The sequence below is a fragment of the Monodelphis domestica genome, chromosome 1 (assembly GCF_027887165.1).
Source record: "Monodelphis domestica isolate mMonDom1 chromosome 1, mMonDom1.pri, whole genome shotgun sequence".
Classification (NCBI taxonomy): Eukaryota; Metazoa; Chordata; class Mammalia; order Didelphimorphia; family Didelphidae; genus Monodelphis; species Monodelphis domestica.
The window spans coordinates 598591171-598879528 of NC_077227.1; the positions used below are offsets into that span (position 1 = coordinate 598591171).

Sequence of the window (288358 nt, forward strand, 5' to 3'; positions counted from 1 at the left end):
AGATCCCTTAATACCAGCTGGAAAAATACTTGGCGACTGACTTAAGGAAGATTTGAGAACAAGGAACCCCAAATACAAATGATTCAATAAAAAAACAAACACATTTGAATGTAAATAATAAAGAGACTTTAGTTCTATCCGGGAAGGGAGTAGGAGAGAGGTATGTGTGACTCGGAACTTTTATTTAATTAATTGGTGTAGATCAGCAATTCCTCTGTAATTTAGTCTTGCAGAATTGTCTGGGAGCATTGAGAGATTATGTGGTTTGTCCACCATTGAATATCTACTATATGCCAGAAGAAGGATTTGAACTGAGTTATTCCTGACTGATGAGGCAACTAGGTGCCTCTGCCTTCAAGGAGTTTACTGTAAATAATAATAAAAACTAAGGCTACTGTAGGGAGAATGTCAGCCTTGGAGTTGGGAGACTAGGTGTGTGCTCTTGGACAAGTTGCCTGACCTTTCAAAGCCTCCATTTCCCAGTTTCCCCCATTTGTAGACTGGTCATAGGTGGCACAGTGGATAGAACTTTGGGCCTGGCCAACGTGGCCTCAGATACTTACTAGCTGTGTGACCCTGGGCAAGTCACTTCACCTCTGTCTGCTTTAATCCATTTGAGAAGGAAAGCACTACAGTATCTTTGCCAAGAAAATCCCAAGGACAATACTAGCCTAATCTGGTCCTTGGGCATGACTACAAATTCCTGACACCAAGACAATGAATAGTAAAGCTGTCTCTCAGTTCTGTATTTTGGTCAGGTAATGGAAATATTTTAAAATGAATATAAAATAATTATCGTAACACATTTGCTTTGTTTATTCAGGATAGTGCCTTGTTTTTGTGGCTTAAGTTTGCACTGAATTCCCTAATGGAAGGGGAAAAACCAACCCATACAGGGATGGCTAACTAGTAATTTGCTGAATGATAAGAAATTCTCCACAGGAGTTTATGCACTGTTCATGTTTTCTCTTTTTTCTTTTGGCCTGGACCTGATATGGAAACTCACCCCCCCAATACAGATAGGCAGCTCGTGGGCGATTTGGTCTTCCATAGTTGCCTGGAGCCCTGGAAAAGGTTAAGAGATTTGCTAAAAAAGCAAGAAAAATAACACGTAAAACACTAAACTATATGATTTACATTTAAAGAACGTTCCAGAACTTGCCAATTTTTTGGGGGGCATATTAATCTTTTCACTAGCGAACACTTGTTTTTATTCAGACCTTCACTTGGGCACCCAGGGAACCCCGACTCTGCTTGTTCTGATCTCATCTCTGGGAAACCAAGCATCGAAGTTTCCCGTCTGTCTGCTGGTGTCCTCAATGTTCCCTCGATCCCAAACGTCCCCACCATCACACGTTTCCCCCGATGTTGCCAAATAGAGCCAATATGGTGTATGAAAGGGCTCACTTTCCCCCCCTTATCGGTTCTAGGAACAGTAAGGAACCTCCCTGGAAAGTGCAAACGACTCACGCCGGCCTGATTCTGTTAGAAAAAGAGCAGAGTGAAGAGCTAGACTGGTTAGCCTTCCATCCACCCCCGCCTCCCCAGATCACCCCTCCCCCCACAGCTGGCCACCAGCCCAGGTCCAGCCCGGTGGCCTGGGCCCCTCTCCCATCCGAGACACAGTTTCTGGCTTTCGTCCTGGCCCTGGAGCCTCAGCCCCATACTCGGGGAAGGAAACGCCTAAGAACGACCATTATTATTCTTTTTATTTTTATTTTTTTAACACAAAACTAGACAACCAACTTTGGTCGGATTTGTGATTCAGCCAGAAAAAAAACACCAAAAAAAAAACACCAACCAACAAAAAAAAAAAAAACACTTGGCTTCAGTTAGGGGGTTCAGCAAATCAACACGCCTCCTTCCGAGTTTTGGCTCCCAGTGCGGGCAGGTTTGGGCTTATGTTTCAGCAGAAGGGGAGGGAGGGAGGGAGGGAGGCGAAGCAGTGCGTGCAGCGCATGTGCAGGAGGTGTCGGGAGAGCCAGCACTTATTGAGCGCCCTCTGTGTACCCAGGGGCCGGAGCTGGAGCTGGCGGAGGGAGGGGGGCTGTGTGTACGAGTCGCGAGCAGCGTGCGTGTGTGTCCCGGAGGGAGGAGGCGTGGGTCTCGCTCGCGCGGGGCGTGGAGGGAGGAGGAGGCGAAGGGGGAGGAGCAGGAGGGGGGTGGGGATCAGGCAGGGGAGGGGGGGAGAGGGGTGGGTTGGGGGTGTGTCTCTCCTGCGCTCCCTTCCCGGGGCGGGAAATCCGGGCCGGGTTGTGGCCGCGGCCGCGTACGTGAGCGCTGTGTCCCGGCGAAAGGCTGGCCAGGTGGGCGCGCACGGAGCCAAGGCGGGCAGGCAGGCTGCGCGGGGCCGGGCCGGCGGCGCTGGACGAAGAGAGCAGCGCGGTAACTTCTCACGCTCGGAGGACTCCCGAGGGGCGCGGGGTGGTCGGAGGCCCTGCACGGCCAGGGTACGGGCCGGTAGGGGTGGTGGTCAGGGTCGGAGTGGTGGTAGTGGTTGTTGGGGGGGTGGGGGATGCGGCAATGCCCCCGACGGGCGGAGAGGTGTGGGGGGTGCATGACCGCTCATCTCCTTTTTGCTCCGCGAACCCTTTCCTCCTCCTCTCCAACTTTGTGCCCCTTCTCTTAACGAGCCCCCCACCCCGCCCCGACAGCTAGCGTTCAAGGGCGCCTTTTGCCTCTGCTGCCCCCGGCCCGCGGCGCAGCGCTCGCTCCTCCCGCCCGCTGCTTTCAATCTCCACCCACCCTCGGGAGCCTGGCTTCTGGATCCCTCCCGCCGCCAGTCCCACCCTCTCCTCCCGCCCTTCCCCTCTGTTCCCCCTTCTACTCGGGGGGCCCTCCCGCCCCCACTTTGCCCCATCGCGCCTCGGCCTCTCGCCGCGCCCCCCTCCAGTTATGCACGGTTTCCTCCTTCCTCCCTGGCCCCGCGACTCTCGGTAGCATATTAGCTGGCCCGGTGGGGGCCTGGGAGAAGGGAGTTTGTGCAGTGGAAACAGGGTTGGAACCCCGGAATTTGCCTCCTGGCGAATTGCCCTTTCTGGGAGGAGACCCCCGAGTTTGAGGTTTTTAACTCCTTCACCTTGGTGTTGAACGTGGTGAAGAGAGTGAGAGCGAGTATGTGTATGTGAATGTGAGTGTGTGTTACTGTTTTCCCTGCAGGAGAAGGCAGTTTGTAACAGCTAACCTCCACTCCCAAATGGGCTGGGAGCATTTTGACCAAGCAGGCTGGGTACATTCCCATGGTACTAGACCATTGAGGCACCGAGGTTACAAGGGCTTCACTACTTTCTGGAAAGGAGCAAAAAGTCCAGCCTCCTTCATTTGGGCCATCAATAGGTCCTGGCTAGATAAAGCATTTATTAAGCACCTTGTGCTTAATATTCCTGAGAGCCTACTCTGGGCAGAGTCCTGGCCAGTGGAAGTGAAGGCCTGGTTCCTATTGTCAGGAAATTTACAACTTCAGATTTAGAACTAGGGAACTCTATTCCCATATTTACAGAGTGCCTACTAAGTGCTAGACTCTGTGGGCATACCAACAAAAGTATTAGAAACCTCAGCCTTTAGGAATTCACATTCTGGTTGAGGGAGACAAGGGAAGGCAGGGAGTGGTTGGGAATAAGCATTTATTAAGGGCCTACTATGTGCCAGGCATTGTGCCAAGGGCTTTACAAATAATCTTATTTGACAAGACTTTTGAAAGTGCAGAATGCAAAAGTTTTTTTTTAAAGGACGGGTTTTATCAAGAAATATCCAAGAAAAATTCTGGAAGAGATGAATTTAGAAAGTTACAGGAAGTTATAAAATGATGGATGGAAGAGATAGTAAACAACAAGCATTTAATTAAATGCCTGCTTAATTGAGGTTGTTTTGGGCTCTGGGAGTACAAAGACAAAATTGAAGTCTTTGCCTTCAAGGTGGTTACATTCTATTGGGAGGACTGGTACTCATAAGAATATAAAAAATGCAATTTATTAAGGAGAAGGTAATTGTGGGGAAGCACTAGCAATTGGGGAAGGGGATTAGGAAAGACATCATGGCAAAAGTAGAAAGTTCATATTTAATAAATGATGGGTACAAAAGAAGTATTGAGACCTAGACCTTATATTTGAGGGGCTTATGTAATACATGAAGCAGTTAACATTAAGTGAAATGCTAAAATAATGCCGTCAAAATACATACAATAGGAATTAAAGGAAGCTATTGATCAGGTATAGGTAAAAAAATAGTCAAGTAGTGCCTCCGTTTTTTCTCAACAGTTCAGCAAATCTTTGAGTTCAGCAAACATACAGCACTTACTATATATATAATACTATAGGCATTGGTGGAAGATACCAAAATAAATTAAGAGTTGTTCCCTGCCTTCATGTAACTTAAAGACAAGAATAGGTTGACATAGCACTTATAAATGTCATCTAAACCCTTTCTAGATCTAAATATAAAACCACAAACTTAATGCAAAATAGAATGTGTTAAAAGGTTAAGAGATCTAGAAGTAGGTGAGACTTGAGCTACTCTTCAGGATAAGTGAGATTTCAGTAGGTGTAAGGAGGAGGTTGTTCTTAGAGGTGGATCTCTCTGAGGGAGAAATAGGCATGGTTTCTTTGGGGGACAGTGAAGAGACCACCTTAGCTGGATCAGGGGATACCTGTTGAAAAGGTACTTTGGGACTGTATTGAGAAGGTCCTTGAGTAGCCAGACTGAGATGTTGAACTTTATAAGGAAGTGAGCCATTGAAGGTTGTGAAGTATATATGGAAACAAGTCTAAGAGAAATAAGAATTTATATAGTATCTACTGTGTGCCAAGTACTGTGCCGAGTGCTTTACAAATACCTTATTTGATTCTTACAACAACCCAGGGGAATAGGCAGTATTATTATCCCCATTTTATATGTAAAGAACTGAGGCCAGATTAAATGACTTGCTTAGGGTCATACAGGGAGGAAGTGGTTGAGGCTGGGTTTGAACTCAACTCTTTCTGATTGCTGTCCTAGTGATTTGGGCTCTGATTCATTTAAAGAAGTTCTTTATAGAAAGTGTTTGTAGTACATTCCACTTAAGGCCTCTGATGTCTCATTGTGGCTAGGTTCTTGAAGCTTTGCCAGAAGAGGAATTTAAATTCCTGGTGGTACTACTAGACTAGAATATATGTCCCATTGACAGACTATCCCTGTCATCCACAGACCAACCTTGTTTGGAGAGGCTCAGTAGAACATTGACAATAGCAGGATGTAATTTTAAAAATCTGTAACAACTCACACGGTAATTCTGGGGGGCAAACAGGCTACCATCTGCCTTGACTTAGGGTTTCCCTGCACTGGAAAAATCATTGATCCTTATATTGCTTTTAGGACCATTAAAGCAGCTTCTTGGAAGCAGCCAAGAAAGAAAGGGACTAGTGTAATATTCTGGATATCAATAATAAAGTCCACCAATGGCGAAAATTGTAGAAATGAGAAATAAAAGGTGGATTAGAAATGTTAATGGCAAGAGAAAATGTTGACAATTTGGGGGTAAAGGACAGTCGTAAATGGAAGTTGGTTTCAAACTTTTGGAAGACCACAAAGGTGTTACTTTTGATGGAAATGGGGGCATTTTAGGAAGATATATCTGGGGAAGAAATGATTGACTTGAATTTTAGAAGTTTCAGTTCTTTGGCAAAGCATCTATATGGAAATAATTGTTTATTAGGCATCAAGAGATGTCAGGCTGGTGAGAGAACAAAGATGCAAATGTAGATTTTTTTTGAGTGACATTTAAGCCCTGTGAATAGATGAACCCATGAAGGGAGTGAGCTGATGTGTGGGGTAGACTAACTAGATTCAAACTTACCCAGGCCAAATTCTAGCTCCCATGACACCATTGCTTTTATTTTGAGTTCCAGGCTCAGTGTCAGCTCCCAAAGGATACACCTGGTTGAGACGTGGTGTGAGTGTGTGTGTGTGTGTGGGGGGCATAGGGAGGGAGGTGAGATAAAAGTAGGAAAGTAATTTAGAAAGGAGAGGAAACTGGGGCCAGGAAGCTCAGCACGTGCAATAGGATTTGGGATTTCCTGAGACCCAAGATGAGAATAGTGATAGTGTTTGGAAGTAGACTGGCTTTTAGGTGATCTTGGCTGAGCATTTCGAAATTCTTAATGTAGGCTCAAAAACCAGTGAGAATGATTTCATTTGACCCTATCTTGAAGATAAAAGGAAAAGAGGAGTTTAGAGATTTGGGGACTTGGAAGGGTCTTGGTCAAAGGCAAAAGTTGGTGGTGAGAAAAAAGAAATTATATGCATCCAATCCTTATTCCTTTGGACTTTGATCTTGAGGTGTCCATTCTGATAATCAGGGAGGAATTGGTATGAGTTTTAGCAGTACACATGTACATGTTTATGTGAATATGTGATGTAGTGGATAGAGTCAGGTCTGGAGTCAGGAAGACTCATCTTCCTGATTTGAAATCTGATTTCAGACACATACTAGCTATGTGACCCTAGGCAAGTCACTTCACCCTCTTTCATCTGTAAAATGAGACGGAGAAGATAATGATGAACCATTTCACTGTTTTTGTCAAGAAAACCCCAAATGGGTTATGAAGAAGTTAGATACTACTGAAAGGACTGAACAATAACAAAACAGACATGTGTTTATGTACACACACATACATAGATATACACATATGTAGCAGCCAGCTGTTACAAGATCTTCTTGTGTGGGTTGGGCACCTGAAAGGGAAGCCATTGGAATCAGCTTTTGAATACATTTTTAATATTTTCATGATTTGTTTATATCTGGAACCCTCACACATATAAACACACATAAATGATCTATAGATTTAGTAGAGCAGGGACCAAATTCATTATGTCTTACCTAAAGATGTGTAGTTAAGGAATTTTGAGTTTCTTTGCTTTATGACCTTTTTAAGATTTGAGAATCTCTATATTGGACTCGGTACCCCACCCAGACTGCATGGGAAGAGACTCTGTACTCTCCAGGGTTGGTGTCTTTCCTGTTCCACACTGTTTGCTTATGACCTGGGATTGGGATGACCAGTGGCTTGAACACAGAGGGGGACTGCACTTCCTGTGGCTTGAACTCTGCCAGCCTTTCTCTGGGTTGATTTAGTATTGCTTAGTTGCTTCCTTCAGTCTCAACTTGCAACATCTGAGAGTTGGGAGTTAGGAGGTTGTGTTATATGAAAAGATTGCAGAGTTGCAGGATGAGCAACATATTATTTTGTTATAGGTTTGGGTACGAAGCTGTGGCCTCTAATCCTTTTTGTCTTTCAGAGGGCAAAGACAGTGAATTGTCAAGTGAGAAATGCTTTACACAGTCATATGTTACTCACTGTTAATCAAAAAGTATTAAGCCAGTGGCAAGAAATCTAAGTCCTACTGGATCATTCACTGTAGGGAACTGATATTCCTGTTTGAGTGTCTGCTGTTTCTGAAGCTGTTCTTCCTGGATGTTGTGAGAGATATAAAGGAAATACAAGACCCCCCAGGGCCCTGCTCTCCATGAGCATGAAGTTTAGTTTGGGTCTGTACAACAAAGCAAGCAAGCAGCAATGTACAGCAATGCCTGAAGGACCGAGTACCTGTACCAAAATGGATAATAAGTACTTGTTAATCATTTTACACTGTGGGACTCAGCTTCCCCATCTGTAAAATGAAGAGAGTGGGATGGATTCTTTCTAAGCTAAGGATTCGGTGATCCTACTATAGAAGTTAAGGGAGAGAGTGGGGAGCATATTTTCAGCTGGGGGAGAGGTTGGGGAAGACCTCATAGAGGAGATCTAGTCCTCTGATGAATGGGGTTTTTAAAAAATCAGGATTGTGTGTGGCTTGTGTTTCAACCAAGGAAGAAATAGTCTGAAATACTGTCAATACTATAATAGCTAGCATTTACATAGTGCTTTACAAATATTAACAGATTTGATCTTGCTACAGTCCTGGGAGGTAGATGCTCTTTATTTTCATTCTCCTTTTTCCTGAAGAGGAAACTGAAGCCAACACAGGTTAAGTGACTTGCCCAGAGACTTTGCTGGTAAGTGCCTCAGGCCAATTTTTACCTCAGTGCTTCTTGACCCCTGGTCCAGTGCTTTAACCACTGCTGTTCTAGTTGCCTTGTTGGGGAACTATGAGAAACAACTGGAAAGGTAGGTTGAAGCTGTGTCCTATAGGTCTTAAATGCTAGGCTAAGCTTTATCTATCCTGTAGGCAATGGGAAGACAATAGAAGTTCTTTAGAAGTATAGTAATATTTTGAAAAACTGACAGATTTGTTGTAACCTGTTCAATGGAACACTTACTTCTGAGCCATTGGCTGAGATTTTAGATTTTTGTAATATTTTTCGTTTGAACTTTTCCATTGAAGTGATGATCATTTTAAGAGAATTTAACTTATACTTTGTATTATAAGGAATGCCTCTTGTGAGCCTAAGGTACTCCCAGTCTTCCTTTCCCAGGCTGGTATTAGTCAATCCTGTCATGAGCCAATTCTGTGATGTCATTCAGTTGCTTGGTGTGATTCAGGTGCAGGTTACTTGGCATTAGATTCCCAGAAATTGATCACAAGATATGAACTCCTAAAACTCCCCCAATCTAATATGAAAGTGAAATCTGGAAGGATGATTATATGGTCCTCTCTTTATACCCCTGAGAAACTTTTGGTTCTAAGGGTTCAAGTCCTGCAAGTCAAGCCTGTACAAATACATAAAGATTCAGAGTTTCTTTAGGAGATCTGATTCTATCCCATCTGGTCTGACAATCTTTCAGGAAACTAGATTAATTCTGATTTATAATCAGGCTGGCTTAGTGTAGAAATGCCATGACTCTAGTGTATTGATGCCTTTGCCATGACCCTGAAACTGATGTCATCTCCCAAGTACCTTCCCAGGTCAAGAAAATCTGACAGAGGCATGTTGTTCATGTGGCCATTGTAAGGCAGATAAAACCAGAATTTTAAAAAGTGTGTTTTTTTTTAACATTTTCCTTAGACTGTTTTTGTTAATTACTTTAGTTAAAAGTATATTAACAGAAGATAGAATACTCTAAATATAAAGAATATAAAGATAGATCACTGGGAAGCAACTTGGGTTCACTAAGAAAAAGTCAATGCTATACTCTCCTTGCTTTTTTAATAAAACATTTTAAAGGAACAGCTAAGTGGATAGAGCAGTGGATAGAGCACCAGGCCAGGATTTTGGAAGATCTGGTTTCAAATCTGTCCTCACATGCTTCCTAGATTTGTAACCTTGGACAAGACATTTAATCACAATTGCCTAGACCTCATCACTCTTCTATCTTAGAGTCAATACTTGATTCTAAGACAGAAGTTAAGAGCTTTAAGTAAAGCTTTAGGTCTGGAACTTTTATCCCTTCTACTACCATATTGTGCCTCTTCTTAGTTGTTGGTACTGCTTACATATGCTCTATCTTCCTTCTCCCCCTTTACTTCCCTCTTCTTATTTTCTTTCCCTCTTTTTCGTATCTTATTGATGAAGTCCAGATTCTCTCTGTTTTTTAAAGTGACAATCAATCTGATAACCTCACAGGAAAAGTAATATTACTTCTCCAGAATCTTTGATTTAGTTCCTAAGGCAATCATGCACGTTATAGCTAGGGCCTTTTGTAGTCAGTCAGTAATTGACTTGGCTTTATTGTCATATTAACTTGTAGGAATTAGATAGGGGGGAAAAAGTGTAAGCCAGTATAGATAAGATTGTTAAAAAGTAATTTTTTATATTAATTGGAAAAATATAAAACATAATATGGCTCTTTTGAAAAGACTTATTTTTGAAGATTATAACTCTAATAAGAATTCAAAGCTTATTCAATTCAATAAATAATACTCAATGAATGTTGATTAACAACTTTATGCCAGGAGAGAGTGGTGTGTCTCTAGCAGAATGTGAAAGGACTGTCTCTGGTCTTTCCATGTTTGACAGTTTTATCTGTTGACTCCCTTAAAAAAATTTTTTTTTAAAGTTCTGCCTACTAGATTGGCAGTAGATGATTGAAAGGTTGAAGGGTTGAAGGTTGAAAGGGCTGGCTAATGACTTATTAGGGATAGCTGATATGATGGATGACTGAATCAAGATGCAAAATGATCCCTGCAGAATGGAATGTTGGGAAGAAACCAAGAAGATGGAATTGAGGAGACCTAAATATAACATATCTAGTTCATGTGGCACAAATCTGGGAGGTATGCTCCTGTCTAGAACACAGGAAATAATACTTACATTGCACTCTTAGTTTGGTTGTGCTACCATTGGTTTATTATGTTAAATTCTGGGATATACATTTTAAGAGTGAAATGAACAGAGTATAGGGAATTTGGTCCAGAGGAGAAGAAAAGTCTGAATATCTTATATCACATGAGAAAAGGCTGGAAGAACTGGGAATGTTTAGAAGAAAAAGAGTTGGTAATTAACTTCAAGTATTTGACAGATTGTCTTGTAGAAGAAGACTTAGAATTGTAGGCTGTCAGAGCTAGAAGAGCTCCAGAGGATATGATTAGAACCAGTGAGTAGATGTTGCCATGAAGTAGATTTCTTCTCAATATAAGAGGAAGAGCAACTTAAAGGATATCATCAGAGAGAGAAATAACTGGAAAAGTGGGCAAAATGGTCATATAGGATGCCTGATGGGAGGCCCGCATGTCCTATTGCTGTCCATGTAATGTCAAAATTTCTAGATGACGGCAACTAGCATATTGGATACCCTATGGAAGGAAGGCATGGATAGGCATTATACAGAATGAGACCTGCACTGTTGGAGGAAGTGCACAGATCTATCAATATACAGAAGTAAAAAGAACTCTTTAATTACTAGGACCTTAAAAATAAAAGGAGAAAGCTGCCTTGTGCAAGAACTCTCCATTATTGGAGGCTGGGTTACCAACTGTCAGAAATGTTGAAGGGATTCTTCCTTCATTGAGTAGCAGCTCGAGTAAACCTGAAGTAAGGTTTCTTTGAACTTTTAAGGTTCTTAAAATGTAAGGTGCGATCATGGTGATTGGTATCACTAACGAGACATTATAGCTGCTAATTATATGGTGTGTATGTCATTGTATTTTGGTGACCGTTTGAGAAAAGGTTTCAAGTAAGCCTTGTATTGACTATTCAATTAAACATTTATTAAATGTCTTATGTGCAAGCAAAAATGTGACTGCCTCTGCCTACACTGAGATGACTATAGTAATAAGAAAAATCAAATGATACAATAGATTGAATGTCAGCTTTGAAGTCAGGAGCCTAGATATGATCTTGAGCAAGTTGCTTAACCTCTCAAAGCCTCAGTTTCCTCCTTTGTAGACTGGTAATAGGAGGCTCAGTGGATAGATCTCTGGGCCTGGAGTCAGGAAGACCTGAGTTCATATGTGGCTTCAGATACCTCATAACTGTGTAACCCTAGACAAGTCACTTAAATTCTATTGACTCTAATCCACTGGAGAAGGAAATGGCAAGCCATTCTATTATCTTTGCCAAGAAAACACCATGGACAGCATTGGCATGCTGTGTCCATAGGGTCATGAAGAGTCAGATATGACTGAACAACAACAACAATAATACTCGGCATGCCTACTTCATTGGATTGTTTTGAAGAAACTACTTAGCAATTTTTAAAGCACACAGTAATTGTGAGAGGATAATGATTGATTATCCATCCTTCTATGGAACAACTTCAGTAATGGGGAGCCACAACCTCCCTGGGCAACCTGTTTCACTTTGGACAACTCTTAGGAAGTTTCTTACATTTTAGGAAGGACTTTGATAACTTGGAGTGTTCAAAGGAAGGCAGCGAAAGATAGTGGAGCATATTTGCCAGATCAGGACTATTTTCAAAGAACCAAGAATGTCTACTCTAGAGAAGAGAAGTCCTGGGAGAATGTAATTGATAGCTATCGTCAAATATTAGAAAAGCTGTCGTTTGGAAGGGTGAGATTGGACCTACTCTGTCTAGTTATCAGATCTGCACCTCAGATCATAGATTTAAAGCTTGAAAAGATCTTAGAGGCCATCTAGTTCAATCTCTTCATTTTACACACAAGGAAACTTAAGGTTTAGAAAGGTTCTGTGACTTGTCCTAGGATCACACAGAGATGGGAGAGGTGTCAGAAGTGGAATCTGAATCTAGGTATTCCCAGGTGCTATCCAACATTCTATCCACTATGCATCCTGCCTCCAGCTGTGATCTAACCAGGGCAGAGTACAACAGGACTATCACCTCTCATCATGTGTACCTCTATTAATGGAGTCTAGATTTGAGTTAGCTGTTTTGGCTACCCTATTACACATGATTAAACAAACACAAGAATACTTGTCAAGTGCTTGTTAAACCTTAAAGCTCTATATAAACATTAGTTCCTTTTTGAAAAACATCAGAATATAATGGAATGACTACTGTTGGTCTTGGAGTCAGGGGAGATCGGATTCAAATCCCACCTTCTTCTTAAAGTATATTGTTGAGAATTTACTAGGCTAGACTATAGTAGGATAATTTCCTCTTAAGTCCCGGCTGGCCTCTGCTTCTCTGATGATAGCCTAAGGTCACGTTAGCTTTTTGGCTGCTATAAACCACTGTGCACTCACTTTTAGTTTGTAGTCCACTAAAACTTTCAGATCTTATCCAACAAAGTATCACCAGACAGGTCTCTCCTTCTTGTACTTGGAAAGCTGACTCTTTGAAACGGAGGGTGAGACTTCACATTTATCTTTGGTGGAGTTTATTCTGTTAAACCTGGCCCAATAATCTTGGTTGTCAAGATGTTTTTGGATCTTTACACTCTCACCCAGTATGTTAGCTATCTCTCCTAGCCTTGTTAAAGTGAAATGTGATAACTATTACATTAAGTCTTTATCCTGATCTTTTATTAATGTGGCAAAATGACAACAGAGAAACAATTATAGATTCCTAGGGCACTCCACTAGAGTACCCCTCTCTAAGGTGTCATTTAATTATTAGGGTATGGTCATTCATCTGGTTTTTAAACAATTACATAATTATATAATTAGCTAGCCCACATATTTCTATGTTGTCCACAAAGATTCATGAGAGCTTTATCACACTTGGCTGTAAACTAGGTAAACTTTATCCTGGAGAGGCAGCTAGGTGGCTAAGTGGTCTGAGTTCTAGGCTTGGAGTCTGGTAGATGGGAGTTCAAATTAGGCCTCAAATGCTTCCTAGCTCTGTGAATTCTGCGTCTGACCCTTGGTCTAGAATGGCAGTTGCCAAATTTTTTTGGTGTTAATATCTCTTTTTTTACTCTTAAAAATTATTGAACCTTCTCCAAAGACCTTTTGTTTATATGGGCTGTATCCATTGATATTTACCATATTAGAAATGAAAAATATCTTATTGTTATAAAAACAGTTTAATCTTTGTTTGCCTCTATTTCCTCCGTTATAAAATAGGAACAATAATAGTTCCCTACCTCATGGGATTGTTGTGAGAATCAAACAAAAAAATATTTAAAAGTGCTTGGCACAGAGCATAGCAATAGGTACTGTATAAATGCATATTTCCCTCTAGTCCCTTCATAGAGAAGTTGTCTAGCATGCTAGACTTGAATTCTAAATTTGTCTTTGATGCTTACTACACCTATGTAACCCTGAGTAAGACATTTAACTTCTCTGAAGCTCAGTTTTCTCATCTGTAAAAAGGGAATTATAGCAGTGGTATATTCTTTTGCAGGGTTGTCAGGAAGGTCAGATGAGATAATGTTTGTCAACATCGTTCCAAAAAGGAAATGAGGTTAGGCTGGCATGACTATTCTTAATAAAGTCATCTTATTTGTTTGTGATTGCAGTTTCCATTTCTAGACATGCACTAACCATCTCTCTAATAATTACATTTGGGGGCAGCTGGGTAGCTCAGTGCATTGAGAGATGGGAAGTCCTAGGTTCAAATCTGGCCTTAGATTCTTCTTAGCTGGGTGACCTGGTCAAGTCACTTAACCTCCATTGCCTAGCCCATGACACTCTTCCATCCTAAGACAGATGGCAAAGGTTTTAAAAAATAAAATAATTACATTCTAGGATTTTGCTAGGAATTAAATTCAGACTTATTGGCCTGTAGTCTACTTTCAAACCTTTTTTTTTTTTTTAAGATATTTGCCCTGTAGAAACTTGTTTTCTGTAGTATTCCAAAGGTTACTGACAATGTCTCAGCAATTGCATTTGCCAGGTTTTTTTTTTTTCTAATATCTTGGTTTGTAGTTTGTCTCCGACTTGGTGACCGAACTTATTGAGAGGTGATGGCTAAGTGTTTTCATAGTACCTCCCTTATCTTGAATTTCAATTCACCATTAAACACCCCCCCCCCCTTTTGTTTTAGTCCATTGGGAGCCAAAACGAATCACTTTTAGAATGGGAATGGATAATTTGCAGCAAATGGCCATTTGTGACACTTTATAACTACACTAGCTTAAAGTTGCACCAAACCTTTTTGGATATCCTGTTTATGTTCGGACATTTAGGTGATATGTCATTTTTCTTGCCTCCATACTTTTTGTATAAGTGATTGCTCCTGTTAGATATGCACTTTTTCCTCATATCTGTCTAACAGGATCTTTAGCTTCCTTTGAAGTTCAGAGTTCAGGTGCTACTTGATTCAGTCTACAGGCATGTATTGTTTATTACATGCCAGGCATTGTCCTTAAGATGGAAATACAAAAGTGAGGGTTCCTGCCCTTAAGGAACTTACATTCTGCTGAGTGATGGTGATAGCAATATTTGCAACACTTTCAGATAGAGACATTAATAAATAAAAAATTATATGAGGGAAGAAAAACCAACAACTGGGCAAATCAGAAAAGGCCTATTTGAGGGACATGGTCTCAACAAGATATATCATGTGCAGAAACCTAGTAGGTTAGGCTATTTTGTCTGGAAAATAGAATATGTGAGCAGGAGTAATGGATAATCCATTGGGAAGAGATAGGTGGGGAATCAGATTATGAAGGGCTTTGAATGCCACACCAGAGAGTTTTGAGTTTTATCCTGGGGTGATAAAGAGCCACTTTTGAGCAAGAGATTGGTATGAGTTAGATTCTCAATTTTAGGAGAATTATGTTGGCAGCCCTGTGGAGAATTGATTGAAAAAAGGAAAGCCTAGATGCTGAGAGATCAGTTAGAAGGCTGTTCCATTCACAAGTGGGAGGTAATGAGGAATTAAAGAATTGTTTGTGGTTTGAGTGGAGGGAAATGGCCAGAATTAGCTTTGTTGATTGAGGAGTTAGCCTTGACAAGACTTGGCATTTGATTAGATTTCTCCTACATTTATTAACCCTCTTCCCTAAAAATTACTTTGTATTGCTTTGTATATACTTCATTTTCACTTGTGCATATGTTGTATCTTCTCACCTTTCCCACATTGCATGTAACACTGTCTTGCATATTGAAGATGTTTAGTAAATTATTGAATCTAGCCTCAGAATTTTTCCTTAAAATAAGTGAATTAGGAATTAACATTTCTGGAGAAAATGATTGAGGTTATTGTCAGTAACTATGGTGAATTCTAGCAGTTCTCAAACTTTTTGGTCTTAAGATCCCTTTTTTTTTACTCTTAAAGTTTGTTGGACCTATCCCAAAGACATTTTGTTTATGTGAGCTATGTCTGTTGATATTTATTTATCATATTGGAAATTAAAACATCTTATAATTGTTATAAAAATAGTTTTGACCCTGAATGGGTTTTTGGGACAGAGAACTGCCGTTCTAGAGTCCTTCTGAGTGTAAAAGGGATGCATTCCTATTAATTACTGAAGATATATGATTGAATGAGATACAAGGTATATTATCTTTGCAATTTGATATATATAAAGTTGAACTCTCACCTTCTAAAAGTGCTAAGTTTCACTAAAATAAATAGAGAATTGTTGGTCCCTATATCTGGGCAATGAGAAAGAGTATGGAGTATAAAAAAACAAAAAGGAGAGGCCCTAGAAATTGGAGAAACTGAGTAAAATATTCCAGAAGAATGTGGCCTTCTGTTTCTTCATCTATGAAATGTGGAGGTTGGACTTTGATGATCTCAGAAGTTTCTTCTAGCTCTAATGTTCTGTGCTTTTTATTTAGATTGTATCAGAAAGTAAGACTGTCAATTGATTTGAACCAAGTCTTTTTTTGAATGTTTTCTTTCTTGAGTGGTATGACCAAAAATTGATTAAATATCCTTAATTGTTTCATTTTATCCTTCTTGTTTCATTTTAAATTTGTTTTACACATATGATTTATATCAGATCCTTCCTGACCTTTTTCTTGGTTGAACTTTAAATATGACCCTTAAAACAAAAAACACCCCCCCCCCAAAAAAAAAAAAGGAAATGGGGCCAGAAGAGACAGAACACAGGGAATATATTCTAGAGAGGAGCTCTGGAAAGGGAATGGGAACAGGGAGTTGTCAAATCTAAGCTACAACAGGGGAAATGGTCAGTTTGACTTCACAGCAAATTGTCTCTCTGTCTCTCTGTCTCTCTCTCTTTTCCCCCTCCCTTTCTCCTCTCCCTACCTCTCCTCCCTCCTCTCCCTGCCTCTCTCTCCTTCCACTTGGAAATAGCAAAGTAATGTATTCAGCAAACTCAGAAGTCAGAGTTTCATACTGGATAAAATAATAATGGAGAGAGAGCTGTAGGTAAGGAGTGAAAGAATAACTGGCAGCTTTTAGAGAGAGATGGATTTCTTTAAAGTGTGTAAAGGCAACAGGTGTACCTCACGTGTCTTAGGATGAGGGTTAAGAAGCCTTGCTGTATTTCTGTTTGCTAGTGCTTTGCTGGAATGGTTTCCAGGAAGATCCTGTACTACCTACTGTGCTTACTGATAAAGGGAGCAAGAAATAATAGAAACACACTACTGTGATTACCCATTGAGAGTCAGGAGGCTACGAACTCTTTTTAATAGGAGTAACTGTCTAGGGAGAATTTTTCCTAGTATAGAAATTCATACACACATCTTCCTTTTCTCGAAAATGAATTGCTCTGGTTATACTGGTTTTTGTTGTTGTTGTTGTTCTTATGCTCTCCATTCAATTTAGTCTTGTTACCTATTTTTATGGTGACTGTCTCCATGGTACTCAGGCCCTTTGCATAGCACAACAGAGATTTCAGATATCTGATAGAACAGCTCAAAGTTCTCCTACTGCCTGAAGGACAGTTTTAAAATGTGTTATTAGAATTACTCTACATTTCTATAGGACTTAATAATTATACACTGTTTTAAATATTTCTTTAAAAAATGCTTTGTCCTACACTATATTTCTGTGAGGCAGGAAGTCAGTGTTACTATTCTTCACCATGTCTAGGGGAGCTGAGGTTTCCATACTCTAAATTTTTGGGACCACTACTTATGTTTTTAATTCCTGAATTCTCTGATGTTGAACACTAAAGCATGAGCTAAATTATGTGATACAAGCATTAGAGGCTTGGTGGTAGGAAAACAATAGTTACACAGGTGTGCTGTACAGCTTTCAAAGAACTCATGTATGCATTTCAGTTGAGGATTACAACTCTTGTAATATAATCTGGTGGTATAATTCTTATTTTACTAATTAAGAGGAAACAAGGCTGAGGGAGGTTAAGAGGCTATTTCAAAGGTTAAAAAGGTAATGGCAGCTCAGGATTAGAATCCAGGTCCAATGACTGGATCCATTATTCTTCCAAGACTCATGTATCTAAATGTACCATTGTGTACCAAGTATTGAAATGTACCAATGTGGATTGAGTGTTTTGAGGCCAAGTGCTATTATACTATGTATTCATGGTGTAATTTCCTTTTTTTCTAGAGTGATGGAGTGCTGAGTTGGAAGAACTCAAAGACCTCCAAGAATATCCCTGTGGGATTTTTCTGAGGCCCCTTTCACATTCCCTCTCCCTCTCCTTCCTCTCTCTGCCTCCTTCTTGAACTAGCACATAAACTTCACAATTTGCAGGGCTACAGAGCTGGGCATGTGATGTTGAAACAAGATCCTGTGTTTCAAAGCACAGGGTCGACTAGAAACAGATGTGTTCTCCATTGTTGAACTCCTTGCCTCTGTGGAACGTGGTGTCAGGTCATTGTACCCCCCTCCCCCTTCTCTTAAAATAGAAAAACCTGAGAAATCTTCCCAAAACAGCACTCTACACCATCATCTCATCCTCCCTTCAGACAGGTTCGGCACTTTAATAACCCAGGCAAATTATGCTATGGACTTTGAGGGATTCTTTAAGTTGGGAGGGCTATGGAAATTAAAAAATATTTATGAAGCATTTTGTACGTGCAAGGTATTGTGCTAGACTGGAAATATAAAACCCCAGTCTCTGCTCAGAAGAAGCTTATGTTCTTTTGGGGTTGTTGGACTTCTGGGAGGGTGGAATTTTGCCTGACAAAGGAGATAGACACTGGGATACTTAGTGTGTGCTCTGTGCATATTGTGACTATTTTTTGCCTTTGGGGGAGGTGGGTGGATGTGGAAAGCTTTTGTGTCTAATATATGCTTTACAATTAACTCCATTGTCATGCTACCTTTCTAGACTAGGACTTTTGGCCCTTATCTTTGAGGGCATGAAAGGGAAAAAGCCTGAGGAGGGTTCTGCAGCCATCTATAACTCTGATGGTATATTATGATACCACTAAAGTTTAAGAATGGTTAGGGCTTTTGGGAAGGATGACAGTGAATTTATCCTGCTTGTGAGTACATGCGTGTATACATGTATGTGTGTGTGTTGGTTATTCTTATTAATAATAGTTCATTTATTAAAAGGTTATGCTCCATTTCCTGCCATAATTAAAATCATAGAAATTTTAGAGTCTGAAGAGACCTTCAATATCATCTCTGTAGTTTGGCTACCTCATTTTGTAACTGAGGAAACTGATATCATCAACATCCATGGAACTTCTAGAAAACTGGGTCTGTGAATATAGAACCTAGTAATTGTCAGACTTGGTCAGATCTGTGGTCTCTCCAACCTAATATCCAATTCCTTCCTCTCATTCTTAAAAAAAACAAAAACCACAGAAAACCTCTCTTAATTCTATTATCTCTTTCCATAGCTAAACTCCTTGAGAAAGCCATTTATAATCAATTCTTTTACTTCTTTAGTTTCCTTCTAAACCCTCTGCTTCTGACCTCTTTCAATTGAAACTATTCTCCAAAGTTATCAATGATCTCTTAATTTCCAAGTCTAATGGTTTTTTATAATCTTCATTCTTCTTGACTTCTCTGCAGCAGCAGCCTTTGACACTGTTGATCACTTTCTTCTTCTGCTCTGAGTTTTTATAACTGCTTTTTCCTGGTTATCCTTTTACCTCTGATCACTCTTCTGTTTTCTTTGACAAGTCAGTCCCACTAAATATAGGTATCCTTTTAGGTTCTGCTCTTCTCTTTTCCTTCTATACTATTTCTCATCTTGGTATTCTCATCAACTCTCATGGGTTCAATTTTAATCTCTATGCATATGGTTCTCAGATCACTTTATTAACATGTCCAAAATGGAACCATTATCTTTCTCATAAAACCTCTTCTTAATTTCCCTATTACTACAGAAGAAACCATCATTTTTCCAGTCACCTGAACTTATAACCTGGATGTTATCCTAAACTCTTCACTTGCTTTCATACCACTCATCCAGTCTGCTACTATCTTTCTGTTTCTAGCTTTAGAACATCTCCCCTGAGACTGCCCACCATCCTGCTGCAAGCTCTTATCATATCTTATCATTATCTTTCTTCTTCAGTCCATCCTCTATTTACCTGCTCACATGATCTTTCTTCTTTAAAAACAAAAACCAACCCCTTACCTTCCTTCTTAGAGTCAATACTCTGTATTGGTTCCCAGGCAGAAGAGTGGTGAGGGCTAGGCAATGGGAATCAAGTGACCTTCCTAGGGTCACACAGCTAGGGAAGTGTTTGAGGCCAAATTTGAACCCAGGACCCTGCTATCTCCAAATCTGTCTCTGAATCGACCAAACCACCTATTTCTACTCCTGCCCCCCAACATGATCTTTCTAAAACACAGTTTAGACTTGCCATATCTGTTAGTCTTGCTATTCTGTTAGCTCCAACAGCTTCTTGTTATAAAGACTGAATAGGAAGTCCTCTGCTTGGCATTAAAAACCCATCACAACTTGGGTTCTTGCTACCTTTCCAGCCTTCTTAGTATTTTTACTCCCTTCTATGTATTTTATGATCTAGTAACACTTCCTTTCCGGCTGTTCCTTGAACATAACATTCATTGGCTGTCCCCCATTCCTGAAATGCTCTCTGTATCCTGGCCTTTCTGGTTTCCTTCATGTCCCAGCTAAAATCCTACCTTCTGCAAGAAGCCTTTCCCTGTTCCCGTCAGCGCTGTTGCCTTCCTTCTTTTGATTAGTTGCAGTTTTTCCTATAGATACCTTATTTTGTGGTGGTGTCTCCCCCATTAGACTGTGAGCTCTTTGAGAGTAGAGATTATCTTTTGCCTTTCTTGTATCCTCAGTGCTTAGCACAGTGCCTGGCACAGAGTAAGCCCTTAGTGAATGCTCATTGACAAACTATTAGATAATCACCAGGTTGGCTGCTGGGGGATGGAATTTTCCAGCTATAACACTTCTATTTCCAGACTATTTCTAAAGCCTTAGAGAGGTTTCAACAGACTTACAAAGTGAGTACTTTTCTTGGTGATACTTGGCTTTTGAACTAGTCATTTTGTAAGCCCGGGGTTACAAAGGGCAGATGTTCTCAGGATGCTAGGGTTCCAGATCCTTTAAAGTATTAGTATTTCATTTTATATCTATAAACAATTTGGGTTTCTAAGCCCTCATATATACTTCTGTTAATACTTATCTGCTTGGTTTATTGTGGCTAGAATGTGATACTTAGGATCCAGAAGAGCTGAGTTCTAATTCTGCTACTGATAACAGTAGTGTTAGTGTGAACAAGTCAGCCTCTCTGAGCCTCAGTTTCCTTCTTTTGTAAGATGAGGACTAATACATAATACTTCACTCACAATGTATTTGAGTGTTATACACTCAAATAAAAGTAAAATACCAAATAGATGTCAGATTTATGGTTGTCCTTGTCATAGAGACTGTCCCCATTGATTTGATGCTACCTGGAGAAGTCTCCTAGCTTCCCAGGAACTTCAGAGATTTCATTGTGAATCCTTTCCTTTAGAACATTTATAGAGAATTTAAATAAGACTGGTCCTAGCACTTATCCTAGTTCGGACCAGTGCCCACCTGTTTCCTGGTATTTATTTTCTATCTCTTCAGTCAGTCTCCTCTCCTCAGAGAATATCCTTTCCCAGCCTCTGAGGGTTTCATTTTTTAAAAATAGCCTTTGATGTAGATACTTGTCAATATCTCTGAATATCTAAGGCATTTATGCATTGATACCATTTTGATTCTCATGTGTATCTGCTCAAAGAACTCTCATGAATTAATTGGGTATGATTTCCCTATAGAAACCCAGTTGCCTTTTCCCAATAATCTTTATTTTGTTAAATGATTCTCTCTTTTATTTTAGACTAGCAGTTTTCTTGGTATAGGGTTAAAACTCAGTGGTTTGTAATTGTCTGAGTTATTCCCCCATCTCTGTCTTCCCCTCCCTTCCCTCTTATGAATAAGGATCATATTTATAATCTTGAGTCCTTTGGAATGGTAACAGATTGTGACAAGTGATTAACAGTTTCCCAGTTATATCCCTGAGAATTCTCAAGTAGAGGTTATCTGGTCTCTTGTGGATTATCTACATTTATTTGATCAATTTAAGATTTGAATATAGACCATAAATATTATAGGGGCATTGCTTTAGTGCTAGAAGGGGCTTTGTGGGTAATCTAACCTAGTGCCCTCTGACAGATGAAAAAAAAAAGCCTCTAAAGGTGAAGTGACTTGCTTGTAGTTACACAGGTAGTAAGAAGCAAAAACAGAATTTGAACCCAGGCCCTCTGATTTTAAATCGAGTTATCTTTTCACTATACCGTGACAGAGGAAGATTATAAGAGGGTACAGTCCTGGGACCTAGATAAAGGACTATGAAGGATCATGATGAAGAATTGAGGAGAAATTGTGCTCCCTCAAATATCTATCTCTGAGGCATGGCTCCAACTACCTCATGCTAGTTCTAGTTCTGAATCCTAACAGATGAATAACAAAACTTAATCCTTTTAGCTTTTTCTTTGCCGCCCTGCCTTCTGACTGATATATAGTGAGTGGCAAATAGTTAAAGGAGAGATAAAAGGAAAAAAATAGGGAGAATGAGCTTATAAAAAGGGCAAAATATATAAATCTATTATAATATAATACAATAGTTTATTCCAAGAGATTTGTAGCATTTTGCTAATTTTCTCTTGTAAAATTATGTTTTACTCTTTTTTTCTCAAAGCTCCTAAAGATGAGTTTTTCTTTAGAGAAAAAACATTGCCTCTGCAATTTCCCCAGCACAAAATCCTAATCTGTGATCTAATTGAATATGACTTTTTGTTATAATGCTTCTAGTCTTCCTACTTAAGAGGATACTTTGGGAAGAGAAATCTTATTAATATTCTCAGTAGAGACCAAGGGAGAAAATTCGTTCAGCCCCTCACTTGTCTCCTTTTTCAACCATAGTGCACATATCTTTTCTCTTCTTTTATCAAGAAGTCCCACAGAGTCTCTTGCAGTGATCTCCAGAGTCTCTTTTGGTCTCTTACTAGTTCACACTTGAGTTTCCCTATTTTTTCCATTTGTACCTTGTAAACACATTTCCCCCCTTGCTTTGTGAGTTTGTCAGTTCTTTCTACTTGTACCTTGTACCTCTTTGACTCTCCTACTTGTCCATTCAGGACATTTTTTGGAGTTCTAATTAATTAATTAATTGATTGATTTTATCCTTAGGCTATCCTTTTCCTTGCATGTTAAGTAGTGTCTGAGTTTTTTATGGGTTATGGTTCTCCACAAATCCTGCTTTGATGTCTGTTTGGTATAGGATGACCCTGTATTCTTGAAGACCATGCCACTGAAGCACAAGCTCTGGCAGGTTCTGCCATGCTGGAAAGGTTTCAAATATAGTACTGCCAGCAGATTGTGTCTGTTATCCAAGTACCAGCCTAGTTAAGTAGGATGAGGCTCATCACTAATAGGCTGGCTACTTGGTGACAAATTCTTTGGCCGTAGCAACCATTGAAACAAAGAAAAATACAAAATGGCCCCCCAGTCCTGTGTGACCCACTTTTGCTTCTGTGGTGGTAATGGCTGAATGGTGGGAAAAAGGATAGAAGGTGATAAGAGTCAGGATTTTAGACTGTTTCAAACACTAGTGTAGTTGTTTTTAAAATTTTTTCCAGATTACATGTTGATAGAATTTTTAATATACATTTTCTGGCATTTTGCCATCTGTTTTCTCTTCCTCCCTCCTATCTCTTCCCCCTCCCAAAGAAGTCAAATAATATGATAGAGGATGCACATATATTATATATTTCCCTGATCATCATGTGTGAAACAAGACATACACTGCTTACACTAGAGAAAAATTCATGGAGAAAATAAAGTGAAGAATGGTATGTCTTAATCTCCATTCAGACTCCAACTGTTCCTTCTGTAGAGGTGCATATCCCTTTTTCATCATGAGTCCCTTGGTGTTGTCCTCGATCCTTGTCTTGTTGATAAGTTAATAGTATATCATCCTACATTATTGTTGTTCCTGTTTACAACGTTTGCTTGGTTATGCTCGTTAGTTTTTTGTTAATGTAAATGTGACTAATGAATGCACATGCTATTGCTGAAGGAACTGAATCATATCAGTCTTACCATAAGTGGAACCAGAAGACAAAAGGAAGCTATAGCTGGTTGGAAAGGTGACTGACAGGTTCTTCTTGAGGGAAACAATTGAAGGAATTGTCATAGTTTAATTGAGTGTCTTTCAAGGAGAGGGAGCCTCTGGATATGGCAAATACCAACAAATGTCCCTCCAATGAAATTGATTGCCTTTTTTGAAAGATGAAATGACTTGTTATTGATATGACAGTCATTTCCAAATTAGCTGTCTGTATAAAGTCATATTATTGACTTGTTAGAACAAAAATAAAAATGAATGACAAATGAGAATTTTTTTTTAAAACTCTTACCTTACTTTTTTACTTTTTGAAACTCTTACAATACTGTGTATTGGTTCCAAGGCAGAAGAGTGGTAAGGGCTAGGCAATGGGGGTTAAGTGACTTGCCCAGGGTCACACAGCTGGGAAGTGTTTGAGGCCAGATTTGAACCTAGGACCTCCCATCTCTAGGTCTGGCCCTAAATCCACTGAGCTACCCAACTGCCCCTGACAAATTAGAATTAAGAAGAATGAGAAGACAGCATTCTCAAATGAAGCAACTCCAAACTGATTTAAAGAGTACATTGAGAACTTGAAAAGTAGACACAGATTTATAAGCATTTCCCAAAAAGCTAACACAATTGCCACAATGAGGAGGCTAACAGGGATTAAAAAAAATAACCTCAACTAGCAAGTACTTCTTGTGGAGGGGAAAGATATGGCTAACAAGGGCAACAACAAAAAAAATGGGAAGACTACTTTCACAGGACAGACTATATAGAGAAGAGATATTGGAGGTAACACAGTTTTGAAGACATTGAGAGATTAATTTTCAAAATGCTTCATTTTAACTGGGAAAAAAAAGGAGCTGAGAAAGTATAAATACCTACCCATATGCCTAGTTTTCCATTTCTCAGAAATCTTTGAAAATTATCTACATGTACATCAAAAGTATTCTTGGTGAATATAAGAAGGAAATTAGCAACATTCTATAAATTATGTTCTATAGTTGACCACATTTACAGAAACATAATTAACAGAAAGGTCTTGGCTTTTTATAGTTTATGGACAATTTTAAAAAAACTCTTACCTTCCATTTTAGAATCAATACTATGTATTGTTCCAAGGCAGAATTGCTGATAAGGGCTAGGCAGTGGGGATTAAGTGACTTGCCCAGGGTCACCAAGCTGGGAACTAACTGTCTGAGGTCAGATTTGAACCCAAGACCTCCTGTCTTTAGACCTGGTTCTCAATCCACTGAGCTACCTAGCTGTCCTATTTATGGACTATTTAAATATTGATTTGAAAGAGAAATGCACATTGCCTTAGGTTCTCTATTCAGTTATCTAGGTGTCTTGTGTTAAAATTATGCAGTATTCCTTCTAACATGTAACAACAGGGATAACTTTGTACATATCTCTATTAATAATATTAAAGGAGCCATAAAAGAGGAGACAAATGATTGTCAAAGATGTTTGCCACCCTCATGTGATATTACTAACACCGCCAGCCTAGTTGGTGCCCACTAGTGGAGAGAATACCAATTCTGGAGTTAGGAAGACTCATTTTCCCGAGTTCAAATATGACCTTAGACACTCATTCGATATGTGACTCTGAGCACATCATTTAACCCTGTTTGCTTCAGTTTCCTCAAGTGTAAAAATGAGCTAGAGAAGGAAATGGCCAACCACTTCATTACCTTTGCCAAGAAAATGCCAATAGGTCATGAAGTGTTGGACACAATTGAAGAACAACTGAAAAACAACAAAATTTCCAACCAAAGTATTACCAGAAATAGCATGTCATAAGAGAGATTACTAGAAAAGGTATTGACCAATGATGGTATGGGCTTGCATGCACCTTTGGTGTCCAAAACAATGTCAGGTGTTCTAGAGGAAGGTCTTTAGAATATCAGCTACTCCCCTGTGAAAATTTATGGGAGACACGGGCAAGAATTATACAAGGTGAAGAAATTTGGATCTGTTGTGAACTGCTTCATTGGAAGGAACACTCATATGGAATAGATAATAACTCATTTAAGCATTGAGGTTTGCTGACTTTTATTTAATTCCCTCCCTCCCTCCCTCCCTCCCCCTTACCTTCTGTCTTATAATCAATATTAAGTATTGGTTCTAAGGCCAAAGATTGGTTAGGACTAGGCAATTGGAGTTAAGTGACTGTTTTGGGATTATATAACTAGGAAGTATCTTGAGGCCAGATTTAAACCTGGGACCTCCCATCTCTAAGCTGCCTGTCTATCCACTCAGCCACCTAGCTGCCCCCATTTAATTCACTTTCATTCCTCCTCATCTGCCTCCAGTTTAGTTGTCGTAATTTCCTTTTCTGAAACAGAAGCTATATGATGTATTTATTGTATTCTCCTCTTAACATAAAGATGAATTTAATTTGTGTTTCAATCACCATTTAGTAGCTCATACAACCACCTTCTGGAGGGTCTCATTTTCATTAATTAGAACTGTATCTTGTGTACTCTTTTTTTACAGCAACCTCTTAAAGGACCAATTCTAGAAAACCTTTGTTATCTCTACTTCTTCCTAATGCAGCATCTGGCAATTCGTTGTTTAAAGTCTTCCATGTTTATGATTAATATAATTTTGTAGTTTTTTTAATGTCATTTAGTGTTTTTATTTTAGTTGCATGATCCTAATTATAAATTATATAGTTTTTACTATACCCCTCTTGTTAATTTTTTTCCCCTGGGAATCTAGAAGATTACCCCAGAGAATCTGCAGCTTTTTCATTTGGGGGGGGGGGATACTATTTTTACCCTGTTACAGTTTATGGTAGCCTTCAGTGCTGTACCTCCTCCCATCCACCTGTCCCTATCCATCTGTGAACTCTATGCTGCAGTCACTGAGTCCCATTGACTACCTTCTTGCCACTGCATCTCTAAGATGCCAACTATGTCAAGATCCTTGTTTGTTGCCAAGCATGCCAGTTCAACCATCTCAATTTGCCTTCTAGCATGGGCTCAGAAGCATTTATATAGCCTAGCCTGGCTATTTTGCCCCTTTCCAGTGCCCATTTAATGTCTATTTTGATGGATTGGTTTCTCTATTTCATTTATTTTAATACTGCCCAGGCCTTTTCTCTCAGCTGCTCTAGCTGAGTTTATATGAAACTGAGTTGTGTTTTTCTGGTTCTTATTTTTCTAGTTTTTCGTTTGGACATTATCTTACAGGTCAATTTTTAGTGCTAACACTGTGATGTCATTTTGGTGTAGGAAGAGATCCTCTAGAGATCATCCTTTGGAAAGGTTTTGTTTTCCTCATCTGGGACCCCTAGTTCATAAGAAACTCAAACCCCATTTCCTTCATCATTTCTCATCAATGCCTTAAGACTGTTTCTTAAGCCCTAATATATGGGGAAAGAGAGTCCTTGGAAGAACATTCCCTAGATCAGGGGTTCTTAAACTTTTTTTATGTTACATCTCCTTTGGCAGTCTGATGAAGCCTATGGACCCCTTTTCAGAATCATGTTTTTAAATGCATAAAATAAAATACATAGGATTACAATGGAGACCAATTACATTGCAATACATTTATCAGAATATTAAAAACAAGTTCATGGACCCTAACTTAAGAACCCCCTCCCTAGAGGTTCTAGACTCTTAATTGTGTTCTTAGCTTAAATTCCCTTCTATATTTTGCTGTATCAATGGTGCACATATATCCCATGGCCAGTAACTCCTTCAGTTGTAATGCAGTTGAAGTGACACTGGACTTGGAGTCAGAAAGATCTGGGTTCAAATGTCACCTCACTATTTGACTATTTGGGCAAGTTAACTTTTCTCTGTCTCAGTTTTCTAGTGTAAAACAAGGAGGTTGGCTCTATATCCTCTCCTCTAGGATCCCTTTCAGCTCTAAAGCAATGATCCTATATTTAAAAACCATTGGCTCTTTCTTTCAAGGCCTCACACAGGATTGCTTACACTGATAGGGTCACCAGAAGACTTAGGTTCTTGTCCTCAACTTTTCAGGTTCGAAAATTTCTTTCTCTTAACCCACTTAGGGGATGATCAAGTCCTGGGAGATTGGTTAGGACGTTAACTATCTCATAGGGGATGGATTTAAGACAGTAGAAAATCAGCTTATTAATTTAAATGGAAATATCACTGCCAAGGGGACTAGAATGTTCTTATCAAGTAGTTAACCTAGTTCCTTCACTGTAGCCGAGTCCCTTGGGGAAACCCAATTAATATTCAGAGTTGCTTGTTAAGTACAGTCAGAATACTAGGCATTAGCTGATCTTAGGGGACAGTATCATTTAAGCTCTGATAGCCTGGGGAACCTTTCTCCACTGCTGGGAATATATTTGCCAGGTGGACAAAACAACTTGCCTGTTTGTCACAGGCCAGTCAGTGCCTCTTGGGCAGGACTGGAGAAAAAGAAATTTGTATTGTCAACCTCTTTTCTCCAACTTTCACAGGTTATCATATTTATTTGTCCTTCTTACCAATTTTACTTTATTAAGTAAGTCTTCAAGACTATTCCCCCCAATATTTATCTTTTAAAAATTTTGTAACATAGTAGAATTTCTACATGCACATCTTATTTACATTTATTTACATATTAGTTTGACAGTTCTGATTCTCTCTCTGTCTATCTAATCTGTCTTATCTGTTAGGTCATTTACTTGGGGGAAAATTTCTGTGGTTGCCCAATTTCCATCCATTGTGTTCCTTTGCTTTTCCATCATTGGGTGATATTCCTTATCTTAATCCTAGATGGGGGGGGCACTCTGTTTTGGGACCCTCCCTACCATGACCCCAAGTCTACACAGAACTCTCTGATAACATTTTCTTTCAACAATCAAGTCACCTGTTTCTGTCCTGTATATTAAAATGCAGAAAGTAGTATGTTAGGGAATTGGCTATTCAAGATAAATACATTCTCCAGATAACACTGTATTGGCAGAAAGAGATTTATCCCTGGGAGTGCTTCACACCAGTCAAATCACAGGTCTTGTAAAAAAACCAATGTTTAATTCTACCTTTTGGCTCAAAAACGAGATACTCCTCAAATCCCCCATTTTAACTTGTAGAAAGATAATATCTTTCCAAAAATGGGTTGCACTATTCCTTGTCTTCTTAAACAGTGTATGGAACATAATATAACCTTTTTAGGCCATCATCTAGTATCAAGTCAGTAATAGACTTTGAGTTAAGAAGACTTGGGTTCAAATTTTGTCAAATCTTTGAAATACATCTGTGATTCTGGGAGAGAAAGTTTTAGTTTCTCAGTCAGTTTCCTAAGATTTAACAAATCTTGAAATCTAGAAATCTAGAATCTAGAAAGTTGAGATCTATTTTGAAGGTTATTGCCTGGGGAAAATTTCATACAGGAACCTAGTGAGTGACATCCTCAGAACTTTTGAGATGGAACCCCCCCCCCCCCCTCCCATTTTACCCTGGTGTTAAATGACCTCAGACTGGAATTCCTTTTGGTCTTTCAAGTCAGCAAGCATTTATTTAAGTTCCTACTGTGTGCTAGGGATTCAAAGAAAAGGGAAAAAAAAACTTACCAACATACCAAGAAATTCATAGCCTAATGGAGAATTCTTAGTGTATACTGCCTTATTTGCCAAAAGTGATAATTGTGTTTCTTCTATAGGCAGGATAAAGCATTGGGATAAAGTCTGAAATACTGTAAATATTTACTTGTTGGGTAATCCTGAGCAAGTTTCTTAACCTTGAAATGCCTCAGTTTCCCTATCTGTAAAATGAGAGTAAGTGCCTCTACCTCACAAGGTGGTTGTAAAAATCAAATCAGCAGGGCCTGTCATATATTAAATGTTTGCTAAACATTTGTTTGTTTTCCTCTCCTTCTCTTCCTTACCTGTGCTTATTCCTTTAATTTCTTTTTCTCTCCTTTTTTGCCATAGCTAGAATTTTTAGTACTATGTCAAATAGAAGTGGTGACAATGGGCATTCTTATTTTACCTCTGGTTTTATGGGAGTGGATTCCTGTTTATCTCCATTACATACATATAATAGTCATTGTTGATGTTTTATTTATTTTAAGGGAAGGATCATTTGTTCTTATTTTTTTAGTGGTTTTAAACAGAAATTTCTTTAAATGTCACCTTCATTTCCTAATACATTTTCCTCCCATCCCCAGTGAACCATTTCTCACCCAAAAAGACAAAACAGTTTAGCAAAACCAGCCAGCACATTCTGCACAAGTCTTCACAGACAGGCCCCTCAGCTCTGCAAAGAAGGTAGTATGACTGCATTCTGGCTGCATGGCTGCCCCACTGACTTGTTTGATTGATGTTTCCCCCCACCCCCCAGCTCCATTTCTTTTATTGTACTAGAATTTTGTTCAAATGGACCCATTTTGTTGCTTAAAATTCCCTTTTTAGTTTTGTTTTTTTTAACACTTTTTGTTTTAGAATTGAAGCTAAGCATTGGTTGAGCAATAAGGGTTAGGTAATTGGGGTTAAATGACTTGCCCAGGGCCACACAGCTAGAAATTATCTGAAATCTGATTTGAACCCAGCACTTCCCACTTCTAGGTCTGGCTCCTTTTAGTTCTGAGGCTCTTTGAGAGCAGAGACTGGTCTTTTTTTTTTTTTTTGGGAGGAAGGAAGTCTGGTGCCCCCCCTCTTTTTTTTTTTTTGTCTTTATGGCTTAGCACAATGCCTGGCTCATAGTAGGTGTTTAATAAATGCTTCTTGCTTTGACTGAGTTGGAGCTGACATAATTGATGCCCTGGCTTTTTGTAATGAATCAGCAACTATCCTGAATACCTTGAAAGAAAAAGAGAGGTGCCATATGAACATCTTAAAGCCCCAGACCCTTTCCTTTAAATGCCCAGATATTTATTTCCCAGATTTTGGTAGTGAAGAAGGGGAAGTGAACAAGCTTTATTAAGATCCACTCTGTTTATCCCTATAACACTCCTGTAAGATGGATGCTATTATTATCTCCATTTTACATTTGAAACCATGAAGATCATCCAGTCCAACCTCTTCATTTTATAGGTGAGGATATTGATGCCTGGAGAAGTCATAGCTTCCCAAAGGTCACCCAGCCAGTAAATTACAGAGCCAGGGGTCTAACTGAGGACCAAATCTAGTATTCAACCCCACCATATGTTTAAGGATGAATTTTTCCACATAGGAATGTGTGTGATTGTGTAATGAAAAGATTGGACGTGGGGAAAAAAATGAGGGGAATTGACAAGTAATTGGGGAAATAATGAGCAGAGTAATGGGTATTCTAATGAACCATTAAGAAAAAAGTTATGTTACATTCAATCTATTCTATTTAAGAAGTTGATAAAGTATGTAATCTATTTAAAAATACATTTCCATCAAGAAGAGTTAAAATGAAAAAAAAAAATCTAGACCTTAAATGCTTAAATTCAGATATTTAGGAATGTAATTTCTACTTGGTAGAGATGTGAAAATTCTTTCTCTCCACTTATAGTAGGAGCAGAACTGTCTTTATTATTACAAGCAGAAACCCAATAGTGGTTCTCAAGGGTGCATTGAGGCATGCTTGTTTTGGAGAAGGGAATGGAATAAGATTTCTAAAGCTCCTACTAGGTGTTGGACACTGCTATGGCCTTTTAAATACTCATTTCCTAAATACTAGTTGCTGTGTGAAACCTGTGCTTATAATCTGTAACAAGCGTCACTGTGGTATGTTAATACTGCCATGCAAGCACTGGGGTAGAGGAAATATTCCTTGAACCAGAATCATTTGTTGAAGAGAATGCATTGTAATTAGATTGACAAAAGATACTGTTACTCTAGCCCATCTGCTCTAATTTGGCATAACATTGTTATTCTGGATAATGCCTGTTGTTACATTATATTTTTCACTATAGAGGAAAGATTTGTAATCAGGCAACAAGCATTTATTAATAATGTAGCAGAGAAAACACAATGAATTAGAATACAAATTGACTTAATTTGATTCAGTGGTGGCATCTAAGACTTATTTTTGGAAAAAAATAGGAAAGTCGCAGATATATTTTCACCTAATGAGTTTATCCCTTCATGGAAATATCTGTGATATTAGGGGAGATCTTACATATTTCAAAGATTGGTAAGTCCTAGACTATACTGATTTGTCTGGAGAAGAGTGCAAGACATAGAGTTGGATTTGAATTCTGCTTTGGACATTTCCAACTGTATGACTCTGGATAAATCAGTTTCCTAATCTGTGAAATGAGGACCGTCTAAAGTCTCTTTTAGCAATTAAATCTATGATCCTGTGGATCCCAAGTCTTTTTCATTCCAGGCTGAGCATTTCATGGACTGTACTTGACCTACTTTATCTTGATTATTAGTGTAAATCTTTAAATTGTTTGCTGTTCGAATGGATTGTATTACATGTTAAATAAAATTACTCTTACGTGGGTTGACATCTGTTATAAAATCAAAGAGATGGTTACTGGATAATGTTTTGGCTTTCAACAAACTTTTAAAAATTACACACTTAAAGGAAGAATGCTGACTTTTTTTTTTTACATTTTGATACATAACGTTAACAAGTATATTAAAAATGTTATTGCTTTTATTATAGTCAGTATGCCACAGAATAAAAATCCCCAGTTCAAAGAGTCATGTGGCTAAAGTTTTATATACTTGTCAATTCTTAAACTATCATTGATAGCCAAGGACAATCTCTTTTATTTTCAATTTTTTGCTTTCATCAGGAACTTTTGAGACCCATTTCAAATCCCATCTCCTCTGGCTACTCAAGGCTTCTTTATTTCTAAAATTCTATGCCATTGGTGTGGTGCACATGAGTGCCACTTGCAGCATTCCTGAGTGTGGTCCACGATAGTCTCTAATATGGCCCAAACCAAATTAAAATGTAGTTCTTATCTGATTTGATTGTTGATGTGTTAATAAAAAAAAAAAGAAATATATAAATGTATGGTTTTCTAAGCCAATATGTGTGATGCTCGGAGATCCTTACTGGTTTAGTGACCCTTGTTTCTATTTGAATTTGACACTCTTGTACTACAGTTTCTTTAGCCAGTCCACTAGAACTTAATTATATGTGGCTCTGTGGCATTTATTACTGTTTTATTATGTTAATCTCCTGCCTTTGGAACTAGTATCTAAGTCCACTTCTAAGACCTTTCCTTCATCAGGACTCCATCTATGCAGATCAACTGATCTATGATTCTTAGAGTTTTAATAGTTGATGCTTTACTTCTTTCTAGACATGTTGCTCACTAACCACTATAACAGTTGGTTATAGTATCTGTGGATGAATGGGAGGAAATAGTAGGAGGGAATATTTCAGTCTTTTCTTTCCCTTTCTTAATGGAGGCGTTATCCAGTGTCAGCTGGGACATGGACTTGTCTGACACCTGTTGAATGTGAAAAAGCAGTTGGACAAATTATTGTGGTAGATTGGGTTTGTTTGTATTCCTGTTCCTTTTATTCAGTGGATGGCAGGTATCCTCATGCTTTTAGGACAGCAAATTGATATTTGTTAAATCTGGGAAAATAGTGATTATTTTTGGATGCTGGCCAGAACATATATATTAGGGAAAAAAGATTGGGATGATAACTCTTTGTCATCCTTTTAGTTTGGGGAAAGTTATTTTAGGGAAACAGTGTGATTTGCATAATGTATGGGGGGAGTCAAGAAGATCTGATTTTGAATCCCACTTCAGATTCTCAGAAGGTGGTTGTGGTGTAGTGGAAAGAGTGTTGGATCTGAAATTTGATGCCCTGGATTTGATTACTGGTTCCTATCAGTTTAGAATTCTCTTAAGTGAATTCCTGTTAAGTAAAGAATGCCTGAACTGGCTTTTCCCTCTTCCCCCCTTTCCCCATTCTAAAATGTAATTATTGCTACTCTGTGACTCTTTTTCTCTCACTACTCTACTGTAATGGTATGGGCAGAGCTGACAGATATTTGGCTGGGTAACTTGGGCTACTTATTGACTCTGAAGAAAAAAGGTGGGGAGTTGAAGTAGGAGAGGAAGATAGGTATGAAGGAAATTCTATCATAGTTTAAGTTCAATAGAAACAAAAAGCAAAAGGAGAACAACAGGCCAGGACACTGATTTTAAAGCATGAAACCACAGATTGATTCTGTAAGATGATATATGGGCCCATAACTTAGATCCATTTGGACTAAATTTAAGGCTAATATTTTTTTGGGGGGGGCAGGGTTGGGGGAATAGGGTGTGTAATTTACTTTTGGATTACTAAGGAGCACTTCTCTGTGCTGTTAGTAGAGCCTTAGAAGAATTAAAACCTGTTCCTACAGTAACTGCTCATTAACAAGAAAGAAATAATTAATAGCAGAGCAATCTACCCTAGTTTTCACCTCACTTCATATTTGTTGAATTGAATTTATTCCTGGTCATTTTTCATTGTCTTATCCTTATTCACCATAAAACTGGTTGAAGCTTTTATTAAAATGTTAGAAATCCCATTTTCTCTTTAGTGCCCTTTCAGAGAACAAGCCATGTTTAAAGGTCTCTCCAGAGCTACTAAATGATTAACAGTGATTTAGTCTGTTTACCAATGTAGGCATAAGGCATTGACCTTTAATTTGAGGAGGGTGGACAGTTGGTAGAAGGTGTAAAAAGAGACTTTTTCAAAGGTGGAAAATTCATGAGCCAATTAAAATAGAAATTTATGGGGTGGTTATTCTTTGGGGGGAGTAAACTTAGTTGTGATTTTTAGTTGAAAAGACTCCACTTGTTATTTTTAAAGGCTCTGTTAAATAAATAGGTGTATATTAAAATTCTATATTCTGGTCAGTAAAAATGAGGTGGGGGAGGAAAAGACTACCTGAGAAATGGAGAGATCAACCTGCTGGAAGAAAGGCAGTGAAAGGGAGCTGGTAGGCTCACTGACTTTGTTTGGGAAATAACAGAAGGAATAATACCTCCATGAGTCTATATTTGTGAAAATGAAAAATAGGAATGCTCTTTGAGTTTATCTGTGGGTCTGTGAAAACAAATTTGGTGAAACAGTATTTCAGGGAATAATGCCATAGGAACAAAGTATGTGCCTGCAAAGCCTATTTGCAGCTTTCTATGAATTATGGCTTTACTGCTTTGAAAAAATTGCAATCTTTTGATTAAAAAAAAAAATGTTGACTGTCAGTGCCCAGAATTAATTGTTTTATGTCTTGCCTAACATTTAGAGTACAAATATTTTCAAGATGCTGGCTTTTTTTATTCTATCCAAGAGGAACCTTAACTTTTTGCCTAAGAAAAGGTTACATTTTATTTTATTGAGAAAAAAGAAATTACTTGTTTTTATGGAGCAATATCGCCATCTTGTGGTTGTTTCGGGTGCAACATTAGTACTGGCTATCCTTGAGCCATTTGGATGGAGTTAAGCTTGGAGTAGGACATCACATCTCCTGGGGCAACAGGCTGAAAAATGTATTCTGTCCTTGAGCATAGAAAATGATGGTTCCCAGTTAAACTTTTGAAATTCTCAATTTCCTTTTTGTTCTGTTAAAAGTTTTGGGGGATAGGAGTCTCATTTTGTTGAACATAATCATGTTTTATTTGGTGTTTTAAAAAAGTAGATAGTATTTTACTTGTTACTACAATTATCTTGCATTTTACAGATGAGATAACTGGATCTCTCTGTGGTTAAATTATTTTGAATAGGGTTATACTAAATGACAGAGGGAGACTAAATGAGCTTTATAAACCCAGGCCCTCTAAATCTAGTATTCTTTCTACTAGACTATGATGGTTTCTATGGAAGTATATTGTCAGACATCTAAATTAGAACATTAGTGACTTGGGGTTGATTTTCTTAATGTTTTCCTTTAAAAATAGGCACTATTTTATTTTTCATAGGGTTCATATTAAGCTCCTTTCTAGTTCCTTGCTGTGTCCCCTAATTATGTGACTGTTAGCTAGTAATTCCATCTATTTAGATTTCAGTTTCCCAATTTGTGAAATGAAGAGGGTGATATAGATGGCATTTTCCTGTTCTAAAATCTTATGAGATCTATTCCTTGAGATCTTGAACAGAATCAAGGAAAAGAACCCCCTACCCCAACACACACACATAAACCTCTTTTCTTAGAATTTATAGGTAATATTTGTTTTTTATCCAAAAGTCCATTTTTTTTTGTTTCTCCAAATAATGGTGCCATTACCACTGGGGATTGAGAAAGAGTATAGGACCTAAGGAATATAAAGTTTAAAAAATAAGAAAATGGGCTAAGAAAAGTTTGGCCCAATATTAATCATGATAGTTGAAGCCCAACTCAGTGGTTGTAAGGATCTTGTAATGTGGACAGTTACCCAAATTTACCTCTAACCAGGACTCCTACCAGTTCTCTGCCTTACTCTGATTTCTTATAAATTGTAAAGGTCACAGATCTGAATAATAGGGTCTAGGGAGTCTTGTGATCTTTAAAAAAAAAATTCAAAAATAACTACCCAGGTTTGAATGCAGAGTATGAAAAGTGTTCAGTTTTTATGGAGCTTAGCCAACTGAGTTAAGGAGAGAAAAAGAATGAGAAGATTTCAGCTTACTCTGCTTAGTGTCCCCCCTTTTGAAGTATTTTGGGGATGGAAAGAGAGAAATGATGATGGATGAATCCCATTTCTCACCTATCTTCTTGTCTATCAGTCATTTGCTGCATTTGACTGTAGCAAATTCATTTGACCTCAGGGATTCATTTACCTTATTTGTAAAATGAAATTGTACCATATGGCTTCTAAGGGCCCTTCCAGCACTAAATCTGTAACCTTATTTTTTCTCTATCTACTGAGCCAGACATGATTGTAATAGTAGAACAGGATAGAGGGCATCTTTTATGGAGCAGCATTTTATATGAAGTTTTATTAGACATTCTATAGGGAAATAGTACTGAGTTGGGCAGTAGGGCTGGACAGTAGCTTTATCAAACCAAAAGAGAAGGAGCTAGCTGGTTCATAACACCCCCAAACAGGCCAAGAAGACACTAGAACCACAAAAGACCCAAGTCTGTTTATATATTAGCAGTCATTACTACAGGATGATTCATTTAAGTCAGGTCATACCAAAGATCTAAATCAGCATTTTAAAGAACATGAATTTCTGAATCAGAAGCCCAATTGCAAGCATGGCTCCTTCTATCTATGAGAAGCAGCATGGAAGGATAAAAGTGTTGCATTTGGAGCCAGAAAGATCTGGGTTCAGATCCTATCTCTCACACTTAAGCTTAGCCTCAGTGTCCTCATTTATTAGATGGAAGTAATGATACTGTACCTACCTCATAGGGTCATTGTGAGATTCAAAAGAAATGATATATAAAATATAAGTACTATATGTTGGTTATCATCTCTTATTTATTACTTTGTGGTTTTGGATAAGTCACTTTATTTTTCCTCATGAAAGGTTGTTTACTTTTTTTTTCTCTTTCCACTCTCTTGAAGAGATCATTACTTCCTATAGGTCAACTGTCATCTCTATTGCAGATAATTCCCAGCTTTCTATCTACCCCATCTCTATTACAAACTTCAGCACTGCATAACCAAGTGTCCCTCAAATATCTCCAGTTGGATGTCCCATAGGCTATTTGTCCTCTAGATATCCCAAATGCTGCTCATCTTTCCATTCCAAACCTTTCCCTTTCGATAATTATGTGGTTTCTTTCAAGAGTACCACCATCTCTCCCAGTCAGTCACATTTATAATGAGTCATCTTCAACTCTCTCCCTTATATCTAATTAGTTGTAAAGTTATATCAATTCTACCTTCCCCACATATTTCATGACTGCCCCTTTGTCTCTGTTCACACCACTGTCCCTCCAGTTTTAGGCTTCTCATCTCTCATCTGCACCATTTCAGTAGCCTCATTAATGGTCTCCAAGATTCCAGTCTCTTACCCTCTCCTATGTCTCAAATGTACTCTTTCCTCTCATTCATTTCAAGCTTCCTTCAATTCGGCTCAGGTGCGCTCTCTTACCGAAAGATTATCCTTATCTTTGCAAGTAACTTGGTATCTACTTTGTATAGATTTTGAACTTCATTTTTGTATGAAAGTTATTTTCTTCCATAAAATATAAGCTTCTTGAGGATAGAAGACTTGCTTTATCTTTATTAAGAAGATTTGTCTTTATGTCCTCAGCACTTGCAACAGAGCTTCTCTCACAGGAGGTACTTAATAAATTGATTAAATGAATGAATCAAGTGAGAATGTATATAAAATACTGTTGATCTCCACAATTAATGAATTGAATTTTGTTTTTAGTCAATTATATAAGTATGCAAATGTTAAATAAAGACAAAAGAATGTTAGACTAAAAAATTAAGAGAGAAAAATGATTTGAACATAATAGCCACTTAAATTTAAAAAAACTGAATTGATTACATGGTCCTTGTCCTTAAGTCTACTTGGAGAGATAAGACTATACATAGAAGAAACAGTACAATGCTTCTTAGGATACAATTTATTTATTAAATTTTTTTCCTTCTGTCTTAGAATCAATAGTAACTTCCGAGAAGAAGAACAATTAGGGCTAAGCAATTGGGATTAAATGACTTGCTCAGTCACAAAATTGAGATGTAGAAGATGTAGGATATAATTCAAATGGAAACTTCCAGGGATTGGAGGCTTTTAGCTATTCCCTTGGATGACAATCTCTCAGCTTTGATTTTGTCTGCTGGAGCATGCCATATAAAATGTAGGCACTGATGATCTTCAAAGTACTTTCTATTTCTGAAGCACCAGTTGAATAAAAGAATATATTCTTTCCCGGACTGTTGTGTGTTAAGTTTAACAAATAAGATATCATTAAGTTGACCCGGGACTGATTGTTACATTAGACTGAATAGTTTACATATTGTTTATGAATAGTTTATATATTGTTTATGGCTGTCTTCTTTGGATTACTGATTAAGAGATGGAGAAGGCCTTTGGGATCTTTTAGTCCACCTTCTTCATGAAAGTAACTTGTCCCCAAAGCTACTGTTATTTCACCCATCTCAAACTTGTAACCCAGTTTAACTAGTTTAAGATATACAAATGAGTTCACTTTCTTTCCATTAATTATTGTTCCTTACTGTCCCCCTCCACCTCCCACTAAGAGGTGCCATCTCTTTGTTACTAATCTCATTCTTATTCTCTTCATTGTGTTGCTTTACTCATCTTTTCTCCAAGACATCTTCCCTTTTGCCATTTTCCTGTGTCATAAGGCAAATTCCTGAATAACAAGATTCTCATGCTTTCTCTCTTATTATGTCTCCTGTTTGTTTAGCTCCCTCATCCTTTGGAAATTTCCCTTGAGTTTAGATATGCCAGAACCAGCAGTTTACTTAGAGATAGAGTTTATCCCAAACCTTTCATTTTATAGATGAATAAGAAGGCTCAGACAGGTGACTTCCCTTGTCAAGATTTAGATGGTAGATGTCATGGCTCCTAGACCAGTAACCTTTGCCCTGTTCTGTGTTGGTCTTTTGGTGCTTCTGCCAGCTATTGCTGTGTTTGTTTCCTCTTTTCATGACAGACTATGTGGTCATTAGTCATTTTGTTGATTCTGCATAAATTCTGTGGGCACTGGATTGTGAAATTGGAGGAGAGAGCTCAGAATTCAAGCACGTAGCCTTTTGTTCCATGGGATAATTTTGCTGATACAACATAAATTATATGTATACATGGTTCTGTAGGTTGGGAAGGCAAGTCTTTTCAAAATTAGCTGGTAGGTTTGTCAAGTTGTTTGGAATATTTGTGATCTTTACAAGCTGAAAGAAAAAGAATAGATGAAAGTGGTCTTTGACTTGGTCAGCTCTTGTATTGGGTCCAATTTTTTAGATATTGTATTTTAGGAAGACATTATCAAGGTAGGGAATGCCTAGAAATAAGGTGAGAGAGGACTCAAAATTGTAATATCCAATATCCAAGGAACATTTGAGGGACCTGGGTATGTTTAGCCCAAAGATTAAAGGATGGGAGGGGTGGAAGAGATCTAAAGTTGGAAGGGATCTCAGATCATCTAGTCCAACCTCCTAATTTATTAAATTAGGAAATTGAGGTTCAGAGAAGTTAAATAACTTGTCCATGGTCCCAGAGGTAGTCACACAGAAACAAGGTTCACACTGAAGTCCTCAAAACTCCGAGATTAGTACCCTTTCCACTGTAAACAGATTTTTTAATAGTGTTTGAAGGATTCCCCTATGGAAGAGGGATTAGATTCGCTCTGCCTTGTTTTACAGTAGTAGAGTTTGAATCACTGGGTGGGAATTAGAGAAACTGATTTGGGGCTAGTATAAGGAAAAGCTTCCTAAAAATTAGTACTGTCCAGAAATAGAATGGGTGGTCCCAAAGGGTCTATTTACTGAGCCACCCAGCTGCCCCAAAAGAATTTATTAACAGTGGGCACAGATTTGTATTATTGAAAGAATTTGTAGAACTTGATTTTATCGGTCTAGGAAGTAGGTTGGGTTTTTGAAAGTAGGGGGTGGTGGTAGATCTAAAGGAGTACATCAGCAAGCACTTATTAATTACCTGTCTATTGCCTTCCAGGCAGCATGCTAAGCACTGACAATACAAAGGCAAAAATAGAGTAATCCTTAGCCACAAAGTGGGTAGGTAGGTGGTGCAGGGGATAGGTGCTGGGTTTAGAGTCAAGAAGACTCCTCTTCTAGAGTTCAAATCCAACTTCAGACACTTAATATATGTGTGACTGGGAAAGTCACATTACCCTGCTTGCTTCAGTTTCCTCATCTGTAAAATGGGGGCTTTTTACACTAGAGAGGAAAATGGCAAACCACTCTAGGCCCTTTGCCAAGAAAATCCCCGACTTGACTGAAACACCTGAATAACTACCCTCAACGTGCTTTCTTTCTTTTGGGTAAGATGTGCACATATAAATAAAGTAAATATTAGGTGATTTCTGGAGGGAGGCAATAGAAGCAGGAAGGCTCAGAAAAGACCTCAGGTTAAAGGTGTCATTGGAGGTGAACTTTGAACAAAATTAGGGATTCTTTAAGAGGTTGAAGTGAAGAGGGATTGAATTTGAGGCATTCAGAGGATGGTTGCTTCAAAGGCTCTGAGACAGGAGGTGGAATCTCCTGCCAGAGGAACCCCAACTGCTTGAATACGTTGGGGGATGGGAACAGTTAAGAGTTTTGAGGATCACTCTAAGGAGGTGAACCTTTCATGTCCTGGAATGCTGGTCCCCATGATAGAAATGAGCAACTTTGGAAGAGAGATGAGGTTTTTGGGAAAGAGAATGAATTTTGTTTTGTGTAGTGGGCAGTTGGTGATATGGGACTGGGGCTCAGGAAAGAGACTGTTGCTGGCTGTATGTGTAGATGTGGGAGAGAATGATTGAAACCTTGGGCACTGATGTGGTCATGAGAGAGTGAGAAAAGAGGGCCTGGGAGTATACCTGTTGGGGTATACCCACAATTAGGGCATGATGAATTAAAGGAGACAGATTAGTGGTCAGATAAGTAGGAAGAAATCCTGATTCACTGAGAGCCTTTGCTTAGATATGTAAGCATTTTACAAATCTGTATGTGCTAAAGAAGTAAAACATGATTTATCATGTGGTTCTATGGGTATATGATTGGGCCTTTTGGTGTTATAAGATCATTCTATTAAAAATATGAATAATACGGAAATAGGTTTTGAGCAATAATACGTGTAGTGTTGCCAGTGGAATTGCTTGTCAGCTCTAGGAGTGGGGAGGGAGAGAACATGAATCATGTAACCATGGAAAGATATTCAAAATAAATAAATTAGTTAATTAAAAGAAATCTTTATGTGCTAAGCACTATAGGTAGAAATACATGCAAGTAAGACAGTACTTGGCCTCAATAAGCATAAATTCTAATGGGAAAAGATGATACATAAAAGGCATTTGGGAAAGGCCCAGATGAGCTACATCCTTTGGTTCTGAAAACAAACCAACCAACTCCACTTCAGAATGGCAGATGTGATTGATATGAAGGATATTCAAATGAACATGGAGGGCAGAAAGATACTGCAGGTCTAGATAAAGGTAGCAGAATGTCCTAATTTTCAAAAAGAGAAGATTGCAAACTGTAAGCCAATGAGATTGACTTCCTTTTTGGGGGGAATGTTCACACACAAGATCACAAAAGAGATGGCTAGTGAAAGCAAAAGAAGTGGTGATTATAGAACTCCATGGTGGCCTCATCAAAGAATTGGTTAGGATAGATTCGTCTTTGATTTTGTTTTTGAAAATTCTTATATTGTTAGTCTCAGGAGAATCCTGCAGATAAAGTTTACCTAGATTTTAGAAAAACATTTGATAAAGAATCTCATGTTCTTCTTGTGGCAGAGATAGAATTATATTGACTTACATGATAATTTGTAATTAACTGGATTTGGAACTAGTCAAATATCTAGGCTCAAAAAAGCAGCCATTAGTAATTTGGCAAGAAGTCTTCAATGGATTGTACTAAGAATCTGTGTGGCCCTGTGTTGCTTAACATCTTAATTAATTAATGTTATTTATTTTGAGTAATGATTTAAATAAAAAGCATTTATGGCAATCTCATCAAATTTGCAAATGAAGTGAGACTGAGAAGGCATAGCTGACACCAAATAGGTATAGAATTAGCATCCAAAAAGATTTTGACTGGCCAGAGCATCTTGGACTGAATCTAATAAATTGAAATCAGTAGGGAGAAGTGTAAAAGCCTAATGTTCAGATTCAGAAATAATCTTCTCAATTACAAGATGGAGGAGCTATTGTGGAAGCAGTTTGTCCAAAAACGATCTGGGGGTTTTAGTGGACTACAAACTCACCATGAATCAGCAGTGTGATGTGGCAGCTAAAAAGCTGTTGTGATCCCTTGGCCAGACTACATCTGCAGTATTTGTTTAGGTCCGGGCATCACAATGACGGACATTCATAGCCTGTACACTGATAAACTGGAAGCAGCTAAAATAATGAAGGACTCTTGAGTCCATGTGGTGAGAGGATCACTTGGAGAACTTTGGAGGGGGGTGTTTCCTAGTGAAGACTCAGGGGAAGGAGACATAATGATTGTCTTTAAGTACTTCAGATTCTGTCCTGTAGAAGAGAGATTATACATGCTATGTTTGAAGTTGGAAGGTGCAAAGAAGCAAATTTAGATTTGATGTCAGCAATACCACCACCACCAAAAGTCCTAAAAACAAGAGCTATCCAAATTTGAAAGGAGCTGTCTCAGGAGGTAATGTAGGTTTTCAAATAGGTTGGACAACCATTTGCTGTGGGGATTCTTTTTCTTGGAAGTGTTGGACTGACTAGCCACTAAAGGTCTTTCTAACTCTCAAGTTCTTTAATTCTTCCTCTTGTATGTGTTTATCCTTTATAAAATAGAGATATTTATTCTGTACCTCTCCCCACCTTTGGGGAAATTATATAGATAAATGATTTAAAACTCTTTGGAGTTCAAGGAGCCCCTTAAAGACTCCTTTATTATATTTTAAAAAATAAAACAGATATTATTAGTTTTGGGGAAAAAAGCCCTAAAACACCCTCCAAAAATAATAAATCAATTTTCTTTCTAATACCTGCACTGAAATGAGATGGATTAGATATGTGGTATATACATTGATTTCTATCTAGAGAAGCTCAGGGTATTAGAAGGATGAAAAAATGAACAGCATTTTTTAAATAGCTGTTAATTTTGAGTACTTCCTGAGTACCTCATAGGGCAGAGAAAACAGATCCTTATTTTCTGAATCCAAGTGGTACTTGCAAGGCTTAGGAACCGTAGGCCTTGATGCCTTTTCTTGGAGACAGTTGCTTGGACATGGCTTCAATTGTTTCTTTTTTCATTTTTCTTTCCAGTACAGAAGGCAAAATGGCAAGTGTACTGTCACGGCGCCTTGGCAAGCGATCCCTCCTGGGAGCCCGAGTGTCTGTCCCCAGTGCCTCTGGAGATAGCCTGGCAGCATCAGTCCAGCCCTCAGGCTCACATGCTGAGCTGGTTGGGGTGGCTACCCAGCCTTTCCCTGCCTATAAGGACAGCCACTGCCAGGAACATCCTAAGGAGAACCTCATGACTTCTGGTGTTCCAGGTCTACAGCAGGTGGTGTTCCAGCCAGGACAGAAGGTGAGTCAAAGCACAGTATGGACAGGAGTGTGTTTCTGTCCCCTCTGGCTTGCATTTGGAAGACCCACAGTCTTCCCTCTCTGTTTAGGGATAAGATTGGGTACAGGAAGAAAAATGTCGCCGATGCTGTTTTTTTCTCTCAAACCACTCATTTCTGATCTTTCCTATATTGCTCATAAGAGAAGCAGACCTTCTTGGGGAAGAAAGAAGGAGGGTCTTACATCACTAGTTATCTAAGGTGTCTCTTTGGTAGAGAATTAAGACTGAGTGGGGATATGGAGTTTTCTTTCCTTGACAGGTGCTTCTTTAAAAACTTTTAAAAAATTAACGAGCATTTATTTTCGTACTTCCCCAACAGATGGAAAAAGGAAGAGAAAAACAAAACCCTTCTAAAATATGTATAATCAAGCAAAACAAATTCCCATGTTGGTTAGACTCAAAAATATGTCTCTCATTCTGTATGTTAAATCTGTCACCTCTTTCAGGAGGTGGGCAGCATTCGTTATCAGCAATCGTGTGGAAACATAGATCATTGCATTGATCAAAGTCTTTTAGAGTAATTCAATATTAGTGTTGTTGGCATAATAGCAATAAGAAGAAGAATAATTAGCATCTCTGTAGAGCTTTAAGGATTTCCAGACACTTTCTAAAATTACCTTGGATGGTAGATGCTATTAATATTGCTGTTGCCCAGAGTCACACAACTAGTCAGTCTGAGGCCAGATTTGGACTTGGGTCTAATGCTTTGTCCACTGTGCCACTTAGCCACCTCTTAGAATAACAATAATGGTGATGATAACAATAACAGTGCTTATATTTATGTAGTCCTTACTACGTATCAGGCACTGTGCTAAGTGCTTGATGATTTTTATTTGATCCATAACAATGCTGGGAAGTAGGTGCTAATGTTATGATGAGGTAAACAGGGGTTAAGTGATTTGCCCAGGGTTACATAGCTATAAAGTGTTTGAAGCTGGATTTGAACTCAGGTCTACCAGATGCCAGGCCTGGTGCTCTGTCCACTGTACCACCTATTACCTCGTTCCAAATTGTTCTCCACAGTGGTTGCACCATTTCACAACTCCATTGAGCATTTATTAGTGTACCTGTTTTCTCACATTGCCCATAAATGGAATTTTAGAACCCAAATTATAGAGTGTTTGTACAACAGATGTGACCTTCTGCTTCCTGTGGATACACCATGGATAGCTGTGGGTACAATTCATAGAAGCTCTTGCCATTCTTTTGAAGGAAGTGCTCCCAAAGTCCGCTGGACCTGAGTTCTTGGTCTGCTTTCGGTTGACCCAGAAGTGTTTCCAGAGGCTCATGAAGCGAGTGGTATTATCTTAAATGTTTACAGAGACAAGTTGGCATATATAGTCGTTCAGGAGTCAACAACCTTTAAAAGTTAGATATCAAAAGGTTGTTTTTTTTTCCTGTGCTTTTTCCCCATTGGAAGTGAGTGTGTACCAAATGGACTTAAAAAAAATCAGGGACAAGAGTAACACTTGAGACTCATTGTGGGTGGTCAGTCCGTGGTGGGCTGGTGGTGGATACTACCCCAACTTGATCATGGCTTTGGTTGCATGCAGAATCTTGCTGATTCCTATTATGCCATGACTTTCCTGTCCCCTTTTTTGGTGTCGTGGGCAATGATAAGTGTGGTGAGAGTTTTTTATACTCTGTGCATCTTGAGGCAGGGCGACTCTCCCGTGTTGTCAGAATGCTTGGATCCCCCAAAGAAAGCTTCACAGTCTTTAAGGGGGTAGAGAGGAGAGGTTAAAATGATCCTTTAGAATCAAGGAGAAAGTGCCAGAGTTGATTTGAGGAGAACTTTGGTCTTGGAGGGTTTATGTGTTTTTTAAATGGCTACTTACTTTGGCAATCAATCTTTTGTCATTTGGGAACCTTGGACAGCAGCAGGTGAGGCTCTAGGGCCAGATGGAGATTGAGAATACAGAATAAATGTTAGGTCCCCCCAGCAGAGCAGATCTAGAGCAGAGCTCCAAAGCCATTCATTGGACAGAGCCGAGGAAGCCATTTCATCTGATCGATGTGAAGTATTAGAGGACATGTGTTGTGTGATGGTCAGAGTATTTATTGGCTTGGGAATCTGAATCAACCTGAGTTCGGGTCCCACCTCTGACAATAACAACTGTGACTGTGGGCTTAATTTCTGTGAGTGTCCATTTCTTTCTCTGTAAAATGGAGATAATGCCTATACTGATTACCTCACAGATTTGTTAGGAGTATCAGGCAGAATGAATGCATAGGACGAGGAAGATGTCTGTGTTCCTTCTCCCTCCCTCCTCCTGGGGGAGAGTTTTTAGACTATAGGTGTAGAATGATGTGGCCAATGAGTTTTGTGCTTAGTTATATTTTCTTACTATGTGAAGAAGAATTTTTTTTTCTCAGACAGGGAGGAAGGCCAGAGAGGGGTTGTTGGGAACTGACAATGAGGTTGATTTTTTTTTTAAGAGCATCAATAAAACAATTTTTTTTTTTGGTAAAAGACTCTTAAAGCTCCCTGCCTTGACTTAGAACTTTTATATGGTTCCTGTTGAGGCAAGAACCAATGCAGTGTGGTGCTTAGCCTGAGCCCTTAGGTAAGAGCAGGTAATTGGGAAACCCTTGGCTTAGGGGAAATGTGTGAGCATGAATGGGGAAGCAGCAGCAATTTCTGGTGGATGGATCTGGGAATATTAGAACCTTAGAAGGAGACCTACTCACCATGGAATTCCCTTTTTCTTTCTCTTTTTCCCAGGTCTGTGTGTGGTATGGAGGCCAGGAGTGTATGGGAGTGGTGGAGCAGCACAGCTGGGCAGAAGATAAGGTGACAGTTCTGCTGTTGGACCAAAAATTGCAAATCTGCTGCAAATCAGAGGAGGTGTGGCTGCCAGAGCTGAAGTGCTCCGTGCCTCAGCCAGCACCAACCGTGGATCAGGGAGCACCTGCTGGGGCGTACAGATCGGTCTCCAGGAACATTGATGTCCCAAAGAGGTTTGTATGGAAGGAACTAGACCCCTGCATATGTGAGCAGCTGTTTATGGAATGGGGGGGTGGGGGTGTCTCAGAGGGTTTATAAGAATTTAGGGAGTTTTCCCTAGCCAAAGCCCTATCTATAGGTGCCTTCTTTTGTAGGGTTTTAATACTTGGACACGTCCGAAGTTTTAGGGATGAGGGACTGCCTCAGGGCTTTTGCTCTCTCTCATTTAATTTTATTTTAGATAAATGTCAAATTTATTATATACATATACATTAAAACCGTAATCAATAGGGTTTTATATAAATGGAGATGACTAGAGAATAAGGTTAAAGCTTGGATTCAGGCAAGATATGGTGAAAGCTCATTTATTGGAATAGAGACCAGGAAAGGACAAAGGGCACAATCCAACTGGCTGGTTGGGATGAAGGTCAAAGGAAAGCTTATATGGTCTGGAGATGCCCAAATCACTCAATTTTAATTTGGGAAAATTTTAATTTTGGGCTCTTTGTAAGTTAATAATAATAACTAGGATTTGTGTAGCTCTTTAAGATTGGCAAAGTATTTTATTTCATTTGAGTCTCATAACAAATTTCTGAAGTAAGTAACTATTATTATCACCATTTTCTAATTGAGGAAAGTAAAGCTGAGAGAATTGAAATGACTTATCCAGGGTCCCAGAGCTAATAAGTGTCTTGGTGGGATTTGAACTCATTTTCTTGATGACAAATCCAACATTCTGTTCCCTGCACCATATTGTTGCTGTGGAATGCTCCCCCCACTGTAAAGAGGGCCGAATAAATGAACACTTTATCATGACCTTGAATGAAAGGAAGGAGAGACATTTGCGCTGCTTCTGGGTTCTTTTTTTGTCCTTCTCACCTCTGTTAATTGTTTCAGTTGATGAGAATGTAGTGGTAGTATGATCCCCAGCAGCCTAGAATTAAAAGATACTTTATATTTAGCTTTAGGGTAGCTAGGGGGCATAGTGGATAGAATGCTGAGCTTAGAGTCAGGAAGATCTAAATTCAAATTCACCCTCAAACATTTGTGACCCTGTGTGGGGCCCTTTACCCAGTTTACCTCAGTCTCCTCATCTGTAAAATGAGCTGGCGAAGGAAACCACAAACTACTCCAGTATTCCAAGAAAACTCCAAGTGGGGTCATAAAAAGCAGAACATGTCTGAAATAACTAACCAACGACTTCGCTTAGATTGCATGTTGATTTCCTTCCCCCACAGCTCCCAAAAGATTTACCATTTTAGTGACCACATATCATAGTATAAGTTGACCTCTCAAGGTTAAATAAATAAAAACCTTCCTCTATTTGGAATTGATATATTGGGTAGATTGACTGCAGAGACCTACCTCATCCTTCTTTGTTAGCCATAGCTGATTGGATGACAGACTCTCACCTTCTTGTTTTCGACAGCAGTTAGCATTTATATTCGGCTGTAGGTGATATTTGTCATTGTTTTATACCCCACTACTTCATAGCCATGGAGGTTGCTAGTGGCGCAGTGGGTAGAGTTCGGGCCCAGACGCCGACTAACTCTGACAGGCACTGAACTTTTTTCTGCCTCACTTTCCTTATCTGTAAATGAAGATGATAATAGCACTTCCCTTCCAGGGTTGTTGTGAGAATCAAATGAGATAATATTTGTGTAGTGCTTAACATATAATGTCTGGCACAGAGAAGGAGCTTAATAAATGCTTGTCCTTCCTTCCTCTTCTAATTGGGTACCTTGAGAACCCAATAATTTATTGTGGGATGTATCCCAGAGTTATAGGATTGCATTGATCCACAAACATGCAAATAGTCATCAGGAAAAGTTGGTGACTGGAGGATCATGGAATTTCTTGGGGCCATCTTCATGTTTCTGACCTCTCCTTCTCTTTGGATTCAGGAAGTCAGATGCAGTGGAGATGGATGAGATGATGGCGGCAATGGTCCTGACAACTCTGTCTTGCAGCCCAGTAGTGCAAAGTCCTCCTGGCATTGAGTGCAATTTACCTGGTGAGTCTTGCCACCAAGCCCCAAGAAAAATACCGAGTGGGTATCTGGTTTGGAGGAAGTCCGTGAAACTCAACATTTTTTTAGCAGCCATGTACCAAGAACACGGGCCTGGAAAGCGGGATTGCTGGATTCTCTTCTCAGTTCTATTCCACCTCGTGCTTCCTGAGTGACCGTGTGTTAGTTGGCTCCCTTCTTTTTCCTCAGTTTCCTCACCTGGGGAGGAGGATCCTGGAGCATTTGAAGATGACTGAGAGCACTGGACAGAGTCTCACTGGCCAGATGAGTAAGTTCTCCCTGGGAGTAAGTTAGGCACTTTGGTGGGGAACTTGAACTAGGCCAGTAGAGGGGTGTTCTGTATACTAGAAAAATAGTATATGAGCGGCCTCTAAATGGTCATGCCCTTCTCCAGGTGTCTTAATTCAGTCTTGTAAACTAGGGCAAGCTTACAGGGTGAGACCCTAAAACAAATTAAGCCTAACATCAACCCAGTTGTGGACAAAAAAATATTTTCATGGAAAGTAAAAGTGTGACTTCACAACAAATTGATTCTCTTTCTGACTATTTTTGGCACTACCTAAAACATACCATTGCCATTACTGTGGGGAATGGTTGGTGAATATCATTAGTAGTTTGATGAGACTTATTGGGTGGGCCTGAAGGTTTTTGATTAAGTTGTAGGGCTGGCCTAAAACTTACTCCCAGGGAACAACTTTACTTACTGGCACAATCAGTTTAACTTAATTGTCTCATTCTGAGTTTTGTCAGAGAACATGAAATTTTTGGTAAGAAAAATGACTATATAAACTTCTTATATTTACATAACTAATTAATTTAGTTTTTTAAAATGTTACTTATATTTAAGTGTTGTTTAAGTCTTCTCTAACATCAAGGAATAGACTGTACTTAATTAGATCAGAATGTGACCTGCTGGCTCTAAAATAATTCAATAACAGAATAATGTAGACAAATTTCTGGCCCTCTGAGAATGAAGTTAGATTGTATATGTTCTGTACACATACATAGATATAGATGCTAGAATATAGAAAGAGAACAAATAGAATAGATATTATAAATATTACATGATACTAATCTTAATAAATATGTAATTTAACAAATTTATAAAAATATAAATTATAGAACATACAAAACATACATGTTTACATATTATTTATATATAGAGAGAGTGTTTATGTGCATGTGTTTTTCTCAATGATAGTAGCAGTTTTTTAAAATTAAAAAGTATGAGGAAGGCCCTTGAAGTAGTAGTATAAAGGGATAAGCATGGGTTTTAACTCTACCACTGGGTCTAGGAGTGATTCTCAGGAATTGGTGCAGAGGGGAGAGTAGGTTATTATGAGAACATCAAGTCCTACAAATTCGTTGTACTCTTCTCTTGTACCTCCAAGTGGCCACAGTTCCAACCATCATTTTACCTCTTTTTCTGAAATGTTTTCAGCTTTTTCTACCAAGGAGTTAACTTATTTTAAAAATCAGAAGAGATGGCTGATAATCATTGAAACCAGTGGAAAAATAGATTTACTTGATAGCTAATTTTCCTGAAATGCATTTATTTTGTAAAGTGAGGTCTATTTTGAGAGCCTTCTCTAAAATTGAGCTTTATTTAAAAGTATTAGTTAATAACCCTTTGCCTTTTTTCCTTCAGGATTGCTATGTGAGCATTGCTTTTCATATAGAAAAGAGAAGAGAGAAGGATTACTATTGAGTTAATGGCAATAGAAATTGTCTAGAAAACAGAGTGCTCTGGTACTGTCTTGCCCACACATATTGAGAGGGATCCCATAAACGGCAGTAGCCATTTTTACAGATTTTCATTGCTTGGCATGTAGTACCTAATAAATATATTTTCATTCATCGACAAAGCCTTGACCACCCTATACTTGGACCTAGTTTTTAAAGAACCTGCTAAGGTGACATGCTTGATATGCATACATCATATACACAATAGAAGCAGAAATTATTTTTTTACTTTAAAAATACTTTATTTGTTCTCCTTGAAAAATTTTATTTACTATACATGAATACAATTGGGAAGAGCAACTATATGGAGGACTGGGGTAAAGATTTGTTTAGATCTTGACTTGCTTTTATTTTTACCTATAATTCCTGACCCAGATCTTTTCTCTGTTTCCTAAATCTTGCCTTGATAGTCCCAGTAAGGATTAAACTCTTGCTTGCTTCCTGATGTCTGGCTCAAACCATGAATCAATATTTGTGCTTTATTTAGTTCAGGGACTTGGTTGCTTTGGAACTCCTGTACTCAGCGGGGTTGTGATAGTTTCAAGGTCTAAAAATTTGGGAACATGACTCATTTACTCAGCCTGTGCCTTTCCTGCAGGAGGTGAGATCTGAGGAAAGTCTTGATTAGATGGCTATTTTAGGCAAATGGGACAAAAGAGTGGGAATAAGGCAGGAATGCATTGATATCCTAAATTGACAGTATGCTTTGAAATCCAATGTTAAAAAGGCTAACAAAGTTAATGGCAATAAAGGAACTGATAGAAGTCTTTCCTGTTTTATCTTACAGGACACTTGATAATCATAAGGTTCTTATTTCCTGCCTTATTTGAAAAATAAGCCTCTCTCTAAACTTTTCAGATACATATTCCTTTTATTGCCACTCTATAAGTTATCCTAAGCCAAGCATTTGAAAGAAATTGGACCATCCCTAAAATGAGAGGCAAGAGTATTAATAAAAACTGAAGAAGCCACACACTGGCCCTGCATTTCTTCAAACAATGATAGTGTTTGTCACCTGCATTCTCTCACTCTCTCTCAGAAAATTAATATAGAAAAATTATATAGTCCTGAAACTTTCCCAGGTGAATGGCACATCATAAGAGATATCATGTAGTAGTGGTGCTAGTCTTCATAGTTTCCTTTGTTTCATTGTCTCCCTGGTGGCTTGGCCATTTTTCTCTTAATTTCTTATATTTTCCCCATCACCTGCTAATTCTTTACTGTTGCTCAAGACTAAATTTAGAATAGTAATAGCCTTCATTATTGATTTGTCTTTATTGTTAATTTTATATCCCAGAATGAGAAGTCAAGTACTTTGCTTAGAGATTAGATTCCCAGGAGATACCAAAATACTTAAATCTGCTTTTGGCAATTCTCTCTTACTTCTTGGCCAATTTAATAATCTGTATTGGGAAAATATCACTCATTTTTTTTGGACTCTGGACAGTCCTACAATATTTTCATACAATGTTATCATAGGATTATTCATATATTCACAATAGAATCATAAATCCAGAGCTAGAAGGGACTGTAGAAGTTTTTTTAACTCTCTCATTTTATAAATGAAGAATCTAAGGTCCCATGGGCATTAAGCATCAAAAGTGAGATTCGAATCTCTGATCCTGGAGGGGGGTGTATCTTCTGTCATGCCATCCTGCTTCCTTCCTCAAGTTTGTCTATTTAAGTCTATGTCTTCCTTATATTTGGTGTTACTCCCTCTAGTTTTATCTTAAATCCTTATCTACACACACACACACACACACACACACACACACACACACACACACACACACACTTGTTGTAGCCATAAATCCTTTCCCAACATCTGATGATATAATTATTTTGTACTTCTATTTTTGCTTTATTGTTTATATTCTGTATTAACGTGCGGAAATCAGAGGTGCTAAGTATTGAGCCCAAATAACTTCCTTCTTGTTTTCACTAGAACATCATTTGGGTACTCCATTGATTGATTACATTGTTTTGTTCTTTATTCCATATTTATAATATTGTTTGGGATGGTTTTATTTGGCATTTTTTCTCCCTCATTGTGTGCCAAGTTCATTTTAAAGTTATCTTAATCAGGTTGTCAAACATTTTGCTAAATGCATTATTTACAGTTATTGATGAGCTGAGCTATAAGTCATTCTTTATTAGGAGCCATTATGGCATCCTAGGCCAGGTTCCAGAAGACCAAATATTCTTCTTTGACACCATTTATGTAGTCAGCTGTTCACTTCCCATATTCTTTCTCTTTCGGTTATTACCTTTAGCTTGAAGAGGTAAAAATACCACCCGGTTCCTTCAGTCTTTCAGGTTTTTTTTTATAAGAATTTCCAAGGAAGGAAGGAGGGAAACAAACATTTATTAAGCCCTTACAATGTTCCAGGCACTGTGATAAGTATTGAGGATACAAATAGAAGCCAAAAAGGAGTCACCAAAAATCTGTTTTATTTTTTTTTCTGATGATATAAAATTTTCCTACATGAATCAGAGAAAGCAGGTAGTGTTTGGTGGATTTGAAGATTTGACAAGATCTATGCCACATTTTCAATATGTACCCTGGGAAGATAATATATCTCCTTGTCATCCATGGTAGCTCTAGACACAGCTTCTCCTGCATGTCTCAGAGGTGGGGAGTCACTATGGTGGTCCATCTCTTTTTCAGGGTGGGGGGAGAGAATAATAACAGAATTTCTTTCACTTACTGGTGCCTCATAGGACAGGGCTTCTTCAGAATGCTTAGAAACACTTTTTCATAAGGAGAGTCTCATACTGACTATAGAGGTCTTGGGATGCAAGACTTATTTTCTTTTGTCTTCATACTCATGTCCTCCTCAACCATTTATTATTATTATTATTAAAAAATCCTTACTTTCTCTCTTAGAATCAAAATTATGTATTGGCTCCAAGGCAGAAGAGAGAGGGTAAGAGCTAGGCAGTGGGGTTTAAGTGACTTGCCCAGGATCAGCCAGCTAGAAAGTATTTGCGATCAGTTTTGCAAGACTTCCCATCTTTTTTTAAGTCTTGCTCTCTCATTCCACTGAATTATTTAGCTGCTCCCTATTCCTTATTATTGATCAGAATTAGACTTATCAGAATAATATTTTCTCTGGGTTATAATTTCTTCCACTTTTTAAAGAAATTTTAAAGCCTTGTCACTTTGACACTCAAAAGCCAGCCCATAGAAGATAAATACAGCTCAGTCAACTGCATTGACTCATAACTGAGTCTGGGCCCAAGACCTGTGTTCTTCTTGGCTTTTTGCTTTCCCCCCTCCTGTCTACTTCTCTCAGGGTCCTCCATTCTTTGGTACTTGTAGAATTTTGGCTTTTATAGCAATAGCTAACCAATAAGAACATGACTGTCTTCTTGTCAGTTAATCAGCTATTTTAGATTTTTCTAGATTCCTCCTTGCTACTTTGCATAGAATTTGTCTTATATGTGAATGTGATTTTCCCCTTAGTGGGTTGTAAGCTCTTCTTTATTTTTGCTTTTTGACTCTAGCACTTGGCCTACGACAAGACTCGTTGGTTGAGTGATATCTTTCAGCTTTGAATCTTTAGCTATTCTGAGTAGCTGTGATGAGAACTTGAATTGTTATAAACCATGAGCTTTGGTAAGCTAACTATATATTTTAAAAATATGTGTGATCATTCTTTTCAAGAGACTCTGGTAAACATGATAATTTGATATTTCCATTTTACTTCAGGTGGGAATAATGTTTATGTAATGACATTTTCCAGGTGGCATCCCTCTATATTTTAATTCTCTATTCTTATCCATCCCCATATTTACCTTCAGGGGCCTATAGAGATCAGGGATAATTCTTGTAGTTTTATTGAGACTTAGAGAGGTAGGTGGTCTACCCGGAAGATGTACTAAGCCAGTGCCGTAAAGAGGCACCAAACTTTAGAAATCCAGACTTCTGGGAGTCACCTTGCCTTTGCCATTCAGTGTTATCAAGTGGGATAAATTACAGTATGCAAATGTAGAAAAGTGAACTATTTCCATCTGGCCTGGAGATGGATGTATCCTGTGGGATAACCACCCCTACAGTTTCTTGAGGTTCTTGTCTTCTCTTCTTTCTTGCATAGTATCCCGAGCAGCCTGTGACCCATGGAAGGAGAGTGGGGATGTGTCAGATAGTGGCAGCAGCACCACCAGTGGGCACTGGAGTGGGGGCAGTGGGATCTCGACCCCTTCACCTCCCCACCCTCAAGCAAGCCCCAAATATTCAGGCGAGGCTTTTGGTTCACCAAAAGCTGACAATGGCTTCGAGACAGATCCTGATCCTTTCCTGATGGATGAGCCAGCCCCACGAAAGAGAAAGGTATTTGTGTGTGTGTGTGTGTGTGTGTGTGTGTGTGTGTGTGTGTGTGTGTGTGTGAGAGAGAGAGAGAGAGAGAGAGAGAGAGAGAGAGAGAGAGAGAGAGAGAGAGAGAGAATTATCCCTGTATAAAGTTGGTTTTAGAGAAAAAGACATAACACTGATGAACCTGGCACATATTAACAACTATTTGTCTTAGACAACATTTCTTTGATTTTCAGAAAATAAATGTTTAACTTTACTATCTTTTATTTTTCATTTTTCCATCCCTTTCTGGTTAAAAATTTTTTTTAGTTATTATTTATTTCTAACATTTTTTTAAAATGTTGAGTTCCCAATTCTTTTTCTCCCTTCTATCCCTCCCCATCCATTGATAAGGCAAGAAATGTGATTATCAATTATACTTATGAAATCATGCTTGAATGTCAGTTTCTTTAGCTATAGCCTTCCCAGAACCCTCATCACCATCTCCTTAGAACCCTCATCTCCTTATGTTTATCCTTTGGCTTCCTGTTCTTAAAGGCAGAGGTGGATTGGTTTTTGATTTTTGTATCTCCAGTGCCTAGAAAGGTTCATAGTAAATGCTCATTGGTTGATTTTTATAGACTTCACACTAATCTCTACTGCTTATGCCCCTCCAAAAACTATACTAGATATTTCTAGTGTTTTCCCCCCTATACAGTACCAACCTTTGCACAAGCCTCTAGGATATATCTATGGGCCAGGACAAAAGCTTTTCAGTGAGCAGTATTTATGAGCCTGAAGAACCCAATCTTGAAATAGAGGGGTGAATCTGCAACTTTTTTGAGTTCATTCTTAGGCAGGAGAAGGGAGTATACTAATGCCCAGGTTTTATTTTCTCCCCAGAACTCAGTGAAAGTTATGTACAAGTGTCTGTGGCCAAACTGTGGCAAAGTCCTACGCTCCATTGTGGGTATTAAGAGGCATGTCAAGACCCTCCACCTGGGGTAAGTAGGGGCCAGGGGCCAGGCCTCATCATCTCTCAGTTATTCCTTTTCTTACCTTGAGGTCCTTGTGATGTCTATTGCCTTCTGCCCCAGAAGATTTCTGAGAAATTAATACATCTTTTTTCTCTCTCCTCCTCAGTCCATTCCAAGACTGGTAAAAAAGTTCTTCTCCTTGGTTCCTGGTACCCCTTCTGGGAGATTACCCAAAGCTATTTCCTTTCATCCTAATGGGCGGGGGGCGGGGGTGGTGGTGGTGGTGAAGGAAATTTACTAACCAAGTGCCTGAATTATTTGTGCTGTCGCAGACCTCCCATGGTTGTCTTCTATTTCCTTGCTGAATTAACAGTTTTTTTAGTGGTCCCATTTACTGAGTGGAAAGAGAGGAATTGCTTAGGTTTGGTAGCTCATAACAGGCTGTTTAAGCCTTTAGTTGGCATCTTTGTTGTCTTTCCCTGAGGAAAACTGGGAGTCTTTCTATTCTTGACACTTTTAGACTGGGGGAAACTGCCTTCATAGAGAGCAGGACCAGGGTTGATAGAGCTTCTTGTCAAACCCACTCATAGCTCCAGAAGAGTCTGCTCAGGGCGATTCTTTGACAGGGAGTCAGACTCTTTGAAGAAAGATGCTGTTTGTATTTTTCAGAAAAGAGAATTTCCCTTCTACTTCCTCCATTAGACTGGAGACCAAAGGCTGTTTTTGCTTTGCCCAGTGCCTGGCACACTGGTGGCACTTACTACTTGTCATCTGATGACATTAGGCTGGGAGAGAAGACTCCTGGTTTTTCTCTGGTTCTATTCCTGATTTGCTCTGGTCCCCCAAGCCATTTCCTTCCTTTCTACACCTCAGGCATGCCCATTTTGTGAACAGTTATGGACTCTTCCTCCACTCTTGTCAGTGTGGGGTGGAAGGGGAAGGTAGTTTCTTTCTAAGGGAGATTCATTCCCCCTTTGGAGTTAGTGTAGACATAGATGTCCTTGGTCTTCGTGCTGCTGGTTTGGGATATTCCCCCTCTTTGGGTCATCCATCAGGCTTCTCTTTTCACTTCTCTGCCTCCCTGAGGCCTTCCCAGAATTAGGGATGCAGCTGTCTGTTGTCTTAACTTGAATCCTTAGGAGACCTCTCCTTCCTTCTTCCAACAGGGACAGTGTGGACTCTGACCAGTGGAAACGGGAGGAAGATTTTTACTACACAGAGGTGCAGATGAAGGAGGAAGCTGCTGCTGTGGCAGTGGCTACTCCCGAGACAGTTCCTGTCCAGAGTCTGACCAACCCTCCCCTTGCCATCTTACCACCACCCCTGCCCCAAGCAGAGTCGTTAGTCCTGGAACACCCGGTCTTGGAACCTTACTTGCCCACTGGTGCTCTCAGCAAGTCAGCCCCTGGCTCCTTTTGGCACATTCAGGCTGACCATGCATACCAGGTACAGAGCTGCATGCCACTTGCAGTGATCCTGGGCACACGTGATAGCTGTCGGCAGCTTTAAAACCGATTGATGCTTAGGCATTCTGGTCTAGCGTCTAAGTGACTTCAGGTCTGATCCTTTAGCCAAGCTCTTGAGCCTTTTCCATAAATAATTCCCTAGAACAAATAAAGCCAGTTTGTCTTCAAGGGGCACATGGACCCTAGAGAGCTGTTACTCAGCAGCTCCCTGTGGATGGAACGGGAACAAGAGAGATTTTCTCTGGGATCAGTGACTACCTTTATAGTTTTTTATTATGTTACATAAATCCCAGTGGTGAGGACACTTCTCCTCCTCAGTGGCCCAGGCCAGTCCGATTCCCTCGTATTTTAGTTAGCTATCTAGTGAAATTTCTAAGAAATCTAATATCTTAGGGGACTTGAAATTCCTCACCACTAGGATTTATGTGACAGGTAATAAATGTAGTCACTGATCCCAGGGCAAATCTTTTCTTCCTGTTCCATCCATACAGCCCACAGTAAGCGCTCCATAATGCCAGCCCATCTTCTGACTTAGAGAAAAACTATAAGCTTTTGTCCAAACAATTCCCTGTAAAAAGTGAAAAATACGCAAAGGTGGGATGTATTGCATGCTGTTCTTGGCGATTCTAAATGTTCCAGGCTCCTGTGGGGATCCTGTCTGTTCTCTTAGTGTTGTCTTGTTAGTCACTTAGCTGTGTGTGGTAGAGGTTACGTACGGGTTAGATTCCAAGATAAAAAAAAAGAAAAACTACTTCCCAGATTATTTTGAGGATAAAATGAGATAATTGCAAAAAGCTTAGCCCAGGAGCAGCTGGCTGACTGAGTGGATGGAGAACCAGATCTAGAGATGGGAGGTCCTGGATCCAAATCTGGCCTTAGACGCTTCCTAGCTGTGTGACTCTGGATAAGTCACTTAACCCCCATGGCCTAGCCCTTATCAACAATTCTGCCTTAAAACCAATACATAGTATTGAGTCTAAGACAGAAGGTAAGGGTTAAAAAAAAAATAAACCCTAGCGCAGTCAGTGCCTGGCACATAGCAAGCACTTACTACATCACTCCCTTCTTCTCAGGGTCTTCATGTAGTTCAGCGAATGTTAGCCCTGCAGCCTGCAAGTACGTGCATGCGATCAGACTAGCTAGCTGTGCGACCGTGGTCAAGCCACTGACCCTTTTGGACCTCGTGTTCTTTCCCTCTGAAATGGAGATCATTCTGTTGTGGTCTCTACCTCACAGGGCGCCTGTGTGAAAGGCACTTTGTTATCCCTAAAGAGTGACAGACACATGACATAGGGATAGTGCTGGTGGTGGAGGGTGTTCAGCTGTATACATTCTGTGGCTTTTAAAAAATTAATTACCTTGTCTCATTTCTCCACAGTGGGAGTAATATGGAAATTGGTTAGGAATAACTGGTTTTGAAAGTTTCTCTAGATTTAGCATTTGCTAGGTTAACTTGATTATTACATATATGTTTAACTTGGTCATAATAACATCAATTTAATTTTTTTCCCTCCTCTCTCAGGCACTACCATCAATCCAGATCCCAGTATCTCCACACATATACACCAGCATTAGCTGGGCTGCTGCCACTTCCACTATCCCATCCCTCTCTCCGGTAAGTCCCACGTGGTCCTAAGGCAACTGTTAGGTGTCTGGAAGATGGGAGAGGGCTCCTTCAACGTCATACTCATGCAGGGGATATCTCGGGCAGAGAGCACCTGCTCCTTGCTTCTAAAGCACGAGGCCCTAGAAAGGTCACCCCATCTCTTTGCCCAGTATCCATCCCCAATGGGCCAGAGACTGTCTTGTTGTTGAGTTGTTTCAATCATGTCCCAATCTTCGTGACCCTGTGATGAGGTTGTTTTTTTTTCCTTTTAAACCCTTACCTTCCATCTTGGAATCAATACTGTGTATTGGCTCCAAGGCAGAAGAGTGGTAAGGGCTAGGCAATGGGGGTTGTGACTTGCCCAGGGTCACACGTCACACAGCTGGGAAGCGTATGAGGCCAGATTTGAACTTAGGACCTCCCTTTCTAGGCCTGGCTCTCAATCCACTGAGATACCCAGCTGTCCCCTGTTTTGAGGTTTTCTTGGCAAAAACACTGGAGTGGTTTGCCATTTTCTTCTCCAGCTCATTTTACAGATGAGGAACTGAGGCAAACAATTTTAAGTGACTATGCCCAGAGTCACACACTTAGTGTCTGAGGCTGGATTTGAACTCAAGAAGATGAGTCTTTCTGTTCCCAAGTCCAGTGCTCTATCCACTGCACCACCTAGATGCCCCATGCAGAGATTCTGTAGGAATTTATTCTTGAGAAAATCTTTGGATTAGATTTGGGATCAGAGAATTCCTTTGGCCCCAGATGACATTAATGGAGCTAGACCAGACCCATGAGTGCCAGTGACTGATCTAAATTGGAGGTTTCATCTAACTGGAATTGTTGGTAAATATGTAACACATTATGGTGTGTCACTCAGAAAAATGGTGAAGAAAGTGGAAATTTGGGGTTAGGCTTAGGGAGAGAAGAAAGAAGCAAAAGGAAATGAAAGGAAGAAGTTAGAAAAGAAAATAATGACTGACATTTATACAGTGTGTTAACATTTGCAGTACACTTTTTATACATTTTTCTCATTTGAGTTTCATCACAACACTACAGGGAAGATACAAAAGAGAAAAATGGGTATATATGGTAAAGAACAGTTAGAGAGGGAGCCACCTCTTGCTCTACTACCCCCAAAAAAGTAGGGGTGCAAAAGGAGAATACAATAACACTAGTGCCTTCTACACCCTAATTTAGAATTAAAATAAAACTTCTGAGCTGGTCATATTCATTGCTCTTGTTTGTAAGCTCTTAACCCATTCTAGAATGATAGGGAAGGAGAGTACACATCAGCAAATCTAAGAAGTGAGCCAGAAGAGAGATCAGTTTTGCCATATCTAAAATGAGGAAGGGTTGCAGAAAAATGTGGTTACTAATATGCTTTTGGTGGAATTGTGAATTGATTGAACCATTTTGTTGAATGACCTGGAATTATGCCCAGAGAGTTATAAAATGATATATGCCCTTAGACTTGGTAATAACCATTGTTGGGTCTGTTTCCCATTGAGATCACAGAGAAAAAGAAAAAGTTCTAAAATATTGATAGCAGCCCTCTTTGTGATGCAAAGAACTGGAAATCAAGGGGATGTCCATCAATTGGGGCATGAACAAGTTGTGTCATGTGATTGTGATGAAATACTATTGTGCTATAAAAAATGACAACCAGTTTAATTTTTAAGAAAATATAAAGACCTACATGAAATTATGAAAAGCAAAACAAATAGAACTGAGAGAACACTGTATACAGCTACAGAATTAAAGTTTGAAGAATAACTCATGAATATCTATGTCCAGAAAAAGAACTGATTAAAAAGAAACATGAAAGACTTTGTTTATAATATATATGGCATCACTTGACTTAAAAATTTATATATATATATAAAATCAAGAATTGCCTTATCCAGTGCAAGGAGGGGAAGAGGAGAGAAAGAGACTTGGGAATTTTAATGTAACCAACAAATAAATAAATTAGTAAAAAATTTTAAAAGAAAAGAAAATAAGGAAGTGAATCACTAAACAATTTATTTAGAGTGCTTCCAGATCTAGACAGTTTAACTTCCTCTGCCGGTCCTGAATTCTCTTCCTATCTATTCGATAGCATTTAAAGTAGGGCATTTTAACTTGGGGACCCTGGATAGATTTCAAAGAGTCTGCATTTAGATGAGGGAAAAAAGACATTTTTATTTTCAGTGATTGATTTCCATCATAATCTTGTGTTTTATTTGATGCATTTAAAAATATTTTGAAAATGGGTCCATTGGTTTCACCAGATTACCAAAGGAGTCTGTGATACCTAAAAAGGTTGAGAGTCCTTGGTTTAAAGGAATGCACTTCTCTTTTCACTTACCTTGCACTGACTTTTGCAAAATTCTGTTCTAGCTAATATCCATTCATTTGCATATGCTCACTAAAATATTACCTCTTTGTAGGGTGTAACCCTACAAAGAGATAATATTTAGTGCCCAGGAGTCAGTGTGGATTTAGTAAGTATTCCTTGATGCTTGACAATGTTAGCTAGGAATATGTATGAGTTTTACACGTTCCTCACCAAGGGCTCCTCTTTCTTTTTCTTGTGTTCAGGTCCGGAGCCGGTCACTAAGCTTCAGTGAACCCCAGCAGCCACCACCCACGTTGAAATCCCACCTGATTGTCACATCACCACCCCGATCACAGAGCAGCACCAGGTGAGATTCGTACAGTGACCCTTATTGTCTACCATCCCAACATTTGGAAGATTAAAAGCACAATATGGGTGAACTCTAGAGACGCAAAATAAAGTCCCTGGTAGCCGTTCCTCTGCAGTACTTCACAGATGGAGGACCTGATTAAGAACTTAGTTTATTCTTTTGTTAACCACCTCTCCCCCTACTATCCTCCAGTTACACACTTTAGTTGTAGCCTAGCTGAGATGGAATTTCTCAGCTCTCCAGGTTTATCTTTTAACCATCCCATTGCCTGACCTTTACTTGTACAGCCTTTCTCTTGGCCAGTCTCATAGGTCAATCAGTAAGTCAACAGATATTTCTTAAGTGCCTACTATGTACATTATGTTAGGCAGTAGGGATAAAAATACAAAGAACAAAATATTCCGTGTTCTCATGGAGCTTATGCTCAGATAGGGGAAGCAGAAGTCAATGCTCATTATCAATATTAAATGTCAAAATTATATATCATAGAAATTTCATAATATATTCTAATAAATAGTAATATTGAATATACTATATATGGTATCTTTAAAAATAAATATAATAAATATATATTTGTATATAATATATAATAAAATATATAAATAAAAATATAAATAAAAGTTAAATATCAAGTAGTTAAGTCATTACATGTTTATTGAGAAGGATAATAGCAGTTGGGGGACTAGAAGAGGGTCATACAAATAATGTTGCTTCTGTATTTTGATCACAAATGCCTGCTTTTCTTTACTTCTCTTTTTTTAATACAGGAAAACCCGTGGAGAAGCCAAGAAGTGCCGTAAGGTGTATGGCATTGAGCATCGGGACCAGTGGTGCACAGCTTGTCGGTGGAAAAAGGCCTGTCAACGGTTCCTGGATTGAACTTGTTGAACCTGCTCATCTTCTTACTTCCCTGGCCCCAGAGCCTACCCCTCAGGCCCTGACCTGGCAGCCTAGAGGAGGAGGTGATGCAGGAGAGTCTCCTGAGCCTCCAGCAGCAACCTAAAGATTCAAGTTCAGATTTTGAGTGTGGGATGTATTGGTCAAGGTTTAACTTTTTTCCCTTTTTTCTTTTTTTTTCTGGGGATGCTTTATTTTGTTTTTGGCAACTCAAAGGAAATGAGAGAATTTTTCCTTCCTATTGGTCACAGAAAACAGGAGAATGTCAGAGCCAGTGATTAGTGTGCTCTGTAGTGACCCAGAGACCAAAGAATTATTTTCTTTTTTCCTTCTGCTATTTCTCCCCCCTATGCTGGGGCAGATTCTTCTGATGCTCATGGAAGGAGCAGCTCTGTTGATACTGCTGCTGAGTTGACAGAGTCTCTCAGAAATTGGACTTCTTGGTGCCCAGTAGAGGCAGGATGAATTTTTTAAAAAGTGACTCCACTGGCCTCATCAGAAAAGGAGGCTCTGATGCTGATAGAAATGGGAGGTCAAGAGAAAAGGGTGCTTGGGCATTTGACCAAGTGCATTCTTCGATCCATCAGACTTCAAGAGAAGAAAACATTTATCCTTTTTCATCAAGCAGCATCCATGGAAACAAAAGGACAACTTATCTTTTAGTCATACATCTGTTCAAGCTATTTTAATCTGGGTTTTTTTAGATTTTGGGTTTTACCCCAGACTATCCTATTTGGCTCTTGAAAGTCCTGCCTAATGGATTTTTAAGAGTCTCCAAACCAAGTTAGACTGGAGGGTAATAGTGACTTCCCACATTTCAAAGGGTGAATTGACACTACTTTGATTTTTTAAATGTTATTTTTCCATTTCAATGAGGAAATGCTGGAGGTTGTTCTAGCCTCTCCTGAAACCTCTACTGCCACCCAAAATGAAATCCTTTTATCTTTTACCCCTCTCATTATAGAAATAAGTCACATTAAAACAAAAGAAACCTTTTCAGGGTTTTTTGTTCTTATGTTTTATTTTGCGAAACTCTTTTCCCTTTTTGATCCTTAAGAGATCATAGTAGGTTTCTCAACTTTTCCCATTCTCATTGTGGACAGTTTTTTCCCCTGGCCTCCCATTTCTCCCAGCTGCTGGAGGTATGACTGGTTCTAGTAGGAAGGGGGCAATTGGGGGAGGATTAGGTGAAGAGAATAGATGATCAAGACAGGTGGCAACTTAGGAATGGGGAAAGAAATTGAGGGTCCCTAAATTTTACTCTTGTCTTATTCGCCTCCCTGAGAAAGAACAATTCTGATATCTAGGGTCAGCATCCCATGAATTCCCAAGCTTATTCAGTAGAACTCTTTATTCTGTTACCTGTGCTTTGTCAAGGCCATGTGGAGGCATGGGGCCAGCCACTGCATGCCATCCTTGAAACTTGCAAAGCCCAGTTCCTAAAGCTGATGGTAGGTAAGGGTGGGAGGTGGAGGGGCAAAGGGAATTCTAAGAGATGTGGAATGAGAGTTCTAGGACTCATGTGAAGGCCATGTGGGATGGACCTAGGGACCACTGGAATTTAAGTTCCTTAAAGGTCTTTGGGGACCAAAATCCTTAGCTGCAGTGCCTTGCTTCTAGAGGTAGATGAGCAAAAATGGTGTATTTGTATCCAAGATTAAGCATCAGGAGTTTGGGTCACTTGGAGAATCTGATAATGACTTGGCAGAGGCATGACCTGAGGGGCTAAGGAAGTAAGGTTCAGTTCTTGTGTCCCTCTCAGTTCCTACCTTCACTCAACCTATTTGACAAAGCCCAGATAACAGGCATATGGTATTCTCTGGAGTCTATCCGAATAGGCCACCCAGTACCTGGTTGCCGTAGGAGGAAACCTGGATGTACATTATAGAAGGCTGAAACTCAGGGAACCAATGATACCAAGCCGCCTCAGCTGGGACTTTGTTAGAATAGTGCCTGCCCCTGGGTTCTAGAGCGAGTTCTCACATCCTTATAAACACCCAGCCACCGAAGTTCATTTACTTGAGTGAACTTTCTAAAAGTGGGAGTTTTGCTTAAATTTTCTCCTAACAAAACAAAACTGCAAATGTAGCCATAGAGAGCATGATATAATGACTCATCCAGGCAAGCTGGACTGGGGTGATAAGGAGGGAGAGAGAAAATCAGAGAAAATGCCTTATGGCAGTGAAATATATTTTTGTAACTTTATAAAGTGCTTCTAAGTTGGAATTCTTGTTCCTGGTCAAGCTAGAAACCAGGCAAGGGGGAAAAAAAGGCAGCTTTCTTCCTCCTATGTGTCTGTTTTGGGTCAAAACTGAATTTGAGTCCAGAATAAAACTTTACCTAATTTCTTTACTTCCCTTTCCTCTGTATATGAGAAGAAAATATTCCTTGCTTATTACCTTGATCACTGACAAATCCCCCTGAGGCAAAAGGAACATTTTGAGAAATGGGAAGAGGTGGACCAACCATCCTCCCAAGGCCAAAATGTTCACTGGGCCTGTTCTTTAAAGACATCATTGGTAAAAAGTTGCTTCTCAGGGTCTGGATAATATAGACTAGTGAGGCATGAAGGTTATCCCTTGGTGAGTTGTTCTTCCAGTGACATTGGCACAGCAGAACAAATAGGAGGCAGGAGAAGACACTGATGGAACTTCAAGAATAAAAATCCGAGTCATTTTCAGTTCTGCTTCTTCTCACACCATTTTGGAGGTGGCATGTCTTCTGCAAACCTTTCTGTCAGTCATACCTCCATTCTCTTGCCATCGTGTTTGCTCTTGATATTTCATCTGCCCTTGGGGTAAAAAAATCTCAATTATTTCTCCTCTGTGGGGTTGGTTTGTGAGTTGATCAAGTAAAAAACAATGCCTCTTTGCTTCATCTCTGTCTACTTCTCAGCCTCTCCAGGTGATGGATTCTGATTGTTGGAAGACAGGGTAGAAGGAACACTTCTCAGTAGAAGGCCTCTCAGCATTTCTTGAGTGTGTGAGGTGTGACTTGGAATAATGTTGCTTTTTAAAACAAAACAAAACCTTAAATGTTCACGTGAACATTGTCCCTTTCAAAGGAATCACCTTAAGAGGTGATGCACTTGTTCCAATGCTGCTGCTCAAAACATTTTTGGAACTAATTCCCCACCCCACCCCTTTTGGCAGTTGTCTTCAGAGTCTCCATTCTTTTGAATATCAGCAGTGGTGATAAATCCTTGTCAACTGTGAGTGTGTTCAATTAAAAAAAAACAAAAGGCATTTAGAGCCATGCCTGGAAAATAAATTGGGTTATCAGGCTAGGTGTTACTACTTGTTTAAAAACAAAGTGTGATTATAATGTAATGAGAGAGAGAGAGAGAGAGAGAGAGAGAGAGAGAGAGTGTGTGTGTGTGTGTGTGTGTGTGTGGTCCTCATTCATTTAAAAAACTATTTAAAATACATTTTGGTTTTATATTCTCTGTATTGCCCAGTATATCCCTCACCTTCCCACTTCTGAGATCCAGCCCTTATAATGAAGAATACAAAATAAAGGGGAAGGAAGTTCAGCAAAACTTAACCATACACTGAAAAACTTTGCTGTTGTCTGTTATGTTCCACACCCATAGTCCCCCACTTCTGCCAGCCCGTTGGAGCCGGTTCTAAAGAAGGAATTCCAAAAATATTTTGAGCAGTGGCAACATCATTGAACTGATTGTATAGCCTCCCAGTTAAGGAGAACACTCATTTTAATGTGTAAATTCTGGTCCGTTTAAACAATCAGCTTTGTTCTTTTATAGTCACACCTTGTGAAATTATGACAACCATCTTAGGGACTTGTATTTACTAGGGGCAAGGAAGAGAAAAGGGGAGTAAATCCCAGATCTGTGAATTTGTCTTACTGGAGCTTGTTTCCCTTCCCAGCTGTCTTCCAAGTATTATTTTTATTGTTAAAAAATTTTTAAATGTGAAATGTAATGTTTTTACTGCAGCAATATGAAATATATTTTATAAGGAATAAAATGGAACATTGGCTGATTTCCTTTGTACTGGTTTTTTCTTGTCATTCACCAAAAAAGTAAGTGGTCACTGCCTTTGAACTGACTAGCAGATGCTACTTCCTCAAACTTTTTTAGCTCTATCAGTAGAATTAATGTAATTTTCTTAAGATAGAAGTAATTCGGGTCAAGTCATCTATATTCTTGGTCATATTCCCGTACCTCCTAGCTCCTAGGATCAGTAATGGGGGAATCTGAGCTAAAGCAATTAAGAGGAAATAATCTATACTTTTGGGAACTGTAGCAATTCAGAAGAGCTTCAGTTTACATTGGTAGGACTGCCAACACCAACAAAATTACAGATTCTCTATATATTTAGTAGTTTGTATTTAATAGAATTACTGCTTCAAACTGTTGGTCATGGCCCAGTAAAGGGAACTTGGGAGAGGCTTGCAGACTTTTTCCTAAGAACATCCCAAGTGTTAGGGTGGTCAGATTAAAAAAAAAAATTTTTTTTTTAATATCCTTGCCTTCTGTCTCTAGAATCAATACGGAGTTTTGGTTCCAAGGCCACAGTGGTCAGGAGGTAGACAATTGGGGTTAAGTGACTTGTCCAGGGTCACACAACTAGGAAGTGTCTCATGTCCCATTTGAACTCGGGACAGCCCTTCTGCACTAAGCCCTCTGGCAGCCTCGGGTCAAATTTAAATTGATGAAGAAAGCTTTCAGAGTCTGGAAAGTCCTCCCTTATGCAAACCAACATCCTGTAGTTTATAGTGTTGGTTGCTTGTAGCTTTGAGAGGTTGTGTCTTACTCTGGATCACAAGGAGCAGTCTTAGACCCAAGTCTTCCTGTCTCATGCCAGGTCTATCCACCATGCTGTAATGCCTCACCAGTGGCCCCAAAGGCCAACAACATCTTCATTGGAAGTGGTAGTGAGACTAGAAATACCCATGTTTGCAATTAGTGGGAAGTAAAAAAGAGAGCCTTATCCTTGTCTGCCCTTAAAACACACACCGTGTGCGTCTAGCTAACTACATATTGAAAGTGACCAAAGGAAGCTGTAGAACTTGAGCACAAATGAAATCGAGTATAGAGGAAGCCATCAGAGGAATCATCGTGCAGAAAATGTTTAAACTTGTTCTGTTCAAGATGTTTACTTTAAAATCTTAAGTAGGGGCAATGTTTAGGTCCTCTAGGAATAGTTTTTAAAAAATGGAATTGATGGAAGCATGTGAGAGTTCTAAAGTCCATTTATATTTTAATATTAAGCATTTTATGTAAAAGAGACTGATTTTGCCACAGAGCCCTGCTAGCTATATGGATTTCAAGAGAGATTAAGCAAATCAGAGAACAAGAACTTTTGGAAATATGAAAATAAGATTCAGCTTCCAAGAGAAACTAATCCAATGGTTTGTTAATGGAGCTAAAAGACAAGGAAAGTAAATGACTACAGGGAATGTTTAAAGCTGCTAACAAATCATGAAGCAACAAGCAGATGGAACATATTTTCCATTGACTCCTCTGCAGCCCTGAAGTGAGATTGGCTTCCGTTATTGAGAAAAATAGAATAAATTTGTAAATCAAGATTAGGTTAGTAGCTATTGATGAAAAAACAAAAAACAAAAAAAAGCAAAAGTGAGAAAAATATTAACATGTAACTAGGTAGTAATGTTCAAATCTTGCTCCAAAATTTCATTTTCCCCTTAAACTTGGTAAATAATGTTAGTAAGTGCCAAAACAGTAAGTTTAATAAAAAGCTTTATCAAAAAATCTAGTAGGATATTTTTTTATTTTTATCATTCATGTAAAAGAGAAGCTCTAATAGTATATGAATCTAATCACCTAATTAGACATGAGAATGACCCAGTAACCTTTTTAATGTCTTTTTGAAGATTAGATATGGGATGTATGTCTAGAGAAAATCTCATTTAAAAAGTCATATTGAAATAAATCTTATTTTGCTAAATATGGTTCTGAGTGACTTTTAAAGGCACCTCACATGATACATCGCTTCCATTGTAGAATTTGTATCCTGAAGTCTTCTAAAACCAAATTGAAAGGATTTTAAATGGATGACTGATTGTTATATTTGCCTCCATGAATATGGCACAATATAATCCCAGATATCTATTTACGAGTCTTGCTTCATGCCTTTGGTGTGGAAGGTTTCTAGAAGAGGAGTTCTCAACAAAGACTCCTTAAACTTGGGGAAAAAATTACACTTAAGTTTTGCTAACTTTTAACTGAAATTTTGCATTGCCTTCAGTTATGAATGTAATAGAAAACACTCAGAAATAGGCCCAAATTGCCAAAGGAGTCAATGATACATAAAAGGTTAAGAACCTCTTCAAGAGAGACATTAGTGTGTAGGTTAAACCTTACGTTATGCACCAATAAGTTCAAACAATTGTTAAGCATCTATCATGTGTAAGAGGTTGTGCTAGGGAGTGAGGGCACAAAAAAAGATGATACAACTTTTGCCATGGAGGGAATAAGCAAAACAAACAAACAAAAAAAAAAACCCCAAAAACCCCCAACAATTGTAGGCCTGACAATTTCCTGCAAATTATGGGGAACTCAGGCTTTTCCCAACAATTGACACAAGTTCCAGAGTCCCAAGAAAGTTTGGGGACAAGATCTTGCAGCAATTTAGAACACAATGGCAGAAGTTTGGCATCAGGACTGTTTTCAAATGTCCTTCTGAATCTACAAGGCAGTCTTCTCATCAACTTCCTCTTTCCTTCTCACTCAAAAGAAATCTGATCAGACAGAAGGAAACTGGCAATAATGACTCCAGTGGACACTGCTGAAGAAATGATTAGGAGGGTAGCACTTGGAATTTTTAGCCAATAAATGATGTGAGATCATTTCTTGGAGAATAATGTTATTTACTAACAAGGCATGTGGTCTGTTAATGAAGGATGGCTATTCTGCCTGCCTCTTCCTTATGGGAAAGACCCTAAGTGAGTCCCTACTCTTTTAGATGGAAGTATATCCTCTCTGAGTGTCTGATGGTTCTCCCATGGACTTCCCCTGGCAGTCCCCATTGGTGGTCATTTTGAAAGAGGCGATAGAAAGAGATCTCAGTTCCTCCCTCATTCTTCTTCACAGGGAGGTGGGTTTTTACCCTATTTAAGGAAAAGCCAGACCCATCCTGCTGTAGAATGCCTTAGGGAGGGAGGTCTTTTTTGAAGATAAAGGCTTTGAAGACAAAAGATTCCAAACCAATTTAGACCCCTTGGGTCTGGGCTATTTCAGCCTGACCTTGGAAAGCCAAGGGGATTGGGAATAATGAACAATTTCCCATAGAAGTGTTACTAATAAATAATACAATTGAATATTAATTTTACTCAAAAGGGATGATAAAATCTAGTCCCTTTCTTCCAGGGTTCGAAAAGCTGATTCTGGAAAGCCATGTAGGTCATAGTTGGCTCTTTGCCCCTTAGGTGGAATGCCTGGCCAGCTTTCCTAACTATTAATACCAACTAGCTGTATGGCTTTGGAGAAGTTATTTCATATCTTTTGGACTTTGTTTCTTCATTTGTAAAAAAAGGTATTTGGACAAGATGATCCCTTGGGGTCCTTTCTAGCCCTAACTTTTTACAGTGCTTTGATTCTGTCTTCTTACAAAGCAGAGCAGGCCAAAGGGGAAGAGAGCTTCACAGGTTTAATTGCTTTCAAGAGGCGTGAATAGTCTTTGCGACATAATTATAAATGACAGTAAAAGTGATTGATAGTTATAAGCCTGATTAAAGTAGTACAGAAGTAGTGATGAAATCTGATTAAGTGGTTAATTAATAACGTGAATTCAATTCATCCAACCAGAAAAAGTTTTAATTATAGAAGAGAAGGGAGAAGGATGAATGTGACCTTAGGTGAATACAGAAAGTCCAAAAAACACCGTACAGATGAAGTCACATCAGCATCAGTGTCAGTGGGAAGGTCCAATTCAGCTGCCTCCAGGGTGGGAGGAGGGGTAAATCCAGCACCCCAAGATAAGAAATGCTTGAAAAACCTGCAAGTTTCCAACTGGTTTCACTCCCCTAAAGAACCTTCCTTTGGAACAAGTATAGTCATTGGAACTGTCTGAAAAGGTGTGCTTAATTCCATGCCTCTAGAATCCTCCTTTTCTATGGAGAGGCAGGAGACAGCATTTCCCAGACTACAGCATCAGTAAAGTGGGGGGTGCAAAAGCCAGAATCCATGGGTTGGGAAATGGAGAAAGTGAGTGTAGACATTAAAGCACCATTAAGTGTTAGCAGAAATTATTATATTGATGGTAGCTTATATATTTGTTGTTCCATCATGTCCAACTCTTTGTGACCCCATTTGGGTCTTAGTAAAGATAATGGAGTGGTTTGCCATTTCCTTTTCTCACTCATTTCACAGAAACTGAGGCAAACAAGGTTACTGTCTCTCTGCCTCTCCCTCCCTTTCTCCTTCCCTCCCTTCCTCCCTCCCTCCCTCCCTCATCTCTGTCTGTCTCTCTGTTTCTCCCACCCCATCTGTCTCTGTCTCTCTATCTCTTTCCTTCCCTCCCTTCCTCCATATCTGTCTGTTTGTCTCCCTTCCTTCCCCATCTGTCTCTCTATCTTCTCTCTATCTCTCCCTCCCCTTCTCTCTATCTCTCCCTCCTTTCCATCTTTCCTCCCTCCCTCCCTCTCTTTCCCTACCCCATATCTCTGTCTGTCTCTGTCTCTCCCTCCCTTCCCCAACTGTCTCTCTCTGTCTCTGTCTTTCAGTCTCTGTCTCTCCCCCTTCTATCTTTCCTCCCTCCCTCTCTTTCCCTACCCCATATCTCTGTCTGTCTCTGTCTCTCCCTCCCTTCCCCAACTGTCTCTCTCTGTCTCTGTCTTTCTGTCTCTGTCTCTCTCCCTTCTATCTTTCCTCCCTCCCTCTCTCTCCCATCTCTGTCTGTCTCTCCCTCCCTTCCCCAACTGTCTCTCTCTGTCTCTGTCTTTCAGTCTCTGTCTCTCCCCCTTCTATCTTTCCTCCCTCCCTCTCTTTCCCTACCCCATATCTCTGTCTGTCTCTGTCTCTCCCTCCCTTCCCCAACTGTCTCTCTCTGTCTCTGTCTTTCTGTCTCTGTCTCTTCCTCCCTTCTATCTTTCCTCCCTCCTTCTCCCTCCCTCCCCTCATCTCTGTCTGTCTGTCTGCCTTTCTGTCTGTCTCTCTCCCTCCTTCTTTCCTTCCCACCCTTCCCTCATCTCTGTCTATGTCTGTCTGTCTCTCTTTCAAAAACCCTTACCTTTTGTCTTAGAATCAAAACTAAATATCCATTCCCAGGCAGAAGAGCAGCAAGGGCTGAGCGATTTGCCAAGGGGGCCACAGCTAGGAAGTGTCTGAGACCAGATCTGAAGCCAGGACCTCCTGGCTGATGCTCTATCCACTGAGCCCCCCTGCTGTCCCCCTTTTATAATTTTCACAGCACTCTGCATGCTGTTCTGCTGTGCACAGTATATGCAATTATGGTTTAGGAGGAGGATACAGATGTTGCGTGACCGATTGGGAGCAGCCCCGGCCCTCTGAGGCAGAAGCTACCACCTTGGCCACTGTCTCCATCACTCACGCTCTCTGTGCCTTTTCATCCAAAGGCTGTGCCAGCGAAGAAATGGCTTCTTTCGGCCCCTAGCCACCAGAGGACGCTGTGTGCCCATATTTCACAGCACTGCGATCGGCGGCTAGAGCAGACGGTTCTGAGCCGAGTTTCTGGTCCAGCCTTTCCTGCATTCCCTCATACCCATTTTACAGATGAGGAAACCGAATCTCAGAGAGGTTCTGGCTGTGAGCTCTGCACTTTGCAGGCCTTGGTGCGATATAAATGCTTTAATGAAGTGACTTGCCTAAAGCCACACATGCATATTGTGTGTTTGCGTTCTACCTTTTTGCACCTTCAGATGTCTTTTGGTCAACAGTAAAGAAACATTTCTAAAGAAACTCCTCATCTCTGCCTGGCCCTGGGCCCCCGAGCTGCAAAGAAAGGGGGGCACCATTCCAAGCCCAACTCTAGCCATTACAGCTAGCCTTTTTTTTTTTTCTAAAATAACCCTTACTTTCTGTCTCAAAAAATATTTTTAACCCTAACCTTCTTCGAATACTATGTATTGGCTTTAAGGCAGAATAATGTAAGGTGTAGACAATGGGGGCCACAGAGCTCTTTCATAGGAAGTGCTGATTCTAAGGCAGAAGAGGGGTACAGGGCAGACGATTTGGGGTTAAACGACTTGCCTATGGTAGCAGCTAGGAAGTGTCTCAGTCCAGATCTGGCCGATCCCCTATTAACCAGGAGGATTTCACAGAAACTCTAACATTGCTGGGTGGGCTCTCCTGGATGGATGAGTGCAGCGCCTCGTCCTCAGGGGATCAGGGCCTGCCTGCCCTGACAGTTGGGATCATTAAGGAATGGGAGCCACAGAAGCCAAACAGAGCTGCCAGGGGTCAAAGAACCACCAGGAGAAGCTTGAGACGCTTGTCAGAGCCCCAGGCAGGCTCAGGGAGCTGCTCAGCCTTCTTTGATTGATCTGTCTCATTTCCTCCTTGTCTGGCCTCCTCTCCTGCTTATCCCCATCTTATTTTCTGCCTGCCTAGCCAAGTCTCTTGCCTCCATCCTTGAATGACCAGTCTATTTACTTCTCTACCCATTGACCCAGGCTGCCTCGGATCCATTTGGAATAGAGCACCTCTCCTACCCTGCGGTCCATAGGTAGTTGATTTCTCTTCCCATCCTACCCTCTGCCATCAGAGCCGCCATTTTCTAAATTGAAGTTCATTCAGATGGAAAGAAAATGACCACCGGAATGGGATAAAGGTTTCTTTGCCTTCTCAGACTATATCTTTTAGGCTTTGAGGTATGATTTAAGGCAAAGTTATTTTTTTTAATGACTGAACAATGTTTATTCATTTGGTTAAATATTTCTTTCTTTTTTTTTTGGTAGATAAAATTCAGCTTTATTTTTTTAATTAAAATTTTTATTTAATTAATCAATTTAAAATATTTTCCCATGATTACATGATTCATGCTCTTCCCCTCCTCCTCCCCCATAACCAAAGCACAATCCCACTGGGTTTTACTTGTGTCATTGATCAATTAAGGCAGAGTTCTTAACCATTTTTTTGTGTTATGGATACTGAAGAATCTGAAGAAGCCTATAGACTCATTTTCAGAATAATAATTTTTAAGAAATCATAATGGAAGGAAATGTTACATTTCAATGAGAGGTTGGTGAAAATAAAAATATAATTTCCCCCCACTCAGGTTCACAGATCCCCCAAAGTCTATTGTTAGTCTCCTAAAATCAACAATCTCTGAATGAAGGAAAAACCATTTTCCCCCTGAGATATCTCCCTTACACTTCCTGAAGTCTCACCAAGTGGAGCCCTGTTTGGGTCAACTCAGAAGCTTACAGAGTAAGAGCTTGAAGTATTTTGCTTTTTAAAATTTGATCCTCAGAATACTTTGCTTGGTTTTTCCAGAATAAGCTTCTCCACTCTGTAGGAGAGGCACTAACACGTATGCTCTCTACCTCATAGGCTTATTGTCCAACAGGCTTTTGATAGGCTTAAAACACTATAGAAGTGTGAGTCACTCGATGGCCGTTTGTGTGGACACCAACATTTCTGTGTAGGGGTTGTGACGTACTTTTTGGCTAGTTTGAGGGCTTGCAGAGCCCTTTTCGGGGCTGCTCATCCACCTTTGGTGTCCACCTCTCACCCAGCTCTCATCCGTGGCTCCAAGAAGCTGTAGCCTATGCAGTCCTTGGCTAACCAAAAGGCCTCAGATATGTTGGAGAGTTAAGCCGTAGCTACCCCAAGCCTGCAGAGGAGGCGGAGGAGAAGCTTGTTCCTGGGGCCATGAAAGTGGTGGAAGCCAGCTCAGGGAGCCCTCAGACATGGAAGGCCCCACAGCTATTCCCTGCATCTCCAGCCATGGCCAGTTTTCTTGACCTTTGTCTTGCCACTGTACTTGGATGACCCCAAAAGAGAGAGCGAGGCTGACACATGGGTGTAACTCTGCCTCTCTTAAATCCAGTTTGTGTGTGACTCAAGTCATTTGGGTCCTCTTCTAGGACAAAGGATGACGATCAATTCTGTCTTTCACCACATGTCCTAAAATCCTGGGTCTTCCCAGACCACACATTCCCTCCCTGGCCACTACTATTTCCCTCTATTAGAACAGAAGTGTCTGGAGCATCTAGGTGGCTCTGTGGATTGAGTGCCAGACTACAGAGGAGAGGTCCTGGGTTCAAATCTGACCTCAGATCCTTCCTAGCTATGTGACCTTGGGCAAGTTCACTTAACCCCATTGTCCAGCCCTTACCTCTCTTCTGCATTAGAACCAGTAGAGTATTGATTATTAGACAGAAGGTAAAGATTAAAAAAAAAAGGAACTAACTTCCTTCTCCTTTCTCTTTCTAACTTTAGCACCTACTACCTTCCCCTTGCCTTAGTATCCAAACAGAAGGAGGGACTTTCCTCAGGGGAAAGAGTCACTGACCTTTGGTCCAAGCCTCTCACTGACCAATCTGAGCTGCTTAAAAAAATTCTACCTGTCCCTGTTTATTTTGATATTTTAGGGACTTAGAGAAGTTTTGTGCCGGGTACTATGCTAAGCACTTTGCAAATAATATTTCATTTGGTTCTCATAATAACTTTGGAAGGTAGGTGCTAATATTATCCCCATATTCCCTCAGGAAACTGAGGTAAACATAGGGTGAGTGACTTGCCTAGGGTCACACAACCTGTAAGTATCTGAGGCTAGATTTGAACTCTTGTGTTCCTGATCCTAGGCTCAGTGCTTTGTCTGCCATTTAAATCAAACAGCCCAGTCATACATCTTACACTATGAGATGGCATAGCTGTGAGACAGCCATTTTCATGGCAAAGTATGATGCCATGGAAAGAGGGGAACCTCGGTGACGGTGGTCTTCAGGCCAAGGCTGCAAGAATAGCCAATGGGCCATTGCTGGATGGTCCTATTTCTTGGTGCTTGACCAAACCAGGCCACCTGCTACTCTTGGTGGTATAGGATGCCTCTCCCCCTACCAGATCTCCTCCCTAGCCAGACATTTCCCTAAGACGATGAAGATCTTGGATTTAGGATGAAGGAGTTCCTGCTCAGGTGCCTCTGACTGCTTTCCTATTTCGTGTCACAGATAGGGAGATGCTGGCCTCCAACCAATGGTGCAAGTAGGAAAAGCCAGCATGAGGCATGGAAGTATCCAGAAAAGTATAGGTAGGGCAAGGCTGTCTGCCTCAAGGGGGCCTTCTGAAGCTCTGGGAAGTCTACAAAATAGCAGAAACTTTCTGTATCCTCAATGCTTTCCCAGCCAGGGAGTCTCAGCTTGCTGGAACTGGAGGCCCAGATGGCACTTTTCCCCCAAAGCAGCTCATACTTTGCCTTGGGGGTGGGCCTGGGGGCTTATGCTTGCCTCTTCTCCTTTTCATCCCTTTCTTAGGGGCCCTAGGCAAGGAGAACTTAGCCAGGTAACTGTCTGGATGAGGACAGGAGCTTCCCCTTCAGGAGTAGAGAGGGCACCAAGGAAAGTCACATCACTCCTCTGTGTCAGTCTTTGACTTTCTTTGAGGGGGAAGAAGCTGTGATTGAATGGATGTCTCACACCCTCTCAGAAACACCATCCCTGAGCCATATTTGTCTTTTGCCACTGAGGCTTGGGGCAATGGAAGAAGAGAAGCTGGGATGGGTATAGTGTGTGTCTATAGGAGTGCTTGTTCTGATCCGGCAGAGTCCCCGATAGGTAAATAACCAGGAAACACACAATCCCACTTCCCTTCCATTCTCCCTATGAACACACAGGCCTACCTAGAAACGTCCCCCTCTTCCCTCCACCGTCTCTTCTGGTTATCTTCTCAACATGAAGGGGAGGGTTGAGAATTTCTTCTTCCCTACATCTTGGGGACTGGAATGAACATGGTACTCCCTGCTCACTGCCTCCTCCCACTCCTTTTTTTTTTTTTTAAATAAAAACCCTTACCTTCTGTCTTGAAGTCAATACTGTGTATTGGCTCCAAGGCAGAAGAGCGGTAAGGGCTAGGCAGTGGGGGTCAAGTGACTTGCCCAGGGTCACATAGCTGGGAAGTGTCTGAGGCCAGATTTGAACCTAGGACGCCTCCTCCCACTTCTGAAGAAGTCTTAAATGAAATCCAGTTATCTTATTCATTCCCCCAAATTATCTCACAAGCTACAAGACACACATCATCAGTATAAAGTCACAGGGTCATAGATTTAAAGCTATAGGAACCTCAGAGGCCATCATCAGTCTTCCTTTTTCAGATGAAGAAATTCATGCCCAGAAAAAGTGAAGTCATAAGTGGTAGAACCAAGTTTTTGGATTCAGGTCTTGGGACTCCCAGTCCCGTGAATGACCTTTCCAGTGGACTCTTCATTTACCAGTTGAGTATTACTCTGTTTCTTAACTCTAGTGTTGCCCTCTTGCTTATCTGTTCTCTCTTTCACCTTCTACTCTGATGCTTCTCAGCTTTGCCTTCTTATTTCCCCAAGTCCCTTGATCTTTTTATTTTTTAATTTATTTTTATTTTTTTTGTCCCTTGATCTTAAAAGACATTACAGTTTATAAAGCTTTGCTCTCTGACATTTTTTCTCTTGCCCCTGGAAAGAATTCTTTCTCCCTCATTTCATCTTCCTCCCTCATTTCATCTTCTTCCCTCATTTCATCTCTCCAGTTCCTGAGAGTAGAGTGATGGAGCTGCTTGTGTAAAGAAAGGGGAGGGAACAAAGCATTTATTAAAGGTCTACTATGTGCCACAGACTGTGCATCTCAAGTCAGATAATATTCATAAATAATGGCCTCTTCAGCAAATCTTTTTTAATATAGCAGCTAGGTGGCCCTGGGGCAGGAAGATTAAAGTTAAAATCCAGTATTAAATCCCTATTAGCTGTGGGAACTTGGGCCACCTCAGGTTCCGCAGCTATAAAATGGGAATAATCTCTCAGCGTTCTTGTGAGAATCAAAAGAGATGATATTTATAGAGCTTAGCTCAGTGCCTGGCAAATAGTAAATGCCATATAAATGCTAGCTATTATTCTTATTGTTATTCTTATTACCTCATAGGACTAGTTTAAGGATCAAATAAAATGATATTTGTAAAGTGCCTGGAGCATAATAAACGCTACATGAACGCTACTTATTATTGTTGGTGGTGGTGTTGTAGGGTGGTTGTGAAGGTCAAAGAGTTCATATTTATAAAGCATTTAACACAGTGCCTGACACAAAATAGGGTCTAAATAGGCCCATTCTCTTCCCTCTTTTTTAAGAGCAGATTTAAAATTTAAACAGCAGATTTGCAACCTGCCCCCACTCCCATAACCAATGGGGATATGTGACGCATTTGAGTATAACCAGCACCGCTGTGGTGATGCAGACACTGCAAAATCCAAAACCTAAGGACCAATCTTTCACACTTGTTAGGCAGCACGAGCTGCTCTATTGCTCACCGAAATTCCGCAAAAACAGCAAACTCATGTAATAACCATTTGCTCTGTAGATGTTTAATGCAGAAACATTTGTTGGAAACAATGAAAAAGAACAAATCTTTTAACAAACAAGTGATGGTAGCGGCAGGTCAGAATCCCAGGCTTGGACTAGATCGGCCACACTTTACCCACCTTCCCCCAAGGAGAGGCAGGCTGGGAGGGGACAGGACAGGGCAGAGCCACATCCATGTTTCGACTTGATCCTCTTTTTAGGAATTACAAAAATATGCTTCTCCCGAGGGATGAAGGCAGCAGGGATGCTCATGAAAAACAGACATAGCGAACCGAACCATGGTGGCACCTGCTGGCTCAGGGAGCAGAGAAGTTGATCCAGACCCCCCATCAAGGGCCTGCAGGATGACCGGAGCTGTGGGGATGAAGGAGTCCCGATTCCCTGCAGTTGGTCTGGGGCTGGAGACATGCTGTGTGTGGGAACACTCGGACACCTGAGGAGGCCAGACAGAAATGATTGGAATGACAAGTTCAACAGGCGTGCTGACCTTTCATGAGGTTTAGAAAAGGAAGGGACCAACCCTCTCGTTTTACAGAGGAGGAAACTGATGGGGAAGGAATGTGCCCTAGTTAGGAAGGAGCAGGGGTCAGATGCCAAACCCAGATCTAGCAATACCATGTGGCTACTTATATATACCTGTTCTGGGTTGTCTTTCATCGAGCTTCACTGGAAATCCAGGAAAAGAAAATGTGTGTGTGTGTGTGTGTGTGTGTGTGTGTGTGTGTGAGTGTGTGTGAGTGTGAGAGTGTGTGAGTGTGAGAGTGTGTGTGTAAGAAGGCTTACCTTAACCAGTTCACACATCTTTGACCCCATTCCCACGTGTTCTGAGTTTCCTTCCAAATAGGTATTGTAGATGGCGGTATACATGGTAGGATGATAACCAGAAAGGCCTCTTCCTTCCCTTATCCAAACTCTACATCCCACTCTCACTTTGTTGCCACTGTGCCTATATTCCTACCATTAGAAATTAATTCTTTTGGACTAATTATTTCCCTCTCCCTTCATTCTTCTTTAAAGTGCTAATATCTCCTGGAAGGGATAACCGTGAGGTCACTAATCATTGTGATTAAATTAGTTTATTCGTTTGTTGTCCTCTGTAATGAGGGACCAGGACAGGGGAATACATAAAGAAGATAAATTCTGCTTATTTCACGATATTATCCAGGGCTAGCCCTGCCTGTTGTTAGGCTCCTTGGCCCTGCCCCTTCAACACCCCAAGTCTTTTATACTCTACTGAGTGAGTTAGCTCCATCTTCTCTCCTTCCTGCATCCTCACTCTCCAATCTTAGTCATTCTGATGGACACAAGGCTCCTAGCATCTGGATTATGTAGGGTCAGTTTAGGGTCAGTTTTTTAGCCCTATGCCATACTGGATACAGAGAAAGCGCTTCTGAATGTGTATGTGTTTGGGTGTGTATGGCAGGGCATAACTCATTGGGATTTATGATCCAAGCTGTTCTTAAATCATAAATACTTCAGGAGAGAAGAGATGAATAACAGTGGGAGAGAGAGGAGAGACCTGTAGCTGGGCAGTAAGTCAACCTGCTAATGGTTTCCATAAGAACAAGACTTCTATAGAAACCCAGGCAGGCAAAGCAAGTTGATGATCCGGTGATAACTACTCAACTGAAGGTTGGACTGCCCTGAGTGTGATCGTTTCTAGGACATGAGTGCTTGACTTGTGGCCCGGGAATTTGTTTTTAAAAATTACATTGAGTGTCCTTTATAATCATGTACTTTATTTTATTCATAAGAATTCTATTAACCCGAGAAAGGATTTGTAAAGATCACTAGACTGCCAAAGGAATCTATGGCAACAAACAAGGTTAAGAACCCTTGCCTTGGAGAAGAGTGCAGCGCTAGGGCAGGAAATAATCACCACAGCAGCTGCAGCAAGGCAACAAGGGCAAAGTCAGGATGTCTTACCCTTCCCCCGGTTATTTCCTGTTTACTCCATTATTGTAGGGTTAGGTAGAAATGAGTGAGGAGTCTTGGAGTTGGTAGGACCTTGGAAATCAACCAGTCTAACCTCCCACCCAGCTGCTGGATCCTGGAAGATTGTTTGCCAGGTTGTGTTGGAGCCAGCTTGAACTGGCTAAGGAAAGACAACTGTCAAAGTTTCAAATCAGCAAATACTACAAATCAGGGTTTGATTTATTATTTTGCTAATTGTCTGGATTTAAGAAAGTGATGGAAAAAGATTACTAATACATGATGAAACTTTAAAATGTACAATGGGATAAATTACAGACATACACATACGTGTATATATATATATATATATATATATATACTTACATATATGCTTGTGTATATGTGTATAGACAAATATAGGGATAGATGAGGCTGAAGATCTTTCCTTCCTACTCTAGGAAGCGCACCTGCAATCTCAGGACTATGTTATCTGTCCAGGAAAGTAGAGTCAGAGTGATGGAGTGTGGTTGCAATGTGGAGGAACTGCCTGGTGGTTGATGATCTTTGCCTTCTCAGGTCTAAGCAGAGATGAAGGGTAGGGTTTGGGCAATAGAATGGACAGAGGGGACCATCTTGTTTTGAAGGGTATTGTGTGTCTCTGTAAAGTATTATTAATAACAAAAACTCTTATTTATGAAAAGAACAGGTAGATTTAGGTATAATTATAGTAACATCTGGCAAAAGTTGCCAGCTCTATTCTGATTCTTCAGTGTTGCTAAGTTAAAGGTCTAGGGTAATTTGCACAGCTTTGTTGCTAATTATCTATGGAAAGGAATTAATTTTCCTTCATCCAAATACCAAATGGGTTTTGATGAGTTTTATCTGAGGAAAAGGAAAATTGTCAAAAAGAAATAATTTGGCAGTAGGGATTTTTGCTTTGCTGGCTAGGCTTCACTATGGTCTTGAGTAACAAAAGGGCTGAAATAGACCCTAATAGTCATCAGTCTACAAAGGAATAATAGACATTTCCTTTGAGAAAGAAGTCTCAGATGATAAAGACTGACTCAATGGAGAAGTCTAGAAGAAGATGACAGCAGCAAGTCATCAAAGGTTTTTTACTAAGGGAAATTTCTCTGTCTCTGTCTCTGTCTCTGTCTCTGTCTCTTGGTCTCTGTCTCTGTCTGTCTGTCTGTCTGCTTGTCTGTCTGTCTGTCTCTTTCTCTCTCTCTCTCTCTCTCTCCTTGGTAAGATTTTTTCCAGATTAGGATTATGGGGGCAGCTGGGTAGCTCAGTGGATTGAGAGCCAGGCCTAGAGATGGGAGGTCCTAGGTTCAAATCTGGCCTCAGACACTTCCCTGCTGTATGACCCTGGGCAAGTCACTTAACCTCCATTGCCTAGCCCTTACCACTCTTCTGCCTTGAAACCAATACACAGTATTGATTCCAAGACAGAAGGTAAGGGTTTAAAAAAAAAAAAGATTAGGATGAGCAAATCGCCTTCAAATCCTTCATGTCCCCAGTGTTACCTAGTGCCAGCCACATGCAAATTACCCAGGAGTTTCACTTAGCAATTCTAAGAAGCCAGAGTGAATTTGAAAACCTTTGTCTTGCATTCTTGCAGTTATATACCCAGGTCCATATATTTATTTATATATATATATTTATAGATATAGATATATATATTTATGTCCATTGTATTTAAATAGTGTTTGGATCTTTACAACAACTTTGTCTTTAAGTAGGCATGATTATTCCCATTTTATAGATGAGAAAACTGAGATTCATAAAGGATAAATGATATATGGAAGGTCAGACAACTAATAAAATAGTCCCTAAAAGAGTCACATAAAATAGAACTAGAAAACAAGTCTCTTGAACTTTGTTTTTTGATTCTTGCTCCAAGATTCTTGCCACAAATCGAATCTATCTTTTTCTTCTTTTGGGATATATTTATGAATTATTTGCCAACTACTCAAGTTTTTTATCTGTAAAAGGAGAGGATTGGAATAGGAGCCCTCTGAGGTCCCTTTCCAGCTTTAAATATATGATTCTAGAGAGCAAACTGTGTGCTTAAAGAATGTATGTGTATCCATAGCCAAGCTTGTGTTACAGAAAATTTGCGCTATATCTATGTAGAAATAAATATAGACCCTGGGTCCAGTAAGGAAAGAGAGCTATGTGGAAGCTGAGGTTGCTTAAGTCTGGAACGCTGAGTCCTCACACTCAGTTTTCCCAGGTTTCCTATCAGAAAAATCCCGTGTATATTTTTCTCTCTGGTATTTTGTATTAGTACGTATTTGTGAGTGTGCAGTTCATGCATGTGTTTGTGATGCAGAAAGTTGCACGGAGGGGCTGGGAGTACGAGCGCTTGCTAGGTGGGGCATGGGCTATTTGGGTGTGCTTTTCAAATATGGACTTTAGGACTGCTAAAGATTCTGTTATATTAGATCCAAGGTCTAGCTCTTGAATTTTTGGCCGCTCCGGTTTGCATTTCAGAGGAAGTATAATTAAAAATTGAGCTTAGATTTTCTCTGCATTAGGTATGTAATGATATAATCCTATCTACTTTGCTTCCAACCCAGCTTATTGGATAATGCCATGTATTGTGGTGCTCTCTGGCTCCAGATTGGGAGTACTTTGTATTGTGAAAGCAGACTGAAATGCTCTCTTGCTCCCTTCCCCTTTGAGAAATCTTAGATGAACATTGAACATTTTCCTAGTCCAAAGCTAGTCCAGTCTAACAAAGAAATCCAGATCAATCAATTCTGAAACAAAGTACGACTCCCCTCTCTCTGGTCGGCCCAGAAAGAGCTCCTCACGTGAAATAATTGGAGCCGTGATCAGAGAAGGGCAAGGGGCTCTTGACTGAACCCCCTTGACCAATGAGAGTAGTGATCCTCCTAGGAGAATGATGACTTCTGCTAATAAAAGTTAGGTGTGTACTGACCAGCTAGAAGGGAGAATCCTTAAAGAGGATGATCAGACAGATTGAAAACTTTCTGGAAAATGATTCTACAAAGGTGGGTAAAAGGTTAAGCAACTCTAGTTCTATCTGACAAAGCAAAGTATTCATTGATCCCTTATCTAAAGTTGATGCCTTTGCTCTCAACTGAAATATTGCTTGTTCAAGAATCCTATAGGGGGCATCTAGAAGGTTCAGTGGATTGAGAGCCAGGCCCAGAGACGGGAGGTCCTGGGTTCAAATTTGACCTCAATTACTTCCTCCTGGGCAAGTCACTCAACCCCCCATTGTCTAGCCCTTACTTCTCTTCTGTCTTGGAACCAAAACATAGTATTGATTCTAAGACCAAAGGTAAGGATTTAAAAAAAACCCAAAAGAATTCTATCAATTGTGATTTTGAAATTACTTATGGAGAGACATATCTAAGGGCATGAAGGAACTCTATCAGTCTGGACATTTCTCTCTCAAGTAGAACAATGCCTGAACTTATCATAATTATAAATTAATAGATTATATTATTAAGAAATCTATTAGGAAATAAAATATACATTAATGTGTCATATTAATAAATACAATCATAATTCATAAAAATTCTTTCTGGTAGGCTTATGCCTACAATAAGGAATAGAGTATTAATATATTTTTCTTTGACAGTATACTTCCAAAGGAAAATAGAAAACAGAAAAGCAGATCCCCCTCCCAATCCCTGGGAAATTGGATTCCCCCAAACCTGGTATGACAGCAAGCCGTAATATTTAGGGTTTCCTAATAATATGAGTTAAACTGCATTCAATTACAGGAGAGGGAGCTATATTGGAGTGCAGAAATTGACCTTGAGCTATAAGCCTTTCAATGAAGCTCCAATTTAAAAAAAGACCTTGTGGTGGTCTGAAAGGATGGATCATCCAGGAGATTTGAAAGATTTGCTGAACCCTGACTGTACACATTGCACAAACAAATTATACTGTGAACTTTTGCCTAGGGAAAAATAGAACTCTTTCTCCTTAATCATATCATGAATTCAAAAGGATAACTCCAAGAGAGAATATGTACAGGTAGTGAATTCAGGGGTCAGGAATTAGTCAGACACTTGACTTGGCGGGGTGGATGGGGGGGAGCTACCTTGGCAGGCATTAGTCTTAGAACAGTTTAGTACCTAAGGCTACATTTGGAAATGTTTTTGTTTGCTGATAAGCATGCCCTTGGGCAAATAGCTACATAGGTTGGCCCCAGATACTGAGAATCTTAGAGAGCTAATAAAGACAAACACAGGTAAAGGCATTTAGAAAGGGGGTTATTGGCAAACCAGATGCCAAGTGACCTCTGATTTGTGATCACTGGAATAAGCAAAACAAGAAAATGCAAAGTGAGACTTTCTGATTTTGAGAATCTTGTTGGGGGGCCTTTGATGTATGATGGAATCATTTCCCATGCAAGCAGGGATTTTTCTGTTTGTTTGTTTTAGGACTGGATGCCCTAGAGCAGCATTGGTGAAGAATTGGCATGGGTGCCCAGCTGGCACTCAGGGAGCTGCTCCAGCACTTAGGAAGGTGCTCCATTCCCCCTCTTCCCAGTGCCTGAGGACATTTTTTGCATGCTTCACCCCTCTGTCCAGTCCCCCAAAGCGAGCACTTCCTCCCTCGGCTCTCTGAGGTAATGTATGTGTGGGGGCTCATAGGCAGCTTGAAGTTGCAGTTTGGGCACCCAAACTTGAAAACCTTCACCAACACCGCCCTAGAGAGCTCTTCAAATTTTGTGCAGGGATGATCTGGCCACTTCAAGTTAGACATAAACATATGCAAATGAATAGACTCCCACACTTTTATTTGTTTTGGAAGAATGCTAGGTTATAAGGATAGAGTGGGGAGGAGAAACAGCTATGTATTTTGCAAATGACTCCAGAGTTATAATATGCTATGGAAATTGGTTTTGTAGTTTCAATAAAAAAAAAAAAACTGAAACATTTTTAGGGGCAGGTAGGTGGCCTAGTGAATTGAGAACCAGGACTAGAGATGAGAAGTCTTGAGTTCAAATGTGACCTCAGACACTTCCTAGCTGTGTGACCCTGGGCAAGTCACTTGACCCCCATTGCCTAGCCCTTACCATTCTTCTGCCTTGGAACCAATACACAGCATTGATTCTAACACAGAAGGTAAGAGTTAAAATTTTTTTTTTCAAATTGATTAGTTATTGAATATACACCTATGTAGCTAGACACATATACTTGTAGATGGGAATGGATCAAGAGGAAGAGAGAACAAGAAAAGACAGAATTAGGAAGAAGCAGGGAACTAGGGGAGGACAGACAAGAAGGAAAAAGCACAAATTGGGAAGGAGCGAGAAACTTAGCTGGGAAGAGAGGAGCTCAACAATCCACCAAACCCATACCCACTTATCCAGGATACACTGGAGAAACTGAACACAGACCCTCGAAACCCAGGCCAGTGACCTACATCAAGAAGTTAGTCCTGATCTGTGAAGAGGCTGGACAGACACTTTAGGGAAGAAAAAGAAGCCGGTCTAACTATGGGTCCTGGCATGAGAGGTCTAATGGTTTCCATGGAGACCAGTGTCCTTGAGAGATTGGGCTGGGGAGGGGAGGATCATAGGCTGAAGAACTGCACGTGTTCTATGAGGGAAAGGTAGTAAAAACATTACCACAGTCACCAGACCTCTTCAGGGAAAATCAGGGGGGTTCCAGCTAATGGCCCCTCAGAGACGGAGTCTCCAAGGGAAAGGTGAGCCAAATGGTAGCTATGGTAACTGGATATGGAGAATTGGTCCACTATTAACAGTCCCCATAGTAACTTAACTCCTAGAGAGAAACAGGAATGAATTTACCTAACTGAGTATCATTATCCCCATAGTAACCAGGCTCCAAATGGGAGCGGTAAAATCAAGGGCCAGGTCCAAAAAACTCTTGGATTCTTAAAGGAAGGTTGGGCCTCCTAAGTCCCCAGATCAACCAGGCTCCACCAGAAAGATGGCTGGATCCCCTAGCCCCCATGGGAGTCAAGCTCTTTAGGGAGGGGGTAAAAGGGAGGGGTTTCCAGGACGATGGGAGTGACAATAGTCAAATGAATGAATTTGATGCCTCCATCTGTTCCCACAGTGGGTTAATGCCCAACTCACTCATGGGTTGAAGTGGACGGTGCAGCTGGGAGAGACCTCCCCTTCGGGCTACACATTGCTGTTCTGACGCAGGTTGCGGCCAGGAGCCAGGCCATGACGTTGGTGTTCACTGGCATGCATGCTCATGACTAGGTACTGCCTCATAAATTCACTGAATCGCTTTTGGTTGGCCAACTTCCGGGCAGATTTCCGGGCTCCAGTGAAGCCCCCAAACCGTTTCTGCAACTTCTTCTGCATCTCCTCTCCTGCCTCACCCAAGCCTTCTGCTGCCTCTTCTTCCTGGGCTTGGTACAGGCTTCTGACGCGGGACACACGGTTCTTGGGCTCCATCTGGCTCAGGCCCTGTACCTCCATCACCTGTGGCTGGTAAACGGACGCCATGGCCTCATCCTTGCTGGCCAGGCTGAGCTGCCAGGGTCCCTTATTCATGGCCTTGGTGCAAGGGGCCCAGAAGGGGCTGAGGAAGACTTGCCCTTCACAGTCTGTGATGCATTCCTGGAGAGGGATGGAGGTAGAGAAGAAAAAGAGAAGGAACTCTTATTAACTCAAAGACAATTGGGGAGGGGTGGGACAAACCCTCTTTATTAAGACAGGCATTTCTACTATGTCTAAGTATTGGCAAATTACTTGATGCCAGTTTTCTCCAGAATCACTTACTAAATTCTGGAGATTAGACCCAACTCCTAGAGCTGGGTTCCTTAATCTTTTTCTTAACCAGTCTGGTGAAACCCAGCAACCTCTTTTCTGAAGAATGTTTTTAAATGAATAAAATAAAATATACAGGATAACAAAGGAAACCCATTTTATTGATATAAAGATATAATTTTCCCTGCAATCAAGTTCACGTACCACTTAAAATCTATTCTGGGATCTGTAAGGATAATTTAGGGTTGTGACCTAATCTAAATTTAATTTTTGGTAGCCAGGGGATATCCCAAATAAAATACCCAAGTCAGTTTGGAAATCTATGGTGATTTAATCAATATAGGGAAGAAATTAAGGAGAAGAGAGAGGGAGAGAGTATAGGATTTCTCCTGCCTGGCCTGTGCCAGGGGGAATTCAAAATCCTCCACCACAAGGTTTCTGAAGATGAGAGGCTTCTAAGTGGATAGTGTTTGGAGGTAATAGAGAAAGAATCAGCCTAAACTCCGAGAGATCTCAGAGAAGGCACCTCACCGAACTAGGTTACTAGGCTTCCGCCAGTATGGGATCAAGGAAAAGTCACAGCTAAAAACCAGACAATAGCAGCCACCATGCCAAGATGCTGACCCGCTCAGTCAGCTGCCGCCAGCCACCTCTCCACCATCAAAGAGGTCCGAGAGAGGAAGTGACGCGAAATATATAGATGGTTTTACATCACTTTCCTGCATCTCACATGTACCAATGATATCTTAGGTTTGACTTAGGACAGCCCAGGGGTCTGTCAGTTGTTTCTGACACATGTCTATCATAGACCATCCTCCTAAATACTTAATCCTTAAGTATGCATGTAGACATTCCTGATTTTGTTAGACTAAGTAGGGTGGAGTAATCTAAAGTTCACAATTTCCTTATTTTTGTTAGACTAATTAGGGTGGAGTAATCTAAAGTTCACAGATCCCAGGCTATGAATCCTTATGCTCAAGGGTCAAACTGAAGGAATAGCGACTGATTTGATCATTGGGCACTATGTTCCTAGCACACAGCCTGGACATATTTTGGGGAGGACAAATTGATCTTAAAACGCATAGAGGGAGCAGCTGGGTAGCTCAGTAGATTGGGAACCAGACCTAGAGATGGGAGGTCCTAGGTTAAAATCTTACATCAGACATTTCCTAGCTGAGCAAGTCACTTAACTCCCATTGCCTAGCCCTTACCACTCTTCTGCCTTGGAACCAATACACAATATTGATTCTAAGACAGAAGGTAAAGGTTTTAAAAAAATTGTAGAACATTATTTTTGGACCCATAATTCTATTGCTTGAAATATATCCTAGAAAGAATTAATAATAGCAATTAATTTAATACTTAGCAATTAAAACAATTTCCATTTATATAACAATACACAAATTATGCTCACAACAATCCAGTGAAGTGGGTGTTGTTATTTTCTCCACCTTACATGAGTAAATTGAGGCTGAGAGATATTATTGGACTTGCCTAGAGACAAATAATTACTGTCTAAGGTAGGATTCAAACGCAGGTCTTCCTGATTTCAAATCTACCTCTATCCTCTATATTATATGTAGCTGCCTCATAGTACATAACATAAAGCAAAACAAAAACAAGACAATAATCTGTACAATGATGTTCATAGCAGCATACTTTTATATATGTATATATTTATATAGACATATGTATATATATACACACATATATATATATGTGTGTGTGTAATTGCAAAAAAAAAAAGACCCTGGAAATAGCCTAAATGTCTAATAATAAGAATCTCTTTAAATAAATTGTGGTACGTTAATACAATAGAATGCTGTAATGCCATTAAGACCAACCAGTATGAAGAATACCAAGAAACCTGGCAGGGACTAAGAAATAATGAAAAGGGAAAAGCGGATTCAGAAGAATAGCATACATGCTCATTGCAACCGTATAAAGTGAAAGGCAAATGAAAAGAAAGTAAGAAAGAATCTTAAAGAGGACTTCCAGGAATGAGGGTCCCTGAACAATTGCTGTGCTATGCATGTATTGAAATTCATGTGAATGTCATTACCAAACAATCCTCATATTGGTATTCAATGCTTAGCTTTTCATAAAAAAGCACATAGCACAATCCCTTAATGTTTGGGTTTTTTAGAGGCAGAGAGGAGGTGCAGCGGATAGAGGACCTGAGTTTGGAGTTAGGAAGATGTGAGTTCAAATTCCTCCTCAGACCTATACTAGCTAGGAGCCCATATGCACATCATTTAAACCTAGTTTCTTTGTCTATAAAATGGGGCTTAAAAACATATACTTCCTGGATAGGCATTGTGAGGATCAACTGAGGTAGCATTTGTAAAGAGACGTGCAAACTTTAGAGTTGGATAAATGCTATTTTTATTATTTTTTGTTTGTTCTGTAAAGATCAAGGACTTTCTATTGGCTCCTTTTGCTTATGGCACCACGAGAGAAGCATGAGCTAGAGGATGAGATGGTCTGCCTTGGAATGGGGAAGTCCTGACCCACCTCGGACCCCTTCCAGCTGGGCCACTCAGAGGGAGTCGCATGCCTTCTCATTGTCTCAGGCAAGAAAATTCTCTGAGGTGGTTCCTGAAGAGGAGCTGCTCTGCAGTCCTGGAGACATTTCCCCCCACGTGGGCTCCCTGTAGCCCAGCACCAGCCCGTGCTGTCCCTGTCCCCTCTTATCCCCCAAAGGAATGCAGGTCATTTTTAAAGCTGCTTCTCCACTTCCAGTCTACCCATCACAACGGCATTGGCCTCCAGTCAGATTTGTGGGCTCCTTCAACCAGGAAGGATGTATGTCTAAGTCCAATTCCAGCCTTGCCCAGACTAAAGCAGAAGCAATTTATTTTTTCTGGGTTTTAGTTGTCTTCATCTGTGAAGGAAAGCAATGTACTTGACAGCACAGGTAAGACTTCAATTCATGCACTAGAAAGTGTTGGATAAATACATGGATTTAGGTTTTTTTTCTGTTCAGAAAAGAAAAAGTTCCTAAAACACGAACTTTTGGGAGCAGCTGGATGGCTCAATGGATTGAAAGCCAGACCTAGAGGCAAAAGGTCCTGGGTTCAAATTTGGCCTCAGATGCTCCCAGCTGTGTGACCCTGGGCAAGTCACTTTCCCCCCATTGCCTAGCCCTTACCACTCTTCTGCCTTAGAACCCATACACAGTACTGATTCTAAGGTGGAAGGTGAGGATTATAAAAAACACCAAAAATGAAAAATCCCACAAAATTATCAGTGGAACATATGTGTATGGCACAAGATTCAGCACTAAACCAAGAGAGAATGAACTAAAGATGGGGAATTCAGTTCAATACGACTTCCATCTACTCAAGATCAGCTGTTCTGAATACATTTAAAGTCAATGGAAGGGGACAGTGAGGTGGCTCAGTGGATAGAACCAGACCCAGAGATGGGAGGTCCTGGGTTCAAATCTGAACTGAGACACTTCTTAGCTGTGTGCTTCTGAGCAAGTCACTTAACTCCAATTGCCTGGCCCTTACTGCTTTTCTACCTTGAAACCGATATACAGTATTAATTCTAAGATGGAAGTTGAGGGTTTTTTAAATAAATAAAGTTGACAGAAATATATATATATATACATAATATATATATGCACACACACATGCTTGCACACACACATATACACACACACACACATGACATTGTTTATTACAAAATGTTTACTTGGTCCAAGTGATTCACACACTGTAGCTTAACGTTTTTCATCCTTAGTTTCATCATTTATAAAATAGGGTAGTAACAGAACCTCACAGAACTGCTATGAAATAATACATGTAAAGCTCTTTGGAAACCTTAAAGTTTTCTTAAAAGTCATTTAAAGTTAGCTCTTATTAGTATCTATTGCTTAAATCATACTCAAAGGCTTCATAGTTTTAGCTCTGCCACCTTAGGCTGACATGATCCAGGGTTATCATCGTATCATAAGGGAGGAAGTCTTGTACAGAGAGTTTGAGTTTTTTTTTTTAATCCATGTTAGAATCAATAATAAGTATTGGTTCTAGGGCAGAAGAGCAGTAAGGACTGGACAACAAGGGTTAAGTGACTTGCCCAGGGTCACACAGCTAGGAAGTGTCTGAGGTCACATTTGAACCCAGGACCTCCTATCTCTAGCCTGGCTCTCAATGCACTGAGCCACCTGGGTGCCTCCCTATTTTGTGATTTTTGAGAATGGTTATTTCTCCAAAGAAATTGGAAAAGTTGTAGCTCTCAAAGAGCATTCCTTGATGACAGTTATAGATATTGTAGTGTAGGAGAAGTCAAGCATTTCAAGGATCATTCAGACTCCTAATGAAACAAGACGAGTCACATCAAACACAAAGAAGAGTACAGTAGAAAATAAAAAGTACCAAGAATGGAAAGTCTATTTCTTGTAAAATAGCCTTAAGAAACCTTGGAAAACAATGACTTTCAGAAGGACCTGACGGGAGGAGAGGGTCATTTATTGTTTCTCTACATAGTGATAAAAGCTTTTTAAAGTTGAGAGGATAGTGAGAATAATAATTTTTTTTAAAGTACCTGATAACAAATAATATGGAGAAAAAAGTCATGTTATAGATTTAATACCATTTGTATTTTATTATCCAGATAATACAAAGAATGAGGCACTGAAGTTTGGAAAATTTTTGCTGATGAAACTTACTTTCACTTAAGGCTATTCTAAAATAGTGGTTAGAAATCTAAGTGAGCCTATAGGATTTAAGCATTTCCATCAGATGGTAAAACATCACTCCCTTGCCAAATTTTGGCATGTTTTTATTTCTATTGGGCCCAGAAGTCTTAGCCCCATTAAAAGAAGAATGAACTATGATAAATATATGGAAGAAAATTGTTCTGGAATCATAGACATTCCCAAATGGAGGTAGAATTCTGCAGCATGACCTTGAATAATAATGTACATAACAAAGGTCGGGAAATTTATCCAAGAGATGGAGATAAACATGTTTCAATGACCTGGAAACTCACCTGATTGAAATTTCGCTCACTTTTTCAGTACCATACCAGTTAAACTCCAAAAGGATTATTTTATAGAGCAAGAAAAATATAACAAAATTCAATCAAAAGAATACAATATCAGGAATCTCAAGGGAAATAGTGAAAAAAAAAACAATTGGAAGGAAGGGGGCCTAGTTGTTAATAGTGTTTAAATTGTACTGCAAAGCAGAAATCACAAGTTTTTGGTATTGGTAAAAAAAAAAAGTCAGTCAGCAGAATGGATTAGGTTCATAATATATAGCAATGGGCAAATAGAGTAACAGTATTTAATATTGCCAAAGACCCCAACTGTAGAGGACTCATTATTCAAGAAAAATTGCTAGGAAAACTTGGAAGCAGTCTGGCAGAAAATTAGTTTAGATCAATTAGTTTATACTATATTCTGAGTTAAGCTCCAAATGGAAAAATGATTTAAAGGTTAAAAAGTCATATCACAAACCAGTAAGAAGAGCAAGGAAAGAATACATAACTATGAGTAGGGGAAGACTTCATGACCAAACAAGGAATAGAAAGGACCAATGATGAGAAAATGGACAATTTTGATTGTAAAAAATTAAAAAGGTTTTCCACAAGTAATGCTGTTAAATTAGAAGGGCTGAAATAAAATCTTTATATCAAGTTTCTCTGATATATAAGATATAGAAAGAATTGATGCTAATATATAAGGATAAGAGCTATTCTTCAATTGATAGACATTGGATACTGGCAGCACTTGAAGGAAGAAATTCAAACTATGAATAGCCATATTAAAAAATGCTCCCCAAATCACTAACATTTAGAGAAATGTAAATTAGAGGAACTTTGAAGTTCCATCTCACACCCATCAGATTAGCAAAGATGACAAAAAGAATAAATACCTGGACATGGTGGCAAACATGTAATTCCTGCAGCTAGGGGATACAGAGACTGGTGGATCACTTGAGTTCAGAGATTCTGAGCTGAAGTAGGGCTAAAGTTAATTGAGTGTCCTCACAAAGTCTGGTACTGATAGTGAGTCCCTGAGAGCAGATGGCTACCAATCTGACTAAGAAGGGAAGAACTATCTTTGATTAGAAACAACAGTGCTGGTTAAACATTCAAACTGATCAATAATGGGATGGAGTTGTAGGTGGCCACTGTACTTTCATCTCTGGGAAAATAGGGTAATCTAGTCTCAAAACAACAAAACACAAAAATAAAAAAGGGGAAATGACAATTTGGGGTGGGGCAGGAGCACAACAGAAAAATTGGGATACTAATATACTATTGGTACAGCTGTTATTGTTCACTGAAGAGGACCAATGATAATATGTTGGTGTGGTCAGGTTAAATTGGACCTGACATTTCTAGAAAGCAATTGGAATTATGTCCCTAAAGTAACTAAATGCTGCATACCTTTTGACCCATTATCACTACTTGGCCAATGCACCAGAAAGCAAAGAAAGAGGAAAGGGACCCATATGTAAAAATATTTATAGGAGCTCTGTCTTTTTAATGGAAAAAAAACCCCTGGAAACTAAAAGGATGCTCTTCAAGTAAGGAATGGATGAAAAAAATTACAATATATGAATTTCAAGGTATTGAAATATTATTTTGTGTAAAGAAATGACGAATAGGACAGTTTCAGAGAAATTTAGGAAGGCTTATATGGACTGATGCATGATAAAATGAGCAGAACTTAGAGAACAATTTATACAATAATAACAATATTACTAAAAAAACAAACAACTAATTTTGAAAGATTTAAGAATTTTGAAAATGTAATTATTATTTCATGAGATTAATGATTAAGCATGCTATTCACTTCTCCCCTGACTGAGAAGTGACATAGTCAAAGGACAGAGTCATATATTTTGGGAAATGGGCAAAATGGAAATTTGTTTGTTGATTTGACAATAAATATAATTAAAATTAAAAAAAATGAGCTATAATTAAAGCAAGGAAAAATGGTCAACCATCAAAGAAATGCCCCTATGTGATACTAAAATATTTATAGCAGCATTTTTTTTCTAGTAACAAAGAACTGGAAATAACATAGATGCCCATCTACTGGCAAATGGCTAAGCAAATTTTAGTATAAGACTACAATGGGATATCACTGTGTTTTAAGAAATGAACATGATAAAGAGAATGATGAGAAGAACTGACACAAAGTAAAAGAAATGGTAAAACAATCAATATCATGACTTCAACAATGTAATGGGAAATGATGATGGCAACAAATTAATCAAAACTGAATGCTGAAGATTGGCAAAATATGACAGCAAAGGAAAGTAATGAATGCTGGAGGGGATGTGGCAAAATTGGGATCCTAATGCATTGCTGGTGGAGTTGTGAATTGATTCAACCATTGTGGAATGCAATTTGGAATTATGCCCAAAGGGTGCTAAAAGACTGTCTGCCCTTTGATCCAGCCATAGCACTGCTGGGTTTGTACCTCAAAGAGATAATAAGGAAAAGGACTTGAAGAAAAATACTTATAGCCACACTCTTTGTGGTGGCAAAAAATTGGAAACTAAGGGGATGCCCTTCAATTGGGGAATGGCTGAACAAATTATGATGTATGTTGGTGATGGGATACTATTGTGCTCAAAGGAATAATGAACTGGAGGAATTCCATGTAAACTGGAATGACCTCCAGGAATTGATGCAGAGTGAAAGGAGCAGAACCAGGAGAACCTTATACAGAGACTGATACACTGTGGCACAATCGAATGTAATGGACTTCTCTACCAGCAGTAATACAATGATCCAGGACAATTCTGAGGGACTTATGAGAAAGAACACAACACATTCAGAGGAAAAACTGTGGGAGAAACACAGAAGAAAAACAACTGCTTGATTACATGATTCGATGCGGATATGATTGGGGATGTAGACTCTAAACAATCACTCTAGTGCAAATATCAATAATATGGAAATAGATCTTGATCAATGACAGATGTAAAACCCAGTTGAATTGCTCATTGGCTAAGGGAGAGGGTGGGAGGAGGGGAGGGAAGGAACATGAATCATGTAACCATGGAAAAACAATCTATATTGATTAATTAATTAAAAAATAAATTTTAAAAAAGCTGAATGCTGAGAATTGACGACAAGCAGATTTTACCCCCAATGAAAAGATATGAGAAGATACTTCTTATTGTTTCTTTGTGGACGTGGGGGTCACGAGTAATGTGATAATAATAATAATAGCTAACATTTATAGAGCACCTGCTATGTGCCAGGCATTGTGCCAAGTGATTTACATTGATCTCATTTGATCTTCACAACAATCCTGGGCGGGAGATGCTTTTATTATACCCTTTTTACAAATGAGGAAACTGAGCCAGAAAGTGACTTGTCCAGCATCACACAGCTAGTAATAATAACAATTTATTGTTTTTTTTTGTTCAGTTGTTTTTTCAGTCACATCTGACTATTTATGGCTCCATTTGGGATTTTCTTGACAAAATGGTTTGCCATTTCCTTCTCCAGCTCATTTTATAGATGAGGAAACTGAGGCAAACAATGTTAAGTGACTTGCCCAAGGTTGCACAGCTAGTGTTTAAGGTCAGATTTTAACTCAAGAAGAGGAATCTTCCTAACTCCTATACACTGTGATGCCTAGTTGCCCTAGCTCAACATTTACATGATATTTACTATGTTCCAGTACTTTAAAGTTATTATTTCATTTAATCTGTACAAGGACCCTGGAAGGTAAGTGCTATTGTTATTTCCATTTTATAGATGAGGAAAGAGAGTTCAAGTGACTTGCCCAGGTTCACACAACTATTGTGTGTCCAAGACTCAGGTCTTTCTGACTCTGGACCCAGCATTCCCTCCACTATACCACCTAGCTGCCTGTAAAGGACACTGCAAACAATATTAGGCTCTTTGTGTGGCTAAAATTTAAGAATAGTTTTTGAAAATTTTATTTAATTAGTTGATTTAGAACATTATTCTTTGGTTACAAGAATCATATTCTATCCCTCCCTTCCCTCCCCCCACCCTTCCCGTAGCTGATGCACAATTTCACTGGGTATTACATGTGTCCTTGATCAGAACTTATTTCTATGTTGTTGTTTGCACTAGGATGTTCATTTACAGTCTACATCCCCAATTATATTTCCATCCACCCATGTATTCGAGCAGTTGTTTTTCTTCTGTGTTTCTACTCCCACAGTTCTTCCTCTGAATGTGGATAGTGTTCTTTTTTTCATAAGTCCCTCAGAATTGTCCTGGATTATTGCATTGCTGCTAGTAGAGAAGTCCATTACGTTCGATTGTACCACAGTGTATCCATCTCTGTGTATAATGTTCTCCTGGTTCTGCTCCTTTCACTCTGCATCACTTCCTGGAGGTCGTTCTAGTTCACATGGAATTCTTCCAGTAGAATTTAAGAATACTTTAAAGAACTAAGCCATGCCATGTGACCCAGTACAATTTTTTTTTAATGTACAAGGCAAAGAAAATAGAGGATAAAAGTAAAATTATAACAAAATGTTCACACCAGTGGATATCCTAGCTCTTTCTAGTATTATTAATTGATTTGCTCAGGATTACATCACTAGTAGACACATGGTATGTAGGATTCAAACTCATATCTTCCGGAATTCAGGTATAGCTCTCTCTACCACACCACCTAATTAAATACTGTTTCTATATGCCAGAAACATATTAATTGATTAATACATTCATCTACCAGAGTTTTCTCTAAAACAAAAACCAAAAAAAAAAACCCCTTATATTCTGTCTTAGAATCAGTATTGTGTATTGGTTCCATGGCAAAAGAGCAGTAAGGACTGGTCAATGGGGATTAAGTAATTTGCCAAGGGTTATACAGACAGAAAATGTCTGGGGCTTGATTTGAACCCAGAACCTCCCATTTCTAGACCAGGCTCTCAGTTTCCTGAGGCACCTTGTTGCTCCCAGCCAGAGTTCTTAAAGGGAATAACAAAAAAAAGCACAAAGACAGTGGGCAGTTGGTATATGTTGTTTAGGCTTCCAAAAAGCATTCAGAAAGATTATGCATTAAAACCAGCTGAAAAATGCTAATAGCTCACATTTCTGTGGTCCTTTAAAAGCTTTACAAAATATCTTCTTCACAGCAACCTAGGAAACAGGTAATGGTACATTATTATACCTATTTTGCAGATGTAGAAATTGAGACAATAGCAAAATGTCCTATCTAGTTCTATATTTAGGAAATAATAGAGGCACAAGTCAGAAATCAGATCCTCTGATGGCCCCTCAGGCCACTGCTCTTTCCACTCCGTCATACTGCCTCCCAGAAGAGCCCCCACATCCTTTTGGTCTGGGCAGAAATATTTTTAAGTGGCTAAAGAAAGGAGTTGGAAACCAGGGAACAACATTTAGGAATAAACAGGGGCTTCTCTGGCTAGAGAAGTGTTAATAATGGAAAGCCCCAGTGACTAGTATTGGAACAGATTTCATCTAACATTTTTATAAATGATCTAGGAGAAGTATTGCAATGAAATTTCTAGGTTCACAGATGACAAATTCTTTGGGTAATAAAATGCCAAGCTGACAGAGATAAATGGTAGGAAGGTCTCAGGAGACTGAAGGAGTGGGCAGAAAAATCACAATCTGAGCTTTTTTCAGGCAGGCAAGTACAACATAATGGATTTGGAACAAAAGCATCTAAGATAGAAGGAAGGGGTTTTGGGGACTGTATGCTCAATTGGAGTTAACAACGTGGGAAAATGAGCCCCCAAAGTTAAGAGAATCAAAGGCTGCATTAACAGTTCAGTTACCAGAAGGAGGAAGGGTAGGTAATCTCCCTAAATTTTGCTCTGGTCTGGTCACATTTAATTATTGTTTGCATTTAAGTCACCATTTTTAAGAGAAGATATTGTCAGGGGCCAGGGTGACTCAGTGGATTGAGAGCCAGATCTAGAGGCAGGAGGTCCTGGGTTCAAATGTGACCTCAGATATTTTCCAGCTGTGTGACCCTGGGCAAGTCACTTAACCACTATTGCCTAGCCCTTACTGCTCTTTTGTCTTACTACTACAACAGAGTAATACTAAAAAGCATTGATTATAAGGTGGAAGGGAAGGGTTAAAAAAATAGATATTGACAAATGGCAACATGTTGAAAGAAGGGATACCCAGGAGATAAAAGGATCAAAGACCTTGCCCCAAGAGGACTTAGGGATGGTTAGCTTGAGAAGAGAAGAGAATGGGGCATGATTGCTGTCTTCCAGTATTTGAAGGGTTGTCATGGGGAAAAGAAATTAGACTTGTTCTCTTTCACTCCTGAGGTCACAACTAAGCGAAATGGTTGGAAGTTGTAGAGAGGCCACTCAGTCAGTAAATAAACATTTATTAAGAGCTAGTTACTGGGAATATTGAAAAAGGTAAAATGTAGTCCCTGATTTTATATGAATACTCAGAGTTTAGCAGAGTACCTAGATCATAATCTGTCTCCCTCTTGGTGTCTATCTTCTAACCACATTCTACCTATTTTTTGCTCTTTTTCTTTCTCTCCTCTATCTCTTCTTTCCTTTCTCTTCTCTCTCATTCTATCTCTCCTTTCTCTTTCTCATTCTCTCTCTCCTCTTTCTGCTGTCTCTCCTTCCTCTCCTTTTATTCTCTTTACTCTCTCTTTTCTTTCTTCTTTCTCTCCTTCCTTTCTCATTCTCTCTCTTCTCTCTCCTCTTTCCTTGTTCCTCTCTCATTGTCTCTTCTCTCCTCTCTCTGTTTCTCTGTCTCTGTCTCTCCTTCCCTCCCTAGCTCCCTCCCTCTTTCTCTTTGTCTGTCTCTCATTTCCTCCCACCCCACAATGGGTGAGACAAAATGCAAACATCTATGCGCAAACAAGCTAATTACAGGATAAATTCAAAATAATCTACAGAGGGAAGTCATGAAAATTAAGGGAATGAAGAAAGGCTTCTTAGAGAAGGTTAGATTAAAAAAAAACCTCTTACCTTCCATCTTAGAATCAATACTGTGTATTGGTTCTAAGGCAGAAGAGCAGTAAGGGCTAGGCAATGAGGGTCAAATGACTTTCCCAGGGTCACACAGCTGGGAAGTGTCTGAGGCCAGATTTTGAAACTAGGATCTCCTGTCTCTCGGCCTGGCTCTATCCACTGAGCCACCCAGCTGCCCCAGAAGATTAGATTTTTAAACAAGACTTAGAGGAATCCTCGAGGTGGAGATGAGAGGGGAAAGCATTCCAGGTCCTAGGGATAGTCAGGAAAAATAGTTCCAGTTGGGAGATAGAGTATCTTATTTGAGGAACAGGAGACCAGTGGCAATGGATAGCAGAGGATGATGCAGAGGACATTTGTGTTCAGAGAAAGATAGAACTAGATGGCCATAGGCTCTTTTTGACTCTGACTGTCTCAGAGTTTTTAGTTACAACCCAAGAAGGGATCTAAGGGGCCCTGGACAATGTTCTCTAAATTTAATTTCTGTTATGTTCCCCCAAAAGCCAGCAAAATGACAGATATTGACATAAAAGAGATTATATGCAAACCAGAAAACAGTATTCTATCTTGTGCAAAATCACAGGATGATAGATCTATTTGTATGGAAGGAGTACTTTGTTCTGAGCTGTCCCCCCCCCCCCCCCCCCCCGTCCCCCATGTGTATGTGTGACTTTGTCTTTAACAAGGCAGATTTCAGTAGGAGCATGGGGGAAAAGAAACAAAATGTATATTTTAAAAAGAAAGACAGAACAGAACAAAAAAATCATCCAGTGAGGGGTGATTAAAATGATTAAGAAATTGATCAGGGACGAGAGAGGGGAAGGAAGAAGGGAAAGAATTTAGAAATTAAACTGTTAGAAAATGAATGTTAAAAATTGTTTTTTACATGTAATTGGGAAAAATAGAATATTGTTGAACTGAAAAAAATAAAATGTACATAAAAATAAAATGATTTAGAGAAGATGCAGTGACTTCTGAACAAAAATGAAGGGGAAAAAATTAATTCAGTGAGCCTTTTCAAAGTCTCTTAAGACCATGGCCGAACTGTGCAAAATTATTAAGGGCATCAATAATGTAAGCATGAAGTTTTTGTCCCAAACACCAAATACTTGAATTATGAGACATCCTTTGAACAAGGAAGAAATTATTTTGCTGCAACCAAAAGGGAATGGCACTTGATACAGTTTACCTGAGTTTCAGTGGTTTAGAAATGTGCTGCCTAGAGATAGTGTCTTCTGAAAAGATAAATAAGTTCAAGCTTGCTGCAGTTACATTGATTATTGGTTTCCAATGAGTTATCAGAGGAAAGGCCAGACCAGAGATATCTCTTATTTCTGAAAGAGACATCACGCTCAAATTGTCCTTTGAAATGCAAATTTAAGTCTGGTTCTAAAGCATTTCTTATATCCTTAACTCAGCAAATCATTAGTTGAGCTACCAATGGCACCATTCATTTAATGGTCAGTTGTCTCTGTCTACCTGACTAGGGCCCCCATTCCTTTTCCTTAGTGTCTATGCCCAAATTAAGAATAGCCATCGCTACTCTGGTCTCTGTGCCGTGTTCCCTAGGGCAGTTGTATATTCTTACCCCTGAGAGATTGGCCAGGGCAGTCTTGCCTGGAATGTTCTCCAATCCTCTTTTAATCTATGGAATTCCCTCCCCAAAACTGCATTATGCCCTCACTTCTAGAAGGCTTTCCCTGGTCCCCTCAGCGGATAACAACTATCTTCCTCTAACCTCAAGTAGCACTTTTGGCAACTTTCTAATGTATTTATTACATTGTATCATGATTATCCATATTTGTGTTTCCTACGTCTTGTTCCACAAAGGCAGGAACCATGGCTTGTCTCCACTCAGAATGTCCCCTGGTGCCTAGCATCTAGTATCTAGTGGACAGCACTGCATGTGGTAGGTACTTAATCACTGATTCTTGAATGAATGAATGAATGAATCCTTGTTCTTGTTCTTGAATCTTGCCTCACTCTCCTACTCAGAGTGCAAGCAGAAGTGTCTGCTGGCTAATTCTCAACTAATCTGGTGACTGATCTTGCTTTGCTTTTATTTTTTCTAGAAAGAATCTGTAGATTATTTGGGCAGCTTGACACTGCTCTGGGGTCAGACTGGGATGGTTTGAACTCTCTGGTAGGTGTGTCTTTTGCCTCACCTCAAGCAAGGAAACAGGCCATTGCACCCCTTCCTACAGCCTTCTCACCATGCCTCTCTTTGTGTCTCTGTCTCTGTCTCATTCTCTCTGTCTCTCTTTGTCTCTGTGTCTCTGTCTCTCTCTTTGTCTCTGTCCCTGTCTCTCTGTTTTTCTCTGTGTTTTTGTCTCTCTCTGTCTCTCTTTGTCTCTGTCTCTCTGTCTCTCTGTCTCTCTGTCTCTCTTTGTCTCTGTTTCTGTCTCTGACTGTCTGTCTGTCTGTCTCTGTCTCTGTCCCGCTCTCTCTCTATCTCTCTTTGTCTCTGTCACTCTCTCTTTGTCTCTGTCTCTCCCTCTCTCCCTCTCTGTGTCTCTCTTTGTTTCTGTCCCTCTCTCTGTGTCTCTCTTTGTCTCTGTCCCTCTGTCTGTCTCTGTCTCTCTGTCTTTCTCCCCACCCCAATACCCACATCAAATATGTGGCTGAGAGAGTCTTTCCTAAGCTGAGTCAGGACAGGTGCTCACAATTGTTCCAGGGCTCTCCTGTCATGGAGACCAATACAGACCAATATATTTGTACCTGATCTAGGTAAGGAGATTCAGGGAAGACATCTCAGAAGACCTCCTACTGATCCCAACATCTTGCCCAGAAGGAACCCTAATTAGGTGCAATCACACTTGTAGGTCTCTGAATTCTCTCTGGCTGCACTTTATGTCTTTCTTCCAGGGCTGCCCATTTATCTCCAGCAAGTAAAATAAAGCAAGGGAGAGATCAGACATCCTCTCCCACAGGATCAGAATTTCTCTTTAGAGGCTCCTTCTGTTTATTCACTATTATTGTTATTTTCGAATTGACAGTTTCCTTGGACACCAGACACGTCTTAGATGCTACCTGCCTAGGACTAGGCTCTCTATCTCTTGGCCTCTATCTCCTGCTAGTTCCTCTATGCCTTGCCCGATTACCTGGATTCAGTCTTTTGTGGACTATTGTCTGATGAGACTGATTCCCAGGTCTGGTTTCCCCTGTCTGAAAAGGAAATCATAACAGTAAACATTCATATTCCTCTAGGGCTTTACAAGTGACAAAGTGCAGTCTTATGAGACAGGCAAAACCCATCTTATTATATGTACCTAACACCTAACCCTGACAGTGTTTAAGTGACTCACCCAAGGTCAAATATAATAAGTCTAAAGGCTAGAATTTGAACCCACTGTGCTGATTCCAAATCTAGTGTTCTTTCCACTACAGAAAGCTCCTTTTAGACCCCAGAATCCTTTTCCTAGTCTTCACATCAGTCACTGTGCCCTTGGCTCAGCTAGCATGGATTTTATCCTGAATATACAAACCAATATATGTTGGAGTGTATGCCCTTTCTTTGAGTATAATTTGCAGCTGCTACTTGCCTGGTATATTGATCCTCTTGGTCAGTCATTGGACCTACCACCACCTAAATGTTTGATGAGATAAAAAAGCTTCTCTGACCTTTTCATTCCAGCCCCCACCATTATCAGGCTTTTCATAATTTTTTTTTCTCTTAAAAAAACCCAAACCCTTACTTTTTGTCTTAGTCAATGCTGTGTATTGGTTCCAAGGCAGAAGAGTGGTAAGGGCTAGGCAGTGGGGGTTTAAGTGACTTGCCCAGAGTCACACAGTTATCTGAAGCTAGATTTCAACCTCCCACTTCCAGACCTGGCTCTTAATCCACTAAGCAATTGCCTCCCTGATTTCTCTTGTCATTAGTGCTTTCCCCCTCACAAGCAAAACATATTTGTACTTACATTGCCTATAGTTTATATTTGCTTATTCATTTATATGCTGTATGTTCCCATGTGGAATGTAAGCTCCCTAAAGGTGGGAATTATTTTATCTTTGTCTTTGTGGGCAGCACAGTACTTTATACATAGTAAAAACTTAATAAGTACTTGTTGACTAAAAAGATGAATGAATGAACAAACTCAAGTGCGCTTCATTCTATACCTTTGCACAAGAACTATTCTTAATTGCCTCCTCTATTGCCACTCCCAAACACACTTAGTGTGGATCTCATCTTGGAATTTGACCTGAGTCATTGACTTTTTCACCCATTCTTTTGTAGGATAACTTGGGCATGGTGACATAGCTTTAGTTGGAGGCAGAAAAGAATTATAATAGCTAACATTTAAATGGTGCTTTAAAGTTTGCAAAGTGCTCAGCATACACTATCTCATTTTATCTTCACAGTATCCCTGTGAAGTAGGTGCTATTCTTATCTCCATTTTTACACAGAAAGAAACTGAGGCAGAAAGTTTCAGCGACTTCCCCAGAGTCACATAGCTAATAAGTGTCGAGGAGGGATCTGAACTGATGTCTTTCTGGCCAGTCTTCCACACTATGCTACCTAATTGCCCATTATCTTCTCAGACAAGATGGCGCCACTAACACAGTTATCTGGGGAAGCACTCTGCGGTCAATTACATGAACAAACACTAGCTGAAATGAACCTTCTCCGGACCCTTCTTTCCACCTTCTTTCTATCTGGTGGGATAAAATGCCTGCACAGTCTTACACCTGGGATTAGCAGTTTCATTGCCCTCTATAGATAAAGTAACCAAGGGCTCACAGGATGGACCCAAGAGAGGCAGAGGAGAATGAAGCATGAAACAATGAACATAATCTGAGCATGTTTGCCAGACGGAAAGAAAAAAATAAGGTCTGTGTTTAGCACATCCACAGATGGATTTGCTTCAGAACAAACTGAGTAGAACTAATTTGTACATTTATAATTTAGGGAAATAATCCTATCAGATGACAACCTTCCAGTTTTGATGGAATGGGTTAAGTAGCATTGGGAAAGACTGTAAAATACGTAGTACAACTAGGGGTTATCAGACCTTCTTTGGGGCCCCACTTCTCTAAGACCAGATGGTACAATTAGATTCTATGTTAATGATAGAAAATCAAATTCTATAGACAAATCTAATGCATGCTCTATTCTCAGTTGTGCTATTAGAAGGAGCAGGAGCTGACAATCCTCAAAACTAATTGAGTGCCTTAAAAGTTGTTGGCAAATAGCCTGAGATGCCAAATCCAACCCCCCAACAACATTCGTAATAGCAGTTGGCACATATAAACTTAATGTATTACCCTTTGGACACAGGAATTCACCTGCCTCTTTCTGATGGTTGGTTAATGGCCTATTAAGCAAGCGACTGGCATTTGCTATGGTCTCCATTAACGACAGTTATTTTTAGCCAGGGCATGAATGAGCATCTGGAATATCTCAGGCTGGTGCCAAGTGCAATTGGTGAAGCTGGTCTTACAGTGAGGCATAGGAAATGACAAGTTGCTTGCTCAAAGGCCAAATATTTGAGACACAAGGTGAGAAATTAGCATTTGACCTCTCTGTGAGATAAAGTAAAATCTATTTGAGGTTAGCAAGGGCAATAATAGCTGGTATTTAGAAAGTACTTTAAAGTTTGCAGAAAACTTTGTAAAAGTCATTCCATAAGCCCTATAACAATTCTATGACATATGTACAATAGATAGTATTAGTCCCATTTTACGGATGATAAAACTGAACCTCAAAGAAGCTTATTGACTTGTCTATGATCACACAGCTAAGCTACATCACTCAGTCAATAAGAACTTATTAAGCACCTATGTATCAGTCATCAGAGGCATGATTTGAAGGGAGGTCTTCTTGACTCCAAGTCCAGCACTCTACCCAAGCACTATGCCATGTTCATATGCCATTCTTCAGTCATTTTTGAGTTGTGTCTAATTCTCCATGACCAAACCATGGGGTTTCTTGGCAAAGATACTGGAGTGGTTTGTCATTTCCTTTTCCAGCTCATTTGACAGATGAGGAAACTGAGACAAACAGGCTTCAGTGACAGGATCACACAGCTGGTAAGTGTCTGGGGCCAGATTTGAACTTAGGAAGAGGTGTTTTCCTGACTTCGGGACTGGTGCTCTATCCACTATGCCATGTAGCTGTCCTTAAATATTTTAGAAACAAGCTGAACACTTTTGGGGATGAATGAGTCGAGGGATCATTTGTTCATCTGTTTGGACCCTTTCTAATCTGTTGCCTGACAAAAGAGAAGGATCAATTTGATAAAATTATCACATACTCTGAGTTTTACAAATATTTAAAAAAATTGATGAAGGTTCTGATCTCTTTATCTGTTCTGGAAGTCTTAAACCTCAGAAATCTTCATTGTGTTGACATGGAATCTAGAAACCCCAAGCTTATAGCCTAGTAAGATCTGATGAACCTCAAGTTTGTAAGTTGGAGACCCCAAAGCTTGTACTGATACCCTGTTGCCATGAAAACCCACCCTAAAGGGAATCTCAGGTTAGCAGCTTCAGACTGAATAATGGACCCTAAGTTAAATGACAATCCTAGTTAGGTGGAACTAAGCATAAGCCAAGTGACTCTTTAGCATAGTAGGCAGTGCATCTGCCTTGTAAACTGAAGGTCCTGAGTTTGACTCCCCAAAGGGGGATGTGGTACAATGGGAAAGCTTCTAAGGCAAAAAGAGTCAGCTCTTCTGCCTTAGAACCCCCAAACAGTATTGGTTTTAAGGTGGAAAAGTAAGGGTTTAAAGTAAAATAATAATAATAACTGATATTTACATAGCACTTTAAAATTTGCCAAGCATTTCGCTGATTCACTTGAGTTTAGTCAATAAACATTTATTAAATATGTATTATGGACAGGAGAATGAGCTAAGTGATAGGGATACAAAGGGAAAAAAAGGAATCAGACCCTGTACTCAAGGAGCTTATCTTCAACAAAATTTATCTTTTTAAAAAAAAAAAACTCTTACTTCTGTCTTGTGTAGAGAAGAGAGAAATTATAAGAGAATTTACAAGGCATGCAGCAAGAGAGAAGCTGGAGATGGGTCAGCTGCCAGTCAAATGAAGATTGCATTTGGAATGTTACTGGGAAAAGCAGTTGGAGCCAAGCCAACGGTTGGACTGGGCTGAAAGGTCTTTGGCTGGCTGGCTGAGGTGAAGGAAGAAACTAGTTGTATCTCTGGGACTTGAGTTAATCAAGTTGGAGGTGACTTGGCTGATTTGAAGGAAGCAGAAGGAATATAGTCCTTATAGATCTCTCTGACTGGCTCTATTTCATGCTTGTAATGGAATTGCCATTTCCCTCAATATCCTCCAAACCAAAACTCACTATAGATAATAGGGAAATCCCATCTCTCTTACCTTATCATCCACCTTTCCTATTTTCTCAAATAAACCCTTACTTGAGTTAAAGAAGAAAAATGAGTATTTCCTCTAAAGCAGCAATTCTCAACCTCTCATTTTGTAGACTCGGAATCATAACTGTAGCAAAATTACAGTTTTGAAGTAGCCACCAAAATAATTTTTTGGTTTGGGGTCACTGCAACATGAGGAACTGTATTGCAGGGTCATGGCATTAGAAAGGTTGAGAACCACTGCTTTAAAGCATCATAGCTCACCCTGAGTGACTTGGAAGGAGGCTGAAGAAGAAGGGGGGAAGGGGAAACTGAAGGGAAGAAGAGGGGAGTGAGGAAGGGAGATTGGAAAGGGGAGGAAGGGAAGCATAAAGGGAGGAGGGTAGGCAAAAGAAGATAACTTGATCCATTAGTTATCTAATATACCATCAAAATACGCCCTCAGAAATATAATCTATTACACTTGGAATCAATACTGGGTATTGGTTGCAAAGCAGAAGAGTGGTAAGGGCTAGGCAATAGGGGTCAAGTGACTTGCCCAGGGTCACACAGCTGGGAAATGTCTGAGGCCAGATTTGAACCTAGGGCCTCCCATCTCTAGGCTTGGCTTTCTATCTCCTGAGCTAACTAGCTACTCCCAGTTATTATTATTTTATTTGAAAGCTTATCCTTTTTTTTGGATGAACACTCTATATATTCATAGCTGAATGTATATTTGTGTATGGTTTTTCCTTCCCAAAAGAAGACTGGGGAAGCATCTCATGGGTCTATCTCAGCCTAAATGGATGCTGACCTTTTTTTTTTTAAATTTCCATCAACCTTTATTTATTTTTTTTAGCTTAATGTTTTTATTTAAAAAAATTAATTTATTTAGTCAATTTAGAACATTATCCCTTGGTTACAATAATCACATTATTTCCCTCCCTCCCCTCCACCCACTCTTTCCGCAGCCAACATGTAATTTCATTGGGTATTACTTGTGTCCTTGATCAGAACCTATTTCCATGTTGTTGGTGTTTGCATTAGGATGTTCATTTAGAGTCTACCTCCCCAGTCATATCTCCTCGACCCAGGTATTCAATCAGTTGTTTTTCTTCTGTGTATCTACTCCCAGTTTTTCCTTTGAATGTGGATAGTGGTTTTTCTCATAGATTACTCCAAGTTGTTCAGGATCACTGCATTGCCACTAATGGAGAAGTCCATTACATTTGATTGTACCACAGTGTATCAATCTCTGTGTACAGTGTTCTCCTGGTTCTACTCCTCTCACTCTGCATCAATTCCTGGAGGTTTTTCCAGTTCCCATGGAATTCCTCCACTTTATTATTCATTTGAGCACAATAGTATTCCATCACCAACAGATACCACAATTTGTTCAGCCATTCCCCAAATGAAGGGCATCCCCTCATTTTCAAACTTTTTTGCCACCACAAAGAGTGCAGCTATGAATATTCTTGCATAAGTCTTTTTCCTTATTATCTCTTTGGGGTACAAAACCAGCATTGCTATGGCTGGATCAAAAGGCAGACAGCCTCTTAGCGCCCTTTGGGCATAGTTCCAAATTGCCCTCCAGAATGGTTGGATTAATTCACAATTCCACCAGCAATGCATTAATGTCCCCACTTTGCACACCCCCTCCAGCATTCATTACTTTCTTTTGCTGTCATGTTAGCCAGTCTGCTAGGTGTGAGGTGATACCTCAGAGTTGTTTTGATTTTCATTTCTCTGATTATGAGAAATTTAGAACACTTTTTCATGTGCTCATTAATAATTTTGATTGCTTTAACTGAAAACTGCCTATTCACATCCCTTGCCCATTTATCAATTGGAGAATGGCTTGATTTTTTGTACAATTGGTTTAGTTCTTTATAAATTTGAGTAATTAGACCTTTGTTAGAGTTTTTTGTTATGAAAATTTATTTCCCAATTTGTTGTTTCCCTTCTAATTTTGGATGCATTAGTTTTGTTTGTACAAAACCTTTTTAATTTGATGTAATCAAAATTATTGATTTTACATTTTGTGATTTTTTTCCTAATTCTTGCTTGGTTTTAAAGTCTTTCCTTAACTTCTGGGTAAACATGGCTGCAATCTAGACATGAATCGCTTCTTCTCCCCAACACCCAATGAAATAGACTACCTCAAAAGAACATAAAAATCATCTTTGGAAGAACGAAGGGACTCTACAGTAGGGTGCAACAATGAAGGTATGTGGGGTTTCAGCATTTCCACATTATAAGAAGGAGAAAAAGCTCTCACCTAAATGTGATCTGAAGTACCCTCCCCCACCTCACCTAAGGAACCAGAGTCAGGACCAGTGTGCTCACCAGAGAGAGCGAGTGAGCGAGGAACATCTCTGTAGTGACTGAGGGGCACACCAGGGTCCTTGGGATCTAACTAGGACTGCCAGGGAACTACCCCTGAGAATGGCTACACAGAAGACCCCTGCACACTGGAGAGCACAGACCCTGGGTGCTTGTGCAAACTGCAGATGCCACGGAGACTCCAGAGCCTGCCTGAGGCAAAAGCTCTGCTCCTCACTGTAGTGAGTGGGGGGCACACCAGGGTCCTTGGGAACTGACAAGGACTGCCAGAGACCTATCCCTCAGAGAGGTTTCACAGGAGACCCCTGAGCATGGGAGAGCACAGACCAAGGGCACACTAGCAAACTGTGGAGACTGAGGGGATGCTAGAACCTGCTGGAGGCAAAAGCACCTCCATGTAACTCCACAGAAAACCTGCCCATCTCAGATTTCTGACTAAAAAGGAAAGGGAAAACCACCAAAGGGATGGCTCATTGTGCCCAAGACCAAACCTCCAAGAAGAACAGGAAAAAAGTGACTATTGAAAGCTTTTATGAAGGGAAAACCCAGGCTACAGAAGAAAAAGAGGATGAAATTCAAACAAAATCAAAACCTTCCCCCCAAAATGGAAATTGTCCACAAACTCTGGAAGAACTCAAATGGGAGCTTATCCAAAAGATGGAAACCTTCTGACAAGAAAAATTGGGAAAAATTCAGAGAGGTCAACAGTCTGATAGACAAGAACTCCCAATTGGAAAAACAGCTGGAAGACTCAAACAGCAGGGCAGACCAAACTGAAAAGCAAAACCAGTCCTTAAAGACCAGAATTAAGCAACTGGAAGACAATAGTCTTGCAAAACAGCAAGAATTAATAAAGCAAAGTAAAAAAATTAATAAATTAGAAGAAAACATAAAATATCTCACCGACAAGGTGACAGACCAGGAAAAGAGGAAGGAGAGACAATTTGAGAATCATTGGTCTACCTGAAAAACCAGAGATAAACAAAAATCTCGATGCCATACTACAAGAAGTAATTGAAGAGAATTGCCCTGAAGCTCTTAAAGAAGGGGGAAAAATAGAAATTGAAAGGGTTCATAGAACACACTCTATACTAAATCCCCAAAAGACAACTCCCAGGAATGTAATTGCCAAATTCAAGAGCTTCCAAGCTAAGGAAAAAGTCTTACAAGAAGCCAAAAAGAGAAACTTCAGATAGAAAGGAGCACCATGCAGGATTACACAAGACCTGGCAGCTGCCACGCTAAAAGACCTCAAAGCCTGGAATACGATATTCAGAAAGGCAAGAGAACTGGGTCTTCAACCAAGAATCAGCTATCCATCAAAACTGACTATATACTTCCAGGGGAAAGTATGGGCATTCAACAAAAAAAGAAGATTTCCAGGTATGTGTAAAGAAAAGATCAGAACTCAGTGGAAAGTTTGACATCCAAACACAAAGAGCAAGAGAAACATGAAAAGGTAAAAATGAAAGAAAGGGAAAAGGAGAAAAATGTTTTGTTTTCTTTTATTCAAACTCTCTTCTATAAGGGCTACAATTCGATAAAATTATGTATATTAATATATGGGTGAAAATGTTATGTGTAACTCTCAAAAATTGTATGCATTAATAGAGTAATCAGAAGAATCACTCACAGGGAAAGATTGGAGCATTAAAATGATTTAGAGGAAAAAAACAAAAAGAAAGAAAAAAGGAGGGGGGGAATCAATGATGGTACCAAGATATATTTGAAGAAATAGAAATAAATTAAAGTCTTAACTTTCCCAAAGATATGACATGTATACTATTCTGTGTTCACCTAATTTGCTTATAGTTTCCTTCTTTATATTTAAGTCATTCACTCATTCTGAGTTTATCGTGGTGTAGGGTGTGAGATGTTGATCCAAACCTAATCTCTTCCATAATGTCTTCCAATTTTCCCAGCAGTTTTTTTTTTATCAAATAGTGGGTTTTGGTCCCCAAAACTGGGATCTTTGGGCTTATCATAGATTGTCTTGCTGAGGTCACTTATCCCAAGTCTATTCCACTGATCCCCCTTTCTGTCTCTTAGCCAGTACCAAATTGTTTTGATGACCACTGCTTTATAGTAGAGCTTGATATCTGGGACTTCAAGTCCTCCTTCCTTCGCATTTTTTTCATGATTTCCCTGGATATCCTTGATCTTTTGTTCTTCCAAATGGACTTTATTAAGGCTTTTTCTAATTCAGTAAAAAAGTTTTTGGTAGTTCAATGGGTATGGCACTAAATAAGCAAATTAATTTGGGTAGAATTCTCATTTTTATTATGTTAGCTCATCCTACCCATGAGCAATCAATGTTTTTCTAATTGTTTAGATCTATTTTTAATTGTGTGGAGAGTGTTTTGTAGTTGTGTTCATATAGTTCCTGTGTTTGTCTCAGCAGATAGATTCCTAAGTATTTTATATTGTCTATGGTGATTTTAAATGGAATTTCTCTTTCTAATTCTTGCTGCTGAGATGTGTTGGAGATATATAGAAATGCTGATGACTTATGTGGATTTATTTTGTATCCTGAAACTTTTCTAAAGTTGTTGATTATTTCAATTAGCTTTTTGGTTGATTCTCTAGGACTCTTTAAGTAGAACATCATATCATCCACAAAGAGTGATAGCTTGGTCTCCTCATTGCCAATTTTAATACCTTCAAATTCTTTTTCTTCTCTAATAGCTATGGCTAGTGTTTCTAGTACAATGTTAAATAATAGAGGTGATAATGGGCATCCTTGTTTCATTCCTGATCTTATTGGGAAGGCTTCTAGTTTATCTCCATTGCAAATGATGTTTGCTGATGGTTTTAGATAAATACTGTTTATTATTTTTAGGAAAGGCCCTTCTATTCCTATACTTTCTAGTGTTTTCAGTAGGAATGGGTGTTGTATTTTGTTAAAGGTTTTTTCTGCATCTATTGAGATAATCATGTGATTTTTGTCAGTTTGCTTGTTAATATGGTCAATTATGTGCATGGTTTTCTTAATATTGAACCATCCTTGCATTCCTGGTATGAATCCAACCTGGTCATAGTCAATAACCCTTGTAATGACTTGCTGGAGTCTTTTTGCTAGTATCCTATTTAAGATTTTTGCATCTATATTCATTAAGGAGATTGGTCTCTAGTTTCCTTTCTCTGTTTTTGACCTGCCTGGCTTTGGAATCAGTACCATGTTTTTGTTGTAAAATGAATTTGGTAGAACTCCTTTTTGCTTATTCTGTCAAAACTGTCAGTTTGTATAATGTTGGGATTAGTTGTTCTTTGAATGTTTGATAGAATTCAGTTGTGAATCTATCTGGTCTGGGTGATTTTTTCTTAGAGAGTCCTTTGATGGCTTGTTCAATTTCTTTTTCTGATATATGGTTGTTTAAGTAATCTATTTCTTCCTCTGTTAGTCTAGGCAATTTATATTTTTGTAAATATTAATTCATATCACCTAGATTGCCATATTTGATGCCATATAATTGGGCATAATAGTTTTTAATGATTGCCTTAATTTCCTATTCATTAGAGGTAAGGTCTCCCATTTCATCTTGGATACTGTCAATTTGGTTTTCTTCTTTCCTTTTTAAAATTATATTGACCAGTACTTTGTCTATTTCATTTGTTTTTTCAATGTACCAGCTTCTAGTCTTATTTATTAAATCAATAGTTCTTTGACTTTCAATTTTATTAATTTCTCCTTTGATTTTTAGGATTTCAAATTTAGTCTTCATCTGAGGATTTTTAATTTGTTCACTTTCTAGGTTTTTAATTTGCATGCCCAATTCATTGACCTCTGACCTCTCTTGTTTGTTAATATATGAACTCAAGGATATACATTTCCCCCTGAGTACTGCTTTGGCTGCATCCCATAGGTTTTGAAAGGATGTCTCATCATTGTCATTTTCTTCAATGAAATTATTGTTCCTATGATTTCTTCTTTAACCAGTTTTGGAGAATCATATTGTTTAATTTCCAATTAAGTTTTGATTTACCTCTTTGTGTGCCCTTATTAATTATTATTTTCATTACGTTATGATCTGAGAAAGTTGTATTTATTATTTCTGCTCTTTTGCACTTGTTTGCAATGTTTTTATGCCCTAATACATGGTTAATTTTTGTGTCATGTGCTGCTGAAAAGAAGGTGTATTCCTTTTTTGTCCCTATTTATTTTTCTCCACATATCTACTAACTCTAATTTTTCCAAGATTTCATTCACTTCTCTTACCTCTTTCTTATTTATTTTTTGGTTTGATTTATCTAATTTGGATTGAGGAAGGTTCAGGTCTCCCACTAGTATAGATTTTCTATCTCTTTCATCCTTGAGCTCCACTAGTTTCTCCTTTAGAAATTTGGATGCTATGCCATTTGGTGCATACATGTTGAGTACTGATTTCCCTCGTTGTCTATACTGCCTTTTATTAGGTTGTACTTACCTTCCCTAATTCTTTTAACTAGATTTATTTTTACTTTGGCTTTGTCAGATATCATGATTGAGACTCCTGGCTTCTTTTTATCAGTTGATGCTGTGATAAAGGATGGAAAGGTTTGCAATTTGCAAAACTGTGCAAGAACTGAGAAGTGCAAACCTAGGTATGATTGACAGTGGCATATGACCAATGGTCACATGGGAGTCTGAGCTGGAGGGATCTGGGAAGACTCCATCTTGCCCCAACAGACTTTTCTTCTAGTCTCCTGAGGAAGTCAAGAGGAAGGTATTAAGAGAATTTTCCCCATGTTGAACTAAGGAAGGGTTCCTGTATCTAGCTGCTAGCAGCATTCAGTCTCACTTGTACATCAGGACTCGCTTGGACATCTGATAACAGATCCTGTCTCTAACTTGTTTTTTTTTTTTTTTTGGACCCTTGCTGAATAAGATTTGGGAACATGGTTAAGTTTTAGTTTAGTAACCTAGTTAGCATAGTTAGTTAGTTTTTAAATAAGAATAAGCATAAGTAACTCCCTAAGCCCTTATTCCTTTCCCTTCCAAGCCAATAAAGTAGATCTTTATATGTTTTTTATCTTGTGTTTCCCTTATCCAAAATCCTATCCTAACAATGCCCAATAGATTTGGCTCCATCCTCTTACTTTCACCCTAGGTGTATCTACCTTCCTTATGTGTGTTTCTTGTAGACAGCATATGGTAGGGTTTTGGATTCTAATCCACTCTGGTATTTGCTTGAGTTTTATGGGTGAGTTCGTTCCATTCACATTCAGAGTTATGATTACCATCTGTGTATTTCCCAACATCTGATTTCTACTCCTAGTCCTGCCTTTTTTTCTTTCACTATTTCCTTCTACATGAATGTTTGTTTTTAATCAGTCCCCCTAATTCCCTCCCTTAGTTTACTTCCCTTTCTACCCCCTCCCTTCTTGTTCCCCCCCTTATTTTCTTTGCAGTCTTTTTAAAACGACCCCACCCTCTCCTTCCCTTATATTGCTTTCTTCCCCACCAATCCATTTGTTACCCTTCTACTCCCCTATGGGACAGAAATCTATTCTCTGCCCCAATGGATTGGATTGTTCTTCCCTCTTTGGGTCAATTTTAATTCATGTAAGAGTTGCGTTTTTCCTATCTCCACCCTCTTTACCCTTCCAGTGTATTGATGTTCTCCCGCCATGAGTTTCTTTGTGACATAGAAATTTACCCCCTTTTGTTTCTTTTCCCATTTCTTTTAGTATTAGCCTCTTTTTTAAAGCTCTAGTTGTGTATACAAACACATATATGTATTTATGCATACACATATCTATATACATATTTATGGCTTGCCATTTCATCCTATACAGTTTGTCACTGTTCTCTCTAAGTGTAATCCTTCTAGCTGCCCAGGTAATAATAAGAGTTTTTAAGAGTTACCAATGACCTCTTTTCTTTTAGGGATACATATCATTTTAACTTATTGTGTCGCTTAAAAAAAGTTTTTTGTTTTGTTTTGTTTTTCTTTTTTCCCTCTTTTTAAATTACCTTTTGATGATTCTCTTGAGTTCTGTGCTTGGGCATCAAATTTTCTGTTCAGGTCTGGTCTTTTACTTACAAATGCTGGGAATTCTTCTGTTTTGTTGAATGACTATACTTTCCCCTGTAAGAATATAGTCAGTTTTTCTGGGTAGTTGATTCTTGGTTGTAGATCTAGTTCCCTTGCTTTCTGTAATATCGTATTCTATGCCTTTTGGTCCTTCAGTGTAGATGCAACCAGATCCTGTGTTATCCTTACTGTGGTTCCATGGTATCTGAATGACTTCTTCTTGGCAGCTTGTAATAATATGTAATTAAATAAAAAATCTTGGCAGATTTTTTCCTTGGTTCGATAGTTCTTGAATTTGGCTATAACATTCCTGGGTGTTGTCAGTTGGGGATTAAGTACAGGAGGTGATCTGTGGATTTTTTTCAATCTCCACTTTTCCCTCTTGTTCTAGAATATTGGGGCAGTTTTCTTGGATAATTTCCTATAGTATGATGTCCAGGATTTTTCTTTTGTCATGGTCTTCTGGTAGACCAATGATTCTTAAGTTGTCTCTCCTGGAACAATTTTCTCAATCTTCTGTTTTGTGAATAAGATGCTTCATATTTTCCTCAATTTTTTCATTCTTTTGATTTTGTTTTAGAGTGTTCTGCTGCCTTGGGAAGTCACTTCATTGTAGTAGTTGTAACCTGGTTCTTAAAGACTGGATTTCATCCCTGGCTTTTTGGTCACCCTCCTTCTGGTCAGATTTTCTTTGAAGGTCATCTTTCATCCTCTTTACCTCATATTTCATCTCCTTTGCCTCATCTTTCGTCTTCTTTGCCTCATATTTTATCTCCTTTGCCTCATTTTCAAGCTGGTTGATTTTGGCTTTCAAGACACTATTTTCTATTTTCAGATGACTTATCCTAGTTTTTAAGTTCTTTTCACAATTGTATTCAGACTCTCTTAATTGTGCTTTGAATTGTATTTTGAGTTCTTCCAAAGCCTGTATCCAATTCGATGGGTTTTCTGTTTTATTGTTTGATGTTCCTTCCTTCTGTGTTCTGTTAGCTCATTGCTCATTGCCTGTATAGAAGCTGTTTATTGTAATTTCTTTTTTCTTTTTCTGTTGTTTGTTCATATTTACCCCTTCTTTACTCCCTGCAGTTGTCTGTGCTCTTGCTCCTCTCATTTTTTTGGTTTTGGGGTTTTCTATCAATCTCCCCTCTTGGAGCTTTGTCAGGAGATCTCTCAGTACAGTCTGTGGGGGAGGGGTGTTGGAGCTTGGGCTTCCCTGTCCTCTGGAGGCTTTGATTGGATTAAAGTTCAGCAGTCTGTGGGGGAGGGGTGTTGGAGCTTGAGCTTCTCTGACCTCTGAAGACTTTTGATGGGATTAAGTCCAGCTGGGTTGGGCTGGATGTGCTCTGAGGCCAAAACCTCCTGGAAGGGGGGAGCAATATGAAGGGTCTCCACTGCTGTGACCAGGCTGTCTGCTCTGCACTCCCTCTCCAGCTCCTTCCCCACTGTCTGTGTTTGATGCTCTGAGTCTGGCACAGCCCTGTCCACAAGGTACTCACTCTAGACCAGCGTCTTTGCCCGCCCATAGGTTACCGCTTCTGCTGGAGACTTAGAGCTGTAGGTGGGGGAGGGGTCCTGGGACCTTCCTTCTTCCTTCCCCTTAAACCCGAGTGTTCTCGAATTCCAGCTTTTGGGGGTGTGTGTGTACCTTTTGAATTGAGTCCAGCAGTAGGGTTCCTTGGCTCTGTCTTGTTGTTAGGTTTGATTTTCAGTTCCCTGGGAGCATTTAGTTTGTAATTGGTAAGGAAGGTTTTTCAGAGTCTGAACTTCTGCTGCTTCTAGGCTGCCATCTTGAGTTTGCCTCTGGATGCTGACCTTTTATCCTGGAAAGAGCTTCACTCCACAGAAGTTGAGGAAAAGGGCAGAAAAATCACTTTCTCTCTCGATAGGGAAATTAAATCATGTTTGATTGAAATGTATTCGTTCAACTTACCTTGGTACTTTTTCTATAAACTGGTTAGTTTGACTGAATTTCTGTCTTTTGTATTCTTTATAAGGACGTGAAGGGGGAGGAATACATGGTGAAATGCAATTTAAATGGAAGACATCTAAATGAAGTTTTAAAGTATGGCCCCAGCATTACATGGGTTTGTAAGTTCTGGCTCCTGACACTGGAACAGAAGTTTCTGAAGCTGCTTCAATTAGGGAGCAGTCCAATACCTGATCTGAGGCTGTGATAATTTCTAATTAATGAGTAGATCTATAGAAGTTAGATACCAGATGGAAGAGATACTTGAAACAATTTAGGAGCTCAGGTGAGGGGGAAATGTTACAAGGAAACTCAGACTATCAAGCAAAGGAACAGACAGAGAGATGAAGAGTTTGGGATAGCGGAGTTTTCTGCATGGCTGAAGGTTTAACTTTTTAAGAAAACATTTTAAAATATATACTTAGTCAGTGAAAAGACTGCTGAACTTGGAATCATAAGGACTGGATTCAAACTCCTACTTGGTTGCTTACTGTACAAGTGACCTTGGACTGGGCACTTATCCTCCATTGGGGCTCCCTTCCTTCTTGGGTAAAATGAGGGGTTGGAAGTCTCCAAGATCTTCTCCAATTCTCTGTGTGATCCTATGATCCCTTCCAGCTCTGGTTCTAGAATCCTAAGATGGCCCCAAGCTTCTGTGCTTTTCTGGGTGGCTTCTTTTATAAGTTTTTTATGCCTCGCACCCCATTTCTATTTTGTTGCTTCTAAGATGCTATCGGATAAAAATATTTTAAAAGAAATAAAATGATGTTTTTGAAAACAATAATGCTCTCTAGGTCATATGCCAGATGACCAAGCTTATTAGAATAAGGTATAAAATGGGAATAAATAGGCAGCTAGGTCATATATATATATGTATATATATATATATATATATATATATATATATATATATATATATATATATATATATATATATATATATAGAGAGAGAGAGAGAGAGAGAGAGAGAGAGTACTGGGCCTGGATCTTGATTCAGGAAGACCTGAATTCAAGTCCAGCTTTAGATACTTACTAGTGTAAAAATTGAAATTAATCTCAAATAATAAAAATATAATATTTTAATTATTGATGATTAATTTTAATTTTTGCAACGATTACACACTAGTCATATGACCTTGGGCAAGTCATTTAAACTCTGCCTTCGTTTCTTCAGCTGTAAAATAGAAACAATAAAGCTCCTGCTTTCCAGGGTTGTTTAGAGAATCAAATGAGCTAATATTTGTTAAAGGGCTTAGCACAGTAGCAGGCACCTGTTGCTATTTAGCCATTTTTCAGTCCTATCTAACTCTTTGTGACCCCATTTGAGGTTTTCCTGGCAAAGATACTAGAGTGGTTTGCCATTTCCTTTTTCAGATCATTTGACACATGAGGAAACTGAGGCAAACAGGATCAAGTGCCTGGCCCAGGGTCACGTAGCTAACAAGTGCAATCTGAACTCAGGTCTTCCTGACTCCAGGTCAGATAATCTATCCACTGCACCACTTAGCCTGGCACATAGTAGGCGTCTAATACATTGTTGTTCTCTTCCCTTGAACAGGCTGTAGGGTGAGGGCCAGGGGAGCTTGTCTCTCTAAATTTTCATCCCTTGATTTTGTGAATCTGTTTTGCTTTCTCAGAAGTCTCCCTTGCTTCCTTCGTGTTCCTTGGCTATGGTGTGAGTAGGTGATGCTGCTTTCTCAATGAGATCTTTTAGTCTTTTTCTGATCAGGCATTATCATCGTCAGAAAGGCCTGGGGCAGGAGAGCAGCAATTGCTGTTAGAACCCGGAAGGCACCAGCTTCACTCTCCCTTGGAGATATCCTGCAGTATAGGCAGTGGATAAAAGTTGGGAGAGTCCAGCCTTCTGAGTGGGGGCTTGCATTGGCCCACTCTACTGGAGTGGTAGCCAGGTGATGTTTAGGGAAGGAGGGAAGGCAAGAGAGCCAGGTAAGACCTCTTTATGGCAAAACAGAGCCTCTCTGTTCACCTGGGTTGCTTTCTTTCTATGGGTCTTCTCTTGTGTTTTGTATGTATGTTAATGGAGAAAACCTTGCGCTTTTGGGGTTCTTGAGATCTCAGACAGCTGGATACTCAACATGGACCCTTCTCCATGTAGACTGACCAAAGCGGGTAGTCATGGGGTTGGAAATCATGGGGATTTCACCAAGACCAGAGTAGGTGTTCTTGGCAATATTTTTCTTCATGGCAAGGCAGAAGAAGTAAAGGATTAAGGGGAAACTCGGCAGAAAATCTTAGCTGTTAGCTAATTGGAAGAGCAGCTAAAGGTCTCGCTTTCACTAGGGAGCATCAAAGACTGGAGGGAGGCCTTGAGTGACTTTTCTAGTCCCAGAAGGTTTTAACTCCAAGGGAAGAGACTCAAAGTGAATGAGGTCTACTCAGTGGTAGTAGAGTGGAATTTCAGATTTATTTAATATCTACAATTTATCAAGTACCTGAAGCAAAATCAGGGTTGGATCAAGAACCCTTAAGATCTTTTTATGTCTTTATAGTTTGATGTAGTGTGTACTCACCAAAGAGGCAGCTTGGTGTATTCAATAGAGACCTGGTCTCAAAGCTAGGAAGACCTGGATTCAAGTATAGTCTCTGAGACGTACTGGCTGTGTGGCCCTGGGCAAGTCACTTAACCTCTTAGTGCTTTTGGCAATTTCCAAGACTTTGGCTATATGTTACAGTGGATGGAGTTCCAGGCCTAAAGTTAGAGAGATTTTATCTTTCTGAGTTCAAATCTGGCCTCAGGAACTTACTAGCTATGAGACCCTAAGCAAGTCACTTTAAACTTTGCCTCAGTTTCCTCATTTGTAAAATGAGCTGGAGAAGGAAATGGCAAAACCCTCCCATATCATTGTCAAGGAAACCTCAAATGGGGTCCTGAAGAGCCGGGCATGACTGAAAAATGACTGAACAACAACAAAGACTACAAATAACGGTGTCAAGGACGATTATCCCTTCTCCCTCCTGAGGAGCTTGACCTGTCCATCAAATGTTCCTGACATTACACAGTTGCGCCAGGTTTGCGTCCCTCCACATGCTGTACGTCAATAAAAGTCAAGGCTTGGGGCTTGTGAGGGGGAGAACCGAGAAGAGAACGAAGAAGGAAGAAGTCAGGAACAGAGCAGGCAGGCGAGAGGGAAGGAGGAAGAGACTGGCAGGCTAGGCACAACGTGGTCAGGTTACTTGTAGGAATGATTGTCTACCCTTCCTAATAAACTTTATAAGATATATATCTGGGTAGAAATATGATTTCAATTCTTACATAACAGAGAAAGATCTTACCTGAATTGGCAGTTTCTTCATCTGAGAGTTCTCCATACCAATGAAATCATAGGACCAGTCCCTGCCTCTCTTGTGTGTCCTATGTAATACCAGGTACCAGTTTTAGGTTTACAGATCGAGAGACAGACGGGACTTTGGAATCCGTCTATTTTCCCTTCCTATCCTGTTATAGAAACTTGAGCCCCACAAGGTTGACTAGCTCAGGGTCACAAAGCAGGAGAACCAGGATAGGAATCCAGGTTCCCTGGCGTCAAATTCAGCAACCACTAGGCTACACTATCATTGAAAAAAAAAATAGAAGAGCCGTAATTATCAGAGGAAAGGAAGTGAGAGCAAATATTCCCTTGTACATGTCCAAAGTAAGAGGGTATTCCTGAAAGCAATATCTCCCATCTCAGTCATCACTTAAATCCAGTTTATGTCCAAGACAAAAGGCATCCCTCATCCTTTATCTCACTTCTGAACTCATCTAGGTCAGTTTCCCATCCCTTAGGCCCTCCCCAGCTGAGATTTTGGTTTTCCTCCTTAGTTTTCAGTTGTTCCTATAGGCTTTCAGTGTGGTGGAAAGAGCCCTGACCTAGAAGCCCAGAGATCTGGGTTCTAATTCCAGCTCTGCCAATAGCAAGCTACATGACCTCGGTGTTCTCTTCTGCAGAATGAAGCAGTTGGGCAGCGTAGTCTCTAAGATCTTTTTCAGGTCTATTTTCGATAGTCTTTAATGATCTAAGTCAGGCTACCGTTTGCTCCTAGTCAAGGCCCCTTGATGGAGTGGGGGATAGAATATTCAGTCATTCCTTATAACAGGGCTGCCCATATCTAGCCCCTCTGAGACAAGTCAGATGATAGAGGCATATGCTAGTGACTCCTTCAGGACTCGGGAGCCTGCAAAGGAAAGCAGGCTGGGGCACGGCATGGGGAGGGCGCTTTGGGTGCCAGCGGGTAGACCAGAATAAAAACCGAAGTTACCTGGCTTTGCTGCCAGCCACGTCCCCTAGCCTGGGCTACATAGGAGAGGAAGCTTTCCAAAAGTGGCCTAAAATCTAAGCACCTAAGACAGGATCTGCCTCCTTCAAAATACCCCCAAACAAGACTCAAGTATACGCTTAAATCATGCCTAATGTGTTATCTGGCTCCGTTCCATATCAGCCAGCTGGTCAAGACAAAAGGGCAGCAGTGTGGGTGGTCCTGAGTACACGTTTGATGCACTGAATCCCTGATGGACCTGAGGTTCTGCCCTTTTGGGCTATGATGACAGCATTTCTGCATGGCTGACTTCTATACTGACCAGAAGTCTTAAATGGAGAGCAAGGGTCAGAGTGTGATGGGAAAGTTTGCAGAACAGGAACGCGAGCAGAATTAAATATCAGTCCCAGATCTATTTCAGTAATGTGTTTGCTTTCTGTATATATTACAATTTTATATAAATATGTTATATGTTTTTATATAAATCTTATATAAATGTATGTTATAAATATTATCTCAATGGATTTTTACAACAGCCCTAGGACTTATTATTATCCCCAGTTTACAGATGAAGAAATTGAGGTAGATAAGCCAAACGACTTGCCCAGAGTCATATAGCTAGTAAGCATTTGAGACCAGATTTGAACTCAAGATCTCCTGACTGCAGGTCTAGTGCTCTATCTACTATACTACCTCACAGCTTATTAATTAATTTTACATAATTAATGGTGTCAGTATTTTTAAAAGCTAAAGAGGTTCGAGATGGATATCATATGAAAGAAGTAGGAGATAGAATGGTGCAGTGGAAAGAATGCTAGATCTGAAGTCAGGGGACATGGGTTCAAATTTCATCTCCAGGGTTTACTAACTGTGTGAGTGACTCTGGGCTTAACCTCTCTGGTTCTCAGGTCCACATCTGTAAAAGGAAAGGGTTGAAGCAGATTTCTCTTACATCCCTTGTTGTTCTCTATCAACGATCCCATAATCCTCTCTGAAACCTTCCCTGATTCTCTTTCAGCTAGAAGTTTTAGCTTTCTTATTGCAGCCTTTTTTTTTTTTGTTCCAATGGAAGACACTTCCATATTCTAATTCACACCATTTTTATCTGCATACTTGCCTTTTCTCCACTAAAAAATGGCCAACTCCTTAAGAGCAGGGGTTGGGTCTTATCTAATTTTTTCTTTCGTTGACTTAGCTTAGGACCTTCCATGTATGTATCTGGTGCTTTATAATATTCAAACCAATTAAAAACTCAAATATAATGCCAGGAGAGGAGAAATTTTCCTATTTGTTATTTGGAGGCATCAGCTGAGTCAAGAATGACTATAAAAAGTAACTTGGTCAAAATTGATCCCTTTATGTCTCTATTTAAACTGAAAAGCTAAGATTTGAGGAGGTTAAGGGTGAGGAAAATGGTCTTTTTGGAGATGAGTGCTGGCAGCCTGGAGGCATCTCCTCTGGACCGCTCTCCAGTATTGCAGGTTGTAGGAACTCGGGACTAGGAGGCCTGAAGGTGACAAGTTGAAGGAGGATGTAGGATTTTTAGAGGTTTGAGGATATCTAAGTCTTATCTTGCTTACATCAACACTGAAGTTGTCCAGGAAAGGGTGAAGCTTCTCTCTGCATGTCAAACAATCCTTCTGACAGTCACTGAACACGTTGGAGAAGAGACCCAGCAGAAGGAGGTCACAGAGCAGGGTTTTCATGATGTTGGAGGCAGAAGGGGAGCCACTGAAAGACAAACGTAGGACAATTTAGTTGGAAAATCAGCTGGGTTTAGGATTCTTAATATGTAACCTGAAGTCAGAGGATGGGGGGAATGCAGGGTTGGGCTGGCAAATATTTAACAACGGGACTCTCTGTAAAGCTCAACAAGCTTTAAAGTTTAATCTGCATTATTAACATTTCTGCCACCATTTTCTTAAATCTAGATAATCAACAAAACAATCAAGTCCAGATCTGTGGTGTTAACTGATTTCTGAGGTATGAATTCTCACCCTGAAAATTTAACCATTGGCTCTTTAGCCAGAATGAATTAGCTCCAACACACTCCTGGAAATGCTTGGAAGAAAAGGAGGTTGATAGAACTCTCCTAATTCTCCTTTCAAGATGGGGTTGAAAAAATGCCCGGTGTGATTGTTTTAGATCCACCCTGACTGCCCTTTCGTGCTTAAAGAAATTATTAGGGGTATTTCTATTGGGGTGATTTTAAGATAAAGCCAAGTTGGTTAGCCTGAATGGTTAAAACATGCTAGTACGAGAATCAAAGATTAGTGTTTCATCCTCATACAGGCTAGTGAGCTTCCCAAAGGAAACATATGCACTCTTGCACACACATGCATGCACACACACACACAAACACACAAACACACACAAACACACACACACACTTTCGTTGGTCAGAATCTTTGCTATCATTCAATCATTTCAGTCAAGTCTGACTCTTTGTGATCCCATTTGGAATTGCTTGGCAAAAATACTGGACTTATTTGCCTTTTCCTTCTCCAATTTGTTTTACAAATAAGGAAACTGAGGCCAACAGGGTTAAGTGACTTATCTAGGGTCACACAGCTAATAAGTGTCTGAGGCCAGATTTGAATTCAGGAAGAAGAGTATTCCCAACTTCGAGCTCAGTGCTGTATCCACTGTGCCACAATCTATGCCAGTTTCTTAATTTTGGCCAGTCTTAAAGGCATGCTCTGTGTCACACTAGGAAAGCAGAAAAGAGCATGTATATGACCCACTCCAAATCTATCACTACTGGTAAAAGAATTCAAAGTGCAGTTTATCATTTCCAGAAAGCAAAAACAGGATAACACATTACTATTCCAGGCCTTAATCACAGGATCACAGTGTTGGAAGCAACCTTAGACATTATCTGGTTGAAAAATAGTAATAATAAATATCATTTATATCGACATTCATGAAGCAAAACCTTCTAATAGAAGGCCACAGATTCAGAGCTAGAAGGAATCTCTGAGAGCATCTCATCCGGCTCCCTCATTCTACAGATGGGGTTACTGAAGCTAGAGAGGTTAAGAGAATTGCTGAAGGTTTAAAGGTAGTAATTGACAGAGTATGGAATTTGAATCCAGATCTTTGGACTTCAAATCCTATCCGCTTTCCATTGTACCATGATGCTTCTCAGTTTTCCTCTTGGGGATTTTGCCATTCTACTGTTTTCATCCTGAAGATAATACATACTGTTTGGGAAAAGAAAGCAAGACAAATGGAATAATCATCTTTTGGGGGGGGGTATTTGTTTCTGTTTTATAGCCTTCCCCACAGAAGGAACTTAACCCTTCCCTTTAAAATAAAATAGATATTTCACTAATATTTGGACAGCTAAGTGGCACAATGGATAGAGTGTAGGTCTTGAACTCGAGAAGACTTGAGTTCAAATCTGGCCCTAGGCACCTGCTAGCTATGTGATGTGGGCAAGTCACCCTGTTTCCATTAGTTTCCTTATCTGTAAAATGATCCGGAGGAGGAGGTAATGACAAACCACTCTAGTATCTTTGCCAAGGAAGCCCTAAAAGGGGTCATGAAGAGTCAGAAATGACTTAACGACAATTATTAGACATCAGCACAACCAACTAACCTTAATATTTATATTTAAATTATTTAATAAACATATAGGTTTAAAAACATATAAGAGATCATGACAATTTCTCACTTCCTGAAAGCCATGTTAGGATTCTTCCTCTATTTATTTTCATTCAATTTTCCCCCTTATATCCGTGTTGCCAAAAACATGGCACACGTGCCCTGGTGTGCTGGAGGGGGCTGCTCCCTTCCCCCTCTCCACCACACCTGGGGACAATTTTCACATGCCTGCTCCTTTGACCAGTCGCCCAATGTGAGCACTTCCTCCCTCTGCTCTCTGGAAATGCGGGGCTCACCGGCAGTGGGAAGGTGCAGTTTGGGCACACAATCTTAAAAAGGGTCACCCAACACTGTCCTATACGGTCTTAGTTAGCATGTACTCCATTCTTCTGCTCCTGCCTTTTTCATCTTTTATTATTTTTAAGTCTTTCCTTTGTTCTTAGTATTTCTATTCCTTTTTGCCTAGAACATAGCCTTTTTTGGTTGCCTTTAGCATTTTTACTCTCATAATCATTATTTCATTCTGGACTTGGGCCAGACACTCTTCAGACTGGTCAATGACATTCTTCAGTATTTGTCCTTGCTTAGGTACCCTTCTTTTTAGCATTTACAAGTATTCTGTCAAAATATGAAGTCTTTAGAGATTTCCTTGCTCAGGCACATCCATCACAAACAGAATTTCAGAAATAGGAGGGATTCCATCTAGTCCAACCCATATAGAAACAAGCATATCCTTGCCATACATCTGACTGATAATTTTTGGCCACCTTGAGTTTGAGATCTCTGGTAAGGGGGAGGGAGGAAGCCAATATCCTCCAAAACAGCCTAGTTCTCTTTGCAATCACTTTCAACTAACGGAGAGCTTTTCCTTATGTTGATTCTAATTCTCCCACTCTAAAGTTTCTATTCTCTAGGCTTCTCCATGAATCCCCAGCTGCCTTGTTGATGTCTCTTTCTCAGTTTTAGATAAATCCAACAGAGAGATAAACAAAATAGGAAATCACAAATTGAACAACTTGCTAGAGACCCAGAGCTAAAAGGCATATGTTGTCTATTAAAAAGGACTGCTAAAGAATATATGTATGTATTTCTCAAAAGAACATGGAACTTAAATATCAACCACATAGTAGCACAGAGATATTGCAAATAAATGTAAATAAGCAGGAATGGTAATGTCCAAAAGGCATTTCCAATTCAGTAAAATCCCCTAGGAACAAAACCTGTTCTCTTAGAGTAAATACATGTTTTATAGACCATAATGCAAAAAAAGTAGTAATCAGTTTAGGGAATACAAACAAAAGACAGACCCAAATGGAGATTTAATGATGAAATCCTCAATAAGAAGTGCACTAAAGGAAAAAAAATCATAGTTACCATAAATAATTATGTGAAAAAAATGATGACTTATGAAATAAGATACCAAAATTTTTAGGATGCCACTAAAGCAAGCATTAGGAAGAAATCATATTCCTAAAATCTACATTAACAAATATATGCTCTATAAACTATACATTATAAATTCACAAATATTAATAGCACTTCTACATAATAATAATGAAATCCCAGAAATAACAATGGAAAGGGAAGTCCCAATCTAAATAACTACAAAATACATAAAATATTTTGGGATTTATCTATCAAAATCCATTAAATTTAGATTGAAAAATTCAATTACAATGTATTCCTTAAAGAAATAAAGAAAATTTAAGTAATTTAAAGAATGTTCAGTAGTCATGACTGGGCTATATCATCAAAGTTAACTTATACTTTTAATGTTATGCTATTCAAATTATCAAAGGAATACTTCACCAAATTTGACAAAATAACAACAAAATTTGATTGGAGAAACAAAATATCTAGAATATCAAGGAAAATAGTGAAAAAGGCTAGGAATGAAGGAGGAATAGCATGTCTATACTGCAAAATATATTATAAAATGGTAACCATCAAAACAGTTTTGCATTGGTTAAAAATATTCTCAATAAACTTTTTTTTAAAGTACACCATCTGAAACTGGAGAGAATGATTTCAATAGAAATGTAAGGTCAGAAGCAAAATTTCAGAGGGTTTAGAATAAAGTTAGAGGAAAGGAAGCAGACTCACCTAGATGGCTTTCTCAAAGAATTTAGCTAAGAAAGGAAGGCAGATGTTATGATCAAATGAGTGTTTTTAAGGATGCAGGAGACATAGATATCTTTGTAAGCATTAATGATAGAGGAGAAGAGGAAAGAGTTAGATTGTGACATTTACCCTGGGCTCTGGGAGAGCAAATTTTAAAGGGTTCAAAGGTCCAGTGACCTGTTTTGAAAGGGGAAATGACCCTAAGACAGTTGGGAAGCTCTCAAGAATGAAATTCTAAAAATTTTAGAAAAATGATTCTGATGTGGAGGTAAAAAAAAATGGAGAAATGCTTAAGGAGACCAATGTGACTACACAGGGAACTCATGAACAAACTCAAAGGAAAAAGAAAAAAGGTATTCAGAGAAGATGAAAGCAAATTGAGATGAATATAGAGGAATCACATGGTCTTATTAGAATAATGTCAGGACCTATAAATCCCAGAATGAGTTGAGATTGGCAGTGAAGGCTAAGAACAAATGAGGTTTTGTCTGTTTTGTGTGTGGCATATAGAAGGCAATAGATGACCAAAAAAGACTGCTACTTAGGATGGATGGTATGATGATGATGGTGGTGGTGATGGTGGTAAATTATAAGAAGAAAGATGAAGTGCTCAGCTAATTTTACTTCTTTTTTTTTTCCTTCCAAGAAGAAAGATGGAACTGGGAAGATGAGAACAAAAAATGGTTAGCAAGGAGTGGAAACCTAAGGAAAGAAGAGAGATAGCACTGTAGGAATGTAAGGGATAGGGGAAAAGCAAAGATTGTCTTTAAGAGGAAAGGAGGAGAATTTGGATACAAGCCCTAGAGGGAAAGATTCTGGAAGGAGAGGAAGATCTTGGGATTTGACTGTTTTTAATTGTCACTCCTGATTCTGGCTTTCCACTGAGCTGACAGGAGGATCTTTGCTTTGGCATCCCCTGGGAAGAACTAATCTTGTGGAAAGGTTAGGGATTCCTGGGTTGGAGAATTTGCCTTGGAGTAGTCTGCCATTTCCCTGGAGTACAGAGATTCACCTGTCTGAGAGCTACTGGTCAGATTTCCACTTGGCTGAGGTAATCCCAAGAGTTTGTCACCTGGGACTCTGTGTTACCTGGGAAGTCAACCCCAGGCTTGAGAGGGGATTCAGGCTACTAGTGAGTCCTGTCTCTTTAGCCTTCTTTAAGACAATCTGGGTAGTTAGATTAGCAGATAGTCAGAGAGCATTTGGGTTTTAAGTAAGAATAGGGAGTAGATAGGCAGGGCCTACAGAAGCCACGAAGAGTACCTCTCATGAGGTGCCTAGAAGGTGGGTTGAGTCTAGATCTGTAGTTTTAGGACCCTTCCTCCCCTTTCCCTTTACTGCAAATATCAAAGTAAATTGGTTTCAAAAGCCCAAGGGTTTTGTGCTTTGCTGGCCCTGGGGAGGTCTCTAGGTGGGTGTTTCTCATCTCCCATCCATCTAGGCCTTTCCCAAACAATCTACCTCCTTTTGGAGGAAGGAATTTATTTATGCATCTGGCTACCTTCAATGAGTTCAAATCACATAGCCTCTACAAACTATAGCCTATCGCATTTAAATAATGGATATATAGGATTGTTGAGCTGCCATTGATAGTTATTGACAGATTCTGAAGAATGAGAGAAATGTAAAGGAAGTACAAATGTTTCCCCAGTTTTCAATTAAAGGAAGAGTGCAGAGTCTCATAACTTTTAAACCAATGAACTTCACTTCTATTGCTAGCAAAATTACAGAACATATTATTTATGGGATATTTTGTGAGGAGTTAGAAAGGAACTTCACCAGGACCAGTCATGTGAGATCAACATTTTCTTTTTCAACTGAGTTACTAGACTAGTAAAAGCAAAGGGATGCCATAAACACAGTATTTAGGTTTCAGCCAAGCATTTAACAAAGCCACTTTTGGGTCATGCTAGTTAATAAGAGGGAGGGATATAAGCCTAATAATAGTATAGTTAAGTGAATTTGGAGTTGTTTAAATGAACCATGTCAAAGGATTGCCATTAATGGGTCAATGTCAACATGGAAAGACACTTGTGAAGTGCCTCAAGGGTGTTTGCTTTTTTCCAGCATTACCACAATTATTGTGGATAAAGACATTGATGGAAAAATCATCAAACGGCAAATTACACAACATGTGGAGCGTACTTTGGTGATAGAGTCTATGACTCAAAAGATCAGGGGTTTGAAGCAGGAGTTCTTAACCTTTCAGAGTCATGGATTTTTTGTTGGTCTGGTGAAGCCTACAGACTATTTCTCAGGATAATGTTGTTAAATGCATAAAATAAAACACATAAGATTACAAATTAAACTGTTATATTTAAGCACAGTGATCTTCATTTGAAAAAATTATGGACCCCAGATTATGAAACCTTGGACCAGAACAGTGTGCCGAATTAAATATGAAATCCAAGACTTGAAGCCCTGTGGTTGGATTAAAAAAATCAAAACAAAAGCATAGGATAAAGGAAATGCAGATAGGCAAAAGTTTGCATGAGAAATATCTGGGAAATTTAGATGACTAAACTCAATATGAGTTAACTGTGTGACATGGGAGCCAAGAAATCTAGTACATTCCTAAACTATAATAAAAGAGATATGCAGGGAAGCGAGGTGACTCAGTGGATAGAGAGTTGGCCTGTAGTGGGAAGGATCTGGGTTCAAATGTAGCCTCAGATATTTCCTAGCTGTGTAACCCTGACCAAATCACTGACCTCCACTTGCCTAGCCCTTATGGCTCTTCTGCATTTGAACCAATACCTAGTATTGATTCCAAGTCAGAAGGTAAGATTTTTTTTAAGACAGTGTAAATTGTAACTAGTTAACTAATAAATTTATAATAATGATAATTCTGATAAGTCTTCTATATTCTTTCCTTGTCAGACCATATCTGGATCACTGTATTCATATCTGAAAATCCTTTTACTAGTGACCATAGACAAGTTGGAACATTTCTGGAAGAAGGTGATAGAGAAGGTCAAAGGACTGGAGAATATTTGATATTCATTTCTTTCTTTTCTTTTCAAACTAAAACTTTTAATTTCCATCTTAGAATCAATATTGTGTATTGGTTCCAACGCAGTAAAGCAGTAAGGCTTAGGCTATAGGAGTTAAGTGACTTGCCCCAAGGTCACATAGCTAGGAAGTATCTGGGGTTAGATTTGAACCCAGGATTTCCCATTTCCCCCCTCCAAGTCTGGTTCTCAATCCATTGAGCCACCTAGTTGTCCCAGAATATGCTTAAAGGAATTGGGGATGCTTAGCCTAGAGAGGAGAAGACTGTCTTTGAATATCTGAAGGGCTGTTATATAGAAAGGAAAGGTAAGTACTGTTCTTGTTCTGCTTGGTTTAAGAGCAAGGATGGAATTTGTCAAGAGATAAATTGAGACATGGTGGCCAGGAAAAACTTCCTATTAATTAATCAGAAAGTTCAATGCTTTGGAAGACAATGGGGTTTCCCTTCCCTAGATGTTTTCAAGCAAAGACTTAAGAGTTACTTGCCAGATGTGGTCAAGGGAATTCTATTTTTTCCAAGTACATATTGGGCTAGAGAGTCTCTAGCTCTGACATTCTGTGTGGAATGGAGTGAGTAGAAGCACATGTCTGACCCTACCCAGCATCCTCTTCCATTGCTATGATGAACTATTGGAGGACATGGTCACTCTCTCCCAAAGTCCTTCTCTCACTTTCCTATCACCAACCAGTTCTTTCATGAGGGTCCAAGTTAAAGTAGGCATTCTTTGCATTGATCTCTTTGCTTTTTGAGCAATGAAACCAGACAAGGTAAGGTGAGGCAAGGTGGGGCAAAACAAAAATATGTCTTGTGCTCTTCTACCAGTGGAATGAGTCCTGGTAGATCTTTGTGTGGTTGAAATTTCTCATTATAACTTCCCCCTTTCAGTTTCATAATTGGATATTGGAAAAGTATCATCTATATACATGGGACAAATCACTTAACCTTTTTGGTCTGGGATTCTGCATTTGTAAAATGATCAAAATGGATGAGGTTATTATTGCTAACATCTTTCCCAGCTTCCAATTTTATTATATCATGAAATCTTCAAAGTGTCCAAATGTCCCTTACATAATGATGTTGTTGCTAAATTTTGGTTTCCAAACATTCTTCTTTTTTTTCCTTAAAAACAAACAACTCTTTCCTTTTGTGTTAGAAAATCAATACTGAGTCTGGGTTCCAAGTTAGAAGAGTGATAATGGTTAGCAATTGGGGTTAAGTCATACAGCTAAGAAGTGTCTTTGACCAGATCTGAACCCAGGTTCTTCTGGCTCCAAACCCAACTCCTCATCCCTGGAGTCAACTAGCTGCCCTTCTAAACATTCTTCTACTTATACACATCCTTTCTTCCCGTTTCCTTCACCCCTGCTAAGCTCATATGTTTCTTTACAACAGCATGATGTTTGAGATGGAATGAAACTCTAGACACAGGAAAATTTAGGTTCAATTCCCATCTGGTACCTACTAGCAATGTGTGTGACCATGTGAAATGAACTTTCCAGAGCCTCAGTTTCCTGATCTGTGAAATGGGGATGATGACTGTAGTATTAATTCAAAGGTTGTTATGAAGCTCAGATGAGAGGATAATGATAATGATGATAGTAAAAATACCTAACATTTATATAGTTCCTTAAGATTTGCAAAGTATTTTGCACATATCATCTCATTTGATCTTCACAATAATCCCATAAGGTTGGTGCTATTATTATTTTCATTTTATAGATGAGGAAATTGATGTAGACCGAGATGAAGTGACTTGCCCAGGGTGATATAGCTAATAAATATTTGAGGCAGGATTCAAACTAAGTTCTTCCTGACTCCAAGTCCCGTGTTCTATTCATTGTATCCACATAAAGTGCTCTGCAAACTTTAAAGTAATATGTAAATGCCAGATATGATGATGATGATGATGATGATTATCCTCTTTAGAGACCGCATGATATAGAGGAATTGGTTTTGGAGCCAGGAAGACCTAGTTTCAAGTCCTACCTTTGATCTCTACTTGCTATGTCACCCTGGGCAAGTCACTTTACTTTTTCAGCTGCTCAAGTGATTCTCTCAACTATGTCACAGAAGAGCTGCTAATTTGCATCTCTGGAGGGAAGGTCTACTCTAGAAGCTCCCTCCATTGATGAAACCACAGGTTAAGGGAGACAGGAAAAAACTAGGAAGGGGGTTTTCAGTTGAATCAAAAATTGGCAGGACTACTTGTTCTCTCCTTCAGAAAAACTCAGATTTCACCTCCCCGCCCCCCAACTTCCCTAATCTCTGTGCCACACCACAGACTTACATCATCAACTGCCTGTTGAAAATCTTCAGCTGAGCTGTTCTATGGACATCTTAAACATTTTCAAAACAGTATGTTTCTCTCTGAATCAATTCTTCCTCCTCCAAACTCCCCTTTTCCTGCTGAAGGTACCACCATCTTTCTAATAACTCAGTTATACAACCTCAGCATCCTTCTCAATTCTTCTATCGTCATTCTCCTCCCCTTCCCCAACCATATTCTAGCAATTGCCTTATCCTGCCTATTCTACCTTCTGAACATCCCTGTTGGTTTTTTCAGTCTTGTCTACTCTTCATGATCCTGTTTGGGGTTCTCTTGGCAAAGATACTAGAGTGGTTTGCCATTCCCTTCTCCAGGGCCCCCATTTTACAGATGAAAAAAACTGAGGCAAACCGGGTTAAGTCTCTTGCCCAGAGTCATACATCTAATAAGAGTCTGAGGTCAGATTTGAATTTAAGAAGATGTCTTTCTGATTCCAGGGCCCTATAACCATTTAATTTTCCCAACATCCCTATCTCCCATCTATCACTTTCTTTCCACTGACATAAATACTACTTTTGTTCAGGCCTTTATCACCTCTTTTTATCACCTGGCTTGTTTGCCACAGCCTCCTAGTGGTCCCTTCCCCATCCTCTGTAGCTTCCAATCTCTTCCCTCTCCAATCCATCTTCTACACAGCTGGCCAAATAATGTTCCCAAGCTTGTCTGATTATGTCACTCTGATGCTCAAGAATCTTCAATGACTTCCTTTTGCCTCTAGAATAAAATACAAATTCTTCAGCTTGATCTTTAAAGACCTTCAAGGCTTATTGCATATTCTTCCCTTTGCACTGACTACTGTCTAGTGAAACTGGCCCTCCCTCTTGCTTTTCTTTGAACCAAGGGAGCCTCTGCCTCTGTGTCTTTGTATAAGTGATCCCCTTAGAGCTGTGAAAGACACATACAGAAGATGGAAGCAAAGTCTAGCAGAGAATGAATATAAAAGCATGGTGTAGTACTCTGCAAATAGTGTCAGGGTTGGTAATACTCAGAATGAGCTGGGATTGGTAAGAGAAATTAAAGGTAACAAAAATGGGGTTTTTAAAGTTATGGGACTTAGGGATGGGAGTGAGCAGCTAGATGACTCAATGGTTTGAGGACCAGACCTAGAGTCCAGGGGATCCTGGGTTCAAATCTAGCCTCAGGAACTTCCTAGCTGTGTGACCCTGGACAAGTCATTTAATCCCCATTGCCTAGCCCTTACCACTCTTCTGCCTTGGAACAATCCAGCTGCATACTATAGATATTATTGACCTAGACTTTAGCAAAGCATTTGGTAAAGATCTTTCATGTCATTCTTGGGGGAAAGATGGAGAAATGTGGGCTTGATGATAGTTACAATTAGGTGGGTTGGGAACTAGTCCAGTTGTTGAAGCCAAGGAGTAGTCATTAATAGTTTGATGTCTATTAGGAAGGAGATCTCCAGGGAAGACCCCAGGGATTGGGATTTAAAGTGCTCTATCAAAATGAGCTCTGATTATTCAGCCCAATTGAGAGGTATAACATTTAGAAGTAAGAATAGGCAGCTGGGTGGTTTAGTAGGTAGAGCATACTAGCTGTGCAACCCTGGACAAATTGTTTAACCCTTTTGCCTCAGTTTCATCCTCTGTAAAATGGGGACCTTGGAAAATGAAATGACAAACCACTCCAGTATCTTTGCCAAGAAGACCCCAAATGGGGTCATGAAGACTAAACAAACACAGCAGATGTTTCAATTAACTCTACCCTGTTTAGACCACATCTGTAAGCATGTTGGGAAGGAAGGAAACCAGAGAGCATCCTTTTCTAGACACTGTGTTTCTCTTCATCTTGAGTATTCTTAAATCTCTGTTGTGGGCCTTCTTCTCATTCTCTGTTTCTCTAGGTGATCTAATTAGTTCCCCAGGGTCCAGTTATTACCTTTGTTAAATAATCTGATTAATTAATTAGCTAGTTTAATTAATCTGATAAACTCTAAGATTTTTCTTCTGAATTCTATTCCCACATCACCAACTGCTTGTTGATTAAGGATCTAGGGAAGAGGAAAGGCTAATTGCTTCCAGAGGAGGATTAGTTGAAGGAACTAGGGAGGTCTAAGCTGGAGAAGAGAAGAGAAGACATGGAGGGATATGATAGGCATCTGCAAATACTGAAGACCTGCATGGAGCAGAAGAATTAGATCTGTTTATTTAGGTTCATAACCTCACCACACTGCCTTTTATTCCTCATTCTTTCTTATTTCACATATTAATCATTTGCTAAAGTTGATTATTTCTACCTCCACAACCTTTGTCATATTCATGCCCTTCTTTTTATTCACACAGCCTCCACTCTACTTCAGGCCCTCATCATCTCTTGCCTATATTCCTGCAGAATCCCAAGTGGTCTCTGTCTCCAAATGCTTTCTCCCCCCACCCTCTTTTTAATCCATTCTCCACACAAGCTGCCAAAGTGATTTTCCTAAAATGGAAGTCTGGCCATGTCTCTACTCTACTCAACAAATCACAATGGCTCCCTATTGCTACTATGATTAAGTATTATCTCCTATGCTTGGTTTTTAAATCCCTTCACAACTGAGCCTCTACTTTCCAGTTGTATTACATGTTCTTCTCCTTTCCATGTAGTTCAATTAGATTGGTCTTGCTATTTCTCACACATGACATTCCTTCTCACATCTCTGTACTTACTAAGCTCTAAGCATCTTCGATGGTTGCAGGATGACTGGTGATGGTTTGGGATGCAGTGGATGACCTCAGCATCTTTGATATCATCCACTACATCCCGGGCTCTCACCAATCATCCTGACTTTTGTCTTGCCATTGGATCTGGATGACTGTGGAAGAGAAAGTAAGCCTAATGATTTTGTACGATTGTCTCAGCCCAATTGAGAGGTATAACATTTAGAAGTAAGAGTGGGCAGCTGGGTGGTTCAGTGGGTAGAGCAATCCTGGACAAATTGCTTAACCCTTTTGTCTCAATTTCCTCCACTGTAAAATAGGGATCCTGGAAAAGGAAATGACAAACCACTCCAGTATCTTTGCCAAGAAATCCAATCCATGCATAAGTTAAGACATCATCCCATGATGTCATTGGCCCTCTGGCTGTAAAATAGGGATCCTGGAAAAGGAAATGACAAACCACTCCAGTATATTTGCCAAGAAATCCAATCCATGCATAAGTTAAGACGTCACCCCATGATGTCATTGGTCCTCTTAGAAAGACAAATAACAACTGACCACTCTCCATGCCTGGAAGGTACTCCTTCCTCATCTTCACCTCTTAAAATTCCTACTCTCTTTCAAGATGCCACTTAAGTGATACCTTCTAGAATGAAATCTTTCCCCATTCTCACTGCTGCTACTACCTAATAGGGTCTCTTTGACCCAAAGAGAAAAGAGCCTTGAATAATTTTCACAGAGACTCTTCTGAGTTCTGCTGAAGGCCACAGCAAAGCTGATCACACAAGCAGCAGGTGGGATATCTAGGAATGAACTCTGGTCCCTAGGATTGCTTGGGTTTGTAGAGGAGCATTAGAAACATTTTGGGATTTGGGGTAAAGCCTTTACATAAACACTATTTTGTTGGAAAGAAATGTCTCCCAAGATGTTGTAATGACATCATGTTTTGACTTTACTATCTTTATAAAATTGTAACTCTAATGATAATTAAATGGAATTTTTGTGAAGTTGCCCACCTAGCCCCACAGAACCCTGTTCATTTTCAGCGTTTGGACCCTAACTAGCCAGGGCTGGCAATGCTGTCCCTATCTCCCTCCATTTTACCCTATGCATTTTTTATGATGCAGGTAGTGACAATTTTGCTTTTTGTATCTCAAGAGGTCCTTGATCAGAGCCTGGCACACAATGAGTCCTTAAGAAATATTTATTGTTTGAGTAATTGTTTGATTCCAGAAGACAAACCAAGGAATAATTGTTGGAAGCTGTTAAAAAACTGAATAAAAAATGAAGGAAAGGAACTTGCCCCAATTTTTATTTGTATTTATTTAAAAAAAACCAACCCTTACCTTTAGTAGTAAAATCAAAACTATCAGTTCCAAGGCAGAAGAGTGGTAAGGGCTAGGCAAAGGGAACTAAATGGACTTGATTAGGATCATAGAGTGAGGAAGTGTCTGAGGGCAGATTTGAATCCAGGACTTCCTTTCTCTTGGCTTTCTATCCATTGAACCACCTAGCTGCCCTTTGTCCTAATTTTTAGCCCTCTTATATATTGTCTTTCCCTGAGTAGAATGTTAGTTCCTTGAGGGCAGGGACTGTCTTTCTTTTTGCTTGTATTTGTATCTCCAGTGTTTTGACATAGTGCCCATAATAAGCGCTTAATAAATGCTTATTGATTTGATTTGACTTGACTTGTCCTCAAAAAGTTAAAATCTAACAAGGGGATGATAAGATATTGTCAACTCCTTGAGGGTGGGGATTGTCTTTTGCCTTTTTTCTTTTGGTCTCTACCACTTAGTACAGTACCTGGCACATAGTAGGTGCTTAGTTCATGCTTATTGCAATGACACAAACCTTTTAGGGACCTTAGAGAACAAGTGCCGAAACTGCAATCCTCTCCCATGGAAGGAAGTGCTCCCATTGGGATGCTGGGCTGATGGGTGGGTGATGTGAGAAATGTACTCAGTCGAGGGTGGAGAGAGTGGAGGTGAGCAGCCCCTTCCAGCATGCTCTGGCAGACATGCCATAGGTTTGCCAACACAGGCTTATTGGATGGATTGAAAGAATGCTGGGCATGAAGAGCCATAAGAAAACAGGCTCTTTAAGGTTTGCAAAGCACTTTGAAAATTCCATTTCGTTTGGTCCTTGTAGGTACTATTATTTATTCTCATTTTACTGATGAGGAAACTGAAGCATACAGAGGTTAAAAACATTCCCAGGGTCACACAGCTAGTTAAGGGTCTGAAGCTAAATTTGAACTGAGGTCTTTCTGACTTCCAACTCAATACTTAATCCTCTGTTCCACTTGTAAGAACAAAGGTCATAAGGGAGAGGAATAGAGAAATCTGGGAAGATATCCCCAAGGAGGTGGCACTAGCTTTTACAAATCCCCCCGGGCTAAGAGGGAGTTTCCCAAGAAACAGGAGAGGAAAACTGAATGCTAAAGCATCATGTTTATTTCTAACTTTTTACTTAGACTGGATATTGCAATATCTAGGCTTGAATACCACTACTGTCTCCCATTTATGCAATCCTGTCCTAGTGCATGAGAGCATACACGGAAAACATTTTATAAGGCATAAAAATGTCAATTACATGTCAGCTATTACTTTTATTATTATTATTATTATTGCCCAATCAACCAGGAAGCAAGCACTTTTTAGTACCTATTCTGTGCCAAGCACTGTACTAAGTGTTTAACAAATATGATCTGACTTGATCCTTGCAAGAACCTTTAGAAGTGGGTGCTATTATTATCCCCATTTTAGTTGAGAAGTTGCCCCAGTAAGTAAGTAAGTCAGTTCTTCCTGACTCCAGCCCTGGGACTCTCTCCTGTGCCATTTAGCTGCCTCTATCAATCATTTATCAGACTCCTACTATGTGTCAGGCACTTATCTAAGCTCTGGGGATTCAAAACCAAAGAGTGAGCCTCTTCCCTTCTCCCAAGGAGAAGGTGGAGGAGACAGCATCTAGGTGGATAAGAACAGAGAGCATACATCCAAAAGGAATCCAAACTGGTTTTGAAAACCAGGTCACAAGCAACTGGGATGGGATTGGGGAACCAGGAAAGGTTTCCGTGGAAGCGGGTAATTTCCCCCAGGGACAGGTGCCTTCCTCCTCCCTGTACTTCCTACAGGTTATAGGCACTGATGTAATTCGCAGGATGATTCTCCCATCAGGATGTTAAAGCTCTTACCTGAAGACAAGGACTCTTTGTCCCCCTTACCATTGGCACAGAGTAAATGCTTAATAAATGCTTATTGCCTGGCAATCAATACACCCAAACCTGGGAATCCATTAATAGGTGCTTCTTGTTCATTGATTGATGAAAACAAGAGTTCTTAAACCTTTTTTTTCTTCCTACCATGGTCCTTTGGCAGCCTGGAGAAGCCTATGGCCCCTTTCTCAAAAAATACTTTCAAATACATAAAGTATATAGGATTACAAAGAAAAGCAATCCCATTGAAATATGGTAAGCAGCATTTTTATTTCCAATGTTAAGAACCCCTGGAAAGGATTCCAAACCTATCCTTCAGTGCTCAGTGAATGTCCTACCTCTTCCAGGAAGCCTTCTCCAACAGTGACCACACTGATCTCTTCCTGCTCTGAACATCCAGAAGGCAATTTATTACTCCTGAGCCACAAGCAGCCCTTTTACCAAAATAGACAAATGAATTTGTTCGTGTGGGCTAATCTTATTTAGGGGCAAGCCTTGTAGAGGACAAACAATGAATCACTAGGTAGAAACCAACCAGACTCAGGTCTAAGCTCTCATGTCCCTCTTCTCCATCCCACCTCCTCCCCACCAGCCCCAAAGTGTATAGCCTTCTGGGAGAATCCCTCTCAGGCTATTTCTATCTAGTTGTTAGCCCCATTTAAAATCCCTAGCCCCAGGGCTTGTGGCTGTCTAGTCTTTCCCCCTTCCACCAGGCTCAGAACTCTTCTCCTCAGGGTCAGTCTCCACTGCCTTCCAGGTGCTAATTAGCTAATCTGATAAACTCATTTTATTAATGTGTTACTGAGAGATTAGAAGCACTCCTTTAGGGACTTGTCCTTTTCTAATTCCTAGGCACTCTACCCACAGAGATTATTAAAAGGGTCTTTGGGGGCAACTAATTACAATATTTCCATTGTACTGTATGAATTGGTGTAAATAAAATAATAAATGGATTCAAAAGGTGCAGAAAAGGTTGGTGGAAAAACCCCTCCAACATCAATCAAAATAAAAAGAGCTATAAAATGGGATCCAGCCCCACCCCAAATTATGTTCAAAGAATATATATATATATATATATTTAATTGTCTTTCTTACTGGAAACTTTATATTGATATAAATAGGCAAATTTATATAAATATATAAATATAAAAAGCTGTGAATTTGGTATATAGTTTGTTTTAAAAGATATTGTTTACAATCAGTATACAGTTTAGTTTCCTCATCCATATAAATATTATATATAATATTATACACACACACACACACACATATATATTTCTGTGACTATCATACCAAATGACCCCTCTCTGCTCCAAGATTGCCTGACTCCTACCATGGATTGTCAGTTTTTTATATATAACTTCACTCTTAATTAATTAATTTTGTATCAGTGTAAAGGCAACTTGACTTAGATGGGTATGGATTCAAATGCTGCCATTTCTAGCTGTGTGATCCTATACAATTCATCTAATCCCTATGGATGCTAGTCAATTCCCAATACTAAAAAATAGAAGTGTTGTAATATGGTAGAGAGAGTTCCCACACCAGGAATTTCCCATGTGGATCCTGCAAAAATGTTCAGGTAGAGTCTTGTATATTTTACACTTTTTTTGTGTGTGTAAGTGTTCTCTTCCCAACTAGATGCTCCTGGAGGGCAAGACCAGCATTTCCTTTTTCTCTCGTATCCCTCACCGTACCTGGCCCAGAAATGAGTGAACAGCACTCGCTCCATCAGCCATTGATTGATTGCATGCACAGTGGCTGCCAGGCAGCTGCCACCATAAGACACAGATACCAGGGTTTTGAGATTAATCTTGCAATTACTCCCTTCAGTGGCAATGCAAATTTGCCTGCATTTTCGAGATCCCTGAGTGCCCTGGGCTTAGCTGATAATTCAAGTCCTGGCAGCCCATTTAATTCTGAAAAAAATAGTTACTGGAAGTGACCATGGCACTGTCCCACTTTGGCCCCCACAAGCAGAAGATAGAACAGCCCTTATTCTTTTGACTAACTTGGGGAGCCCTCTTCCTGCCTGCCACAGGGGCTCTGCCCAGTTCAGAGCACTAAGGGATCGCTGCTCACTTTTATTAAAGGGCCCTGGACAGAAGAGAAAAGAAGGCTCAGATGCCTCATGTCCCCGGCTCTTCTGTAAATGGTATTTCCCTGCGACACTTTTGCAAGAGGGAGAATGAGACATGCATGGGCACCCAGAGACAGCTGGGAAGAACTGGACACTGTGAGATTTTGATGGGAAACAAAGCACCCACACATACATACATACATACATGTACAGATAAAACACATGCATAGATGCCTATATATCTATGTACATGTGCATGTACATCCCCGCAGCTTCTTTTGGCTTAAGCTTTTCTTAGCAATGAATGCTGAGCAAAAGCACATCTTTTGTTAGTCTTCAAGACAATTTTATTGGTTATAATTGGTCCAATTATGTGATCCCGGAATAAAGTAAACACAGATGTTTAAGCCCAGCATCAGGATATTCAGGCTCAAGGTGAATTGCTTTAAATGGTACATTTCTCCAAATCGTCCTGACATCCCCCCCCCCAAATATTCTCATCAGAGGAATACATATATGATGTGAGCTTGCTAGCTCATATCATTATAGGAAACAAGCTTTGGGTGGTAGACACTGGAGGAGGATAAAGAAGGGAGGGTGAAGAAGAGGTACTTTGAGAGTAAAAAGAAAAGGAGGGAGGGGAAAGAAAAGGGGAAAGCATTCATTCAGCTGTCGCGCTTTCTTAAAAGTAGTATTATTTTGAAGGAAGAGAAATTGAGATAAAAGAGGAAAAAAAAACACTGCAAAATGACTCAGGGAATACTAAGGCAAGGTCATCCCTTCAAAGATTCTTTGTGGGAGCCCAGCACACCAACAGCTGGACTCAACATTTTTCCGATGGAGCACAGCCCTCTTGCCCCATGCCCTCTTGCCCCGTGCTCCTGACGGCTCTCCTCCGAAAATGAACAGCTCTGACCAGGAAAACGAATCTTTTCCGTAGGTGAACAAGAAGCGATCTCTCCGGATTCAAAACTCAAGCCCAAACATTTACGTTAAGTTCAAAGCTCGACCAAAATGAGCATCAATCGGCACAAAATCGGGGGACGGGGAGGGGGGAGCAACCACAGAAAGGACAATATTTCAAAGAAAAGCCAGCCTAATTTAGTATCATGGAAGAGATGGATGATCCAGAAGGTAAGCTCAAACACACCCCCTTTTCCCTGATCTTCCCTCTGTCTTGTAGCATCTCGAAGCAAGTCAGGATTTCAAGAGAAACCGAATGGGGAAAAGGAAACTTTTCTTCAGCCCATCAGCCACCTCAATTCTCCCGGAAAAGCTGGACCATCCTTTATCCAAAAAAGAGCTTCCCCTTCACCCCCGGGGTGAAAATCTCAAACCTAAATCCAGACATTTACAAGAAGACAATTGGGAATCGGAGGTGGGGGTGGAGAGAAAGAATATTCTCCCAAGGAAAAACCCAAGTCCCAAACCCTAAAAAGCTCAAAGCATCCAGAGAGACCAGCAAGCTGCCCGTCTACTAAGGAGAGAACTCCTTTCCAAGGCTGAGGCGGGTCTGAGTGAGAAGAAGCAGTTTGCCTTTTTGCTAAGGTTAGCATGCAGTTACCTACCTGAATGCTGTCAGTAGCTGGGCTTTCTCTGTTATGTGGCTCCGTTACGCTGTGTCTCTGTCACACACAGGCACATGCACTCCCAGACACAGAGCCCTCCCCTTTCCAGCCCACCTCAATCGCACACAGGCACACACAAATGCTGACCCCCTTAGACAACTGACAACCTACAATCCCCCTACAATTGCCCCCTCCCCACTTCTGAAATCAAACCTGACATCCCAACCCCAAGCAGAGCCGTTTAGTCAAGATTGCCACAAAACTGCCTCTCTGCTTTATCTCTCTCTTCCAGAGGTGCTCTAATAGCTAAAGTTAAGCCTTGTGAAGTCAGTCATTGGACGGAAAATCCCCCTGGTGACAATGCATACCCCGAGCCTGTGAGTCTCCTTGAGGCTGCAAGAACAGCCTCTTTGACTGGGAAATAAAGAGCATTAGAAGCCGGTCAGGACAAAGGAAGATCTCATTTTGAATTCCTTTTTCTCCTTGTTATTGCCATTTCCCGGCACTGAGGTGGGCACACGGAAGCGAAGCAAGCACTTTGGGAAGACTTTCATGGCCTTGTCACTTGACCAGAGTAAACGGGGTGGCTCCAGTGGGCACAGTCTCTTTCAGGAGGGATGGGACATTTGGGGACCTCTGAGGCTCTTTCATTTCTTTTGAGAAACTCTACCATGGCCTTAAAGACCCATGCCAGCCAGTTAGGTTGGAAATAGAGGACTGGCTCAGTTAATTTTGTACTCTGCGGTACCACCTGATGATAGCTGGTAGGCCCCCAAACTATTAGACAGCCTAGGGGAGCAATCTTTCACTCAGGGGATAGAAGGAAAGGGGAGGATGTCTTTGGATTAGAAGAGTCCTAAACTGTTGCTCATCTTCTTCTTTCCTCCATCCTAAGAATAAATACTCCCTGGCCTGTGCTCAAAAGATCTCCAACCACTTATAAATGTCAAGGAATGTTAGAATTTGGTATTAATAATCCAAATTTAATCCCTGATTTTACAGATGAGAAAACTAAGGAACGGGTGTGTGATCCAAGCTTGGTACCACAAGCTTGGTATCACAAAACCTCGACTGGAAGCTGTGTCTCCTAACTCTTGGTTCCATGTTGCTTCCACATCACATTAGTCCAATAGTTACATCATATATGGCTAAATGTCCTTTTCAGATAGAACCCACAATTATCCATATAAGGCATGGCAAGCAAATAGTCTACTCTGTAACTCAGTCAAGAAGTTGAACAAAATCAAATGGCACACGAGGGTCATGAGAAAGAAACAACAAAGGAAAACTAGTGTATTTTGGTTTCAATCAAGTGGCTATAGCTGGCTAGCTCTCCTCCTTGCCTTTCATTTCCACACCTGGAACCCCAAGGAAGTATATTGGGAAGAGTATTGTAAGAACTGGAAACAAAAACTGGAAACAAAAAAAAGAGTGTTGATCAGCTGGGGAATGGATAAACAAATTATGGCAGATATGAATGTAATGGAACACTATCATGCCTCAAGAAATGATGTCGGGGAAAGGTTCAGTGAGACCTGGGAAGACTTATTTGGGTTGATGCAGAGTCAAGTGAGCAGAACAAAGGGAACAATTTATACAATAATAACAATAGTGTAAAGGCAAAAAGCTTTGAAAGACTTAAGACTTAAGACTTAAGTGACCAACCATAATTCTTGAAGACTGATGATGAAATAGGTTTTCTACCTCCTGAAAGAGAGGCAATGGATTTAGGATGGATAATGAGACATATTTTGGGGGCATGACCAACACAAGAAATTGTTTTTATGGCTATGCATATTAGTTATAAGGACTTTTTAATGTTCTCCCTGCAACTGGGGTAGGAGAGAGACAGGAGAGAAATTGTATTGTCAATTATTGAAAATAAAAAGTACTTTAAAAAGAATAATCATGGACTTTTGAATGAGAGAACATGGATTCATATTCTATTTCTGTCACTTCTACCTGAGGTTCCTGGAGCAAGTCATTTAATCCCTTTCAAAGTCAGTTTCTTCATATGTAAAATGAGAGGATTAGATTACATGGCCTCTAGGGCTCCTTCTGACTCTAAAGCTATGATTCTAATAATACTCATGGCCGAAGTCCTACCTAATACATTCACATAGTGGATCAGTGGCTTGGACTCTCCTTTCTTTATTGAATGATAGTGATACTGAATTGTCCTTTCAATACTGAATGACAGATCAAATCCCAACATAACGAAACCCAGGAGGGACCCATTGGTTTCCATTTTGGAAAGCAATTTTGTTGTACATTTAATGCCAAGGTTATTCTTGTTGGGTAATCTCTGTTTGCCCTAGTGTACTATGGGAGATCCAGCTCCATTTTTGGTGCATGATTTAAAGGTATGCCCTGTGCAATATGGAGACACTTAAAGAGAAATTAAGGTCCCTGGGTGACTGAGGCCAGATGTATTATTTTCCTGAAAGGAATAACAGACTTTTTACTGTAACAGGCTGGGAAAGTACTTTGGGGATAGGGGAAAGAAATAAGAAATTTCAAGATTTGTTGGTTGTTGTCCTTCCTACTCAAAGGGGACCAAAGTGACATCATAGTGATGTCTTTTGGCTCAAGCATAAATTGAATTTAAGTGAGGCAGAGTTGTTAAAAAAATAAATTCAGAGCACCTGTGCTAAGTACTTTTTATAAGCATTATTTCATTTGATCTTCAGATAACACAGCACAAGCATTATTCTAAACACTTTTTACAAATATTATCTCATTGATCCTCACAAAGATTCTGCAAGGTAGGTGGTATTATGAAACCCATGTTACAGCAGAGGAAACGAAAGTGAGGTCATTTGCTCAGCTAGTAAGTGTCTCAGTGTGGACTTGAACTGGAGTCTTTGTGACTCCAAGCCCAGCTGTATCCATGGGGCTATCAGGTGCTTCTGGCAAGGTACCTTGAGGATGTATATAAACAATAAGCTAAAAAGTTTGGTAAGCTGGGACTTTGTCTCTCTGAACAGAATGGAAAAGCATTAAAGTTTTACTATGTTCCAAGCACTGTTCTAAGTGGGAAAACTGTTAATCCTTTAGGTAACAAATATAATTGCGGGGACAGTGCATAAAGGAGGGCTCATGCTTATGTTTAGTTCATGGCAGATGGAAAGGGCAAGTACTACTTAGGCAGGGAAAGTTGCAATGCAGATGGCAAGGTCTAGAGAATCTTGGGATATAATGGTAGGGTAGATGATTGGTTTCCTGCCAAGAGGACAGTAGGATTAAAGACTAAGAGTAGAAAAGTGAGAGGAACCCAGAAAAGACAAAGATCCTTTCAATGTCATTTTAAAGGTTTGATTTTTCCAGGCAATATTGGTCCAGAGATTATTTTTCTCATGTCTGACTTTGAGGTAAGCCACCATCAAATAAACAGAAGTGCTTTGGTTATAGCCTACATCTGAAGATCAAGGCTTCCCACAGGTATCCTACCTAGATCAGAAAAGATTATGATTTCCCCCTCAGTTACATTTTTTATTTAAAAAAAAGCCATAACTCTTTTTGTTAAAATGGCTAAACATAAAATAGAAAATATCAAATAATATTATATTTAACACAGCTTAGTATATTTAAATGGGATACACCACTTAGAATAAAAATTTAAGGAAAAATCAAATATCTAGGTACAATTAAGTACATTATTCACTAACTTTCACCCACTTGCAATAGCTGCTTAATTCTAACCTGTTTTTCCTAAAGATTAAGTAGAATTTACTCTAATTTGGAACTATAGGCTTCTGGGTCTACATCTTTGCATTAGCCTTGGTCAGCTTTGAATCAAAAATCCTTTTAGGAGTCTGAAATGGAAGCTCTGTTGTATGGACTGAGGCAGGGGGGGGTGGCATGATTAGCTTGCCATTGTCATAAAAGAACATTGTCTCCCAGGCTAATTCTTTGTGTCAGCCAAATCAATGGTTGCTTCTGCCTTTCATTTTTCTCTCTGGTATTTCTTTACCTTGCAGTGTATGAAAACCCTTCCCCCCACTCTTTCTCCTATTCCCTCTCCCCCCACCAATTTCAGTCTTGAAGCTCTTGAAACATATTCTTGCCCCTCATCCCCTGGAGGTCACTATTAAAACAACTTGGCCTATTAATATTCTATTGATCTCCAGAGATGGGCATTGCACTGGTTGGTGCCAGGTTCCTTCCCTGCTATGGTGTTAATGACCCCTTCCCACCCACCCCAATGAAAGCAGGCTGCTTACAACTCACAAATTATTCATTATCAATAGTTTTGCATCAGCACAGTCACAAATAGTCTCTATACTGCCTGGGCTAATAGCAAGGAGCCAATGAGAGGGATGGGTGGCCCAGGATAGTATAGCGCAGCATCAGAAGACTTACACTTAAATTATGTCTCCTGTGTTTACTAGCTATGCGATCATAGGCAAATTACCCAACTTTTCTGAGCACTAATATCCTTAATTGTTAAATGAGGATAGTAATATCATCAGGGCTGGGTGACTATGGGCAAGTCACTGAAATCTTAGTATCCTAGACAACTCTTTTCTTTTTTTGTAACTCGTACCTTCTGTCTTAGAAAAGTAATAAGGGCTAGGCAATGAGGTTTAAGTGACTTGCCCAAGGTCACACAGCTAAGACGTGTTTAAAATCAAATTTGAACTCAGTTCCTCCCAAGTCCAGTGCTGGAACTCTATCCATTATACTACCTATCTACTGAAGATTATAAACTGCGGAACAATTGTCAATTTGCATTGATAGAGGGAGTTTCCTCATTTGGAATATCCCAATACCAATGAAATCATAAGTCTAAATAAATAAATTTTAAGAAAAAAAATCAAAGCAAAACCATACCTTGTAAGAATCAAACTAGAAAATATTTGCAAAGATTTCTTAAATATTAAAAGCACCATAAAAATAGTAGTTATTATGTTGGTCTTATTTGCCTTCTTACCAGCCAGGTAGCTCAGAGGATAGAGTACCAGACTTGGAGTCAGAAAGACTTGAGTTAAAATCCAGATTCATACTAGCTATTTGACCTTGGACAAGTCACAACCCTGTTTGCTTCACTTCCTTATCTGTCAAGTGAGCCAAGAAGGAAATGGCAAGCCACTCTGGTATCTTGGCCAAGAAAACCCCAAATGGGGTCACAAAGAGTCAGACATTCATGAAAGGACTGAACAACAAAAGCATTCCTATTCAGGTAAGAGTTCTCTTCCATATTTCCTGGGTTTTTTTTTTTTTTGTGCCTTTTTTATTTTCACCTGGAGAGAAAAAAGGAAAGAAGAGTTTCAGCATTTATTTACTCTTACTTCCAATCCCATATCCCCCAATTTGTCCATGTTACCATCTCCCTACAGCACTCATCTGTGCTTACCTGCAGGTTTGGGGATTGGCTCTTGCCTCAGCTGGTTGCTTTCCCACAGCATTCTGCCCTGACTCATCCTTGGTTTCTCAATTTCAGGTGCTCCCTGCTGTTGGTGTCTTGTGTCTGGCACCAGGAAGACTTGGACCCAAATCCCACCTCCTTGGTGAATCTTTGGATTTTTCTGTGCCTTGACTTTCTTACCTGTCAACTGTAATGATTGACTTTGATTGATTCAAAGGACTCTTCCAGCTCTAAATCAACAGTTCCATGATTTATAAGAAAGCCTGAGAAATGGGCTGCTGAGAAGAGAGAATAGCTGATACAGATTGCAGGAGCATGTTGCTCCCAGGCAAGATCTGGTTACACCAGGGTAGGACAAGGTGATAGATATAGGGCTGGTGATACTCATCCACATTGTCCCTAAATAGGCATATGCTAGAGAAGGAAATGGCAAATGACTCCAGTATTTTTGCCAACATGAAGAGTCTGATGTGACTGAAAGGATAGAACGACAACAAATGGGCACATAATGAAGGGGATTATCGATCTTCGTCCCACTCTGGGATTTCACAGTGGTGGGTGGGACTGTGACCTCAGGTTCTTTAAGACCATGCCTATGACACATAAGCTCTAGTGTTTCTAACAAAGTGGAAAGTTGAGTATGGACCTGGGAACAGGTTGTATGTCTCTTCCCCGAGGACCAGTTTACCTTGGGTTTGAGAGTCTCACCCAACCCTGGGTTGGCTGATGGGTTTTGTTTTTCTATCTCTGTGACTTCTGACACATTAGCTGATGCAGTCATTCCAAAATATTTCCTCCTTATACTCTTCTTTGCATGGCTTATTTTTGGTTGGCTTTTATTTTCTTGTGGTAATATTATAATAATAGTATTCTTTTATGTAGCACTCTAAGGTTTGCAAAGTACTGCATATTAATGCCCTCGGTTCTCACAACAGCTCTGTGAAGAAGGGGCTATCACTATCACATTTTATAGATGTGGAAATTGAAGTTCACAGAGGTTAGGTGACTTGCTCAAAGTCCCAGAGCTAGTCAGTGTCTGAGGCAAGATTTGAACTTGAAGCTTCCTTACTCCTTACTCCAAATTCAACACCAACTAGGTAGCACAACAGGCGAATCATGCACAGAGTTGTAAACATCAAAGGAGTTAATAGTTGTAAATTGACTTTGCAAATCTTATACTTATATGTTATTTCAATACTAACTTTTCTTAGTAATTATTGTTATTTGGGTTATATCCCTGTTGTTTTCAAGGGGGCAGGAGGTGGGGAGCCTACCTCCTTTCATTTCTTCCATTCTAACACCTTGATTCAGTCTCCTCTCTCTGTAGGATGATGATTTTTTTTGCCCTTCCCAACCCTCGAAGATTATTTACCTAGCCTAGAGGGATCGTGATCTCAGTCTTTGGAGGGAGTAACCACACTAATAAAACCATATATCCTTGAGGAATTGAAATATGGATCCATGCTGTGTTGGAGATGGGGAGAGTGAGAAGGAGGGAGAATAGCTTTCAGGTTGCCTGATGATGCTGGGAGTGTAGTCGTGAATAGCTGAGATGGATTTTTAGAATACTGTGTGTCTGACACACAATCTTAGTGTCAGGAGTCCTGGCCCTTGATTTAATGGGAGGACACTTCCTAAGATAAAGGACCAAGGTATATTCTAGTAGGTTTCTTGTGAATTGTTTTAAATTTGTTTTTGTCTCTATCCAGAGAAATTGGGGGAAATTGAGTCAGCTAGTCAGTCAACAAGCATTTACTAAATGCTTACCATGGTCCTGGCACAAAGATATATGGTCCCTGTCTTCAAGGAGCTCACAATCTAATGGGGAAGACAACATGGACACAATGATGTACAGACATTATTTAGACTTTCTGGCTTTTAATATACATACACACATTCATACTTACACACACACATAAAACCCAGAGAATACCAAGAGGATTACAAATATATTATGTGAATATCTATATTAAGCCCATAATTCTATATCTCTATAAAGATATCTCTCTATCTATTTCTATATTCATACTGAGAAAGAATGGCCTCCAGGAAAAGGTGGGATTCAGTGTTTAGCTTGTTTTGCTCCCATTCAGGTTGTACTTGGCAACATCAGCACATGGCACTCCCCCAAAACAAGTGCCCTCAGCTTCTCTGGCAAACACTCTGGGTACTTACATGCAAAACATAGAATAGGCTTGATTGAACACTACACGAATATAGAAAGGTCTCATATCCAAGCCCATAGAAAATAAAAAGACACCCCTCTCCTTTCTGGTGGGTGTCAGCTACCCCCTCTCCTCCTCTGCCCTCCCCCATTACATATTCCAGGAATGTGGTTGTAAATAGCTAAGATGAATTTTTATAAAACTGGGGATCTGTCACACAATCTTTGTTTTCAGAAGGAAGAAAGAACTTGGCGTATGCTGAGAGTCAACTGACACTCCTCCCTCAATTCTAATGGGCCTCTGCCTTCCTTCAGGGACTTGTACAGTCATTTCTGACTTGTAATACTACCCTGGGTTAAGCCCTTTTATGTGAGGAAAGAGCAACCCTCCAGATTTGCACAAAAGTCCACATGATTTACAATACTAGTGAGGGGCAAGGCTGCCTTTGTTATCCCACCATGGCCAGGCCTTTCTACCCATCTTGAGTTCCCTGCTGAACTGATCTCTTTTCTTCTTGGTGCTCCATTACTTGGCTGACAATCTGGGCTGTACCAGCCTCTCATTCCCTTCAGGGCTCCATCATTCTGTTGCTGCCTCCATCTGCTTCCCATTGTGTCTTCCTCTTCCTTGGGGCAGTATGGCAGCTCTCTTATAATCAGATAGCTAGGGTCAACATGTTTCTGAGCTGTTGGGCACATCTGTAGCTCTTTTATGCAGGAGCATCATCACTATGTCTCTAAGTCAGTTTAACAATTTCTGCTTTTTTTGCTCAAGATTACTAGCCTTCATCGTATCACCAAAAGTCCCCAAGATTCATCTTTGGCTTATCTTTCTCAATCAAAGATCCCTGGCTCTAACTGTGGTTAGGTTGACTCTTTTATGAAGTTCTGGACTGAGGAAGTGGGCCCAATGTGGTCAGTACTTTTCACTGTGTCTCTGTGGCAGGGACAAAAATGCTCAGTCCTCTACATTTGCCTTTCCAGCTCCTATTATTCTCTCTAGACCTTGTCAATTGCCTTGGGGCTTGGAGAAGTCTTGTGGGAAAAGAACAAAGGTGATTGTCATTGGGGCAACATTGCTGCATTGACAAAGACATGTCCCTGTTAGACAGAAAAGAGGACCCAAGAGAGAAAATTCAGAATGGATGGATTTGACTGAAAGTGCAGGTATCAGAGTAACTACAAGAAGTTAGAAATCGTGATATTTGACAGTTAACAGAAGTGACTTTTAAGACTCCAGAGTGTCTGTACTGCCTAAGATGGTTAGGCTCTAGGATAAATGCTTGCTGATCTAGGCTGCTTGCGAGGTCCCGGTCTGTGACTGACTTGGGTCCAGTACAGAGAGGGGCCACCTAGCAATTTTAAGACTGGAACTGGGTGTTGTAGAGCCCTAGATAATGAATGTCATTCTGAGTATAGTCAGCAGTGGGTTGTGGACAAAGGGCAAAAAAGTCAGGTATAAGCAGGAAAAATGCTTAATAACAGAGGCTAAGTCTGATGGGTCTGCTTTTAAAGACTAGGTGCCAGATTTCAGAGGAAAAGATTAAATATCTATGGTCATATGAAAAATGCACCAAATTACTCTTGATTAGAGAAATGCAAATGAAAATGATACTGAGATGCCACCTCATACTCACTAGATTGGCTAAGATGACCAAAAAGAAAGTGATAGATGTTGGTGGATATGTGGAAGAATTGGGACACTAATATATTCTTAGTAGAACTATGAATTGATATAACCATTCTGGAGTATGAGATGTAAGCAGGCTCAAAGAGCTACAAACTTTGATCTAGCAATACCACTACTGGGCCTGTATCCCAAGGAGATCAGAGATAAGGGGAAACAACCTATTTGTACCAAAATATTTTAGCAGCTCTTTTTGCAGCAAAAAACCGGGAACTGAGGGATTGTCCTTCATTTGGGGATTGGACGAACAAATTGTGGTATATGGTTGTAATGGAATACTATTACATGTATGAAATTATGAACAGGATGTATTCAGAAAAACCTGGAAAGACTTATATGAACTGATGCAAAGTGAAGTGAGCAGAACCAGGAGAACAATTTTTTATACAATGACCTACTGCGAAGGACTAAGCCATTATCAGCAAAGCAAGTCTCTATGATAATCAGGAGGGGATTCATGAAGAAAATGTCATCCATAGTCAGAGAATGAACTATTGGAAGCTGAATGTACATCAAAACATGCCATCTTCCACTATATATCCATCATGAGTTTTCTATTGTATGTATGATATTGTGACATGAGCAATATGGAAATATGTATTACATGAAAGTATGGGCATAACCTATATCAGACTGTTCACTGCCTTAAGGAGTAGCAGGGATGGGAGGGAATAAGGAAGGAGGAAACCTGAATTTTAAAATGTCAAAAATAAATTGTTAAAAATTGTTTCTACATGTAACTGGGAAAAAGAAAAAGAAAAACAATAAAAAAATACAAAGACAACATGCTGATTTATTTAGCTTTGGACTCATACTAGTAAGGGAGGAACAACTGGGGAATTATGGTAAAAATCTCTCATGTCTCTCCCTTTGGTTCTCAGGGGGTATTCATCTTATCCTGCAGTGTCTTAAATAAGACACTGGGTTTTACTCATTGGTGGTGGGGAGCTGAATGATGGTCAGAGTCTGGACCATGGTCAGTGGGGGAGAGAGAAAGGATAGAATCCAGGAGAAAGAGAATCCGGAGCCTGGTAAGGTCAGAATTTATTTGTTCAAGGCTAAGTGGTGGGTCAGCTTCCAGATAGGAAGTCAGGTGGAATCCATAAAGGGCAAATCAGTGAGTCAAGTACTGGTCAATTTGTTTACATAGAGAAATGAAGTCAGCTGTGACTTCTAAGGAGGGGTAGGTGAGCTCATCTTTAATCACTGAATTCAGCCTCGGATGTGGGTAAAGCTATGATGCTGCCTCACTCCACTGAGCACTGGCTAATAGCATGGCAGGACATCAGGATTTGATTTAATTCCATTCAACAAGCATTTATTGAGCACCTAGAATGTGTTGGGCACTGTGCAGTTGAGTGAGCCACTGAACAGAATGCTTGTCTTGCAATCAGGAAGACCTCAGTTCAAATCCCATCTTAGACACTTCCTCAATGTGTGACCTGAGCAAGTCATTTAACTTGTTTGCCTTAATTTCCTTAAGTGTAAAATGAGGATAATAATAGCATCTTCCTCTCAGGGTTGTTATGAGAATCAAAGAAAATATGTAAAATATTTAGTACAAAACCTAGAACATTTAATAATAAGAATTTCTATAGAAATGTTCAATAGAACATTTAATAATAAAAATTTAATAAACGCTTCTTCCTTTTCCTTTCCTAAATGCTGAGGATTTCACCAAAATGAAACTGTTTCTGCCCTCAGGAATATACATTCTATGGGAAGAAAACAATATACCCAGAAATATAACAAGGAGATACATACAAAGTAATTTCCACAGGGAGAACATCAGGCCTTAGGTGGGATCAGCCTAGCATTCCTATTGGCTCTTAAAATGTGTTTTGAAGGAAGTCTGACATTCTATGAGGCAGAGAGGAGGAGGGCATACATTTGAGGCATGAGGACAAATCTGGGTAAAGGCATAGAAGTAGTACATTATATATGGTGAACAGAAAGCAGGCCAGTTGGCTAGAATGTAGCATGTATGGCCAGTCAGTCAATAAACATTTTCTGATTTACAATTGATACAAGTATCAGTTCCAAGGCAGAAGAATGGTGAGGGCCAGGCAATTAGGGTTAAGTGACTTGCCCAGGGTCACACAGCTAGTAAGTTCTGAGACCGCATTTGAACCCAGGTTCTCCTGAGTCCAGGCCTAGAACACTATCCGTTGAGCAACCTAACTGATCCTAATAAATATTTATTAAGCATCTACTATGTGCCAGATATTGTGCTAAGCAGCGGGGATAGAAAGAAAGGCAAAAGATTGTCCCTGTCTTTCAGGAGCTCACTGTCTGATGGGGAGGCAACATGCAAACAAGTATACACAAACTAGCCTAATACAGGATAAATTGAAAACAACAGAAGGAAGGCATTAGAATTAAGGGGGATCAGGAATAGGTCATTGTGAAAGATACTCTTTAAGAAAGTAATGTGCTAAAGTCCCTAAAGATAAAACCCTGAAAAAGGCTTTAAGAAGCTTTAAAAGCCTAACAGAGGAGTTTCTATTTTATCTTAGAGGAAAGAGGGAGCCCCTGGAGTTTCTTGAGTAGAGGAGTGACAAAGTTCAGACCTGTGCTTTAGGATACTGGACACTGCATTTTATTGGGGAAAGAGTGCTGGATTCAGAGTGAAAAGACCTGAGTTTGAGTTTTGGCTCAGCCAGGATTGTACCTCAATTTCTTCTTCAATAAAATGAAGGGATTAGACTAAATGATCTTGATGTTACCTGTGGCTCTAAATCTGTTTTTCTGGGGTCCTTCTCAGTTCCTTATAATCCTACTCTAAAATTCTATGATTCCTTCAATTTCTGTGACATAATATTTAAAAGGTTATTTCAGCCCCAAAAGTAGCCAGTTGCCATCCCCAGATAGTCAAGTCAGAGACTGAAGATTGTGTCAACTCTCTCTAGCAAGATTTCCCTTGATTGGGTCATCATTCTCTAGTAGGAGGGAAGTCCAGATGAAGGTAGGAGTGAGGTGTAGGCTCAGAATGAAGCTAACCTAACCATGCTTTGATGGATAAGCCTTGAGTCAGAATTAAACAGAAGGTTTAGGAGTAAGGGTTAGAAATCCTTTAGTTTAGTATATATCTAAAACCAACAGCTAATATCATCTGCAATGGGGATAAACTAGATGCATTCCCAATAAGATCAGGAGTGAAACAAGGATGCCCATTATCACCTCTACTATTTGACATTGTACTAGAAACACTAGCAGTAGCAATTAGAGAAGATAAAGGAATTGAAGGCATCAAAATAGGCAAGGAGGAGACCAAGTTATCACTCTTTGCGGATGACATGATGGTCTACTTAAAGAATCCTAGAGATTCAACCAAAAAGCTAATTGAAATAATCAACAACTTTAGCAAAGTTGCAGGATACAAAATAAACCCACATAAATCATCAGCTTTTCTATATATCTCCAACACAGCTCAGCAGCAAGAACTAGAAAGAGAAATCCCATTCAAAATCACCTTAGACAAAAATAAAATACCTAGGAATCTATCTCCCAAGACAAACACAGGAACTATATGAACACAACTACAAAACACTCTCCACACAACTAAAACTAGACTTAAACAAATGGAAAAACATTAACTGCTCATGGATAGGACGAGCCAATATAATAAAAATGACCATCCTACCCAAACTTATTTATCTATTTAGTGCCATACCCATTGAACTACCAAAATACTTCTTCACTGATTTAGAAAAAAACATAACAAAGTTCATTTGGAAGAACAAAAGATTAAGGATATCCAGGGAAATAATGAAAAAAAACACGTATGATGGGTGCCTTGCAGTCCCTGACCTAAAACTATATTACAAAGCAGCAGTCATCAAAACAATTTGGTACTGGCTAAGAAACAGAAAGGAAGATCAGTGGAATAGACTGGGGGAAAGCGATCTCAGCAAGACAGTATACGATAAACCCAAAGATCCCAGCTTTTGGGACAAAAATCCACTATTCGATAAAAACTGCTGGGAAAATTGGAAGACAGTGTGGGAGAGACTAGGAATAGATCAACACCTCACACCCTACACCAAGATAAATTCAAAATGGGTGAGTGACTTAAACATAAAGAAGGAAACCATAAGTAAATTGGGTAAACACAGAATAGTATACATGTCAGACCTTTGGGAGGGGAAAGGCTTTAAAACCAAGCAAGATATAGAAAGAATCACAAAATGTAAAATAAATAATTTTGACTACATCAAACTAAAAAGCTTTTGTACAAACAAAACCAATATAACTAAAATCAGAAGGGAAACAACAAATTGGGAAAAAATCTTCATAGAAACCTCTGACAAAGGTTTAATTACTCATATTTATAATGAGCTAAATCAATTGTACAAAAAATTAAGCCATTCTCCAATTGATAAATGGGCAAGGGAAATGGATAGGCAGTTCTCAGATAAAGAAATCAAAACTATTAACAAGCACATGAAGAAGTGTTCTACATCTCTTATAATCAGAGAGATGCAAATCAAAACAACTCTGAGGTATCACCTCACACCTAGCAGATTGGCTAACATAACAGCAAAGGAAAGTAATGAATGCTGGAGGGGATGTGGCAAAGTAGGGACATTAATTCATTGCTGGTGGAGCTGTGAACTGATCCAACCATTCTGGAGGGCAATTTGGAACTATGCCCAAAGGGCGACAAAAGAATATCTACCCTTTGACCCAGCCATAGCACTGCTGGGTCTGTACCCCAAAGAGATAATGGACACAAAGACTTGTACAAAAATATTCATAGCTGCGCTCTTTGTGGTGGCCCAAAACTGGAAAACGAGGGGATGCCCATCAATTGGGGAATGGCTGAACAAACTGTGGTATATGTTGGTGATGGAGTACTATTGTGCTAAAAGGAATAATAAAGTGGAGAAGTTCCATGGAGACTGGAACAACCTCCAGGAAGTGATGCAGAGCGAGAGGAGCAGAACCAGGAGAACATTGTACACAGAGACTAATACACTGTGGTATAATCGAACGTAATGGACTTCTCCATTAGTGGCGGTGTAATGTCCCTGAACAACTTGCAGGGATCCAGGAGAAAAAAACACCATTCATAAGCAAAGGATAAACTATGGGAGTGGAAACACCGAGAAAAAGCAACTGCCTGAATACAGAGGTTGAGGGGACATGACAGAGGATAGACTCTAAATGAACACTCTAATGCAAATACTATCAACAAAGCAATGGGTTCAAATCAAGAAAACATCTAATGCCCAGTGGACTTACGCGTCGGCTATGGGGGGTGGGGGGGAGGAAAAGAAAATGATTTATGTCTTTAACGAATAATGCTTGGAAATGATCAAATAAAATATATTTAAAAAATATATATATATATATAAAAAGAAATCCTTTAGTTTAGGAGTTTAGGAGTACTGCCCTTAAAATATTTCAGCTGAGGACTCACAGGAGAAAGCAAATATCCTGGGAGTAAATCTCTTGGGAGTAGGGGTATAATCAGGTTCCAGGCCACTAGAACTGAACGTTTACCTGCAAAGCAGTGACCCTATCTTGCTGGGTCTTAAAGCAGTGAATATCCACGGGATCTCACAGTGAGGCCTCAACAGTGGCCTTAGAATATTGTCAGTATTTGGAGAATGAGGAGATGGAATTTGGTGAGTCAGCACCAAGCAGGAAGTCAGAAGGAATCCAGAAGTCTCCTCAAATTTTGAAGGTCAGAGAGAATCAATAAATGAGAAAGCAAGCAAGCAAACGGGGGTCAGGATGAGTGCTGGGACAGAAATTATTCAGATAGATAGAACTGAAAAGATCCAAATGGCAAGACAAAGTAGATGATCAAAAGGCTAGTCAGGTAATAGCCCTAAAATGGTACAATATGGTGTTCCCAATTATACTGTAAGCAACTGGAAGAGAGAGGTGATGTCCCATAGGTCTGTGTCCTCATAATGAATGCCTTGAACAGTTCTTAGCATAAAGCACAGAACTTTAGAGCTAGAAAGGATATTATAGATGATGTGCTTTAAACGCCTTATACTACAGATAGGTAAATTGGTCCTAGAGACTTTATGTGACTTAATATAAATCAAAAAGCCAGATTTGGTCAAGAACTAAAGGGCAGGGCAAAGGAGGTTAGGGATACAGTTGGGAGGAACTAGCATCTGGATTTTGAGATAAGTCATCCAGAAAATTTGAACACATTTCTTTTTATTTCTTTTTTTGGGGAAATTTTTATTTAATTAGTTAATTTAGAATATTTTCCCATAGTTACAAGAATCATGTTCTTTCCCTCCTTTCTTTCCACCCCCCTCCTGTAGCTGACACAATCCACTGGGTTTTACATGTGTCATAGAACACATTTCTTCACATGGTAGAGACCAGAGTAACTAGCAAGCAGTTATACAGGGCTAGAGAAAGTGTCGGGGTGGAATGAAGAAGCCCAACTTGAATTTTCCATCCATTGTTGCTATCAAGTTATTTTTCAGTCATGTGCAACTCTTCATGACCCCCTTTGGGATTTTCTTGGTGAAGATACTGGAGTGGCTTGCCATTTTCTTCTTCAGCTCATTTTTTTAGATAAGGAAATGAAGCAAACAGGGTTCGATGACTTGCCCAGGGTCACACAGCTGGGTAAGTGTCTGAGGCCAAGTTTGAACTTAGGAAGATGAATCTTCCTGACTGCAGGCCCAGAACTTTATCCATTGCACCACTTAGCTGCTCAGTTTTCCTCCATACCAATTGGCAAAAGCCTATAAAGGGGGAAGGGAGAACAGTGGTGGAGAGAGAGAAGGGCAGAGGAGAGGAAAAATGAAGGGAGAAAAGAGAGAAAGAGAAAAGAGAAAAAAGGAGAGGAAGGGAAGAAGAGAGAGAAGAATCATATATGCATGTTTATGTGGTGACTCCTCTATGATGGTCCTTTTCCAGTAAGAAGAAAGTAATTTTACTCTCTAAAAGGAATAGGACATATCTCCTTCTATCCGATGTTTGTCTGCTTGACATTTGACAATCCCATACTCTCTCATGTATATAAATCAGTCTTCACAGTAGCTTCTCCATCAGGCTCTCAACTTCCAAACTTGCACCTAATAAAGGGGTCAGTCTTTTTCTCTAGGATCATAGTATGGTAAAGCTGGAAGTAACCTCTGAGTTTATCTTTTATGATTCCTTAATTTTTCAGATGAAGAAAATGAGACTCAGACTTAGCTATGGCGCACACAGGTAACAAGTAGTAAAGCTGGGATTTAAAGCGGGGTCTTCCAGAATCCAGTTCCACTTGCTACATAGCCCTAAATCTAGAGATGGAGCATATCATCTTTTGACTTTAAGTCTTGTATATTTTCCATGTTTACTGGGATTAATAATAATATTATTGATGAGATCATAATTAATGTTAATAATTACTTTCATTCTATGTAAAAAGCTGTTTTATCTACTGTATAATCATTCTTTAAAAATTTTAATTTAACCCCCCCCCAGTTACACATAAAAACAGTTTCCAACATTTAATTTAATTTATTTAAAACCCTTAACTTCCTCCTTAGATTCATTACTGTGTATTAGTTCTAAGGCAGGAGAGTGGTAAGAGGATAGGCAATGGTGGTTAAGTGACTTGCCCAGGGTCACACAGCAAAGAAATGTCTATGCTCAGATTTGAACCTAGGACCTCCCATCTCTAGGTCTGGCTCTCGATCCACTGAGTTACCCAGCTGCCTCCAGTTTCCAACATTTTAAAAAGAATTTTGAGTCTTGAATTCTCTCCCTCCCTACAGAGAGACAAGCAATTTGATACAGATTTTACATGTGTGATTATGTAAAACATTTTTCCATATTAATTTTTTTTTGTAGAAGGAAACTCAAAAAAATTAAGAAAGACAATGAAAAAAGTTTGCTTTGTTTTGGATTCAGGCTCCATTAGTTCTTTCATTGGAAACAGATGGCATTTTTTATCATGAGTACTTTGGAATTGTTTTGGATCATTGTATTGCTGAGAATAGCTAAGTTCTGCTTATCATTTCCTACAACACATATTCAATTACTAATAATATCACATTATATATGTGATAACTTAATCAACCATTTCCCAATTGATGGGTATCCTTTCACTTTCCAATTTTTTGTTCCTCACCCTCAAGAAAGCTGCCTTAAATATTTTTGTATATATATAGGTCCTTCCCCTTTTTGTTTGTTATCTCTTTGGGACACAAACCAAATAATGGTATTTCTGGGTCAAAGGATTTGCACTCTGTACAATAATTATTAGAACATAATTTATAAAAGAATGATATCAAGGTAGCAACTCATCCAATGATTGTTTCTAGAACTCCATCAAAAAGGATGAGAAAATGAGATAATTCATATTTCTATGATGTTTTAAAATTACTTTCCCCAAATAACTTGAACACTTTATCATGACCATTTTACAGCTTAGAAACTGAGTTTCAGAGAGGTCAAGTAATTTGTCCATTGACAATCAGGTTAGAAAGTGCAGAGGATAGATCAAATTCAAGTTTCCTGACTTCCAGGCTAGCATTAAACCATATCAACTGTAGAGTTGTTTTCTAATGAATGAAATGTTAAGGTAGTAGGATAATTTGAAGGGAGATCCTATAGAGCTATGAGAAGGCAGAAAAGTGGTATATAAGCTTCAAGTTAGCAAATAAGAATTTTGGGGAAAATAAGCTAATAGCTAAAGTCGTGTGGGGCAGCTAGGTGGCACAACGGATACAATGCTAGGCCTGAAGTCAGGAAGACTCATCTTCCTGAGTACAAATTTGACCTCAGACATTTACTAGTTATATAACTAAATCACTTAACATACTTTGCCTCAGTTTCCTCATCTGTAAAATGAGCTAGAGAAGGAAATGGCAATCTGTATCTTTGCCAAGAAAACCCTAAAGGGATCACAAAGAGTTGTCAGTGAAGAATTGGACATAACTGAAATGACTAAACAACAAGTCAAAGCTATACTCTTAAGATCCTAAGGTCCTAAAGTCTCAGTTATGATCCAGGAAAGGGAAATATAAAGCAATGTTGACTATTCCCTGAAGTAAAAAACTCAATATGTTTTAAGGAGAACTAAAATATATCATCATGATGAAGGGTATATAGATTCATTGATTCATAATAAAGGAATTTGGGGGCTTTAAGGGATCCAAGAGAGTACTTAATCCAACTTGCTCACTTTCCAGATAAGGTCGTTAGTAGTACAAACATAATAGAAATGTTGTTCTTTCTTTTATAACATAATAGTGCTATTCTACATGGGATATTGAGTTCTGATCACTGAGGCTAAAGAACAAACAGACAACTCTTAGGGAGCATCCCATGAAACTTTACAGAGGCAAAAAACATAATCACAAGCCATGCCAAGATGGGCTAGAAGAACAATTCATACAGTACAGCCTTTTGTCTCTGATGAAGGCATCAAGAGGATGCTTTTGGAAGCATGTGCTAACCACGTTTGGAATTTCAAGAATGAGAATAACATCACACTGAATTGATTTAACTATAGGGTTTACTGTATAAAAGGTAAACCATGTGGATATAGCCATATAAGAAGTTTATAAGGATTCTTAGAGTGGTTCCAGCTTTCACTGCTACTAAGCTGCCATCTTCGCTCCACCCAACCAAGAAGTTTATAAGAAGACAGGTATATATCAACTTCATCACCACTTGCTAGGTCCTCATCTTTTTTTGGCTCAAGGAAATGAATGTCTCTTACAAAAGTTGGCTGGCTCTATGCTGAAAGCAGCCCAATGCCCACTGTCCCATGGTTGTTGTAGGCTTTATATTGAGTTAAACAAAGAAACTGCATTCTCCAAACTAAGGGAGTGTAGTGAAGTTCTCTTTCCCCATCTTAGTTGCTGATAATCTTTTCATGGAAATTACTTTGCATATATTATATATATATACATATGTGTGTGTACATGTTGTTTTTTTCCTCTTAAAGAGTATAATCTTCTTGAGGGCAAGAACTGTTTCATTTTTGTCATTGTATTCTCAGAATTCCAAGAGATCATGTGGAAACTTGGAGAGGCTGCTTCTGGCCAAGTGTGACTCAAGACTTAAGGACTACGACTTTGAAATGATTGTTTTCTAATTGGTTGAGCTATAAGAACTGATGACTCAGCTCTACCCTCTCTCTTTTGGCTACCTCATAGCTGTGACTCTCCAGATGTCATAGTGTGACTGTAGTGAAGGAATGGGAAAAGACAAATCTTTTTTGACCTTTGTTTCCTGACATTGTTCTCCACATGGAGTATGTACTCAACTAGGTGGGTTTGCCCAGGATTCCTGGCTAATTTTGCCTTTTTTGTGCTTATTCTTTCTGATATTAGGAAAGCAAGTTCCATGAAATGGCCTGGTCCAGCCTTGGAAATGATATTGTGAGTTGGAAAAGTCTGTGTCCCAGACTTCTGGGAGAAAAGACTTGGATCCCAGTAAAGATCTGACTGGCAAGAGGAGAAATTCCTTCATTGAGAAAGGTCAGCTACCAGAAAAATGACTGGGTCAAGTCTAGCCTCTTTCATCAGCAAATAGGTAACAGGAGTTGTTTGAACAGTGTCCAGACTAGGTAAAATGTAAAACGACTAATTATGAATCATAAAAATTCCTTTTTGTTCTGATGAGGTTTAAATATTAGCCCATCAGTAGATTTTAACTGTTCTATTATGGGGCACTTGACCTAATGAGATTGCGAAAAGGGAGCCCCTTTTCATTAGAGATCAGGCTCCCTAGGACTGAATGCTGCTCATTCCATGACTGGGTCCAGGACAGGGAAAGGTCAATACTCCAACCCCTGTGATGAGCCAGCAGCAGCTCCTCAGTGTGAGATAAGCAAATCTCATCCAAAATTTGTCAACTGTTGGGATATGGGATATTAGGGGAAGTAAAGAATAAGAGATGGCTTTGAGATTGTGAATGTAGGTGACTAGAACAAAGGTGATGTCCTTGAAAGAAATGGAGAAATTAGGAGACCTGGGTTTAGAACAAGGCTCAGTAAACAACTCATGGACCTAATAGGTTTTAGTATGGTCCATGAGCTAAGAACAGTTTTTACATCTTAAAAGTTTTATTATGTTTAAAAATGAAAAAAAAAAACATTCTTAGGTCCCTGGGCTATCCAAAAATAGGTTGTGGACCACATTTGGCCCTCTGACCATAATATGAGGACCCCTGGTTTAGAGGGAAAGGTAAGGAATTTGATATTGCATATATTGGGTTTGAGATGCCTATAGGATGTTTAAGTAGAGCTGACCATTATTCAGTTAGTGATGTAAGACAGATCCACAAAGAATATGAGGAATTCATACTTACATATGATGTAGAAATGATAATTGAACTCACGGGGTCTAATGAGCTCATTGAGAGAGAGTCTAGAGAGAGGAGGACAAATCCCCAAGGAACAACAATGTGTAATAGGTGGGACATAGCTGATAATCCATCAAAGGAATCTGGGAAAGAGCAGTCATAATGATAGGAGGAAAACCAGGAGAAATTAGTATCATGAAGAGAAAGTATCCCAAAGTGGTAGTAGTGGTGGTGGTGGTGGTAATGGTGGTGATGGTGGTAGAGCTCAACTGTAGAGAGATAAAGGAAGAAAACTGAGAAATTGTCACTGGATTTAGCAATTAAAAATTATTTATAACCTTATTTCAAGCATTTCACTCAGAAGCAAGGTTTCAACATTGAAAATCAGATATCAAGGGATTGAAAAGTGCATGAGAAAGTGAGGAAATGGAAGCAGTAAGTATAAACAATTCTTTCTAGTATTTTGATACTGAAAGAAAGCAGAGATTCAGGATGATAGCTTTGGAGCATGGCAGAGTCAAGTGAGGGTTTTTTTCAAGGATACAGAAAACCAGAAGATATTTATAGGTAGAAGGAAAGAAATCAGTGACTAGGAAGAGATTAAAGATGGGTTGAGGGAATGGTCTATGAGGAAAGTTCCCTGGGGAAATAGGAGGGAATGGACAGACTTAAGGACCCAGATAGAGGGTTAGCATTGGTAAAAAGAAGAGATCTTTTCTTCAGAGACTGGCACAAAGGGAAAGCATGAAAGAATATTTAAAGAAATGGACTAAGGGAAGATAAAGGAGCTTACAATGAATGGCCTTGGTATTCTTAATAAATTAAGAGGCAAGGTTATTTATTTTTGAAGGAGGGAGTCTGTGGATAGCACTGAAGGCATGAGGAAAGAGGAGAAATTTTGGACCAACTACATTAAGTATCATGATAGTCAATTAGGGAAACAAACGGATTGCTCTTCAGCAGAGGAATGAATTGAGATTATATAACAAATTTTTATTGGACCTAATTGGCAGTTGTGGGACTTCCTATAACAGTTTTCAGTAGCTCAAGACTAGGAGCAGAAAAAGCAAATGGCATGGGAAACCCAGACATGATGGTTGGTAGGATGTGAATGGTAGAAGTACAAGGAGACAAGATATTCAAAGTTGGTAGGCAGTACTTAATGGAATTGGTTAATTATAGGGTCAAAACCAAATGAAAGAAATGAGGCCAGAGCAGGAATGAAGGACTAGGATGATAGAGGATGAAAGGACTAAAAATCATGGTAAAGACAAAGAGTAGCTTCCCAAGGAATGGAGCAGAGGGAGAACTGGAAGCCCAAAAGATTATAATGGTAGAGTTTAAGGTCCCAGAGGTAGAATAGTTGATTAATATCATCTCATGGCCATAAGGTCAATCCTCTTTCTCAAAAAATTTAGTACCTGAATCTCAGGTGTCCTCCTCATCACAAACCTTGCCTTTATCTCTGAGGATTTGAATATTGAATTTTCAGTCAACAAAAATGCCACACACACACACACACACACACACACACACACATATATAAATGACATGAACTGCTGTTCTGTCATGTCTTTCCCATGCTGCAATTGGCACTAGAGCCTCCCTCTAGATGGATATTAATTAATTGACAGTCTTTAAATATAGTTATTCAGTTAATCCCAATTCCTCCTAATTGTCCAATCACCTGGCTAAGTTCAAATAAAAAACATCAAGTGCCTACTATGTGCAAGGCATCGTGCTACCCAGTAGGAATACAAAGACAAAAATGAAAGTTTCGGCCCTCAAGGAACTAACATTCTACAAATCCTGCAGTTTTTCATTTTGCTTATAAGAATATCATGATATCTACAGTTTCTTTCCTTGTTTCTCTCCCTGAGCTAGTCTTATATCTCCAACTGCTTCCTGGATACCTTCAACTCAACATGTCCAAAACAAAACTCATTATCTTTCCCCTAAACCCCAACCCTCCTCTGAATTACGTCTATTGAGGGTACCACCACTCTTCCAGTCACCCATGTTTGAGAAAGAAGTGACGTCCTTGACTTCATTCTCCCTTACCTTCCTTATTCAAGAAGTTGCCAAATATCAAGTAATTTCTAAATATCCCCCTTTTCTACTTACACCACAGACCCTCTACTTCAGTCCTAATTCTCACTTGGACTATAAAAATAGTCTCCTAATTAGATTTTATACATCTAGTATTGCCCTTCTCTAATCCATCTTCCACACAGTTATCATATTGGCATTCCAAAAGCATAGGTCTGACCATGCCAGTCTCTTGCTCAAGCTCTCTATTGACTTTCCAATAAAATAAAAACTCTTTGGCATTTAAAACCCTTCACAATTAAATTCCAGTTTATTTTTCCAGACTATTTACATTTTACCCCAGTTCACACCCTCTCTGCTCCAGCCAAACTGGACTGTTTTCTGTTCTTGGACATGACATTACAACATCTTCTGTTCCTTCACAAAGATTGCCCCCCCCATGTCTGGAAAATTCTCATGCCCCATTTTATCTCATGGAACCTTTAGTTTCCTTCAAAGCTCAGCTCAAGTACCACCTCTTTCAAGAATCTCTTCATGAAATCTAGTTTCACACACTTCCTAGCAAGTCACTTAACTTCCATTGCCTAGCCTTTATCACTCTTCTGCCGTGGAACCAATACACATTTTAAATTCTAAGATGGAAGGGAAGACTTGAAAAAAATAAACCCTTTATGATTCTTTTGCTTGTTAGTGAACCCTGCCCACCTCCATCACTTTGTATTTATTTTGTATGTATCTTATAGTTACTTATCTGTGATCATGTATCTCCTTCTTTCCCTTTCCTCCTCCAAGGGTTTAGTACGTGCTTAACAGTGTCAGGCACTCAACCATTATTTATGAAATCTAATTCAATTTGGGGTAACAATAGGTCCAAGAAGCAATCTCTAGTAATGGTCATAAAAATAACATTTTTACATTTACATAGTGCTTTGAGGTTTACATAACCTTTTTTCCAACCAGAACTCCAGCAAAGTAGTATGTATTATTATCCCCATTTCACAGCTGGAGAAAATGAGTCTGTTGATGGTCATGGACAGAGTAAATGTTAGGGGTGGAATTTGAACCCAAGTGTTCTAACTCCTAATCCAATATTCATTCTGTTTTACTGTCCTAGAACTAAAGCAAGATGAGAGATAAAGATTTGGGATCCATCAGCACAGAATGGCTAGTTGAAGGTTTGAAGAAAAATAAATGGTTCTTTTTTAAGGTGGAGACCTTAGAAAGAATAGAACAGAGGGATGAGACTTTGTGGAATAGCCTATAGCTAGACAGACACTCTTGTTGTCTACAAAATACAGTATTATTTGCATTCATATGGTTGCTGCCTATGAGTGTTCATTAATCATAACTTAGGATGCCTACTGTTTCAAACTGCAAAGCAACCAATTGACCTTATACACAATATCTAACTTCAGTCTCAAAGATCTATTACTGAGCCCGAAGGCATTTCAAGATAAATAGGGGTGATCTACTCTCTTTCCTTAACCATAAATCAACTCAGTCAAGAGATAAACTAGAAATGATTTCTAGGTGGGCATTATGATGGGGAGGAGGTGGTAAGAATAAATGGCATGGTATCATTTTCACCTATGTCCCTTTATATTGGATAATAGACTCGGTTGTTCCCACCTTATTTCTTAGCTCTAGGCAAAGCCTACCTGGACAGCATGGTGTCACGGAAGTCATACTATATTTGAAATCTATTTTTGAACTTGATTTCAAATCCCCACACGATCACTTTCCTGCATGTCTTTGATCAAGTAACCTCTCTGGGTCTCAGGTTCCTTATCTATTAAATGAGATGATTCAACTGGATGATCTAAATATATGGTCCTAAGTACAACCTATATGCAAGCCTTTATCTCTAGAACCGAATTACTGAGGTTCCTTAACTAGAAGAAGGATTGTTGTGAATGCTTTCTAAAACTTAATTGGGCAGGATTATTTTTATTAATACATGTCAGCGACAAAGCACAAACCCAAGTCTTACTAGCTCTAAAGCAGCTTTAGACACTTATTAGCTAAGTGACCCTAGGCAAGTCACTTAACCTCTGTCTCCCTTAATTCTTCAACTATAAAATGGAGATCATAATTTTTTTTGAAGACCAAATGAGTGTAAAGTGCTTAACACAGTGCCTGGCACATAGTAGGTGCTTAACAAATGCTTGTTCCTTTCCCCTGTGTGCTTAACAAATGTGTGCTGAATTGAATTGGTTAAGTGGCATATAGAAAAGGAAGCGTCATCACTACCACCTTGACCACTCTCACCAAATAGCTTTCACTAAGTACCTTTATAAGTTGTTTGCATTAGATTACACTGTGACCTAGGTTCCCTCCAAAGCACCCAGGAGCAAATTTTGTAAAATATTCGACTCCATGTAGTCTGTTAAGACAATGAAATTGTCTCTTCCAAGGAAAAGAAAGGACATTAATCTTTTGGGTTGTTTATAATAGGAGAGAATAGAGAACTTTTGGGATAGACTGGACAGAACTTTATAAAATTTTCCTTTCTCTTTCTTCTGCAAATTTACCCATAAATGCTAAAAAGGAGCTCAGTCCTAGCCCCAGGAGTTCAAGCTGGAGTATCCTAATAGAAGATAAGAGTAAATGAGAATGATGCTCCCTCCTGAGATGGCACATCTGTATTCTAGGCTGCCACTCAGCCACCACTGGGCTACATTCATGACTTAATGTTTTATTGAACCATTAATACTGAATTTTCTGCTTGAGTTCCTTGCTGCTTGGAGACAAAAGGCACCATAGGGCTCTGAGTCATGGCTCAGGGTTGATATGGGAATACTCTTATTTGCATTTGATGGTTCCTTGCACACACACATTTTTATACATACACTAGAATCTTGACACAAATCATGGTGTAATATAAGGAATGATAGATTTGGAGTCAGGACCCTAGGTCTAGGTCTGCCATTAGCTACCTGTGTGACCTTGGGCAAGTCAACTTTACCTCCCCAGTGAGTCTTTGGCTTTCTCATCTGTAAAATGAGAAAACCAGATTAGATAACTTCTACAGACCCTTTCAACTCCAAATCTACCATCTCATGATCCTATTTGTAAATTCAGAATTTGAGAATCCTCCTTTAAGATTAAAGTGGATAGTTTCAGACTAAGCAAAATAATCACATGTCTCTCTGATTTAAATAGCTTAATAGAGGTTTCATGGAAGACAGTGAAAATGTGGTATCTTTGTGGTCTTTCTTGGGGCAGAGTTCCATTTTACTATAGGTAGGGTTGTATTAATTGAAAAGTTGAATGGATTACTTAATGATATAGAAAGGTAAATATAATTTTTTATCTTCCTCTGTGATAAAGGGTAGAGAAGGAGCCATAGGGTAAAGGAGGTATTTGAGTATTTCCTGATTGACTCGGTGGGTGGGATAGGGTATTGATTATAACCTTATCAATTGGCTAAACCCAATGTATTTGAAAAAGTAGCCAGAACCAAGGCTGGATAGTGGTTTGAGGTTAGAGAGACACATTCTTTGAATTGGGGAAGGGATGATAAAGGAGTGTGTGGTTTTTTAAAGTTAGCATTGGGAGGTCTTGAACAATAGTCAGTAGACAACAAACATTTATTTAATGTCTACTATGTGCCAGACACTGTGCTAAGCTCTAGGGATACAAATAAGAAATTTCATTCAAATTCAAATAGAATGACAGTCCTTGCCCTTAAGGAGGCTTACAATCTAATGTAAGAGAGTGTGATCAAAACCAAGCAGAGCAGTGGGTGAGAAATATAAGAGATGAACTGGAAATTCTGATCCCTCCATAAAGGGAGGCTTTGAGAGGAGACTTTCAATCTGTCCTCCAATCCTCCAGTCAGAGAGGAGGGGGAACTTAGTGAGTGCTGAGTACCAAAGTTGAAGCAATCTTCTTGATGATGAGATTTCTGATGATGAGTTTATTGTGAGAGAAACATGAACAGCTGGTGGGAAATGAAGGATGGAGGAGTGGCATTATCAATTTATGTATGATGACTCATTTATAAAGTTCAAGGTATTTTCTTCACAATAATTGGTGGTATAAGTATCATTTAAATATTCAAAATGAACCTGTGATCTTACTCACTCTGATTTCCCTTTGATGAAGTTAATTGTAACCCATCCTTAACTGACTATCTTGTATTACTCTTATCCTTCTATTCCTATAAGTTTGCTACCCAATGTGCTGGAGACCTTTCTTGCTTTCTCCTGAGATGGCAAGAGTATATCAGTGGAGCACCCTTGCTGTCTAACATTTCATCTTTCCCTGTCACTGTTGGACTAGACTATTTTCTCCTACAATAAAATTCCTTGTTGATGACATCTTTTTGCTTCTATTTCCCAGAGTTCCTCACTGGCTGTATGTTGCTCCTTGCTTGTACCCACCATATATTTCTCCATTGCCCTCTTTGGGTCATTCATTTTTAATTCTTTGGATGTAGGCATTCCATATTTTGTTACTATATAACAATAATGGTAGTATTTTAAAATGGGCCTTTGATTTTATAGGAATATTGGGATCAGTAAAGGAGCTTTGCAATTTCTCTAAGGTAATCAAGCCTACTCAGCTTGCCTGGTCAGTTCTGGGTCTGACTTGTCCATCTGTGCTATTGGTACCAAATATATATACTACTAGATAAACTCTATATGGTGTCTGTCTATGCATATTGATATCTTGGCAATATACATTCTTTAGATTCTTGACCTTTTCTGTGAGGATGAACAGGACATACTCTTTGGAGTGATTATAGGTTTCTTCCAGGGGATTGTACTTGATGCTCACAATGCTATCATATAGGAATATATGGAAGACCTCACTTTTGACAGGGAATTCCTCTTTGGCCTTGCCTCTGTACTAAATTTCCTCTATTGCAGTGTTAAATGCTTTTGGCAAATATACTTTCCCCTGTTTTATGCCTTACTTGGTGTTTCTTTTTCTACTCATTTCATTGTTCATTATCCCATTTAATTCTTTCCAAGTTTTTTTTTTCAATTAGCCTTCTCAGCACTTCTTATGATGCAGTAGTATTCCATTGAGGTTTCTATTAGAAGAGTTGTGAAATTGGGTTGCTTCTGCAGTTGTGTCTTCCAAGGAATCTTGAATGGCTCTCATATATGGATAGGAGACACTTGGTGATAAAAGAGCCTATAAAGTGATTTTCGTCCTTCTGAATCAAATGTTTTTTCATAATCAGCAATCAATGAGCACAATAGAATCTTATTTTTCCTGAATCTTTTAGTTAGTTATGAAATGACAAAGATATGTTCCATTGTTAAATATAACTTGCAAAAGTCTGCTTATTCCTTTCTGAAGTCTCATTGAGGAGACTTTCAATTGGTATTTAGATGATTTTCATAAAAAAGATTTTATATTGGTGAGAGAGTAAGAATATAGGTTTGTAGTTATTGGTGTTTTCCATTTTTTATTATGAATGTCAGAGATTTTTAAAGATGCCTTTGCTCTGTTCTCTTCTTTCAAATACCTTATAAAATTGGTCTTTCAATATCCTTCCATCTATGCAGTATCTAGCATGGGTTTCCTCTCTAGGTGCCTGGTCCAAACATGCTGGTTCTTTCATTTCTGTTTTTTCTTTGTTTTTTAGTGCCATTTCTCCTCTATAAAAACAACAGACTGTGATGTTAAGATCCAAGTGTGCTGGTTCCACCATCATTGATGGAGAAATGATGTTATATTGATTTTGCAAATCTTTTCCATTTTTTTCTATTTCTGGTCCTCTTTTCATTTTCATCCTTGAACGCCCTTGCGAGGACTTTGCTGTGTTGATAAGAATCTTGCCAAGATTTCTCTAAATTAGTTTTACCCTCCACTGCTTCTCCCTACCCTATGAAATAATACTGCTTATTAACTGTCCAAATCTGGTAAGATTTTTATGAGTTTGCAGTCTAATCCAGTGTTGCCTTTGGCAACCATATCTCTTTCTCTCTTTTTGTTTCTCTGTCTCTGTCTCTCTTTGTCTTTCTCTGTTGTCTCTGTCTGTTTTTCTCTCTCTAGCATGTAAGTCATATCTTTGCTGACTAAAGTGCTTTCTGGTTCCTTTTCTTTTCCTTGTGGCAATTAATTTATGTTGGTTAAAGTTCTAGAAAATAATCATAATTGATATTGATATCAATTGATATCAATTGATTGATCTGTTGTCCACTTCCCATTTTTGAGTTTCAATTACTTGTTCAAATAGTTTAAAGTTGAGTGTGTTCAATTGTATGTCATATATTTTTCATTATTTTTTCTTTAAAAAATCCTATATTGGCTCTGTGAGCTTTGTACATAGACAGTTGACTCAGGGCTAACTCACATCAATAACAAGTCTTTTCTTATTTGTTAAATCATCTGTTCCATTGTTTATGACTATATATTTATCCTTCAAGATCAAGGTCAAATGCTACCTTATTTATAGAGTCTTTTCTAAATCTCCCTTTCTTCTATGTCAGGAATTATTTTTCCATTCTTGGACTTCTCATAGTGTTGGAGTGTGTGGGTGTTCAAGAAGGACTAGCACCTTTGGCTTGAGGGCTTCCTGAGTTCTTTTTAGGTCTTCCCATCTACCTGTGTCATCCTCCTGGCACTCAACTCACCTGTGGTTCCAAAACTGCCTTGGCAGATGGACTAAACTAAGTTGAAGGTAATGGACAGACCTTACATGCCTTTGGTGAGTTAGTGGGATATCTACTCCAGGAATGGGAAGACTTCCCCTGCTGAAATAGATAGATGAGAACAGTCTGTTCCAATGATTACAAAGATGACTGGAGCAGGCACCATGGAATGCTTAGACCTTGGTCAGACATTGAAGATGTTAAGGCCATCCTCAATATCTATAGCCATCACAAATTATCTTAACTTTTGTTTTTCTACTGGACTTAGATGACTCTGGAAGTTAGGATTAGGTTGATGACTTTGTGCAACAATGCTTCACTTAAATCCAATTCATGTACAAGTCAAGACATCACACCGAGGGGCAGCTGGGTAGCTCAGTGGATTGACAGCCAGGCCTAGAGATGGGAGGTTCTAGGTTCAAATCTGACCTCAGACACTTCCTATCTGTGTGACCCTGGGCAAGTCACTTAACCCTCATTGCCTAGCCCTTACTACTCTTCTGCCTTGGAGCCAATACACAGTATTAATTCCATGATACAAGGTAAGGGTTTAATAAAAACAAAAAGACATCACACTGTAATATCATTGTTCCTCTTCTAAAACATAAGACAAAACAACAATTAGCACCTTTTGTGAACTTACCATGTCTTATTGGTTTAATTTAGTGTGGCATTTATTATGGCCTTATATGCGTACATATATAGGTTATGCCAAGAATATGTTCTCTTGCTATGGGTAGTCCACCTAGGTTAGTTAGTACAATCATAATCATCTTGCAATACAAACTGAGAATGACTGGGTGACATCCTGGTTATATAACCCAAGGATCTGCAACACACCCAAGATCTAGAGAGCAGATAATCAAATATCAATACAAATTTGCACATCCAGAAAGAACCCAAGCAAATTAACTAAATTGTATTTGAATTGGTATTTCTGTTCCTAGGGGCTTTGGGAAGGTTTCAGAAAAAATGGTTTGCTTTGTTTATTGACTTTTATAAATGGAAGTGTTGACTGAGCCTTATTCTCTTTTTTGAAATAGAGAATTTATCAAGTGCTAACATACTTGTGAAAACACATTTAAATTGACTAGTTGGCTGTAATCATTAGCAGCCTTTGGTGTTAATACATACCATATGCCAAACATCCTCTTTGGTTTAGAGATAATCACAGAGTTCATTGTTTAGATACTATTTTCAAATCAACCAATGATGACCACAAAGTATTTCCTTATCCAATGTATTAGGCAGAACAGGTAGTTAATACATGTTTGTTTATGAATGGATGGATAGACAGATGGATGAATGACTATTCTTGTACAGTAATTGGGAGAAGCCAGCACCAGGGCTAGAAATGATTTGGAGTTGTGAAGGAAGAGTCTCTAAACTTAAAAAACACAAGCCAAAATTCTCAGATGAAAATGAATTAGAAATAAATGATATTTGAGATTACATCCCTTTGCATATGCCACACCAAGAACCTGTCTTATAACTACACCATAGTTGGAGCACATTTCTCATCTCTTCAACATAAGTGCTATGGAAAGCTCTATTTTTGGCCTTCTATGCTCTTTCTTATATCTATAGCCTTTCTCTTGAGCATTTCATCAGCTCCAATGGATTCAAAGTTTGAGACTATGTAGATACATATGATTCCTAAAATCTTTATCTTTCCTTGCTTTTACTTTTCTGCAAACTTCTCAATTTTGGTTGATGTAATTATCATCCTTTCTTTCATGTAGGTTTGCAACCTTGGGGTCATCAATTTAATTCAATCCAACTGGCACTAATTAGATAATTTGTATGAACCAAGAACTGTGAGATAAAGAGACAAAATTGTGAACTTTACATTTTGTTTTCCGTTTCCTTTTCCTTCACCCTCCATTCTAGTCTTGTTTTAAAACTTTATCCCTAAGGTAAATTGAGGAAAACCTAGCCTAGTGTTGGGGGTAGAACCTTAGAAAAAGTTAGTCTAGGACATATGACAGGATCTCAGGAAATGTTCTCCTGCCACATGTGGGGAAAATAATGAATTCTGTTTTGCGTATGTTGAGTTTGAGATGTTCCTGGAATATCCAGTTTGAATATCCAATAGGCAGCTGGTGATGGAAAACTAAAGAAAGCCCACGGGAGCCACTGATGCTGAATATATAGATCTGTGAGTCATCTACATAGAGATAATTAAGAGCTGATGAGGTCATCAAGAGAGTGTTGAAAGAGAAAAGAAAGTAGCCCAGTACAGAGCCTTAGGGAACAATCAAATTTAGGGGATGTGATATGGATGGTTAGGCAGCAAAGGAGACTGAGAATGAGTGGACAGACAAGAGAATCAGGAAAGAGTTGTGTCATGAAAACCCAGAGATGTGAGAGTGATCAACAGGGTCAAATACAATTGAAATTCAGCTAGGATGAGGACAGAGAAAAGTGCATCAGATTTGGCAGTTAAGAGACCATTGGTAACTTTGGAGAGAGTAGTTTCAGTTGAATTAATGGGGACAACAGGGAGTCATTGAATAATTTTGAGCAACACATGATGAAAGTGAATCACACTATAATTTTGGAAGTCCATTCTTATGGGAAAAGAATTAGGCTTCAATATGTAATAAAAATCACAGTCAAGGCATTAGCTTCAAGGAACATTCTGACTTCATCAGCATGCATGCCTATATGATTCAATTTTCTCACACAAATAGATAATCAGTGCTTATAATCTTTGCACAGTTGACTAAAATCACACACATTAAATATACCGTGTAGTTTATCTTCATTCCATTTAGTTTTCTCACTGACTTGGCAGGACTTGGACATTAAAAGAGTCACATTGGTATGCAACCTTGGTGGGTGGAATGGTCTATACTCAAGAGGTGTTACAATTTAGGAAGGCACACTAGTATGTCTTTAGAAAGGAATGCTGTAGGAGGACAGATTAAAAAGAACAAAGACTTTTTAGTCTGGAAAGATGAAAGGGAAAACAGAGAGAACATGACTGAATTCTATAAAATCACGAGTGATGTGGATAAGGGGGACATTGATTTATTCATCGAATCCTAGAATACTGATACAGTCTGAAAATATGAATCGTTTCAAAGACTTAGTCAATCAACAAGGATTTTTATGTACTTATCTCCTTTGAGTCAGGCATTATGCTAAGTGCTGAAATAGAGTCTTCTCTCAAGAAATTTAACATTCTATCTGGGTGGACAGCATATCCATACCTCTCTCTCTCTCTCTCTCTCTCTCTCTCTCTCTCTCTCTCTCTCTCTCTCTCTCTCTCTCTCTCTCTCTCTCTCTCTGTGTGTGTATGTAATTTCCGGTTAGTTATGTCAATAATGTTTGACTCTGTGACTTCACTTTTTGGGTTTTCTTGCAAAGACACTGGAGTAGTTTGCTATTTCCTTCTGTAGCTCATTTTACAGATGAGAAACTGAGGCAAATAATCCAGTGACTTTCCTGGGGTCAAACAACTAGAAAGCACCTGAGGCCAGATTTGAACTCAGGATATCTTCCTGACTTCAAGTTCTGCAATCTATCCACTGAGTCACCCAGCTGCATGTAATGAATAAATAAATGCAAAACAAATATGAAATTGTTAGTCAAGTGCTGAAGGGGGATCAGTTAAGACATTATCTAGAAAGTCTTACTTGAAGTGCCTCTTGAAAGAAGTTAGGGATATTAGAAGATCGAAGTAAATGAAATGATGAACTTTGTAATTCATAAGGAAAAGCACATGTTTGGGAAATCATTGCTAACCTTTGGAATCTGAGATCAGACTTTTTTATTTTTAAATTTTATTCTCAGATGCATGTTAGAGCCCAGAGCTCTAAGCATAATTCTTCCATTTCCTAGCCAAACTCAGTGCCCAGAACATCAACTCTGGGGATTACAAAGACTGCAGGCTTTTCACAACCACTCTTTTTGGCTCATGTCCCTACTCAAGGTCTCCCCTTGAAAACATGAGAACATATCTCAAATATAGAGCCCTCCAGAAAAGATAAAAGCTCTCATGCAAGAACTCAAACTAACAATTCTTTGGATAGATTTTATTATGCCCAACAGAAAACAAAAACCACAAAGGACATTCATTCAACCCATACTTCATCAATACATTTCTCTTTCCTTCTAAAATGAAACTCTCCTAACTCTCTCATACCTTGGGAACTCTAAAGGCTTCCAGACTTATAGCATTGTTCTGTAGTTGAGGTCCCTTAAAAAGGGAAAGCACTTAAGATGAGAGTCAAAACACATTTCCCAGACTGCATAATTCACAAAACTCATGGTGATAGTGGAGGACAAAGTTCACATTTGCTCTTCTACATTTGGCCTCTGGTTACTTGATTTAGAAATTCTTTCTTTCATTTCAAAATTCTTCTCTTCAGGTGGTTGGTTTCACAAATCCTTGCTAATCAGTTGATTCCACTGGCTGCTACCATCTCTGGGACCATACAAATCTTTCCTCTCTGGTGTCTTAGGGAACTCATGCAGGGTTTATTTTTTACACAAAATGGACGTTTCTTGGTCCATCTCAACTTGGTTTTTCTCTTTCCTTTCCCAGATCTATGTTTCATTTTCCTTAATAAAAACCTCACTCCAGAAGTTTGTCTCAAATAACTATGCCAGCCATCAAAATAATTTGGTCCTGGTTAAGAAATAGAGTAGTGGTTCATTGGAATAGGTTAAGTAATTAACACACAGATCATTGCATTGCTGAGAGTAGCAAATTTTTCACAGATAATCGTCATAAAATATTGCTGTTATATACAATGTTCTCCCAATTCTGCTTATTTATCTGTGCATAATTCCTGCATATCTTTCTAGCTTTTTCTGAAGTCATCTTGCTTATCATTTCTTGTAGCCCAATAGTATTCCATAACCAACAAATACCACAATTTGTTCAGCCTTTCCCCAGTCGATGACATCTCCTCAGTTTCCAATCCTTTCTTAGGCTACATTCCTGGAGAACACCTTTGACATTTCTAGTATTAGAACAACACAAGAGGCTTTGAGAGTTGCAATGATCACCATAGTCACAAAAGTATGCCACATGAGATTTGAACCCAGGTCTTTTCTGACTGTAAGTCCAGTACTCTTTCTGTATATTTTACTACTAATAAAGAATGAATAATATTAGTTGTAATAATATATTTTATATTATACTTCATAGTATTACATTATTTATTATAATACATTTATCATTGTTTTGAAAATATATTTATATACTAGATCTATGATTTCACTGGCATAGGGAGCTCCCAGTGAGGAAAGACCTGTGATTACATATCAATAACTATTCAACTTAAAGCCTTAAAGAATTATTTGAGAGTACAGTAATGAGAATTTATAGTGGCAGCTAGGTGGCCCAGTGGCTAGAGTGATGGGTCAGGAGGAGGTGAGTTCAAATCCAGACTCAGATAGCTCTGTGACCTTAGGCAAGACATCTGTTTATCTCAGCTTCTTCAGCTGTAAAATTGGGGACCTAGAAGAAGGAAATAGCAACTACTCTTTTATCTTTGCCAAGAAAACTTCATAAAAATGGGGCCACGAAGTATTGGACAGCTAAAATGACAACAACAAGAATAATGTAAGTGATTTGCCCAGGGTCACACAGACAGCATGTGTCAGAGACAGGACATGAATCTAGGTCTTCCTAACTATCTACCACACTATACTGACTCTCTTTATGCACTACAATAATAAGAATATTGGACTGGTTGGGCAATAGGTCTGATCCATCGTGGCCAATTTTATGTTGTCATGGAGCTTTACTACATGTTGCAAAAAGATAAATATTGCTTTCTGCACATCCTTACTATTCTTTTGAGAAAATGTAACTACTTTGTATTTCTAGCACTTAGCACATTGGTGAGATTCTAGCTTATACATGGTGCCATAGGACTTGTCAAAGCTAATGCTCCCCTGCCAAAGTCTACAAGAACCAAATCATGTCTATATTGTATTGACATGGTGCAGTAGAAAGATAGCTTGTGAAAAAGGTAGGCTTTCCCTTCACTTGGGAGTTATTATGCTCTTACCCCATGTTAGAGCTCTAGAGAAAATCTCTTAACTAGTTAGTCAATAAGCAGTCTACAAACATTTATTAATAATTATTTTCTAAGGGGCAGCTAGGTTGCTCAGTGAATTGAGATCCAGGCCAGGAGATGGAAGGCCCTCGGTTCAAATCTGACCTCAGACACTTCCCAGATGTGTGACCCTGGGCAAGTCACTTGACCCCCATTGCCTAGCCCTTACCACTCTTTCTGCCTTGGAACCAATACCCAGTATTGATTCTAAGATGGAAGGTAAGGGCTTAAAAATAAATAAATAAAGTTGATGATCCTAATATCTCATTTGAGACTCTAAAAGTAAACAAATAATTCTTTTACAAAATTATTTAATATTTTATTTTTTAATTACATGTAATAACAATTTTAATATACATTTTCTGAAATTATGAGATCCAAATTGTCTTATTTCCCCCATGAGTTAATGAATAATTAAAACACACTACAATAAACCATCAGATCTATTATACTCCCTGGGAGGTAAAGGTTTGTCAACTTTGTAGGATTGATTAATATATATTTCCACATTCATTTAAGATCTCTACTTCCAAAGTAACTCACAAGGTCCAGGTCTTGTAGCCTTTCAAGGGTATGGCTTTGGCTTCCTTTGTCATTTCAGAGCAGCATGCTTCTAGCAGTCATCACCTCTTCTGAGAAACAGTATAGAAGCACCTCTTGCTTAGGAGCTGACACAAAACTGGTTCATCATGAACTCAAGAGGGAAAATGTCCATTTCTCAGGATTGCTGTTTGGTATCTGGACTCTGAGAAACACAAAATTGATGAAGCAACCAGGGGGGATTGAGGTCCAGTCTCAGGTGGTCCTAACCATTTCTTATGGCCATGTCCTTCAGTTTGTGGCCCCCATGGCTGGTGGGGAGAGGAAAAGAAGAGAGAAATCTCCTCTCTGTTCTTGTTGGGTGTCCAAAGGAGAGGCTGCCTACATCCCAAGTGATAGGATCAAAAGAAGGGGAACAGTGCAGAAACACAGTGCATAGAGCTCTAGGCCTGGATTTGGGAGACTTGAATGGCCTCAGACATGCCCTAATTGTGTGACCTGGGGCAAGTCCCTTAACCCTGACTACCTAGCTTTTGCTATTCTTGTCTTATAATTGATAGTAAGACAGAAGGTAAGGTTTAGGAAAAAAAAAGGCAGGGGGTGTAACAGAGAGATAGGACTTTTCTCATCTCTTAGGCTACTGAGTAAGCATTGTTTCCAGGTTTAGGTGCAAATCATCTTTGACAATCAATCAGTCAACAAGTATTATGTACCAGGTACCATGCTAAGAGCTAGGGATAAAAAGAAAAAGTGAAAACAGTTCCTGTCTTTATTCTACAGAGCTCCACAGTTAGGGTCTCTATGAGAGGATTCTTGGAGTCCTTTCAGTTTTCCCTGCTACTAAACTGCCTTCTTGGCTCCACCCCTCTGTTAAAGATTCTATAAAGGATTGCTTGGTTATCTCCAAGTATAATTCCTTCATCTATGAGCCAGAGCAAATGTCCATCCAAAGTTACTGAATCAAGTACCCTAGTTCAGCAACTCAAGGGGCTGCTGATTACCTCTGCTATACTCAGATTTGTGGTTCTCACAGTGCAGTAATATTCCACTGCATATAGTTAACACAATTTGCTTAGCCAATCCCCAGAGCCTTTGATTTCATTTCCAGTTCTCTGCTAGTGCAAAAGTACTGCTATATGAATATTTTGGTGCATTTTCTTTTCTTTTCTTTTTTTTGTTTCACACCCTTACCTTCTGACTTAGACTCAATACTAAGTTTCTATTCTAAGGCAGAAGAGTGGTAAGGGCCAGGCAATGGGGTTTAAGTGACTTTCCCAGGGTCATATAGCTAGAAAGTGTCGGAAGTCATATTTGAACAAGGGTCTCCCATCTCTGGACTTGAATCTCAATCCACTGAGCCACCTATCTGCTCCCCTGCCCCCAAAGACTCTTAATAAACAATCCTAGCTGTACTACCTATTATTTTTGTGATTTTGGACAAGTCACTTAACTTCTGTGGACCTCAATTTTCTCCTCCATAAGATGAGGGGATTGGCCCATGTCTAAATCTATGATTTATAATCTATAAAAGACACCAAAAAGGGCCAAAAAGCTCCATTCTGTGGAATTTTCAAATAAAGATTTTAATTAAAAACAGACACACACACAATTCTTGCCTTCAAGGGGTTTTTATTCTAGTGGGAGTAGGAAACAACATAGAAGCAGATAAACGATATATACATGACAAGCTGAGAAACACCATTTGGGAGAATCCAAAAAAGGATATAAATGGAGATTTTAAAACTTTCAAGTACTTGAAAGGTTGTTGCATGGAAGAGAAATCAGACTTGTTACAGAGACCCAGATTTACACTCAGTATAACAAAAAACTTCCCAATATTGAAGCTATCCCCAAATAGAATGTTTTGCCTCCTTAAACTGTGAGTTATTTTCTGATATTCCAGCCCTTTGAGGATGATATATTACAGAGGGGGATCTTCTCAGGGACAAGCAGGACTAGATGGCTTTTGAGATTCTTTCTAATCCTGTAATTCTCTGATAACATTGCCATGAAGTCTGCACAGATGGAGTAGGTGTGTGTGTGTGTGTGGGGTGGAGGGGGACAGAGGCGAGGGAGGTTGGAAAACCCCACTCCACATCCTCAGGGCCCAGGTGAAAAAGTTGGTACCCAAGTTCCACCCCTTTGGACTCTCTTTGACTTCTGGCTTCTACACGAGAAGAGTCCACTGAGAAAGCCAATGGAGAGGCGTCGATTAGTGGGCGTGGGCCAGGTGAAGGGTGCGGATTGGTTAACGGGAGCCAATGGAGAGGGGCGGATTTGGCGGGCGAAGGCCAATAGCAAGGCAGCCGGAGCTTCTTGACCACGTGGGACAGGAGGCGGGAGCAGAGCAAGAGGCACTACTGACCTGACAGGAAGCGTCTTGAGTAGAGGAGGGCAACCAGGTGTGTGGGTGAGGGCGAGCTTCGACCGGTTTAGACAGGGAGGAAACCAAGGGCCGGAAGGGGCAAATGAACGGAGTGGAGAATTGGAAGGCCGAGCAAGGGGCTACTGGGCTGGCTTGAGGGGTAAGTGTAGGATCTGAGCCAGGGTCCTGAAGGTCCTTCTGAGGGGATGAACAACAAGACTGGGAATGGAGGATAACAAAGGAAGAAATGGAAAGACATCTAATCTCGTAAATCATAGGTTTAATCGATTTAGAACTAGAGATCCAATCCAACTGCCTCATTTTACAGCTGACCAAACAGTCTCAGACAGTTTAAGTGACTTGTCACACAGATAATAGCAGAACTGGGATTCCAATAGAAGTCCCAGAGCTCTTTATAGTACACCAAACTTCATATGTTTAGGTTGAAAAAATTAGAATTTTTCTATATTTACATATCATCTATTTTATCAAATCTATTTCTTCCAATCCATCCTACACAGTCTATCTACACCACCGTGTTGTAGTGGCAGGAATGCTTTACCAAGAGTCAGGAAGACCTTAAATCTCACTGTTGACATTTATTACTCCCTTTTAAAGAAATCATACTTTTTTTTTTCATGCATTCTCAGATTTATGCATATCTGGAGGCAGCTGAGTAGCTCAGTGGATTGAGAGCCAGGCCTAGAGACAGGAGGACCTAGGTTCAAATCTGGTCTCAGACACTTTCTAGCTCTGTAACCCTGAGCAATTCACTTAACCCTCATTGCCTAACCCTTATCACTTTTTGGCCTTAGAACCAGCATACAGTAGTGATTCTAAGATGGAAGGTAAGGGCTAAAAAAACAAACAAAAAAAATATGCATATCTATCTGTCTGTCTATCTCCCTTTATAAAGTGATTTCCTGAAAACAACTCTATAAAGTGGGTGATTCCATTGAAAAAACTGAGTCTGAAAGATTATGATTCACTCAGTGTCACATAACTAGTGTCAGACTTAAGATTCTTGCAACTCAAAGATCAGTGAGCTCTTTCCATTATAATACTCTAAAATGTAAAAATGTGGGCAATTGGCCTGCTAGACAGATGATCTCTAAAGTCTTTTCCAGCTCTGATATGCTCATCATTTTCGATACCAGCAGTTCTTACAATATGGTTCTCAGTTCTAGTTAAGGGACCTTTGGGGCTTCAGGTAGTATGTGAGGTCAAAGCTATTTTCATAATAATACTAAGATGTTTAAACTTTTAATAAGGTAAATATTGATAAATATACCCCCTAAACCAAAGCCCTTTGGTTGGGTCTTCAATAAATATTTTTGTCCAAAAAATCAGTAGAATTTATTGAGAGGGAAAAGTTAGACATGCATGTCAATAATTTTTAAGAGGGCAAAGGGATCCAGAGACCCAAAAGTTTGACAACTGCTTTTCTTGCTTTTGTTTGATGAGGATTTGGTTTGACCAGGTTCTAAACCCAAGTTAAGCTGTTTTCAAGCAATTAGTGCTTCTTTCACTAGTTGGTATGAGTTAGATGCAGCATGTCATCTGTAAGTTAAGGACACCTGCCTTAAACTATTAAAAGTAGAAGAGAATTCTCTTTGGAGGAGGATGTTATAAATGGTACTTACTACCAAGCATTTATTGGATTTTAAAGAACAAAGAATCTCTAAAGAGTAAAGAAACCCTTGGAATGATTGGATCCTACTTGCTACATTTGGAAAAAGATTAGCCTTTGCATTGATGGAAAAGAGAAACCTAGTATTGCTGTTAATAATGAGGCAGTACTGCATTTGGCATTTAGGTAGAACTTAATTTCATCTTACCTACTACTTTAATGTTTAATCCCCGTCTCAAAACCCTTTAATGGGTCTTTCTATACTCTTTGGCATTAGATTCACATTGCACATTTGTCAGGGGAGGTAGCTGAAACTAATAAATGGAAAAGAAAAGTTTTGTAGATGATTCATGGATTTTCATTATTCTCACTCCATATTTTAATAGGCAATTAAGAAAAGACTATATAGTACAATACTCTAAGAATCTGTGATTTAGTTGTTGTGAGTATTCCACTGATCTTCAAAACCTATCTAAGGGGGACAGCTGGATGGCTCAGTGGATTGAGAGCCAGGCCTAGAGATGGGAGGTCCTAGGCTCAAATCTGGCCTCAAACACTTCCCAGCTGTGTGATCCTGGGCCTAGCCCTTACTTGACCCCCATTGCCTAGCCCTTACCACTCTTCTGCCTTGGAGCCAATACACAGTATTGGCTCCAAGACAGAAGGTAAGGTTTAAAAAAAACAAAAACAAAAACCCTATCTGGCTTAGTATCTTTTTTGAGCATTTCTGGGGACAAAATATTTGTTATCCTTAGGTCATACTTAGCAAGTCTGTTTGAATCACCAGTTTGACAAATGGTTATACTAGTGAATAATATCAGGGCTTTTATCCAATTTTATCTAAACCATTCCTCCTTTTCCTTTGCATTATTGAGTATCTTTTTTGGTGAAAGAAACATTTGAAAACTATATTGTTACCATTAAATTTCAGAGTATAGAAGAACAAGATCTTCCAATGTGTAGCTGATATACATAACTAATTCTCCAGGAACCCTTGTTGAGTCTGCAGAACAATTAATTATTCTTACTTTCTTGATCCGTTGGACCTTCAACATTGAGCAGAAGGCATATAGGGCCATAAGCACTGGAACTTTGAGCTGGAAGGGACCTTAGAAACCATCTAACCTGAATTTCCCATTTTATAGATGAAAAAAACTGAGGTTTAGTGAATTGAGGAGACATGTCTAGATTCATATAGTTAGTAAGTGTTAGAGGTGATGGAAATCCAAAATACAATAAACAAAATATTTTATGGAAGAAAAAGTATAGGACATCAAGAAGCAAGACTCTAGGGGAGTGAGGTGGGAAAGAGAACCCAGGCTTTGGGTAGTAGGGTTGCTTTTGTTGTTTTAGCTCCTAGACTATCAGAGAAGAAATGGAAATGAGTTGTTTGGATGATTGAACTTTGTTCAGCTGTTTTAAGTCAAGTCTGAATCTTTGACCCCATTTGGGATTTCCTTGACAGAGATGCCCAGGTGATTTGTTGTTTCCTACTCCAGCTCCTTTGATGTATGAGGAAACTGAGGCAAACAGGGTAAACTTACTTAATGAGGGTCAACTACTAAGACTCAAAGACCATGAATAAAGGATTTACTTTTTTTTTTCTTTATAGGAGAAACCTGGGTATTTTCAAAGGTAAAACAATAGGAATGAGAAATTCAAATAAGAGAGGGAAACAGTGCTTAGGAACAAAGACTAGATTGGGATCCAGAAAATTAGTGGAGCAGGTTAGTTGTATATGTGTATGTATATTCAGTAATATTTAATTTTCTCCCAATTACATGTAAAAACAATTTTAACATGTTTTCTAACATTTTTAGTTCTAAATCATCTCCCTCCTTCTCTTCCTTCCTCCTCTCTAAGACAGGAAGCAATTTAACATAAATTATATATTTGGTATTATGCAAAATATATTTCCATCTTTGTCATGTTGTGGAAAAAGACATATCACACACGAACACACATGCATGCACACAAACAAAAATATGAAGAAAATAAATGAAAAAATTATATGCTTTGATCTGCATTCAGGCCCCATCAATTCTTTCTCTGGAAGTTGATAGCATTTCTCATCAGAAGTCTGCTGGAGCTGTCTTGAATCATTGTATTGCTGAGAAAAACTAAGTCATTCACACTTGATCATTTTTTAAAATTAAAAAATGTATTTGTTACTCTAAAGTTTCCAGGTATTTCCCATTTCCCCTCCCCTAACTGGAAGAGGAATTATTCTAAAGTTTCCAGGTATTTCCCATTTCCCCTCCCCTAACTGGAAGAGGAATTATTCTAAGTGTGTGTATGTGTATAAAACTACATCTTGTTTATTTCTGTTTTTTCTCTGGAATGAATATTCACAAGTTATTCTTCAAACAACATTTCTATTCCTGTATATAATGGTTGTACTTCATAATTTTTTTGTTTCTTTGTTTCTTTTTCTTTCTTTTCTTTTCTTTTTAACATTGTTTCATTTGGTCATTTCCAAACATTATTCATTGGAAACAAAGATCATTTTCTTTTCTTCCCTCCCCCCACCCCCCACCTCTCCCATAGCCGATGTGCTATTCCACTGGGTATCACATGTGTTCTTGACTCAAATCCATTTCCATGTTGTTGGTATCTGCATTAAAGTGTTCATTTAGAGTCTCTCCTCAGTCATATCCCCATCACCCCTGCAGTCAAGCAGTTGCTTTTCATTGGTGTTTTTACTACCACAGTTTATCCTCTGCTTGTGGATAGTGTTTTTTAGATCGCTGCAGATTGTTCAGGGACACTGCATTGACACCAATGGAGAAGTCCATTACCTTCGATTGTACCACAGTGTGTCATCAGTCTCTGTGTACAATGTTCTCCTGGTTCTGCTCCTTTCGCTCTGCATCACTTCCTGGAGGTTGTTCCAGTCTCCATGGAATTCCTCCACTTTATTATTCCTTTTAGCACAATAGTATTCTATCACAAACATATACAACAATTTGTTCATCCATTCTCCAATTGAAGGGCATCCTTTCATTTTCCAATTTTTTTGCCACAACAAAGAGAGCAGCTATAAATATTCTTGTACAAGTCGTTTCCCTTATAATCTCTTTGGGGTACAAACCCAGCAGTGCTTTGGCTGGATCAAAGGGCAGATAGTCTTTTATTGCCCTTTGGGCATAGTTCCAAATTGCCCTCCAGAATGGTTGGATCAATTCACAACCCCACCAGCAATGAATTAATGTCCCTACTTTGCCACATCTCCTCCAGCATTCACTACTTTCCTTTGCTGTCATGTTAGTCAATCTGCTAGGTGTGAGGTGATACCTCAGAGTTCTTTTGATTTGCATCTCTCTGATTATCAGAGATTTAGAGCACTTTTTCATGTGCTTATTAATAGTTTTGATTTCTTTATCTGAAAACTGCCTATTCATGTCTCTTGCCAATTTATCAATTGGAGAATGGCTTGATTTTTTTGTACAATTGATTTAGCTCTTTGTAAATTTGAGTAATTAAACCTTTGTCAGAGGTTTTTATGAAGATTATTTCCCAATTTGTTGCTTCCCTTCTGATTTTAGTTATATTGGTTTTATTTGTACAAAAGCCTTTTAATTTGATGTAGTCAAAATCATTTATTTTACATTTTGTGACTCTTTCTAAGTCTTGCTTGGTTTTAAAGTCTTTCTCTTCCCAAAAGTCTGACATGTATACTATTCTGTGTTTGCCTAATTTACTTATATTTCCTTCTTTATGTTCAAGTCATTCACCCATTTTGAATTTATCTTGGTGTAGGGTATGAGGTGTTGAACCAAACCTAATCTCACCCACACTGCCTTCCAATTTTCCCAGCAGTTTTTATCGAATAGTGGATTTTTGTCCCAAAAGCTGGGATCTTTGGGTTTATCATATACTGTCTTGCTGAGGTCAATTGCCCCAAGTCTATTCCACTGATCCTCCTTTCTGTCTCTCAGCCATTACCAAATTGTTTTGATGACTGCTGCTTTGTAATATGGTTTGAGATCTGGGACTGCAAGGCCCCCTTCCTTTGTATTTTTTTTTCATGATTTCCCTGGATATCCTTGATCTTTTGTTCTTCCAAATGAACTTTGTTATGGTTTTTTCTAAATCAGTGAAGAAGTATTTTGGTAGTTCAATGGGTATGGCACTAAATAGATAAATAAGTTTGGGTAGGATGGTCATTTTTATTATATTGGCTCGTCCTATCCATGAGCAGTTAATGTTTTTCCAATTGCTCAAGTCTAGTTTTAGTTGTGTGGAGAGTGTTTTGTAGTTGTGTTCATATCGTTCCTGTGTTTGTCTTGGGAGGTAGATTCCTAGGTATTTTATTTTGTCTAAGGTGATTTTGAATGGGATTTCTCTTTCTAGTTCCTGCTGCTGAGCTGTGTTGGAGATATATAGAAAATCTGATGATTTATGTGGGTTTATTTTGTATCCTGCAACTTTGCTAAAGTTGTTGATTATTTCAATAAGCTTTTTGGTTGAATCTCTAGGATTCTTTAAGTAGACCATCATGTCATCTGCAAAGAGTGATAACTTGGTCTCCTCCTTGCCTATTTTGATGCCTTCAATTTCTTTTTCTTCTCTAATTGCTACTGCTAGTGTTTCTAGTACAATGTCAAATAGTAGAGGTGATAATGGGCATCCTTTTTTGACTCCTGATCTTATTGGGAATGTGTCTAGTTTATCCCCATTGCAGATGATATTAGCTGATGGTTTTAGATATATACTGTTTATTATTTTTAGGAATGACCCTTCTATTCCTATGCTTTCTAGTGTTTTTAATATGAATGGGTGTTGTATTTTATCAAAGGCTTTTTCTGTGTCTATTGAGATAATCATGTGGTTCTTGCTGGTTTGCTTGTTGATGTGTCAATTATGTGAATGGTTTTCCTAATATTGAACCAGCCCTGCATCCCTGGTATAAATCCTACTTGATCATGGTGGATGACCCTTCTGATCACTTGCTGGAGTCTTTTTGCTAGTATCCTATTTAAGATTTTTGCATCTATATTCATTAGGGAGATTGGTCTATAGTTTTCTTTCTTTGTTTTTGACCTGCCTGGTTTTGGAATCAGTACCATGTTTGTGCCATAAAAGGAGTTTGGTAGAACTCCCTCTTGGCTTATTATGTCAAATAGTTTGTATAGTATTGGGATTAACTGTTCTCTGAATGTTTGATAGAATTCACTGGTGAATCCATCAGGCCCTGGGGATTTTTTCTTAGGAAGTCTTTGATGGCTTGTTGGATTTCATTTTCTGATATGGGATTATTTAAGAATTCTATTTCCTCTTCTGTTAGTCTAGGCAGTTTGTATTTTTGTATATATTCATCCATATCCCCTAATTGGTGTATTTATTGCCATATAATTGGGCAAAGTAATTTCTAATGATTGCCTTAATTTCCTCTTCATTGGAGGTGCTGTCCCCCTTTTCATCTTTAATGCTGTTAATTTGCTTTTCTTCCTTCCTTTTTTAAATTGCCTTGTGATCTGAGAAGGCTGAATTCATTATTTCTGCTTTTCTGCATTTGTGTGCTATGTTTCTGTGACCTAATGTATGGTCAATTTTTGTGAATGTGCCATGTGGTGCTGAGAAGAAGGTGTATTCCTTTTTATCCCTATTTATTTTTCTCCATATGTCTATTAATTCTAATTTTTCTAAGATTTCATTCACTTCTTTACCTCTTTCTTATTTATTTTTTGATTTGATTTATCTAAATTTGATAATGGTTGGTTTAAGTCTCCCACTAATATGGTTTTACTGTCTATTTCTTCCTTCAATTCTCCTAGTTTCTCCATTAGAAATTTGGGTGCTATATTATTTGGTGCATACATTTTGATTAATGATATTTCCTCATTGTCTAAAGTCCCTTTTAACAAAATATAATTACCTTCCCTATCCCTTTTGATCAGGTCTATTTTTGCTTTGGCTTTATCAGATATCATGATTACCACTCCTGCCTTCTTTCTGTCAGTTGAGGCCCAGAAGGTCTTACTCCATCCTTTAATTCTGACCTTGTGGGTGCCAACCCGCCTCATGTGTGTTTCTTGAAGACAACATATGGTAGGGTTTTGGATTCTAATCCATTCTGCTATTTGTCTACGTTTTATGGGTGAGTTCATCCCATTCACATTCAAAGTTATGATTGTCATTTGTGGACTCCCTGGCACTTTGATATCTTTCCCTAATTCTAACCTTTTCTTCTTCGGCTCTACCTTTTAGTCCAGTGATTTACTTTGAATCAGTCCCCCTTGTCCCTTCCCTTGATGTTTCCCTTTTTAGTTCCTCCCTTTTCTTCCCTCCCCCTCCCCCTCTCTTTCCCTCCCTTTTTATTTTCCCTCTCCCTCTCCCCTCCTTGGTTTTCCCTTCTCCCTACCCTTGTTGCGTAAGATAGAATTCAAGATCCCAATGGGTCTGGATGTTTTTCCCTCTCAGAGTTGATTTCCCTGAGATTAAGGTTTAAGTAAAAAACCCTCTCTTCCTCTCCTTCTTATAGGAGTTTTCTTCCCCTCCCCTTCCCATGTGAATCTTTGTGTGAGAAAGATTATTCTATTTGGTCTTTCTTTACCCCCTATTTATACATTACATTTTCCCCACATGTTAGTATACATAGATTGATAGAAATGTAGTCCTTATAGAAGAGAGTTTGAATAAAGGAAGAAGATAACATTTCTCTCCTTTCCCCTTTCCTTAATATTTACCTTTTCAGGTATTCCTTGCTCTTTGTTTTTCGGTATCAAACTTTCCACAGAGCTCTGGTCTTTTCTTTGCAAAAACTTGGAAATCTTCTATTTTGTTGAAAGCTCATACTTTCCCTTGGAAGTATATAGTCAGTTTTGCTGGGTAGCTGATTCTTGGTTGAAGACCCAGCTCTCTTGCCTTTCTGAAGTTCATGTTCCATGCCTTACAATCATTCAGAGTAGAACTTGCAAGGTCTTGTGTGACCCTGATTGGCATTCCTTTATATCTAAATTGTCTTTTTCTGTCTTCTTGTAGGATTTTTTCTTTTGTTTGAGAGCTTTGGAATTTGGCAATTACATTCCTGGGAGTTGTCTTTTGGGGGTTTAGTGTATAAGGTGTTCTGTGAGCTCTGTCAGTGGCTGTATTGCCCCCTTGTTCTAGAATCTCTGGGCAATTTTCTTTGATTATATCTTGTATCATGATGTTGAGTTTGGTGTTTATTTCTGGCTTTTCTGGAAGTCCAATTATTCTTAAATTATCTCTTCTCCCTCTATTTTCCAGATCTGTCACCTTGTCGGTGAGATATTTTATATTCTCTTCTAATTTCTTGGTATTTTGGCTTTGCTTTATTAATTCTTGTTCTTTTACACGATCGTTGTCTTCCAGTTGTCTGATTCTGGCCTTTAAAGCCTGGTTTTCCTTTTCAGTTTGGTCACACAGGTTTTGTAGATGCGTGAATTTCTTTTGCATTATTTCCCACTTTTCCTCCCAGAAGACTTCCATCTTTTTGGTCATTTCTGATTCAAATTCTTCATGGGTTTATGGAGAGTTTCCATTTCCTTTGGAAGGTTTCGGAGCATTTTCTTGTGTATCGTCTTCTATCTCCTCTGTAGTTTGTATTTTGGCTCCATAGAATGTGTCCAAAGTCGCCCCTTTCTTCTTATTTTTCTTGGGATTTTGGGGCTTCTGTGCTTCTGTGGAGTTTGCCATCTCTGAATGGGGAGGATTAGCTTTTCTTATCTCTGTCTGGTGTTCAGAGGCTTTAGTCCTGGGCAGATTGTTGGTTCAATGAGCTTTCCCTGGGTTAAACTGAGTATGCCTTAAGGCAATGACTTTCACTGGAACTGGAATGGAAGGGTCGGACCAGGGAGCCACACTCTCCCCCGGCTCTCTCTGTTTCCCTGCTGCTAAGCCCCCTCGACTGGACTGGGTCGGGTTGCTTTCTGGAAGTTGCCTTCAGAATAGCTGGCTTTGAGGCTGTTTTGTCAGCCCTGAGGGTTGCTGTTGTTTCAGAGGACCCTGCTCTCTGCGGGGGAAGGGGCCGCGGCTTTCTGGAGCTCCGAGGGCAGTGACTTTCACTGAGACTTGGATAGCAGGATCCAGCTGGTGAGGCTGTCTTGCCCACCCTGAGGGTTGCTGTTGTTTCAGACGACCCTGCTCTCTGAGGGGGGTGGGGCTGCGGCTTCCCGGAGCCTTGGACTCTGAGCTCCTACCCCTTAGGTCTGAGTGATCTCGGGTTCTGGCTTTTGAGGGGGGCTGTACCTTTTGATCCAGGTCCAGGTCCAGGAGGAGGATTCCCAGGGTCTATGCTGTTGATTATTTTGAATTTCAGAGCCTTAGGAGTTTATAGTTTGAGATTGGTCGGGAAGAGTTTCCGGAGGTCTGAACTTCAGCTTTCTCTAAGCCTCCATCTTGACCCTCTTTCTCTGTTTTTGACCTGCCTGGTTTTGGAATCAGTACCATGTTTGTGCCATAAAAGGAGTTTGGTAGAACTCCTTCTTGGCTTATTATGTCAAATAGTTTGTATAGTATTCGGATTAGCTGTTCTTTGAATGTTTGATAGAATTCACTTGTGAATCCATCAGACTTTGGGGATTTTTTCTTAGGGAGTTCTTTGATGGCCTGTTGGATTTCATTTTCTGATATGGGATTATTTAAGAATTCTATTTCTTCTTCTGTTAGTCTAGGCAGTTTATATTTTTATATATATTCATCCATATTGCCTAGATTGGTATATTTATTGCCATATAATTAGACAAAGTAATTTTTAATGATTGCCTTAATTTCCTCTTTATTGGAGGTGATGTCCCCCTTTTCATCTTTGATGCTGTTAATTTGCTTTTCTTCTTTCCTTTTTTTAATTGGACTGACCAGTACTTTGTCTATTTTGTTTGTTTTTTCAAATTACCAGCTTCTACTCTTATTTATTAGTTTAATAGTTCTATCACTTTTGATTTTATTAATTTCTCCCTTAATTTTTAGGATCTCTAGTTTGGTTTTCTTCTGGGGGGTTTTAATTTGTTGTCTTTGAAGTTTTTTTATTTGCATTTCCAATTCATCGATCTCTGTCCTCCCTACTTTGTTAATATATGCATTCAGGGATATGAATTTACCTCTGATTACTGCTTTGGCTGCATCCCATAAGGTTTGTAAGGATGTCTCAGCTTTGTTATTTTACTCGATGAAATTATTAATTGTTTCTATGATTTGTTCTCTAAACGATTTTGGAGTATCATATTATTTAATTTCCAATTAATTTTTGATTTGGTTCTCCATGTACCCTTACTGATCATTAGTTTTATTGCCTTATGATCTGAAAAGGCTGCATTTATTATTTCTGCTTTTCTGCATTTGTATGCCATGTTTCTGTCACCTAGTGTATGGTCAATCTTTGTGAATGTGCCATGTGGTGCTGAGAAGAAGGTGTATTCCTTTTTGTCCCTATTTATTTTTCTCCATATGTCTATTAACTCTAATTTTTCTAAGATTTCATTCACTTCTTTTACCTCTTATTTATTTTTTGATTTGATTTATCTAAATTTGATAGTGGTTGGTTCAAATCTTCCACTAATATAGTTTTACTGTCTATTTCTTCCTTCAATTCTCCTAGTTTCTCCATTAGAAATTTGGGTGCTATACTATTTGGTGCATACATGTTGATTAGTGATATTTCCTCATTGTCTAAAGTCCCTTTTAACAAAATATAATTACCTTCCCTATCCCTTTTAATCAGGTCTATTTTTGCTTTGGCTTTAATCAGATATCATGATTACCACTCCTGCCTTCTTTCTGTCAGTTGAGGCCCAGAAGGTCTTACTCCATTCATCAATTCTGACCTTGTGGGTGCCAACCCGCCTCATGTGTGTTTCTTGAAGACAACATATGGTAGGGTTTTGGATTCTAATCCTTTCTGCTATTTGTCTACGTTTTATGGGTGAGTTCATCACATTCACGTTCAGAGTTATGATTGTCACTTGTGGACTCCCTGGCATTTTGATATTCGCCCCTAATTCTGACCTTTCTTCTTTAGCTATAAACTTTTAAGCCAGTGATTTACTATAAATCAGTCCCCTTAGTCCTCTCCCTTGATATGTTTTCCTTTCTAGCCCCTCACTTTTTGTTCCCTCCTCCTCCCCCCTCTCCTTCCCTCCCTTTTTGTGTTCACTCCCCCTTCCCCCTTCCTTGGTTTTCCCTTCTCCCTTACCCTGTTGGGTAAGATAGAATTCAAGATCCCAATGGATCTGGATGTTCTTCCCTCTCAGAGTTGATTTCACTGAGAGTAAGGTTTAAGTAAAAACTCTCTTCCTCACCTTCTTATAGGAGTTTTCTTCCCCTCCCCTTCCCATGTGAATCTTTGTGTGAGAGAGATTATTCTATTTAGTTTTTTTTCCTATTTCTTGGAGTATATCTTAGTACCACCAACGATTCCTCCCTCCCTTTTTCTTTCTATCCCCCCTTTCTCCATATCATCTTGATGCCCCAATTGTTCCCTATGCATGATTCTTCTTACTACTCTAATGATACATAAAATTTTTGAGAGTTACACATTACATTTCCCCCACATATTAATATATATATAAATTGATATAAATGTAGTCCTTATAGAAGAGAGTTTAAATAAAAGAAAAAGATAACATTTTCTCCCTTTCCTTTTCCTTTATATTTACCTTTTCAGGTATTCCTTGCTCTTCGTGTTTGGATGTCGAATTTTCCACAGAGCTCTGGTCTTTTCTTTGCAAAAACTTGGAAATCTTCTTTTTTTTTTTTGAATGCCCATACTTTCCCCTGGAAGTATATAGTCAGTTTTGATGGATAGCTGATTCTTGGTTGAAGACCCACCTTTCTTGCCTTTCTGAAAATCATGTTCCATGCCTTACGGTCGTTCAGAGTGGGAATTGCAAGGTCTTGTGTGACCCTTGTTGGCATTCCTTTATATCTAAATTGTCTTTTTCTGGCTTCTTGTAAGATTTTTTCTTTTGCTTGAAAGCTTTGGAATTTGGTAATTATATTCCTGGGAGTTGTCTTTTGGGGATTTAGTATAGAGGGTGTCCTGTGAACTCTTTCAATGCCTATATTGCCCCCTTGTTCTAGAATCTCTGGGCAGTTTTCTTTGATGATATCTTGTATTATGATGTCGAGATTACTATTTTTTCTGGCTTTTCTGGTAGGCCAATTATTCTCAGATTGTCTCTCCTTCCTCTATTTTCCAGGTCTGTCATCTTGTCAGTGAGATATTTTATGTTCTCTTCTAATTTCTTAGTCTTTTGGCTTTGCTTTATTAATTCTTGCTCTTTTGCAAGATCATGGTCTTGCAGTTGCCTGATTCTGAGTTTTAAAGCCTGGTTTTCCTTTTCAGTTTGGTCAGGCTGTTTCTGTAGTTGCATTCTTTTCTGCTTCAGATTGCTGAGTTCCTTTTGTATTATTTCCCAGTTTTCCTACCAGGAGGCTTCCATCTTTTTGATAACTTCCAATTTAAATTCTTCAAGAATTTGTGGAGAATTTCCATTTCCTTTGGAAGGTTTCGAAGCATTTGCTTATGTTTCCTCTTCTATCTCCTCTGTATTTTGTATTTTTGCTCTATAAAATATGTTGAAAGTCACCCCCTTCTTGCTTTTCTTGGTGTTTTGAGGTTTTTGCACTTCTTCACTGTTTGCCATCTCTATCTGAGTGAGGAGAACTGGCTCTTAGTGTATCTGTCTGATGGTCCGAGGCTTTAGCCCCCGGCAAATTGTCCATTCTCTGCAGCTGCTCTGTGTTCCTGGGGAAGCCCAGGGTCTGCCCTCCCCTGCCTGCCAGTGTTTCGGGTGTTACTGCCTTCAGTTCTCTCCAGTTGCTTCTCCGCTACCTTACTTCCATGCTCTGAGCTTGGCACAGCACTCTCCACAAGGTACCTCAGTGCCTTTATGGGCCCTGAGGTTTCTGTTCTTTCAGAAGACCATGCACTCTAAGTGGGGAGGGGTCCTGGCCTCCCTGAGCTCTGAGGGCTCCTGATGGGATTAGGTTCAGCTGGGTTGGTCTGGTTGTGCCCTGAAGCAAAAACCTCCACTGCTGTCTGTGTTGAGTGCCCCGAGACTGGCTCAGGTTACTTTCAAGGTGAGCCCTTTGGAGCAACCCCTTTGCTGGCCCCGAGGTTTCTGTCCTTTCAGAAGACTCTTCATTCTAAGGGGGGGTGGGTCCTGGCCTCCCTGAGCTCTGAGGGCTCCTGATGGGATTAGGTTCAGCTGGGTTGGACTGGGTGTGCCCCGAAACAAGAACCTCCAGTGAGACTCAGATGGAAGGACCCAGCCAGGGGGCTACAGGCTCCCCCTGTGTCTCTCTGTTTCCCTGCTGTCTGTGTTGGGTGCCCCTGAGACTGGCTCAGGTTACTTTCAAGGTACACCCTTCAGAATAGCTGGACCTGAGGTTCCTGCTGCTGCTGTGGGCTCAGCGCTCTGGGTTGGGGGGGGGGATGGGTCCTGGGACCTCCCTTCTGCCTTCCCCTTAGATCCGAGTGATCTAGGATTCTGGCTTTTGGGGGGCATACCTTTTGATCCAAGTCCAGGAGGAGGGTTCCCCGGCTCTGTCCTGTTGTTCAGTTCGAATTTCGGTGCCCTAGGAGTATTAAGTTTGTAATCGGTAAGGAAGGGTTTTCAGAGGTCTGAACTTTTGCTGCCTCTAAGCCACCATCTTGACTGGAAATCCTGTACTTCATAATTTAATGTAGGTTGTTCCATGTTTTTTAAAAATATTGACCTGCTCATCATTTCTTACTATATTGTAATATTCCATTACAATCATGTGCCATGACTTATTTAGTCTTTCCCCAGTTAATGGGGATCCCCTCAATTTCCAGTTCTTTGCCACCACAAAGAGAACTGCTATAAATATTTTAGAACAATCATATTCTTTCCCTTTTTTCCATCATCCCCTTAGGAAACAAACCAAATAGTGGTATTGCTGGGTCAAAGGGTACACACAATTTTATAACTCTTTGGGCATAATTCCAGATTGCTCTTCAAAATAGTTGAATCAGTTCATTGTTTCACCAATAGCATATTTAGTAAGCTAGTATTGTTACTGTGCACAGTGTTCTGCTTCTGCTCACTTCACTTTACATCAGTTCATATAAGATTTCCCAAAATTTTCTGAGAGCATCCTGCCCATCATTTCTAACAGCACAACCATTCCCCAACTCATTCACATCCTCTCAATTTCTAAGTCTTTGCCACTACAAAGAGCTCTATTATAGATATTTTGCACATATAGGCCCTTTTCCATTTTTTAAAATTTTGCTCTCATTGGAATACAGGCCTACTAGTGATAAAACCGGATCAAAAGAGGGGTTAGTTTTCCAGAAGTTGATTCTTAAACTTCTGAGGTATACAGGGAAAAATAGTGTGTATTAATAATAATACTTCATATTTACATAGTAATTTTAAGGTTTATAGTGCCCTTCCTCACAATGGCCCTATAAGATAGTGTTAGATTTAAAATGGTTGAGGTCTTAAACTGTAGTGAGTTAAAATGGTGGAAGATATAAATTGTGATAGATATAAGAGAGGGTGAGTAAATTTGACTGCAGAAATATGTTTCACTACAATGTCTTGGTTTTTAAATCAAATATAAGGTGGTTACCAGGGAAATATTCCCAATTATTCAAATACCCAAGTCAATTGGGTTTTATAGAGATTTTAATTAACAATACAATGAGTAATCAAAGAAAGAGAGAGAGAGTAAGAAAGGAATAAGTATGAAGGGCCTCAAGCCAATATGGTCTAGACCTGAGTCTTAAGAGAGAAATCAGTCAGTTTTTTAACACTCATCACAAGGTCTGCCTAAACAAGAATTCTAGTGACACCAGGCCAGCTCCATCTCAGCTGACTTCATCAGAGAGCCTTCCAGCCAGAGACTGTTCCAAAGGGCCTTTCTCCAGAGCCCTCTCTCAAGAGATTCTTTCCAAGCGATCCTCATCAGAGATCCTCCAAAAAGATTTCTCCAAAAGGATCTATCCTCAAGAGATTCTGCTTTTTCTTATATAGGGGTTTTTCTCCCATGTCACCTCCCCTAAGTCCCTACATCTACCAATCACTGTAGATGTTTTCCAAAAGACAGCCCATTTTGAATTCACAGCTGAGTAGATTAATCTCTTTAGTAAATCCGAAAAAATGCTGCTGTGTCGACTAATTTCATTAAGAGAAAACCTCTGAGTAAGTTTTCACCTTTTAGGTCTAAGTAGTTTACAAGTTGCTCCACCTTTATAGGCACCTAGCATCCCATTGTATCAATTCATGGCTAAAAGAACTCCTTTCCTTTATAATTATGGTTTTCAAGTACTTTCATTGTTTAGCAAGGAGTTTTCTGCCCTAAAGCAGTCCCAAGTAGGGATGGGGTAGAGATCCTCCCATAGCAAGGAGTTTTCACATTCAAGTAGAGTTCTCACTATCTGGTAGGGAATTATTTCAAGTAGGGAATTGGAGGATTCCTCAATGTGGAGTAAAATTTTTAACATTCATAAGTCTGTGAAATTTTAAGATTTACAATAGGTAGTTCAAATATTATATCCCCATTTTACAAATGAGGAAAGTGAGGCTCAGATATTTTAATGACTTAGCTCAGATGATTTAGCTTTTGAGTGTTGGATTCATACCCAGCTCTCCTGACTCTAAACCCTGTTCTGCTTGCCTAACTATAACAGGGATGGTGGTGCTGCTGCTGAAGTTGGGGAGACAATAGCATCCCTGAATAGAAGTTTTCAATCTTAGTAAAGATTTCAGTTATAAGAGTATAAGATTAGGTATAAGGAAACCAAATTCAGTTCTGGCTTTGACTCTTGATTAGCTTTGTGACCTCAGACCAATCATTCCCCTTTCACTCTCAAAAGCTCCTTTTGACTTTAAAATATTCTGTGATTCTCTGGGAATAGAAAGCTCAGAATCTTGGGTACCATGGGAGTTTCCCCAACTCTCTCCACATATTTGATTTCATGTTTGAGAACTTCTACAGTAACATGTCATTGTGAAGATGAGTATTAAGTTATTTTATAAATTAGTGACCAACATTTTTTTGTAGGGGGATTTTGAGAGAATGCTTTTATAACTACTTTTTTCTTGAATAGAGGTTAATAAGGGAATCATATAATAGAACCTATCTCACAGGATTCCTTTAAGAATCAAAAGAGTTAATGTATGAAGTGTTTTACAAACCTTAAGGTACTATATAAATACTAGTTACTATTACTGCTTTTATTAATATGGCAACATTTCAATCATATTTCATGCAGAAAGTGTTAGTATTTTTGGCTTCCTGTTGGCACACTCCAAATTCTGGTTTCTTTTCCAGTAATATCATCTGAGAGAAGCAGCACCAGTTTTTGACATAACTTCTATAATTAAATAAAACAAAAAATAAAACCCCAAGTCCAAAATATTTTGTTATTTTCTGGGGAACTGAATAGTGTAATATTTACTAAATTGTTCTGTGGGCTCCTGGGTAGTCCATGTGATGGGAATTGTGGCTTCATGGAAGAATTTTTATCTACACCAAAGATATTTTCTTCCTTGAAAGTGTTAAATATGAAATTACATATCTCAAAAATATTATCTTTGGCAATTTTTCATCATGAAAGGAGCTATAATGTCTTCTATTTTCCACAAAATTTTCCTGTCTTTTATCGCAGAGTATTTCATACTTCTTAATATCCTGGATACCCAAACCAACATTTATGGTTTTATCAATGTTTCAAGCTCAGAATTGTTTTCTTGACCAAATTAGTTTGAGGAAAATTGTTTAAAGGACATTTTATTAGTCTTTATGATGTAGTGAGAACCCAAAGTTTTTATAAATTGTACAAACCTTTTCTACCAAAGGGTTGAATTACATTCATGTATTCGGGAAACATGTATTGAGTGTCTGCTATGTTTAATGACTTATGCATTAACAAATTTATTAGATTATGTAGATTGTATACCTACCCCAGCTTGAGTTACTTTTATTTATTTATTTATTTGTTCATTTTTTAACTTGGAAAATTTTATTTAATTAATTTAGAATATTTTCCCATGGTTACAAAATTCATGTACTTTTCCTCTCCTCCCCCACCCTGCTCCCATGGCTGACACACAATTCCACTGGGTTTTACATGTATCATTGATTAAGATATATTTCCATTTTGTTGATATTTGCACCAGGGTAATCATTTAGAATCTATATCCCCAATCATATCCCCATCAACCCATGTGATCAAGCAGTTGGTTTTTTTGTGTTTCTGCTCCCATAGTTCTTCCTCTGAATGTGGATAGTGTTCTTTCCCATGAATCCCTCAGAATTGTCCTAGATCATTGCATTGCTGCTAGTAGAGAAGTCCATTATATTCGATTGTACCACAGTATATCAGTCTCTGTGTATAATGTTCCCCTGATTTTTCTCCATTCACTCTGCAACAATTCCTGGAGGTAATTCCAGTTCACATTGAATTCCACCAATTCATTTTTTTTGAGCACAATAGTATTGCATCACTAATAGATACCACAATTTGTTCAGCCATTCCCCAATTGAAGGACATCCCCTCATTTTCCAATTTTTTTGCCACCACAAAGAGTGAGACTATAAATATTTTTGTACAAGTCTTTTTCCTTATGATCTCTCTGGTGTATAAATCCAGCAGTGGTATGGTTGGTTCAAAGGGCAGGAAGTCTTTTTAGTGCCCTTTGGGTATAGTTCCAAATTGCCATCCAGAATGGTTGGATCAATTCACAACTCCACCAGCAATGCATTAATTACCCCCACCAACATTTATTACTTTACTTAGCTGTCATAATGGCCAATCTGATAGGTGTGAGGTAGTACCACAGAGTTGTTTTTATTTGCATTTCCCTTGTTATAAGAGATTTAGAACACCTTTACATGTGCTTATTGATAGTTTTTATTTCTTTATCTGAAAATTGCCTATTCATGTCCCTTGCTTTTAGTTGATTCTCTAGGATTCTTTAAGTAGACCATCATATCATCTGCAAAGATAGCTTGGTCTCCTTGTTGCCCATTTTAATACCTTCAATTTGTTTTTCTGCTCTAATTGCTACTCCTAGTGTTTCTAGTACCATATTAAACAATAGAGGTGATAATGGGCATCCTTGTTTCATTCTTGATCTTATTGGGAAGGCTTCTAATTTATCCCCATTACAGATGATGCTTGCTGATGGTTTTAAATATATACTGTTTATTAATTTTAGAAAGGCCCTTCTATTCCTATACTTTCTAGTGCTTTCAATAGGAATGAGTGTTGTATTTTGTCAAAGGCTTTAATCATGTGATTTTTGTTGGTCTGCTTGTTGATATGGTCAATTATGTGGACAGTTTTCCTAATACTAAATCATCCTTGCATTCCTGGTATAAATCCCACCTTATCATAATGAATAACCCTCATGATCACTTTCTGGAGTCTTTTTGCTAGTATTCTATTTAAGATTTTTGCATCTATGTTCATTAAGGAGACTGATCTGTAGTTTTCTTTCTCTTTTTTTGACCTGCCTGGTTTTGGAATCAGTACTGTATTTGTGTCATAAAAGGAATTTGGTAGAACTCCTTCTTTGCTTATTCTCTCAAATAGTTTGTATAATATTGAGATTAGTTGTTCTTTGAATGTTTGATAGAATTCACTTGTGAATCTATCAGTCCCTGGGGATTTTTTCTTGGAGTTCTTTTATAGCTTGTTCAATTTCTTTTTCTGATTTGGGGTTGTTTAGGTAATCTATTTCTTCCTCTGTTAGTCTAGGCAATTTATGTTTTTTGTAAATATTCATCCATATCACCTAGATTGCCATATTTGTTGCCATATAATTGGGCATAATAGTTTTTAATGATTGCCTTAATTTCCTCTTCATTAGAGGTGAGGTCTCCTTTTTCACCTTGGATACTGTCAATTTGGTTTTCTTCTTTCCTTTTCTTAATTAAACTGATCAGTACTTTGTCTATTTTATTTGTTTTTTTCAAAGTACCAGCTTCTAGTCTTATTTATTAAATCAATAGTTCTTTGACTTCCAATTTTATTAATTTCTCCTTTGATTTTTAGGATTTTTAATTTAGTTTTCATCTGGGGTTTTTAATTTGTTCTTTTTCTAGTTTTTTAATTTGTATGCCCAATTCATTGACCTCTTCCCTCCCCCCCCCCCATTTGCTAATATATGCCCTCAAGGATATAAATTTCCTCCTGATAATTTCTTTGCCTGCATCCCATAGATTTTGGTAAGATGTCTCATCATTGTCATTCTCTTCAATGAAATTATTAATTGTTTCTATGATTTGCTCTTTAATGAATTTTGGAGAATCATATCATTTAATTTCTAATTAATTTTTGGTTTGGCTCTACATTTACCCTTGCTAATTATTATCTTTATTGCTTTATAATATGAAAAGGTTGCATTTATTATTTCTGCTTTTTTGCATTTGTTTGCCATGTTTTTAATGCCCTAGTGCACGATCAATCTTTGTGAATGTACCATGTGCAGCTGAATGGAAGGTGTATTCCTTTTTGTCCCTATTTATTTTTCTTCATATATCTATTAACTCCAAATTTTCTAAGATTTTATTCATATCTCTTACCTCTTTCTTATTTATTTTTTTGGTTTGATTTATCTAGATCTGATAGAGGATGGTTCAAGTCTCCCACTAGTATAGTTTTACTATCTATTTCCTCATTGAGCTCGACTAGTTTCTCCTTTAGAAATTTGGATGCTATACCATTTGGTGCATACATATTGAGTACTGATATTTCCTCATTGTCTATATTGCCTCTTATCAGGATGTAATTACCTTCCCTATCTCTTTTAATAAGATTTATTTTTACTTTGGCTTTGTCAGATATCATGATTGTGACTCCTGCCTTCTTTTTCACATTTGAAGCCCAATAGATTTTTGCTCCAGCTTTTTACCTTTACCTTGCGTGTAGAGTCTACCTGCCTTATGTGTGTTTCTTGTAGACATCATATGGTAGGATTTTGGTTTCTAATACACTCTGCTATTTGCTTCCTCTTTATGGGTGAGTTCATCCCATTCACATTCAGAGTTATGATTACCATCTGTGTATTCCCCAACATTTTGGTTTCCTCTCCTAGTTCTGCCCTTTCTTCTTTCACTATTTCCTTTTAAACCAGTGGTTGCTTTTTTTTGCTGGTTCTCTTTGTTTTTTTTTTTTTTTGAAAATTTTATTTAGTCAATTTAGAGCATTATTCCTTGGTTACAAGAATCATATTCTTTCCCTCTCTCCCCTCCCCCCCAGCCTCTTCCTGTAGCTGATGTGCAATTCCAGTGGTTGCTTTTAATCAGTCCCCTTAATCCCCATCCTTATATTACTTCCCTTTTTGCCCCCTCTCTTTTTGTTCCCCTTTATTTTTTTAGTATCTATTAAATTCCCCTCCCCCTCTCATTCCATTCTTTTTTGTATTCCCTGTCCCCCTTCCCCCCACCTTGGTTTTTTCCTGTAGGGCAAGATAAAATTTGATACCCCAATGGATTTAAATGCTCTTCCCTATCAGAATAGGGAGTTAGGTTTAAGTATTACCTATTAACACTCTCTCCCTCTCCTTTTAATAATAGTATTCTTCCCCTCCCCTTTGCATGCTCCTCTTTGTGTGGTATACATTAACCTATTTTTATTTTTCTTATTCTGTCAAGTTTCTCTTGGTGCCACCTTCTATTCTCCCCCCTTTTCTTTTTTTGCATATCATTTTAGACCATTTAGTACCCCAACCTCTACCTGGGAATAATTCTTCTAATTAGTATAATAGTGAATATTTTTGAGAGTTACAAATAACATTTTTCCATATAGCAATATAAATCATTTTACCTTATTGAAGCCCTTAAAGAAGAAAATTAAATTTTTTTTTCTTTCCCCTCACTTTCTTATTTACCTTTTCATGTTTCTCTTGAATTTTGTGTTTGGATATCAAACTTTCTGCTTAGTTCTGGTCTTTTCTTTACAAATACTTGGAAATCTTCTATTTTGTTGAATGCCCATACTTTACCCTGGGAGTATATAGTCAATTTTTATGGGTAAGTGATCCTTGGTTGTAGACCTAATTCTCTTGCCTTTCTGAATATCACATTCTAAGCTTTGTGGTCCTTTAGTTTGGAGGCTGCCAGATTCTGTGTAATTCTGACTGGTGTTCCTTGATATCTGTATTGTCTCTTTCTGGCTTCTTGCAATATTTTCTTCTTAGCTTGGAAGCTCTTGAATTTGGCAGTTAGATTACTGGGGGGTTGTATTTTGAGGATTTAGTGTAGAGGGTGATCTATGGGCTCTTTCAATGTCCATTTTGCCCTCTTGCTCAAGAATATCAGGGCAGTTTTCTTGGATAATTTCTTGTAGCATAATGTCCAGGTTTCTTTTTATTTGGTTTTCAGGTAGACCAATTTGTCTCAAATTGTCTCTTCTAGACTGGTTTTTGTGGTCAGTCATTTTCTCAGTGAGATATTTCATGTTTTCTTCTGTTTTGTCAGTTTTTTGACTTTGCTTTATTCTTTCTGTCTTGTGAGATCATTAGCTTCTACTTGCCCAATTCTAGTCTTTAAAGAATGGTTTTCCATTATGATCTTTTTATTTTCCTTTTTGGTTAGGTCTTTCCTGCTTTTCATGGCTTCCAGCAGGTCATTTCTGATCTTCAATTTGTTTATCATTTCATTTGATTTCTGGATGTCTTTTTCCAAGGTTGAGATTCTGTCTTTTAAACTGTTATTTTCTTTTTGAACTATTTAACACTTTTCTTGCCAAGTTTCTCCTTTCTTTTTAACTTGGTTCTCAAATTATAGCCTGATTTCTTAGAGAGCTTGTGACCAATTTCCATTTTGGGGGGAGAAAGTTTGGGTGTGTTTTCTTGTTCATCATCTTCTGCTATCTCCTCTGTAGTATGGATTTTTTCTTTCTAAAAATGATCCAGGGTCAATGCCTTTCTTTTGTTCTTTTTGTTGGTTGAAGATTGTATTTCTTGGGCATTGAGCTATGCTGGTTTTACCTTCCCTTCCCAGCCAGAAGTCTGAGTGAGGAGGGCAATCTCTCTGTGTATGGAGCTAGGGAGAGGTTTTTGCCTGACACTACTTTTCAAGTCTCTGCAGTTTCTACTATATGCTGTTCCCTCTCTGCTCTATCTCAGAGCTTAATATCTGCACTCTGCAGCCTCCTGGGGTCCCAAGTCTAGCTGCTCTCAGGAGTAAGTCCCTAGTAGTCTTAGCTCCCAAGGACCTAGAGATTGCCCCTTGCTCACTCTGATTCTGGCATTCTGGCTCTAACTCTGGCACTGTAGGTGGGGTGGGGGAGTGTTGATCAGCTCGAGTTTTGGTGGGAGCTATTTCACCCCCCTATAGTGTGGAAATGCCCAATCCCATGTACCTTCAATGCTGCCCTACTGTGGAGTCCCTTATTTCATCTGAAATTGGTGTTTTTGTCCTTTTGAGGCACCATATATTGGTTGGTGGAGAGGAGAAGAAGAGTCCTGCACTGGAGCCATCTTAACCTGGAAATCCCACAGCTTGAGTTTCAAGAAGCAGGAAGTTGCTGCTGCCATAGTGATTGTAACACTGGTAAATCTTGAACTTGGCCTAAGATTTACCACCAAGGGGTGGAGTCAGATATAGCAAATTAAACTTTTAAACAAATTGTATAGTCAATCAAAGTTCTTCCAGGGTGCCAGAGGCTGAGTTGTCATCATATTAGTAATAAATAGCTAATAGCTAGGACTTATGTAGCTCTTTTAAGTTTATAAAGTTCTTTACCAATATTATCTCTTAAGCCTCACAATAACCCTGAGATATAGGTTCTATTATTATCTCTATTTTACTGATGAGAAAAAGGCAAAGAGATTTGAACTTGGGCCCAGGGCTTTATCCATTTGTGCCACCTAGTTGCCTCTGCAATGTATGAGCCAGATTTTTTTTGTCTTTGTATCCCTAGTGCCTAGCAAAAGACCTTAATAAATATTGAATTGCATGTCAGGGTGGTATAGTGAATTTGGAGTCAAATTTTTAAATTAAAATTTTGTCTCCATCATTTAATAACTAGATGCAAATGGATCAATCATTAGTATTGAACTGAACTATTTCTACAAGACCATACATTTATGCTGTAAATTCAATGACAGATATTCCAAATAAGAGGCAAGATTCAGCCTTCATGGCTAAGATCCAAGGCCTTTCTCTCCTGAAACTTGCTCTGTACACTTATTTAACTGGCTTCATTTTCATCTAGATAACTAAGGTCAGTAAGTTATAGGCACAAGGAGAAGGAATAGATTGTAGGGAGAGACATAGAAGGATCTGTTTCTCTCTTTGTTCTTCTCTCTTAAGACCACTTGCAACCTAGATTTTTTATGGATTTGGAGTTTAAATATGGTTCATATTAATAGCAATGTTTCCCTAATACCTGATTCCCTATTTCTCATGGAGGTCCATCATTTGAGGAGAAGGGCCCAAGAGGTGTTCCTGGCTATGTGGTGGGTTGTTGTCCTTCTTATTCTAAGAGGACCAAAATGACATACATTCTAGGTACTATGACAGATTCTCCCCTCCCCATTAAGTAACAATTTAGGATCATAGAATCTCAGAATTGGAAGGAACCTTAGAGTGTGTAGCCTAATCTATACCTGAATAAAATTCTCTTTTGTAGCCTCCATGATAAGTGGTTATCTAATTGAAGACCCCCCCCCCCCCACCAGTGGTCATTATCAATCAAGGTAGCTTCTTTTTAAAACCCTTAACTTTGGACTTAGAATCAATATTAAATATTGGTTCCAAGGCAGAAGTATGGTAAGGAGTAGGCAACTGAATTTAAGTGATTTACCTAGGATCACATAGCTGGGAAGTATCTGACATCAAATTTGAACTGAAGACCTCCTGTCTCTAGGCCTCTCTGTACACTAAGCCACCTAGCTGCCTCAGCTTTTTCTTCTTTTGAGTGGTCCTAGGTATAATAAAATTATTTTTCATTTGAGCTGAAATCTGCCTGTTTGTACATTTGGCCTGTTAATCTTGTGGTTCAATCATTTCAGCTAAGTCTTTGACCATTTGTACCGTTCTTCATGATCCCATTTGTATTTTTTTTTTTTTTGCAAAGATACTGTAGTGTTTTTCCATTTCCTTCTCCAGCTTATTTCCAGATGAAGAAACTGAAGTCAATAGAGTTAAATGATTGCCCAGGGTGACAGAGCTTCGGTATCTGAAACAATATTTGAATTCAGGAAGATGAGTGTTTCTGACTCTAGACCTGTGCCACCTAATCTTAGTTTGGCCCCTTAAAGCAGAGAAAAACAAGTCAATTATCTTCTTTCATATAGAATCATGGAGCCAGGGAGGGGTAGAGTAGGGAAATAAGCATTTATATCGTTCATTCATTTCAGTCACATTCTACTTCATGATACCATTTGGGGTTTTCTTGGCAAAGATTCTAGAGTGGTTTGCCATTTCCTTTTCCAGCTAACCTGACAGATGAGGAAACTGAGGCCAGCAGGATTAAGTGATTTGCACAAAATGTGTAAGTGTCTGAGGCCAGATTTGAGCTCAGGAAGTTGAATCTTCTAGACCTCCAGACCATATTCTCTATTTACTGTACCATCTAACTGCTCAAGCATTTATATAGCACCTACTATGTGCCATGGACTATGCTAAGCACTTTGCAATTACTATTTTATTTGTTCTTTACAACTAAGGGAAGTAAGTGCCCCATTTTACAATTGAGGAAACCAAAGCAGAAGTTAAATGACTTACTCAATTAGAAAGTATTTAAGGTCAGATCTGAACTCAGATCTTCCTGACTCCAGACCAAGTGCTCTATCCACTTGCACCATTCAAATTTTACCCCAGGATTTATTAACTGTGAGAAGGTAAGTCATTAAGGTTGATTTGATTCCTCTCCAGAAGCTAATTCATAGGATTTAGAGCTGGGAGGCATTAAAAGTCATCAGGTACAACTTTTTTTACAGATGAGGAACCTGAGAATCCTTCAGATGTTTGAAAACTCTATCCTGTCTCCTCCATCACACATTCTTTTAATCAGTATTCACATGGCATGGTCTTGATACATTCTAACTTGTCTATATCTTTCCTAAAGTTTAGTAAATGCTTACCAAATGCTAGTGTGGTAGAGGGGGAAAAATAACCTTGATTTAGACTCAGAGGATCAGGATCTCAGGTCAAGTCCAGGCTTTGCTACTTACTACCTATATGTCCCTGGAGAAGCCACTTCAACTTCCTTAGGTACAGAATGAGAGTTGGATAACTTCTAGAGGACTTCTAAAGTTCTTTCCAGTTCTAAATTTATAATATCCACTCTCTAAAATGAGAGGGTTGAACTCCACCCTAAGGTTAAATCCATATTTAAGTCTATGAACTCATTATGTATAAACGTGAAATACTTATGGTATTGGATTCATATTGTTATATGGGATAATAATACCTGCAATGTCTCATGGTCCTGTCATGACGATAGAATGAAATAGAATCATGGAATTTTAGAGTTGTAAGGGAACTTATAAATGACCTAGTCCAATCTCTGTATCTTATTGTTGAGGAAACAGGCCTAGAGAATTAAATAACCTGCCTACTCAGCTATTCGTTGACTATCAGGATTCAAACTCAGTTCACCTGATAGGCTGTTCAGAGTTATTTCCAATATATCCTTTTGCCTCTTCACTAATGTACTGAAAAGTACTTTAGAATTGCATAAATGAAGAAGATTCAAACATAAGAGATATTTAAAATTGGGAATCATTCTTTATTTCTATCTTTCTCAGAATTCACTCATTTTTTCTCCTAGGTTGGGTACTTTCCAGTTCTGAAACTATATATTAACTACCACTTAAAGAGTTAATCTTTCTAGATGCTCTATAAACTATTTAAGGCAGATAAAACATGCATATGGGATAATTAGAGAGGGGGAGGACTAGTGCCTTTGGTGAGAGGGCTTGCCAAGCCCTTTTTAGTGTTCTTGTCAACCTTTGATGTCCACCTTTCACCCAACTGTCATCTGTGGTTCTCAGAATCTGTAGCATGTGCAGCAGCCACACTCCAGGAAATCATCTTGGCAAATGGGCTGAACTAGTCTGAGGGTAACCAGCAAACCTCAGACTCATTGGTAAGTTAAGGGGATAGATATCTACTCCAAGCAAATGAAGATTTCCCCTGGTGGAATGGGTGGATGAGAACAATTTATTCTAATGGCTATGAAGGCTGCTGAAGTATGCACTCTGGAGAGCTTAGAGCTTAATCAGATATTGAAGATATCAAGGTCATCCACTGCATCCTAAGGCCACTATCAATTTTTCTGGTTTTTGTTTTGTCCCTGGACTTTAGTGACTCTGGAAGAGAAAGTGAGGCTGATGAATTTATACAATTCTGATTAATTTAAATCCAATTCATTTACATGTCAAGACATCATTCCATGATGTCATTGGTCATCTTCAAAAACAGAGGCTGAACAACAGCAATAGTTAGGTATAAGGACTCAGAGAAGGAGTAGAATCAGTGTAGGCTGAAATTGTCAGGGCTTTTTTGACTTGTATCCAAGAGAAGGTATGAAGCTAGCCCTTGAAAGATATAACATATTTGGATAGACAGTGGAGAACAATATCCAGGGATAGGATGTGGAGGGTGACTTGAGCAAACATTGCATTCTTATGGTACAGGAAGTTTACCTGTCTTATAGGATACTAGAAAGTAGGGTTAGCTAGACTGATGAAGAACCTTGAAAGCCAGATGAAGGAATTAAGGTTTGTTCAAATAAGCGATTAGGGAGCCTTGATAGCCCCTTGAGTAGGTGAGTGATTAGATGAAAGTGAAAGCTTTTTGCAACAACCAAAGAGCAAGTACTACTGTAATAGGTGGGAGGTCAAAAGGGCAGGAGAAGGATCACAAAGAAGTCTTTGCTGCAATCACAGGAGCCAAGATTGTGTTGTAGGTTGATCAGCTAAATGGATGACTTTTTGACTGCTCACTGACTATGGTTGAAGGCTTCCACCTGATCACCTACTCTATTACTTTTTCCCATATCATAATAACCCTTTTATACTATCAGTCAAATAAGTCTGTGAATTCAGTTTTCTTCAGCTCCTCTCTTATCCTTCACATACAGTCAGTTACCATGTCCTGTTAAAACTATCTCAACAATACATCTTTGCATTCATTTAATTTCCTATAAAGCTCTTTACTGCAGGTCCTCAGCATTTTTTTTTTTTGCTTAATCTACTATAATAGAATCTTAAGCCATCTTCTCACCCTATCCTACCACTCTGGTCACATCATTCTTCCACTTAAAAAATCTTTAATTATTTCCAATTGCCTATGGAATAAAATGAAGCACCTAGCTGGATACACAGTGGATAATGTTGGGCTTGGAGTCAGGAGGACTTGATTTCAAATCCATCTGCAGACACTAGCTGAGTGACCCTGGGCAAGTCACTTAACCCTGTTTGTCTCAGTTTCATCATCTGTAAAATGAGCTGGAGAAGGAAGTAGCAACTTACTCCAGTATCTTTGCCTAGAAATCTCCAAATGGAATCATAGTAAAAAATGACTGAACAACAACAACATGGAATAAAATACAAACCCCTGATCCCAGCATTTAGGGCCATTTACAATGTGACTCCAATCTATCTTTAAAACCATATTCTCTTTATTTTATTTCCTTTTTGTTGTTCAGTAATTTTAGTTCTGTCTGACTCTTTTCTTTCATTCTTTTTTCTTTTTAAACCTTACCTTCTGTATTAAAACTAATAGTGTGTATTTGTTCCAAGGTAGAAGAATGGTAAGGGCAGGCAGTGGGGGGGGGGGGGGGTTAAGTTACTTATCCAGAGTCATCCAGCTAGGAAGTGTTTGAGGCTATTTGGGGTATTTTTGGCAAATATACTGGAATAGTTTGTCATTTCCTTCACCAGCTCATTTGACAGATGAGGAAACTGAGGCCAGCATGGGCTAAGTGTTTTTCTCAGGGTCATACAACTAATAAGTGTCTAAGGCTGAATTAGAACTTGGGTCTTCTTGGCACTCTATAGTGCCACCTAGCTGCCCCATCTTTAAAAACATACCCCTTAATTTATTGTTTCTGGGCAAACTTTATTGTTATCTCTCCTCTTTTCTCACCCTACTTTCTTCTGTCTCTGTAGCTTGGCTTATGCCTATAATGATTCCTCCTTCATTTTTGTTTGTTGAAGTTTCTCCCTTTAAGACTCAGTTTGCATTCTACTTTTTCCATGAAGTTTTCATTGATCTTTCCCTACCTTCCCCCACCAAGACCATTAGAAAAATGATTTCTTGGGGGCAGCTAGGTGGCTCAGTGGATTGAGAGTCAGGCCTAGAGATGGGAGGTCCTGGGTTCAAATATGACCTCAGAAACTTCCTACCTGTGTGACCTTGGGCAAGTCACTTAATTCCTGTTGCCTAATCCTTATACTCTTCTGCCTTGGAACCAATGCAAAGTATTGATTCTAAGATGGAAAGTAAGGTTTTAAAAAAGATGATTTCTTCCTCCCCAAATTTCTGATGTGATTTTGTCTAGATTTCTCTTTTGTACATATCTCATACTGTCTTGAAGAAATTTTTTTCCGTACTCCTTGGCACCTCACAGTTAGATTGTTGGTTCCTTTGGAACAAGGTTTGTATCATATTCTTTTTATCAGGACCCAGTATGTAGTATGTGTTTTAAAAAGTTGTTGAATTGAATCAGCTTACCATCTTCTTTCGATAAGGAAACATTATAGAGCGAGACATGCAAGTCTAAGGCAGTCTCTCTGTAACCATCTATGTTTTAGCCTGGCAATTTAATAACTTTTGAAAAATATTGAGTAGCAACCTTTTGCCCGATTTTCTCTATCAGTTTATTGGAGTAATTTTTAAAAATGCTCATTCTTGTTCTTTAACACCTACAGACTTGTTAATTTACTTGTTTCTTAACTTCAGAAACTAGACTGTATATACAGGAAGGAGTTTGCTTTTATCTGGGCTTAAAGTTGTCAATCTTTAATGCCCCTTTTGTTGATGTCAACAACAATGCACAACACAAAAGCCTCCTCAGCTCTCTTTTCTGAATAGGTTGTCTTCACCTGTCTGCTGGTGTGAAAGAGTCATTAGAATACAACAGAATTGACAAGAATTGGAAGTATCATTACTGAAGATGCTGGAATGAAAACACTTCTTTTGCTCTTTACTGATCCTAGCCCTACCACAACTAAATCTTTAATTCTACTTAATTTCAAAGTAGAGAGGGGCTACAAGACTGGTCCAAAAAGGGCAACCAGACTCTGTTCTCCTCTTATGTACTTATGATCTGCAGTGTTAACTCATGTGATTTGAATATTCAAAAAATTCTGTTTTGTAGTTTAGGTCACAATTGCTGTGGGATTTCATTATCCTAATCAGGCTAAAATTTTTTAGACCTTCTTATCTCACTTAACCCCTCGAAGAACCATAGTTTGTTAATGTTTTTTATGATGAAGTATTCCACCCTAAGCACAATATTCCAGATATAGTCTGAATATCACAGGATATACTAGACATAGTTTAAACATTACATGTCTGGACCTAATGCAGATTAATGTTATGCATTATGCAGACTATCTTAGCTTTTTTATTTTTTTTTAGCAGCTGAATGTATTGTTGGCTCATATTTAGCTTGTGATCCACGTACACTCTGAATTTTTCATTTATTCTGTTGTTGCCAAGGCAGGTATTGCCTATCTTATATCCCATTATAGAAACATAAAATGGGAAAGAGCTTTGTGAACATAAATAGAAGCAGAAGTATGATTCCATATTACAAAGTATTTTGGGGACTCAATTGTAGTACTTTATATATTTTTCCTATTTTATCTTATAGGTTTTAGTCTAGTATTCCAAACTATCTTGATAGTTTTGACTCTTAATTTTTAGTATCTCCATGGGATTAGTTGTCTCAGCTTTTTGTTTTCTATATATTTGGCAAGTATGCCATTTATGTCTTTATTCAAGTCATTGGTAAAAATGTTGAACCAGTCAAAGCTAATAAGAAAATCCTCGGGCATTTCTACCGGACTGATTTGGAAGCATTAATCACCACTGATTGAGCATAGTTGTTTTCCTTTTATCTTATCATTTCTTATGACAGAGTAGTATTCCATTACAATCATATGCCACATCTTATTTAGCAATTCCCCAATAATTGATGGACATCTCAATTTTTAGTTCTTTGTCACCATAAAGAGAGCTGCTATAAATATTTAAACTATATAGCTTCTTTTTCTTTTTCCCTGATCACCTTAGGAAACAAACTTGATAGAGGTATAGATCAGGAGATAATCTCAGTTTTATAACTCTGGGCATAATTCCAGATTAAAAGGGCAATAATTTTAACATTTTCCTTTATGATCCTCTAAAAATTTAGAGACATATGCTTTATCCTGCATTTCAGAGAACTAAGCTTGTGATATATTAAAAATTAAGTTTTCCTGAGTAGGATGGATTGGTTACATTTAGACCTGAAAGTGTTACTTTTTTGTCCCAGTTGATCTGCAACTAGAAATACAGATGTGTTCAGGTCTCTTAAAATTCTTAAAATTTCTTTTTGGCACTGTCTTAGGTACTCTGTGTTTACTAATTATCTGATTAAAATATTTGATTAATGTCATTACATCCTTTTGTATCATTTTTTTAGACTGTTACTGAGTTCGGGTCTTGAACTCAGTCTTGACAAACAGAAGATGATCTTGGCTCAACAAATAGACTTCATAGAGAGCACTTTAAACATTCAGATAAAAATCTTCCAACTTACTTCATCTGCATAAAATATATAAGCAAGTCAATGTCATGATGTGAATGGATTTCTTCATATTGTAGAACTTGTGACAACCTCAACTAATGTTATTTTGCTTAAGTGGGAAAAACCCAATAATACTTGTACTGAGAACATTTTTAGGCTTATCACTTTTAGGAAAACTTTAGTATTTTCAATCCAATAGACCTTCCTTTGGGTGGATATTTTTGAGATTCTGACCACAGATGCTTCACTGGTAAGATGAGAGCTCATTTGGAGAGTCTTTTGACTCTATTTATTGGCCAATAAAACCTATCCTTTCTGCCATCCTAATTTTCTAAGCTGAAGCTATTGGTAGTCTGCCATGTTTAATATTTAAGAAGAAAAACAAGAATTAGTTCATATCTTTTGGTAGAGAAGCCCTTAAGATCAAGAAACAAACTCTGAGTGGAGTGCAAAATGTGGACATTTGTAGTTTATTGATTGAGAGAGGAAAGAACTCACTCAAAATGGGAAGATTATAATCCAGTAAGAATCTCTGAGCATGTCTCTTAAGCTTTTTTTCTAATATTTCTCTTTTCTAATATTTTCTATTTCTCCTATTCTAGCTTCCCCTCTGTCATAAGTCATACAAAGGTCTCCCTTAGAGGAAAAAAAATCATATCTTCACTTGTTGTCTATTTCTCTAGTAATCATCCAATTTCTCTTAGCCAAAATTCTAGAACAAGATATCTCTTCTTTCTTCAGTCCTGTTTAATACTTCAGCCCCTGAAATCTGGTTTTATATCTTAATAACTTCATTGAAACTGCTCTGATCCAAATCCTTATCACCTCATGCCTAGATTGTTGAAGTAATCCTTACTGATTTCCCTGCTCTCAGAATAATCTTTCTATTAAAAACAGAATACTTCCATCAGAACTTTCTAGTGATTTCCAATTGCTTACAGAATAAAGTGCAGATTCCACTTCATGTCCAAAGTTCTCCACAATCTGCTGCTACCCTATCCAAACTATCCTGTACTCCCTAGTTCCTCTGTTTCAGCCAACTTTTCTCATTCTTTCCTTGTATATAATGCTTCTGAGTTTTTGGCAATGCAATTTCCTCAGCCTTTAATATGTACCTTCCATGGTCCCTTCATATTACCTTTTCCTCCTTCAAGGTCCACCTTAATTAAGTTCTACCTCCTTTGAATCTCATTTATTGTTCCTACCCACATTAGTTTCTCCTTTCTGAGTTCCTGTAACACTTCATCAGTGTGGTGAATTGGCAGTTCTCCCTTCAGGACTCATGATTGGGCATATTCTACAGTATTATTGCTCTAGGGAGTGATGGCAAATCTTTTAGAGAGGGCATGCTCAAATTGCACCTTTAAGCAGCCTGTGAGCCACCTATATTACCCCAGATAGGGGAGGTAGGAAGTACTGGCATTGTGCTGCTGGGCAGAGGGGCAGGGCATGTGAAAAATGTCATTAGGTCCTGTGGAAAGGAGGAATGGAGCAGCTCCCACCTGCACACAGGGGTATGCTTCACCAACATGACCCTAGGGGATATTTTAAATTCCTAGTGTGAAAAGATAAATTTTGGAAACAGATCTTAGTGGAGACCAGTAGGAAGTCATATCAAGGACTTGGAAAGGGACAGGAATATATAATGGAAAGAGGATTGGACTTGGTGTTAGGAGAGCTGAGTCTATGTCTTGGCTTAGATACTTGCTGACTGCTAATGCACCTGTTCAAATTATTTAATATCTCTAAATCTCACTTTTCACATTTGTAGAATAGGGATCACAGTATTTGTACTTCTCACATCACATAATGTTATCTGGTTTTAAAGTTGAAAGAGATGTTGAGAGAACTACTCAGAAAATTTAGGGTTGAAAAATTCTTTAAAGATTATTTAGTTCAGGGAGCAGCTGGGTGGCTCAGTGGATTGAGAGCCAGGCCTAGAGACAAGAGGTCCTAGGTTCAAATCTGGCATCAGACACTTCCCAGCTGTGTGATCCTGGGCAAGTCACTTAACCCCCATTGCCTAGCCCTTACCAGTCTTCTGCCTTGGAGCCAATACACAGTATTGACTCCAAGATGGAAGGTAAGGGGTTAAAAAAGCATTATTTAGTTCAACTCTGTCATTTTACAGGAATTTGATTAAATGGGTTTCCATTCCTCTCATTTTGTAGGTAAGGAGATTGAAGTCTAGAGAAATTAAATGAACTGCCTAGTTGCACAGAGACAAACAGTAAACTGAGGTGTTGAGATTCAAATGGATGTTTTCTGACTTAAAAAATAAATATATGTAAAAAATATATGTGTGTATATACATATGTGTATATATACATATGTATGTCTTGATTCCTGAGACTAAAAGCCCTTTTAGCTCACTCTTTATTGAATGCCTATTATATCCAAGATACTATAAGGGCTGTGGGGGCTAAAATGATTAGTAATACACAATCTTTTCTCTTGACAACTTAATAATAGGGAAAAGTATCTAAATAATTAACAGTACAAGGTATAATGTGATGTGTCATTACAGAAATACCAATAAAGTGATTTAGGGACTTGGAGGATGGTGAGATATCTATGAGTACGAAGGAAGGTTTAGTGAAGGGGATGACATTTGAATTGGATTGAGTTGAATGGGTAGGAATTTGATACAAAGAGAAGGAAAACAATATAGGCAGAAGAAAAGGCAGGAATAAAAGGTGCAGAGGCAGGAGCAGATTTTGTTCAGAAACACTTGAATGCTTCAGTTTAGCTATAGTATAAAATAGTGTTAGAGGAATTGTGAGAGATAAAGTTGGAGCCATCACACATGGCAGGCTGAAGGTCTTGGGGAAGCCATGAAAAGTTTTTGAGCGAGAGAACTGATATGATTGGATCTCTGCTTTAAGATTAACTTGGTCTCTATATGAATTGAAGAAGGGAGAACTGCAGAAGAATTTAGCCACTTTAATATTGTGAAGAAGAGAATAAAAGCTTAAAGTGAGTGGGGAGGACTAGGAATACAAAGAAGAGGCTGGATTTAGATTTGAGAGATCTTTTGAAAGAGAAGCCAATATGACTTAGCAATGGATTAGATGTTTGTGGAGTGAGGACTTAAGGGAAAGTAATCAGAAGTGACTGTAAGAGTCAGGGTGAAATGATGGTGTTATTAACAAGCATAACAAAGTCAAGTGGGACATTTTCAACAGGCTGTGATACTAGTGGTAAATATAAGAATTATAATAATGGCACTTATATAGCTCTTAAAGCCTACAAAACATTTTACGTGTATTATGTCATTTGGTCCATACAACAACTCTGGGCGGGGGTGAGAGGGGCACTATTAATGCCTAATTTTTGCAGATGAAGAAACGAGGCTGAGAAAGGTTAGTCATTTGCTCAGGTTCATGCAACTAGTAAGTCTCTGAGGCAGAATTCAAACTCGGGTTTTCCTAACTAAAGTTTCATTCTTGGTCTACAATGCCACTTCTTTGCCTCTAGGTGGAGATGTCTAGTAGGCAGTTAAAATGGAGGATGGGATCTTGGGAAAGAGATTCGGACAGAAGATTTGGGAATCATATACATAGAGATGAAAGTTGAAGCTATAAGAGTGGATAATATAGCCAAGTAGGGAGAATGAAGGAGGCCTGAAGTTCATCCTTTCTTATATAATTGTTTTTATTCCCCATAGTTTAATGGATACTCAAGAAATACTTGAATTGAATGAGAGCCTCTGAGATGGACTTCAAGCCTCCTCCTACATTCCAACTAGTATTGTTACTTTGATTAATTAGAGGAATCACTTGGACAATTTGTGTCCAAGACACAGTCTATAAATAGATACATATGTCAGGAAGTCTGAAGTTCACATGCGTTTTAATTGGATGCTACATTCTCTTTTACATTCTCCTTTGTGAAATCTACTGTGGAAGCATAAAATGACCAGAACCCTATTTTCTAAGCTTATTTAAACTATTGATATTTGTATTATGCTGTTTTGTCATCAAGGATATTCTTAGTAAATTTAAATCTAGCACTTGAAGAGTATATGAAAATCAATGAATCAAAAATCAAATAATCATTAAGTATTGGTTATATGCAAGATAATACTCATGAGGCACTACTGGGAAAAGGGAATGTCAAGTTACATACAATATCGTTGCTGGATTTTAAACCTTAACAGTGGTTTAATTCAGTGTTCTTTTACTACTTCAATTTTAGAATCAAGAGTTTTCAAAAAGGAACGGCCCTTAGAGATCCTCAAGACTAGTTTCCTAATTTTACTTTCCCAAAGAAAGTAAGCAACTTGTTTGTCCAAGGTCATATGGCTAGTGGTATTTCATTGTTTTTTCTATTGCTCTAACTCATATTTAAAAAGTCAAGGAGGCTAGCAAAACATAGATCACAGTGAACACAGAATTTGAAAGAGTACTTTTTGTACAGATGATTCTGCTGTAATATGTTTGACAACCTGAATTTGTTCTAATTTGATTGACATATTAGGGACCAATTTGAACATAATAGGGATTTTGAGTTTGCTCATATGTCATCCAGAGACAATAAGATTTAATGAGCCATATCTATACTTTTCTGGGGTTACAACTTTCTGTCTGATTTCAGATAACACTCCTATTTCACAATAACTCACAAGCTGCAACCCTTCCACAAGTAAACTTCAGTTCTTTTTTCAAGGTAAAGTATATATTTTCTGATACAGTAGAAGCTGTGGGCATAGGAGGGCTCCACTCTTCTCCCCTCATCTTCTGCCTTGATTCAAGGTGTCCTCACACTCATAAATGTTGATGTAATTGTGGTAGTTACATATTTCTTAAATATTTAACCTATTTAAAACTGTGCTACTGTTTTCATTAGGTTCTTATCTTTTTTATGTCTCATTGATGAAGTTTTATAGTTTTGTGCTTTTAACCCCATTTTCCCCAATAAAAACCAATTGCATAATTTTACACATTTGGGTGATTTTTAGGAGTGCATAGTTCACCATACAGCAGAATTGAGTGTACTTAAAGACTTTCTTTGCAATAATAATAAAAATAATAGCTAGCTTTTTAAAACCCTTACCTTCCATCTTAGAATCAATACTGTGGATTGAAGACAGGAGAATGGTAAAGGTCAGACAATTTAAGTTAAGTGGCTTGCCTGGGGTCACACAGGTAGAAAGTATATAAGTTCAGATTTGAACCCAGGACCTCCTGTGTGTGTGTATTTGGCTATGAATCCACTGAGGCACCTAGCTGCCCCTGCTAATAGTGAGCATTTATGTAGTTCTTTAAGGTTTGCAAAGCCTATTACAGATTTCATCTCATTTGATTCTCACAACAACCCTGGGAGGTAGAAGCTATTATCAACTCCATTTTATGGATGAGAAAACTGAGGCTGAAAAAGATTAACTGACTTCTCCAAGGTCACCTGAATGATCAGTCAACAAACATTTATTAAGCCAGGTTAAAGATCAAAGGATTTTTTATTTGATCTTAAAGGTAATAAGCAGATTTTAGTAATTAAGAGATATTTTTTAAGCATTGATCATGTGCCATCACTGTTAAGTGATGGGCATACAAAGAAAGAAAATAATATAGTTCTTGCCTTCAAGCATCCCACATTCTAATCAGGGAGTCAACACATGAACAATTATGTATGTACAAGTTATATCTAACAGAAGTCACTAGAAGTACCTGGCATCAGAGATTATATCTAAATAGAAATTCACTTAGCACTGCTGAAAAGTTGTAATCTGATCTGCTTGAATGCTTACAGTGAGACTATCTCTTGAGGAGGCCCATTTTGTTTTTGGATAACTCTAACTGTCAGGACTGGAAAAACCACTAGGAAACAGTGGGATTAGAGCTAAGTATTTAAGAAATCCATAAGGCAAGGAGGAGGAGGAAGAGGATCCCACAGAGGAGGTACAGCTAGTAAAAAAGGGATGGTTGTGAGAGATGGAGAATTATATGTGAGGAAGAACAAAAAGACCAATGTCACTAGATCATGGATTATATAGAGGGAGTAAAGTGTGAGAATGTGGAAAAAAGAGAGAAGGGACAGTTTGCAAAACTCTTTGAAAACTAAACAGGAATTTAATATTTGATGCAAGAGGTAATAGGGAGCCCATGTAGTTGACTAAGTAAAGGGGAATACATAGTCAGCTGTGAAGGGTTAAAATTTTGGGGTTAGAGTTTGAACAAAAGTCAGAGCAGTTTGGTAAAACAAAACACTTAGTTTATTTTGAGCAAAGTTTGAATACGAACTAGAAAGAAGGAAATTGAGAGAACTCTTATACCTAAGATCCCAATCCTAACTAAAATGTCTAAAAACCCTAAATCTATCTGCCTTCAAGGGCAGTGTCTTCTGCCAGGGCAATCCTGGCCTACTCTCCTACTCTATCTAAGAATTTACCCACTATCTACATACCTAAGCTTATCAATCAATAAGGCTGTTAGCCTTAAATCTGTTTTCTCTCTCCACAACTGTCAGAAAAACTGCCAGTCTCAGAAAGAGAGCCAGAAACTGCTGCTCCTCTCCCCAGGGGACCCAGAAACCAAAAAATCCCTTTTCAACTGCCTGCAACTCCCTAGCAAAGGTCAGCCACACCCTCCTAACTATCATCAACGGCCAGCCTTCACAGCAGGGGAGTTCTTACTCAGAAGTCTTTTTGTTCTCTTGCCTCTTAAACAGAAAAAGGAAGAAATGAAGAAAAACTCTCTTAACATATTCCCCTTGAGATCTGTTGGGAGACCAGTCTCCCTAGTGGATCTTTCAAACAAAACTATCCTATATTCTATATTAGAAACAAGGAGAAGTGAAGTGAGAAAGAAAGAAAGCAAAACAATTCTTGCAACATGGAAGTCTCAAATAATATGCAATTATAAATATTTGCAGTCATAGAATCACAAAATTCTTACTTTAACAAATAAAAACTTATTATACTCTGCAGAAATAAAAACCTAAGATATTATTCCAAATAAACCTTATAGTTACTATGCACAAAAAAATACAAGAAGCTTATATACTCATTATATGCATATTATATCCCATTTGAGGTGGATATGATACCCCCCCCCCCCAGGTGGGTGTTGATCAACACTTATAACCCTTTGAAACACTTTACCATTTATGTATTAGTTATTATAATCCTATATAAGTATGTTAATAATTATTGTTTTTAAATAGCAATCCTAAATGCTATAACATAACATAAATTATATACTTGCTTATTTAGTATTACTCATTCTATTTTAAACCTTTACAAAAAAATCTCTTTATTAAACATCAAAATATAAGTTCAGGAGTTCATTGAAATGTTCTTTAAAATGGTGTCCAGTTGTCCTTGTAGTCTTCTTCTTGATGAATTCAATGTCATTAAAAATAGTGTCCAGTTGTATCTATAGTCTTATTCTTGATTAACACATTTGACTGCAGGTACTCTTTTCACATGAGAGCACTGAATCCACAATGTCTTTTCTCCTATCTTGATTGCTGTAGGGGTTGTTAAAAGTACTTGGAATGGACCTTCCCAGGTCAGCTGTGTTGCTCCTGTTTGCTGAAAGTTCTTTATATATACCGTATCTCTAGGATATAGATCATGTAATGAAAAGTCTATAGGTCTAGCTTGGTGAAATATGTAGATCTCCCCTTGGTCTACTTCACAGGTAGAACAATGCTAACAGTAGAGCATCCGGCCATTTCAAATAAGTTTCAGTATATAATTGCCTATCATTGTCTTTAATTCCCTATTCATTCTCTCTACTTGTCCTGAGCTCTGTGGGTGATGTGTCACATGAAATTTTGGTGTTATATCTAGGCATGAATATATTTGTGCTAAAATCTGTAAAATGTGTTCTTCTGCCTGAATAAATTCTTGATGGTAAACCAAATTGAGTTATAATTTATTTTAATAATATTTTGGCTACAAATGCTGATGTGGCTCTTGCAGTTAGAAATGGTTCCAGCTATCTTGTTAGCTGGTCTACTATAACTAAACAAAATTTGTAATGCCAGCTTTTAGCATTGCTATAAAGTCAATTTGGAGATGTTCAAACACTGTATAGGCTAATGGATATCCCCCAATGATATCCATTGGTTTTCCTTGAAAGCTGTGTTGGTTATAGGCTTGGCAAGTTGCACTAACTGCACATACTTTAGAGGCAACATTTGTTATGCCAGGGGATATTCATACTTTCTTTACTGAATCTACAATGCTTTATGTTCCAAAATGACCATTTTTGTGAATTGATTGGCAAATTTGTTGATAAAAAGTTCTAGGAAGTATTGGTTTACCTTCTGTTGCCACCCATACACCACTAATTTGTTTAGCCCTAAAGTTCTGTTTCTACTTTTTAACCTCTTTCTCATTATATGCAAGGGATAAATCTGCTTCATTTATAATTGTCAAATTTAAAATCAATTCAGGGCCTTCTATAGAGGCAGGTTTTGTAACAACATCTGCTCGGTGGTTTCCTTTCTGTGTGGGCAGAGCAATGTACTATAGCCAGGGTTTCAGGTAGTTGTAGAACTGGAAGAACCTCATTTATAATTTTTGCATTTGTGATTGTTTTCCCAGCTTGATTTTAAGAAACCTCTTTGAAGCTAAAGAATACCCACAGCATGACATATTCCAAAGTCATATTTTGAATCTGTATAGATTGTTGCTTTTTTTTCTCATGCTATTACACAGGCTTGCTTCAACACTGTTAATTCTGCACCTTGTGCACTTAGATTTGATGGAAGTAAAGCTGACCACAGAGTTGCAAATTCTGTGACTACAGAAGCTCCATTATAACATATATTATCTTTCATAAAGGAAGAACCATCCGTAAACACAATTAGATCTGCATTTTCTAACAGAGTATCTAGGAGATTTTCATGAGGCTTTTCTGCCATAAACACTAATAATTCACAATTATGCAATGGTTCTCCTGTGATTAGTAAATATGGAAACAATGTAGCAGGGTTGAGTGTTGTACAGTGTTTTAAAGTGATGTTTTCATTGCCTAATAAAGTTCTTTGCCCGCACAGGTGGATCTGACTTTTTCGAAAGGAAACCACCAAGCAGATGTTGCTACAAAACCTGCCTCCATAGAAGACTCTGAATTGATTTTAAATTTGGCAATTATAAATGAAGCAGATTTATCCCTTGCATAGGAGAAATGAAATGCGAGCCTTCAGATAAAACAAATCCTAAATACTGCACTTTTGGGAGACACCACTGAAACTTTGATTTTGAGATTTTGTGTCCTCTTTTATATAACTCCAACAGGAGATGTTTGCTATCTTTTTTACATGCTTCTGCATTAGAGCAAACCATTCACAAAATGTATTAAATGGCTCTCCTTAAAACTCAGTATTTGACAAATCTTGTGTCAAAATTTGGGACTTTCTACATAACCTTGAAGCAGACAGCACCATGTATTTGAGACCCTTTCCATGTGAATGCAAATGTTTTGGGAATCTTCATGGATGGGTATTGAAAAAAAGGCAGAGCACAGATCTATTACTGTGAAATATTTAGTGGTTCTAGGAATAGAGGAAATAATAGTTGATGGACTCAGAATGACAAGATGTCTTTTGATTATTAATAGCCCTTAAATCTTGGACAAATCTATAAACAGGTTTTCATTTTTTGTCTAATTTCAGTTTTTTAATAGGCAAGATAGGTATATTGTATTCAGATCTGGGAATTATTATTTTCTGTTTGATTAAAGAATTTATCAATGGGGTAATTCCTTCAATTACTTCTTTTGATAACGGATAATGTGGAATAGACAGAGATAGACCACCTCTCGTTCTAATTTTAACTGGAACAGCTGATTTAAGCAGGCCTACATTTGTAGAAGATGTAGCTCAGAGAGATTCAGGTATATCTGTTGGTATTTTTAAAAATTGAGTTTTATTCATTTCTTGATTATCTAAGAAGAGTACTGAGAACAAATTTAGAGATTCTTCAGGTAGTTCTAATGTAATATCACCATCTTCAGTACATACAATCATGGTTCTTAATTTACATAACAGATCTCTCCCCAATAAATTCATAGGGGAGTTAGGCATTAGCAGGAACAAATGTTCCACAGATAAAGGTCCCATGGACATCATTTGTGGTAAAAGTTTTTGGATTTCCAAAGGTGTTTCAACAACACTAATAGAGTCAATAGAATTATCATTAGGATAATGTATACTCATTAGCACAGATCTGGATGCCCCAGTATCTAGAACACAATTATATAACATATTCCCTACTTTCAGTGTTACATGTGGCTCATTACTGTCTAAGGGAGAATGGACTGGGATGACTGGTGAAATTATATCTGTGTCTGGAAAACTAAATGTTTCACTATTTGATTCCAGAGTCCTTTCTTCCCTGGAAAACCTTCATAAAGGTCCATGTGCACCTCTCTGAAATACTTCTTGTTGGGTGGATTTACATTTTGGCTATGGTGTGGACATGCCCCATTATGGATATATTGTAACAAGTTATTTGCCTCAGTTTGGTTACTGTTTAAATTGGAAATTGTTTCTGTTGTTATTATTTCTAGAATAGTTATTGTTCCTAGAATAGTTATTCCTAAAGTTCCCACCATTAATCCTAAAATTGCTGAGTATTTGATTCCAGCATCTGCAATTTATCATCAGATGTCCTCTCTTTCCACACAAGTAACACATTGGTCTCTGGTTTGTATACTCTCTTTGGGTTGTGTATTCTTGTATTGGAGCCATAGCTAACTCCAAATCCTTTTTCAAGCCTTTCAATTTTTATCTTTAAAACTATTATCTCCTTTCTTAATGCATCCACCAAATCACTATCATTGGCATCTTTAATTTCATGCCCATTATAAACATAAACTGCCACTCTCCTTAAGTCATCAAGATCCATATTCATTCTTAGGGCAACTGGTTTTGAATTAGTCTTTGACTACTTTGCAACAATTTTTTACAAACTGCATTCTCAGTTGTCTAATGTCTCTTCCTCTGGTCAAATCAATATTTATCTTTCTCCCAGTTCTATAAGTAAGTCCATGAACATGAAGGATTTTCTATCTGTTGCTTTTGCTTTTCAAATTTTTATCCAGGTACCAGGTCTGTCTGAATACACTTTCATTGCATTAAGTATAGCCTCCCTAGCTTGGCACAATCTGGTATAGTCCCTTTCATTGTTAAGTCCCAATGAAGGCCGTTCTTAGTCCAGTGAACTGTGCCCCACTCCTCATTGGTAAGTCTGATAACTTTATTCTTTTCCCTTTTTGTTAGTAATTCATCTAGAAGATATTCAAAATCAATCCAGGTTAGATCAAATTGCCAGCATATAGTTTCTACATTTTTATTTTAAAGCTATGGGATCCTCTTCAAAAGAAGGAATGCAGCACTTAAATCCCTCCATATCCTGAGGGGTAAATGGTCTGTGGTGCCTAATAGTTACTCTTTCTTTTTTGCATTAAAAGTTGCTATTTCACCTAAAGGGAGTAGTCTAGAGTTTGCATCTTCTTTCTTTTGGCTTTTTAGTTAACTGCCTTGGTAGGAGAATTAGAAGCAGTAGGAGAGGCAGGTTGGGTCATGTGAGATCTAGTTTCATTTTGTTGTTCAATAGTTTTAGCCATTTGAGAGATACTCTTTTCAAGTTCAGCAACTTTAGAGATAGTTTCATTTTGTTAGGCAATAGTTTTAGTCAATTGAGAAATGCAATCCTCAAGATATACAACTCTAGTATCCATTAGTTTCTCTGTTAGTTGTTTTCTTAGTAAGGATTAAACTAAACACTTGATAGAGTTGGTACCCTTGAAACAATGCAGATAGCACAAATACTCCCATAAATGGTACTAACCAGAGTCAATCCAAAACTGTGAGTTGTAAAAAATCTCATTGAAGGTCTCAGGTAGTGGGAGTTGTCTGAAGTAAATTGGCACCACCTCCTTTACTACCCATACCATGATATCTAGCACCATGGCTATACCTCTACCTATTTCTATTACTGATAAGTAACAGAAGATTAATAGGTTAATCAAACTCCTAGCTAGATCACCAGGCTATGAAGGGTTAAATTTTGGGGATAGGTGTTTGAACAAAAGTCAGGAGAGTAGTTTGGTAAAACACAAAACACTTAGTTTATTTTGAGAAAAGTGGATAGGAAATAGAAAGGAGGAAAGTGAGAGAAATCTTATACTTAAGATCCCAATACTAACTAAAATTTCTAAAAACCCTAAATCTATCAGCCTTCAAGGGCCGTGTCTTCTGCCAGGCCAAGCCTGGCCTACTCTCCTACTCTGACTATGTAAGAATTTACCCACTATCTACCCACTTAAGCTTATCAATAATCAATAAGGCTGTTAAAGCCTTAAATCTGTTTTCTCTCTCCACAACTGTCAGTTAGAAAAACTGTCAGTCTCAGAGAGAGAGAGAGTCAGAAACTGCTGTTCCTCTCCCCAGAGGACCCAGAGACCAAAAAACCCCTTTTCAATTGACTGCAACTCACCTACTAATGGTTAGCCACCCCCTCCTAACTGTCATCAACGGCCAGCCTGCACAGCAGGGGACTCTTACTTAGAAATCTTGTTGCTCCCTTGCCTCTTAAAGAGAAAAAGGGATAAATTAAGACAAACTCTCTTAACACAGTCTAAATGCTAGGGAGGGAATTATGGCAACCAAGAACAAGGGGCTGTCATGTAGATCAAGGGTTTGGGCTTATTAGAGAAAAAGCAAAACTAAAGAGGATGATTAAGGGTTCATTTTTCTGCCTGAGATTATTTTATATTATCTGTTCATTATACAACTTGATGTGTCTTTTCTTCTTTACTGCAGGATTATTTAATAATCAGGTGCCCTTTTCAGAGATTTCTGTTCCTTTCCTGCTCGGGCCTAGAAGTGAGCCATGACTACAAATGCCAAGTACAACATCCTGCGAGAAGTGGGCCGTGGCAGCTATGGGGTGGTATATGAGGCAGTTGTCAATCAGACTGGAAAAAAGGTGGCAGTCAAAAGAATGCATTGTAATGGACCTGAAAATGTGGAATTAGCTCTTCAAGAGTTTTGGGCTCTTCAGAGCATTCAAAGTCAACACGAAAATGTGATCTGGTTGAAAGAGTGTATCTTGCAAAGTGGCCAGGTTTTCCAGCCAATGAGCCACCACTGCAATAAGACAGATGATCAATTGCTGCTAATAGAAACCTGTCTCAAAGGGCGTAGATGTGTGGATCCCAAGTCAGCCTGTTACCTGTGGTTTGTGATGGAGTTTTGTGACAGTGGCAACATGAATGAATTCTTGCTGGCCCGAAGTCCAGATGCCCAGTTGAACAAGAGTTTCATGCAGCAAATGAGCCAGGCAGTGGCTTTCTTGCATAGAAATCATATTGTGCACAGAGATCTAAAGCCAGATAACATCCTCATCTCAAATAGCTGTGGAGGGCCTGTGTTAAAGGTAAAAAGGATCATGAACTTTTTATTGACTTCTTGGTTGATGGGTAACATTTTTGAAATGTCTACTTCAATAAGAGTTTAATTGGGGCAGCTGGGTGTCTTAGTGGGTTGAGAACAGGCCTAGAGATAGGGAGTCCTAAGTTCAAATCTGGCCTCAGACACTTCCCAGCTGTGTTACCCTGGGCAAGTCACTTGACCCTCATTGCCTAGCCATTACCATTCTTCTGCCTTGGAACCAATACAGAGTATTTATTCCAAGATGGAAGGTAAGGGTTTAAAAAAAAGAGCTTATAACCCATACATCATGATTTTTACATTGTATTCATCAGTGAGGATGGTACAGAGGAAATATTAAATCCAAAATCTGCTCTCAAGAAGCTTACTCTCTAGTTGGGGAGACAAGATTATATATCCAGGATGCAGGCAAGAATGTAAGACAGTATTGCCAAAAATAGTAATACAAATAAAATAAGTTTGAAAAGAGTTCAAAGAAGGTGGGTATCATTGAGGAATGGAGAGGTGTAAAGATTAAAATTTAGGGGAGACTGAGGCAAGTAGAAATTATTTCTCTCTGCAAGGAGTATTATATTTTTATGAGGTTTATTAAAGGTTAAGGATTAAAGAAAATACAGAATAAGAAAACACATGCCTAGGCCAGAGAGGCCTAGACAAGATAACCTCACATCATGAAAGAGACGTGTCTGCTCCAAAACGGAAGTCCAAAAGAGTGTGAGCCTATTCACAACCAGGTTTAAATACCCTATCTCGCTCTCGGCCCAGGTGAGAATTCAGTGAGATTAGAGGGCATTCTGGGGAAGTGGAGCAAGGATTTCTGGGGATTGAAGTCCTGGATTTGAGTCTATTTTTACAGAGGTCAGAGAAGGTTTTGAGGAGAACATGATACCAGATATACAAGAGTAAAGAGTAGGAATTGGATATAGAGAGAGGATTGGATATAGCATTCAGCTGGGAATGTACGAGCAAAATCATCAAGGGAGTGATTGCTGTGGCATTTTCAAGGGACAGGGAAGAGAGTAGTGGGAGGTAACATTGAATAGATAAGGTAAGATTACAGAATATTTTGAAAGCCAGTCTGTCAGGGAATGGGAGTAGGAGAGAGATGGCAGCTGTCCCTTGTGAACTGTAGTTTGAGGCAATGTGGGTAAAGGATAGTTCATGGGGATGGTTCCCTAATCCTTGGACATGGGGAATTGGAGTAAATTAATCACTGGGATACATAATACTCTCCACAACCTTTGACTATTGTTCAGGGCTGACATCTGAGCCTGTGCCCAAATATTGATTTTTCTGTTGCCTCTCATTCCAACATGATACTTCATTTCTTTACATCTTAAAGTTTACCCTTAAAAATATAACTACTTTAGGAAGGTGGATTATACTTTAAACAGTTATCTCCACTCTCTCATACCTTGCCAAACTGCATTCTTGGATAACTCCCATCATTCTCCTTCTCTGGTCTTAACTCATGTGTTGCTAAATGTGGCTGGAGGAAGTCATCCAACTGTGCTAACTCAGTCCACTATAAATTTATGCCATTTAAATTCAGTTAGGCTTCTTCCACTGTATAACATGACCATTCTTTTAATCCTGCCTAATTGATTCTCAACTTTTGACCCCGGTAACTGACCCAGCCCTCTTTTCTCCTCAAATCATTTACAGCCCTCCCTCATCCTGTCCTCTTAGCATAAGATTGTGCATTAGACTTTACTATGAAAACAGAAGTAGATTGTTACAAGTCCTCTCCCTTCCCCTATTCTACATCTCAAAAGCCTTTGACTTTATTCCCTATTCTCTCTTCTTTTACTTAGAAACTCTAGTTTCTGTTTTAGAGGTACTTCTTCTTGCAAGGTTAATTTTTTTTAACTCTTACCTTCCATATTTGAATTAATACTATGTATTGGTTCCAAGGCAAAAGAATGGTAGACTAGGCAATTAGGGTTAAGTGACTTGCCCAAGGGGAAATGTCTGAGGTAAAATTTGAACTCAGGACCTCCCATCTCCAGACCTGCCTCTATCTGATAAGCCACCAACTGCCTTTGCCAAGGCTAATTCTTTGACTTGTGTCCTTGATCCTATTCTTTCCCATCCCCTTAAACAAATTCACCCCATAATCATGTCTCTCAATCTGTCAGTTTCTCCCTATTTATTTGGCTGATTCCCTGCTGCCTACAGACATGCTCCTGTGTCTAACCCATTTTTAAAAAATCTCCACTTGACTCTACCATCCTCCTAAACTGTTGTTCTGTGTCCCTTAAACAGACAAACTCCTGGAGATTTTTTAACTTTCACTCATCTCTCTCACTTTTTAGTCTCTTGAAATTTGGCTTCTGACCTCATCACTCATTTGAAACCACACTACAAAGTTACCAGTAATCTTTTACCAGACCAGGTTAAATCCAGTAGTCTTTTCTCCATATTTATTTTTTTTTTTACCTCTAGCAGTTGACATGTTTGACTAATCATTCTTGGATATTCTCTTCTCTCACAGTTTGGGGATATTTTTTTCGTGGTCTTCCTTTTGTCTATCAGACTTGTCCTAAGTCTTTTTTGCTAGATCATCGTCCAAATGCCCTTTAACTATTAGTGTACTTCAAAACATGGACTGACTCTCTCTCCCCCCACCCCACCTCTTCCTCTCTCCCTTTCTTCCCTCCCCCCAGAGTCATTCTTTCAAACGTTATCTCATTGAAAAAGATGCCTCTCAGATCTATATGGCCACCAGCCTTCACTTCTTTTCTGAGCCCTAATATCATACCACTAACTTAACTGCTTCTTGAACATTTTGAACTAGGTATCTCACAGGTATCTCAAACTTGACATATTCAAAAACAGAACTCCAAGCCCACCTCTCTTCCAAACTTTCCTGTTTCTGTCAAGGAACTGCCATCCCTCCAATCACTCATGTTTGATGCATAAGATGGATATCATCCTGAATTCTTCACTTGCCCTCACTCCACATATCTAATCAGTTGCCAAGGATTGTTTATTCTACCGCCATAGTATCCCTCAAATCTGACCTTCTCTTTACTCACATGGCCATCACTTCAGTTTAGTTTTTTACTTTTTACTTGGTCTATTGCAATGCCTATTAATTTTTGGCCTTGCCTCAAGTCTCTTTCCTTTGATCTGTCCTCCACATAGTTATCAAAGTGATATTCCTAAACTACAGTATGATCCCAATAATCAACTGAGGGAATTGAGAGAATTGGAACTTTAAGTAGTTAATTGTAGGTATTGAGTGAACCCTACTGACTCCATCTTGTGACTCAGTTCTAGAACTGGTTCAGTACCCTTTCTATTCAATTATGGATCTAGTACACATTCTGTCTTGTGAGAAAACTTTATTCAATTGTGGGAACTGATAGAAAACCTTATTTAATTGTTTGAACTTAACCCCAAATTGTCTGGGAAGCTGGAAAACTTCTGCCTGCTGCTTCGAGATTCTTAACTAAAGACTTAGGTTATGCTGATCAGAAACTTGATCAGACCCAAAGATTGATGCAAGATGTTTTCTTTCAATTGTACATCTCAAGCAACTCATGTGATTTCTCTAAAAATTAGCTCCATACTAAACAGTTATTGTTTCCATGTTCCTTTGATTATTTGTAGACATTTGGTGGGAGTCTTGGACATCTCTTTTTCTGAATTCATAGAATTACACCTGTTCACTTTCTCCCTCCTAACTTGGAAGCCCTTAATCTTTCATTTAATTAGAAATCAGATTACCTTATGTTTTATTGATTCCTTTTAAGTAATTGACCTTATTTGATTAATTGATTTAGTGCATAAAAGTCTGTCTCCCCCAATATTTGGGGTCTACCTCCAAATTGAGGAAAGGGCCTGGTCCCAGTTTGTTAGGAAGTCGGCATGCATTGCTTAATAAATCAATGTACTTGGAAGATCAAAGCTTTGTTTCCTCAGTCCATATTTAATCCACCATACAACCAAGAGACATTTATGTATCAGACACTATATGTACATTAAATTCTAGTGGTTCTCTAATATCTCTAGGATCAAATTCAAACTTCTGTTTTTGGCTTTTAAGACCTTACAACAACCTTTCAAGTCTTATAATATTACTTTCCTTCTTATCCTCTCTGCTTCAGCCAAACTGATCTTGCTGTTTCTCCTATTCAACATTCTATTTCTTTTGTTGGTGTCTTTACCCAAGCTGTTTCCTGTGCTTGTAATGTGCTCTCTCCTCATCTCTGCCTCTTTGAATTCCTATCATCCTTTAAAGGTTGAGTCAAATGTCATCTCCTTAAAGAGACCTTTCCAGATCTACCCCAGCTATCATCTTGCCTCTCTTTTATTTTGTATTTTATGCTCTATATGCTTATTTGTGTACATGTCTCCCTTGAAAGAAATGTAAATTCTTTTAGGATAGTGTATCATCTTGTTATCTTACCTGTAGTATCTACTATAGTGCCAGACACATTTATTGTTATTTTTCAGTTGTGTTTCCCCATTTAGAATTTTTATGGTAGTGATACTGGTTTGCCATTTCCTTCTTCAGTTCATTTTATAGATGAGGAAACTGAGGCAAATAGGGTTAAATGATTTGCCCAAGGTCATACAGATAGTAAATATCTGAGGTCAGATTTGAGTCTTCCTGATTCAAAGAGCTAACTCTATCCACTTCACCACCTAGCTACAGTGCTGGGCACATAGTAGACATTTATTAAATGCTTATTGATTGATTATTTTTTTGTAGTAACATTTGAGATTAAATACTCATCAGTTTATAAGGTCACAGATTTCAAGCTTGCAAGGGTTGTAGAAACCACATAGTTCTTTCACTTTTTCATTTTATAGGTAAGGAAACTGAAACCCAGAAAGTCAAATTATCTCCTTTCAAAGACATACAGGTAGAAAGGGAACAAGCTAAGATCTGAACCCAGATCCTTTGTTATTAAATCCAGCATACTTTTCACTGCTTCATGTTGTTGACCATGTCTGCCTTCTCAAAAGGTATTTTTCTCCCATAAAGATATATATCTCCTATTCTTGGAATGTTCTCCTTTCTCAACTCTGCTTCCTGACTTCCTTTAATTTCCAACTAAAACCCAGTTTTCTACAGGAAGACTTTCCCAACCCCTCATCATTCTAGTTCCTTCTCTCTGTTAAATATTTCTATTTATCTTCTATACAGCCTATTTATACATATTTTGTTTGTTTTCTTCTCCATTAGATTGTGAGTTCCTTGAAGGCAGAGACCGTTTTTTGCTTCTTTTTTGTATTGTGACATTGCTTTATTCTGGTTCTCTTTCTACTTCTCTGACTTATCTTATCTCTGAATAGAGGCCCAGTGCATTATTTGTTGCACTTGCCTCCTAGCTGCCTTTAGTGCTTTAAGAGAGGTCTGTGCCATATAATATGGGCTGGAAGAAGGAGAGGCTAGCTGCTTGGAGATGACTTAGGAAGCTTTTACGATATTGTGAATTAGAGTAGTAGCAGTGAGAATGGGAAATAAGGATAGATATAGAAATATTTTCAAGTTAGAATGGACAGAATTTAGTAACAGGATGAAAGGATTATAAGACACCCTACTTCAGTGCAAAGAACACTGACTTTGGAGGCTGGGAACCTGGGTTCATATCCTGGCACAGCACCATATTTGACCTTGGGCAGTCTCTCTTGAGGTCAGTTCCTCAGATGTAAAATGGGTATAATAATAGCATCTATCTCACAGGGCTATTGTGAATGAAGTCATTAAATAAAGTTATGTGTAAAGCACTTTTCAAACTTTAAAATGCTCTATAAATGTTAGCCACTGGTATTTGAGATATGAAAAAGAGGAAAGAATAAAAAATAATTCCAAAATTTTAGATGAAGAGGATCACAGAACCATAGGCTGAAAGCATCCTCAGTAGCCACATTTTCCAAATGTGGTCATGTGTCCTCTGCTTTAAGACCTCTCACTAAGGGGAAACCAACCACTTTCCAAAGAAGTCCCATTCTATTTTTTTAAGCCTAAATTGACTTTGTTGCAACTTTTATCTATTTCTTTTGGTTCTGCCCATTGGACTCAAAAAGAACACATATATGACAACTGCAACAATACTTTGTCAGTCATTATATGAGCCCTGAGTCTTTTCTTCTGTAGTCTAGTTTTTTCAAATCATCTTACTATTACATGGATTACATGGATTCATTGCTCTTTTAAACCCCACTTACCCTTTCCTGGACATTCTCTAGCTCATCAGTATTTTTCCCCAACCAAAAAATCAAAAAACTAAATACAGCACTTCAAATATAACTTTTACTCATTTCTCAAAGCCAGTCCCCTTTTCATGAAGTTCAAGATTATATTACCTTTTTGGGCTGCCACATCACATTGCTGACTCATATCCAGTTTGAATTCCAGTAAACCTTCCAGATAAATTGCTACCTAATCATGTCTCCTCCATTTAATACTTGTGAAATTGATTTATTTGAACTCAAATGTAAGGCTTTATGTTTATGCCTACTGAATTTTATTTTACTAGATTTGGCTCAATGTTATAGCTTGTCAAAGCCTTTTTGTATCTGGACTTTCTCATCTAGTGTGTTAACCATCTCTCCCAGTTTTGTGTCATTGGCCAGTGGGATAAGTGTGGCACCTATGTCTTTGTTCAAGTCATCCATAAAAATGGGAAATGGTACAGGGCTGCCAAGTTAACATGAAAGAATTAATGACTATCTTTTGAATGTGGCAATTGAACCATTTTTGAATCCAGCTAGGTACAGCATCACTCAGCCCACATATCTCTATCTTTTATACAAAATAATATGAAATACTTGATCAAATTCTTTCCTAAAGTCTAGTTAAACTTATTTATCGATGATATTTTCAATTTAGTATCTCTATCAAAAAGAAATCATGATAGAATCATAGATCTAGAGCTAGAAGGAGCTCAGAGGCCATCTAATCTAGTCTTCCTGATTTCCAGATGACAAAACTGAGACCAAGAGAGCTTGTGTGACTTTTTCAATGTCATGCAGGTAGTAGGTATCATCCCAAGTTTTTTGGCTCCTGAGCAAGTGCTCTTCCCACTATATAATACATTACTCTCTGAATGATGGCACCATTGTTAGTAGTGGGGGAATTAATATGGAATTGAAGATTAAGTTCAGTTTTGAATATGTGAACTTAAGATGACAATGAAATATTCATGAAGGAAGTGTGACAGTGGAAAGAGTCCTCCATTTTGAGACAGCAAATTTGAGTTTAAATCCAAACTGTTATTTAGCAGGCAGGAAAGTGGTGCCATAGTGAACAGAATGCTAAAATCTGAGTTCAAATTTGATCTCAGACACTTGCTATGTGACCCTGGACAAGTCACTTAACTTGGTTTCCACATTGGTTTCCTCAACTATAAAATGGGGATAACAGTACCTCTGTCATAGAATTTTGAGAATCAAATGAGATATTTGTAAAGTGCTTAGCACATAGTGTTTCATAAATGCTTCTCTCCCCACCTCAATTAATTTCACTGTTATGGTTTCAGTTTCTTAATTTATAAAATAAGAAGGCTGTAATAGATGGCATTTAAAGTCTCTTCTAAAACCTAAGGAGGAATATGAAAAGGTCCAGTAAATAGTTGGTCATATGGGACCAGAGCTCAACTGAGATATTGTACCTGGAGACAAATATTTGTAGTGCTGAAATCATGAGAATAAATGTGTTTTTCAAAAAAGAATGCTCAAAAAGAAGTCTGAAGTCTGAGCTCTGAGGGAGTATCAATTAGAGGATAAGTAGGGAAGGGAAAGAGAATGGAACAAGCATTTGTATAAGCATTTGCTATGTGCCAGACACTGTGCTTTACAAATGTTATCATTTGAAAAGTAGATAGAGGAATATTCAGAGAAAGAAGAGAACCAGTGTAGTGTAATATCAAAGAAATCAAGGAAGGTAAGAGTTTCAAAGAAAGAGGAGTTGATTATCGGGCACTATTTTCATGGACAGGAAGTATGGAAACTGAGAAAAAGACTTGAAATTTGTTGAGAAGGGATGTATCTGGTGAGTAGAGGTAGTGTGATACAGGAGAAAGATTACTGACTTGAAGAAGATCTAGGTTGAGCTGCTCTAAGTGTGAACTAAGTCAGAGGTCAAGCATAGCCTATGAGCTCTATGCAACCCATAACCCTCCAAAATGCTGCTCAAATTAGATTAAAATGTAATTGGGAAATAGTTAACAAAAATACAATAAAACAGATAATAGCAGATTTTAAAACCAAGTCAATATGCAGCTGACAAGGATCCTCATATAGATTAATGAACTCCATTTCTCTTTGAGTTTGACAGTCTGGTCAAAGTGACCTTTAAGGGCCTTGCCAGCTCTACAGATCCTAAGAAAAAAAGCACTATCATTATAATGGATACAGTAGCTACATTCTGGGAGGTTTAGGGAGATGGGCAATGAAGAAGAAGAGGCAGTGAGTATAGAATATTTGTTTTGAATTTGTTTTAATTTTAAACTTGTTTGAAATCTAGTTATACAGAAAATGTCAAAACATTCCAGCATCTTTGCCAAAAAAAAGCACAAGCAGTAAGAAGTGAAGCTGGGACTTTCTGGCTTTAGTTCTATAGTATCAAGTTGCTTTTTCTAGATTCAGGTCCCCTCTTTTTACAGATGAGGAAACGGGAGACCCAGAGATGTTGTCTAACTCATATGAGCTGTATTATGAGCATTGCTTGAACACTGGTAAACTGGTTCTCTTATATGATCTTGTGGTGTTGGTATGCTATGGTCCACAAGGTCATAAAGAGTTGGACCCAACAATGACCAAACAGTAAAATACAGAGAGTAGAGAAATAAATGGTATTGTAACTGGGCTGGAGTAATAGGATCAAATTGAAGTTCTTTGTAAAAGATAGGTGAGGCTTGAGTATGTTAATGGAAGAGGGAAAGGACCCAAAGGTCTAGGAAAAAATAAATGCTTGAAGGGAGGGCATGGATATGGTGATCAGTTGGACTAGATGATCTCTGAGGTCCCTTCCAATACTAAATTCCATAAATGAATGGTCTTGTGATCCTTTTTAGACTGCAGTAAAAAATGAAGATAGGTAGCAGAGGGAGCTATTGTTTACAAATTCAATCACTTTTATAATTCTGTTTTCTAAACTTGCATACTCCTGCTCTTAAGGGTGGCCCTTAAGGGTGACTGTCTGTCATTTCTTTTCATGGACCCATGTCTTATACAATTATATCCTGCACAATGCCCTAGAACAGTGATGACAAACGTTTTAGAGGTGGAGTGACAGGCCCTGTCCCCACTACCCATACTGAGTGCCATGCCTGCCTTGCCCCAGAGACCATATTCTGGTACATCCCCCCCCCCCCATGAGGAAGGAATAAAGGGCCCCGATTGGGCTGTTAGTTGGAAGAGCAGGTGAAATGGGGAATGTCCTCAGCCACTGTAGAGAGGTGGGTGGAGAGTGGCCTGAGCATTCTGTTCCCCTCCAGCTCTGTCACCTGTGAGCCACCCACCTTACCTGCTATATGCTCCCACAAGGCTTCTGGGCAGAGGGATGGGTGTTATGAAAAATGTCATCAGGCACAATGGAGAGGGGGAATGGAGCAGCTCCACTGAGTCCCTCTGCTTTCCTAGTAATAAATTCTGTGGACCCACGGAAAGCACTCTATGTGCCATCTTTGGCACCCATGCCCTCACTGTCCTAGAAAAATGTCTTTGACTTATTGAATACTCCAATAAGTAGATGTGAAATGAATCAATTCAATATACATTAAGCCTCTACTATGTGTGAGGCTCTATAATAGGCCCTGGGGATGCAAAGAAAAGATTCCTCAATAATTCCTGCTCTCTAGAAGTTAGTATTTTATATAGGGTTTGGGGTGATGGTGGTATATGAAAGAAACTTTCGAACAAGTGACCCATTGGATAGAATGCTGAGCCTGGATTCAGGAATACTCATTTTCCTTAGCTCAAATCTGACCTATGTGACCCTGGATAAGTAGCTTAACCCTGTTTGCCTCAGTTTCCTCATCTCCAAAATGAGCTGGAAAAATAAATGGCAAGCCATTTCAGAATCTTTTTCAAGAAAACCCCAAATGGGGTTATGAATTGCATACACCTGAAAAACAACTGAACCAAAAGTTCCTCTGCCCTCATCAGTTTGTTGTCCTGATAGAGCTGCTAGATGATAGTAATAACAGAAATTCACTTATTATAGTACTTTATGGTTTACAGTGCATTTTCCTCACATTAATTCTGTGAAGGAGGGCTTTGCTACCTTTCTTTTTGCTTAGAGGAAATCAAGTCTCCTAGAGTTGTAACTTGCCTTTTGTCACACAAGTAGTAAGAAGTGAAGCCGGGAATTAAACCTAGGTTTTCTGGCTCTGGTTGTACTGTATCAAGTTGTTTTTTCTAGAGTCAGGTCCCCTCTTTTCACAAATATGAGGAACCTGGAGACCCAGAGATCTTGTTTAACTCATATGAGCTGTATTATGAGCATCACTTGAACACTGGTAGGCTAGTTCTATTCAATGATCTTGTAGTAAGTATTTGTGTTTTCAATGAATATTCATCATGGCTCATCAATGACACTGGCTCCAGGAGCAGGATGTGACATCTGTGTTGGTAATGAGTTTTTTACAGTTGGATTTCTTTATATGCCAGAATTAAGATTGGACTGCTTTGGGGACCTTCTTTTTGAGACCATCCTTTGCCAAATCTCCAAAGGACTTGCTGCCCTTTTCAATTTTGGCTTCTGGTAGGCATTTAATAGATGTTGACTTCTTGATTAATCATGTTTTGGCCTGTGTACTATCTCAGAGAATTTGGTGGAAAGTAGCTAAGCTCTTTATTGTTGATGAAAACTGAACTGTAAAGCTAATTTTGATTTATAGTGCTTTGTAGTTACAAAGCATATGCATATAACTTCTATACCTAGAATCTCACTTACTTTTTACAAAAACCCTAGGAGGAAGAAAATACAAGCATTTCCCCATTTCACAGATGACAACAGGGAGACTCAGAAAAATTAAGTAAATTGATGCAGTTTAAGCAGCCAATAAATGGTTGAATTTGTACTTGAACCTAGATCTTTGGATTCCAGATCCAATTCACTATGCTATTTCCCTGGTACCAGGATGTCATTTTTTCCCAACTTGTCCACACACACACATACACCATGTACACAAATGTACACATGAATACACATGGCACACAGTACACATTTTTGATGTACTATGTATTGTCTAGGGTAGCTAGGTGGTGCAGTAGATAAGACTGCTGGGCTTGGAGTCAGGAAGAGTTATCTTTGTGAAATCAAATCTAGCCTCAGACACTTAGTGGCTGGATAGCCCTGAGTAAGTCTATTCACCCTATGCCTCAATTTCCTCATCTATAAAATGAGAGAGAAGAAAATGGAAAACCACTTTAGTATTTTTTCCAAGAAAATGCAAATGCAGTCATGAAGAAATGGACATGACTGAAATGACTTAACAATAACAATGTATTGTCAATATTATATATATCAACATATGTGTGTATATTTATATATGTATATATATATATTTATATATGAATGAAAGACTAGTTTCATTTATATACTAACTCTTTTCAATAGCCAAAGAGATGGGTAAAATGATCATTTTTACCCCCTAGGTTTGGGGCTTGAACATCAAAGGATGGGAACAGAGTGATGTGGCAATTCCTTAATATTCCTTCTTTGTGCCAATCTCTTGGAAGGTTGTAACCCTCACTAATTCTCATCAGGTTTTTATCTCAAGTGATTGGATTAATGAGATTGTGCCTATGTGGTCCTTGTGTGCTATCTTCATAATTAGATCTCAGTGGAAGTTGTTATAGTCATGATCATTCTCAGTAGGAAGAAATCTGGGAAGAGCTCTAGAAATTAAGCTTTTGAAAGCCACATGAAGCAAGAGATTTGAAGTGGAGCCTGACTAATTCCTACAGGAAAAGGTAGACTGTGAATAATAACACAGCAAAAGTTTTGTTTGGCAAGTTGGGAAGCCTGGGTAGACTTTGGGGGTGGGGAGGATTTGGGTTGGGTAGAAGGGAATTTAAATTAGTTTAAAATTCTCATTAAATCAAATCAGCAAACACTGCTTGAGTACCTACTATGTAAAAGGCATTCAGAATTATTCCATTAGAGTGGAATGCTATAGCATATTATGGAAAAGTTTGAAAGTGTTCTTTTATAATTAGACTTTGATCCAAAGGAAAATCCTCCATTTGCTTTCAGTCTATCCTTCACACTGGTTTTCCAAAAACACCACTTTCATAATGCCTCCAAATGTTAAACCTACAGTGATTTCTGGTTTCATTCATTCATTCACATGTGTTCATATGTTCTTTGTATTAAGGAATCGGTTACAATCATTCAGTACACTATGTTGAATAATGGGTTCCTTTTCATGGTATTTTAAAGCAAAGACTGGATGGGTTTATTGAAGAGATTCTTGTTCAAAAACAGCTTGGACTAGTCCTTCTGATTGAGAATATATAAAATTGTTTCAACAGACATTTAGTATTGAGTCTGTAAGGGGGCAGCTAAGTGGCACAGCAGATAAAGTACTGTGTCTAAAGTTAGAAAGGCTTCTCTCTCTGAGTTCAAATTCAGCTTCAGACACTTGTTTGCTCTATAACCCTGGGCAAGTCACTTCACCCTGTCTGCTACTTCAGTTCCTTATCTGTAAAATGAGCTAGAGAAGGCAACGGCAATCCTCTCCAGTGTCTTTGCTAAGACAACCCCTTATAGAGCCATGAAGAATCAGTTTTATGTGATTGAAATGATGGAACAACTTTGTAGTTGATGATCTAGTCATTAAACTGAACATTTATATGAGGATGTTCTCAGATATGTACACTTTATTTCTATTGGTGAAATGAAGAATAACACATCTTTTACTGTATTTTCAAGAACTGTTTAATTGAGAGATAGTTCAACCTAATTATACATGCTAGAAAGAATTCCAGGTCAGAATGAATAATGATTTTATGAATGGGTAACCTTAGACTCCCTACAGTTTTACTGTAAGGCTTTTAAAAGTGAAAGTAACTGAGGTCAACTGCTGGACAGACCCTTCTATTCCAAAAACACTAAAATTTTCATGAGAGGAAGAGGAATTTACTGCAAAGTGGTATCCAAGTAGTATTAGTTTCTTCTAGAACCAGAATTGCATTTTGTTTATACTCAGTGTACAGAAACTTATAGTTTTATATAATTAAAAATTTTTAAATATAATTTTTGGGTAAAGCCTGGATTACAATATATAAAAACATGCTAAATTATTTTAAAAACTATTTGAAAATTTAAAATAATATATCATTTTTTTCTGAAAAGGGGAGGACTTATTCCACCTTTGTCTCCATTAAATTTTCTTTTATCTTATCTCCCTCATCTAATATAGACTCAACTATTTTTTCATACAGGAGGCAGCATCAGAGGACTGGGTTCAAATTCTGACCCTTTCATTTTCCATTTCCATTCTAAATTGTGCTCGTGTGATCTTCTACTCTGCCAAAGAGGACCTCATTTAAAATCCTAAGCTCTTTCATTTATTACCAGATGGTCTCTAAGCTCCCTTATAACTACATCAATAATCCATTGATGTGTCTGTATTCCTAGTAAATCTTGGGTTCTCTCTCCATGGACATTTCTCAGGAGCAAAATGAAGGAAGATTTCCTTCACTTGCTATACTGTATCCTGGACCCCGATACTTTCCTACTCTCTTCTTCTTGAGTAGTAACCTATTCACCTACTCTGCCAATTGCAGTCTAGCTCAGTTAAATAGAGGAAATGGAGTCTGTTTTCTCATTTGTAAAACAAAGATGCATTCTTTCAGTTATCTGGTGACATAATCTTAAACTCTTCACTCTCCTAAACTCCTTATGGTCAACCAGTTGTCCTGTTTTATTGATTCAATTTTTACATTTCTTACATCTGTTCTCTTTGCTCTACTCACTCACACGGCCACCACCTTTTGACCTAAGTTTTGCAATAGCCTTTAAATTGATCTTCCTGCCTTAGCTCTCTCGTCTAATATAGACTCTAAACTATCATTTCAAGCATATTACTCCATTTTTGTGCCAGGCATTATTCTGGATGTTGTGAATACAGTGACAAAAATGAAACAGCCCGTGCCCTCAAGAAGTTAACATTCTATCAGGGGAAATAACAAACACAAATATATGCAAAGCAACTGCGAAATTAGGAGCCAGTTCAGATCTCCTCCCAGTTGGTTTCCCTCTACTAAATCTTTCTCTACTGCCTTTCATCAGCAGCCAAAGTGATAGTTCTAAAATGCAGGTCTGATCATATCATCCCCCTTTCCCAATAATCTCCTGTGATTGTTACCTCCAGGATCAAATATAAAATTCTCCTTTTGGCTTTTAGAGCCTTTTCTACCTTTTGAATCTAATTACTCTTTATTTTTTCCTACATTCTCTACAACCCAACAACATTGATCTCTTAATGTGTTTAATTGTGCTTCTGTTAAGTCTACCCCAATAGAAAAAAAGTGGTTTTTTAAAAATTGATTAGCTTTTAGTTTAGGGTACTTTTGAGGTTTTAGTACTACATTAATCAAGTCAGATATTGTGGTGATTTGGCTGAGATTGATGAAGTCTAAGACCCTCTTTTCAACCTGCTTCTCATTAGTACTGCTGCTCATATTATTATTGCTGTTCAAAACAAAATTAAAAGATGTTCTTCAAAGGGCAGCTAGGTGGCTCACTTGATTGAGAACCAGGCCTGGAAGAGACAGGAAGTCCTGGGTTCCAATTTAGCCCAAGACTCTTCCTAGGTATGTAACCCTAAGCAAGTGCCTTAAGCCCAATTGTCTAGCTCTTACTGATTCTTAGTATCGATGAAGATAAAAGATAAAAAAAAAAGAATACAGGCATATCACTGGGTTACTGATGTATAGTTATATAATATTGACAATTTAATGTTATATCCTAAATGTAATATTTATGAATTTGTTTGGAAATATAATATTAATAAAAAAAGATTATTATGGTCACTGTTTATAAAAAATAATCCTTAAATCACAAGGATGATAGTATCTTTTAACAATTTAATTTTAATATAAATATAGCCTAAGAAAGAAAGAAAGAGGGGAAAAAAATACAAAAATATTTCCTAGCCTACCAGTCCGTGAGAGTGTCTTCCGCTTCAGCCATCAACTTCCAGAGAGAGGAAGTTCAGCCAAGAATTCCAGCCCTCAAAGCCTCCTTTCTCTACATCACTTCCTTTCACTGTGGACTACACTAACACATCTCAGGAACAAAGTCTCTTTGACCCAGACTTGTAACCTGTGTTCTGAGTCATGCTCCTAGGGTTTGCTTGGACAAGTAGAAAGTTCATGATCCTAGGAGGAAGGGGTTCCCTTTACACAGTTAGAAGGGAGCTCAGAGACCATCTGGTCCCACCCCCCCCTTCATTTTACAAATGAGGAGAGTAAAATCTAGAGAGGTTTTAGTAAGTTGCCCAAGCTCATACAGGTAATAAATGAAAGAGCTTAGGATTTTAAATGAGATCCTCATTAAAGTAAAAAATCATATTTCCATAACTTCAGTAAATAGGAGTTACATTTCTGCATTGGAAATGCTTCATATTTAACTATTTAATAATAGCATCCACTTTGTTCAAGGGCTACAAAACGAAGAGAGAAAGCAGTTTTAATAGAGGGTACATAGCTGGTCCATTTTACAGTGGCCTACAAAGTATCACATGAAAAGCATAGTGATGCATTATTATACTAGGCCTCATGTGCTAGAACTGTATCTTGTAAACTTAGTTTTGTTTAATGTTGTGACAAGGAAATCAATTAAAGACTGATATAAATTAATTTAAGGTCGCCAAGGAATTCAGCTATGTAATTCCTTAATGAAAACTCAAGTTAGCAGTCAACCTTTTATGGAGTTTAATTACAAACAGGAGGAAGAAAGGTATTAGAGAGAGAGAGTGAGAGAAAGGGGAGAGAAGGGAATAGGGCTTAAATACCCCTTCTGTTTAGGCTGGGCCAAAAGGCCCAAGCCCTTAGATAGCTGAGGCAAAGAAAAGAGATCAGTCCCTATCACTCACGTGACTAAAATGGAGAAACAGTCTCAGGGGCCTCCACCTCCAGGTTTCTTCAGAGCAAGCTTCTCAGAGCAAAACCTCTCCAACCACCTCAGTCCTCAGACCCTGCTATCTTTAAGGAAAACACCCAAGTTCCCTCCCCTCAGTTCTCACATCTACCAATCACTGTCCATGTCTTCCCTGTGCCAATGGTGGCTCTAGCTTAACCCAGGACCGCCCAGAGGTCTGTGGCTTTGCACATGTCTGTTGAAGGTCATATTCTCAAATAATTAAATCTTGATCTATGCTGCAGCCCTTCCTAAATCCTGTTACCCTGAGTAGGGTGGAGATTGGAATAATTAAATTTTGATCTATGCTGCAGCCCTTTCCATTGTTCAGCAAAAGGTTTCTGTCCTAAAGTAATCTTAAGAAGGGAGGAGAATGACCCTCCCATGCCAATGGGGTTCACATTCCAATAGACTATCAGTAAGAAATTTTTCAAGTATGAAATTTCCCAATGGTGAAATTTCCAACATTTATAAGTCTAAGAAATTTTAAGGTTTACAATGTTAAAGCAAAAAATTGACTAGGCAGCAAGCAGTCCATATATACACAAGGCTTCTCCCCCCTCCCTTGTCAAGCACCCTGCCTTTGACCCACAAATCAAAACACCTGTGCTTCTAACCCAACTTAGATGAGGCAAAGGAAGCAACCAAGCTGTTTAGTGCCCGCCCCTTCTGTCCTTCATCAGTCTCCCTCCCAAGCCTATCCCAGAGTCCTCAACCAAAAAAAAAAAGGTAAAAAATAGCTTTTGTGAGTTAAATGCTCATTCTGAGAATAGCACACTCAATTCTGTCCCACTCAGGCCCCCATTTTTTAATTTTCAAAGACGTGTTATTCTCACTTGCCTCAGGTTCCCCTTCCATTAAAACACATAAGACACATAACAAACAATACAAATTAAAATATCTAAAAGTCCACAAATTCCCACTCCAAATACAACCAGTCCAATGTCATCACCAGTCACCAGTGTCCTTCTGAATGTTACTTTCAGGGCCGTCCCTCCAAATCCTCAGCTGTCCAGGAGACAAACGGAGTTGTTGGCCCCTTTACTTGGGTGTAGCAGGTCCATGGTACTGCTAATAGTTCACCCCCCAAACAACCATTATACTGTACTCTGAATGTAGTTTGTGGTAGTAAAAGGAGATTAAAAAAAAAAGGAAATAAAACATAAGTACATAGTGAAAAATAACACTGCACCTTGGTTTTAGATTGTCCAGATTTTGGGTGGGGAAGTAGGGAAAGTGTAGTTCATGATTAGTCTAATATAGTATACTATCATAGACCATTCTGTTTTTGAAGTACTTGATCAAACGCCTTCTCCTCCATTAAGTCTTTCTTTATTTCTACCACTCCCATACTTAAAGCAGTAATGATTCTTTCTTCCTTGCATCTTCCATGGCACTTGTCATGTTCTGTTTCACTTTATAATTATTTATATATACATTTTATTCTTCCATTACTTGAATAAAGTACTTAAGACAGGATGGCATATTTGATTTTCAGTAAGACTTGGGTTCAAATCCTACCTCAGATACATATTTACTTTGTAACATTGGACAAGTCACTTAACCTTTCAAACTGTTTCCTCATCTATAAATTGGTAATAAAAGTACCTCTTTTCCTAGGATTGTTAGGATCAAATGAAATAATGTAAGAAGTTTTTTGAAAATCTTAATGACATGTATGAATTGAGCTGTTATCATTATCATAGACATCATCATCTTTCTCTCATCTTTGGGATTCAGATAGAAAAAATTCTTGGGACAAGTTACCATCCTGTTATTTTTGTTGTTATTTAGTAGTTTTCAGTCTTTTTGGAGTTTTCTTGGTGAAGATACTAGAAGAGTTGTTTGTCATGCTCCATTTCTCCAGCTCATCTTACAGATGAAAAAACTGAGGCAAACAGGGTTAAGTGAATTGCCCAGAGTCACACAGCTAGGAAATGCCTGAGGACAGATTTGAATTCAGAAAGATGAGTCTTCCTGACTCCAGGCCCCAAACTTTATCTACTGTGTCACCTAGCTATCTAATTCAGTGTCCTTTAGACTATGGCATAGGTGGATAAAAACCTTTTTGTAAAAAAAAAAAAAACAAACAACCCTTTTTCTATTCAAATGAAAATATTAGGATGTAATCTCATCCTCTGTAGTAAGCTTATTAAAATCATCCTTGATATAATTCTAGTAGCAGATAGGACAACAAAGATGATGGGCACTTCAGCCTATTTTCATATGATTTTGATCTCCTTGACTAGATGTCATTATTATAAGTAATGATGATAATCTCTCTCTCTCTCCCAGCACTGTACATTACACATAGTATATGTCTGATAAATGTTTATTGAATTGAATTTAATCCTTATTCCTTTGTCTTGATCTTCCATGGCCAAGGGTGTGCTTCACTATGTGACTGGCTAGAGAAAGATGAACATGTTTGGTTTATATCCACTGAATATCATTTATGAACTCTCTCTGTGTTCACATTGAACTTGAGTACCCTTTAGGGTGAGCTGCTTAAGCTCATTGCTCCCCAATCTTTTCATGAGGAGAAACTTCGTTTCTCAAAGACTTGAGATTCTGTGAGAAAGAGGAGAGATGAGGGTAAGATAGCAGAATTCTCAAGTAGATTACTTGTGCTCACACTCTTTTTTCCTTAAGAGTCTGTCAGTTCTTACATGAACTGATGCAAAGCAAAGTAAGCAGAACCAGAAGAATATATTGTACACAATGGGCAATATTTCTTAAGGAACATCTGTGAGTGACCTAGTTATTTTTAGCAATGTAGTGATCCAAAACAATCCCAAAGACTCATGATGAGAAATGCCATCTGCCCTCTGAGAAAGAACTGATGAGAATCTGAATGAAGAATGAAATATATTTAATTATTTTTTTCTTTTTAAAATTTGAGATCTCTTTCTTAAAATGACTAATATAGAAAGATGTTTTGCATGGTTACAAATGGAAAATATGTATATCAGATTACTTACCATCTCATGGATGGGACATAATTTGGAACTCAAAACTTTAAAAAGTGAATGTTAAAATTTTTTACATTTCCTAGGGGGAAAAATAAAATCTTATTAAAATATCTAGGTCAGTTGTGGAAAGAGGATATAATAAAGAGCATCCTTTTTGAAGATCTCTTCATGATCAGTTACATAATTCCTAATTAATCTGCTGGAAGCCCCAGGTGTAAGTCATTCAGGCCTTACTTAGTCGCCAGGAGGGTCTATCTAAGTTGAATTGGACATTTTCATACTTGATCTATTTAGCTACTCTCACCCTTTGTTTTTTAGATAACAGATTTTGGCCTGAGTAAAGTATGCCAGGGGAGTGTGAATGTAAATCAACATCGATTTTCTTCTGCCTGTGGTTCAGATTTCTATATGGCTCCTGAAGTGTGGGAAGGCAGCTACACAGCTAAAGCAGACATCTTTGCCCTTGGGATAATTTTCTGGGCCATGATTGAGAGGATTACTTTCAGGGATGCAGATTCTGAGAAGGAACTGCTTGGTGAGTTGCCTTTTAGACATGAATCTTATACTGTTTATTTTTTAAACATAGCCTAAAATTGCATTATCCTTTTTGGACTGCCATATGTCACTGCTGACTTCTATTGATCTTGCAATCCACTATAATCCCTCTTTAAGAAAACTCTCCTGACAGCTTCAGTCAATGGTGATGGCTTCCTCTTTGAAATATATAATACTTATCACTTTCTCTGTCACTCACTTGACACTCAAAATGGATAATTCTAGGCACTGTATCTTTTTAACAGTATGTTTTATCTCAACAAATAGATGGTAAACTCAATGAGGGTTGGGACCCTGTCCTAGATTACACTGATCTGAATGTAATAATCTGTTTTGTAGGAAACCCAAAGGTGGTGTACTATTTGTATTATATTTTCTGAATGTATATTTTTTTCTTTTCAAAGTTATCTTATTTGAGTGATACAGCAGAGAACCTAAGGTTACCTTCATGCTTTGATGAGCTAGCAGAATGAGACGTTAGTGGGAGATAATAGCTAATACTTATAATCAGTCAAATAAAAAAGCTTGTCTGAACTTCATACTATTTTAAAAATAAATAAAATGTTTGCTAATTACATTTTTAAAGAAGAAAATTAGAATCTCTCACGGATAAAGCCCAAGAGGAAGATGCTGAAGATAAAACCTAAGTGTTTTAACTTAAATTTATTTTTGGTTTGAGAATCAGAGTAATGGAATTTGAACTATTTACTTTTAAAAGTCTTATTATAAACTTAACATTTAACAAAATATGCAAACATACAAAATCCTATATAATTCCATTAGCATTTAACAGAGTAGAACCAAATTAATAATAAATGACAGAAAAACAAGTAAATACTTTTGTTCTGTCTGTACCTTTCCAGGTTTGTCAGAACTATTAACTTTGCCTTTGAAATCACTGAACTTGAGAGGGGGTGGTGTGGGGAGCATTTAACTCAATTTTGGGCTCAGAGAAAGGTTTAGATCAATCTTAACAAAAAAGCTTGTGTTTCAACTAGCATGCATGCATACTGACCTGTTTAAAGAAGCACTTGGCTTTTTTTTTTTTTAACCCTCATCTTCTGCCTTAGTATCAGTTCTAAGACAGAAGAGTGGCAGAGGCTAGGCAGTCTGAATTAAGAGACTTGCCCAAAGTCACACAGCTCAAAGTGTCTGAGGCCAAATTTGAACTCAGGATCTTCCATCTCCGGACTGCTGGTGCTCTATCCACTGAGCTAACTAGCTGCCCTAAGAAGCATATGATTTAACAGATATTAATTAAATAGTAACTGTATACCCAGTAGTGTACTAAGGACTGGGGAAGCTATGAAGAAGAAATACAGTATCTGCCATCAATGAGTTTATGGTCTAGCTCTAGAAGGTTTTCTGCCTGTCAAGCAATTTGGTCAAACAATCTTGTCTCTCAAATGGCAGATAAGTACTGCTCTACTTGATTTCAGAAAACTGGTGAATTTTTATCTGGACCTATGATTTCACTAGTATAGAGAACTCCCCTTTGAACAAACTCCCTCTACCAATGCAGACTGGTAACTGCTGTGCGTTTTCTGATCTTGAGAATAGCCCAAGTAATTGTGAGGTTGACTTGCCTTGGCTTTCCCAAGTCAGTGTATTTCAAATGTAGACCTTGAACCCACCTCATCCTAACTCTTCCTCTTCATCTATTACTTTCCTCTCAACCCCATTTCCTTCTAGTGAAGACATTAAAACTTTATGGGAACAAATGTAGCTTTACACCCTTCATGTTCTGAAGAAAAGTTGCTCAGTGAGTTGAGTGCTGTGCCATAGCATGCTTTTATTTTTTTAAAGTGCCTGAAAGTCCTTAGCTGTGTGACTGGCTCCATTATGCAAAAACGATTTACAGGGTCAAATATGACTTTATGAATGTAAAAATTTATTCATAACTAATTTTATAACTTAAAAACCAGGCCATCTTGTTAAGAGACATACCTCGCATTGTTGATATTTTGGGAACATTCTCTAAGCTGTCATATCTATTTTCACATATCTTTGTGGCTTTTGATACAGCAAGAGAGTCTTATCATATCTTCAGTGTCCTAATATGGATTTTGAGTCACTATCCTATGTCAGTTAAGTTATCTATTAATTTGTATTTAGTGGTATACAAAGGTACTTTGTTTCAAGAATGTAACAATCCCTAATATACTTTTGGAGATCTGGTTTTGATGTATTCCTCACTGCCTTTTGGCCATTTGGTCAGATTAGGAAGATGTGCTACTTAAATTCTGTTACCTTTATTTGATTTTCTTTTAATCTTTCAATATAATTCAGCTCCTTGTCATCTAATCTTAGGCTCCATTGTAACCTTTGGGATGGATTTTATGTTTTGCCACTTAAATTTTTCTTTTATGTAGGATCTTTAAATTATTTAGAAATAGCTCTTTTTTTTTCTTTCTTGTCTCTGGTTCCCTCCTCCCCCAACCTTATTCTTAGGAACTTATATATGCCAAGGGAAGGACATAATCCCAATTGGAGAAGCAATGCTAGAAAACCCCAGCATGAAGCTGCAAATTCCCTTGAAAAAAAAGAGATGCATGCCAAATGATCTCTGTAGACTTCTTCATGACATGTTGGCTTTTAACCCCAAGGAACGACTAGATGCCTTCCAGCTTGAAAGTCGTATTAAGCAGACGTCCTATGGAGAAAAGATTCAATGTTCTAGCTCTTCAAAGTAAAGTATATTCAGGTTGGTATATTTTAATTCCTCATAAATGTTTAGTTATTAGGGGAGAAGGCTGAGGGAAGTATAGGGCAAAAACACTGGACTTGTCATTAAAGGACTGTGGTTGGAATCATGGCTTTGGTACTTACTGTGCAACCTTGGGTAAATCACTTAACCTCTGTGGACCTCAATTTTCTCATCCATAATATAAGTAAGGACTTTGTGATTTCCAGGGTCTCGATCCGTTTAGTTCAATGATTACATCTTTTGAGATATGATTCTCCCATTAAAAGACCAAATTCAGTTACTAGTAGATCTCAGAAAATTATTTGGTTGGTCACTGACTATCTTTTAGATATGTTTACCTTTATATCCTATGGGCATTTCAAACTCAACAGGTTCAAAACAGAATTTGTGATATGTTCCTTTCCCTTAACAATCGGCAAAATACCAAAACGTATCATTCCTTCAGACTTTCTTGTTTCTATTATTCAGGTTTGCAATTTTAGTTACTCTTAACATTTGCAGTCATTTGCCCCGTCTTGTAAATTTTATCACCGCTTCTTTGTGTATCCATCTTTCTACTAACCTGGCCACCACCTTAACCAAGATCTTCATCACTCTCTCCTGGATATCACTTTCATCTCTCCTATAATAGCCACTTAATTGCTTTCCTTGTTCTTTATCTCTCTCCTCTCTAATTCTCCAGACCAAAATAATTTCCTTTAAGTAGGTCTAATCATGTTTCACTATTACCTAAGAAGCTTCTCAATGATGCTTTCTTACTTCAAGGATAAAATACAAACTTTAGTTTGTATCTAAAGATCTTTATCATCTATTTCTAGTCTGCCTTTCCAGGTTTATTATTCTCCTTCATGTATTCTATAATCCTGTCATACCCACTCATTGACTACTGCCCACACCTCGTGTTTTTTTTTCCTATCCTCTCACCTTTATGCCTTTGCATACATTGTACCACAAGCCTCTAATACACTCCCTTTCCACATGTATCTGCCTCCTAGAAACTTTATTTTTTTTTTTCAAGACTCAACTCAGGTACCCATGGGAAGTTTTCCTGGACTTCTCCGGTTATTAGGAATCTTTCCCTCTAAATTATCTTGTATTTACTTATTTATGTACATATCATATTTCCCTAGTAGAATATACTATCTAAATTTAATTCAATAAATATGTATCAATTGCCCATTATATGTAAGATACCATGGCAGTTTCTGGGGATATAAAGACAAAAATAAAATACTCCCTACTCTCAAGGAGCTCACATTCTCATGAAGGTTACAGTATGAATACTAGTGAAGTAAAAAACAAGGTAACTTGTAGTGGAAAGAAGTACCAATAAGTGTGGAGTTGGGGAAAGCCCAACCTGAGCTTTGAAGGAAAACAGATTCTAAGAAGTAGAAATGATAAAAAAGCATATTCAAGACTTGGGGAGATAATATGCATAAAGGCACATAGGTAGGAGTTGGAATGTCATGTACAAGCAATTGTTAGCAAACCAATTTGACTCTAACTCTTAAAAGAGTATTAAGACTGGGGAGCTATGTGGGAACAAGTGGGAGAGTGTTTTAAATGCTGGACTGAAGATTTTGTACTTTATTTTAAAGGCAATAGGGAACTATGGAAGATTTTTGGGTAGAGTAGTGACATGAACAGACTTATGTTTTAGGAATATCCAATATGGGCGTTGTGTGGGAGATGGAGAATAGAGAATAGAAAAGTTGGAAGCTAGGAGGCCAAATAGGAGGCTATTGCATTAGTTGAATTGAGAGGTGAAGATGGCATAGAGAGAAGAATTAGATGCAAGAGTTGTGGTAGTAACATTAACAACATTTGGCAATCATTGGCTAGAGTGGGAGAAGGAAGAATCAAGATTGTTCATTTGAATCACAGACTGAATCTGAGTTATGAAAGGTTGGAAAGGATAAACAGAGAGGAAAGTTTGGAGGAAGGATACATTTTGGGGAAAATATAAAGAATTCTATTTTGGACATGCTGAATTTGAGATGCTTACAGACCATCATATGGAGATGTTTTGTACATGGCTGATTATATGAGAATGGAGTTGAGTAAGGTGATAAGGAATAGTTATAGAGATTTGAGTGCCATGACAGAGAGATGATAACTGAAGCCTTGAGAGTTGAAAAACTCACCTAGAGAGAGAATGCAAGAACTAGTTTTTATTCTGTCTTTCTGCCTCTATTTTCTGAATCATAGTAGGCTTTTAATAAGTGCTTATTGAATTTATTTACAAGTCATTTTCTACTGACATTTCCCAAACCACTCTGAGATTTGCCAGGACTCCCAGTATTTCTGGAGGTGCCATTGGTAGCTCTGATTTCCCTGGAGGTTTTGCTATTTTCAGTCCTTTCACCTGACATATTCACTGAGTCATCTTGGGTCTTTAGATAAATTAAAAGCAACTCTTCCTTTCAAAAAGGCTGAGAACCATTGCACCTGAGTGAATCAATACAATTAGGAGGACTGCTTTTTATTTGTATAATTAACTGTTAGATGTTAAGGTCCTGGGGATCTGGATACCTTCTATTTCCATCTGGGTAACATTAGCATCAAGTACTGTAATATGTATACAATAAGCATTTAACAAGTGTGTTTTGTTGTTGTTTATTGTGTTGTATGAGGTTTCCTCTCAGAGAATATACTGAGGTAAAAGTAGCACCACACCAGCACATGCAAAGGTCCCGTATGACTGTGTTAGAGAGGCCACAGTGAGGAATGGAAAGAACACTGGCTTTCAAGTCAGAGACCTGAGTTTGAGTTTTGCCTGTGAGCCTCAGTTTTAAAAAAATCTATAAAAGGCTGATAATAATCTTTGTGGTTATTGGTGAAAATCAAGTGAGATAAAGTATATAAAGTACCTTGCAAACCTGAAAACACTGTATGAATGCCTCCTATTGTTATTATATTGACTGAGTCCTACCCTGATGTCTCATTGTGGTGGAAAGGTAACCTTGGCTCTTACTAGTTGTGTGACCCTAGGCAAGACACTTAATGGTGTTTGCCTTAGTTTCTTTATCTGTAAAATAACCTGGAGAAGGAACTGGCCAACCACTCCACAATATTTGGCAGATAAACAAGCTCCAAATGGAGTCAGACATAACAGAGACTGAATAATAAAAATTATGTCCAGTGGTAGATGATATTTTTGTCATCTAAGAACCTGTCTGGCTAAGTGAGCAAGTAAGCTTCCAAGATGATGAATTTCTTGGCCACAGAAATCTCTTAGGCCATCTACTAATCATAGAGAGTTGTTTTCTATGGAAGGGAGTATCTATGCCAATAAAATCATAGTTCCTAGAAGAATAAAAGGATTGATGTGCTTTATAGAACATTAGAGGCAGCCCCTTGTATAATCAATTTCTGCCTATTTTGTAGGAGAAAAATTTCCCATTTTAAATCATTTATAGAGATTTATAGGCACATCTTTGCTTTTATAACCCTCAGGTCATAACCAACATTTATTAACAATGAGTGCTCAGTGAGCCACCAACCATTTATTAAATTATTAAATTATTAAATTAAATTTATTAAATGTATTCTAAGTACTGTGTTAAGTGATGAGAATATAAATATAAGCAGAAAGAAAGACAATCCTGTCCCTCAAGGAACTTATATTCTAATGATTTAAGACAATATATAAATGGAGGGCTATAAAGGTGGGGAAGGTGGTGATAGGGCCTGGCATAAAAAGGCCTATGGAGATGGATCAGCTATGTAGCTTGGAGAACAATGAAAACTTGACTGGCCTGGGCCCACTCCTTAAAATAGAAGTCTGAGAAGAACCAGCCAATCAGAGAGAGAGGCCTCATGGGCTGAGGGTACTTCCAATGTGAAAAAGTAATAATAATAGGTAACATTTATATAGTGCTTCTCTAAATAATGCTAAGAACTTTGGTAAATGCTTTATAATTATTTCCTCATTTAGATCCTCACAACAACTCTGGGAGGTAAGGTAGGTGCTATTATTTTCTCCACTATTATTCCCAGTTGAGGAAATTGAGGTAGATACAAGTTAAATGATTTGCTCAGGGACGCACAGTGAAAACAAGTGTCTGAGACTGGATTTGAACTTGTCCTGACTTTGGGCCCAGTGTTCTATCTGCTGTACCTCCTAACTGCCAGTAGCCCAGAAATAGAGTGAGTTCCCAGGACTGAAGAGTTTTCTACCGCATAGTAGTGAAAATCTTGTGGGTATGAGTCAGCAATTCACCCAGGAGAGGAATAAAGACACAAAGAAACACAATTCTCAATCTTAACATTGTTCCTGCAGAGGAAGTGGGGGACAGTCTGCTTAAAAACGATAAGCTTTATGATACAGTTACCAGAAATGAATTGTGATGAAAATGGTGATCTTCTGTACTAAAAATTCACCTCTTTCTAAACTCCCCCACTGTATTTCCTTTCATTCCCCATACTTCTAATTGTGACTGTTCCCTCAATCTCTCTAAGAGTCTAAGACAAGAGGTAGAGAGCTTTACAACCTGGTATGTGATGGAGAAATTCTTTCAATGCCTCATCAGCTATGTCTTGGTGAGGGGGCAGAGGCAAGAGAAAGGATGTGAAGTGGGTGAGTTTGGAAAGAGGAGAGTTGCTGTACTAAAGATCAAATTAAATCTGTGAAAATAGGAGAACCACATCATAAGAAGAAATTGACTGAATTCTTGAAATGAGAGCAGTCTCAGACAGCATCCCTTTATATTTGCAAATGACAAATATTCTTAAACCAAACTTTCTTATTTTCTTCTTAAGGAAAAACTCTCTCCTTCCCTAAAGCTTCCCACTGTATCAGTACCTTCTAGCTTGCCCTTGGGAAGAGTGAACTTGAGTTCTGAGACCATGTTTGTAGAGAAGGTTAATGCATATGGGAATTAAAGGTTCTCTGTCTAGATTGAGAATTTTCTTTCACTGAATCTTGGGATCTTAGAGTTAGAAGGGACCTCAAATGACATCTAGCCTCATCTGTCCCTAAATAAGAATCTCCTCTACATCTCTAACAAGTAGCTTCCATTTGAAAACCCCACTCCGTCCTAAGGGGACTTACTCAGATTTGAACAACTTTGATTATTGGAAAGTTTTCTTTTATGTGAAACTGAAATTTGCCTCTTGCATTTTCTTCCTGTTGATACTATTTATGCCCTTTGATTCAAGTAGAGCAATTCCTTTAAAGAACCAAAAGGTACCAGGTACTGTTATAGGAACAGAAAATAAAAATGCAAAAGTGAATAAATCTTATTCTCAAGTATTTTGCTTACATTTTAATTAGAAGACCACTCAAGCAACATGTATTTGTTATGTGTCTATTATGTGCCAGGCTATGTGTGTTAGGAAATGGAGATACAAAAGCAAAGTTGAAACAACTTCTGTCCTCAAGGAGCTTATATGCTGAGGAGGGAGAAAATAGGCAAATACACTCATATATAAACCAGGGATAAGAATGTGTAGCCATAGGGCTTAGGAAAGTCTTCAAGTAGAAAATGGTACTTGAAGGAAACCAGATATTTTAAGAAGTGGAGGTAGGTAGGGAGTAAGTATATTCCAGATCTGGGTGTCAGGAAAGTGCAAAAACATGGAGACAAATGATAACTGTGTCACGTATGAGAAACAGTAAAAAAAGAAATGGTTTCATTAGGCTATAGAGAATTAGAAAGGGAATAATAAATAATAAGGCTAATAAGGTAAACTGGGACAGGGTTGTGAAAAAACTACATAGCAAATAGGTTTGTATTTGGTCCTAGTAGTAATAGGCAGCTACTGGAATTTATTGAGCAAAGGAGTAACATAGGCAGAACTATGCTTTAGAAAAATCACTGAGACAGGGACAAGCAAAATGCTTTTGAAATAAATTTTTAAAATTGTAGGTAACAAAGATAGATGAATAGTTTCATGTAACCCTTTTTTCTGTTCTTTTGTATAGAAATGTTTGTGTTAATGTTTATCAGGTTCATAATAACAAAAAAGAAGGATTTTAAGTAAAATCCCTTTGGCACCTATGTGGATGATTGAAGCAGAGAGAGATCAAATAGGAGATTATTATAGTAGTCTAGGCAAGAAATGATGAAGGCCTGAACTAAGGTAGAAACTATGGGATGGAGAAATGGGAATGGATGGAAGAGATTTGGTGGAGATATAAACAAGATCTGATAACTGATCAGATATGTGGGTTAAGTAATAAATAAGAAGTTGAAGATGACACTGAAGTTGAGAACCTGCATGACTAGAAGGATAGTGGTGTCCTTGATAATATCAGGAAAGTTTGGGAGAGTGATGATTTGGGGGCAGGAGAAGATAGTGAGTTTGGTTTTGGATATGTTGAGTGAGACACTCTATTGGAAATGCCCAATAGGCAGTTGGTGGTGTAGCACTGTAGTTCTGCAGAAAGACCAGGGCTGGAGATGTAGATCTAGGAATCATCTGCAGAGATATAACAATTAAATCCAAAAGAGCTGATGAAATCACTGAGAGAAGACAAAAGGCCCCAGGACAGAGCTTTGGAGTTATATCTATTATCATAGGCATATTGATTTAGCTAAGAAGTCTTAGAAGGAGTGATCAGACAGAAAGGAGAATAACTAAGAGCAAGTAGTATTATGAACACCCAAGAGGAGAGGGTGTCATATACTAGAGATGTGAATAAGGATGAGTACTGAAACAAGGCCATTGGATTTGGCAATTAGGAGATCATTGGTAATTTTGGAGAGCAGTTTAAATTTTGATAACCATATACATGTCATTACATATAGAGCAGTGATAACCAGGGAAGGAAGTTTGGTCTAGGAAGTCACAGGGATTGTTAGGAGAACTACAGGGCAATAAATAATTTATGCCTTTTCAAGTAGCCATGGTGGTATTGATTTGTTTATCATTTCCAAAGTAAAGGCAATAAGTAGAAAGAAGGGGAGAACACATGAGGTCATAGAGAACATAGCAAGATGATCACACTGTATAGACTGTAATGTTCTCATGGCTGGATGGATGGTATGTGAAGCAGTCTCTAGCTGACCAGAAATGTAGTGGTTGAGAGATTTAGGTATGTGTCATGTGCATGGCATTCTTTTGATCTATTAATCTTGTTTGTATTTTGTATTGTGAACTTTAGATTACTCCACCCTACTTAGTCTAACAAGAACAGGAATGTCTACACCCATACTTAAGGATTAAGTATTTAGGAGGATGGCCTATGACAGACATGTGCTAGCAAATGACAAATCAAACAACTGACAGACCCCTGGGCTGTCCTAAGTCAAGCTTAAGCTACCATTGGTACATGTGAGATGCAGGAAAGTGATGTAAAAACCTTCTATATGTTTCACGTCACTTCCTCTCTCCAGTCTCTTTCCACGGAGAGGTGGCTCTGGCGGCACCTTGCTGAGCGTTTCGGCATCTTGGCATGGTGGCAGTTAATGTCTGGGGTTGGCGGTGAATTTTCCTTGATACCATACTGGGAGAAGCTTAGTAGCCTAGTTCAGGTGAGGCATCTTCACTGAGCTCTCTCAGAGTTTAGGTTGATTCTTTTCTCCTTTACCTTCCAAACACTATCCTCTTAGAAAAACCTCTAATCTTCTTGAAAGACCTCGTGGCAGAGGTCTTTGAACTCCCCCTGGCACAGGCCAGGCTGGAGAAATCCTATACCCTCTTTCTCTCTCTTCTCCTTAATTTCTTCCCTCTATATTAATTAAAATCACCATAAATTTCCAAACTGACTTGGGTATTTTATTTGGGATTTTCTCTGGTGACCAAATTAATTTAGATTAGGTCACAACCCTAAAATGATTGTTATAGTCTTTTGTATTGGACTATTGATCTCATTGATTTCCTGCTGAGGAAATCCTATCAATGCAGACTGGCATTTAAAGACATTTATAGCTATCTAACAGAATTGCCTGGAACACTGAGAGGTTGAGTGCTCTAGGGTCAGACAGCTAGCATGTATAAAAAGCACAACTTGGATCTGTTCTTCCTGGCTATGTTACACTATGCTACTTCTCACTAGTCTACTAACTCTTTCAAAGGGGCAATAAAATTAGCTTGATGTGCCATATTCTTTATTTTAATTTTATTTAATAAATTTTCCCCATGGTTACATGATTCTTGTTGTCTCTATCTCCTCTTTCCTCCCCTCTTCCTGAGTTGACAAGCAGTCTCACTGGGTTATACATATATTATCACTCAAATCCCATTTCCATATTATTCATTTTCATAATAATCTTTTAAAACCAAAATCCCAAATCACATACCCATACAAACAAGTGATAAATCATATTTTTTTTTATGGATTTCTACTCTCACAGATATTTCTCTAGATGTGGAAAGCATTCTTTCTCATAAGTCCCTTAGAGTTGTCCTGGATCATTGCATTGCTTTTAGTGACAAAGTCAATTACATTTGATTGTCCCATAATGTTTCAGTTACTGTGTATAATGCTCTCCTGGTTCTGCTCATTTCACTCCCCATCAGTTCATGTAGATCTTTCTAGGTCTTATAGAAATCAAAAAGTTCATCATTCCTTATAACACAATAGTATTCCATCAACATCATATGCCACGCCATTCCTCAATCAAGGGACATCCCCTTATTTTCCATTTTTTTCCCACTACAAAAAGCACAGCTATTGTAATATTTATTGGGAAAGGAAATAGGAAGATTGGAAAACAGGGGATAAAAGGAGGTTAATGGGAGGTTTGTATAGGGGTAAGGAGGAGTTAAAGGGAGAGAGGGAATATTGCCTGGTGAGGCAAGGGAGGGAGATGTCCCCTGCTGAGAGGAAACAGCAGGGGTCCAATAAGGACGGTTTGTCTTTGAATGACTGAAACTGAAGTTCAGCTCCCTCTATGACCAGAAAAGATAATCCACTTATCTGACTGTGAATTCAAATAACATAAAGTTTAATAACTATTTGGGATTGGAGTTTTTCTCAGTTTCAGACCTGAGGCCAGGCCCCAGAGGCTGGCAGAGAGTTTGTCCCACTCCTATCTACTCTCGTTCTAATTCAGAATCTTAGCAGTACACAGAAACAAACAAGAACAATTCTAACCTTTAGAAGCCTGTGTCTTTGGGCTGAACCAAGAAGAGCATGCCACTCCAGACTGGGCTGAACAAGCTCCACTCTCCTCCAACCCCAGGACGCAAGACCTCTCCTGGCAAGAAGGAAGTGCTAGTCACAAGACCCAACTGCCACTCCCAGTTGGCCCTTCCCCCACACAAACTGTTAGTCTAGTTTTCTTTCCACACTATGAATATTTTTGTATAAACAGAACTTTTCCCATTTTTAAAAAATCTCTTTGGGATACAAACCTAGGATTGATATTTCTGGATCAAAGGACATACATTATTTTAAAACCCTTTGGGCATAATTCCAAATTGCCTTCCAGAATTCAATTCCACCAGCAATGTATTATTGTCTCAGTTTTGCTACATTCCCTCCAACATTTATTATTTTCCTTCACTGTTATGTTGGTCTATGACATATTCTTTAAAAAATTTTGCCTTTTAAATTATGAATTTAACACATCATCAAATACAAACATTTAAATATGCAAAGAACAAAAAAGATAGTATATGAAATTGGAAACCTTTGCTATATATACTTTAAAAGTGTATATTAGATTTAACAAACTGTTAACAGAATAGTGCTGTTTATTCCAGATCTCTTTATCTTTTGTGTTTTTTAAGTGTCTTGCTGATTCTCTTTCCTTTGAAAATGTTTTCACATCTCTATTACTATCCACTAACATTCCTTCCACTGAAGGTCTCCCTTGGAATATTGTCAAACAGAACAAATCAACACAGTGAGACTGAAAATTTAAGTCTCATTCTGCACCACTAGTCTACCACTTCTGTCAAAGGGGCAGGAGATATGTTTTATTATCAGTATGACATGTCACGAAGATAGCCAATACACCTGTTACTGAACAAAGGTTTTCTTCATAAATGTTTACAAACCATACCTTTAAAAACACATTACAGAATATTACCAGGAATTGAAATTAAGCTCACCAGCTTATTTGAGGACCTCAACCATTTTTTGGAAAACTGGGAAAATATTTGCTTGCCTGTAATCCTGAAATATATTCCCAGTTTTTCCTCATTTTTCAAAAGATTACTGACAATGGCTTAGCAATTAATGGGGGTCAGAGGCTGGAGAGCTGCCCTAGGAGGGCATGACAAGCCCTCCATACCAGAGATACTACCCCTCCCTGAGCATCCCATACACCCTGCTGTTTCTTAAATGCAATCTAGCCTGTTTTCTTTCTTATTCAATTCCATGCTCATTTTATTGTCCATTAGTGTACTGTACCTGCCCCAGATATATGTATGGGTATACTGGTTTGATGAAGTGGTCATTCAATGGTATATCATAATAGGAATCATTGGCATTTTGTATCAACTTAGTTTTTACTGTATGAATTGTCACATTGACTTTTTTTTTTTTGAGTAATCATGGGTCTCACTGAAAAGACCTTGTAATGTTCTTGTGCTTAATATACTCAACACGGTATTATCTACATCTAAGATGCCATCCATGGGCACAGTAAATACCTTTGATGAACATTACCTCTTTTGCTTCACTTGACATTAATTAGAGGATCATTGAAGAGAGTTACCTTTGTGATTACATTTATTAAGTATTGTATGATCTTAACATATGCATGAAAGACTTCTTATTGATGGAAAGCCTCTCAAGCTGCATTTTTCTTTACCAATTCATATGCTTTTTGTAATCAACAAACAGTACACAACAGAAGTAATTTTAATTCTCTGAACCTTTCAGCCAATTATGTTACTGTAATGTAGAAGTTTTCTGTAGAGAATCATTAGGATATCTTCAAACATTATGTATTAAACATTTCCAAGAACATTTTTTAAAGATTAAAAACCAGGCCAGTATGAGTTGGTAGTAACTGATGAACTTTCAGTTGACTTTTTTGGGTATTGGTATAATCTGAGGTTTTTTTTTTACCCATTCTTTTGATATCTTTGCCTCCTTGAGAGATCCTACCAAATGATTTCTCAGTGCTTTCAAGACCTCATCCCTGTGATGTCATTGATTCTCTTCTAAAATGAAGGATGAATCTCCTCTAGCACAGATCTTCTCAGTGTTTAGGGCTGAAAAGTAATTAGGCCAGGTATTCCTGAGTGCTACTCCTACATCATCCCAAGTGCCATAGTAAATCAGGGTCTGAGGAATCATCATCCAAATGCTCTGTCACTGATAATAAAAATAGATATTCATATAACCATCTACAAATTGGTTCCTATTTATGTCTATTTGCTGTTCTTACTCCAGTTCCATTTAAGAATATTTTTATGGTGAAGTGGTTCATGATGATCTTTCTGGAAACTTGTTTTTTCTTTTTTACTTTGTGGAGCCTTGCTGTGAGGAGTCTGCCACCCTCCTTTCTAATGTTTTGAAAATGAATTCATTTTCTAAACCAGTGTTTCTCTTGGTTGCTATATCTCTTCTTGGCAAGGAGATCAAGTGTCTGCTGGCTATACTGGGATTCAGGCTCTTTTGGCTGCTTCATTGTAGTGATTATTTTATGTAGGTCAAACTTTTCATCAAGGGATGTTAATCAAGGTCATTATCTTTGCTCATTTCCACTTCCTCACTTGAGTATCTGTGGCTTATTTTAATAGTTCAGATTGAAGCTATTGCAGTTGTTTACATTGTCTTCTCAGTTTTCTGACTTGATGTTTTTTTAACCTGTGGTCTAGTCTAACTCATCAATGGGTTGACTGTACAGGGACAGTTAAATCTGATATCATTTCCACAACAGTGATCAGTAGTTTCCTGTCTATTATGGTACAACCCATTTCATTTTTTTTTTATAGTGATGTTTGGTGCTTGCCATGGCTGGGACTTTCCAAAATTCTTTGGGAAGAAAGTAATCAATGATATATAGTCATGAGGCTCTTTAGTAATCTACAATCCTTTTTGTTTTCAAAATATGGTCTCTCCTTTCCAATATTTTTTTCATCATCCACTTCCATGCTCACCTTTCTGTTGAAGTCATTAAGGTGCCAACGATCCTTTGATTTGGTTTGGATGTTCTTTACAGAATTTTCTGTAACTCTTCTTCCTCTGCAATATGTTGATTCAGCCAAAGCTGCAACATTCTTCAAGGAGATCTTTACATTTGTTCTCATCATGAGCATCATGAAATATGAAGACCAAGTGTTTTCATGACATAGCATTTATTGCCCAAAAGTACATGATGAAATCAATTTTACCAACTTCTTTACTTCTTCACAGAACCTGGGAGCCATCTTTCTATTCACTTGTAATGTGTTCTTGTCTTCTGAGTTCATTGTGAGAATATCAACATAAATGTGTTTCAGTCCTTTGAATAGAATTTGAATTCATTGGTCACTGATAAAATTTTTACATTTACAGAACAAAAGTTAAGGTTGACAGATGATCTAAAAACTGAAAATCTTAGCATCTTCTGTTCCCTTTACTACTCTATTACTCTCGCTGTGGAAGTAGAAGGAGACTGATTGCACAGGGCTGAGCCACTTTCAAATTTTCTTTTTAACATGAATTGTCATGTACAAAAAATTCCTTGCTTAATTGCCAACATACTGGTGATGAGCCTCTGTTCTTAGCTAGAGTGATTTTTGGCCCAGCTGACTAAGTCTTTTGGGGTGAGTAATTCTCAGAAACTTTTTCGGTAAAGTAGAACTTGCCTAACCTCCTGCTTTGTTACCCAGTCTTCAAGAACCCAAGTTCATTTCCATGTCACAGTCAGATAGGACTCTGAGGAGATCTTACTATTAGTATGTATTTAAAAAACAGAACAAACTCTTGCTTTCTGTCTTAGTAACTAAAACAAAAGGGCAAAAGCTAGGCAAATAGAATTAAGTGACTTGCTCAGAGTCACTCAGCTGGAAAATGTGTGAGGCCAAATTTGAACACAGGTCAACTTAACTCCAGGCTTGGTACTCTATTTACTGTGTAACCTAGCTGTCTGCATAGCATGTATCGAATAGATTTTTTTGAAATAGTAGCAATATTCTTCCTGATGGGACAACTTTGGCAAAGCTTTCAGAATACCCTTCCTTTTATCCCTAGTTTGTACCTACTCGTAGGACATAGGAATTTCTGAAATGACTGGGCATCCCCTGAATCTGGACTATACTTGCCTTCTTTCTTAATGGTTTAATAGAAAGGACTCTGGACACTATATAAGTAAGGAAACATGGGTTCTAGTTCTGTCTCTGGCATTTTAAAATTTTAATGATATTAGCAAAGAGTTACTTTCTTGGGGTCTCAGTTTCACTATTTGCAAAATGAGGATTACTTGCCTTATTTAGGTCAAACTAAGATCAAATGGGACATTACAGATGTGAAGCTATTCTAAAAAGTATGAAATATATGAATAGAAGGTAGAATTGTTTTTAAGTCCGAACTGGGTAACATTGTTACATTATTTTAGTTTAACAGACCACAGATTCTTCAAAGCTGAATTCACATTAGGTAAAATAAATGATATCCTACTTTGTAAATTATATGAAATGTTGATATTCTGTATTTGTAAGGGCTTAACTGGTTTCTGTCTGGCATTGCAACTGTTGCCTTGAATATAGTTATTTTTTCTGTATGCTGATTTCATTGTAACTTCTGAATTGCCACATTTTAGTCCCACTGGATATTTCTCTGAACTAATGTGCTAATTAAAACACTAATTAAAATTAGCTGCTCTAAGGGGGTGATTAGTTCTAAGGACCTCAAGGGTCATTATCCCATTTTCTAAGGTATATTGGTCTAATCTAACATGAGTAAGCATGTTTCTGTTTGGTTGAGTCTCTCCTGCCTCTTTAATGGAGATTTGACTATGAGTTCTGACTTTCCAAGGACTTCTTTTAAAAGAAAATTCCTGTTTGTGGCACTTCACAGTTCACAAAGGGCTTTGACATCCATTCTTTTGATCTTTGCATCAATTCTGTGAGATAGTAGGGGCAAGGAGTGTTATCTTTTTTGTAGAAAAAAATAAGATTCAGCGAGATTGAGTGCTTTGCCAACAGTTAAGCCATTGACTGTGAGATTAGATCTCATCTTATTTTATCATTCCATGTTACCTTATATATTCCTTGACCCCTCATTTAAAATAGTAAATCAAATTCTGTGTTTTGCCAAACAGTCTACTATTGATCAGCTGTTTTTTTTTTAAACCCTTACCTTCCATCTTAGAATCAATACCGGGTATTGGTTCTAAGGCAGAAGAGCGGTAAGGGCTAGGCAATAGGAGTTAAATGACTTGCCCAGGGTCACACAGCTAGGAAGTGTCTGAATCCAGATTTGAACCCAGGACCTCCCATCTCTGGGCCTGACTTTCAATCAACTGAGTCACCCAGCTGCCTCCATTGATCAGTTGTTCTTGACTTTTTAGAGAATAAGACTCTGATACCTCCAGCTATCACTATTCATTTATATATAAATTTATGTAAAAGTGTATGTCTTATGTGTCATTGTCATAGATATTTAAGTTCTTACACTGGACTGTTATGACATGCTTATATTTCTGGATCCTTTTATAAAATCAATTACAGGTGTCCCTTCCCCATTGAGGGAATTGAGGCTCAGGGCCCCCATGGTCTGGAAAATCCACACAGAATTTTTTGACCCTCCTTTTTGTATGAGAAAAGTCTGAATTTTTTCTTCTTTTTTTATGGGGTGTTTACAGTTTACCTATTGTAAAATTGGGTTAAGGATTTGGTCATAGGCTATATGTAGGTCAATATTAAGTAAAAATACTGTATGAAAAAGAAATGCAAAATACGAAATACTGTACAAATATCTTATGCATTTCTGAGTTTCTAAGCTTTTTCTGGGTTATCTGCTGGCCTTTGTGTAATCTGCAGCTTCTTTAAACTCTTCCCCCAAATCCCATTTAATTTCTTATGCTGACCCACAATATATTGAAATTATACTGAAGGAAGTTGTGATGTGGAAAGGACATCTGTACTTAATAATTTATTAATATCTTCTCATTTTCTTTCTCTTCTCATTCCTGCCTGTTCTCACACTGGGCAAATATTGTTCAGTTCTGTTGCATCTAAACAATAGGCTAAGTATTCTAGTTAGCTGGGATTTGGTAATTACTTTCTGGATTTTCCCAAATGGAGGAATTTAGCCTACTCCACAGGAATTTGAGAATTTAGGTTTTTTCTTAAAATGTGTTTATTCTCAGTGTTTGTTAAATTAATATATAACCCCAATCAAAATGAATTAGTTTTCTTTTAATGCATTGGTCTAATTGGGTAGCCTTATATCTGAATGGCAAAAACTGGATTAGAATGAAGATCATTTTTTTCATCTCTAAATTATCTTACTTCAGTATCTCTGATCTCTTTAATGTTGTTGTTGTTATGGTTGCTCACTTGTTTTTAGTTATGTCCGACAAAGATTCTAGAGTGGTTTGCTATTTCCTTTTCCAGTTCATTTTATAGATGAGGAAACCAAGACAAATAGGATGAAGTGACTTACCCAGGATGTCTGAATGTCTTAGGCCAGATTTGAATTCAGAAAGATGACTTCTTGACTCCAGGCCCTGTATTCTATCCACTGTCCCACCTACCTAACCTCTTTACTATTAGTATGCCAGAAATATTAGTCCTTTGTATCAGAAGTTGGACTTGAGGAAAATGCTGTAGGCTGTAGACTCAAATAACCTGAAGGCTGTACCAATGTACCCATTATCTTCAGCCTGAGTACTGTTTTCATAATGGTATGACTCATGAGTCAGACCAAATGGGACTACTAGTTACATTAAAACTGTCAAAATCAAATTCCGTTTTGTTCTTGGTTTTTAGTAGGAGGAAAAATATTTCAGCTATCACTAAACCAACTGTGATCCTGAATTAGTTAATTCAAGGCCCTTAGAAGTAACTCAAAAAGCAACAAAAGTTCCCAACAGTAATCAACAACTATTCCCAAAGCTCAAAGCATCTTTCCTTCCTTTGATAATGAAATAGGGTTTTATTTCTGTTAGTGTGACAGTCTCTAGGGAGTCTAGCTACAGTCTCCATCCTATTTAGTATTTACGATGCATGGATAGATTCATTACAGGCAAGGGGAAAATTGAAAAACCTGTTTTTTCATCCTGTCCAGACATTTTTGCATACAGTTTGTGCTATTTTGCCTTGGCTATGTAAACCATGCTTTCTTGGAAGTGTTACTGTAATATGAAATAAGTGTAAAATAAATTGGCATTTTAGGTCTGTTTTTTTTTTCTTAACATCTCTCTAGTGACTTGTTATTTTAAATGATGAAATGAAAGCCATTCTACTTTAGTTAGGCTATAAAGCTAGGGACCTGGTCTTATGACTAAGGTAGTCTCCAGTAAGATTTTTAATCCATGGAAATACTGCACATAAAGAGGTCCTTGCTAGATCATCCTGGCAGGTAGCAAAGGACAATGGAAAGAGCCTTGCATTTTCAGAGTCTGAAGTTAAGTTCCAATTCTGTTACTTTACTATCTATGGTCAATGTTAAATTTGGACAAGACATTTAACATCTCTAGATCTCAATTTCCTCATAGCTAAATTAGATAACCTCTCAAGTCACTTCTAGCTCTAAATCTATGACCCTGTGTTAACTTATTTACAGGTTTACACAGTTTTAGCAGTTGTTATGTTTTTAAACAATTTTTTTCATATATTTTGTTTGTCATTATTTACATTTCCCCCTATATTCCCTCTCTACTTCTACCTAGAAGACCATCCTTTATCATAAGCAAAGAGGAAGAAATCAAGACAGATATTTTTTAAAATTAGTTGATTAGAATATAAAAAGCTAGTAATGGTTCTAAAAATAGTAAGGATAGTGAAAAGGACTTATTAACTTCATCAAATTTTTAAAAGATAAATCTAAATTTGTCCTTAATCTTTTAAATAGGAAAAATATAGTTAGATTACAGGCTGTATGAATTCTTTCCCTTTAATTCAAATTATAGTTGATATAATTTGAAAGCATCAAGATAGAGAGCTTTAGAAGTTCTTGCTGAATAATCTGTAGTAACTCTCTCTTCTGAGTACTTTGGTCTACTTTTGCTCCAAGTAAATTTCTATTACTTACAGCTGCTTAACTGGAATCCAATCATATCCCCTGCAAACCATGTGATCAATCATATGTTTTTCTTCTATGTTTCTATTCCCACAGTTCTTTCTCTGATCATGAATATCATTCTTTCTCATAAGTTCCTTCATGCTGTCCTGGATCATTGTGTTGTTACTAGTAGAAAAGTCTGTTACATTTGATCGTGCCCCAATGTTTCAGTTTCTGTGTACAATGTTCTCCTGATTCTGCTCATTTCACTGTGCATCAGTTTCTGGAGGTCTTTCCAGTTCACATAAAAAATCTTCCAGTTCATCATTCCTTTCAGCACAATAGTATTCAATCACCATCAGATACCATAATTTATTTATTCTGCTATTCTCCAGTCGATGGTCACCCCTTATTTTCCATTTTTTTTTGCCACTACAAAGAGTGTGGCTATAAATATTTTTGTACAAGTATTTCTCCATGTTATCTCTTTGGGGGTACAAACCCAGCCATGATATGGCTGGATCAAAAGGCAGGTAGAATAATGTTTTTAAATGCAAAAAAAAAATACATAGTCTTAACAAAGAAACCAATAGAAATTTGTTGTTCTTAGATGCCCTTTTTTGGGTCATGAGTCTTTTGGAGTTGTTTTGGATCCTTGCATTGCTAATAATAAAGCCACTCATGGTTGATCATTGTACATTATTGCTGTTTTGGTGTCACTTTATTTCCTTCATGAATTTTCCTCTAGTTTAAGTGATATGTCTTCTTTCACAACATGATGAGCATGGAAATGTATTTCATGGTAACATATGTACAAATTTTATTACCTGCCATCTTGAAGAAGGGGAAGAATAGGAGAGATGGAGAGGATTACAAAATGTCAGAAAACAATTGTTAAAATGGTATCAATATGTAATCTGGAAAAAATATAAAATAAAAAAGTTGTTTTTGAATCATTTTAGTCATGTCCAACTCTTTATGACCTCATTTGGGGTTTCCTTGGCAAAGAAAAAAATGGTTTGCTATTTCCTTCTTCAGCTCATTTTATAGATAAGAAATGGAGGTAAATAGGGTGAAGTTACTTGCCTCAGGATCACAGTTGGTAAGTGTCTGAGGCTGGATTTGAACTCATGAATGTAAGTCTTCCTGATTCCAAGTGCAGTGCTTTGTCCACTGTGTCACCTAGATATCCTTATACTGAAATACATTATCAAATTATTTAAATTTTTTTTTAATTTTAATTTTTTAATTAAGAAATTTTAATTAAAATTTTTTATTTAATTAATTAACTAATTTAGAAAAATTTTCCATGGTTACATGATTCATGTTCCTTCCCTCCCCTCCTCTCTCCCCTTCCTAGAGCTGATGAGCAATTCCACTGGGTTTTACATAGGTTCAAAACCTATGATTGTCTTATTAATATTTGCAATATAGTGATCATTTAAAGTCAACATCCCCAATCATGTCCCCATTGAACCATGTGATCAATCATATGTTTTTCTTCTGGGTTTCTACTCCCACAATTCTTTCTCTGGGTGTGGATAGTATTCTTTCTCATAAGTCTGTCAGAATTGTTCTGGATCATTGCAGTGCTGCTAGTAGAGAAGTCCATTACATTTTATTGTGTCACAGGGTATCAGCCTCAGTGTTCTGGTTCTGCTCCTGTCACTCTACATCAATTCCTGGAGGTCTTTCCAGTTCACATTCCTTTCAGCACAGTAGTATTCCATCACCTCAGATACCACAGTTTGTTCAGCCATTCTACAATCAATGGACACCCCCCCCCCCATTTTCCAGTTTTTTGTCACTACAAAGAGTGCAACTATAAATATTTTTGTGCAGGTATTTTTCCCTTTTATTTCTTTGGGGTGGAAACTCAGCAGTGGTATGGCTGAATAAAAGGGCAGTCATTCTTTTAAAGCCCTTTGAACATAGTTTTAAATTGCCTTCCAGAATGAATGAATCAATTCACAACTCCACCAGCAATGCATTAGTATCCCAATTTTTCCATATCCCCTCCAACATTTATTACTTTCCTTTACTATCATATTGGCCAATCTGCTAGGTGTGAGGTGGTACCTCAGAGTTGTTTTAATTTGCATTTCTATAATTATGAGAGATTTAGAACACTTTTTCATGTGTTTATTAATAGTTTTGATTTCTTTATCTGAAAACTGCCTATTCATGCTCCTTGCCCATTTATCAATTGGGGAATGAATGGCTTGATTTTTTTGTACAGTTGATTTAGTTTCTCATGAATTTGAGAAATGAGACCTTTGTTAGAGGTCTTTGTTATAAAGATTCTTCCCCCCCCCCCAATTTCTTGCTTCCCTTCTAATTTTGGTTGCATTGTTTTTGTTTGTACAAACCGTAATCAAAATTATTCATTTTACATTTTGTAATATTCTCTGTCTCTTGCTTGGTCCTAAATTCTTTCCTTTCTCTTACATCTGACAGGTATACTATTCTATGTTTACCTAATTTACTTATAATTTCCTTCTTTATATTTAAGTCATTTACCCATTCTGAATTTATCTTGGTATAGAATGTGAGATGTAGATCTAAATCTTATCTCTTCCAAACTGTTTTCTAGTTTTCCCAGCAGTTTTTGTCAAATAGGGGGTTCTTGTCCCCAAAGTTAGGATCTTTGGGTTTATCATACAGTATCTTGCTTAGGTCATTTACTGCAAGTCTATTCCATTCATCCTCTCTTCTGTCTCTTAGTACCATATTGTTTTAATTACCACTGCTTTTTAGTACAGTTTAAGATCTGGTACTGCTAGGCCCCCATCCTTCACATTTTTTTTTCATTAGTTCCCTTGATATTCTTGATCTTTTGTTCTTCCAAATGAACTTTGTTATAATTTTTTCTAATACAATAAAAAAGTTTCTTGGTAGTTTGATAGGTATGCACTCAATAAGTAAATTAATTTGGGTATGATTTTCATTTTTATTATATTAGTTCATCCTACACATGAGCAACTAATGTTTTTTTTCCAATTATTTAGATCTAGTTTTAATTGTGCGTTGTGTTTTGTAGTTGTATTCATATAATTCCTGTTTATCTTGGCAAATAGATTCCTAAATATTTTATATTATCTAGGGTGATTTTATTTCTTTCTTTTTCTTTTTCTTTTTTTATAAACATTATTTTATTTGGTCATTTTCAAACATTATTCATTAGGAACAAAGATCACCATTTTTTTTCTCCCCCTCTCCCCTCTACCCCTGCCATTGGCAATGTGTGATTCCTCTGGGTATCACATGCATCCTCAACCAGAGCCCATCTAGGGTGATTTTAAATGGAATTTCTCTTTCGAACTCTTGCTGCTCAGTTGTGTTGGAAATATATAGAAGTGCTGATAATTTATGAAGATTTATTTTGAACCTTACAACTTTGCTAAAGTTGTGGATTATTTCCATTAGCTTTTTAGTTGATTCCCTAGATTCTTTAAGTAGAACATCATATAATTTGCAAAGAGTGATAGGTAAGTCTCCTCATTGCCTACTTTAATCCCTTCAATTTCTTTTTCTTCTCTGATTGCTATCGCTAGTGTTTCTAGTGCAATGTTAAATGACAGAGGTGATAATGGGCATCCTTGCTTCACTCCTGATCTTATTGGGAAGGCTTCTAACTGATCACTACTGCAGATGATACTTGCTGATGGTTTTAAATATATACTGTTTATCATTTTTAGGAAAGGCCCATCTATTCCTATTGAGTGTTTTATTTTGTCAAAGGCTTTTCCTGCATCTACTGAGGTAACTGTGTGATTTCTGTTAGTTTGGTTGTTGATATGGTCAATTATATGGATGTTTTTCCCAATACTAAACCATCCTTGCATTCCTGGTATAATCCCACCTGAATAGTGAATAATCCTTATGATCATTTGCTGGAGTCTTTTTGCTACTATTCTATTTAAGATTTTTGCATTAATGTTCATTGAAGATATTGGTCTATAGTTTCCTTTCTCTGTTTTTGACCTGCCTGGCTTTGGAATCAATAGCATATTTGTTTCATAAAAGGAATTTGGTAAAACTCCTTCTTTGCTTATTTTGTCAAATACTTTGTGTTGTATTGGGATTAGTTGTTTTTTAAATGTTTGATAGATTTCACTTGTGAATCCATCTGGACTTGGGGATTTTTTCTTAGGGAGTTCCTTGATGGCTTGTTCAATTTCTTTTTCTTAGATAGGATTGTTTAAGTATTTTATTTCCTCTTTTGTTAATCTAGGCAATTTATATTTTTGTAAATATTCATTCATATCACCTAGATTGCCATATTTATTGCAATATAATTAGGCAAAATAGTTTTTAATAATTATCTTAATTTCCTCTTTATTAGAGGTGAGGTCTCCCTTTTCATCTTTGATACTGTTAATTTGATTTTCTTCTTTCCTTTTTTATTAGATTAATCAGTATTTCATCCATTTTGTTTTTTCAAAGTACCAGCTCCTAGTCTTATTTATTAGTTCAATAGTTATTTTACTTTTAATTTTATTAATTTTTCCTTTCAGTTTTAGGATTTCCAATTTAGTTTTTATCTGGGGATTTTTAATTTGTTCTCTTTCTAGTTTTTTTAAGTTGCACGCCCAATTCATTGACCTCTTCTCTCTCTGATTTGTTGATATATACACTCAGGGTTATAATTTTCCCCTTGATTACTGCTTTGGCTGCATCCCATAGATTTTGACATGTTATTTCCTCATTGTCATTCTCTTCAATGAAATCAGTAATTGTTTCTTTGATCTGTTCTTTGACCAACCAGTTTTGAAGAATTAGATTATTTAGTTTCCAACTAATTTTAAATCTGCCATTCCACAAGCCCTTATTGATTATGATTTTTATTGAATTGTGGTCTGAAAAGGTTGCATGTATTTCTGCTTTCCTACATTTGTTTGCAATGTTCCCTTCCCCAGATTTTGGAACAGCTCTTTTAGTTCTGTGCCTGTGACCAGACCCTCTTGCAAACCCTTACCTTTTACTTATGCATAGTCCTGCTTTTGTAAAGTTTTGTTTTCCTTCATTTTCTCCCTTACATTATCTATTTCCTCCTTAAGCTACTTTAGTTTCTCCTTTAGAAATTTGAATGCTGTACCATTTGGTACATATATGTTGAGTACTGATATTTATTCATTATTTATACTGCCTTTCATCAAGATGAAATTACCTTCTTTATCTCTTTTAATGAGATCTGTTTTTGCTTTAGCTTTGTCTGAGATCATAATTGCTACCACTGCTTTCTCTGTCTTAGTTGCAGCCCAGTAAATTCAGCTCAACCCTCTTACCTTTATACTGAATTTATACAATTTTATACAACCCTCTTACCTTTACCTTGTGCATGTCCACCTGCCTCAAGTATATTTCTTGTAGACAACATATGGTAGGATTTTTGGTTTTTAATCCATTCTGCTATCTGCTTCCTTTTTATTGGTGAGTTCATCCCATTCACATTCACAATTATGATTGCTGTCTGTATATTCTCCATTTTGACTTCTTCCTTTGATTCTGCCTTTTCTCTTATCCCTCATACCCCCCCTTCACTTTTAGTCAGTCTCCTCCCTTTCCCCTTCTTAATGTTACTCCCCTTTCCAAACCCTCCCCTCTTACTATAGTGCCTTTTAAATGACCCCCCCCAACCTCTCCTTCCCTTGTATTGATCCACTCCTCACCAGACCATATATTACCCTTCTATTTGTCTATGGGGCAGGATAGACTTTTCTGCCCCGATGATCTGATTATTCTTTCCTCTGAGTCAATTCCAATTAGTGTAAGATTTAAGTATTACCTTTCCCCATCCTCTTCTACCCTTCCATTGTATTGATCTTCTCCCCCCTTCCCTCCATATGCTTCTTTATGAAATACATATTTACCCCATTTTTTCTTTTTTCCCATTTCTCTTAATATTATCCTCTTTTTTAGCCATAGTTTTTTTTATTTTTTGACATATCATCCTATTCAGTTTGTCACTGTATCCTCTAAGTATACTTCTTCTATCTCCCCCAATGATAATAACAATTTTTAAGAGTTATCAATATCATCTTTTCATATAGGAATACAAATCATTTTAACTTATTGGAACTCTTAAAATTTTTTTCCTCTTTCTTAATTACCTTTTGGTGATTCTCTTGAGTTTTGTATTTGGGCATCAAATTTTCTGTTTAAGTCCTGTCTTTTCTTGAGGAATGCTTGGAAATCTTCTATTTTATTAACTGACCATATTTTCCCCTGCAAGAATATAGTCAATTTTGCTGGGTAATTGATTCTTGGTTGTAGACCCAGTTTCCTTGCTTTCCGGAATTCATATTCCATGCCTTACAGTCCATCAGTGTGGGTGCAGCCAGGTCCTCTTAAATCCTGACTATGGCTCCATAATATCTGAATTGTTTCTTTGCCTAATTTTAAAATTGGTCAGTTCTGGCTTTTAAGAAACTATTTTCTTGTTTTAAGTTCATGTGCCTCTGTTTCCAGATGACCTATTTTGATTTTTAAGCTCTTTTTCCTATTTTCTTCAGCCTCTCTTAATTATTTTTTGAATTGTTTTGAATTCTTCCAAATCCTGAGTCCAATTCACTGGAGTTCCTAAGTTTTTTCTTGGTGTTCCTTGGTCCTCCTCTATTCCATTTGTTGTTTGTTCATTACCTGAATAGAAGCTGTCAATTGTAATTTCTTTTTTCTTTTTCTGTTGTTTGCTCATATTTTTTCCTTCTTTCCCCCTTCTTATTGGCTGTATTCTTGCTCTTCTGTTTATTTGCTGGATCTGTGAATTTTGCCTTTTCTGCCCAGAAGGGGCTTCTTCTCTGCTCTTCTGATTAGCTGGATTAGGCTGATGGAGCTGATCTGTTGCATTAATGTGCCCTGGGGCCAGATCTTTCCAGCTGCCAGCAGAAACTGAAAGTGAAAGTGAAAGTAGTCCTCCTCTCTTCCAGCTTCTAGGTCAGAGTCCTGAGCTTCCTATGGTGGTTACCAAGGTACACTGTCACAGTTGCAGTCTTAGCCCTGGGATTGCAGACAGCAGAATTCTTAAAGGCGGTCTGGACAGAGTAGGTAGGGGAAGGGTGTTGGAGATTGAGCTTTTCTGCCCTTATCTGCACTACTGATGGACTGGATTAAGCCAGTTGAACTTATCTACAGAACTGAATGTGCCCTGAGGTCAAAACTTCCAGAGTCAGAGGTCCAAGATAGAGGAGTGGTGGCTAAAGGCTGTGACTAGGCTGCCCTTCTTTTCCAGCTACCTCCCTGCCAGCTGTGGTCAGAGCCCTCAGCCTCAAGTAGGTGTGGTAGCAAGATACTCCCTCTGGACTGGAGCCCTTTCCCAGAGATCATACCAACCACTTAAGTCTCAGTACAGTAGGTGGAGGAGGGGTTCTAGCACCTTTCTTATTTCTTACCCTTAAACCCAATAATTCAACCTGCTCTTGTTTACCTTTTAAGTGGAATCAAGTAGGAAGGTCCCCCAGCTCTGTCCTGTTGTTGTATCTGGTTTTTTGTTCCCCTCGAAGTGCTTTGTTTTTGTTTTTGTTTTTTTGTTTTTTTTTTGGTGTGGAAGGGTTTTCACAGAGGGATTGATTTTTGCTGCTTCTAAGCCACCATCTTGACTCCACCCTCAAAAAAAATTTTTTTTTAAGTTTACATACTTGAGGTTAAGAACCTCTGTTCTAGAGTCTTTAAGACTTGGAACCACAATAATTCTGGGAAGATATTCTTTCTACTTGTTCCATATGCCCCCTGAGCAAACCTCAACAGAGTGAATTTAAGTGATATTTTAAGTCTATGCTTTAGTTTGATACACTAGTTCCCACTTAAGTACTGATGCTGGGTACTACTTCAATCTTTGAATAGGGCTCTGTATTTTTAAAAATTCTTTCATCTAGAAATATAAAATCAATAAGATGAGATTTTTCTTTGCTGTTAGATTCTCCTCTCTTGAAAGGAATATAACCTTTCCTCCCACTGTGAATGCAATATCCCCAAACTTCCTCTGTTTCCTCTCAGGCTATGGCACCTTGGGCTTAGGCTATAGTCCCCATATTAATTTAAAGAATGGAATTTTCTGTTTTAGACATGTTTTCTATCTCCCATTTTTCATTACCCAACAAAATGAATCCCTTCCTTCTATTCCTTTTTTAAAAAATATATTTTATTTGATCATTTCCAATCATTATTCGTTAAAGACATAGATCATTTTCTTTTCCTCCCCCCACCCCCCATAGCCGACTCGTAAGTCCACTGGGCATTAGATGTTTTCTTGATTTGAACCCATTGCTTTGTTGATAGTATTTGCATTAGAGTGTTCATTTAGAGTCTCTCCTCTGTCATGTCCCCTCAACCTCTGTATTCAGGCAGTTGCTTTTTCTCGGTGTTTCCACTCCCATAGTTTATCCTTTCCTTATGAATGGTGTTTTTTTCTCCTGGATCCCTGCAAGTTGTTCAGGGACATTACACCGCCACTAATGGAGAAGTCCATTACGTTCGATTATACCACAGTGTATTAGTCTCTGTGTACAATGTTCTCCTGGCTCTGCTCCTCTCGCTCTGCATCACTTCCTGGAGGTTGTTCCAGTCTCCATGGAACTCCTCCACTTTATTATTCCTTTTAGCACAATAGTATTCCATCACCAACATATACCACAGTTTGTTCAGCCATTCCCCAATTGATGGGAATCCCCTCGTTTTCCAGTTTTTGGCCACCACAAAGAGCGCAGCTATGAATATTTTTGTACAAGTCTTTTTGTCCATTATCTCTTTGGGGTACAGACCCAGCAGTGCTATGGCTGGGTCAAAGGGTAGATATTCTTTTGTCTCCCTTTGGGCATAGTTCCAAATTGCCCTCCAGAATGGTTGGATCAGTTCACAGCTCCACCAGCAATGAATTAATGTCCCTACTTTGCCACATCCCCTCCAGCATTCATTACTTTCCTTTGCTGTTATGTTAGCCAATCTGATAGGTGTGAGGTGATACCTCAGAGTTGTTTTGATTTGCATCTCTCTGATTATAAGAGATTTAGAACACTTCTTCATGTGCTTGTTAATAGTTTTGATTTCTTTATCTGAGAACTGCCTATCCATTTCCCTTGCCCATTTATCAATTGGAGAATGGCTTGATTTTTTGTACAATTGATTTAGCTCATTATAAATATGAGTAATTAAACCTTTGTCAGAGGTTTCTATGAAGATTTTTTCCCAATTTGTTGTTTCCCTTCTGATTTTAGTTATATTGGTTTTGTTTGTACAAAAGCTTTTTAGTTTGATGTAGCCAAAATTATTTATTTTACATTTTGTGATTCTTTCTATATCTTGCTTGGTTTTAAAGCCTTTCCCCTCCCAAAGGTCTGACATGTGTACTATTCTGTGTTTACCCAATTTACTTATGGTTTCCTTCTTTATGTTTAAGTCACTCACCCATTTTGAATTTATCTTGGTGTAGGGTGTGAGGTGTTGATCTATTCCTAGTCTCTCCCACACTGTCTTCCAATTTTCCCAGCAGTTTTTATCGAATAGTGGATTTTTGTCCCAAAAGCTGGGATCTTTGGGTTTATCGTATACTGTCTTGCTGAGGTCGCTTTCCCCCAGTCTATTCCACTGATCTTCCTTTCTGTTTCTTAGCCAGTACCAAATTGTTTTGATGACTGCTGCTTTGTAATATAGTTTTAGGTCAGGGACTGCAAGGCCCCCATCATATGTGTTTTTTTTCATTATTTCCCTGGATATCCTTGATCTTTTGTTCTTCCAAATGAACTTTGTTATGGTTTTTTCTAAATCAGTGAAGAAGTATTTTGGTAGTTCAATGGGTATGGCACTAAATAGATAAATAAGTTTGGGTAGGATGGTCATTTTTATTATATTGGCTCGTCCTATCCATGAGCAGTTAATGTTTTTCCATTTGTTCAAGTCTAGTTTTAGTTGTGTGGCGAGTGTTTTGTAGTTGTGTTCATATAGTTCCTGTGTTTGTCTTGGGAGGTAGATTCCTAGGTATTTTATTTTGTCTAAGGTGATTTTGAATGGGATTTCTCTTTCTAGTTCTTGCTGCTGAGCTGTGTTGGAGATATATAGAAAAGTTGATGATTTATGTGGGTTTATTTTGTATCCTGCAACTTTGCTAAAATTGTTGATTATTTCAATTAGCTTTTTGGTTGAATCTCTAGGATTCTTTAAGTAGACCATCATGTCATCCGCAAAGAGTGATAACTTGGTCTCCTCCTTGCCTATTTTGATGCCTTCAATTCCTTTATCTTCTCTAATTGCTACTGCTAGTGTTTCTAGTACAATGTCAAATAGTAGAGGTGATAATGGGCATCCTTGTTTCACTCCTGATCTTATTGGGAATGCATCTAGTTTATCCCCATTGCAGATGATATTAGCTGATGGTTTTAGATATATACTGTTTATTATTTTTAGGAATGACCCTTCTATTCCTATGCTTTCTAGTGTTTTTAATAGGAATGGGTGTTGTATTTTATCAAAGGCTTTTTCTGCATCTATTGAGATAATCATGTGGTTCTTGCTAGTTTTCTTGTTGATGTGGTCAATTATGTGGATGGTTTTCCTAATGTTGAACCAGCCCTGCATCCCTGGTATGAATCCTACTTGATCATGGTGAATGATCCTTCTGAGCACTTGCTGGAGTCTTTTTGCTAGTATCCTATTGAAGATTTTTGCATCTATATTCATTAGGGAGATTGGCCTATAGTTTTCTTTCTCTGTTTTTGACCTGCCTGGTTTTGGAATCAGTACCATGTTTGTGTCGTAAAAGGAGTTTGGTAGAACTCCCTCTTTGCTTATTATGTCAAATAGTTTGTATAGTATTGGGATTAACTGTTCTCTGAATGTTTGATAGAATTCACAGGTGAATCCATCAGGCCCTGGGGATTTTTTCTTAGGAAGTTCTTTGATGGCTTGTTGGATTTCAATTTCTGATATGGGATTATTTAAGAATTCTATTTCCTCTTCTGTTAGTCTAGGCAGTTTGTATTTTTGTATATATTCATCCATTTCTCCTAAATTGGTGTATTTATTGCCATATAATTGGGCAAAGTAATTTCTAATGATTGCCTTAATTTCATCTTCATCAGAGGTGCTGTCCCCCTTTTCATCTTTAATGCTGTGAATTTGCTTTTCTTCCTTCCTTTTTTTAATTAGATTGACCAGTACTTTGTCTATTTTGTTTGTTTTTTCAAAGTACCAGCTTCTTGTCTTATTTATTAAATCAATAGTTCTATCACTTTCGATTTTATTAATTTCTCCCTTAATTTTTAGGATTTCTAATTTGGTTTTCTGCTGGGGGTTTTTAATTTGATCGCTTTCCAGTTTTTTCATTTGCATTTCCAATTGATTGATCTCTGCTCTCCCTTGTTTGTTAATATAAGCATTCAGGGATATGAATTTACCTCTGATTACCGCTTTGGCTGCATCCCAAAAGTTTTGAAAGGATGTTTCGCCATTGTCATTTTCCTCGATGAAATTATTGTTTCTATGATTTCTTCTTTAACTAAACGGTTTTGGAGTATCATATTGTTTAATTTCCAATTGGTTTTAGATTTGGTTTTCCATGTACCATTACTAATCATTATTTTTATTGCCTTGTGATCTGAGAAGGCTGCATTCATTATTTCTGCTTTTTTGCATTTGTGTGCTATGTTTCTGTGACCTAATGTATGGTCAATTTTTGTGAATGTGCCATGTGTTGCTGAGAAGAAGGTGTATTCCTTTTTATCCCTATTTATTTTTCTCCATATGTCTATTAATTCTAATTTTTCTAAGATTTCATTCACTTCTTTTACCTCTTTCTTATTTATTTTTTGATTTGATTTATCTAAATTTGATAATGGTTGGTTTAAGTCTCCCACTAGTATGGTTTTATTGTCTATTTCTTCCTTCAATTCTCCTAGTTTCTCCATTAGAAATTTGGGTGCTATATTATTTGTTGCATACATGTTGATTAATGATATTTCCTCATTGTCTTGTGTCCCTTTTAACAAAATATAATTACCTTCCCTATCCCTTTTGATCAGGTCTATTTTTGCATTGGCTTTATCAGATATCATGATTACCACTCCTGCCTTCTTTCTATCAGTTGAGGCCCAGAAGGTCTTACTCCATCCTTTAATTCTGACCTTGTGGGTGTCAACCCGCCTCATGTGTGTTTCTTGAAGACAACATATGGTAGGGTTTTGGATTCTAATCCATTCTGCTATTCGTCTACATTTTATGGGTGAGTTCATCCCATTCACGTTCAAAGTTATGATTGTCATTTGTGGACTCCCTGGCATTTTGATTGCCTTCCCTAATTCTAACCTTTTCTTCTTCGGCTCTACCTTTTAGTCCAGTGATTTACTTTGAATCAGTCCCCCTTGTCCCCTCCCTTGATGTTTCCCTTTTTAGTCCCTCCCTTTTTGTTCCCTCCCCCTCCCCCCTCTCTTTCCCTCCCTTTTTGTTCTCCCTCTCCCCCTCCTCCCCTTGGTTTTCCCTTCTCCTTACCCTTGTTGGGTAAGATAGAGTTCAAGATCCCAATGGATCTGGATGTTTTTCCCTCTCAGAGTTGATTTCCCTGAGATTGAGGTTTAAGTAACACCCCCCTCTCTTCCTTTCCTTCTTATAGGAGTTTTCTTCCCCTCCCCTTCCCATGTGAATCTTTGTGTGAGAACGATTATTCTATTTGGTCTTTCTTTACCCCCTATTTATACATTACATTTTCCCCACATGTTAGTATACATAGATTGATAGAAATGTAGTCCTTATAGAAGAGAGTTTGAGTAAAAGAAGAAGATAACATTTTTCCCCTTTCCTTAATATTTACCTTTTCAGGTATTCCTTGCTCTTTGATTTTCGGTATCAAACTTTCCACAGAGCTCTGGTCTTTTCTTTGCAAAAAGTTGGAAGTCTTCTATTTTGTTGAATGCCCATACTTTCCCTTGGAAGTATATAGTCAGTTTTGCTGGGTAGCTGATTCTTGGTTGGAGACCCAGCTCTCTTGCCTTTCTGAAGATCATGTTCCATGCCTTACGATCATTCAGAGTAGAACTTGCAAGGTCTTGTGTGACCCTGATTGGCATTCCTTTATATCTAAATTGTCTTTTTCTGGCTTCCTGTAGGATTTTTTCTTTTGTTTGATAGCTTTGGAATTTGGCAGTTACATTCCTGGGAGTTGTCTTTTGGGGGTTTAGTGTAGAAGGTGTTCTGTGAGCTCTGTCGGTGGCTGTATTGCCCCCTTGTTCTAGAATCTCTGGGCAATTTTCTTTGATTATATCTTGTATCACCATGTCCAGTTTGGTGTTTATTTCTGGCTTTTCTGGGAGTCCAATTATTCTTAAATTATCCCTTCTCCCTCTATTTTCCAGATCTATCACCTTGTCGGTGAGATATTTTATGTTCTCTTCTAATTTCTTGGTGTTTTGGCTTTGCTTTATTAGTTCTTGCTTTAAAGCCTGGTTTTCTTTTACAGTTTGGTCAAACTGGTTTTGTAGATGCGTGAATTTCTTTTGTATTATTTCCCACTTTTCCTCCCAGAAGGCTTCCATCTTTTTGGTCATTTCTGATTCAAATTCTTCATGGATTTGTGGAGAGTTTCCATTTCCTTTGGAAGATTTTGGAGCATTTTCTTGTATATCTTCTTCTATCTGCTCTGTATTTTGTATTTTGGCTCCATAGAATGTGTCCAAAGTCGCCCCTTTCTTCTTATTTTTCTTGGTATTTTGGGGCTTCTGTGCTTCTGTGGAGTTTGCCATCTCTGAGTGTGGAGGATTAGCTTTTCTTATCTCTGTCTGGTGTTCAGAGGCTTTAGTCCTGGGCAGATTGTCGGTTCTATGAGCTTTCCCTGGGTTAAACTGAATATGCCTCACTGGAACTGGAATGGAAGGGTCGGACCACGAGGCCACACTCTCCCCCCAGCTCGCTTTCCGGAAGTTGCCTTCAGAATCGCTGGCCGTGAGGCTGTTTCGTAGGCCTGCGGGGGGATGGGCTGCAGCTTCCCCAAGCTCCGAGGGCAGGGACTTTCACTGAGACTTGGATAGCAGGATCCAGCCCGTGATGCTGTCTTGCCCGCCCTGAGGGTTGACCCTGCTCTCTGTAGTGGGAGCTCCAGGCAGTGACTTTCACTGGGACTCGGATAGAAGGCCCTGAGGGTTGTTGTTCCGAGGACCCTGCTCTCTGAGCCGGGCTGGGCTGCGGCTTCCCGGAACCTTGGACTCTGCGCTCCTACCCCTTAGGTCCGAGTGATCTCGGGTTCTGGCTTTTGAGGGGAGCCGTACCTTTTGATCCAGGTCCAGGTCCAGGAGGAGGGTTCCCAGGGTCTGTGCTGTTGATTGTTTTGAATTTCGGCACCTTAGGAGCTTATAGTTTGAGATCGGTCGGTCAGGGTTTTCCGGAGATCTGAACTTTAGCTTTCTCTAAGCCGCCATCTTCTTCTATTCCTTTTATGCTGCATATCTGAAGGATTATCCACCTCCCCAATCCTTTTCTATTTCTGTATGACATTGTAAGCATATGTGTTATGATTTAGGGGACCTAGATATTGGTTCACTCATTTAAGAAATACTCATTGAAGTGAGACATGAACATATGAATAGTTAATAATAATATAAGAATTAAAATAAAGGGAACAGTGCATAATAGATGTAATTTAACTGCCAAATCTGGACAATGAGTGTGATGAATTAAGTAGCAAAAAGAACTCCCTATTAGCTGGAATAATCAGGGAAAACTTAATAGAAGAAGAAAAAAATTTTAAGAATGGGGAGGATTTGTTTGGGTATAATGCATTCCTGGTTATAGGGACTAGTAAAGGTATAAAAACAAAAGCTCAAATTGTTATTATGAATTAATTAGTTTGGTTCAAAAAATATTTTCTAAATATCTATTATAATCAAGGCATTCTGCAAAGTTGCAAGAATTCAAAGCCAAGAACACAAGCAGTTTGTGCTCTCAAGGAGCTTTTTGTGGGACACAGCATGTACACAAATATAATGGAAAGAAAATTGAATATTACCAACAACTGGATTATCAAGAAAAGTTTCAAGGAAGTCTTTCGAGACAAAGATTCTGAGGAAGAAATGAATGTATTCTAGTCATGAAGGGTGACTTGTATGAAAACTTAGAGTTGGAGGATGTGTGTTATGAGTTTGGGAAACATTTAGTAGTCTAGTTTGGTTTGGAATGTAGAATAAGATAGAGTAGATTAAAATAAGACTGGAAATGCAAGTTGGAACATAAAGGGTCTAAATGCTAGGTCAAGGGGTTGGTAGTTTATAAGTAATGAAGAGCCATTGAAGTAGTTTTTTGAAGTTATATTTTATTTTTTTCAGTCAGCAAAAATCTGCCTTGTCCCTACCTTACTTTATACTATTGATATCAAGCTGCCAACTCTCATATTAAGAATTAAGGAAAAATAAACCTCTTGATAAAAACCATATATAATCAAAGCAATATTTTCTACATTGGCTATGTCCAAGAGATATAAATATATCCATGTATATACATACATATAGGTATGTATGCACATAAACACACACAGACATTTTGATGTGTGTATATACATATGTACATGTGTGCACATACACATACACATGTGTGTACATACATATACACATGTGTGTACATACATATACACATGTGTGTATATATATAATGTCTTATTTTGTGCTCTGAGTCTTTTACCTCTCTATTAGGTAGTGAGTAGCATGTTTCTTTCATTAGTCATATGGAATCATGGTTGTTTATTATACTGACCAAAGTTCCTAATTCTTTTAGTTTTTTGCCTTTACTATATTGTTGTCTTTGAATAAAAAATTTCTTCTGGTTTTATTCACTTCATTTTAAATCAGTTTATACAGGACTTTTTAGGCTTCTCTGAAGCCATCCCCATCATCATTTCTTATGGCACAATAGTAGTCCATCAGTTTCCCATACTTTGCTACCTCAAAAAAAAGAGTTATAAATATTTTCATATATCCTTAAAGTTTGTTTTGCTTAAGATTAATCCTTCCCTTAACCTACCCTTCCCTTAATTCTCCTTCTTCCCTTCCCTCCTATGTCTACATTGAATGAGTGTCTTTTTACTCACTGCACTCTCCCTTTCTCTTCTTTTTCCATCCTCTCTCTTCTTTCCTCCCTTGACTGCTCCAGATGAGAGTGAGACTCAGGTGTCAGTCACTCTCGCCCAACTTTTCTTCCTTGTTTGTATAGATGTCTATTTGTACACTATGATTATTGCAAGGTAATTTTCCTTAACCTTCTTTCTCCCCTCCTCCAGTTTATTCCTCTTCTCCTCCATTTTTATTCTTTTTTAAAAAAAATAATCAAAACACAATAGAATCACTTCCAGACTTTCTGTCTAATTAGACTCCCTCTATATTGTAAGTGATTATGATGGAGTTCATAGTGGAGACATGTGGCACCTCCCTATATTAGAATACATGTAGTTTATTCTTGTTTTAGTTTTTATCATTGCTCATTCATATTTATTTAAAAATATTTCTTTTAACTACTATGTTTGAATTTCAAAGTTTATATTGAAATAATAAGGTGTATAAATGAAGTAGTTGGATGATATACTGTGGCATACTTTTCTTGATGACTGCAAAATAGCTAAGTTGTTCACCTTAAAAGGAGGTTCAATTTGTGGACCTCCTCCACTGTGCTCAGTGCATACAAACTGTCTTGGAGAGTATTTTCTCTATAAAAATATATTTATTTGTATTTTAAAAGATATGAATATAAGGATTATAAACAAGAAAAACTTAACACTACAAGAGAAACTAAATATCTGCCCACTCTTCTATGTTTGCCTCAAGCCAAAGTCTTCAGGTCTTGATGCTACACTGAACTCCTTACCACTACCTAAAAAAACCCGTAAAACACTATCTGACTAAATCTAATTAAATCCTTATATAAGAGAATAAATATTTATAGTAAAAAGTGTCTCCAAGTAAACAGAGTCAGTTAGCCCAATGTCTCAGAGGCTAACTGACCGGAGTGTAGCTCTGAAATGGCTCTTAGAGTTCAGGCAAGCAGGCCTTCGGTCTTTCTCCTCTCACAAGCAGCTCTCAAACAGCAGATCTGATAAGTTCTTCTCCATGTAATTCCACAGTAAGGAAAGTGAAAATCCTTCAAGATGGCCTCAGAGTTTTCTCTTTTTTCCTATCAGCAGCAGAGCTCTAGAGAGCCAGATCTCAGTTGGTCCATCTCAGAAGCCAGAGACCAACTGTCAGAACTCAGGTTGCTCTCCTCTCTACAAAGTTCCTAGCTCACGTACAGAATTGTCTCTTGCCTCATCTACTCTGCAGTTTCAGAGACACCTTTCCAAAATTCCTTAATTTATCAAACCTAATCAATATCTATTTTCAATTTCATTCCTATAATATGCAGTTCTTGTCTTCAGGAATGCTTGGAAATCTTCTATCTCATTAAAGATCCATTTTCCTGTCTTGTAGGATTGTACTTGTTTTGCTGGGGAATTCTTGGCTATAAGCCTATATTCTTTGTCCTCTGAAATATTGTATCATAAACTCTCCCTTCCTGCAGCTAAAACATGTGTAATCCTGGCTATAGCTCCTCTGTACTTAACTTCTTTCTTGTTGCTTTGAGTATTTTCTGTGATCTGGAGATGCTGAATTTTGCCTATGATATTTCTGGGAGTATTTCTCTATCTGGGAGCATTTCATGTTTATTTTGGAGTTTCTTTTTGAAGGAAACCAGTGGATTCTTTCTATTTCCATTTTGCCCTCTGGTCCTAATAGATTTAGGGAGATTTCTTTGAACATTTCTCAAAATAAAATATTTAGACTCTTTTTTTGTCTTGTCATTGAGATAGAAACAAGACCCCAAAACATATGCCCAAATAAACAAGTCATAAATCATATGTTTTCATCTGCATTTTTACTCTAATGGTTCTTTCTCTGGAGATGGATATCATTCTTTTTCATAAGTCTTTAGAATTGTCTTGAATCATTGTATTGCTCTTAGTAGCAAAGCCTATCACATTTTATTGCTCCACAATATTTAAGTTACTATCTATAATAATCATAATAATCTCTTGGTTCTGCTTATTTCACTCTGCATCAGTTCACATAGGTCTTTCCAGCTCTTTCTGAAACCATCCTATTCATCATTCCTTTTAGCACAATAGTGTTCCATCACCATCATATATTGCAATTTGTTCAGCCATTCCCCAATTGAGGAACATTCCTTTAGTTTTCAATTCTTTGCTACCACAAAAAGAGCAGCTATAAATATTTTTCTACAAACAGGTCCTTTCCCATTTTTTTTTTATCTCTTGGGATGCAAACCCAGTAATGGTATTACTGAATCAAAGGGTATGAATTCTTTTAGGGCCCTTTGGGCATATTTAAAAATTGTCCTCCAGAATGGTTGGATCAGTTCGCAATTCCACCAACAATGCATTAGTTTCCCAATCTTGCCACATTCCTTCTACCATTAATCATTTTCCTTTACTGTCATATTGACCAATCTGATAGGTGTGAGGTTAGTCTAAGTATTCTTAATTTTTTTCTCATCAATTAGTTTCCAGATCAGTTCTTTTTGCTATGAGCTTACATTTGCTTCTATTTTTAAGCCTTTTGATTTTGTTTCGATTTTTTTTATTGTCTTGTGGAGTTATTTGTTTCTTTTTGGGAAATTCTAATTTTCAGGGAATTTGTTTCTTGGGCAAGGTTTTGTATATCTTGTGTCAAGTTGTTGATTTCTTTTCTAATTCTTTCTTTTTGAGCTTTCTCAATTTTTTCCTTTTGTACCCTTATTTCTTTGACATATTTTTTCCTCTTTTTAAATACTCTTGCTTTACCTTTTCTAAGAATTTGATGATTATGCAAGATAATTTTCCTTAATCTTCTTTCTCCTCTCCTCCCCAAGTTCATTCCTCTCCCTCTCCATTTGTACCCAAGATGTGTTTTACTTTGAGGATTTCCTTATAGATGTTTTGGAGCCATTTCATCTTCATTTGTATCTTGATTATCCCTGACAACATAATAGCTCTTTATGCTGGAATTCTTTTTATTTTTGCTCATTTTCCAGCCTTGTTCCTGTCTTTGAACTTGATATTAGGGTCAGGCTCTATTCACTTCTTTTGGGAAAGTTTGGACTAATTCTTTTGCTATTTTCTTGGAATATTAAAATTTTTGTTATTTCAAGATCTTAGGGACAGCTCTGGGACTGCTGATTTGCAAGCTTTAAACACTCTCAAAGTGTTCTGTTTCATGGCAAATTTTGATTGCTTCCCCCTTGATATGAACTGTGTAAGTTCCTGACTTTGGTTTGGTTCTGAGCAAAATTAGGCTGCTGTTGGACTCAGCTATTGTCAGCCAATTAGGAAACCCTGCTGATCCAGAGTGACAGAACTGTAAATTTCCTTTTGGTCTGGTTTCCTGCCCTGGTTATTCCTCTGCAGGCTTCAGATTGGGTTAGAAGCTTGAACTGATAACCTGCTCTGCTTCTTAAGTCTGAACCACACAGCTGGATGCTTCTAAATTTGTTTCTCTTATTATACTTCCTTTGGCCAGAGATTGCTGGGGGAAGAAGATACATACTCTATTTCTTGGGACCTGTTACCCAGAAAAGAGTAGTGAGCAACAAAACAACAGTTCATATATGCTCCTTTGTGGGGCTCTGGTATGAGTCTGGGGGTTCCCCATTATGGATCTGGGACCCTATACTGTCCTACTTTACAGCCCCTCCCCTTTTTCCCAGCTTATGTCTTATTTGGCCACAAATCTCTCTGTCTCCTTGCCTACCTCTGCTGGGAAAAAAGACTCACTGAGCCCCTTTCTTGAATCTTCTCATCAGGATTTAGTCTGATTTTCTAAATTGTTTGGAGGAGTTGATAAGAAAGGTTCCTTTCTACACCACTTCCTGCTGCTTTGCCATCTTGATTTCCATGTTTGAAGTTTTTGATCAGGGAATGATGCAGTCAGATATGTACCATACATTGTTTTGGTAGCCCCATGGAAGTTGGATTGAAGAGGGGAGAATGGAAACATAGAAACTAATTAAATCTATATTATAATAGTCTACAAGAGCAGTGCTTAGGGTCTGAACTGGGGTGTGTAAATCTTGAAATTTCTCAGACTTGTGAATGTTAAAAATTTCCACATTGAGGAATCCTCCATTGGAACAAATTTCCTACTGGAAACATTCCCCATTTTGATGTGAGAACTCGCCAGGATGGGAGGACCTCTACTCCACCCGTACTTAAGACTACTTTAGGGGAGAAAACTCCTTGCTATGGGAGGACCTCTACTCCACCCGTACTTAAGACTGCTTTAGGGGAGAAAACTCCTTGCTAAACAATGAAAGTGCTTGGACCCATGCTTATGATGGGGCAGGGAGTTTTTTGAGCCATGCCTGTTTTAGAATTGATACAATGGGATGCTAGGTACCTATAAAGGTCGGGCAGGTTTTCTCTTGATGGGATTAGTTGACTCAGCTGTGTTTTCTCTGGTTCAGACTTACTGAGGGGATTAGTCAACCCAGCAGTGTTTTTAGAATGGGTTGTCCTTTGGAAAACATCTACAGGGATTGGTAGATGTAAGGACTTAGGGGAAGTGACATAGGAGAAAACCCCCTATATAAGAAAAAGCAGAATCTCTTGAAGGGAATCCTTTTGGAGGATCTCTGATGAGGATCGCTTGGGAAGAATCTCTTGAGAGAGGCTCTGGAGAAGGGAAGCTCTTGGAGGACAATCTCTAAGGAAGTCTCGCTGGAGCTCCTCTGAGGAGACTCTGTCCCTCTAGAGGCTCTGGAGAGAGGCCCTTTGAAACAGTCTCTGGATGGAAGGCTCTTTGAGGAGGACTCTGACTGGAACTCTCTCTGGTGAAGTCAGCTGAGATGGAGCTGGCCTGGTGTCACTAGAATCCTTGCTTAGACAGACCTTGTGGTGAGTGATAAAAGACTGACTGACTGATCTCTTTTTCTTAAGACTCAGGTCTAGGCCATGTTGGCTTAAGGCCCTTCATACTTATACCTTTTTCTCTCTCTCTCTCTCTCTTTCTTTGAGTACTCATTGTATTGTTAATTAAAATCACTATAAAACCCAGTTGACTTGGGTATATTCATAATTGGGAATATATTCCCTGGTGACCACCTTATATTTGATTTAAAAACCAAGATACTGTAGTGAAACATATTTTCTGTGGTCAAATTTACTCACCCACTCTTATATCTATCACAATTTATATCTTCAACCATTTTAACTCACTACAGTTTACAACATCAACAATTTTAAATATAACAGTTTATGGGCTTCACTCTTTTAATTGTAACAGTTTAAGGCATCTCACCATTTTAAATCTTACAGGTGGTTGCATATACATAATTAGATTGTGGACTCCCTGAGGACAGGAATTGTCTTTGTGTCCCTAGTACTTTGTATCCCTAGGGCTTAACACAGTACCTGGCAAATAGTTGGCACCTAATAAATGTTTGTTGACCAAAATGTTGTGGGCAATTTGTCTCAGTAAGTAATTACAGATAATACTTGAAAGGTCAGATTTTTGAGGACCTTAAATACCAGAGTAGGCGGTTTGGATTTTTTCCTGTAGGCATTATGGAACTATTTTTGAGTAGGAGAGTGACTTAATCAAAATGATACATTAGAAAGATGATAGTAAGAGGGGAGTTAGATGAAATTGGAGATGGAGAGACGATTTAGAAGGCTGCTACAATAGATGGAAAGAAATGAGTATTGGTGTTTAAAAATATGGCCATTTCTATCAGCAAGCAATTTGTGACCATTGGAAGGACTGAGCATTTCCCCAAATGTGATTCTGCTTTATTTGTCTCCTTTTAAATTCTGGATACAGTTTTATCCACATATAGAACTTGTAAAGAACACACATATCAGTGGTCTAACTTAATGGGCTGTCCATCTATTTTGCATATCTGGGGAATATGCATTATTCATACTTTGTTTTTCATGCTTCAAGATGGTTAGCTCATCCATTGCATTGCTATGAATTACATTGAAGGGGCTTTATAGCTTTGGGCCAGGAGAAGGAGATACAATGCAACTAGTATGTAGTTGTCTTTGAAAGGGAGAATTTCTATAGAATTACACTATTAGTAGAGAATCCTTTTTTTTTTTTTAATTTTCTGTTACATCTAGGACACTAACAATCACTTAGTTGGCTCTGTTTTTCCCCCTCCATTCCCTAATGCCAGTTCTGAGTAGATTCCTGAAGTTATCTCCATAGTGACATCTGTCATTGTTTTTCAGTTGTTTTAATCATATCCAACTCTTTGTGATCCCATTTGGATACTGAAGTGGTTTGCCATTTCTTCTCCAGGTATCTGTAATAGACTTGTATAATTATAATATACACATGTGAAACACCTTGTTTGATGTGATTCTTGAAGTCAGCATTTTATTTTATTTAGTTATATATCCTTTATTTTGAAAAAAAATTTTTTCACTTAAACATTTATTTCCTTTCCTTCTCATATCACCTATCCCCATTGCATGACAAAAAGAGACAAAACTCTTATCACAGATATGCAAGGTCAAACAAAACAAATTTCTACACTGACCTTGTCAAAAATTTAAGTCACATGCATTCTAAAAATTGATAAACAATAGACATTACAAGATTTTATAATTCTCTGTCCCTCTCAGTTGTGACTGAAAGAACTGGTCTGTTACTACAAAAACCTGCTTTTTTAAACTTGCATTTTCACTGAAGATATTCATAGACCATCCTCATGAAGATTTTTATAATTTTGAGAAAGTTACATGAGTTTTTTTAAAGCACTGTGATTTTTTTCCATTCATTCAGAATATTTTTCTTTTGCAATACCTGGAGAACCAATCCTATTAGATTCTGGTAGCTTTTTGTGTTTTTGATCAGGATCAGATGGTTTTCTTGAATACATTAAGTGTTATTGCTATTTCCTTACATTCTGTATGTGTTACTGAGGGGGATAGAGTCCAAATATAGCTTGAAACAATCTGCCAGCTCTACTGAGCACAAGAGAAAAGGGACCAAACATTTATTAAGTGCCTACTATGTGCCAGCTCTGTGCTAAATACTTTACAAATATTATCTTATTTGATCCTTGAAACAACTTTTTGAGGTAGGTGCTTTTTTTAAAAAATAATATTTTATTTGATCATTTCCAAGCATTATTCATTAAAGACAAAGATTTTTTTTTCCTCCCCCCAACCCCCCATAGCCGATGCGTGATTCTACTGGGTATCACATGTGTTCTTGATTCGAACCCATTGCCATGTTGTTAGTATTTGCATTAGAGTGTTCGTTTAGTCCCTCCTCTGTCATGTCCCCTCAACTGCTGTAGTCAGGCAGTTATTTTTCCTCGGTGTTTCTATTCCCACAGTTTGTCCTCTGCTTATGGATAGTGTTTTTCTCCTAGATCCCTGCAGATTGTTCAGGGACATTACACCGCCACTAATGGAGAAGTCCATTACGTTCAATTATACCACAGTGTATTAGTCTCTGTGTACAATGTTCTCCTGGTTCTGCTCCTCTCTCTCTGCATCACTTCCTGGAGGTTGTTCACACAATAGTATTCCATCACCAACATATACCACAATTTGTTCAGCCATTCCCCAATTGATGGGCATCCCCTCGTTATCAAATTTTTGGCCACCACAAAGAGCACAGCTATGACTATTCTTGTACAAGTCTTTTTCCCCATTATCTCTTTGGGGTACAAACCCAGCAGTGCTATGGCTGGATCAAAGGGTAGAATTTCTTTTATCGCCCTTTGGGCATAGTTCTCAGTTCACAACTCCACCAGCAATGAATTAATGTCTCTACTTTGCCACATCCCCTTCAGTATTCACTGCTTTCCTCTGCTGTCATGTTAGCCAATCTGCTAGGTGTGAGGTGATACCTCAGAGTTGTTTTGATTTGCATCTCTCTGATTATAAGAGATTTAAAACACTTCTTCATGTGCTTATTAATAGTTTTGATTTCTTTATCTGAAAACGGCCTATTCATGTCTCTTGCCCATTTATCAATTGGAGAATGGCTTGATTTTTTGTACAATTGATTTAGCTCTTTATAAATTTGAGTAATTAAACCTTTGTCAGAGGTTTCTATGAAGATTTTTTCCCAATTTGTTGTTTCCCTTCTGATTTTAGTTACATTGGTTTTGTTTGTACAAAAGCTTTTTAATTTGATGTAGTCAAAATTATTTATTTTACATTTTGTGATTCTCTCTATGTGTTGCTTGGTTTTAAAGTCTTTCCCCTCCCAAAGGTCTGACATGTATACTATTCTGTGTTTACCCAATTTACTTATGGTTTCCTTCTTTATGTTTAAGTCATTCACCCATTTTGAATTTATGTTGGTGTAGGGTGTGAGGTGTTGATCTATTCCTAATCTCTCCTATACTGTCTTCCAATTTTCCCAGCAGTTTTTATCGAATAGTGGATTTTTGTCCCAAAAGCTGGGATCTTTGGGTTTATCGTATACTGTCTTGCTGAGGTCACTTGCCCCAAGTCTATTCCACTGATCTTCCTTTCTGTCTCTTAGCCAGTACCAAATTGTTTTGATGACTGCTGCTTTGTAATATAGTTTGAGGTCTGGTACTGCAAGACCCCCATCATTTGTGTTTTTTTCCCCATTATTTCCCAGGATATCCTTGATCCTTTGTTATTCCAAATGAACTTTGTTATGTTTTTTTCTAAATCAGTGAAGGAATTTTTTGGGAGTTCAATGGGTATGGCACTAAATAGATAAATAAGTTTGGGTAGAATGTTCACTTTTATTAAATTGGCTTGTCCTACCCATGAGCATTTAATGTTTTTCCAATTCCAATTTAGTTGTGTGGAGAGTGTTTTGTAGTTGTGTTCATATAGTTCCTGTGTTTGTCTCGGGAGATAGATTCCTAGGTATTTTATTTTGTCTAAGGTGATTTTGAATGGGATTTCTCTTTCTAGTTTTTGCTGCTGAGCTGTGTTGGAGATATATAGAAATGCTGATGACTTATGCGGGTTTATTTTGTATCCTGCTAAAATTGTTGATTATTTCAGTTAGCTTTTTGGTTGAATCTCTAGGATTCTTTAAGTAGACCATCATGTCATCTGCAAAGCACGATAACT

General features: G+C 38.5%; 3 protein-coding genes across 10 annotated transcripts in view; 2 read left to right on the top strand and 1 right to left on the bottom strand.

Moving 5' to 3' along the window:
• The first annotated feature begins 2196 nt into the window (after positions 1–2196).
• Positions 2197–66454, top strand: ZNF395 (zinc finger protein 395). Of its 4 annotated transcripts, none has more exons than XM_016423996.2 (10): positions 2197–2450; positions 43510–43774; positions 46539–46774; positions 48665–48774; positions 54630–54865; positions 55730–55830; positions 56970–57249; positions 58792–58884; positions 61450–61553; positions 62324–66454. In XM_016423996.2, exons 2-10 carry the CDS (start codon positions 43523–43525, stop codon positions 62433–62435), a joined length of 1524 nt encoding a protein of 507 aa, XP_016279482.1. In that variant the 5' UTR covers positions 2197–2450; positions 43510–43522; the 3' UTR covers positions 62436–66454. The 4 variants fall into 4 exon arrangements, with proteins under 4 accessions (XP_016279482.1, XP_007476581.1, XP_001373643.1 ...); XM_007476519.3 differs by having other exon boundaries at positions 2229–2385; XM_001373606.5 differs by having other exon boundaries at positions 2236–2385; positions 43515–43774.
• Positions 66455–77928: 11474 nt separating this feature from the next.
• On the bottom strand, positions 77929–141328 carry PNOC (prepronociceptin). The gene is made up of 4 exons (XM_001382013.5): positions 141010–141328; positions 122008–122158; positions 85951–86445; positions 77929–78375 (listed from the first exon to the last, which is right to left on the bottom strand). The coding sequence occupies exons 2-3, from the start codon at positions 122131–122133 to the stop codon at positions 85999–86001; spliced, it is 573 nt and encodes a 190-aa protein (XP_001382050.2). The 5' UTR covers positions 122134–122158; positions 141010–141328; the 3' UTR covers positions 77929–78375; positions 85951–85998.
• A 37774-nt stretch (positions 141329–179102) lies between these two features.
• STK35L3 (serine/threonine kinase 35-like third protein) overlaps positions 179103–288358 on the top strand; it is a 135024-nt gene continuing 25768 nt past the window's right edge. The window contains exons 1-5 of one of the 5 annotated variants that reach the window (XM_007476520.3): positions 179103–179190; positions 202156–202281; positions 223259–223874; positions 243290–243506; positions 245978–246230. In XM_007476520.3, the coding sequence (XP_007476582.1) occupies positions 223329–223874; positions 243290–243506; positions 245978–246219 (1005 nt within the window). In that variant the 5' untranslated portion in view covers positions 179103–179190; positions 202156–202281; positions 223259–223328 and the 3' untranslated portion in view covers positions 246220–246230. Of the gene's footprint in view, positions 179314–202155; positions 202282–205197; positions 205826–223258; positions 223875–243289; positions 243507–245977; positions 246231–288358 lie in introns of those variants that run through there. The other 4 variants (XM_007476521.2, XM_007476523.3, XM_007476522.2 and 1 more) reach the window with 4 other exon arrangements.

Excerpts from the sequence above, each read along its gene's own strand:
- ZNF395 (XM_016423996.2), top strand. The coding sequence starts at position 43,523 with ATGGCAAGTGTACTGTCACGGCGCCTTGGCAAGCGATCCCTCCTGGGA. Across the intron at positions 54,866-55,729 it reads CAGCCCCACGAAAGAGAAAG|AACTCAGTGAAAGTTATGTA; the intron begins GTATTTGTGTGT and ends TTTTCTCCCCAG. Across the intron at positions 61,554-62,323 it reads CGATCACAGAGCAGCACCAG|GAAAACCCGTGGAGAAGCCA; the intron begins GTGAGATTCGTA and ends TTTTTAATACAG.
- PNOC (XM_001382013.5), bottom strand. The coding sequence starts at position 122,133 with ATGAAAACCCTGCTCTGTGACCTCCTTCTGCTGGGTCTCTTCTCCAAC. Across the intron at positions 86,446-122,007 it reads TGGACAACTTCAGTGTTGAT|GAATGCATCACAGACTGTGA; the intron begins GTAAGCAAGATA and ends ATCCCTCTCCAG.